The sequence below is a fragment of the Aulonocara stuartgranti genome (assembly GCF_965226115.1).
Source record: "Aulonocara stuartgranti genome assembly, chromosome: 5".
Taxonomy (NCBI): Eukaryota; Metazoa; Chordata; class Actinopteri; order Cichliformes; family Cichlidae; genus Aulonocara; species Aulonocara stuartgranti.
The window spans coordinates 33,511,394-33,772,980 of record NC_138943.1 but is presented as its reverse complement, the minus strand read 5'-3'; the positions used below and the strand labels follow the sequence as shown (position 1 = coordinate 33,772,980).

Genomic DNA, 261,587 nt, shown 5'->3' with positions numbered 1-261,587 from the left:
ATGATCACAGTGTACCCATCTTCTGACATGGTACAAAGCTCAGCTCATCTGACACTGGTTTCTTATACATAACAATGAATTTGCTGTACTCAAATGCCTCCACTGTCACCAGATTTTAATCCAAAACTGCACCCCTGCGATGTGGGGAAATAAGAGCGTTGCATCATGGATGTGCAGCAACTGTGTGATGCTATGAGATCATTATGGCTCAAAATCTCTGGGGAGTGTTTCCAGCACTTTGTTGAATCTATTAAATGGCTGTGTGTAGTTTGAAAGAGCCATCTGTGATCTTTAAACCACAACAATCTAGCCACATACATAAAATGTGATTAGGTGGAACTGCAATGTCTATCTTGGCCACTGTATTCAAGATGATGAGTCAACATGGCGGCTTACACAAACTGGCGCCTGCTCCTATGTATTTTTAAGATGTAATTACACCCTAATCAGTGTGTCAACATTGTACAACATAATCAATGTACAATGTTTTTAAATAACCTAATAAAATTATTTATTGCTTCCTTATGAGCACAGCAGTTACTTAAAAGTTATTTAAAACAACAAGATTATATCCATTTAAAAGAAGGCGTCACTAACAGCAGCTAACAGCAGCTAACAGCAGCGCTCCCCAGCAGCAAGCTTCACGGACCATCTCCAGTCAGACTCTTTCACAAAGTTTTACAGCCTCCTCCAGAGTAAACAAACACGGACACATATTGACACATGACGTGAGCTTCCTGACAGCCTACACTCGCTACAGATGAATGGCTGCCAGAGCTTTTTGTTCTACAGTGGCTACTGTAGCTAGGACTAAGGTATACTTGCCATATTGGTTGCTTTGCTCAACACCCACACAGGGGGCACACAGCTAGCATAAAAACATCATTGTACGCTTGAATTGGGAAGTGGTAAAACAGAATTCAGCTGCAATCTGCTGACATCTAGTGGTGATATTTTAGACATTGTAACTTTAAATCTTTTTAAAATGACAATACTTTGAATATTTTCCATAATTACATGTTTCATCCAGCTGGTGTTTTCACATTTCTACTTAAATGCGAATAAGTTGTTCTGTTTTCACAAACTTCTTTGTTATTAGCTTACATACAATGCAGTAAAAAAATATTCACCTCCTTCCTTTTTTGCATATTAGTCACACTTACATGCTCCAGATTATCAAATACATTTTAAGATTAGACAAAGATAACCCAAGTTAAAATACAGTTCTTAAATGATTTTATTTATTAAGGGGAAAAAGTTATCCAAACTTACCTGATCCTATGGGAAAAAGAAATTCCTCCTAAACCTAATGACGGTCTTGAAGTCCAGTCAAGTTTTTGCATTAACTGGCAATTAGTTGTCCACAATGCTCTTTTTTGCAGAACTGGTTTCAGCCACATTTGAGATTTTGCAAGCATGAACGGTCTGTTTAAGTTTATGGCAAAGCATCTCAGTCAGATTTATATTTAACTGCTTATTATTTTGCACCTTTTAAAAATATAAATCCTCTATATCTACATTATAACATAGTACATAAGTAATCAATAAACCCAATCCAGTACTATGTATTTTTATTTCAGCAAAGAACATCAATGCCTGTTTAAACACTTTGCACGACAGTTATTCCAGGTAATCAACTCTCCCTATTAAAAAAAAAAAAGGATTCCTGGAAACTGCTCTGACTTCCTAACACGTTTTCTGATAGGAAGCTATTGACACATCTCCTTCTTGACACTATGACTAATATGTTATGATACATCCTACAGCATAATAACAGAACAAGGTCAGACAATCATGGCTGATTGTTAAATTCAGCTAATATTCACAGAAGGCTGTTTAATTAGACCTTTAGGGAACTTTAAAGCTATTTGGGAACTATTGTTAACCCTGCTGTCCTCATTTATTTCTTATTCTGTTTGTGATGAAGATTATGAAGAAAGTACAAATTCTGGGAAACTCTGTGAACACATGAAGTGTGGGCAGTAGATCAAGTTTTACTGGCTCCATATTTTGCTATCTTGATGGGGGTGGTGATAGGCTCATTTTAGTTACTTTGTATAATATTTTAGCTTCATCTAGCTGTAACTTAACATATCTAATTATTAATTAATTAATATTATATGAATATCTCACATGTACAAAAATAAATGTAATAGTGTATGAATAAATGTCACCAAAACTTGTTATACATTCGTCCTACTATCCAGTATCTGGATGTTACATGTTAATGGTTTATTGCCATGCTTTAACAAAGGTGTGGTCGTACTGGGGAAATACAGTCGTAACCACATACCAGTGCAGCAACTTATAGGTGTGTGTGTGTACTTGTATTACTCATTCATTTTGTTGGGACAGACCTCAGTGAAAAACATGTATCAATCATGTAAAGTTAGTTTTAGGTTAAGATGAGGACAAGTAGCTATAGTGTGCATTAGAGTGAGGAGGTGATTTATTTCACTGCTAAGTGATTAAAAGTTCCTTCTAACTTCATGTGGACAGAAGGTTTGTTTAGAGTTATTGTAGGGTGGATGTTTCTGCCTTTTGGGGACATTTTGGCAGGTCCTGGAGAAACAAAAACATCTGTTGTTGGGTTAGTGACTCACAGGTAAACACCATAAGCCTTAAAATATTTCTTAAAAATCCATCACTTGATCCAACTATCCCAGCTATAGGCCAATCTCCAAACTTCCTTTTATCTCAAAAATTCTTGAAAGAGTAGTTGTAAAACTACTGTGGACTATTAGGGCCAAATTAAGAGAAATAAATATATTATTGATCATTTTGAGAAAAATGTGGAGATTATACTTATTTCAAAGCAAACTGGTGTGGTTGCTGTACCCTCTAAAAATGCCTTCTATAGATGAATTAGTAAGATTGTATTTCAGAATAGTTTTAGTTACAAGGAAATGATTTCTCTTTTAGCACATAAACATAGTGTTGTAATCAGTATGGGGACTGGAAAGATGCTCCAGAAAGCTGCATCGGATCAGATGTGGAAGAGCTGATTTGTACAAAATGAAATGTCTGACAGTGGAGAGATGCAAGGATATCGATGGTTACACCCTCATACACTAAAGAGGATGTATGCTGTGTCACAAGACAACTGATCAAATTGTTTCAGTAACTCATCTACACAAACCATTCTGTAGATTGTATAGCAGACAGTTTTGGCTTGAAGCAACTGTAACCTCCACACTTTTTTGACTTTTTTCTCAAAATGATCAATAATATGTATATTTTTTCTTAATGTAGCCCTAATTTGTATAAAACCGCTAACTGATCATCTGCAGATGAATGGTTTATTTAAAAAGTTTCAGTTCTTCACAGCACAGAAACAGCATTAGTGAAGGTTATAAGTGATCTTCTTATGGCCTCTGACAGTGGACTCCTCTATGTGCTTCTCTTTTTAGACCTCAGTGCAGCTTTCCACATTATTGAGGTGCTGCACTGTAGTGGTTTGACTCATATCGATCGAAAAGATTCTGATTTGTTCATGTAAATGAAGAGTTTTCTTCACACAGAAAAATTATCCTGCGCTAGGTCCAATTCTGTTTACATAATACATGCCTCCCTTAGACCACAGGTGTCAAACTCCAGTCCCCGAGGGCCCGTGTCCTGAAACTTTTCTTTATGTCCCTGCCGCAACACACCTGAATAAAATTAGTAGGTCATTAGCAAGACTCTATACACTTGATTGTATGCTATTGACTTTCTATAGAGTCTTGCTAATGACCTACTAATTTTATTCAGGTGTTGCGGCAGGGACACATGTAAAAATTTCAGGACACCGGCCCTCGGGGACTGGAGTTTGACATCTGTGCCTTAGACCAGCAGTCTCCAACCTTTTTTGCGCCACAGACTGGTTTATGTCCGACAATATTATAAATACATAAATACAACAAAATAAAACCATTACCGGTACCAAAAAAAAATAAGATTCCTTCAATGCAAGGCATCTGCTATGCAAATGATACCCGACTTTATCTATGCATGAAGCCAAATGACACACACTAATTAGTTAAAAGCAGGAATGTCTTAAAGACATAAGGACCTGGATGACCTCTAATTTCCTGCCCCTAAATTTAGATTAAACTGAGGTCCTTGTACTTTGTCCTAAAAATCTTATAAATACGGTCTCTAACTAGATACTTGGTCTAAATGGCATTACTTTAGCCTCCAGTAACACTATACTATAAATGGTAAATGGCCTGCATTTGTATAGCACTTTACTTAGTCCCTAAGGACCCCAAAGCGCTTTACACTACATTCAGTCATTCACACACAGGTGATGGCAAGCTATGTTGTAGCCACAGCTGCCCTGGGGTGCACTGACAGAGGACACTGGCGCCACCAGGCCCTCTGACCACCACCAGCAGCAAACATGGGGTTAGTATCTTCCCCAAGGATATTTGCCATGCAGCCAGGAGGCAGCCTGGGATCGAACCACTGACCTTCTGATTAGTGGCTGATCTGCAGCCACCCCCTATAAAAAATAACATGAAGTCATTTTTGACCAGCTTATGACTTTTATTGTGAATGTTAAACAAAAATGACACAATGGGCTTATTTGAAAGTGAATTCACAGGCAGAGGCTTCAGCTTCCAGGCTCCCATTTTGCCTTTATGAGTTAGATAGTCTCTCTACTTTTAAGATTAGGCTTAACACTTTCCTTTTTGCTAAAGCATATAGTTAGGGGTGGATCAGGTGACACCGAATCCTCCCTTAGTTATGCTGCAATAGTCTTGGCCTGCTGCTATTATCAATCTCTGGTTCTCTTATACAGTGTGTCTTCTTTCCTGTCTTCCTCTCATCACTCCCAACCAATCACAGCAGATGCCCACCCCTCCCTGAGTCTGTTTCTAATTGAGGTTTCTTCCTGTTAAAATGATTTTTTCCTTCCCACTGTCACCAAGTGCTTGCTCATAGAGGGCCATTTGATTGTTGAGGTTTTCTATGTTGCTTCTATACTATTGTAGGATCTTAACCTTACAGTATAAAACACCCTGAGCCGACTGTTGTTATGGTTTGGTGAATACCATATATGAATAATACAAAATTGAAATATTGGTTTATGCATGTCTTTATCAAGCTATCATCTTGTCTATGTTCTTTCTTCAGAAACCAAAAAAATCGAGAGAAAAACATTTGTATTAATATTGGTTTACGTAGTTTTTATTATTTTAAATTAAAGTGTATTTAAGACATGACGTTTTATTATTAGGGTTACTGAACTTTTAACAGAAATTGTGCTACAGAGTGGACATCTGGAGTTTGCCATAGGAAGTTGTGACAAAAGGAAGGAATAGCCCCTTTAAGAAGGAAGAACCTGGAAAATTATTACGGCGAAAATGTACCTGTGGCACACTTACCAGCAGATGGCGGTAGACACCAGCCTGTAAGCGTTACAGGACCCACAATTAGACAAGTAATATTCACAATACTGCTGAAATACTCAGGGGCTAGGGGCTCACACGGTTGTCAACTTAGCTTTCTGTTGCTGTCAAACGTCAACAATACATCAGTACATTCCTGTACAGCTCCTCTTCAATTCACTCCTGTCTTGAATTAGGATTAGCTGTCTTCCGGAGACGCCTGTAGGCCCCCAACTTGTGTTAGCGTCCCCTTAACTGACAGTTGCTACTTATTTTTTACGTAGATGCGCGTTTAATTCTAAAATACTTTATTTTAAGCGGAATATTTTGATTGCATAACAGTTCTTGTACTTTACGGCAGGTAATTAGCCGACCCTGTGACGTTTATAGTTAGATGCGTGTTTTATAGCACGAGGTTTCCCGAGCGGGAGGGGTTCTTCCTGCCCGTAGTGATTACCAAGGGAGCTCACGGTGAGCGCGGTGACTCAGATCGAGCGCACCCACCGTAACGAGACAAGAAATAGTAAAAGACGTTTGGCGCGGTTGGTAGACTAGCTGCTGACAGCAAAGGGAGTAGATCCGGGATAGACCCGCGGCTCGAGTATATTTTTTAGAAGTACTTTCTCTGGGAAACAGACTCAAGAGATTTAGATCTGTTCTCGAGTTTGTACAGAGAGAGGCGGTTTGTTCGGTTTTTTTTCACCAGCCGTAGCCAGCCGTCTACCTAAGCTTGCCCTGCTCAGGCAGACGGAAATATCCGAAAATGCCTCCCGTCGAAAATGACAGTGGGAAGAAGGAACTCAAATCTCAGATACAAGCGCTTATCGACTCCAATCAAGTGATTGTGTTCAGCAAAAGCTACTGCCCATTTTGTGTAAAGGTAAGGCGTTTAGTTTGTCGTAGGCGGTAGAGGCTCCGCGCCGGTCAGAAACTTCCACCTTCTCCCGCGAAGTACACGGGCTTGGTCTAATTGCTGGTTTGGCCTTGCTGCGTTAGTACAGTCATCAACTTTGGTGGCTAGAACTTTACTATTACGCATAAGCTCGCTAAATGACAAAAACAAAACCGAACAGCATAGCCTTTAATGTAATTTACGTTAGGTCAACAATGGCGGAAGATAAATATCCAGTGTTTATATATTTAAGCCTGGGACGCTTTAGCCGCCTCTGAACGAGCTCCTTGAAAAGTCAGCTTTACATATCGTATTGTTCTTAGTTAACTCTGCTAGTGATTCGCTACAATGTGCTGTAAATTCTGAACGCACTGTATTTAAAAAGCTGCGCTAATTTATTTAAAACTCATACTTTTCTCCCATTTTTAAAATGCTGCCTTCTGCCGCGATAACCTGGACACAAAGGCTTACCTGACAGTTACAAGATGACATATTTGTTAGCATGAAATGTTCTAACGTGTGGACAAGTTTGTGTGCGTTTGATGTAGGATTAATCTTTTACCTTATTTGTGTTTTCAGGTGAAAGACTTGTTCAAAGAACTGCAAGTCGAGTGCAATGTGGTGGAGCTGGATCTTATGGGTAAGACGAGCATTGTGAGGTAACTGATAGCCGCTGTGAGGGATATTTAATGTGTTTGTCAGCAGCTGTTACACTCCGTGGCTGCCCATAAGTAGCTTTATGTGTATTATTCAGATCGCGAATGACTATATAAAAAAACAGCTGGGAGTATTGTAAAGTAAGTGCTTTATAGTTAGCTATAGTGTTGTATCAAGTTTTCCATTTAAAGGCTTAAAACTGCAGATTACTTTGAGCAAAACAAATGTTTCACTTCTTACAGCAAATAAGTTACAAAGAGGCAGGTATAAACAGGGGAGTGACCATCTTTGTCTGTGACCTGGTATAACTAAAGCAATACATGTTTATTGTTTGCTTTATTAGCTATGCTAACATTTTAGTGTAGGTTTTTAATAATTCACTCATGACAGTCCAGCTGCTTGTTTAAGGCCCATGTTTCTAGTTTGTCTGTTGAAAGCCTCTTCCTGTTTAATGTACATTTTGCTTTGTGCTGTCAGTTTCAAAGCCCCTAATTTAATATAAAATTTTTACAGTAGTTAATTCGGTTTTCTGTTCACATATCGGAAACGTTGTCCTATACTGGTTCACGGTCTGGGCTGTCTTTGCAAAAGCACAAAATGTGCTGAGTCATTCACCGAAGATGGCCCTGTGCCATTATCTCAGTGCACTCGTACCTCACTGCTCCTGTCTTGCTGAGTTAATTACCAAGGTTTAATGCTAGAGGTGGGTTGCACGTGGTGGATGTTAAACGTTAGTCAGTGGAAAACCTAACAAACTTAATTACCAGAGGCTATAATTGATCATAACGTGCAGTAAAAGTCAGCACAGGATCAGCTAAGGAAAGTGTTTATTACAGCAGTACACATTCCAGGGTTACCCTTCCCTTTTTTTATTTGTATTTCATTTGCACATCAAAGATGGTATAAACGCACAATGCATGGCTAAGTTTCAGCATGTGAAAAACTTGCCCCCCCCTTCAGATAATGGGACAAGCTACCAGGAGATGCTGCTTGAGATGACCGGACAGAAAACGGTTCCTAACGTTTTCATCAACAAGAAGCACATCGGTGGCTGTGACAAAACATTACAGGTAAGCAATGAAAGTCGTCTTGCAGCTCAGATGTAACTTGTTTTTTCTTGTAACTTGCCTCTTCTCATAACAGAAATGGGTTGGTTGTTTTTGTCACAACTGGAAAGAGGTGAAAACAAACCATGTGGTTGTCAGTGTATGATGCCACTAAGCCAAGCTGTGAGAAACTCATTGAAAATGTAAAAAAGAAAAAGGTTTATGGTGATTATTCCATCAGGGGTGCATGAACAGGGTGGGCTATGTCGTCTCATACACTTCATACAGCTGCAGGAAAAAGAAATAGAAAAAAAACACCACTGTTTAAAATCTTTAATGAAAATATTCAGAAACATTCAGTAAAATGGCTGCAGCTAATCTTTGTAGACCTAGTTACTTGTAAATAATAATATTATCCCGACCGGTAGCATCCCCTGGAGACTTGAATGGCAAAATTTACCTCTCGCTTAACACACTGCTGATACGAATCCACGTCAGATAATGGGTGGCAGTGCTAATATCTGACTTGGACTGGGATATCTGTTAATAGCAACACCTAGTATGAAAAAGCTCAGTGTACCCTTTGTTTGTTTGTTTTTGTTTGAAATGATTAGCATTGCTAAGTGCTACAGTAACAAACGTTGTGTTGCTGTTTGTGTCAGGCCCATAAAGACGGCAGCCTGCAGCAGCTGCTTAACGGCGATAATTACGACTACAACCTGATCGTCATCGGAGGCGGCTCTGGAGGCTTGGCCTGCTCGAAGGTGATGTCAGAATTCAGTATTTAGCTCTGATTTGACTGCTTTGTGTGAACTGGGGATCCCACAGACAGCCGTGCTTTTGTACTTGTGTGGGGGTGCAGCTGTAACTTTGGTCACTGGCAGAATTTCAGACATTTGCAGGCTTTTGTCTTTGGGAGGATTGTTAGTGAGATTTTCACACACTTGTATGATAAACAGGGCACAGGACAGAAACTAGAGTACTAGTGTAAATGACAGGAAAACAGAAACCTGTGAAAGGCTAAAATGTGTTATCATAATGAAATATAGTGCAAGGTGGTTCTTGATCTGTGGTGGTTGGTGATTTCTCAGAACTAGTGTGAAACTATTGCTGATGATGTAATTCACTTACACCACTTCTGTTTGCACCATAAAACTGTGCAACACAGCAGTAAGATATAATCTTTTAACAACAGGAAGCTGCTGCACTGGGGAAGAAGGTCATGGTGTTGGACTACGTTGTGCCCACACCAAAAGGAACCACTTGGGGTATGATACTTCCTTTTAGTAAGACTTTTGACGCAGGGTTTGTCTGGATCTGTAGTGGCTGCTAAACGACAGTTTTGCTGTGCTCTGGCTGTGACGATCAGGTCTTGGAGGAACGTGTGTGAACGTAGGCTGCATTCCCAAGAAGCTGATGCACCAGACGGCCTTGCTGTCCACGGCCATGCAGGACGCGCGCAAGTTCGGCTGGGAGTTTGATGAGACAGGTGAGGGCTCAGGGGACCGACCCAGGAGGTCACGCAGGGGTGACATCACACCAGCTTGCCGTGGTAAATCGGAGGCGAGCCCATTTAGGAGGCACCCCGTAGTCTTTCAACTGCTTCTACTGATGAGTGTCTGTTTCTGTCTTCAGTGAAACACAACTGGGACACGATGAAGACTGCTGTTAACAACTACATTGGCTCCCTGAACTGGGGCTACAGGGTATCACTGAGGGACAAGAATGTCAACTATGTCAATGCCTATGCAGAGTTTGTGGAACCACACAAAATCAAGGTAACCGACTGCTTTCAATGAAAATGAATCTTCAATAAAGTCATGCAGAGGTTTAGTCGTTTCATAACTTAATAAAGTCTTCGTTCTCTGCTTGCTCATGTTACCATCTCGCAACCTGTTACTAATCTGTATAAGCTGTCAGCTTTGAAATCATCCTGTTGAATTAACTGTTATTTTTGTGTCCTAAACAGGCTTTTCAAAAATACTTATCGGTGTTTAGAAGTTGTTGCTGTCGTTGCAATCACCTCACTAGTTGCACAAAAAGCAGATGTTTCAGAAACATCCACTACATTGAAAAAGCTTCCTGTTATGTTGCATGTGTGTCAAAATATCTGTTTGTGTTTCCTGACAGGCTACAAACAAACGAGGGAAGGAGACGTTCTACACAGGAGCCAAGTTTGTTTTGGCTACGGGTGAGAGGCCACGTTACCTGGGCATTCCCGGAGACAAGGAGTATTGCATCACCAGGTGACAGCACCGTGCAGAGTACACAGAATCTGACAATTTATGTTATAATGTGTGTGAGTGACTGAAGCTCCACCCAGAGCTCCTTTTTAGACCAGTGGATGGGTTCATGGCTGAAATAAGTGTCACTTCCTTAAGGTGTGATCTCTGAAAACAAACCTGCCCTTTAGTGATCCAGCAGGTTGTTGTGCCTCAGAGCAGCCGTCTGTCTGCCTGCTCTGTGAATGCTGACGTGAGATTATCCTCAGGTGTCTTTGACGATTATGCTCCTGTCTTGGCAGAGAGGCTCATTTATTCCACAAGGTCTTAAACCAGAGCTGTCTGAACAATGTAAGAAACAAGCCTGGGCTTGGTAGGGTTTATTCGGGGATTCTCTTCGGATCTCACAGCTGTTGTTGGACAGTCAGCCAGATTTGGTACTTTTGTTGTCAGCTACTGAAATTAAGCTACACATCCTATAGCTCACACCTGAAAACAGGATAAGCAGTAATACGGGATATGGTTGGATTTATTTGTTGTGACATGAAATATTTAATTATTTGAAAATCTTTGAAAAAAAGAAATGAATTAAAATTTTGAGTGACCAGCTTGTAGGAGCAGAGTGCAGGGCAGCACTGAGCAACATCATGAACCTTGTTCTATTAAATAATCCACAGTGTGGCTCAAGGCTTTAAATAAGTATTAGACAGCATCTCTCCACACCCTGTGAGGTAAAAAGAAAAAATATCCTGAAGGTCTAGATCAGCAGAAGCAAGTGTCACACCTGCTAAATTCTTTGTATGCAAAACTAGCTGCACAAAAACCTGCTTTAACCTCACCTTGTTTTTGTTTGTTTGTTTTGTTTTCACAGTGATGACCTCTTCTCATTGCCTTACTGCCCGGGGAAAACTCTGGTGATCGGAGCGTCCTATGTGGCTTTGGAGTGTGGCGGCTTTCTGGCCGGCCTCGGGCTCGACGTCACCGTCATGGTACGGTCCATCCTGCTGAGGGGCTTCGACCAGGACATGGCCAACCGCGCTGGTGAACACATGGAGGGGCACGGTGTCAAGTTCCTCCGTAAATATGTACCCACAAAGGTGAGCGTGAACACAACCTGCTGTTTGTGATTTAGCTTATTGATCTCGGAGTATGCCTACATCCAATGGTAATAGCTGTAATCTTTAATGTTGTCAGGTCATGTGCTTAATAGGTCAACATTAAAAGCCTTTGATTTATAGTGAACGCAGGAGGTGGTCAGACTCTGATCAGCATATAGATGAATGATGTTTTAAGCCTTTTCTCTTAAATTATGTGTCAGATAGAGGAGCTTGAAGCAGGAACTCCTGGCAGGCTGAAGGTGACCGCCAAGTCCACAGAAACCGACGAGATCATCGAGGGAGAGTACAACACTGTATGTATCGCTTCGGTTTTCCTTCACCCCTCTCTCTGCTCCGTCGTCATGTATTTCCGCCAAAAGAGTAAACGGTTTCTCTCACAGCTTATTTCTGTGAAAGAAACTACATTTAGTGTTGCAATAATCACTATTCTGTGGTCACTTTAATATTAATCGTGCTCCGTAGTGTTTAGGGTACTTTTCTCTCTTTTTCTTTTTTTTTAAACCCCCATTTTTACAGTTTAACTAAACCAAAGATATGATGATTTTACATAATCTGTGATATGTTGAGATACTGCCATGTAATCATCAGCTGTCATGTTAGTGTTGAGAAGATGCCATGTCTCTGGAACAATTGGCAATGACAAAGGATTAATATCACACTGCGTTAAAGCTAACAAGCTGGGGTTTTTGTTCTTCAGGTGTTGATCGCAGTGGGCCGAGACGCATGCACAGACAAGCTCGGCCTGGATAAGGCAGGAGTCAAAGTCAACCCAAAGTAAGTTCAGTATGTTGTTACTGCCGAGGAGGCCATGTTTCGGGTGTATTTGCACGTGTCATTAAATCATCATTAAACTTGATAGGTCAAACTTTTTTGTGGCTTCTGTAGGCATGTAGAGTGGGGTCGTGGTCTGAGAAACTATGATTGTGACAATCTGGTGTGTATTGCCAACACATGGAAATTTTAAAATCTTTATATGGTATTAGCCTGTCACATTTGACCTCTGGCCTCTCCTTCAAGGTCAAATGAGATCAAACTTTCATAAAATGTCATCTTTAAAACTATTTTTAAAGTCTGCATCCAAATATCATGTGAGACTTGACCTTTGACCTCACATTTACATTTCACATCTGTCTTTCTGTCCAATTGGCCCCAAAATGTGATTCTTGGAATGAGATAGAAATATACTGTAGTATAATATTTTAGTCCACTGCAAACTTCTTGAAGACCAGAGAAAACACAGTGAATATACAGAAAATACAATTAAAAGTAAACACCGCCCAGGGTGAGCTGGCTTGATTTGCTCTCAGAGTGCTTGTACGTGTGTTCCCCTGTCCCTTTAATACTCGCAGTACAGTCACAGTGATTCAGCAGTTCTTGCTGCTCAGGGCTCTCTGCCTGGTGTGAGTGTTGGGGGAATTTGGTGGGGAGGTGAGGGGTGGCTTGTGGGTAAGATGAGAACACTGCTGTAAATCACATTGGTATTAAGTGACAGAACAAAGGAAGTATCTATATTAAAAAAAGGCTTTCTGTTCTGAGTTCGCTTGTTTGTTTGTTTGTTTGTTTGTTTTTGAAAGAGTAAAAGTATAAAATTAGGTTTGGAAAAACATTCTTACAGACTGACACCTCCTGCAGGTCATTATTGATGCTGTTGATACCAGCATAGAAATGCAGTGTTTTCTATAAGGCTTTCTTTCCACTCTTGTGTGAATAACTGAATGGCTGAGCCTGTGTTGTGAGGCCTGTAGGGATTAAGGCGGCATGAGACCAGCTTTAAAGAGTGTTCTGAGTCTCATGACCATAGCAATTTTTAGTTGAAGCCCAGCGTTAGCCAGAGGGCTTCTGTGCTCAGGGGCCTGTGGCTGTTCTGCTCCTGCGCAGCGCAGATCCAAATCACTGGCTACTGCCAGTGATTTGGATACTACTACAAGTGTGCTTCTCCTTTTTGCTAAGTATGAATGACCACATAGCCAGTTATCCATTTCTGCTTTGTCACTGACACACAAACGTTTATCTGTGTGGTGCTCTTTAACCTTGTTTCCTGCAGGCTTTTTGCTGAGTGTATAACTCTTTTTGGTGCTTTCTATAACGGTCCCCAGTCATCTACACAATGTCAGGCTTATTGTAAAGATTTATTATAAAGAAAATATCTGTTATTCACAGTTAAAATTGTGTAATTTTCTATTATTGTTACACCCACTTAACTTTGAACTTCAACACTCGGATATTTAATTTGAAGTCACAAAACGGGATAAAAGTCTTAAATGTATGCTCGATGATCCCATCCTGCAGGAATGGAAAGATTCCTGTGAATGATGAAGAGCAGACCAACGTGCCCCACATCCATGCTATTGGCGACATTCTGGAAGGCAAGTGGGAGCTGACACCTGTAGCCATCCAGGCTGGCAAGCTGCTGGCCCGACGCCTCTACGGAGGATCAACGGTCAAAGTAAGTACAACGTGACTGTGTCATGATTTCTGACTGTCATTCTAAAATCTATTTGTCCATTAAACTACAACCAACTCAATACTACCAGACATAAAGTGTCTGAACAGTCTCTTAGTACCTATTTAAGGTGCATAAAGACCTGTTTCGTAGGATGGAAACTGAATGTTAAGGTGCCATTAAGACTAATCTTATTTTAAAGAGGTATAGTGTTAAAATCTGAAGTAAGCCATTGAAAGGGAAGGACATAAAGAAGGTCAGAGTGTTTTGTGCTCCAGATGATGAATCTGGTGTTCCATAACAAGATTTTGTTAATCACTAACCAAATGCTGTTTTTTGCAGTGTGACTACATCAATGTTCCCACCACAGTCTTCACCCCGCTTGAGTATGGTTCCTGCGGTCTGCCAGAGGAGAAAGCCATCGAGCTTTACGGCGAGGAAAACCTCGAGGTAACAGCTGAATTGTTGATGACAGACGAGGCTCGGCTGACTGTGCGCTCTGGTCGCTGCTTTCACATTGAATGAAACTGTCTCTAACTTACTTGGTTGTCACAGGTTGCCATCAAGCAAATGCATGCGTTTAGTGTTTTATTCCAGGCATACAAACTCTTCAGTACATCTGTGAATGCGAGCTGACGTTGGACCGCAGAACTGCGTTTGTTTTGAAGCTTTTACATTCATGTGTTTCTGGTCTCATGTTCAGGTGTATCACAGTCTCTTTTGGCCTCTGGAGTTCACCGTGCCCGGCAGGGACAACAACAAATGCTACGCCAAGATCATCTGCAACAAACTAGACAACGTAAGATCAGAGCAACTAAAATGCAACCGACAAATGTGCCTGAATCTGTGGCAGCCACCAGCCTGAGCTCCTGATTCGTTTTTTTTGTTTTTGTTTTTTAATGCCACACTGCAGGATCGAGTCATAGGTTTCCACTACCTAGGACCAAATGCAGGAGAGGTGACGCAGGGCTTCGGTGCAGCCATGAAGTGTGGCGTCACCAAAGAACAGTTGGACACCACCATTGGCATCCACCCAACCTGTGCTGAGGTAAAAAGACAATGCTGCCACTTTATTTACTTGGGTATCTTCCTGTATTAGTGGACTGCCTTAGATCTTGCGTTTATGTATTTAGGATGGGGTTTGTTTTTTTGGGGGGGGAGACACGTAGCCAGCATCCGAGAATCGGTCCAAACCGGGCCATCTGTAAAAGTTATCGCCACCCTGCCGGGTTGGCAGGTGGCATGGACACCAAACTGAATATGAGAACAAGGCGACACAGGATTTTTAAATTGATACCACAAGTATATCTACTAAAAATCTTGAAGTTTAAATCTCAGTGACCTTGACCTAAAGGTCAATGGTGTGGGTTTTTTTTTTTTTTCTCTTCTCCTGTCTCTCTCTCTGTCTCCCGCCCTCTCCCCCTTTTTGTTTTATTTAGTTATTTTCCACGGTTTTGAGTCATGAACGTTTCATAGTGTTTTCAGTTCCTTCTGTTCTCTATAATTTCAACAAAGTTTTAATGACGGTAAAATGAATCAGTTTTTCATTGAGGCAGACCGCACAGTTCAGTGTCAAACCACTCCAGGTCCAGTATGACAGCTAATAACTGTTAATTTCCACAGCATGTTGCAATAGTACTTTCATCAAGCCAGTAAGAACAGGAAATGACACTGGAGCTGCCTTTAGCACACAAACTGCACAGCAAATATGCTGAAGGCAGAAAGAAAGCTGTGTATGTCTGCAGTTGTCCTATCAGACGGCCAGGATAAGACACCAGGTCCAAAGAGCAGCCATAGACGGCTTGTTTAAAGTGCTTGCTGTCTCTTTAGTGGTCTCACACTTTTTTATCTTGGGCTGGAACAGGATATTCATCGTGTGTAGAACTTAAACAATCAGTGTCTGAATTGTTTGAATAGTGTGTGTGTGTGTGTGTGTGTGTGTGTGTGTGTGTGTGTGTGTGTGTGGTGATGCATGCTTGGGAATAATTGGTGTAATTAGGGGACATGATTATTCATTATGTTAATCGTGCTGGTGCTAATGACAGTGCATTAGGCTGCTGAGGATCCTCTTGTTTGATGGGTTTACATCGTATTTCTATTTTCTGACGGTTTAGCCCAAATATGTTCATCTGAAACAAACGCAGTGCATTGATGTGACAGCCTGGTGTGAAATTTCATGTTTGGCTGTAGATGACTAAACAAACGGAACTAAGAACAATTTCTTTTCAGCCAATGAGAACATGCCTGTGGCATTAGAGATGTTAATTATGTTCCTGTGTCCTCTTTACCTTCTAGGTCTTTACCACTCTGGAGGTGACCAGGAGCTCTGGTGGAGACATCACACAGTCCGGTTGCTGAGGTTAAACCCTGCATGTTTAGCAGGCTGCTCTCACATTAGACTCCCCTACTAAACATTTTCCTCTTGACTCCCAGTCAACCTTTAACTTCAGCCTCACCTCTAGCCCCTCCCTTTACAGGGCATTTATTTCTCAGGAGCACCTGAACGTAAAACTCTCGGTGTGACTGGGAGCTACGAGGTAAATGGAGATGGTCAGGGCTGAAGATCTGCGTGTCTTCTGCTCTGGCTGAAGGAGTCTGATGTGAAAGCTGCCTGCTGAACAGCGGGGTTACTCTGCTAATGTTTCTATTGGGCCCCACCAGCGTGTCACTCTCGGAGAAGCCCAAACACACACCATTCCCGAGTGTGTGTTTGGGCTGTTTTTGACGTCCTTACCCGTAACCTCAAATAATTAGGTGGGCAAGGATCGATGTCCCTCTGTAGAAGCACCTGATGGTGGCCCGAACCCTTCGTCCAACCCCCCCACCCCCCAGATTCATCTATTATAAATTGGCTCATTACCAGCGTTTGAAAGGATGCACAATTCTGGTGCGTACATAGGTTAGCACCATGCCTTCATCATTCCATACATCCTTCGTACAGGTTTATAAGTTGACTTATATGAATATACATGTCTTTGTCAATATTTATCTTTGCTTTGTGGAAGCACCAGAGTTTTCAAGAGAAACCTGTGATGCATCAAGAGCCTGGAAACTGTTTCAAATAAGCGAATGGCAAGTTTCCACCTGGATTGCTCTGGTCGTGTTTTTGCTCAGTTTGTAATTTAATGACTGCTTGTTGCATTGTGCTGTCTCGTGCGTCGTTTGGAAGACGGCGCTCCCGTTGCTGTTGACGACATTTCATCTGTATAAATGGCTTGTTTGTTTGTGTGGAACTTGTAGAGACTACTCAGTGTTAAATAAAGGCATGTCTATCTTCAGGTTTCATCTGTCTTTGACTTGTGTGACCCAGTTTGTGTGAAATGATTTCAGGATTCTCACAGAGCCTGCTCACAGATTTCCATTTAGTTCAAGAGTAATAAATGTATAAAAAAAAAACAAAGGTACGAGTTACTTAGTCATACGGTGCTTGATAGTGTTTCTGCTGAAGGATATGCTGCTTAGTAAATGTCATAGGATTTAACTGGACTGATATTCACAACACTGGCAATACACTGGTGTACATGGTGTGAACTGGTTAAAATGGGACTTTAAATCTCTTGCATTGTAGTTAAACTTTGCTTTTAGATCAGTAGCACACCACACTTTTTAATTTGTCATTATTTAAAAAAAAAAAAAAAAAAAAAGCATGTTAGCCTGGCAGTACCATCAGCAAACATCTTTTTTCCTTCTGCTCAAAAAAGAGAGAACACAATTTTGATTTTAAGAAGTATCCATAAGTTAACAGACTTTACAGCCGTTAGACCATTGCAGCTTTTGCTATCCTGGTCCAACTAATAGTCATATTTGATTTATTTCATTTTGCATTATTGGAATCAGAACAGTCTGGTGAACAGGAAAGAAGTTTGAGAGGAAGTTAATAGAAGAAGAGGGATGGAGAGAAAAAACAGAAAATCTGCTTCATCACCTGCTGGGGAAAAAACACCATGTGTGCTTGTGTTCAGAAGGTTTCTCCATCTAAGTTTTTAATAGTAGGTGTGGGGAGCCACAGCCCACCGCAGGGGGCAATTGTGGCACCCACCTAGAAAAGACCGGGGTCATCCAGCAGCCACAAGGGTGGCAGGCAGCTACACCAGAGTAGACCCAGCCCCAACCAGGGTGAATGTAGTCTTTCACCCTTAAATCATCTTTGTTTCACCCTGCATGGAAACCATATAGTGGTCAAAATGCAATGAATGAATTATGTAAATACTCCAAAAATGTAGCAATACATAGTAAAGCTAATAATAATGGTTTTAAAAATGCAGTTAATTATACATTTTTCTTTTGCAGTGAACTCATTAAATATTTTCTGTGAGTTAATGTCCAGTTTTCCATTTATTTATGTCATACCACATAGTTCCAGTGGTCTCGGTGCTGAAGTAAGCAGAGGCGGATGTTTGGCGTGTTGCATATATACACAGGTACACCAGATGAACATCATCCCATTGAAGTGGTCAGCCTATTCATGTGGCCTGCATCAGAGAGCCGCGGGGAGATAATAGCATCATTTCCTCCAGGTTTCTGTGGGACTATTCAGCCTCCACAAGTGGCGGTTGTGATCAATAGCATCCAGGCTGGTGTGAAGCCTTTGTTGGGTTCACCTGCTCACATCTGAAAACGCTGTCACCTGCACGGCTGCCATGACAACGAGCGCTTTGATGAGTTTTATTTGGCGGGTAATCATTTGTTTTAGGGAGTGTTGTGAGCTCAGTGATTCACTGATGTTTGTTATGCCAAAAGCACTCAAAGGCAGAGGCCTCTCTAAAGGTCTGTGAAGCTTCTGGTGTTGGTTTCTGAGCTGAAATGTCCCTGACTTCCTTCTACCTGAATCATGCTCACTTTAGGAACAGTTTATTTGTGCATGTAAAGCAATGAAGAAGGAGTGTATAACATTACCACTAGCTCAGGTTACCTGTCTACACATCAGTGCTGCTTTGAGAAACTGACCTTCAGCTGATATCAGTGGAGCAAATTCTAAACAACTTCAAAACTAACTCAATGTTTCACTTAAGGTGTTTCCAACCCCAGTACTGAACTGAAATCATACCATGGAAATTGCATTGTATTGGCAGTGTAGTGCACACATTAGCCATCAGTTAAAAGACAGCTTTTGTTGATCTTTGTGACAATTTGTGCCTCTTTTTTTGTGACTGATTAAACATAAGCATACAGTTATATGGGGTATTTATAGTTTCTTTTATGGATATTTTTTCCCCTTCGAAGTTATTTTGCATCTCTCTGTAGTTATGTGACGCCGCTTTGTGCCTTTCGTTGATCGATTCCATTTCTGTAGTTGTTTTGCATCTCTTTGTAGTGCTTATGTGTACATTTATTGTACATCTTTGAAGACGTACAATAAATTCCACCTTTCTTTGTTGTTTAAAATCCCTTTGTAATTGTTTTTGTGTCTGTTTTTTGATGCTTGCAGTTGTTTAATGTATTGTGTATACTCCATCTCTGTTTGTTTTTGTTTACAATTCTCTGAGGGTGCTTTATATGTCTTTGAAGTTGCTTAGCGTCTCTTTGTAGTTGGTTCGTGTCCCTTGCTAGCATTTTTCATCTTTTTAAGGGGTTTTGTGCATCTTTGTGGTAGTTTTGCATCTTTTTGTGTGTATCGTAAATCTTTTTTGTAGTTGTTTTGTGACTCTTTGTGCGTTTGCTTTTATTAAGTTTGCTTTTCATCTATGTCTTTTTGCATTTCTCTGTAGTTGTTTGATACCTTTTTGTGGGGTTTTCTCTTTTCTTTTTAGGTTGAATTGGTTTTTCATCGCTTGTACTTGTTTGTATCTTTGTGGTAGTTTTATATGTTGCAGTTTTGTGTAGTGTGTGAAGTCTTTTTGGTGCTTGTTGGGCTTGTTGGATGTGTCATTATGGGCAGACATCATCGCTGTCTTTGTTCTGGATCCCATTTTGGCTGTGTCGTGTCTTTGTATTGGTTTTGTGTCTCTTTAAAGCTTCTTTTAATATTTGTAGGTATTTTGGCTCTCACTGTATTCCAGTCTGCAACAGAATAAAGGCCATTAACAAGTGAAGAGATTGTTACTCAAAAGGCTTATTTGTTTGTAAGTGACCAAACTTACAGTTTAACAGGGGATCGAAGGATTATTTCCTCGACTGTAACCCTATACTCTCCAGTGACAACAGCTCATATATGATGGCAACGTACCTGTCCTTTGCACAAAGGCTGCTCAGAAACAGCCCAAGGTACAAAAAAGAGCCCAAAACTTCTCGGAAGGAACCAAATAAAGCCTCCTGAGGCTCCACCTCGCATCTCAAAAGCCCCAAAGATTCAGCTGCCAACTTCCTGATGTCAGACACCATAGCATGTCCCAAGAGAGGCCATGTTCATGCCCAGTGAGTCAGTGCTATTATGGAGGCATGTGCGAGACTTACACAACAGAAGGCAGCTGCTTTTAATACTGTGGTAATCAGTGGGCTTCTTTTTACTGTAGTGCCACTTTTGTGTGTTTGTGTTTTAATGTCATCCCTCTTCTTAATAAGTTAAAAACCATCTATGTGGGTGTATTTAGCTGTCCCATATAAGGGTTTAACACAAAATATACTTATAGTATATCTAATGCATCAAGAGTGGTCAAAATAAACCTAACAGTGATAAAATGTCTTGTAGGGTTTGTTTTGTTCAGTTTTTTAACTTTCTTCTCAGAGGGTCTTGCAACAACCAACTTGCAGTTTCAGTAAAATGTGTTTTATTTTTTTGCTCAACCGCCCTCAAATAGGGAAGTGACATTAGAAACAGATATCTAGACGTGCACAATCCACAACTGAGTCAAGTTAAATCTCCTTACTTCCTGTATTATGGCTGATGTGCGTCTGTAGGAAACGAAGAGCCCTGTCATTGCATTTTAAAAATGACTCATTTGTAAAGAGGTGGCGATGAAGCTGGGAGCTGCCAGCAGGAAATAGAAACCTTTGATGATATGTGGAGGGTAATCAATGAGAAGTGAAAAATCATTGCAGTTTCAGTACTGCATGACTTGCTGATTTCAACACACTCCTTCTCACAGCTAACCTGATGGTGAAACCTGTGCTTATGTAATCATATCTCACGTTATAACTGCACACTCATAATGACCAGACTTTCTATTGTACTTTTTGTGTGCAAATGATTAACCCGCACAACATAAAAATGAGTTCACATCAGTGTGTGAGTTTCAAATAGGTAACCTCATGTCAATGACATGCCTTTCTGTGTAGTTATTGATTAATTTCATCTTAACTGCATTTCCTGGAACTCAAGTCATCATTGATACCGATTTTACCAGGAAACGTGTCTGTTTCCTATAAGAAAATCTGAGGTGCCGACAGAGCTGAACGCACAGTCTGATTCACCTGCGCTCTGATCTCATGTACATATGAGGACAGAGTTATTAGCCCTCTTATGAAAAGCATTTCTCAATTGCTGTTAAACGGAGCAAATAATTTTTATGCAGCTTTCCCTGACAACCTAATTGTATTTCGAATGCTTACATTTTTAAAACTAATTCACAAAATCCCAAAACTACCAGGGTCAAAAGGGTCAGCCCCAGTTTTTTCTTTGTCTTTTTTTGTCAAGTCCATCTTCCACATGACTGCGTCCTGAACATCAATCCAGTAAGAATGAAATAACATCGCCTGCTCTGCTCAAAATCCCTACTTCAGTTAAGAAATCATCTACTAACAGTTTTTGTCATTGTTTTGTCGTATATATGACTTTCAGTGTATATGACTAAACATTTTGTCAGTTTTGTCGTTTCATTCTGGAAGCAGAGAGGCTGGAAGTACATCAGGGATCTTTATGTGGAAAATACAGGGAGTGCAGAATTATTAGGCAAGTTGTATTTTTGAGGAATAATTTTATTATTGAACAACAACCATGTTCTCAATGAACCCAAAACACTCATTAATATCAAAGCTGAATGTTTTTGGAAGTAGTTTTTAGTTTTAGCTATTTTAGGGGGATATCTGTGTGTGCAGGTGACTATTACTGTGCATAATTATTAGGCAACTTAACAAAAAACAAATATATACCCATTTCAATTATTTATTTTTACCAGTGAAACCAATATAACATCTCCACATTCACAAATATACATTTCTGACATTCAAAAACAAAACAAAAACAAATCAGCGACCAATATAGCCACCTTTCTTTGCAAGGACACTCAAAAGCCTGCCATCCATGGATCCTGTCAGTGTTTTGATCTGTTCACCATCAACATTGTGTGCAGCAGCAACCACAGCCTCCCAGACACTGTTCAGAGAGGTGTACTGTTTTCCCTCCTTGTAAATCTCACATTTGATGATGGACCACAGGTTCTCAATGGGGTTCAGATCAGGTGAACAAGGAGGCCATGTCATTAGTTTTTCTTCTTTTATACCCTTTCTTGCCAGCCACGCTGTGGAGTACTTGGACGCGTGTGATGGAGCATTGTCCTGCATGAAAATCATGTTTTTCTTGAAGGATGCAGACTTCTTCCTGTACCACTGCTTGAAGAAGGTGTCTTCCAGAAACTGGCAGTAGGACTGGGAGTTGAGCTTGACTCTATCCTCAACCCGAAAAGGCCCCACAAGCTCATCTTTGATGATACCAGCCCAAACCAGTACTCCACCTCCACCCTGCTGGCGTCTGAGTCGGACTGGAGCTCTCTGCCCTTTACCAATCCAGCCACGGGCCCATCCATCTGGCCCATCAAGACTCGCTCTCATTTCATCAGTCCATAAAACCTTAGAAAAACCAGTCTTGAGATATTTCTTGGCCCAGTCTTGACGTTTCAGCTTGTGTGTCTTGTTCAGTGGTGGTCGTCTTTCAGCCTTTCTTACCTTGGCCATGTCTCTGAGTATTGCACACCTTGTGCTTTTGGGCACTCCAGTGATGTTGCAGCTCTGAAATATGGCCAAACTGGTGGCAAGTGGCATCTTGGCAGCTGCACGCTTGACTTTTCTCAGTTCATGGGCAGTTATTTTGCGCCTTGGTTTTTCCACACGCTTCTTGCGACCCTGTTGACTATTTTGAATGAAACGCTTGATTGTTCGATGATCACGCTTCAGAAGCTTTGCAATTTTGAGACTGCTGCATCCCTCTGCAAGATATCTCACTATTTTTGACTTTTCTGAGCCTGTCAAGTCCTTCTTTTGACCCATTTTGCCAAAGGAAAGGACGTTGCCTAATAATTATGCACACCTGATACAGGGTGTTGATGTCATTAGACCACACCCCTTCTCATTACAGAGATGCACATCACCTAATATGCTTAATTGGTAGTAGGCTTTCGAGCCTATACAGCTTGGAGTAAGACAACATGCATGAAGAGGATGATGTGGACAAAATACTCATTTGCCTAATAATTCTGCACTCCCTGTAAGTGTGCCTCATTTACACAGTTACAGAATGTTTGCAAAATGACTGCACCGGGTTTTATTGGATACTTACAAATTTGAAATTATGTCAGAAAACGCACCCAACTCCAAAGTAAGGCTTCACACTAATATTTCACCTGTCTGTCATGATAGAATAGAATTAGAATAGAATAGAATTCAACTTTATTGTCATTGCACATGTCACAAGTACAAGGCAACGAAATGCAGTTTGCATCCATGCAGAAGTGCTTTAGCAATAATATAGATATATTACAAAATATATATTAGCAGTAATAGAGATATGTAGATATTGGAAGATGTGCATTTATTGGAAGACGAGTTTTCACTGTTACTCTGAAGAATTTGGGAAGAGCTGGGAATCACCTCTTTGACATCTGTAAACAAGTATGAATGGATCACAATCCTGTTTGGAATAGTTACTGCAAAAAATAATAATATTGAAGCAGTGGGGTAAAAACTGAGTTGAGCTTTGGATGGTAAATATGTTGCATCTGGAGAGACTGAGACTTCTCAAAGATAACAGACTCAATATATGTGAGAGATCCTGGAATCCTCTACTGACAGTTTTTAATCAGAACAATTAGTGTCTCTTCAAAATACAATAAAAGTATTGGGTAGGGGTTATTAGCCCCCCCCTAATCGTAGTCAGTTTTCCATAAGTCTCACACGTCTCCTGAACAATCCCACCCCGCTCTCAAGCTCCTCCAAATTTTTGCTCTGCCTTGATCTTGATCTTCAGTTCATCCCACAGATTTTTAGTGGGATTCAAGGCCAGTCAGGAACGTTCACTGTGGTCTTCTGGGGGTCATTCTTCACCATGTATGTTTTGGTTGTTGCTGTGTTGGAAGACAAAGCGACGTCTGAGGCCCAGTTTTCACACATCCTTCTGTCTTCATGATTCTGCCTTCATTAATGCACTGATGCATCTCTCACTTGTTTTCTTTCCAGAGTCTTTCAAATCTTTCACTTCCTACCTCTATCAGGCTTTTTCTCTACTGTCTGGCTCTCTTTGAATTTCTTGACTGACACTTGGAAACTCAGAACTCAGAGCATGTTTTACGAGCAAAGGGTATTATGAAGTTAAAGCACATAACTGTACAGCAGCAGGCTCAGTAAAAAGGTCCGTTTTTCATGGCACTAATAATGTCGTCTGGTTATTTCTATTTTGAAATAATTGTTGCTTTCTAAAGAGAACTAGTATGTTAATTAATGCTATGTTGAAAATCCCTTGCACTTGTGAAAATTCTGACCAAAACTAATATCACATTTCTGCTGCTGATGACACTGTTTGGCCTTTAGAGGGCAGTGTGGTCTCACAAATGTCATGCTCCTGTCCTGATCGGTGTCTGTACATGAAAGAGCTTACACTGTGATTATAGTTAAACGTCATCTAGGAAAAAATTGGCATACAATGTGAAATGCTACATTTGTTGCTTTAAAATGAGTTTTATTACATTTACAACAGTTTATTCTATTCATTCACACAAACTGCATGCCACCAGTACATGTTTCACACGGTCTCTTTTCACCTCATACCAACCACTGCAGCCTGTTCTTTTTGCACATGATGTTCCAGAGTCAGCTTCCTCCTCCCTCTTCTTCTTCTCTCTCCTAATCTTCCTTTTCCGAAAAAGAAATGTGTTTGCAATCAATTTTCAGGGCAGGTTTTCTAGTAAGGGGGGAAGCCTTGGGCTTGAGTCACAGATGGATTGCAGATAGAGATGGATTCTGCTTTCTTTAGTGGTATGTCACTTTTGTTGTCATTATTTATAGAAGCAAACTGCTGGACAGATGAGAGAGGGAGAAAAACAGAGGTTTTACTTGTTGCTTTTTCCATGGACTTAATGTCTGACACAAACTCAGTGTGGTTATTAATTTAATCCTGACTGCATTTCCTGGAACACAAGTCATCACTGATGGTGATTTTACCAGGAAACGTGTCTGTTTCCTGTAAGAAACTCTGAGGTGCTGACAAACACGAAGGTACTCTCTGTCCTCACTCGCTGTCATCTCTGTTTAATTAAGATGTTTGTAATAAACATATACAGCAGAGTATCTGTTTCAGTCTGATTCACCTGTGGCCTGATCTGAAGCCAGGGCACTGATCTTCTCCCTTTTCTTTCTCCACCTGATCCTCCTCTTCTGCAAACGAAATGTGTTTGCAATCAATTTTCTGGGTTTTCTAGTAAGGGAAAGGCTTTTGGCTTGGGTCACATAAACTGAGATTGATTCTCTCTTCACTCAGCAGTGTCACTTTTGTTTTCATTGTACAGAAGCAAACTGCTGGACAGACGAGAGGCAGAAAAACAGAGGTTTGTGAAACTGTTCCAGTGTTTTTCTTCAACTTACTTTTTGCTTTATCTATGGACTTGAAGTCTGATACAGACTACCTCAAATGATGTCACTTGAGTCAGCGCCAGCTGGTCCTGAATACTACAACTGTAAAAACTGGGAGTGTGAGTGTGTGGAGTGAGAAAGGAGTGACCTTATCAGTCCTGTCTCTGCCAAGGCTAGCTTCTCAAGGGTAATTGGCTGCTACTAGCATAACAAATAAAGATTCCCAATTCTCTAAATTTCTAATTAATTAAAATGTTTTTCACATCTAGTTTTAGTTTTAATTAACTACAATAACCTTAATGCAGTACTAAAGATTTTATCCATAATGCTTTATTTACACAGAGGTGCTTTGAGCTAAATGCTAACATGAGTCTGTCAACTCTCACAAGTAAATGCTAACAAAATGCTAACATGCTAATGTGTAGCAAATCTCACAGCTCTACAGCGACTTGAAGGATTTTCAGGCAGTGGGAACTTTGGACAGCTATTTCTCACTGACATCACAAAAAGGTCAGTATTAATAAACATAATGTTTTTACAGAGGCTTTCACTTTGTCTTGAAATTTGGTGGTCCGAGATACAGAAGAAACGTTTGAAGATCAAACCAATCTTTGTTACGTGTCATATAGGCAGTATATATAGTATATGAGTAACAACAGTATATAGGCAGTCGTCACTCATCCACCATGCTTTTTACATTTGATTAAACAGAAATTCAAATGTTATGTCTTATGAGTGTTATTACATGATAGAATAGTCAGAAATAATATCATCATAGGTATGATTTCACTTTGCCCTCCTGGTGATATCACACTTTAAAGTTTATCATGTATGTTTTCTCCACTGAATTAACAGAAAACAAATAAAACCAAATAGCAGGGCTCATTTGTGTTTTTCACTTTTCATGTAGATACTTCCTGTACTGATAGAGAAGAAAACAATGTGAATTAAAAAGCAACAGATTTGTACTTGAAGGACCTGTAACTTCACATAAGGGTAAAATGTGGCATGGCTTCATTCGATATACTAAAGTTACAGGACAACAAAGTCAGCTGATTCTGAGAGGGTCAGGAGAAAACCATCTCAGACTCACTAAACATGCCTGAGTTCATCTTCATCTCATCTTTTGGTTTTTTAAAAAACTCGTTTTTAAAATTCTTTGCTTTGGGTTTTGTTTTTGTCTGTGTCAGTGACATTTTGCAGGTGAAGCCCTCGGGCATTGGGCTTGTGCCCAGGTAAGTCCTTTCAAAGACCCCTCTGTGTTCCCTCACGGCAGATTCAAACAGACAGCTGGCCATGCCAAACCTGCTTTTCTGACCTTTGACCATGTATTGACTCTGCTTGACACCTCTCGTCTGATTGGTCAGTCGCTGGGGGAATGTGCCCTGACTTCCTGCCAGTAGTAACCCGTCAGCCATTACCCATCATTCCATTCTCAGACAGTAAACACTGGCAGGCTTCACACTGTCTTGCCATCAGGCCTGTGGTTTGATCAGTCGCGTGTCTCCTAACTCATTCCGACTTCTCCCGGGGATCCGAATCATGAGGCCTGGGACGACGTACTTTAGGAATGTGAGGAGGTCAGAGGTCAACAGTAGTTCTGCAGGAAGCCCTTACTGCTCTAATTAGCTGAACCTGGAGCTACAAGTTGCATTAGCTTTACCAGTTTCAGGCCTGAAGGTTTGGAGCAGGAGCGGTGGTCGGCTTGCTACAGTGGACTCTCCTGTGGAGGCTAAACACAAGCTAGGATGCGTATCACATGAATCACTGTTGTTTATGAACTAAGCTTTTATTCTTGTTCTGTAAATGCTGTGCAGGAGTCAAAAGTCCAACATGAATAAAGACATTAGTTGTTCCAAGGAGGCCATCTCCTTTATTTATGGTGGAAAAGTGACAGAGCAGAAATTCCTGCGTAATCCTGGACTGTGAATGTGAGTGTGCGTGCAGATAAGCTGGGAAAAGGCTGTAGCAGATGTGCGTCATCACTGGAGTATATATTTCAATTTTTGACGTTCTGGAAGAATCACCGGTCTGCAGCGAAAACAAACCTTTTGGGATTTATAACATGCAAACCCTTTTTTTTCTCTTTCAAAGCTTATCTCCAAAATATGTCTCATATACAGAAAGACGTGCTTGTTAAACAGAATGGCCTTTTTCTTTAAGTGCCTTGAGGCGACTGCTGCTTTGATGTGGCTCTATATAAATAAAATGGAATTGAATTTCTTGGCTAAAGCTTCACTTGTATCCTCGAACCTTTGTTTTGGTTTTTGTAATTTGATCTCCAGCGTACGTAATGAACAGTTGTGTATGTTATGTAGGTCATATACATGAATGAATATACAGATCTTTTTTATATTCCTGAAGATTTTGTGTATAGTTCTTTCATGGTGCTCAATAATGGGGTGAACATGACCCCACCCTTTCTTCCTATCTTTTGCAGATCTCTTTAAATATTTACTGAAGACTCAAACTGTGATAAAACAACATAGATTACTCAGGTCTCCTCGTGACAGACCAGTCCCTCAGTTTGTCACGCTTTGGGTGCTGGTCAAAAGCCAGAAATCACAAAAACTGTGCGAGAACAACTAGAAGCAGAGAGAATAGTATCTGTTGATATCTTTTAATCTTGATAACACAGCACAGAAAAGACCTCCTGTGATATTTATACACTGCTCCAAAATTTAAAAGGAGCACTTCAAAAGCACTACAGATCTTAAGGAAAAAAGGGGAAAAAATAATCGGGTAATTTGTTAAGAATGAAAGGATGGCACATCTTTTGATGGATATAAAATTATCAGCCTACAGAGGGCTGAGTTCAAAGACACCTCGAAAGTCAGAGTGAAAAAATGTAGCACCAGGCTCGTTCATTTTGACTAAAATGTCATTAAAAAAATGGTACCCAGTAGTTTGTATGGCCCCACCATGTGCTTGTATGCATTGCTTATAACATTGGGGCATGCTCCTAATAAGACCACCAGTAGGAACCAGGCCCCACAGCACCAGAGTAGGATCTGACAGTGGGTTAAAGGATTTCATCCTGATAGCTAATGGCACCTAATGGTGCTGTTGCCTGGCCTATAGAGGTCTGTGTGTCCCTCGGTGGATATGCCTCCCCAGACCATCAGTGACCCACCACCAAACCAGTCATGCTGAACAATATACAGGCAGCATGTCGTTCTCCACGGTTTCTCCAGACTCTTTTATGTTTGTCCCCTGTGCTCAGAGTGAACCGTCTTCGAAACACACAGGGTGGCAAATGCCAGGCTCCATAGTGCCACGTAGTGAGCACAGAGCCCACTAGAAGACGTTGGGCCCTCAGTCACCCTCATGAAGTCTGTTTCTGATTGTTTGGTCAGCGACATTCACACATTCACACCAGTGTCCTGTTGGAGGTTATTTTGTAGCTCTGGCAGTGCTCATTATGTTCCTCCTTGCACAAAGGTGCAGATACTGGTTCTGCTCCTGTCTCCTGGAATCTCCTCCATGCTCTTGACACTGTGCTGGGAGACACAGCAAACCTAATGATGATGTCACATTGATGTGCCAGCCTGGAGGAGCTGGACTACCTGCACAACCTCTGTAGGGTCCAGGTATCACCAGCAATGACACTGACCCTAAGAAAATGCAAAATAGTGAAAACACAGAAAAGCTGAGGAGGGGAAAAACTTCAGAGGACCTCGTCTGTAAAACCATCCCTGTTTTGGGGGTTGTCACTCTGATCTCTGCCATGCACAGTGAAACTGTTCCTTTAAGCTGTGTGCACTCAGTGCTTATGCCTGATGTATTCTTATTATAATGATTCAACCTCTGAGGAGTCATTCTGAGGCATTTATTTGATGTCTGAGTTTTCAAACGTTTATATGGTGCAATTAGTTTATAATGTGGGGACCTCTGTGACAGGAAGGACTGATATTAAAGCCTTTCTCATTATTGTCATTATTTTAAAAAAAAATAAATTTATGGATCCAGTAACAGATTTACACAAGACCGATCAGCTGGAGAATGTTGGTGGTAAAAGAAATTCTCCCATTCACATACAACTTACACAAGAAGAATTTTTAACATCACAGTTTTGTATGATAGCAGCTCAGTGGACCAAAGGTTAAAGGTATCATCTCTGTTATTAAAGCAAAAGACTGGTTTTCCCCTGTTAAGGTACTGTGAGGTCAGTATATATGGACAATGACTTATTCTTTGCAATTTTGCCTCTGTACACCACCACAGGGAATTTTAAACAATCAAATTCAGTTTTAATTCAAGGTTTAATAACAAATGCATTTCATTAACTATTTAAGAATTACAGGCATTTTTATACATAATCTCCCATTTTCAGATGCTCAAAGGTAATTGGACAACTGACTGACAAGCCTCAGGTGAAGCCTCCTTACTTGTTGTTCCATGGCAAAATAAACAGATAAAAGATCTAAAATTGGTTCAAAGTGTTGAACTTGCCTCTGGTGGCTGTACACTGGAAGTATGAATATGATGTCTGTGAAGGTGAACATCACTAGGCTGAAACACCAAAACAAACCAATCGGGCAGGTCACAGAAACTTCAGGAAATTCTAGGAATAGAAAGTTAGGCGTAAATAGCTGGTAGAGCAGATTATCTGCTAATCGGAAGATTGGTGGTCCAGTCCCTGGCTGCTCCAGTCTACATGTCAAAGACAAGCATGTTGTGAATGGTAGATAGAAAACACTTTGACAGAAAGACCATAGCAAAAAGTGCTTGTATGGATGGGTGAATGAGGCAAGTTGTGTAAAGTGCTTTGATTTCTCAGATAGAGTAGAAAAGTGCTACATAACCTTCTTAAAAAGAAGGAATGAACTTGTCAGTATAGCAAGACCACAGAAACCTGAAGTGGATGATGACAGAATTATTTCCATCGTTAAGGAAAATAACTTCAGAACATTTAGCTAAGTCAGGAACGCTCTCAAAGAGGCTGGCATCTTAGTGTCAACATCTATAATTAAGTCTACAAACCACTCAAGAACAGTATCACTGTGCAAGCATTTTTAGATGTTGCCAAAAAATAAAAACATAACAAATAAAGAAAAAATATCTAAACATGTTCAGTGGTACAAAATTGACTTGCTGCAAAATGAGTGGAAGAGAAAAGCTTGGAGAAGAAAAGGGGCCGATGGTGATCTGAAGCATCCTGTATGATCTGTTAAACATGGTAGAGGAAATTTCAGTCACCCAATCTCAAAACGACAGAGCATTGTTTTACAGTTATTATATACAAAACTGAAGGCAGAAAGACCCACAGACGAGCAGCAACTAAAGGTGGCTGTAGTAAAGGCCCAACAGAGCTCCGCAAGAGGAGAGCCAGCATTTTGTGATGCTCATGGTTTCTAGACAGGCAGGTTTTGCATTTTCTCATTTAAAACAGTCCATATTATCTCCCATCCTAAATGTTGGTTTTTCCAGCTACTTTTGATCCTCTGGAAATGGGGGTGGGAACTGATTTTTATAGACCAGTCCCCCACTCTGAATTGGAAAAGAACCACACTTTTCCAACAGATCTAACATTTCAGGCTATATGAAGGCTTTCTCTGGGTGTTTCTTTGCTAATCTTAAAATTTAGTCTTGTCCCAGCATCATAAAAACCATGTCTGAAACCAGTGATGTCTTTAATATTTCTGGTATTAAATTTTGTTCTATTTGTACGAAAGTTTTACACATTTTTTAAAGACTGAAATTCAGCAAGTTTTTAAAATCTAACGTTTGAAATTCATAAAAGGTGCAAGACTCTTATTCTGAAATGCCTCTAGAAGCGTTTCCACCAGTGATATTAATTTATTTTTTTATTAATTTCGCATTAATGAATTGCAAACCGGTTCAGTCCCAAACTCACAGCAGATTTCATACTGTCTGTATAGAAGTTTTACTTTGAAAGGTCTCCCCGGAACCCGCCCTTCTTCTGAAACGTGTCGCTTATTTCTCGACCACTGGGTCGTTGAGTGGTTGGACCCTTTCTGTGTCCGCGGGGAGAAAGGGGTTAAGCGGACATTTGGAAAGACCCTGTCGTGGCGTATAAAGGGCCCGTTACCCACGCAGTCCGGCGGCCTGTGCTGGCACCACAGCGGCAGTGATGCAGCCTTCTCCGTCGTCTCTACAAAGGCACACAGAAACGCGTCGGTAACCGAGAGAGACACGGCAGACCAGCGGAGTCTGCCGCCCGGGGCCCCCTCGTCCTCCCTCACCGCTGCCTCCTCCTGACCCGGCATGCGAGGATGTCCAGGAAGATAAGGAGCGGCAAAGGTCGAGCAGCGAGCCGGATCGATGCTCCCACGGCCGGTGAAGTAGACTCGACAAAAACCGTGTAGTTCGCCTGAACCCTGGCAGGATTGGGCTCGGCTTCTCGGTGGCTTCCAGAGACTCTCAGGATGAGGAAACCCAGGGTGATCCGGATGGTTTTTGCCTTGTCCCTGGGATGTTTCGTCATGGTCATATTCTACTTTAACAGCAGTCTGAAGCCAGGTGAGTATAAATCCCATAAATACACAATATTTCCCCCTCTGCTCTGCTTAAACTTGCTTCCACACCCTGCCATCGGAGCGCTCATTCTCCTGCATCCCCGCTCTGTCTGCCTGCCGCTACGCTAAGAATAAAACTAAAGCTAACATGAAACATTAGAAATTAAGCGCCCCGTGAATAGTTTACACAGACGTCCCAACCTGACACCTTTCAAGCAAAGAAAATATTTCATCACTTTTATCAGTTCATCTCCATCCATCTGCAAATGACTCAAGTATTTAAATATGAGGGTTTGTTTTTTTCTTTTATCAGTAACAAAAGAAGTTTGATTAAATATTAATTTATGTTTTTCTAAATTTACATCTAAATTTATCTCATATGATCTATAGTCCCATAAAGGGTTGTGTGTTTATGAAGATCTCTTGTGTGGAGACAAAAGTGTATCTGATGTATGGGCTCTAGTTTAAAGTGTGCAGCAGACCAGCTGGTCCTTTTCTGTTGGCATATGGGTTTGCCCATGCCTTCATAATAAAACCCATTCATAACCCGCTGTGTTAATGGGTTGTGGCATACTTGTAATCCAATACACATATCAGTGAAGTGCATGAAAGCAGGCTATTGAGACATTCTTAGCCCAGCTATAAAGGATTTTTTTGTGCGACTTGTTGGTCCTTGTCATTCCAATACTAAAGCGTGGCCTCCAGCCCATTGTCATTTCACCCCGTTGTGCTCCATCCCGATGTCTTTATTTTCCCATGAAGCTCAGATCTAAATTGAGGAACAGGAGAAAAACTTCCATTAGCAGAGTGTTTAGCGCAGTGTTTCCTCAGCTACAGGGAGGAGGGCTGGGAGCAGACGCAGCTGGCTGGCAGTGGGGTTGTCCCTTCGGTGGGATCTGCTTCCCTCTGCCACATACAAAGGCCTCTTTCACACGTGCTCAGCTATTTTAGGGGCCTAAAAACTGTAGGTATAGCCCATATTGTGAGGTGGATTCACGTTTAATGGCGATCCCAGAAAGTTTGGGTGTGTGACATGTCCATAAGTAACTTGTGAAAGACGTTACTGTCAGTGTAGTGTTACACTGTTAAAGTCAGGGGTATCGGTTATGATAGCGTGACTGATATGCTTTTCTGTCAGTAGGTTAACGTGTCAGTGCGGTAGGTGTGATTGTGTAAGATACAGTCACAAACCGTTACAGGTGTGTGGTTGAAATCAAAATCAAGGGTGTGGTTCTTCGGAAATGATGCGATAGTGCTGCAAGATGGTCTCAACATGCAGTTGTAAAAGAATAAAGTAACAGTCTGTGCTGTTTAGTGTATTTACATTAAGTGATGTTTGCATTTACAGTAGGATCTCGCACTCGCATTGCTTTTGATTTGATAGTCATACTCTAAAAATGGGACACTAAAAGCTTGAGGAATTCTTAATCATCCAGGTAGAAAATCCCAGAAAGTTTTCGTAACCAAGTTTCTTCTTCAGCCTCACCTGCATTAACAATAAAGTTGGATAATAATTGAAACAAGCACCGCAGACAAACAAAGAGCCAGAAGATCAGTTTCATGATCATTATTATGCAAAGCGCCATGACCATTGGTCAGTGGCCACGTGTACTTAAATCACAGCAATGTAAGATGGTGCAAAATGTACTCTTAGCCCCCCTCACCGTGAACGTAAATAGGAAATGATCACCTCTAAACTGATCAGGGGGTTTCCTCATCATCTTACAAACCTGTGTTCATCTAAAAGCTTCTACTGCTGATCATAACAGCTTAAAAATGCCTCCACCAAATAAATATTGTCTTTCAATATTGCTCTGAAACATGGTGCTTGTTGTTTTGACAGTATTACAGAAAGCTTTATCGCGCCAGTCCAAAGGACTAACAAAAAAATGTGTCCTTGATAGTACTAGAGGCTAAGGTACTGCTATCCAGACGCAGGACTTCACATTTCTGACATTTTGAGGAGCAAATTCAAATTAAGAGATAGAAAATTACAGATAATCCAGGCCTTTGTGACATGTTTTTAGTGCCAGCTTCATAGATTAACAAAACTATGTTTCATCTGCATGTCAGTGGAAATGTGTATATATTTATTTTAGCAGGCGATCTCATAGAACTTCATAACTAACCTTTGACTTGACTTTTACATTTGTGACTTCTAGATAAAAACATTGGTTCATCTGTGTGCACGTCCTCGTGTAGCTATACTGGACAAAATGCTTTTGCTTCATTGTAACTAATAAAAACGGGAGACATGTCCTAGCAGGAAAAGCAGGGGTGTGTTAGTGACAGTAATGATGGTTTGCTGCTCGGTGATATAATGACTTAACGAAGCCATCGGCGGTCTTATTGGCCACACCTGTGCTTCTACTTCGTGGGAAATTCAGCGTTGGTGTGGAAGAGCAGCACACTAGAGCTGTCCCATCAAAAAGTGGCACTGCAAGTTAAATTTTTTATGTCCTTGTTAAGTAAGCAGGTCTTAAAACAGCGTCATACCCTAGTCTCTTGAAAAAGAAGGTAGCAATCTTGATCAGTCACCATCCATTTAAACTGGCTTTTTCACAAGGTTGTGCGCTTCACTGTATAAAAGAAAGGGGAGCGCTTGATTCGTTACAGGTCCAAACGAGAGCTTTCTAGCCAGGATAAATGCACAAAAGCAATTGTTTCCTCACCAGCTACAAAAATCGGCACTGAATGATTTTCCAGTCCGATCGACAGTGCAAACCCCCAAAATTAAAGATGCTTTTGTTTACGATTACTGTAAATTGCTATTGTGTATTAATTTGCCTTTGTGAGTTAATTTTGATTGAATAGGTTTACAACCAGTGCTTTGATGAGACACATGGCATAAGTGCACACATTCCTAGATGCTGCCTCTGTTTTTTTTGGGGGGGGGGGGGATTGGCTCCACGTATTCCAAACACACCTGGAATGCAGCTCACGCGCCGACCATTAAACCTGCCTGTCTGCTCTAAGTGAATCTAAATTGGTTTCAGATATGCAGTTAGTTAGGGGAGGTGAAGCCGCTCTATCTGGGGTAAAGGTCAGAGTGTTTTTAGGCGATGTGAAGCTGAAGGAGAACAGCCGCATAACAAAGGAACATAGTGCCAAGTCAGAGTTAGCATAAAATTACAGTGCTTGGAAATGCAGTGCTAATCCAAATTTAGCATAATTGCATAGATGCAGAGTGGCTTTACTGTAACATCCTGGACAGAAATAGTTTTTCAGAACACGAGTTGCCTTTCATGCTGCAGAAACTTAACCCTTTGTGACGTCTTCGTATCCGGTCTTTGAAATTCACATCTGTTTTAGAAAAGCTGACTTTGTAAGATGGGCTTATGTGTCAGCGTGAGAGGTCTTTACTACAGTCGCCACTATGATTTCGCCTTTGGGCTTTTAGACGCATTGACTGAAGAGGAAGAAGTATATCATAGTCTGGAATGTGGTGTTGTATGTTACAGCACAGTGAGGGACTTCTCCCTTTGTTTTCCTGGGAGTAAAATCCAGGAACATCACACATACAGATGTGAGCTGACTGCTATGAGTGTAGCTAGTTGTAGCTGTTTAATCACAAACAGAGCCTGAGACTATTGTGTGGGCCTCGGGGCAGCTGTTGTTATTCATGTACTAGAGACTTACCCCCATCTCATACCTCCCTTGTCTAGGCTTGACTTGAGGCCACAAAAGTCATAAAAATTAGCTTCCCAGAACTCTGTCGGAGCACTGACGAAATTGTTGCGGCGCTCTTTGGAAACTAATTTTCACACATGGTCACTTGTGGATGGGACATTATCCAATTAAAAGCAGACGCATCCACACGGGAACAGTGTGTGACTTGATCTTCGTATGCTGCGGCGTGCAGTTGCCAATTGAAACCGCTCGCTCCTCCTGGCTGCTGTCAGATCCCCGTCCGTCTGCGGTGACATGGGGGGTCGGGGTGGTCCTGCTGTTCCAGCCTGTTCTCCAGCCAGCTGCATATTCATGAAACGGCACAGCAGGAGCTGATAGCACAGAAAGTACTCTGGAGGAATTTTTTCAAAATTACATTAGGACCATCTGCTTTCAGAGCCCGTATCCTCAAGTGATTTGATTTTTCTGGTTTGTCCTTTCGCAATTAAAGTTACTGAATAAGCCTTCTGCTCTACTATTTCAATCCAAGTGCTCTGTGGTAGCCAAATAATTCAACTCATCCCCACTTTGGTCCAGACTAAATTACACTGGCAAATATTGTCTGGGTTAGGGTTGTTCTGGTTCAGTAATTTTAGTCGCGCTCGATTAAAAAGCCCACGCAGAGCCAGGCTTTTATTATTCCTCACTCAAAGAGCAACAAGAGACATGACATCATGTACAGGTACATGTTTCTACATAAATTTTACATATACAGGTGCAATGATCTTTTCCTCTTTATCAAGCCTTTTCATAAGGCATATATGATATATATTGATCATATAGTATATATAATGGAAGCAATAACATTTTTTTTAAATATTTTATTTTTATGTTAAAATAATAAGTGGGTATACAGAGGGCTGTCACTCCTGGATTCCTATTGCAAATTGATTAGAATGCATGTCCATGCACGTTAGGCTTATGTGTGGTTGTAAATTGGCTGGTGGGATGGTTAATGTTAATCTGAGGTAACTAAAGTTTATACAATGAGGTGATGGTGTAGAGTGCTCGGAGTGATCAGGAAGAGTGCAGAATAAATACCAATCTATTTGATTGTGTTTACTAATGCATGCAGTGTTTGTCACAGTAAAGTTACTGACCGCCCTAATGTATGGTAGACATTCAGTGTCCTCAGATGATGAACCTTAATAACTTGAATCACCCAGTAAACAGCTGTCATTGTAGGATCACAGAAATCTGTGACACTGACAGCAGTGACTAGTGGTTAAAGTGTCGCCTCACAGCAGCAAGCGTCCTCATTTTTTATGTACGTATAAAACAGAAAACTCTAACACCAGGCTGTTAAGGTCCATTAGTGAATTTAACACATCATTGCTTTTGCATATGAAGAAAGTCGGAGGTGCCTAGACCCACGGGAGATTCAGTTTAAGTTAAATGGACCTCAGGATTGTACTACACTTAGGGCTGCTCAATTAATCGAATTTTAATCACGATTACGATCTGGGCTTTCAACGATCATTAAAAATGACTGAGCCGATTATTAGCCCCTCCCTCATTTATTCGCGACACCTTAAAGGCCGGTCCGTGAAAATATTGTCGGGCATAAACCGTCCGTGGCGCAAAAAAGGTTGGAGACCGCTGATTAAGAGGACCCGAGGGAAGCTCGGAAAGCTAAGCAGAAGTTATTTGGAGAGGAGAGAGTGACTGCTGTTGGTTGAAAAGAGAGGTAAAAAAACTTCAGTGGTGTTGCACACTATTTTATATTATTTTTTTAAAGTCATTGTTAACCCTTTAAAGCCGGTCAGAGCAGCACGCTCCGTGTTGTGTAACTATTTTTAAATCCCTGTAGAACCTGAACCGTGTAAGCTAGCGCAATAATTTGTTTTGCATATGAAACCGGAGGAGTTGTACTTACATCTGATGCCATCAGCTTGTCCTCGGTCACGGTTTCCTTCCACATAAAGCTTTGCAAAAATTGCATAAAAAGCGCTTGCAGCAACAAAAACATAATATTCCAGAAACACGCTTTGCCGTTCCTGTCAGCTGTTCGTAACACTTCCCACAGTGAAATGATGCACCTGCTGTTTTCTTTGCAAATTTGCATCATAGGATTGTTTTTTGTTTTTCCTGCAGTATATAAAAACTGTATCTCCAAAATAAAACTATGAAGACACTCAAAATAAATTTCCTGTTGTTGTAAACTATTTTTTGCAACTTTATTGTATTTAAAGTTTTGAGGGATAAGCCTCTTAAATTTCTCCAAGTAGAAATATATGTAAACAAAACAAAAGCGATTTTCAATTTTTTTTTGTAGTTTATTGCACTTTTTTGCAATTTATGTAATTACTATGGACTTAATGCATACATATTATTAAAATATGGGCTATAACAGTTGTATTGATGTATAGCAACTTGAAATGCTCCAACAAATGGCACTACAGCATGTAAAAAAAATAATATAAGCTCTGGTGGACTTGGTTCTATAGTAGGTCTTAAAGGGTTAAATAAATATCGTCAAATAATCGTGATCTCAATTTCAGTGAAAATAATCGTGATTATCATTTTTGCCATAATCGAGCAGCCCTAACTACACTGGTGAAACATGCAGTCGGGTCAGTATTTTCCTGTGTGATGGATATTTCTCTTTACGGCCAAATATGTGTCTATTGTCACTGTTTCCAACTGCTCAAATGCAGATGTGATGGATTTTAGTCAGCCAGCTAATGAGTCGCCCCACAAATGCACATTGAACTCTTTTACGCTTCTGCACAGGATCATAGGGACTCCTGGATCTGCAGACATTCTTCTAAGACTCAGCAAACAGACAGTACACCACCCACATGCTCCTGCCTATGCACTAACACCCTTTTCACACACACACACATTTGTGGCCTAAAAGGATCAGGCTTTCCCTTGTACAGCGTCAAAGCTACTCTTTGGCAAGTCAGGTCAAGGAAGGGGGGGGCAGTTTTCCCAGTGGGACCTAAACACAGAGCTCATTTCATGGCTCGGACAGCAGGAACACACATCGGCCTTTCTATATTTTGCATTTCCCCAGCATTTGGTTCCGTGCGTACCGTAAGGAATGCTGTAGGCTTTGGGGGTCCAGACAGGGTTAAACCAACAGGACGACGTCTTCCTTTGAGTCTGCCTTAGCTGGGGTTGGTGAGTTTCAGACGTCTTGTATCAGTGGAGGAGTTAAGGGCAGCTGAGACACTGTTTTGTTAGAGTGGTACACGGTTATAACCAGCAGCTTTTTTTTTCTTCCCCCTTCTAATGGCAAAACATAGCACACATTTTTCCACCTATATCTATGCTGTGCAGTGTGTCCTAGTGTCTGCGCCCAGTCCTGATATCCAGCTATTCTGACATTTTAAACAGTTTCTTGATATTTTCACCTGCCCCCCTTTTAAATACCTCATGACAAAACTTGGACTGTAAATTTCCTTGCTTGCTAATTGATGCCAAGTTAGCAGATGACAGATGAGACACAAACCTTTTCAGTGTGCCGTCTCACCCTGTTGCTGAAACACTCAGTTTTCCAGGTGTTTGTCAGCTTCTGAATCATTTCAGCCGCTACCTCTCTGTTCCATTTTAGTGCTCTCTTTGGGAGAGGTCGCAATGAAATGTGTTTAGAAAACAGGTCAGATAAATTGGTGCGCTGTGGCAGAATGATCTCCTCACCTCGGCAGCTCAAGGCAAAAGACAAAGCCTCCTTTTGGCAGCAGCATCCGGCTGCATGTGACGCTCTTGATTCCAGTAATAAGGCATCATCTGGCTTTTTGGCAGAGGTGAATCCACTAAATGAGAAGATTATTTAAGTGTCAAAAGAATTGATGCTGATTACTGTGAAGCTTGCTTCTTATGTATAAATCTCTGAGTGTTTGCTGTGATCAGTGATATTCTTGTTATTGCAACAGCTAAGTACTTTCTAAGTGTTTTCCCAGGCTGTTCGCCTGGTACCTCTACGTTTGCCTATGTCAAACCAGGAGCCAAGTTAATGTTGAGGGTGCTGCACACTCACAGCAACTTTTTATCTCAAGGTGATTGCAAAGTTCGGCTGGTAGGAAGAAACCTTTCTGCAAACTGAGTCTGACTTTGACTAATGGCAATCACTCTGTAAGATTGTTGAAGGTTTGCTGGTTGGCTTTTGGTTCTAATCCTCTAGAAAAAGAAGGCTGCTCAGCACGATTCTAATTGCTAATTTGAATTGTTGAATTTCTGTCTATATAGAACCAAATTGCGTGTAATGATATCAGACTGATAGCACAAGCTCTGTCTCATGGCAACATTTACGGCAGGTTTTAGTAACATGGTTGGCATGCTTGACAATCTCATTTTGCAACAAAGTAACTGAAATTAAATAAGTAAATCTTATTGGATTAACACATTGCATAGTATGGGCCAGTAATATTGGCCTGCTGGTAAACCAGTTGGCTGTTTGTACCTCGACGGTGTTCCTATGGTCAGAAAGTTTAGTGTGGAACTTTGTAAAACTCCACTTTTGATGGTTGAAAGAGCGACCACCACACCGTTTTCAGCTGGAAGAATCAGAATAATTTGTCAGTACTGACAGCAGTACCAATGCTAGCTAACTGAATGTAGTGTGTGTCAGGCACTGGCTTTATATGGGGTTGTAGTGGTTATTTGTGTTTATGAGTGATAAATTATCACATGTGGTCAAAGTGTAAGTCAAAGTGTAAACGATTGTAAAATGTGACGCTAACACAACAGTCATGTTCAACTGTTGAAATCCTGCTTATCAGTAAATCCACAAAGTACCAAGTTTGATATGAGCCAATGCTGTCCTGTCCGAATTCAGGCAAACTGTGCTTCAAAGACTGGACAGAAGACCACGTGCAGATTTGTTGACATTGACCAAATTTGACTGAAAACAGAACTCACTTTAGCAAAATAAGTGCAGTTTTTATAGGTGTTTTGGGGAAATGGCTGCTTTGTTTAAGTTCCATGGGTCATTCCACACAGTATTTTAAGAGAGAGTGCAAAAGAACGAAATGCAATGCATCCCTTTTTTAGCTTTTATAAATTGGTCCTGAATAACTTTAGTTGCAGCCAGACTGGGAATTTTGCCTCTAAATTGGGTGCATTCAAGTTAAGTGGGAAACACTGTAAACTGTTTTAATGGTTGCTATCTGGGTAGAAGCCAGTGCAAGCTAACACTGAGCAGCTTATATTTTTATTGAACTGAACATTAACATTTAGTGCTATATCTGTGGTAGGGCTGAACGATTATGGTCAAAGTGATCATTTTGATCACTTGTTAGTCAGTATTGGTGTTCATTCACTTGGTTTGAGTGAATCTTTGGCAAAGATTTTGGTGACGTCAGTGCACCTTTGTGAGCGCTGATGCACAGTATGCATGCTCGCTTTAATGGACTTTTATGGAGCTGATGTTGGACAGTTCACGTCAGCAGCCATGTTTTTTTTGTTTTTTGTTTGTCTGTTTGCTTGTTTTGGCCGAGTTTTATTTAGAACTGCAGTTTTTGGTGTTTTTTTTTTTTTTTTTCAGCCAGCTGATTGCTTAAGAGTATTTCTGAAAAATGGATGATGATGATCCACTTCGAGGCATGAGTGTGGCAGACATTTGAATTCTGTTGTATATCTTTGAACGTAGTCTTACTAGTCCAGGACACTTCAGAACGGCTGTGACTGTCACATGCTGGCATGCAGTCGGAGCTCCTGATTTGCTTTTTGCTTTGCATTCTATTGGCTGAGCACATATTTTAAATATGTGATCGTGTTCATTTAACTGTGGGAAGCTAAAATCAAGATTAAAATTCCATTAACTGTGCAGCCTTAATGTGTGGTGAGAATGCTGGCCAGTTGTAAAAGATTGCAAAATGAGGCGGCTGATGCAACAGTCACGGTCTACTGTTGCAGTCCTCCTTATCAGTAACTGCACCTGGCATGCTTGCTATAGACAACGCTACGCTGACCAGATTCATACATTATGTTAATAAGTACATGGGGATGGAGTGTCTGAAATAAGACCGGCACTGATATATGATCTTTATACAATACTGTTGCACAGCTTCAGCATTTCTCTAGTTACTCTCACCTGCTGTTAGAAGCTAGTAAAAACCTGTGATTTCAGTTGTATGATCGACTGTGTGTCTCTCGCAGGTATTCTCAATGATTCTGTGTAGTATGCTCATTACTGCATGCTGGGCTGCCTGCAGTGAGCGTGTTTACAGCTCATAACCAGTTTGCCATGAGTGACCTGACCACACCACAGGGAGGAGAGAGGTGCACACATGTGGTCACTTGAGTCTCACAGTAGCCTGTGCTCAATAGTGTTGGGCCTGTGCAGTTTCCACCATTACAGCATCATTGTCTCCAATTAAAGCAGCTAATTAGTAACAAATCCTGAGCTTTTGTAAATCTAATTGTCTCCAGATGACAAATGTTGCTGTTCGTGCAAGTTTGGAGCGTAATGACTGCATAAAAGGCAGACTTGTACATAAGGCGTTTGTGCATACTGCCATTTGAATAATGGCACAGCACAGGAAGTCATTTGTTCAATGGGCAGTTAGTGCTGAGTTGCACTGCTCAATCTGGACTTGGAGCCACACAGCTGCTTGCAGATGTTTACTCCAGTGAAAAGCAGCCTGGCCTTGTCTCTGTGAGCAAACTGATGTCATTTCATTGTTGATGCGCTGTGAAGAGCACGTCTCTAACAGGAAGTTATGTGTTTAAACTTGAGTTTAGCCATGAGCCAGTGGCTTCAAGACAAAAGAACCAAATCCTAAAGTGGATTTTTTTTTTTTTAAATCAAATGATGAAGATGTTAATTGAAGGGACAGACTTTATTCATTCCGAACTTTATAAATAATCCCCCTTTTTCATTTGTTGAAAGTGACAGGTATCCCTGCAGTCCAGCACCTGTGGACATCATCACATGCTTCCTTCTTTGAGGTTTGCTGTTCACTTTTGGTCTCAGTAAGTGAAAAGCATGCTGGGCTGATGTTAGGTGAGCGACTCTGTTCTTTGCCCTGAGATTTGGGTTATGATCCGTTTGCATTGTTATACACCGTCTGAACAGTTTCGGAGCATTTGTCTGAACCTGAGCCTCTTTGGACCTCATAGTGGTCCAGTGAACTGCTTCTGTGTAACACTTGAAACAAGTTCAAGTACGACTTTTATCTGCTTAGTTTGCTGTCGATAATGAGGGAACCTGGCTGTTGGACTGCTTGTCAGTGAATTTCGAGCCTCTAAAACTGGGGGAGTTTGTGAAAATGGATGTAATCATTAAACAGTTAATGTGATATTTTTCTTCACATTGTGGTTATGGAGCAAGAAGAGTTCCGGTTTCAGAAATATGAGTCAAGTTAAATTTAAATGGCAGCAATACAGAAGAACATTTATGGAGTTTTCTGAATGAGTTTCAATGGATTATTGCCTGTATCGCTTGAACCTCCTGAGCAGCAAGGGGTGAACATTTGTTAGTGAAAATATGGAAATTTTGTGTGTGTGTGTGTGTGTGTGTGTGTGCGTGTGTGTGTGTGTGTGTGTGTGCGCGTGTGTGCGCGTGTGTGTGTGTGTGCGCGTGTGTGTGTGTGCGCGTGTGTGTGTGTGCGCGTGTGTGTGCGCGTGTGTGTGTGTGTATTTGAATACTTGAATTCCTTGAATCGTCAAACATACTGGGAAGTTCATGAATTGAAGCAAGGTCTAACTTGTGTAGAAAGGGATCACTAATTGCAGGGATTATTCTTCCTGGAATCGACACGCACGCTAAAAGCAAAGTTGGTTCAATGCTGGATTTTCCAGAAAGAGGCACCGATGTCACCCTGAAACTACACTGCACCAGGTGGTCTGAGTTCAGCAAGATACTGGAAACCTAACCCTCTTCAGCTGAACTGAATCAGCAGCATGAGGACTTATTCTGTGAGCTTTTCACAGCAGCTTCAGATTGCCTGATCTTTGGACGGAGCTACGCTAGCTGTTTCTTTTCCCAGTCTTCTAACGCAGCGGTCCCCAAACCCCGGGCCACGGACCGGTAGCGGTCCGTGAGTCGTTTGGTACTGGGTCGCGAGAGTTGAGGCTCGGGTGTGAAATGTATGGTTTTTATCAGTTTTCAGCGTTATTTTGTTATCGTTTTTATCGTTAACTCGGTTTTCCTGGGTCTTTTCACATGTGTTATGAATAAATCTTCTTTTTTTCGGTACCAGTACTAGTTTTATTTTGTTGTATTTATCCGCGACATCTTAAAGGCCGGTCCGTGAAAATATTGTCGTGTATAAACCGGTCCATGGCGCAAAAAAGGTTGGGGACCGCTGCTCTAACGAAGTGCCTCCTGGCTAACTTCATAATTTAAAACACTAAAATGACTCGTCTCATCTGAAGAAGGGGACAGATTGCAGTTTTATCTTCAAGCTAACACTTACTGGCTAAACACACCAGAATACATCTGCGTTTCATTTAGGGAGTGTGCGTTTTTCATAAAAACATCTGATGAAGCGGGGCTATCTATGTTTATCTCTGAGGAAAAAACAAATAACCTCCACACTACGCTGCAGATGGAGTGAAGATATGGCTTTTATAGAAAGTGACTACGTCCACAACATGCATGCAGATCAGATGGAAGTGTCTCTCTCAGTAACTCAGTCTCGTGAGTGTTGATTGTAACCTTACATCTGTGGCCGGAAAGTGTACGATGTGATGAGCTTGTTCTGTAAATCAAATAAGCTGTGCTCCTGTGGGGATGTTCGCAGTGTCTTGGAGTCCTGCTGCTCCCTGTTGTGTCAGCGAGTCATGGTTCAGCAGCGTGGTGCTCATCTCTGCTTTCACTGCAGGCAGGTTGGAGTGCAGAATACTTGATGGTAGATGTTGTTCTGAGAGCTCGTTTTCATTTTTCTAACTATGATGAAACTGTTTGAGTGAAGCAACCACTGCCTTTTCAAACCAGGCCGCACGCCTTTGCATCTTTCTTTTTTTTCTCCAACGAAGGCCTGCAGCTTTTAGGAGGAACAGATCGACTACCTTTACCCAGATTAAATCTGAGGATCATGTGGTGAAACTCTATACATGTCCAATATCTGGAAGGAAACAAATGATGGCTCTAAGCCAAAGGACATAAATAAGGTCCTTTTATCCTTCCTTTCAAACTTGAGTCTGACATAACGTGGAAAATGAAATGTTCTGCCCGGCCAAAACTCTTGTTCCGTTTCTAAAGCACTCGAGCAAATAAAAGCAGCGATAACAAACCATGAAAGTTTACTTTATTGTTTCAGTGCAACGTTTTTGTGCTCAGTTTGTGTTAATGTTCTACAGTGCACTTTATTCTCCTGTTTTATCTGTCTAATGATATACCACACTGTATTATTATTTATGATAATGGTAGTTAACACCAACAGTAGTAGTTAAATAGTAAATGAGCTGATTCTTGTGTACTGCTTGGGTTCAGTATCTTGCTTGAGGATATTTGGCTAATTATAATTTTGGCATTCAGTAATTCAGTGAATGATCAAATAAAATAATTGCGCTGCACCTCTTTATCCTCGGCCTTTGTTCCTCCCTGAAACCCTGCAGTAAGCTCACGCCCCTTCAGGCTGCAGCATGTTAAACTTCAATAAAAGCGCGAAGTCAGCGACTGATTGGTAATCATGGGATGGACACCGTCCCCCTTCTAACTCATCTCATGTTGACAGTTTGCAAATGTATCGTGCATATTTTCTTTAAAATGTGTCCACAGAAATATGAACACCAGCCAAACTACCACAGTCAGGGTCACAGGACCACATTTGGGCGTGATGACACACATTCACAAAAGCATTATTAGTGATAATTCAGCGGTGACTGCTCCATAACCGATGTGCTTTTTCCTCAGCCTCAGAGGCGGTGGGTGAAAGCGGCAGCAGACAGAAGTCGAGGAGGAGTCCTCTACAGACGCTGTACGATGGCGATCAGGTCAGTCTAACGTCATGTGCACTTTAAATATTTATTTGTAAGGATTTATTCCAGGATTACTCGGGGTTATTTTAACAAACTTGGCAAAGGTTATGATAAATAGTCATTTTGTGATTTTATGATTCTTTGTGTTTCTGGAACGTTCTATGTTTGAATGAAAGAGAGCACACATAACCAGACAGGATAGGCCGAGTGTTTAATGACAAACAGGGTCTCATTTTTAATATTTAATAATAATCTTCTAGCTGTGGAAATTCAGTCCTCCTGCAGTTTGTTGGCATAAATAAATCAGTGTCCAAAACTCTTGAGTCACAATTGTTTATACTTTGCTTGGGGAAAAAAGAAGTAGGTGGAGTGATTTACTGAAACATGCAAACATACATGGAAATGCAGTGTAACGGTAAAAACAGACTTTGTACAATTCTAACAAGCTTGAAAGTTCACATTTGGTGTGACCGCCTTTATTCTTCAGAACAGCTGGAACGCTAATGAATGCTTTCTTAGAACTGACTAGACTTCAGAAATAGTTCTGCAGGCTTCTTGAAAGACACTCAAAAGCTCTTCTCTGGATGTTGGCTGCTTTTCGTTCTGTGCTCGGTCATGATGATCCCACACTGATTCAGTCATGTTGAGGTCCGTGCTTTGGGGAGGCCGATCCATGGCTGATAGGAAAAAAACCACAGAGGTTTTTAAGGAGCTTGGAAAGAAAAGCGTCTGGACTTCTTTAAGTTTCCTTGAAGATGTTTCACCTCTCATCTGAGAAGTTTCTTCAGTTTGAAGAGCAACTGGTGGAGAGTCCCAGTTTTTAAACCCTATGGGAGTGTTCCCAAGTGGGTCATGGACCCCCCCTATGCGGTCGTTCAGTCTGACGTCACTAGCCGTGTCTGGACCTAAACTCCGCTGCAGGTCCATATATCAAACGATCACTATGGCATTACTGAGAGTTGAAAAACTGTCTAAAGTCTTTCATCTTTAATAAAATGATCAGCGTTCTGCTCTACCAGGTGTAACAATTGAGTTTAACATCCAGGCATCCATGAAAACGGAATTTATGACATTTAACGGAGTTAGAAGTTAGCAGGAAGTTAGCTCGCTAGCTTCTATCTAAATACAATATAGCATGTCCTGACTGTGGGGTTTTGGAAACAAATTAAAACGTACAGCTCTGCTATCACTTCCAGCATAAATGAAGACAGAAAACTAAACAGCAGTGACGTTTGTAGGGTTACTGAAGTTGGGCTAGCTGGTATATAATGATGTGCTACGTGACCGCTAGCGACACAGCTATGTTAGCATAATATAAACAAGCTAACTTTTTTTCCACTCGATAAAAGTTACCGTGAGTGTTCTCAGTGGTCAGGAACAAATGTAATCGCATGGCAGGATGCTGTAAAAGGACCAAACTTCAGCCAGGAGAGCAACTGAGATAATCCATCCACAATACGAGGTTAGTCATTCATATACTGCTGCATGGGCTGGGCTGTAGCTACATCCTAAGGTTTTAAAAACTGAGCTTAAATAAATGATTAGCGGTAATAAAAGCCGAGGGAGGTCAACAGTGATCACTGACTGTTTTAGGAGCTTTTTGAGATCAAATATAAGAAAATGCATAACATTAAACATGTTAACAACACAAAAGCCATATTAAACGCAGACTACTTTAGGCCCGGAAGTAGGATTCGTCACGTCATCACTTAACGACCGGATACACCACCAGCTAGCGGAGAGTCAGAGAGACAATCAGAACAATACTGTCATCCTCTATGTACCAGATTTATCAGAGAAACTCAGGAGAGTTTTCTCCAATCACGACATCCCCGTGTACTTCAGACCCAGCCACACACTCAGACAAAAACTGGTTCATCCCAAAGACAAAACTCCTAAGCACAAACTTAACATCGTAGTGTATGCTGTGCAGTGTGGCGAGGAATGCTCAGACCTCTACATCGGAGAGACCAAACAGCCACTTCATAAACGCATGGCTGAACATAGAAGAGCCACCTCCACTTAATTCAGCAGTTCAGTCCACGTTTTGCTCCAGTCCTCATAAATCTGCTTTAGCTGCATCTAAAGGAAAGTAATACCTGCTCTTTGTAACGAAATGTCTAAGAGACAAATCTCCCCGGAAATTTGTGAAGTCTTGATAGTGATATTTTTCATGTCAAGGAGAAATACTTTGATGCACTCCCATCTGAGCAGTAAAGGAGGAGAAATAAAGGTCGGCCATTTTTGTGGAATTAAAGACACGACATTTATAGAGGAGGATTCACGACTTTGTACAGATACTGTCAGGCAGTTAAGAGTTTTATATTTAGAGATGCGTCTGACTGCTTTTCATCCATGCACAGGTTACATGAAGCTAAAAGCAGTAACAGGAGCCGCCCTTTATCAGGAAATACAAAAATATCACTTTTTCGGTCGTTAGCAGGTTTACTGTCTGCAGCTTAGTATTAGACAGAAACATGTCCATGTGCAGCCTTTCATTTCCACTCTAGTTATGAGTTGCGTATAACAGCTGTACACAACCATTGCCTCACTGGGTGTTGACATATCTGAACACACACTTTCATCCCCGCTTTGTTTTGACTCAAGCTCACTTGACATTAAACAGCGATGACTCAGCGTAACTTTTATCTATCAGTTTGTTCTTTGGAAACAGCTGCCATTATTGAGTTCAATTCAGTATTTGCTTTTTGAGGAGGCTTTCTCAGGTAAACACCCGTGGGCGGGGCTCTGAATGACCACTTTCCTCTACGCAGACGTTCAGCGTTCATGATCTGGGCTCTGCTATTAAAGCAAATCTTACAGCTGGTTCCAGTTAAATCTCCCTGTGAGGAGAAGGACGGTGCACATGCCAGAAAACAAACTAGCTCCAGTGGAGTCCAGTCCACTCGCTTCCAATTGATGTCATATTTTCACTGTTCCATTTCCACTTAAACTGTTTAGCAGCAGCAGGATGCTGGAGTGGGCTTGATTAATGTGAGGCAGATTTATTTAATTGTTTAATTCTGTAAACACAATGGGCGACTGATTCTGTCTCCATTTGTTGCTCTCTGCACATGTGCAGCAGGTAACTGGGTGAAAAGCTACATGTAGCGGAATAGCTGACAACCTGGCGACTGGAAGAAACTGAGCAATACGATTAAGAATTGAGTGCAACCATTGCTTACAACTTGTAAGAAAGTTGTAAGACTCTTTGCTGTCACTTTTTTGGGTGCAAAAATCCTCTTTTCAAACTGTTAAGTTTTTGTGATGCGCTGCTTGTAACAAAGTGCTTAAAGATACCAAGGAACTAAGATTTAAATTGTAAGTCGTCTGTGTAGATACAACATTGGTTGACTTGAGTAAGGCGCCTTTTTATACTTTAGTGAAGTGGGTTAACAAACCCAAAACGAGCAGAATTCTTCTAAAAATGGTCAGGTACAAAGACTGGACTAAACTTGAGTGAAAAAGCAGCCAATGTCCAAAAAAAATCTTTGAAAGACCTCCACAAAATCTGGATAATTATTGCTCGAGACCCCTTTTAAAAACTGGCAGGAAAGTCTGAGGCCGACTAATGGCCATTTTATAATTGCACCAACAGCTGTCACCGTCTCACCAAGCTTCTGGCTGACTGATGGTCTTGCAGCCCAGTCCAGCCTTGCGCAGGGCTACAGTCTGGTCCCTGACGTCCTTTGACAGCTCTGTGCTCTTGCTCATGATGGTGGCAGGTTGGAAATGAAGAATGTGTGGTTTATATACATAATGAGTTGAGATCAGGAGTATTTGTAATCGCTTGTGTGCCACATAAGCCCGCAGCCAGTCTGTGAAAGCCAGTATTCAGGCTGGGTGATAGGGGATAACATTTCAGTTGATGAGACTACCGTAAAAATTTAAGACTGTTCATTTCTTTGAATGGAAAAAATTCAGCAGGGATTCAAATAATTATTTCCCCAAGTGTGAAAACACAGATATCTGAAAATCAGTTTTGATTAGTCCAGATGAAATTTCTACAAATGGATCAAAACACGATATCTTTAATGAATGTTTCCACACAGCAAATTGTCACTTCCACTAGCTGCTGCTCGCTCCACTGATTAAATGTTAAAGTGTTCAGCACACTTAAGAAGACTTTGGTGTTCTTTGAAGGTTTGAATGCCATGAAACACTAACAGCAGTTAATATCCTCAAACTATGAACTCATGCATCCTGCTCACATGAAAAGACTGAAACAGGAGTTTCAAACGCACTATTGTGTAACCACAGTGCACAAACCTCTGCTGAGAGGAAGGGTCTGTGTTGGCTCTGCAGTCGTTCAGGTGTCTGCCGCTAAACACAGAGGGTCAGGCGCAGAGTCAAGATGAGTCTGGGGGCTCCAACCACTGCAGTGGGATGCCAGGCTGAGTAAATGAAAGGAGTAAATAAGACATTTGTGCCACGCAGAGGCCAAGCTGAACTGGATGACCTGTGACTTGATTAAAGTTGGGGATGGGCCATAATTAAGACCAACAGAGGAGATAAATCTGTGAGTGCATTTTCTCTCATTCAAAAGGCTGTAAGCGGCGTCCGTATATCATCATAAGGGTGGAGTGAGAAGAGCCTTTTTCAGCCTCGGATGGCGCTGCACAAAATCTGCTAAATGTCCTTAAGCAACACTGAGTTGCTGAAGGTGAAAGTGGGGAAAAATTAGGGGGTGTTGCACTGGAAGGAAGCGAGCTTATTGGATCTGTTTGAAGCTGCAAAGTTGGTCATATCTGAGCTGTCCTACCTGCATTGTTCAACATTCCTTAAAAATTGGACGAAGGGAACATTGGCAATGTAGGCAGTGCTGCTGAATCAGTGGAGTCCTCTCAGGAAGGCCAGATTCTCCCATTCGTCACATTATAACTTAAACTGTCCCAACTTTAAATCACTTTTCCTTGGGTTTAATGCCATGCAAGTCCTGCACTGATACCTGAGGAGTTGTGGGACATGAACCATCAAAGAGCCTGTGGAGGTACATTTACATGCACTCCTCCCCAAAACCAGCAGTGTAGCTATTAATAGGACAGATGCTGAAAGTTGGCTTGAACAGGGAAAAGAGCAACAGCAGAGTTTACCATGAAGAGGGAAAAATTTCTTCTGGTAACTTCTATCATCATAACTTACAATCAGTGCCATAAACTGACCTGAAAAACTCGTATAAATTGTAACTCAGGTTTTTCTTTTATTACTAAATGCCAATTCTCTGCGATTCCTCTCATCCCTGTAGGTTGAGTCGGCGGTACAGGCGATCCATCAGGGCAGACGGGAGCTGCTGGAAGAAGCTTGTCGCTCCTATACCCGCAAACGCAGAGTCCTCATCCCCGAGGACCTGAAGCACATCATCGTGGACGACCAGCACGGCTTGCTCTACTGCTACGTGCCCAAAGTGGCCTGCACCAACTGGAAGCGGGTGCTCATGGTTCTGACGGGCGTTGCCGGGTCCAACAGAGACCCTCTCGCAATCCCTGCCAACGAGGCCCACATCCCCGGAAACCTCCGCACACTTTCTGAGTACTCCACCTCCCAGATCAATCAGCGGCTGCGCTCATACCTGAAGTTCGTCTTCGTGCGCGAGCCCTTTGAGCGGCTGGTGTCTGCGTACCGCAACAAATTCACACGGAGCTACAACACAGCCTTCCATAAACGATACGGCACAAAGATAGTGCGGCAGCACAGGCCGGACCCGCAGCCGGAAGCTCTGGAGAAAGGAAATGACGTCTCCTTTGAGGAGTTTGTCTATTACCTCGTGGACCCAGCCACCCAGCGAGAAGAGCCCTTCAACGAGCACTGGGAGCGGGTGCACTCACTGTGCCACCCCTGCCTCATCCACTATGACGTGGTGGGGAAATACGAGACGCTGGAGCAGGACTCCCGCTACGTGCTGCAGCTGGCCGGGGTGGAGGACCAGGTCAGCTTCCCCGCCTCGTCCAAGAGCACCAGGACTACAGGAGACATGGCTGCCCAGTTCTTCCACAACATCAGCCCCTTTTATCAGAAGAAGCTGTATAATCTCTATCGCATGGACTTCCTGCTCTTCAATTACTCTGTACCAGCCTACCTCAAGTTTAGATGAGGCTGGATTTCACTCGCGCACACAGAAACTAAATTACAGAGCCTGGACACCTGCAGAAGAAGCTTCTCCATGCAAACACTGCAAGTTCTGTTTTAAGAGAAAGAAGAGCAATCCTTATCAGAGCTCCAAAGAAAACTAATTTTATTCTTGAGACCGAACATTGCGATGGAGAACTCTTGAAGGAATCATAAGATCAACATTGATGCCTGAAAAAATAAAACAAAAATTTTAAAAAAGGCAAATCCTCTTGTACTGTAGTTATCGAGCAACTAGATGTTGCTCATTGCTTTTGAATGTGTGAAACAGGGTTGGGCGATATGTTGAAACTGTCCAACCGGGCCACCGTCAGTCCAACTACTGCATTGCTATAATATCTGTTTGCAATCATAAAAGAGATATTTGAGGAAAAGAAGAATCCGCTATTTGGGTTTATGGTTGTAACTCTCTAAGGTGTACGTCATCATACGTGATAGCTCTAACCGTATATTTATGAGCGAGGCAAAACTGGCTTTTCTGTTGTCAGCCAGAATGATTAGTTTCTTTGTTCCCAGTTTTCCAAATCTTGGGAGAAAAATACTCTGATTGCCTGGAGTTGGAGTTAAGGTTAGATTAAGGTCCAATAATGACAATTTAAACCTCAGACGGTTCAACCGGACAAACCAAAGGATCTAAACTAAGCAGTAAGATGAAGTGCGTCCACGCAGTACAAACAGCAGGATAACCTGCTTGCTAATTGATTAGGTTGCCCAACTGTACATGTAGTTTTTGGTCTACTTGTTTAATTTGATTGAATAATATAGATGTTTTTATTCAGTGCCAATCAATTCAACAGCAGCCACTTAAAAATGGCAAACGTGTTTAGTGTTTTGTGAAATGTTTTCCTATACATGTACAGTATGAATTGAGCTTCGATTTAGTCTAATATGTCTCCATTTAAAAAAAGATTTCTGCTTGTAATTATGCAGAATCACAACCTGAAGCTTTTGGCTTTTGCATGCAGGATGTGAAGAGCGGAAAAAGGGAACGCATCGCCGAAGTGCAAACTGAAAACTGCTGGCTTTTATTGGACAGTAATTTGAATCTAAATTTGAAAATGCTCGTCAGTGTTTAATAGAATAAGCGTTGGCCTGGATATCTGCTGGCACTCCTCAAAGCTCAGAGGAATCATTGGATAGTAGAAAGGTTGATCGCTTCCTGGTCCATTATGTTAGCATAATATGCCCAGCCCCACCCACCAACCAAAAAGGAGCAAGAAAGTGCTTAAAAACCCGGCTTTGGACTATATGCGATATAAACGGATATATTTTTCCGATCACTCAGTCCTAGCATGGAATATTTTTGGCTTCATTTTATTCCGGTTGTGGTCTGCTGTTTTTAAAAGTGTATTTGCACGACAAACGTTATTGTTGCAAGTTCCATAGCATAATGATTAAAGTATTAAATTCATGTTTAGACAGTGAATGTCTCTCAACATGTGTGCCTTTGCTTTTGGGCCTTTTGGGGGGGGGGGGTCAGTTCTAAATGACAACTTTTGTAACTGTGACTTTGTTTACTTTTTCGTACTGTAGGAGGAGACTTCTGTGTGAACTATGATATTGTCTTTATTTATTGTGCCATTTCTGATTCCACAGAGTCAAACCAACCAAAATAGGTAAAGTTTCTCTCACGATTTTCAAATAAAATGCATCTCAGAAAGAACTTGTTAATTCCTTAATAGTTACAAGAATTCTCACTGCAATAATGCAGAATACGCCGGGCACATTTTGCATGTCAATCTTTTATTGAAATGATAAACCATGACTGGATGTGACCTAGAAGTGTTTATAAAGGCAACGGTACTACGAAGTCCAGTCAAGCTCGATGTCAGTGGAAATAGGATTAATTACTGTTTCTGAGTGCTATTTCCAGACTAAGGACAAGCTAAAAGTGCATATCAAACAATTGAGAAGGCCCCATACAGAAAAGTGCATACTAAATAATTTGTTCACAAAAACAGCACAAAAACAATCCGTGCCATCAATACACAGACACGGTTAAATACGACAGGCTATATTCAGTGGCATCGTGCTGCACAACAATAAGAGATCCAGTAGAAATTTGGCAAGAACCAACTGAAGGCTCGTCACGGTTTAAAAGGCACAAATCTACAGAAAATAAGCACGATTAAAATCTAACATTCATCCAGACTGTGCAACGCCTAGTATACATTTACACTCAGTATATATGTTATTGCCTGAATACGATCATTTGCCGTGTAACATTTAGGAGCTGACAACAGTTGTACAGATGTGCCAACAGTTATTACGGTGGTTCTACATTACTCCCACTCGCTGCATCCACTTTGAATGGACTGTGGTTTTGATAATGGCCACAGTGAGCTGGTGAATATGGAGACTAAAGTGCAAAACAACTCCACCCTGTCCACGTGTTTATTTATTTTTTCTTCCACCACCTGTTTCCTGTATTCTCTTTTTTTACATGCTGCTTATCTACAGTGGGAATATCTGTGCCTCAGTGCTGGGTGTGAAGAGCTATCAGCAGTAAAAATTGATATAAACTATAGTGCAAAAGTCCCTCATTTCTTTATATTTTGCTAAAATTGGTGCAATGTAGTATGCAATGCAAAAACAGTGTCTGTACGATTGTAACAAGCTTCAAAGCATTTTTGTGATTTTGTTCAGTAGCCCTCACGATTAGTTCTCCAGGCTTTTTGAAGGACACTCAAAGCTCTTCTCTGGATCTTTCTACCTTTTGTTCAGTTCTCTGCCGAGATCACTGCTTCAGTAATGTTGAGGTCCGAGCTCTGGGGAGGCCGATCCATGACTCAGTGCTGCACCGTGTTTTGGGGATCATTGCCATGCAGACAAATGAAGTTGCTGCCAATTAAATGCTTTCCGTGTGGTATTGCATAGTGGATCATGATCTCCAACACCAGTTTCCTCACATTTTTTAACAACACACTGCACACCATGGCAAGAGATGCCAGGTTTTCAGATAATACCTGTTCATAAGTCGGTGTTAATTGGCTTAACAGACAAAGTATTCCTCTGAAAATGGTCCGGTACAAGCACTGGACTGAAAATGGGTGAAAACTCAGCCAATGTCCAAAGAAAAACTTTGAAAGACCTTCTGAAAACCCGGAGAACTGTTGTTCAAGACCTTCTCTTGAATGGGGGAGGGGAAGCAACATATAATGAAAGGATGGGGAGACTCGAGATTATTGCACAGTAGTGTATGTTGTGAATAAATTATAACCACACAATGAATGATTTACTTTTCACAAAATAAAATCTGTTGTGATTGTTATGTCTGCTTTTTTACAAAACAACAAGGGTCACACAAACTTGGTGGGGAAAAATTCAGGAACTATGTGGGACTTTGTTCATCAAGACTTCCTTTATCATTTCCTATCTAGGATGTTTTTAGGGATTCGTTTTTTACCCAAAATTGCAAAAGTAGCAAAACCTATTTGGACCGTACAATGAATGTGACACAGCCTATGAAATGTATGCTAGTCTAACCAACACTATCAGATATTTTTGCTTTCCATCACAGTAACAGCCTGTTTTTGCTGCAGTTATGAAACTAAAATAATGAGAACTGTGTACTTTTTCATTACCAACAAAACAGAACAATAGCTATTAGCATGTTTGGACAACAGGCTGAACCAAATTATTACCTGCTGTTTCTTTGTCACCTCAAGTAACCCAGCTAAGTAGATACTCGTTCGTGTAGCATTCTTTTACATGTAAACTGCTCTTTCTGTCGCTTCAGGCTGAAGGTGAAGCTCTGTACTTCATTAGGGGGAATACAAAAACGTGTAAGATCACAGTAGGAAACAATGGCAGCAAAGCAGGGAATTAGTTTCATTTACAGGCTATTTACTAGCTATTGTTTCACTAATGTAACATCTCCCAGCTGATTACTTTGGTAAATAATCATCAGGAGGTATTAGGGAAGTGCTCAGCTCATTAGTGCTCAGCTTCTTCCTTATTCATTCCTCAGTTGTTCTTTAGCAAATATTTCAGTCCCTTGGATGTCTCCTCACTCTGCTGTTTCTTGAGCATAAACAGTTAAATTTTAATAAGCTAGCATTGTATTCTTTCTTGCAAAATACTATCTAACAAACAAAGTCCTCCAAGCTGTCTTTATCACAGTGCAACAAACTGGTGACTACGTTTAAGCACTAATATACTTCAGCTTTGAGTTTCTGGTGAATTATTTATGAGATAGATTGGAATACACCATTAGAGTTAAACTAGTAACCAATAATCCTACTAACAGGTGGACTAGAGACCAAAACAGTACACCAGACATTACCTGCTCCAGCTTTGGGCCGGCTGTAATTTACACAGATCCGACAGTGTGGCTGGTGTGTTTATTCTCCCCTACATGCTAATGTACCAGCTGTCTGTTACAGACCACTCAGGCTCCGTCTGACCTCATCAGAAACTTCACAAAGACAATTCAATGGCAGCTGGACAAATACTGCCTACAGATTGCTTTGTATGTAACTGTAAGGCTTGACAGTCTGTCTGAACACAAATATCCCTTTTGTACCAGTGTGGTCCCAATGCAAGTCTCCAATCTAGAGCTAAAACAGACTTTGATTGGTGCCAGAAGGCTGGTACTACCAAATTGCTGGGCCCAAAGATGAAACCACTGAATTGGTGGTTACAGGCTAGACTACAACATGAAATTCACCACTGATTGGTAGATGCAGCCTAAAGACTGTGTTCGTGGAAAAGAGATAACAGCTGTGCTGTTTCATGGTCAACAGAAATGTAGAGCAGATCTTAAAGTTTAACGAATTATGAGGAGAGAATCAGAAATCTAATGAGTGAAACTGTGCCCTCGTACTAAATATGTTTCCTTAGCTAAAATTCCATTCTTCTTTTCATGATAATGAGTGTAGAAATAACACCATCTGTCCTCTCGTTCCTTCTTTTCAGTTCGTTTTGGCGTCTTGCACACAGGGAACAGTGCATTCAGGATGTGCAGGACTATGTTTTTGTATCAAAGTCCAGTTTGAGTAGAGCTGATCATCACAATCAGCCTGAAGCTCAGAGCCAAGAAGCCAGTACCCAGCAGGTCACCGAGAGCTGTCAGGTAGGGGATGGAGAAGTTGTCTGGATCCAGGCCCCTGCTCCACAGCCAGCGCACCATCAGGCTGGCCACATAGAGCAAAATCCCCACCTGCATAGTGACAGCAGTCGCACATGTTTCAAGGATGAAGACTCTTTGTTTCTTTTTAAAGTACACAGTTGTTTTGAAAATGAAAACCTTTAAGAGGATCTCTGACCTGAAGCAGAGCTGCAAGCAGGAAGCACATGATGAACATTGGCGTCATGGCAGTGTGACCTCCCTGCAGGAGGTGGATGGTGTACAGGAAGAGGAGGTGACCTGGGACCACAAGGCTGACCAGGACTCTGGCTGATTTGGAGTTCACATCTGAATAAACATGGAAAGAAAGTCATAAGCGACTGTTCAATAGGTGCACATTAAAAGCCTATTCCCATGTCTCTCTGGCTGATAGTTAGTCGACTGACTTTTGAACCATAACCAAGCAAACATGGCTGAAACTCAACTCACATGTAAATAGTGTATTTGTTCAGTATCTAACCTGAAGAGAAGAAGGTAGCACAGGGTCCAGGACACTTCTCACTCATGTTGAACGGAAGAGCTCCGGGAACACTCCAGTAGTGGAGGTAAGTAGACATCCTGCTGGCCTGGATGGCCACCAGATTTCCCCCTACACCTGTGTGGATATGAACAAGTCCTGAGCATAGCTGATCGTGTTTGACATTTTAATAAAAGCAGCAATAACAGGACAAAAAGCACAACTGCTTTCCAAGATTCCACTGAAAACACCAAAGAAAGGGTGGTGTTGCTGATGACAGGAAAGCACTGCTCATTCAAAGTGACTTTGTAACCACTGCGTTGCGTTTTATTTATGTGTTAATATGGCTGTATTACTGTGGTATTTGCAAACATGCATATATCATAGAGTGCATTACAGTCATCACTTGTTAAGCCACTGTTCACTTTTCATCTAAGAGTCACACGAGAGGCTGAGCAGGCACTGGAGAGTTAACAGAGTTATCTTGGAAAAATAACTCACCGTCCAACAACTAATTTTGCTAGGAATCTATTCAGCAGTTATTCCTACAGCAGGGTCTCCCGGGGGCTTTCTTCTCTGAATGTCTGGAAAAGGCATACTCATTGTTGTGCCATATTATTCCCAATGCGGCTCACCCCTTGGGCTGATGTCATTAAAAACAAAACCTCCAGGATTTGCTGAGCTTTGGAGCACATGGCTCATTTGAACAAAAAAATGGAGGAGTGTTTCTGGTCAGCAAGGCTGCAGAGGAGAGCTCTGAATTGGAATGCAAATGCACTTCCTGTACTGGGATGGCAATACATGCAGGAGTGTTGGGTAGCACTGAGGTTGGCAGGGATGCTGCGGAAATGAGAGCCAGTGAATGCATAGTTGGCATTCTGATCAGGCTTGTGGTTTATGTAAAGACCATTGTTATTCCTCTCTACTTAGTATGCCGCTTTGTGGACAGCAGGCTGGCCACAAAGCAAAGATCTAGCCCACTTTGACAGGAAGGAGACTCCTCGAAATCAGCAGCACATTAATGTCTCATGATTGAGTAAGCCCTCAGATTTGAAGCCCTTTAAAAGCAAGGCTCAGCTTGCTCACCGCCTCGCTGTCAGGGTGTGGAGACAGCAGGACTTATAAATGATGGGATTAACTGCTGGGCTCTTGCAGGCTTCAACAATTTCCACATGACATCAGTTGGCTTGATGTTTTGGGTTTTTTTTTATTGATAGCAATTAAGCTAACTATGAACTATTCTTCAAAGCTGAGGGCAGATGAAAATACCATAAACCTACATTCCTGCTCTCCATTCTCCTTCAGAAAACATGCCAGCTTTATTTATTTATTTATTTTTAAACACACATAGAAGATATGCCACTAATTGTTTCACCATAATCAAACAGATATCCCTGAAATGTCTCAACAATCATTAGATGGATAATGCGTCCCTAATGAGATTTGAAACATGATAAACAAGCATGCTGATGTTGCCACTGAACTGCTGCAGACGCGTTTATGAGTGTGGTTATTTTACTTAATGGAGCAGGATTTAGAATCAGGCTGAGTCAGTTACACCATTTTACAAAATTAGGCAGCATGCAAAACACACAATAACATTAGTGCTGTTGCATTTACCTCCCACTGTGGGGAAATAATTATTTGATCCTCTGCTGAATATAAAAGTTTGCTCACTTCCAAAGAAACAAGCAGTTTTGCATTTTTATGGTGAAAGACAGAATATCAACCAAAAATCCAGGAAAGACACATTACATAAAAGTAATAAAAGAAGGCTTGGGAGAAAGTGCTGTGGTCGAAATCGAGCTCGAACAACATCCCCACAGTAAAGCACGGAGGTGGAAACATTATGTTTTGGGCTGTTTTTGATCTAAGTGTACAGGATGACTTTTCAGCAGGAATCCAGGGGTCATGTACTGTAAAATATTAGATGAGAACCTCCTTCTCTCAGCCAGAACATTGGATGGGTCTTTCTGCACAACAATGGCCCATGAAAACACCAAGGCAACACAAAGAGTGGCTAAAGCAGAAGCTCATTAAGGTTAATGAGAAATCAGTCGTATAGAAGGGGACTGAAGCTTCGGGTTACCAGTTTATAAAGCACCCGGTCACAAAAACAGTGGGCTCAATGCCCTGTACTTGCCAGTAATGTCATGAAACGCCGTGTGGCAGGAAGGAGATGAGGACTCAAAGTGCAGGACTCACAGACTCAAGAGATGAACTCAAAACCACAGCTTTATTTGCTGGTCACAGAAAAACAGCCATACAAAGTAAACTAAACTGGGAAACAACAAACTAAAATTCACAGGGAGATCCACACAACGTGAGGAACAACACAACACTGACTCAGAGAAACACCGGGTTTAAATACACTGGGAAAGTAACGAGGGGAATGAGACACAGAAGGAGGACACAGCTGGGAGAAATCAGGACTGACGAGACAAGCAAAGCAAGACGCATTCACATAAGACACGGACCTTCAAAGTATAACAGGAAGTATCACACAGAGACGCGAACTTGACACAGTGGAGACAGCAACTAAGAAACACAGAGACATAAACCATAAGGCAGAGGACTCTAAGAACTGAAAGACACAGAGGGAAACTCAAACATGCAGACACAGACTTACACAGAACAGAGGGGACACAGAGAAACATGAAGGGCAAGGGATCGAAACTAGAAACCATAGAATAACTCACACCAAGTACAATAACACAAAAATCACAAAGAACTAAACATGCTGGGTCAGGAGACCCAGGACCCTGACAAGTAAGGGCTTTTCCACCAAGTACTAAGTCATGTTTTGCTTGGGTATTAAATAATTATTTCACTCAATGAAATCCAAATCAATTCATAACTTTTATTTATTTTTGTTTCTGGATTTTTGTTCGGTGTTCTGTCTCACTCCATTAAAATTAAAGCTTTCTCTCAAAATTTCAAAAATACCAGTGGATAATTTGCTTATGTATTTAAAGTGTTAATAAATGCTGCATAATAAGGTTTAAAATGTGCATTTCAAACCTTATTATCCCTCACTTATTAACTGTTTGCATGAATGCTCTGCAGGGGAAATTAAGAAGAAACGGATAAATGTCATTTTTTTTCTGCACATATCTGCACTGGCTGGTTCTTCTTTTACTCACCATTGATGACTGGAGTAAACACTGCCATACCCTCAAAGTTTGGATTGCTCACAGTTTTATCCAGAATCAAACCACCAATACTGGGGAAGAAGAAAAGACACGATACATGTGAGTTGCACCTATTGCACTCCTACACTGAAAAGGAAGTGACACAGTGATCTGTGACAGGTCGCCTCACCTGCTGATGGACATGGCCAAAATGACTGGTTGCCAGCCTGACTTTAGGACCTCTCTGATTTGAGGAGAGCGACTAGCAATAATGACCCACACAGGGACGAGGAACAGGAAGAAACCACACACCACAGAGGGCAGGTACCATATGTCTGCAGAGTAACATTGTAGAGAATAAATCTTTCAAAAATATTCCACAAACTCTTCATGTACTAAAAAAAAAAAAAGATTGCTTCTCTTTATCTTTGAGTCTTTTTTGAGAGGGAGCAGGGATTGGTGAAAGAGCAGACTGTCAGAATGTCTGGCATCTACTTCTGCTGTAAGCATAAAAACTAAAGAATAAGAGATGGGATCTGCTGCCCTCTCCTGGCTGAAACACTTTGCTAATAACTGGCTGTAATGACTTAGTTAACCTGCTTTAACGACTGCTTTATATCACAAAAAATGCTCTAATTGTAGCTGCGATCTTGTTTCTTTAAACGTACAGAATATTGAGACATACTGTGTACTGAAATGGTGCTTTTATAATGTTATATATGACCTCTGACCTCTGTAAAGGAAGAAGAGACTGCTGACCCCAGCGAGCAAAGACAGAGTGATGAGGTCTCCCAGGCTGGCAGCGATGGGCGTGGCCACGTTATCTGGGTTGATGCCCACCTTCCTGGAGCCGATGATCACTGCCACCATCACTAACCCTGAAACCAAACACAGCATACCAGAGATGAATTCCTCCATGTTGTGTTCTACATTGTTTCTTCCTCCAGAGCAACGAGGTCCTTTGTCTGACCTAGAGACAGTGCGGCAATGAAAGCAGTGGTGACACTGCTGGCACACAGGGCAGCAGCCTGGGTAACATCCACTCTCCCTTTGGTCAGACCTCCAAGACCTACTGCTGCAACTGCTGCCAGGAAACCAACCACTGTGGCCTGAGCCTGAGGAAGAAGGACAGAGCAAAGACAAGGAAACAAAGCAATGAAAGAGCAAGTTTGATTTCAGACATTTTATTCTTTTAACTAAAATCTCACCAAATGTGCCCTGTGAGAGTAACAAAAATGCTTAAAGATTCTGATTCTATTTCCATATTTTCCTTCTTCGAATCTACTACAATAGCTCTGCATGACTTCCTTGTAAAAAATAACCTTGCTTAACCTTATACAAGGCCTTTGAGCAGCCCTGTGTTCTATCAGATGAGGAGATTTTCTAGCTCCTCTCCCTTTAAGCCAACTCTCATCTGATTGGTGCCCACAGATATTTTTGCACATGTTTTTATAATACAGTTATATGTTTCGAGCTGAAATGTTCCTGTTAAGGATCCCCCCTCTGTCATACTATATCAAATACAACTTCGTACCTACCCTGATCATTTTTAACACATATAAGGGAGAAAATAAGGAACAGCATCCTATAACATTTTCTCCATAACAGTTAAAAGATAGATTAATTTGTATTCCATATTTTATTAGGCATGTTTATAAATCCTAGTATTAAACTCTGTGGTAGCAATAAATATATCAGTGTCAGGACCACTTTGTGCCTGCTTTTTCCATCTGCAATAACTCATATTGTACAGTATGGGGACTCCCTGTTCCTTTCACAGGCACTTGTGAAAGGCTGAGTGTAAGGTGAGGAAGAGGGCGATACCATGCCGACCTCACAGAACAGTGGAGGCATCACTGACATGACATTAAGTGAGAAATACAGTGAACAGTGTGAATTGGAGGAGCTCTGGGGAAGGGAAGTGGGTTGCAAAGCAGCTTGCAGAAACAGGAGTGCCTGTCTAGAGGCTGAAGCAGCTGAAATTGTGCACCTATGTGAAATTTGCCACCAGGTTGCATACAGGGGCATCAGCTGAAGCACTGACTTTACATTTCACAGTATCCTTCCATGAAATATATGAAATGCTAAATACTTTGAAGAGTGCTGGTTAAATATCTTCATGCCGCTCGCACTGTGTACACTGCAGAGTGTATTTTCATAAGCAGACACTGAATTAAACCAGTTTTGGGATTTTGTGCTTCAATATCTGATCTGATCTCCCATTTTTTAATCATCCCCGACTGTTATCATGTGTGGTTAATTGGCTGAGCTACATTAGCGTCTTGAAAGGGAGGACGATCTAATCACCCCAGCAAAGCTTTTTGAGTTTAAGCGGATTGTCACGAAGCCAGCAGCGAACCGGCGAAGTGATGGAGTGTGTTTTTAATGGGATGAAGAGTGCGTTGTGCTGCAGTGTCACCTGAATGAGAGCCAGATTACAGAACACCATCCTCCACTGCTGCTGGGCCTCATCCATCTGCCCTGTGTTGGCCTGTGGGCACAAACAGGTTTACGTAATCATATTGCTCCATCGCACAGTCTCGAGTGTGAATGTGTAAAATCAATGCTCACTGGCAGACAAGATTATTTATTAGTACAGTCTAAATCCTGGAAAGATTTGATAAAGAAAATCACATGTGTTGATTGTCAATTCTTGTTCAATGATGCTGTATCAATGTCAGTTTATCATGTAATGTTTTAAAGGTATATTTGTGTTAAAAGACTAGGTGTGTGAGTGTGTTTCCACCCACTGCTGTTGACAGTCTGGATGCCAGTGTCATTTCCAGATTCCCCTTCAGACCCACGAGGGCTGGCACCAAGATAAACACCTCGGAGATCTCCTTGAACACCTCCCAGTGCTAAAATAAACAAAACAAAAAAACGGCACAGTAAAGCTACTGTTTGCTAAAACACAGTTGGCCCCTTATTTTTTAAACTGGTCACTCTCTCTTTCCTTTCACCACTTTTATAGGTGAAAAACACAGCAAGTGATCTCCTGGAGCTTTGTTGAGGACATGCCGGTTCTATCTGATCAAATCACTCATACACACTCCAGATTTGTGGTCTAATAAATACTAGGACTGCAGTGGGTGAGTGGTCACTGTGTTCTTATCTAATCACATTCTTTGTGGTCAGATAAGCACCAGTGCTTTCATATGAAGAAAGCAGCAACATTAATAATTTCCAGGGGTTGATGGATTATTTTTGGCAGTGGGAGAGCTGACTACCTCAGAGTAAGACCCCTGCATTTTCATAAATATGGACACGCTCAAACCAAGTTTAACTTCTGGTTTAATTAATGTTTACAACATTAGTCCAAAGGATTTTCTCCCAAGCTAATTGACACAACCTTTAACAAAGGTTTGTTATGGTGTTTAGCTAAAACAGGCAGCCAGAACATTGACAGTACTCTGCAGCATTTTGCATCATACAGCTACACTATCAACATGCTGGTAAAACAGTCGAACTTGTCTGTGTTAGTATATTACTCCGGATTTTGGATTTATGGGTTTAGGCTGTGTATGAATATTTAGGAATGGGTGTATGATTTATCTCATAGTAAATTTAGAACAGCATGTATCCAACTGCAGCAGCACCAGACGTCACGGTCTGTTCAGTCTTTCAGTAGCAGCAGCAACTCAGAGACTAAACTGGATGTGAAGACTCCTCATTTATTTAAACAGAACAATGGTTCAGTCCACTTAAAAGCTTACTTCATTTTAAAAGTGTAAAAGTATGTAATATGCTTCAAATGTTCGTTTTTTTGTATCTTTCATTTAGTCTTAAAAAAAAAAGCTAGCAAGTAAAGTGTTGCCTGTAAGACGGCCATCGCTGTTACACGTGACCAAGTGACATCATTCATTAGTTTTGGACTTTGGATTTGAATATTGTGGCCTCAACTTTAACATATTGGCTGCCACTTTATTTCTGTTTTGTGGAGCAAGAAATAACCATAGTTGTGTGAGAGGGAATACATTAGAGCGTTACCTAGCCTGAAATGTCCACTAGCAATCAATAATCAGCTTCCTTTGTGGACACAGCGTTAGGTGTACGGATATCTGCTAATAAATAAAACTAAATCCTTAATGGAAGACGGCTGATCTTCATATTTCAGCCTACCACTAACATTTGTTCCTATTATTTCTGTACATCTTGGTTTGATTGCAAAGCATACATAGGGAATGACATAATCACCTCTTTCATCCTCACTACTGACCATTCAAGGTTACATTAAACACTGTCACTATAAAACCTGTTTTACAATCATACCTAATTAGAAATTAGTGTATACAATTTAACACATTGAAAATAATTAGTTTCCATACTTGCACAACATCCATGACTATTCCTGCTGCCACCATTCCCAGACCAGACACCAGGTAAGGCAGCAGGATTTGGGCTGCAATGATCCATGAGTTCTCTGGCAGGAAGCTGCGGGCTGAGCGGGTTAGTTTGCACTTGAAGCCCCTCAGCTTCTTCCCCTGGAAACGAAACTCCAGAGCCAGATGGGTCACCACCATGGCTGATCCCTGTTAACCCATCCCTGCCTCGAGCTGAAGTGTTTCTAGCGAGGAGTGTCCACAAACTCAGCTTTCGAGCTGAATCCGTGAAGGCTAGTTTGAAAAGAATGTAACGATCCACTTAGAGTAAGAAGTTGCAACCAGGACAGAGAAGATTTCCTTTTTCCAGACTGTTAAGTTCTTGTGACAAAAATCCAGGCTTGCCGTTAAGTCACAGGTGATGAAAAACAATGCTTAAAGAAGAAGTAAACAGTGCTTTGCCCTTCACCTGTCACTCCAGGACTGGCAGGGCAGCAACACAAAGTGCTTTTGCAAATGGTGGACTAGCCAGAGGAATGGAAACTTTCATCTACTTGAATGGACCACTCACACAATCACACAATCACACACACAGGACCACTTGACAGCAGGTCTGCCAGGCCTCTTCTGACACTGTGCTACTGACAGACCATCACACACACGCACACACAGACACACACACACTCTCCAGCCACACACATGCCCCCTGTCTTTCTCTCCTCACGCCTCACTCTTCAGCAGCCGGGCGGCTGAGGCGGAGCGCTGGAATCCCGGCCTCTCACGGGGCCTGAAGAAGGTCCAGGTCCTGTGAGACAAGGACATCCAGAAGGCCAGCAGCTTCTTCTCAGCCCTACTGTGCTGCCACTCCTTCTCCCTCTCTATCTCCTCGCTGCCGTGCTGTTGCTCTGTGTGAGCCTCACTGCTTTGGAGCACCTTCTTCATTTTAATCTGTGGGACGCCGCGGTGTCGGCCTAGGCTGCGCTGATGGACGGTCTGACGTCTGAGGCTTGTCTGAGGAGGCAGGGTGATTGTTGTTGTTCTTCTGGTAGGGCTCCCCTCGTCTTCCAGGTGGATCGATGAGTCGTGACGTTTTCTGTGATGGTGGCAGTCACAGAAAAAGTGCACACGAGTGTGTGTGCAGGCGTGATGATCAGAAAGATGTCTGAGTAGAAGCAGAAGTGACCAGGCTGTATCAGGACTCTTCTCTCCTCCTGGTCTGTTTTCAGATCAGTTCAGAGGAGACTGCAGATGTGCTCTCCCCCTCTTTGATAGCTCCTCCTTCTCCTCACACTCTGAGTGGGTGACGCACTCAGAGCAGCAGGTGCTGTACCTGTCACAGACACGTGGTGCTGCTGCTGCCTGCGGAGGATGCAGTGTATCCTCTTTGACTGGAGGAAGCACACACACTGCCACTAACTGATATTTACAGTCTGTCAGAGATCATTACGTCACACCTTCTTATGTCATTTGCTCTTCTGTGTTACACAAAGTAATCATTAGCGACGCATGGCACAGCAATAATAATCTGCTGTTTCTTCATGTGGATAAACTGCTGCTTTAGGTGGAACAGAAAGATGGAAATAGGGCAAGTTCTGCAACTTTGTGTTTAAAAAGAGCATTTTTTCCTCCCCTCTGGTCAAACTACAGTAAACATATTAAAATAATGTAAAACAGGAGAGCAGATGAAGCAGACTGCTTGGTAAACGACATTGTCTCAGACACACGTACATGAAGACAGTGACTCAGCTGAAAAGTGTCCTTGAGACATGACTTGGTGCTCCACTCTCTACAGCTCCCCCTTCTGACTTCTTCCTGTACTTTGAACAGTGAAGCAACAGCTGCTAAACACTGAGCTGTAACTAAATTAATCTTCTTGAGCATTGCTTTTTGGCATCTCAGATCACCTCACATCTCTCTGTTTCACTAACGCACCAGCAAAACACCAAAAGGCTTTTCTAGATCCCGGAGCTCATATTACATTTCAAATAAATCTCAAAAGGGCCTGTTGCCAAACGAAGAGGCAGCTTCAGTCCACATTTCAATGTCAGTGATGATTCACTGCACCTCTTCCTCTCAAAGTTTGGTAGTAAATTTTATGTAATAAAAAGGAAACAGGTCCTGCTTTCAGTAGGAAAACAGTATCTGTCCCATAAAAGTTAGAAATACCGAGGACTCTGGCTGGATGCTAGATTCACTTTTAAAACCAACGTGGAACATCTATCAAAAAGTTAAAGACATGTATCTCACTCGTCATACAATCCACTGGATTATGGTAATACTGCGTATATGCATGCCCAGAAGCATGCTGATTATGTGTATCACTGTGCATTGAGTGCTTTAGTGTGTGTTTCTTTCCAATCATTGTATCTTCTATGAATAAGGCAGATGTTCTCTTTAGTGAAGACAAGAGAGAGCATTGTATGACATTCATTCACAAGCCTGTAATTGTTATCTCTGCTCTCTGATTACATATAAAGATATCACTCACAGTGTGTAGCCACAGCACATTGTAACATTAGCAGCAGGGCTTAGCCATAGTATAATGTCCCCGATATAAATTTCTAGGCGGTATAAAAATCATACTGCAATGTCGTTGCTATAGCAACACAATACTTTACATTTTGACCTTTTTGCTAAAAGGTTAGCAAAAAATAAGTAAAGAAAATAAAAAGCATGAATTCTGACTTGTAATAAATATAACATTTCTGTAACCAAATTAGAATTCATTATAGGTTTTTAATTATTATTGAAAGCTTCAGGTTTCTACAGTACGAAGGAGTATCAGGACCACGTTAAGGAAAAAAATCGATCATTTTGAGAAAAAGGACAAAATGTTGAGAAAAAAGTTGAAATGTAGAGATTATAGTTGTTGTTTGAAAACAAAGTGCCACAGTTGCTATTCCTCGGAGTCAGCGAAATCATACTTCAGAATCAGTTTTAGTAACGAGGAAGGAAATGATTTCCCTTTAAGTACATAAACATATTGTGGTGATCAGTATAAGTGCTGTGAAATGATTTAGCAGAAAGAAAAACACACAAACTCACAAGAGCGGATTCATACAAAATAAAATGACTGGCAATGGACAGATACACCCTCGTGCAGTAAAGAGGATGTATGTTGTGTCACAAATTCATCTAAACAAGGTATTTTGTAGAGGGTACAGCAAACGTAGCAGTTTGTCTTGACACAACAATGGTAATCTCCACATGCTGACTTTTCTCTAAATAGATTTTCCACTTTAATTTTGACTTTATTCTTAAACTGATCAACAATATTTTCTTCTTAATGTGGCCCTAATACTCTGTTGTACTACAGATTTACAATATAACAGGAAAATGTGAAAGTTGTTTAAGAGGCCTAACCCTGCCTAATGGTTTTTTATCCATTTACACAACTGCAAAGTCTGCCAGTGTTTCTCCTTCCATTTTCATTTACAGTCTACCCTTGTTTCAGTTGTCCCATAGTCACTTGTTGGCGTGTTCATGGGTAATTGCAAATTGCTTTCAAACCTTATTTACTTCCCATAGGTCAAGGCCACTTCATAGTTGGTCATGGTGACCTCCAAATCTATCATGAGCTCACAGCTCAGCTACTTCACCTGAGATAAGCTTGGACACGTCACAGTGTAGTTCAGATTGCTTACCAAGTTTTTGTCAGAATTTTTTAAAACGTAATTTTAAAGATAGGTGTGATGATACTTAATAACCTTGTTGTGATCATATCATTCAAAGATTTGGGAAAACACACAAGAGCAATAAGCCCAACTGTTTTATTCTAACTTCAGTCATACAAACCTAAGAAACTTGCTAAAAATCACCAATCATTTCAGTGCAGATCACACCTGCTAGTTCAGACCTGCAGTGAAGTGAGGAACATAAACAATACTTTCTACTGACTTTTTGGGTGAGGAGAATGAATTCTGTGCTTTATCAGACTGTACTAGACCTGCAGCTACCCTGTACAGAACAACACTGTCATAGTTCTTTGATTCAGCAGCTGGTGTGTTACTGACCTGCACACAGTCTAGCAGCATACCAGCCGTCACCATGCCCAGCCCTGCCAGCAGGTATGAAGGCAGCACCTGAAGGCAGATCACCCTTGATGACTCTCTGCAGGAAATGTGAAGCTTTGGCTCCTCCATCTTTTCATGACAGGGCAGCTATACAGCTTCTAAGATTGATGTTTGTTCTGCAAAGCTGCCAATGATCAGTGCTCACACAATCCAAACTGCTGCCAACCAGAAGAGCCCAAAGCTGTTTGAACTTCAATCGGTCAACCTGTCCTCCACACTTCTCTGTGATAAACGCAGGTATCTGTGCTAACGTGTGTTCAGTTGTTCTGTCTAGCAGAAAAACACATGATTTGTTCCTGTTTCTTTGGTTTAATCTATGAAAAAATGCCATTGATAACATAGTTTGACAGTTGTAAAATAGTATTTTTGAAACAACAAATTGTTTACCAAAGAGCTACTAACCAAAATTTATAAGAGTCAACATGCTTTGCAGTATGTATGCAAGCAATTTTGCACAAACTGGACAAGTGGAAGACTAAAAGAACATGTGACAGGCCTGACAAACTATCTACAGCAGAAGAACAGTAGCAAGTCATAAGAAACTGGAAAAAAAATTCAGCAAAGACCCGAGACAGTACATGCGTGATGCATCTCACCTTTCACCTGATCCATCTAATTTTTGCTCAGTCCTCATCAGAAATGATCTGCGGGGTCTTAAGTAGTCATACGTAAGAATGGCAAATGGGGAGAAAAGACTGATCGATGCCTAATTACACAAGAACTGGACTGAAAATTGGTGCCAACCAGTCTGATGGAGTGATTAGTCCAAATATAAAAGTTCTGGTTGGAGTTATTGTCAAAATTGAGAAAATTATAAATGCGAGTACCAAGATATCTGGAAACTGTCAGATTGACAGGGATTTTATTTTTCAGCATAACAGGGATCCCAAACAAATGGTCAAAGAAAAAGCATACGTGGATAGACAAACACAGAGTGGACCACTGAAAGTCACGCATTGGCCTCCCAGAGCCAAGAACTATTGTGGGATCATCTTGACAAAGAAAGGAACAAAAGGCAGTCAACATCCAAAGAAGAGCTTTGAATGTTCTTCCAGAAGCCTGGAGAATTATTCCTGAAGACTACTTCAAGAAAGCACAAAAAGAGAAGTTCAGTCTGTATTGAACAATAAAATGAAGGACTGTCGTTTGCCTAGCTAAATGTAATAACAAGAGGGGTGGCAAAAGCTATTTTCACAGTACTGTAATACAACTTTTAACTACTAGCTCTAATGCCATCATCATCTCTCCTTTTAAGTCTGCCAATGGATCTGTCCATCTTCATACATAAATATATGTAATATGTTGGAGTTCAATGTACCAATGGCTAGCTGGTGCTGCTTAATTCATTACCATGCTATGTCTGATATAAGCCTATTTTCCCACATAACAAAAAACAAACAACCTTAATAAATAAGTATCGTCTGCAGCCCCCGTGACCCCTACCAGGTTTGCAGGGGGGCTGCAGCCTATCTCAGCTATCACAGGGCGAGAGGTGGGGTACACCCTGGACAGGTGGCCAGTCTATTGCAGTAAGGTTACCCAAAACTAAAAAAATAGTCCTTTTTCAAGAAAACAAAAATGTATTACCAATTTAAAACTGTTCTGCAGCAATGAAGGTTGATCAAGTCTTGAAATCTGGTGCTACTAATTCCTACAGGTGCTCCAACTTTTCTGGATGACTTACTCCTCTGTCTGCATAAAAGCAGTGTTAGAACACACTGTGGTATCATACCCTTGTGAGCATCAGTTGAACACTATTGTACTGCAGAAAATAGTGTGTTGATACAAAAATGGCAAGAAAAAGGCAATTAACAGTGGAAGAGAGACAGACCATCATAACACATAAAATGTAGGTCTTTTCTACAGAGAAATTGCAAAGAAATTCAAGGTGTCAGTGAGTACAGTTCCTTCACCATCAAAGACTCAGAAACTGGAAAACTCTGACAGGAAGAGGTCTGGCAGACCCAAAGCCTCAACTGAATCAGAGGACAAGTTTCTGAGAGTTAACAGCTTGTGTGATAGGCGACAGGACAACAGCTTCAAGCACAGCTTCATAGTGGTCGTAGTAGCAAGTCTCAGTTTCAGCTGTGAAGAGAAGACTTCGAGCTGCAGGTTTGACAGGACGAGTTGCAGGAAGAAAGCCTTTGTTAAGATTTCAGAATAAGACTTGGCTTGCCTGGGCCATGAAACAACGCCATTGGACTACTGAAGACTGGAAGAAAGTGTTATGGATGAATCAAAATCTTCGGTTCATCACACAGGATCTTTGTGAGCCGTCGAGTAGGTGAAAGGATGGTTCCACAGTGTGTGGCATCAGCGTGATGGTCTGGGACTTTTTGCTGGATCCAGGGTCGGTGACTTGTACAGAGTGAGAGGCAGCCTGAACCAAAGCAGCTATCACAGCATTCTGCAGCGCCATGCAGTACCCTCTATGCACCTAGTTGGTCAGGGGTTCATCCTACAGCAAGATAATGACCCAAAACACGAGTCCAGCTATGACAGAACTACCTCGGGAAAAAAGAACAAGATGCTAAGCTTGAAAACATGGAGTGGTCAGCACAGACTCCAGACTTAAACCACATCAAGCTGGTTTGGGATGAACTGGACAGAAGAGTGAAAGCAAAGCAACCTACAAGTGTCACATTTATGGGAACTTCTGCAGCAGATATGGGAAGAACTTTCTGAAGAATATTTGACTTCTATTGAAGAAAGAACACGGGTGTGTTCAGCTGTTATATCTGCCAAAGGCGGCTACTTTGATGAGTCAAAAGTTTAGAATTTTGAACCATGATTTCTTTTTTAACTCCAGTTACTTATTTGTACTATGCTGAAACGAGATATTGAACTGCATAATTTTCAACAAACTGGAAAAATTGGGGTGTTCTAAAACTTCTGACTGGTAGTGTAGGTGAAAAAGGCATCATTGAAACCCGTCCTCAGCCAATACACAAAATAAACTTGAAATTTTCAACATTTTTTTGCATCTCCGTGACTATTTATTTCAAGCCTAGTATCACCATACACCAATCCAGTCTAAACAATTAGAAATTCCCCTTTTCATAGTGTTTTGCTGCTGCAGTATGTTTCACCATTTTTAAGCTTGTAAATAATTACTGTTTCAGGTCAGCAACTATAAAGAAACAAGACAGGCATCTTCAGAGAACAGAGACACCGTCCTTCCCTGTCTGCTATAAATAAACACTCATCCCGTCCTCAGTCAGGGTCTCATGTTATATGTCAAGTGCTGAGATCAAAGGGTGTGAGCTACAAATTGGAGGTTATCGTCCAGATCTGGCTGTCAGTGGAGTCCCTTAGGCTGTTTATGGAATTATCTTTGCTAATTATTAACTGTTGGTGGCTTGCTATATCTTTATTAATACAAACCTCTCTAGAGTCTAGATAGAGAGATATAAAGAGGGGTTTTTATTTTCATTTTGGCTAAATATGTCTAGTCAGCCTTCCCGTGGAATCTCTGGCATTTGCTGGCAGAGGTGGTCTCCTCTTCTCTGTCATGTGGTTGCAGCTGGGTTCATAGCAAGTCCCGCATAGTGAACTAGGTCACACGCAAGAGACCTGCTCAACAACAAACACTGCTGTAAAGGTTTGATCCTGCTTGAACCAGTATAGCACAGAGCAATTTTAGATTTTAAGCATTTGAAAGATCATTTTGTCAAATATGTTTTGTGTAGAATTGGTGAATGCTTGTAGACTGTATGAGCAGTTGTGAATGAAATGTTTGGGTAATGCATTGGTTGCTTTGTTTCTCAAGGTGTTTCAGTTGTCACAAAAATGGATGGGGCTTCTTGTGAGAAGTCTTGGAACCAGCTTCAGTTCATGGGTGGCTCCAACAATGTATCCTCAACTAGAACCATCCGGCTACGGGACATTTATGATCCCAAACCTCAACCTCCCAAAGCCCCCGTCCGGATCCGCCCTCCAAGTCCAAGACCTCCACCCGTGAAGGAGCCCAGTTCAAGGCAAAGTCTTTCCAGCGATCCCTCAACCAAGACCATCATAAGGAGACGAGCTCAGTCTCTTCCATCGTCTGCAGAGCGCAAGAAGGAACTTAGGAGTGTACAGGTACGCTTTGTGGACTCACTGGGTCTTCAGTTAGAGGAAGTTAAGGTTTTCAAAGTTCAAGAGTGTCCCATTATACCCCAACATGTTATATTCAGGCTGCTGATGAGCTCTGAATTGGCTTTTGGGAAGTCCCTGGAGCTGTCACTGCCTTACTTCAAACCCTGTTTTCCTGAAAATATGGGTGCTCAGCTGGACTTCCTGACACGGCTGCACACACAGCGCGTGTGTCTTGAGCAGATCCTATGTTCAGAGCAGGGGATAACAGGCACCATACAAGTATTTAATGTAGCCTATGAGAAAGAAGTCACAGTACACTACTCTTACACCAACTGGAGAACACACACAAATACAGCAGCATCCTGGCTATCGAGTGTATACCGTGAGGGGTGTGACTCTCCAGTACTGGACGTCTTCAGGTTTCGTCTTCCTGTCCCACCGTTCGCTTTGCAGCCAGGGGCTAGCTTGGAATTTGCAATCTGCTACCACGTAAAAGGATCTGATTACTGGGACAACAACAACGGCAATAATTACAAACTTTCATGCCACAGCTACAAGGTGACTGTGCCAAGGGAGTGTGAAGATAGCATGCTACATTTCACCTGAGCAACCACATGGACGCGTGGAGAGGATGACACTAAATCCTTTGCAGCCAAACTTTTATCCATTATATTGCATTGTGTGGTGGACTGGAACTAAGCAAGCACAATTTCTAGGAATTTGCACTCAACCAGCTACTTTTAAATATCGCTAACATGCAGATTCTTCAGTTTATACCATCTACAAAAGAGCTAACATTAAAACCACCTGCCTCCAGTTATATAATTGTGCTGGGCAGTATCCAGGCAGAACACTGCATCTTAATAAGACAATGTTGTTTTTCACTTTATCTGTAATTAGTTTTAATGCTTTGTATGTTCAGTTACCGTTCAGAATGTCCATATTTTTCACAATATTTCAGCTCCATGTATCATTTTGGATGCTAAAATTTTGCTTTCACAGTAAGTCAAACAACAGGTCCTCCACCTCTCATGCACAAGTAACATTTTCTTGTGTGAACCAGTCATTTAGTAATTTTGTGCCAAATGTACTAGAAAGTGGTGTCTCAATGGGCTGCCGTGAAATCTGAAAGAAGGTGCTGTGGGATTTTTAACTTCCTTGATAAAGTTTTGAGCTATTGGGCTATTAAAAGGTACTCAATGTGAATTCCTGTTTTTAAAAATAGTTAAAATGTTCTACATTTACTTAAATCAGATTGACAGAATACAACAGCAGCTATGACACCAACTGAAGCTGAACTAGTGCCATGCTCAAGTTTAGTGTAGTTTGTAGCTGAAGTGAAAGATGGCACAGTATGCTATATTTAAACAGGCAATGATTTTAAAACAGATTATTTTTCCATGCTGGTCTGGGAAAAGATCTCTTGAGGAAACTCAGTAGGTTTTGATAGAGATATCAAAGCTTTGAGACGACACACCTGCTGGTAAAATGCTCCCCAACGTCTACAGCTCTTCAGCGGTTTACAAATGAAACCTTAAAAACAGACAGTGGAATAAGATGAACATGAATATAATGATGCCATTCAATTTATCTGATCAGCTGTCTTGTGTGTGTTTTGGTGAATTTGGTTTTGTAATCTGAATAAAAAAGTGTCAATTGGCATAAATCCACATTGTTTGTGAGCTTATATTATAAAGTATTTAAAAAAAATAAAGTGTACACACTGGGCCGAGACAACCCTGATGACATCACCTTGTAACAAATCAACACAACCTGGTGAGTAAAATCTGTGCCGCTGCATTTTAAGTCAGGAAAAGATCTGCATGTTCCTACTGGGCTTTTATTTAGACAAAACCACGGCCACCTCTGCACAAACTCACAAAATATTTTGCTCACTCTGCACTTTAACAAGTCTCGTGACCCATTTTCGTGACTGACAGTCTGAGTCGTCGCATCTTAACGCAGAAACTGCACAAGGTGATAAAACCTATTCTCTGTGCTGATTTCACACAGACGGAGTGGATGTCGTGAGCTGCTGGCTACACATAAGCTGCTTGTGCACTTTCTGCTTGACCCCATTCCTCTGGAGATCATTTTGTTGTAGGGAGAGCCTTAGATCCCAAACAGTGCTGACCTTTGATCAAGAAGTTTCCATAAATATGAGAGCACAGATTCCAGAGCACTTTCTGGCAGACGTGGTGTTTAGCTCACAGGAGGATATGTTTCCACCTGCATTAGTTGCCACAGCTGTGTGGCATGCTTTACACATGACAGCAGCTATGAGATGTGACCACCCAAGACCTCACAGAGCATATCAGGCAGGCATTTAAATACACCTGAGTATTTCCTTCTCCTGTTTCTTCACATTAATCTGATTAATGGATTTACTTTCTAGATCGTGCACTGTGGTTAATATGATTCTGCTGAAACAGTGGAAAACATAATCCATACAATACATATTTATGTATATCTTAAATGAGACCTAATATGAATTTCTTTATTTTCCGTCATATACATACTGTATAATGTTACAGCGGTTCATATTTAAAAAGGATTCAAAACAGAGCAAGGTAACGTTTAAATTTTCAGTATAAAAAAGCAGGCTGCAGATTTTTGGAACAATCGTCATGTCTCATTATCTTCTATGTGATTTGTAAAATGTCTGAAATCACAAAAAATGCCAACCACTCCTCATTTACTCACACCAGGGAATGCTGATATTTTTGTGGGGCACTAGATGGCGCAATTGCTCCAACTGTATGTTGATTTGAAATCCAGTTACTAAGTTTCACATTTTTGTTTAGGGTATGTGATGGAAAACTTCAGACAAAAGCCGCCATGGAAAAAAAACAAAAACCTCTGTTACAGAAGTGAAATGTTCCATTTCAAATGTTTAAAAGTAGCAACAAAAACAACATCAAACAATCAAAGGAGTTATAGCTTTAGTTACATTTTTATATGTTGCCACTGGATCATTGCTATATAAATACATACACGTAATACTCCAGGTGAAGCAAATTTAATCTAGCTTACACGTTTTTTGGGGAGGGGGACTTAAGATGTAACAATATCTCATATATGATGGGGTTGTTATGCGCCTCTGCAACTTCTACTATTCTTGCAATACAAATGATAAACTCTGGTGCCTCCACTTTATAATGCTGTGAAGAAATATAAAATTATGATTTCATTTATTAAGGGATGAAAGCCATCCAAGCCTACCTGGCTCTATGTGAAAAACTAATTGTTCCCACTTATTAAATCATGAATCAACTTTGATCGACCACATTTTTGAAAACCTCAGTTCAGTGTCCCCGAGTACTGCCAATCAAGAAATCACTTAAATAGAAGCTGTCTGACAAAGAGAAGTAGGCTGAAAGATCTCAGTCAATCATGCCACAATAGAAAGAAACAGCTGAGAAACAAAGTCATTGACATCCATCAGCCTGGAAGGGTTACAAAGCTATTTCTTAGGCTTGGAGAGACGTTGGGACAGTGGCGGGCCTTCCCAGGAGTTGCCGGACTACCAGTTACTCCAAGAGCACATCGACGACATGGGGTGGGAAGTTGTAAGAATTTCTCCATTATTATTCCTTTATCAATATTACTTATTGATTACATTCCTTACCAATTTTCTTACCAGTTGCCGTTGGGTTCTCATTGACAATCACCACCAGAAGCAACATTTCAAAGACGTTTCATTCATCCAAATTGACTGCATGCTGTGTAGTTCAATGTTTGTACATGTTGTGATCAGTGTCGGGGTTGTTACTCAAAAAAACTGAAGTTTTACACATATTATACAGAACACTTTTTGTAAAAGTAATGCAGTATTATTTCCAGGAGAAAATCATTTTTATACTATTCAATACGTTACTTTCATGTTTCTCCTTAAAACAATGTGAAAACATTGTCTCATAATTTCCATTTAACAATATAAACTTGAAGGCTCCAGTCTACATAAAAAAAACATAAAACCATAAATTTCACACCCGAGCCTCAACTCTCGCGGCCCGCTACCAAACTGGTCCGTGGCTCGGGGGTTGGGGACCGCTGCTCTATGTTACCACTTTTTCATCGCTTTCCCCTTTCTCATTTATAGTCCATTAGCCGAAACCAGAGCACATCTTCATCCTGTCTTCATCTATTTATGCCCTCACCCCAACCAGTCAGGGCAGATGGCCACCCCTTCCTAAGCCTGGTTCTGCTGGAGGTTCCTTCCTGTTAAAAGGGAGTTTTTCCTTCCCACTGTCACCAAAGGGCTTGCTCATAGGGTCATATAATTGTTGTTTTTTTTCTCTGTTTTCTTTGTTTACTGTAGGGGATTTACCTTACAGTATAAAGCGCCTTGAGGTGACAGTTGTGATTTAGCACTAAATAAATAAATTGAATTGAACTGAACTGAATTGAATAGCTGTTGTGCCAGTGTGGTGTTGCTGTTGTTGAGACACACTTGAATGCAGCCTTCCAGCGCTCTGGCTTTATTTTTGGGCCGTCATCTTGCGCTTGTTGTCGGTAGTTATATAAGAAGACACCATATTAGGAGCCTGCATGATGATCGGTGCTGACGTTCGCTTTGTAGACTGGCTTTGACTGAAATGTAAAAATTTATGGATTCGTTAGGATTCAAATAATTAATGTAACATCAAAAAGTCAGGAAGAAATGTATGTTTTCTGAGATAAAGGAGTTGTGTAACTTGTAATAGCAGTTTATTTTTAGTGTTCATCATGTGATTGATTTCCTCAGATTGCTTCTACAGACGCAACTGCGTGGTTGAAAATAGCAGCTTCCGGGTAAGCGAGCTCCAACACATGACAACATTTGACTGTTTCAGGAGCAGATAGTCGTCACGCTTACCCTTGGCTACAAGCTGCAAAGCATATGTTCACCATGTGTGTTTGCCGCTGGACTTCAGCCATCTGAGGGACACTCCGGAAGTCAGGATATCCCCACATGCCTACGAGAGCATCCCTTACTCCTCCCACGCACCTCCACAGGTTTGGACCGGACTGCACCACCATCAGTGTTTCATTACTACACACAGCGAGAGGTCCTTGAGTATAGTGCACCTGCCATCTGCTCCTCCCAGGAAAAAGCCGGTGACTCATAACGTGTATGTTTATGTCAGAGAGGTGAAAGACACGGATCACGGTGTGTATGAAAAATGTGCCCATAGCCACTGCTCGTGTTTTGAAGCCTCAGCGGAAACAATAAAGGAAAAAAAAGAAGGGAAAAACATTTTCTATGTCACAGTGACAGTGTTTTGGAAGTGTACCAGAAAAGCCCCAAGAGCCACAGCTTAAGTTAGCAAACTATATTTAGCTAGCTATATCTGCAAACTATAGGTGTGGGGTAAGTAACAGAAAATTGTGAAATAGAAATTCACTCACCTAAACTGCAGCAGAAACTTTGAGCTGGCGGACTGACCTCAGTAGTTCATAGGCTCCAGTTAGCAGACAGATTAGCACATCTGTCAGTCAAACTAGCCACGCCTCTAACGTTAACGTTAAAGTTAGAAATTCATTACATTTAAAAATGGAGGGTATATCCAAAATAAAGTAAATACAGGGCCAGCGCTCTAAATACCGGTACCAATACTTTTACACTGTAAAGGCAGTTTAAGGGGAGAGCAGTGTCACGACTCATGACTTATGAGATGAATCATCATCAATTTGCAATTTCTTCACACGTTTAAATAACGACTAAATCGCTGGGATTTTTACTTTCTGCAACAATTAGTTAACACAACAAGCACATCTTTCAGCTCATCATTTATTCTTAAACTGGGTTTTGTTTTTGAGACCTGGGTCGTAAACATGCCTGTCTCTAAAGGACTGGGTCAGCTTCTGTTGTTTAAATGTACTATAGGCTAGGGCTGTTCATATATATCGGATGATGATATAAAAACATCTATCGTTTCATTTTATGCTATCGTTTCGTGGTGTCGCAAAATAAACTGTTTACGGCAATATTTTTTCATTATTTTGATGGTCACTGTAGTGGCTATATTAATTTCTTTAAGTTCTCTCTTTCTCTTATATTTAATATAACCACACTACAGACAGACAAGTGCTTGTTTTTATGTGTTGTCGTTAGCAACAAGGACGGTAACAGCATCGCGTTTCCGCTTGTTTATTTTCCACTTAAACCTTTCAAATTAAAGCTCAAGATCCTGTTGAGACTTTTCAAAATAAACTGAATCACGTGAAAGATGCAGAGTGTTTACGGATGAGAAGTAAAAAAGAGCCGCCAGGTGCTAAAAAATAAACCTTAGACTCAAACGTTAGAACAGGCTTTTCCCCGCAGCACGCCGTGTAATAAATACTCACAATGAAAACGGCGGCCGTTACAACTTATGTCTAAAAATGTATCGTTTCATGCATCGGTTAAAACACTCGACTCCAGCTACATGACGCGCAGCTGGAAACACTTCACGCAAGTCGAGCTGCCCGAGATTCACAGAATTTACAGAAAATGTTACATTTTTGTGATTTATATCGTTATCGGACGATAGATGTCTTATATCGAGATATGAGATTTTGGTCATATCGCACAGCCCTACTATAGGATATAAATTAAATTGACATGGCAGTCAACACAAGAAGATTCAGACATTTTTCATAGTGCATGTTTGTTGTGCGTCTTCTCACCCTCTCCCCGAAAAATAATTTAACACAATTCAGTGGTCTACATATTGACCTTAGATGATAGTAAAAGTATTGATCCTTTCACACTAGTATTGATTGAATATAAATACAAGAGTTGGCTTCGATACTATCGATTTTTGGATTGATCCATCCACCGCTTAAGGAGGGAAACTAACCACAGAGACCAGACATTTTGTGTAGCAGGTTGTGAGGTAGTGATTTAATAGCTGAAGATGGGCCTATGAACATGGTCGTCTGAAGACTTAAGAACCTCTGCTTTATAAACCCCCTGTTACATAAAGTATGTTAGTGAGATAGTTCTAAACGGTGAAAAAACATTTGTTTGGGTAAACCTCTTTCTTCTGGCAGTTCTAGCTCCATTTTTCAACTGTAGTGAAATACCATACTGTAAATATTAGGGACTTCATCACAGCATCTGCCAGTTTGATTAAAGTCCCCCGATAGTCCCAACCACGGCAACCAGCTCCTAACAATAAATACTTTAACAACGCTTTTAACATCTAGTTTGGAAACGGAAATAGTTGTCATCAAGGGACAGTGTCCTCAAGTAAATCCTTAACTGACCAATCGGCACGCATTGCAGAATGATAGAGTAGAATGGGAAAAATTGGCTTTTGCAAGAAAAACAGCAGGAAATAGGTGGTATTTACATTTCGGACACATTAGCAATAATGTATTTGGGAAGAACTAAAACTCTAGACGCAGGTATAAATAATCGTTTTAGCCATTTAGCTTTTGTCTCTGTTCACTTCTATTCCCTGAGAGTCAGTGAGAGGGTCAGCAGGAAGTGCTTTATTTTTCAGCCTCTGATATTTCCACTTGACTGAAATGTTACATTAGGAGGGTTAGTTTATTTTTTATTATTATTTTTTAATATCAGGTAAGAGGCTTCTAATCTCTGAAAGCGGCTTTTCACTCACCTCACTTGCACCTGCTTCGCCTACCATTTTAATGCGTTTGTCATGTAATATTCAGGTTTGACACAACGGTTCGTTCTTATTCCCGTTCCTGTGTCGCCGCATTAAAGCTCATTAGATCAGCAGCTCGCTGCAAATTGGACAAATGCAGTCAGGTGAGCTTGTTTTCACGAGGGAGTTTAAACCCACATGACGTCCCCGGCACAGAGAGCCATTTGTGCGAGGATGACAAAGCGTGAGGATAAGAAACAGGTCACTGCCTGCATTCTGCCAACTAATTGCTGCTTCATCTGATGTGACGAGACAAACTTCACTCAAATGTTATAAATCTAAAACTGACATAAATCTAGGGGATTACAACCCATTCATCAGCCGTAGCCAGCTATCATCCGTCAGCCTAATTCTGACCTCTGTGAGGAAAAAAACAACTTTGAATCACATTTCTAAAATATCCCACATATCTCTTGTGCTTTTTGATATTAAAATATGATCTGAAACACACACAATGTACACACAAGACCAGGAGAGTTTGTTTTTACAAATTTGAAAGCCTGTATTGTGCAGACAATAAATAGTGCTTACAAAGGGATTTTCATCTTGTACACAGACAAGGTTTCTGTTTAAGAACATGTACACTGTCGATATGAAAATCATCAACTGAATCAGCTCCGACACAGCTCGGGGATGTGACTACTGATACTGGAGTGGGATTGGTCGACTCGGTCACATGCACGTGCCCCCCCTCCCGTGTCAAAAAAAGAGCGTCTTTTAAAAGAGTCCGTTTACAAAAACAAAAAGAAGTCAATGCTTTGTTTATTATGGCGAATGCGCAACCTCAGCTCTTCCTGCTCCGCTGACGAGGTGAAGTGAGGGTTAAGGAGATGGTCTTCTGAGCAGAAGTGGAGCTTGCTGCATGCCCCCCCCCCCTGTCCTTCTGCTGGCAGATCCATTTCTAGAGACATAGCCTCCAAAGGTTCAACGGACCCAAATATCAGGACACCCAGTGGCTGCAGGCCAATGGAAGACTTTGTGCAAGGTCTTCACTAAAGAAACCAGATTTAAGCAACTCTTCACAGAAGAAACCTTGCTAAGGCCGGTGGAACCTGCGAAGCAGAAAAGGGGGGAAAGAGTGAGCATGGTTTCATCAATCAACAGTCCTATTATTACCAAATGGACAGGGCACTTAAAAAAATGGGGTCTTGCGTAAGCACAACCCCAGCTAATTCTTTTTTTTTTAGCTACAGACAGTCCTGACAGAAGCAAAACGTAAGCTGAATATGTGCGGACATTCATTATAGCCGAGAGGTGGTGCAAATTTTTTCCCCCCCCATCTCAAGGGCCCCGGCTGCAGCTAAATTTAAGCTCTACTCTGCAGGGTGTGCACTCATTGATGTTGAATAATGCACTTTCCATTCTTTGCACAATGTCAAACCGAACCCCGTCCGCTAACAGTAAAGCTAGCATAAATATAAAGAAAGGAAGCACCGGTGACGCCGTGCTCACACACTGACCTTGTCAGATGCTTGCTCGAAGAATGAACTTCCATCTCGTTGCTTTTGAACTCGTTCAGCTCCTTCCGTATCGCCGCCTGCGAAAACAAAAGCAACATCAAGCGTGAGCCCAGGTGTGCCCTCCCTCGAAACCCAAACGCGGTCGCTCAGGTGGTGGAGCTCAAATTAGGGGGGAACATCTGTTGTTTGGGCTCAGATTATATAAGCTTACATGGGTTTTTAGGAAGTGAAAAAAAAAAGTGAAAGTGGCCCAAACTGAATGCAAATAAATGCGCATTAATGGGAAACCAGGAGCAACAATATAACCATCTTCCTCCTCTCACCCCTACCAGTCACAACAGTTGGGTGACCCTGCCCGAGTATGGTTCTCTTCCTGTTAAAAGGGAGTTTTTCCTTCCCGTTGTTGCCAAGAGCCAACTTATAGTTCTGACTGTTGGTGTGCTCTCTGTTATTGGAAGGTTGTTACTTTACAGTTTAAAGCACCTTGAGGCAACTGTTACTGTGATTTGGTGCCATATAAATAATTTGAATTGATCTGAATTATGTGATGGATTAACCAATTGCAAATTATACATTTATGAATATTTATTGGGTCAAGAAGAAACACTGTCCAATAGGATCTAATGATTGGCAATCATCCAACAATCAAATACCGGATGCTAAATCATCTTTTTTATAAATACCCTCCAAAAAAGGAGACAACACAACAATTAAACAACAACAAAAAAAAGAGACGTTTAAAGACTATGTGCTTTAAAAAAAAAAAAAACAACAGTGAAGAAGTTTCAGCTACCTTGTCAGCAGCTGACAGTCTGGTCCAGGGCTTGTCGGCTCTCCTGTCATAGTCCTGAGCTTTGGCCACTTCCACATAGTCGCTGAAACGAATTAGGATCTTTCTGTCCCGCAACTCATCTACCGTCGGCCGCTGGTTCAACTGGAAAACAAAACAAAACAACCAAATGGTTTCAGCTTATTCATGCAATCAATGGAATTGGTGATAGAAGCTAAATATTTTTTATAAAGCAACAGTGAGTGTGCTGTTGGGGTTCCTGCGGTGAACCCAAACATGGGAAATTCTTACCTTTCTGTTCAGCCGCTGTTTGATCTCCCTCCTCTCCTCCTGCTCAGTCTGGTCATTTCTCTCTGTTGACACATGAAAGGACAAACATCAGATGTGAAAAATGAGGCAAAATGATAGACGCTCAGGTAATCTGTCTGTGATTAACAGAGCCAGTGTGTCTGATCCTCCTTGCAATCAATATCCCCTAGTGAGCCAGCGTGCAGCAGCGCTCAGGAGAAGGAATGCAAGTCAGTCAGAGAGCGAGACTGGAGCAGATTAGGTCTCTAATAGGATTGATCTTTATTATACAGCCCAGAGATCCCTCAATGTCACTTCATTTATTTTTAATCTCGTTTCATTTGAAATTTTGGTCAACTAGTCTGGCAGCTTAAAGCAGGGCTGGCACCTGAGCGCATTTCTTTCTTTTTCATTCAACAGGAAAACACGATTCCAAATATTAAAATTTTTTGAATGTTCTGTGCTAGACAGTGCGTGTCATGCCAAAGGGCTAGCTGTTTGGCTTAAACACATGCCCCTGTGTGGAGAGAGAAAGGGGCAGCTGTTGAGGGCTCACAGGTGGCTCAGAGACACACAGATGTACAAAATCTAGGTCTCCTCACACACTCTTTCATAAGCGTTCTGTTCTTTCAGGGCAGCGGGACTAATTCCACTGCTTGGAGCGCTACAATCAAACAATTTCTTGCTGCAAAAATGCAGTTAGAACCACAGTGAAGTATGTTCTTATTACTGGGACTGCACGGGAACAATTTCCACATAATACGTGGACACTGTGTAATCAGAGGGAGACCGTTATCTGCTGAAAAAAGAGAATTTGGCCATGATAACTACAGCCTCCTACAAACAAAAAGCAGAGCTGCCATTCTCAATTCAATTCAATTCAAAACTTTATTGATCCTGAAGGTTGACCCCGAAGGAAATTGGGTAATGACTGATTATGAAGCTTTCCGTCATTATCCACTTATTTAAAAATATTATCTATTTGTCCATGTGGCATGAGAGTCCAAAGTAACTTATTAAAGTAGTATTAAAGATATATGAAACGACCAAAGTCTGAAATAAATAAGAAGTGGACCATTAAGTCAATGTAAACTCCGGGAGCACCTGACTGTAATATTACAATTAGGATCAGAAACTTCGTTTTTTAAGACGCAGGCCTGCCATGAAGTGGGAGTGGAAAGCTCCGTGGATGCTCGCTTTACTTACGCTTCAAAATGTTCCGGCTCTCCAGCTCCTCCACTGCCGGCCTCTGGCTCAGTCTCCTGCGGAAAAACACCAGAATTACGTTCTGGACCATGTTTTCCTCCCACAGCACCCGTCAATAGTCTTTTCAGTCCTTTCACTGCTACTAGCACTTGGCGCGCTTGTGCCGGTGCGCAGAGCGCCGAGAGCTGCGCATCCAAAACGCGTTCCACCTCGAGTCCGACGCGCTGCTCGTTTTGGTCTTTGAAGTATTACAACTCCACATCGGGAACTCAAAGTCAGGCCCCGCGTTTCGCAGCTCCGTGGAAAGGAAATAATGTGAGATTGTCCCTGACTCTGCTCCGTTTGGAGGCTGCTCGAGCAGACGCTGAGTTTAGAGAGCGAGGAGCGCTGGTTGGCTGCTCGGTGGAGTCCCCGCGGACGTTCGGGGGATGAGGAGAGAGCTCTGCGATGCGCGCTGAGTGGACTGAGAGTGGTGCAGCACCGCCTGCCTCCTTTTTAGCTCACTACTAATGTGAAGGGGTGGGACTGAGGAGGAGATTCCCTGTGTACCCACTCACACGCAACACACGCACACACACAGACGGCTGCGATGAAGCGAGCTGTTCTGTATTGAAACACGTTTACAGGATCAGGGGCATTTCCAGGAATTTAACATGGGGTGGTAGAGGAGCATCAACGAAAGAGGGGGATTAGAAGAAATATATAACAAAAGGGGAAAAAGAAAATTACTGCCTAAAATTTAGTGGACAATTTAGCAACTAACAATGCGGTTTTTTCTTTTATGGACAGACCAAATACGCGTTAGTAACGACATTTTAACGACAAAAAAAGCTATAAAATGCAGATCTGTTAGTTTATTCTCATTAACTGTTTTATTTTTTGTAAGGTAAAGATGCTACAGCCATACAGAGAAAATCCCTCTGAGCAATCACTTGGGAAGGAAAAACTCCCTTTTAGCAGGAAGAAACTTCCGGAACCAAATTCAGAGAGCGGTTGGGAGCGCAGGACAGGCCAGAAACATTTATTTAGCGCAAGAATTTCAGAAAACCGTGAAAGCTTAACCCCATTTGAAATCCTAAAATTATGCGTTCTGCCCACTTCTTAAGACTTTTTCATTTTCAGCAAAGAAATGTAAGACAAAGGAAACATCCCCACTGTTGACAACCTCCAAGCAATACATTTTTTGGCATTTTCTTTCCAATAAATTAAATAAGTAACTGTTCTGCAATTGACTGGCCTAATCAGTCCAGCACTAACAATGCAGTCATGTGGGCAGATGCTCAGCCCTACATACAAGCTGTACTCATGTGTTAATTCCTTGCAGCTTTTGAGCGGTTTGACAGACTCAGATTTCTACACCATTCAACATCATCTGATGTTTATGATTCCCTTCTATCATACATTTCCGCCCTGCCACCTATACATATACAGATTCATAGAAAATGTTCATTTTTTATGATTCTGTTTACATTTAGTTCTTTCAAAATAGGCTCAAGGTATTAAAAAGAAATCCTTGTTGGCTTCTACTGCTCTTTGCATATGTAGGACAGCATTAACAGACTGTCCAGCTGCTCAGAGGGGAAAGATTCCAGATGTAACAGCAGTTACAGCCACTAATGTGATGCAAAGTGATCCTGAACACTGCGCGGAGAAAAAGCACCTTCCCTCATTTAGCAAAAGGTTAAACTCTGCTGTCCCAACTTGTGTACAAAATAGTCCATCGCTGACCAAAGATTGTCTGAGGGAAGATAAGTCACCGTGTGGCACAGTCATAGCAAGCATTTACATACTGTACTCCTATCACCTCCAACAGACACATCGAAATCTAGCTGATGCAGTCAGTTTTCACGTCTCCTTAATCCAGTTCAACTGTCATTCATATCATATAACGATTAAAAGCAGCCAACTTAAGTCAAAGTTCAGTAAATACCAGGGATCTCTGGCATAAACATGAATCAGTGATTACTTTCAAATTCTGTTTTGAGTGCGTTGGGTAGCTGTTACTGTATCATGGTAAATGCATCATGTATGTATCAGAGTAGGACTGTGCAAAAATCCTTGTACTTGACCATTTTCAGAGGTTTTGTTTGTTTACCAACTTAACACTAACCTATGAGTCATTCAACCATAAAAAAAAAGGCATCAGACTCAAGGAATGACTCGATGTTTGTCTACACATAACAGACAACTTAGCAAAGAATCAGTTTTAAACAGTATCTTTAGACACTTTGTAACCATCAGTCTGTCTCAAAAACATCATTCATTCTGTATTTCTGTACCTGAATCTATGGAAAATGCCGCAGATAACACAGTCTGACAGGCATAAACTAGTATTTTTTAACCCAATGAGATATTAGCTGAAAATGTGGTATATCTTAGCATGGTGTGCATTGAGTCTTTAAAAAATGTGAGGAAACTGGAAAAGTGGAGGCCAAAAAATGCACCGAGCAAATAACAGAAAAATTTCACAAGCTGCAGCATTTGTAGCGCAGGCCTAAAATAAGCCCGTCCTGTGATGGCGTCAGCTGTAACTGGGATCTCAGACGACTAGCAATACAGGACCACAGACGCGGCGGCACTGGAGGCCTGCAAGGAGTCAGCGTGCTAAATGGAGCGGAGCTGTACTTGGATGTGTGGCGTGCGGCACAAAACCGTTCAGGTCAGCAGCACTTCCCTTGGTTCGCGGAGCAAGTCATATGAGCTGCAGCAGGCGAAAGGGTATCAGATGTATTTTGCGTTAGAAAATTTAGGTGCAGTGGATTAAAATCAAATACTTAATGCAAGCTGCATAAAAGCACGAGTGAGTCAGCCTGTTTTTGTATTTTGCCAAAAAATCCTAATGGGCTATTAGTCACAGACTCCTGCAGCGATGTGCGCTTCACAAGTGCTCGCCCACTCTGTTTGGGCAGAGGTAAAAGTTCCTTGTTTGTTGAAGAACTCACAAGCATGTCAAAGCGATGAGCCGCCTGTAAGAGCAGGGGCTGATGGGAATGTCAGCCCATAAAAAGTGGAGGAGAATGGGATGAGTCAGGCGCCACGGGCCAGGCGGCGGCCTGCTACTGCCCACTGAGGTGTGTCCTAATCCCTCGCTCCTTCCCCTCAGTGAGAGAGCCCGAGGACAGCGGTGCCACGCTCGGATGTGGAGTCTGAGTGAGCCCAGGATGGCCCTGGGGACCGAGGAGGTGGGGGCTTGTTGCTAAAGGAACCTTCTTTGTACCAGAAGCTCAATATTTATGTAACGTGGTTGTGGAGGACTCTGTTGTGTTTAAATGTTGACCTGGATAACTCTCTCTCTGTTGCTAGGTCCATCAAATATGAACGACTTTGAGGTCGGTCCTAGTTTGGTCAACAGTATATTCCATTACTGAGATCACTTCAAACTGAAACTCTATAACCTCTTAATTCACGTTAGAGCAAAGCTCCAGTAAATAATTCAAACATCCACCAACTAGCTTGTAAAGTTATTTTTCTCCTCAAAGCCTTGCTGTGCTATTGATGATCTATGAATGGGAGGCATTCAAACACTCCAAGACCAAGAATCAATTCTTTATCTAGACAGTTGTTGATCTCCAAGGCTTTGCCCTTTTCTTCAGGTCCACAGATCAAGTGAAGGATGATTTCTCGCTTTTGAACAACCTGCTGGGAGCACAGTGTGCAAGAAACCATTTTATAATAGCTCAGTCTCTCTACAGGTTACTGTACATTGGCTATACACTTTTCACAATGAAGGCAGAACAGCATGAAATCAACCAAACCCTTCCAAACTAAATTCATTCTCAATCATTTCACTATCCCAGATCAGGTCCCGGGTGTGTAAACATGAAAACAAAGAGCCTTGTGATTCACACGGGACAAACTGATCCTTGTAGCAAAGCTTCCGTGTTGATACCAAAACTGATGGTGACAGGTACGCAACAACTTCTGTAGGTGTTCTTGATGATATTTTAGAGCTTGTCATTTCCTGTAAAATGACTAATCATCCTGCAGGATGTGTTGCATCCTGATTTGACACGAAACACATATGAACATGTGTCAGCAGATAGCCTTTACTTGTTTAAATTGTTGTACTCTGTTTGCAATAAACAACTCGTGGTAAATGCAGGAAGCTGCCATGACAATAGAAACATGAGCTTTTTTTGGTGGCATTCTGTGACCTGGTGTTGGCACAACAGATAAACTGACCATATATAGTAAAGTGTAATGTAGATGTTATGTAAAAGGGCAAAGAAATTAGGGTTAAACTAAGTGACTGAAGTGATTACCAGTTGAAGGAAAGAATACACTAGCTGACATGACCTTCTTAAGCCTGGAAAGTCCACATGTGATCAAAAGTTAATGCAGTTAATGTCGGCAAGTGAACATGCTCACAAAGCATGTTTAATGTTTACTTTGGTTTAAGACCAGATATCTGCAAAATCACATTCAAATCTGTGTTTTTCACTAATTAGCAAAGTTTAGCATGCTAAAATTAACAAAGTCCAGCCAATCAAAGACAAAGGTAAATATTGACATGAATGTGGTGCTAGATGAAAAGTTAAATAAGGCAAACACATTTAACCAACTTAAAAAGAAACCTTTAAACATCACAGTTTAGACAATATAAATGTCTTTGCCAAGTTTTCACTGTCCATGAGACAAAATAATACTGACACAGCCATAGCAAGCCATGAAATAAGTGTAAAGGAACATCGAGACGAGTGGTGATAGAAAAACTAGCGCACCAACATCTTAACTACAAGCATGGTTAAAATTCTTTATCTGGTTTTCTTTAGCAATGGATATCCATTAGTCAACATAGCAGATGTAAAAATCTATTTCTGATTCTGTTTGCATATTGACCAGTCTAACGGTCAACTTGAGGACCACAATCAGTCCTAGATACTGCATGTACAAAGGCCAGACTGTAACAAAACAACTACACTCTATTCTCTATGGCTGCAGTTGTAGCAGTGGGTGACAGGCAAATAAAAATAGCTGTATGTTACATCTTTGATCGTCAGCGATCTAACCCTAATTTGGCGTGAGGCTGAAAAGAAAATCAACCAGTGATCAGAGTGGGTGCAAAGGCTTTCAGACTTTTGGCATTTCAATGAGAGGGTTCTCACAGCTAGAACTCTAGAGGGGGGAAAAGCCATTGTATAACGTTAATTACTGCTTGTGGGACAGGGACGGTCTACAGTGGTGACAACATGTAATTTGAGGATTTCGCTTTATGCCATATATGTGCAGGCTGTGTCATCCGGTGCTTACGTCTACCCAACTGTTTTACAGTATCTGCCAACTCCAGCCCTGTAACTGGAGTGATGCCCGGCTGTGATGCTGCTCACTATAAAGACACAAATAGAAACCGGAGGGGCACATTCTGAGAAAAGAGTCCCTCGTGTGAAACCACAAAAACGAGAACTACACACTGGCTTCATTTTTTAACACCTCAGCTGACTACAAAACTAAAGCGATGGCTCGAGGAGGGTGGGTCAGCTGGCTTTTTACTCTGTAAAGTTGACCAGGGTTCTTTATTTTCAAACCATACACTGTGGTGTAATGTGGTAATGGGGTCTGATTTCTGGAGTTTGAGGAGAGGTCAAGTAGTCTGATTATGGGAGCGATGGTAGGAAGTGTTAATTATCACTGGCCAATTCACTAATCAACCTCCTCCAAATTTTTCATATTTTCCACAGCACTGATAAAAGTTGACGAGAGGGTTCCCGATGCTATAAACGGACCAAACTTCAGTCAGGAGAACAACTGAGATAATCCATCCACAATAAGAGGTTAGTCACTAATTTACTGCTGACAGACTGACAGTGATCACTGCCTTTAAAAAAAACAAAACAAAAAAAATGTAATTAATTAATTTTTTTAGGGGGCTTGTTCAGATGAAATAGCATTAAAACATGTTAAAAAGACAACAACCTTAATAAACGCAGAGTAGTTTGGACCCAGAAGCAGAGTTCATACATCATCACTTAAACACCGGGTTGGCATCTCTGTCGCTGCTCTCAAACGGTTTTTACTCTACTGACATTCAGAAGCCATATTAATAAATATGTCGTCTTCTGCTCCTCTTGTATATGGGGTCCCTCATGTGTCGTTCTTTGGACCACTGCTTTTTTCATTTTATGTATTACTGCTGTCTTGTGTATTTATTCATATTATTTGTATAACTGGAGGGCCCTTACAATATAAAGCGCCTTGAGGCAACCACTGTTGTGATTTGGCGCTATATAAATAAAATTGAATTGAACTAAGAGCTTCGAAAGCATCTCCCACCATTGCTATGCTGAGGATACACAGCTCTATTTGTCTGTTGGGCCTAACAACACTTAGCAGCCTCTCCTACCTTAGAGAATGCTTTATTGCTATTACTAAATGAATGCCGTAAAATGGCCTCATTCTCAATCCTGTCAAAAATGAAGATCTTGTGTTTACTCCTGCTGTCGCGTCTACAGAGGTCAGTTATTACATCAAACTCCTTGCAATCAAGATAAATTCATCTGCTGTGAACCCAGGCTGCTGCTGAGATCTTATTCTACACCTTATTCATCTCCAGCCATCAGATCTGAGTCTGTGGATTGTTCTACGCCGTGAGGCTGTTGCATCTATATTTTAGAACAGCCTTCCTCAGTGCTTTCTTTAAACAGGTTCATGTTTCCTTCACGTTTCCCACATTATTTGCTGGCTAGAGTTCACATCTAATGTATGTATGGAAGTATGCACGTAGAAACAAATGTAAGGTACACTCCATGTATGTTTTCATCTAAACTGTGAAGCACTTGATAACTGTGTGCTTTAAAAACTGCTACACAAATAAAGTTATTATTATTGTCATCAGGAAACCCTGAGTTTCTGTGTGCTTCACCACGCAGGCCAACCTCTGGTAGATCACACGGGTTCTTGTTTAGTTTGTCATTTCTCCGTGCAGTGTAGAAATACGGCTGTTTGTCGTCTAAATTCCTTGAGCACTCTGTGCTGACTGGACGCATGGGTACCATAACACCTGCTACAATATTCTCTGCACGCACAACTGATGAAACAGGCAGGGTTATTCCTGCATAGAGGAATTTCTGGAACTCCACCATAACAGGTTGTAGCCAATATCCAAAAGTTACAGACTTCGGCCAAACAAAGAGACGTAGAGTCATTGAATCAATCGAGTGACTCAAGAATGCAACGTCCATTTTGGCCCAACGTCCACATGTTGCTGCAGAGTCTGAATTCTATGCAAATTCACTTTTTTAAGAAGCTGTTTTGTAAATTGAAAGTTTTTGGTATAACATTTGCACTCCCTTCATTTTGCTTCTACACCTTTATCTGCTCTACTATTATAACGATAACATGTGGCTAGCTAATGTTAGACACAGCTCTTTGGTGCCCTCCTGTATTTAGGCTTCGACTGAATCCTTACTTCTACTATCATACATGCAGTCCTGTGTTATGATAATATTAACAAGGAATTCATGTCATGACATAAAAACAGCTTGCTGTTTAAATATGAAACAGCTTGTTACAAAAACAACTATAGCATCATGTGATTTCTATACACCAACAAGGACAGGTCTAGAGGACAAAGGACACTTGATGACATTGTCTGCACAGTTCAGCAGAAAATTTGCTCCAGTGAATAAAACATCTTATCTTTTGCAGGTCAAACAGTCCCAAACGAGATAAGAGCAGATAAAAGAAGAGTGACTGGTCACACTTATTAGCAGTTATTACGTTGATTAGATACTCGTGTTATTTTTCTTTCCTGAGGTTTGGACATTTGGAACTGCTGGAAATGTTTTTTTTGCATCACGTACACTGCACAACAAAGCAGCAGGCCTTGCTTTTGTCGACTGCACTCTCCGCTGCTGTGAAAGTCCTCAAGACTCACACACTTCTGCTTCTGGGAAAGTAATCTTTTTACCAAGCAAACTTTTTTTTTTCTTGCCTGCAGGACAGAAAAAAAAAAAGAATAGGAGTGAGGGGGGAAACCCAAGGAAAGCAATCATTAATATTTCATGTCGGCTGAAACAGATTATAAAACTGAAAGTTTTCTCAGCTGCAAGGAAGAGCAGCCTGCTGCCATCTGACAGCCTCGGTTGCCTGGAAACTGCTATTGTGTCAAATGCAGCACATGGTGATATCATTTGAAAGGAAATCCTTTTATGTCAGTGGAATGATTAAATTAAGCCCAGCTTTCTCAGCTCTGGCACTCGAACGCTTGTCTTTCTTTACTTTGTGGACTCTAGCTCTGTCCGAGTGTAATGATTGCCCACTAAAGTGATCACAGATAGATAATAAATACACTGTGGAAATGAGGTGTACTTGAAACTCCCAGCACTGGGATTCCTGAATGATAACACTGTTGTCTTGCAGTCAGCTGCTGTGTGGCCAGTAGAGCTATTTATAGCAGTTCTGCACAGCAGCTGTGCTTAGTTACTCCATCCTACTTCACACAGTGAGATGTGGTGTCAGCAGAAATTGGTCTCTGTGCCACAAATATCCAATTATTGGTTTCTCTGTGGCTCTGCAGAAGGAGGCAGATACTGAGTGGGCTCCTGTCATCATCACCATTACTGCTACTGCTGTGTCTTCCTTCCTTCTGCCTTCCTCTTCCTTTAGCATAACTCTTAATTTGAAATACCCCAAAGAGAGCAGGCGTGCTGAGTGGAGTTTTATCTCCACAGACATTTTCACTGAGGATGACCCCACAGCAGAAATAATCCTGTTAGCTGAGCTAACGAGCATGGCTGAGGAGGTTAATACTGCTGTGCTAAATTATTTCAGCACAAATTTGAATTGCAAAGACAAGAAGTGTTTTTATAAGAAGCAGTCACGTTCATTGATATAATCTTGTTATGTCAGCTCATCTTGATAGTTTAACTAGTTGTACGCGTGTACACTGAACCCTGGAAGTCAGGAAGGCGAGAGCATCCAACAGTGATGGGGTCAGTCTGTTGTTTCAGATAGTGGTTTGTCTTCTTTGACCTTTGGATCTCGACACAGTAAATGACGTGTTCGAACTCACTGCAGCAGAAAGGCATTTTCTTATTGATTCCAGCTGGAGACACAAATCCCCTCTGAAGTTGCATCCGGTGTAAAACTGTGACAAATCAAACATGCCGCTGTGGCAACCCACCAACCTTCTGATTAATAGACCTGCGATCCCACACAGAGGGTAAAAGAACTTCCAGCCTTTTACGTTTAGAGTGATACAGAGTGCTAAATACATGTTTTTGCTAATAGTAAATCATCCTTATTCATAATCAAACAATATAATCAAAGTGCAAGTCTAATCGATATATTGAATGAATAAGAAAAATGGTTCTAATATCTGGATTGTATTGGAGGTGCCGGGTCAAAGCTCCGCAGAGTAAATAAAGCAGAGTATGGTTTGAAGGTAGGAGCCTGTGATGGGTAAGTTACTACCATATCTGTGCATCTGTGCAGTGGTTCTTAGTGAGATCCACCCCTCTCTTTTCACATCTGGATTAGGCAGATGAACGCAGTCCATCTGTTTATCCCCCATGAACATTATTGTGCACATATACATTACTGCCTTTTCCTGCATGGTCAGCTCCAGGGCCAGTCACATCACAGGTGCACACAAACAAACAATGGATGTAAAAACTCGCCCTCCTAAAAGCAGCAAAACACTCCCGCAGGGAATTCAGGTCACTGACGCTTCAGGCACTTTTTACTAAGTCATCAGATGCATGATCACTACCCTCTCATGACCTTACACGGTCTGCAGAAGGGCTGCAGCACAATCTCAGCAGTATGATAAAAGAAGTGTTTACAGAGTCACATTTATGTAAGCAATGATGTCCTCAGCTGAGGGCACAGGCTGAGGGTGCCTGCATAAAAGCCTGCACAGGACACAGGACAGAGGTGCAGGTCATGCAGTAAACTGTGGTCTGCTCTCCAAAAATAGAACAACACAGAGGGCAATGGTGTCAGTTTGATCAGAGAGAAATGACCAGCAGAGAAAGCACAATCTATTTATCTGCGGGGCCCGGGTTAAAGGAAAGCGAAGCTGGGCTCTGACGTAGACAGGCCATTGATTATGGGTGCCGCTGCAGCATTTCGCCACTGAGAGCTAAATTTAGAAAGAGGGTTCCCTTCTGCTATCCTGGGCCAGCCTGCTGCTCTGCATTCTGCTGCAGAGCGCCGTGCTTAAGTAATGCAAATCAATGCAACATGGTCTGTGCGCTTCGGTGAATATCAGTGCATGTGTTGCATCACAGCACACATGAAAATACAACAATGCTCTCACACATTCTGTGCTGACTGTCTTTAAAGACAACAATCCTGATTCAGGGTTGTCAGTCTGACACTGTTTCGTGACTTAATGAGCCTCCTACGATGCTTAACAGCAATGCAGAGTTTCTTAACTGGATTGAAACCGCCATAATGTAGTTAATGCATTCCTCCAAAAAGCATATGTGTAAAGGAACAGAGCTGTGAAGTGGGAGGAACTATTTCGGGAATCCCCGGGTCTATCCGTTTTCTCCCACAGATAGGTGACTCAAAGTTGCACCACTTCTACTGCTTGGATCTGCTTTACACTCTGCCTGTTTACAAAGCTGGTATGAAAACAATATATCAGTAATGACTTGCATGTTGGTAGGAAACATTCAAACACCAAGCTAGATTACTGACATAAGTTCTGCAGCCTGCTATTTGTTTAATCTTACAACATTTGCCAATGTATATATTTACAAAGCAGCTATAAAATTTTTAGTTATAAAAACAAAAACATTTTGAGGTGGTTTAATGTGACTCCAGTTAGATTAAACTGCATTTCAGCCCTGATGCTCGTGCTACTCAAATCAGATTTGTGCATCTTTTGCATCGGTTGCCAAGAAAAATTCAGCAATGGCGTCACAATCAGAGCAGGAGAATCCAAAGTGCTGCAAGTAAAACCTAAGGAGGGCGACACAGAGAACAGCAGTGTGTGGACAAATGCTAAAAGTATGAAAAGTATATTGTTAACACAGCAATGGCTACAGATAGGTTTCTGATATCTAGACACATTAATCCAACCTGAATATTTCCCAATAACAGTGTGAACAGTGTTTCCTAAAGAATCTGGCATGAGGAATTAGTCTGGTTTTGCCAAAGTGCTCTGAATTTCTTCACTAGGGTGGAAATCTTTAAGTGATAAACAAAGTGTCATGATATGAATGCTATAGCTACATCATGCATTTACATTTCCTAGCACACACAACAACAACAACACAAACCCAAACAAGTCTTAGAGCAGTGTGTCTGCCTCCAATGGCAATTTATGGTTCTATCACACCAGAGTAAAAATAGAACAGCTATGAAAAAAGAAAGCAAAAAACCTCAATGGTTGCCTGGTGATTGCATTTAATAACTGACAGCAAGTAGCTGCCTTCAACTCCAACTTCTGGGTGACCACTTTTGATCACAAACAGATTGCATAGTTCATGTGGCGAGAAGGAACCCGTCTCCAAACAATTACAATCTGAAGGCAGTCACTGTCAGACAGAGTGGCAAAGGTTTGCAAATACTTGCAGTTTCATTTGTAAACACAGCCTGCCAACAAATCGCAGTCAATCTGAGTCTGTCTGCGCCAATAAGTGCAACTGGTCTGCAACTGTTTGCAGCTGGGGTCTCAACTCAGCTGGTTGCTAACTGACTGCATTCTGGATATATTCCTATATTAAAGCAAAGCTGGCGAGTGCCTAAGTCATTTTGCAGTTAAACTCCGTCACTATTTGAGGAGGAATTTCTGAATTTACGAGGTTTAAATTGAAGATGTTTTGTCTGGACTCTGAATCTGATCTGAATCTACTGATCAACATCTCTGAAGCAACCGAGGGAACATGACTGCAAGTTAACTGCACACTGTTGCAAAACTTCACAGTCTTCAATCGCTGTTGTCCCTCATGTGACTGAAGCATTAGGATCTAAAAAGGGGAAAAACTTCAACAGTGTGAAGGTGGTTTAAGTACAAGAGGTCAGGCCTCAAAGAGCAAACTGTTGAGAACAACCAGGCTGTGAAGGAATAAGGAGGTACTGATTTGTGATCCAAATGTAATCAAATTACTCAACAGAACCTCGCTGGAGCACTCGCCATTTTCACGTCATATATCAGGACATATAGTGTGTGGCCTATACGTAACCGCAGAAAAGCAGGGCTGCAATCGACTGGTTAGAAAGTTCGATCCAAGACTCAACGTTCCAGGTAAAAAGAATTTCATGGTTACTTTACTGTGGTTACAATAAAACTATTTCCAGGGAAAACACTAACTAGGCTACTTTTTTTACTAATGTCCTACCTTTGCAGTGTCACTGGATACAATGCTGTGTCCCTGCTATTACACTACAACGATGCTGCTGGAACCTTGTTTCTAAAGAGTCACGTTCATCAGGTAGTCTGTCACATGCAGCTGACTGAAAAGTTGAATCAAAAGATCTTTTATGTTGTTTCATTTTTCACTGTTAGCACTATTAAATGCTGCTGCTTGCACACTGCAGTCATGATAAAATGTTCCAGATTTATTTTTAATATCGTGTGAAATACTGTTATCACAAGTTTCCATGAAATATCGTGACGTAGTTTTAAGGCTATATTGCCGTCCTGGCTGAGCCTCTAGTATTTAGACCACAAACATGCCAAAACTGCAGGATTGCAGATAATTCAAACTTCTGTCTCTGTTGTAAATACTGATGAAACCATTAAATTCTCTCTGCAAACAGCTTAGCACATTGCTATCACCTCGGCTTCATCTATGCATTGCTGAATAATGTTTGCTTCTCAAACCTGTCAAAATGTGTAGTGCAGTTCTGCAGCACCTCCTTACTCCTTACATCCGTACTGTATTGCATTTCTGAAAATGCAGTGTTGACTTCTAGGATACGTCCCTTTTTACACAAGCAAAACCTACTTTATAAAAACAATTTGAAAAAAATATCTAAAAATCACATTTAAATTCGGGACAAAGCCACTTTAAAATGTTGACTGGATCAGCTCAGGGCAACGTGCAGCTGTCTGTCATGTGTGCTGCTGCTCTGCAGATGACTCAAGGTGAGAACAACTGATTGTTCTCTGTCCCTAACGAAGGCTGTTCTGTTCCTGATGTTGCACAAACAGCTGTGCCTCCCAAGGCCCTTCACAGCTTTAACCAGGACACGCAGTGCTCAGCCACCTCCACAAACACAGCTCTGTTTGATTCAGCACGACTCACTCAATGCGACACATTAAGTGTGATTCACTCATCGCGGACAAAATCACCGGTGCAGGATGGGTGTTTCAAGAGCAGGCACGGGAGAGGCCGAATCAGCGTTTGTTTACCGCTGTTGGGAGGGAGAGACTCATCACGTCCTGTGCCAGAAGCCCGTGGTCAGCGGGACGGAGACGCTCGCAGACAAACATACGGTTCTGTTAATCTAAACAATGGCACGCCTCAGCTGTCCGCAGCCCTGACTCAGTTCATGTAGATGAGTCTTGTTGACCAGCCAGTCTGGGTCAGAGCTGAGCGAGGCAGCACCTGTGAGAAAGCCTGCAAACACAGCAAAACTCTGCAGGCACTTAATGGCTTGGATGGGACACTTGTTACAGTCCATCTGGAATTGAAGATTACCTCAATCAATACATAAAGGGACATTTCAGCCAGGGTGCAGACAGTGCTTCCACTGTTTTTAACACCCAAGTCTCACTTTAGCTAGTTGAATGTTATAACTTCGCTCTCCTGTGAGGCTGGATGACAGAACAACAGCACAACTGAGCGTGGCCCACAGACTGGCTGGAACACTTTCTACACTGCCTCCATCGGCCAACAGAGCTCTCTGCAGGCAGACGGGCAAGCAGAGCGCACTCGACCATGAGTATGACACTGCTTAAGCAAGCAGTATCACCTTTGGGGAAAGTGCTTCTCTTTTTACCATAAAGCAGCTGCCTTTATTGGCTGTTTGTTACTGCAGTTGTGTAAGACCTTCCAGGTTTGTCACTGATAAAAGCTGAGGTTGCATTGGTATGTGTTAAATCACTGTCTGTCTGTCTGTAAATCAGAGGTCAGCCACTGAGATCAGAGAAATCCTAAGTACATAAGCAGACACAACACATGAGTACGTCTCTGAATGCTGCCGTTAGGCTCAGCTAGTCCCAAAAGCAGCAAAATAACATGTAAATTTTATGGAGTCTGGATGGCGGCACCCACATAAAGCTTTCCTCTAATATTCGGCAAATTCCACTTTGTGAGTTGGACTCTCTCTGCTCGATCTCGAGCTGTACATCTTTTGATATTTTCTGAAATTTTGCTGCTTAAGTCTTCTAAAACCTGTGAACTGTGACACATACCACAACAGCTCTACAGACTGGCAGCGAAGTCGCCGTTTTGGTGTCCGTCTTCACAGCTCAAAGGATTTTTCTGTCATCGTCTTGTGCTCTATTTATTTTTCAAGTACACCAGTGGCTTCCCCTTTCTTCTCGATGCGTGCACTTCCTGCGCTTTGACTCTTTTTTTCATGGATGATCTGTTTTGAGGTCACAGCCAGCTCTCTGATCTTCATGTCAGTATAATTCAACTGCAGATTTTTACCCGCAGATAACTTTTGCACATCTGAAAAAGAAGGCTTTACACCCAGCTGGCTCTTTGTTTAAAATGACACGATGTACTTTACTATGCCTGCTTTTGGCTCAATGTCTCATTTGAATCATAAACTGTATATAAAAGATTGATGTAGCCAATTGTGACGTCACCCACTGGTTTTTGCACATTGCAAATTAAAGGTGCAATTTTATTTTCATGGTCATCAACTTGTTAGTTTTGCTCAGCCAGAACTAGCTGAGCTAGATGAGGGTTTCAGCTATCTTGGGTATGCTTCTATTAAGGCCTGACTTGGACTTCTGCAGGGAAGCTTTGTAGATCCTGCTGATGTAACCTACACAAGTGGCTGATGTCATTTAAGGCACTGCCGGTTAATTATGTGTTAATTAGTATGTGGCCGCTCTGAGTGTTTATAGCTATGCCAGCCATGACAGAAATTAATAAAATGCTGGGAGGTTTTTCCCCGGTCTTTCGTACATTCCCTCACATCTATTCCGACTGTTACATTTGTGATTCCTTTCAATTCAATTCAACTTTATTTACATCACAAATCACAACAACAGTTGCCTCAAGGTGCTCATATTGACATTTTATCGATTATTATTCCTTATGCTGAGAGGATGATTGTTATACTGATAAATTTAAAAAAGGTGGTGAAAAAGTATCGAGGGCGCTGAACAGGCGAATCACAGCAGACGCGTGCGGCGTCGACTGAGGTGTAGTTACACTTCGAGGGTTCAGATGTGGGTCACAGTTTGGGGTTTCAGACACCACTCCGGCATAAATTTCCCCACTCCACAGTCGTGTGTAACTTAAGTCCTAATACAAGTACAACAGGTTAGTTACAATAAAATGTACCTATAAGGAGAAATTATTCCTACGATAAAGAGAAGCATTTTAACAGGACAGTCTATGGAACCGACTCACTTTTGGATGAACTGAACTTGGCCACAGGTTGCTGCTTGTTTCAGAAACATAATTAGTACCTTTGGTGTATGTGGAGGCTTATATACTGTATAGAGCTGCAGTCACAAAACTAATCGCTGCAGTAATGTAGCACACAGTGAACTGGGTTTTATCAGCAGGAACCTTGGCTCACAACAGAGCAGCTGACCTCTGTCCTTACCTAACACAGTGCACACACTGTTCATACCCAGAGCCCCACTGTTACACTGTGCACTTATGACACACAATTGATCGCTTTCTGTTTTCATTATGCAAGAGTGATCAGGAGTTGACTTTATACAAGTGTTGCTTGGGGTCAAGCTGGGTCTCACTGCACTGCCCCCTGCAGAATAAAGATAAGTAAGTTTAGGGAAAAAACCCACGAAGCCTTTTTTTTTTTTCTATTTTGCAGTTACTTGCTGAAATGTGTCTGTGCACATGGAAGGAGGCGTGCTTGGAACTAGTTTGGATTTGTGATAATTTCGCGTATACTGCATGCAGGCATAGGAACGGTGCCTATCCAGACTAGCACGCAGCTGTGAAATGCCTCTGGTGAAAGCGCAGGAAAAAGGCACATTAAAAAGCATGATGCCTGGTTCAAAGGAGCTCATGAGAGCTGTCTGAATGTCTCCCTGCTTTACTCATCTCTCACAGTTACAAAGTTACAAAGCGGGGAGCAAAAGGCTTAGCTGTAAATTAATTAGGCTTCATCAAACACTCAGCGCCTTGTTTCCCGTCTCAGTGTGGGGAGACGGGAATGGAAAGCACCTCTCTCTCAGCTCAGACTCTTCATCTCTCTCATTAACTGCTCTGACCTGTGATGTGTTTGGATACGGAAGGAAATTACATCCAGGACATCAAGGGAGTTCACTGACTCCATGTGACGTTTCAGTTGCCAAAGCCTCTTGACTGTTAGTCTAATGACCATTTCTAGAGAAACATTCAGACGGCAGGGTCAGAACTTGGCACAAACAACATGGCAGGATGGATCCAACCTTTCCTGTATCAATGGTTCATGGTTGGTGATGGCGTAATGGCGTAGAGGAAATCTTCTCCACATTACGCTCACACAGTATTGTTGCCATCCATCCCTTTAGCACCACAGTGCAGCCATCTCCTGACACGACAGCGAGTTCTCTGTACTCAAATACCCTCCACAGTCACCAGACGTCAATCCAACAGACCACCTTTAAGCCCCTAAACACATATTATTATACAATAGGATATAATGCAACACATCCAGATCATACTTTACACCCGTGTTTCCCAACCTTTTAGAGCCACTGCACATATTTCACATTAGAAAAGTCACACGGCATGTTCCCGCACACCAGGCTCGTTTGTCCCCAGTTATACCTCTTTTGCTTTCTTCTGACCACTACTCATGCTAGGGCCTTCATCTGGGTCCGAATTTTCTCCAGGACTTCTGTTAAACTGGCAGTTTGCAACCCAATCAATTAGAGCAGGTATGTAATTGTTCTGCGCGTTACTCAAGCCGATCGCTCAAGTACTAATCAGGTGGAACCAGATAACTGATCATTTCTCACGGCACACCTGTGGGCCGCGGCACACCAGTTGGGAAACACTGGTTTAAAGTATGAAGTATTCATATTTAGAAAGCATCTTTATTGTATAAGACTTGAAATGCCCCTCATGTATGACAAACAACATTTTATTGCTTATTCAACATTTTAATCAATGGTGATCTTATCTAACCTAAGATAAAAAAAAACGTCTGTGTGAACATGAAAGACCCAATGACGGAAACCACCTGACTCTGGTAAAAAATAGTTCCAACAACACTTTAGACACACTAGAGTCACATTGGTATCCGCCGCTTAACTTCCCATTTATTGTCTGTGGTTTGGTTCACGGGCAGACTCCACAGTGAGAATCACCACAGTGTCTCTCATATCCTCCACAGATGAACCTCCAGTGATTTAGTCTTAGTCTTTCTCATAGAAAGCCAAGAATGTGGCATGGGAACTGAGCAGCCCTTATAGTCAGTCTATAACAGCACAGTGTTACATTCAGTAAAGTAAACAAGTGCTTTTAAGAGAAATTTGTTGGATTGTAGCATTACAAATCAAGCGAAACTGCAACCACAAAGATTCCCGATCATCTCATAGAGGAACATACAACAACTTCGTTATGAAACACAGCAAACACAGAACAGCAGAGGCATTTATCTGAAGTACAATTAAAGCCTCCTTTCAGCAGTTTCTTTGTTCTGCTGAGAAATATGAATAAAATCAAAACAAAAAGCTCAAAGAAGCTAAAACTCTCCATAGAGCTGAGAGGACCTGTAAAGCAGCAGGATCCTCTGCATCATCATCATCATCATCACAATGCATATTGCACATCACACGCAGTGGTCCGACCCACGGTTACTACAAACTGACTGATTACAGCAGTAGACTGCTCTTAAAGGAGCCTGTTCAACAAAAGCAAACAGCATTACAGTATAACGCAGGTGCTTTATTAACTATTGCATTATTTAGAGGCTTTCATATGCACATATAATAAGCTATCACTGAAGAAAATGTCACAGCATTCTGCACTGCAACATGATTTGAAGCTGTTCAGCTGAGAAAACACGTTTACTGTAATTCAGTCTTCAGAGCTGAGAGCCGTAGCGATGCATTTGGAGAAGCTAATTAGAAACTTGCACTTGTTTGTCACTCTCTGAGAACAATAGCTTCTATTTCAGCTCGCTGAAAGCGGGTCAACGTCGAATTACAGCACTTAGCAGCCTCGGAAGCACAAGTGAGGTGTGAACACTTTGCTAACAGGCTATTATCACAGCTGCCCGTATCAACAAAGGTATGAAAAACAACTCAATGTGTTAATAGTCCTCTGAGAGAAAAGTGCAAACAGCTCTAAAATCAGCATCGACTCTGTGTGAGTCCTCAAAGTCGGAGTCGCTCACTGTGGAGAGAGCCTGTGTTACTGTCCAACGCCCACACTTGATCTCACCGTGGTATGAAAGTGTTCCAAAGAACTCATTTATTTTGGGGACTCGGAGAAATATGAACTTTCTTTCTCAATTCTGACGCTGCAGAAGCATACCAGAACACCCTGTCGCTGTGTTATTCACACACACAAAAGAAAATCTAATTTTATAGTCACTATAATCCTATTAAAGTCACCGTAGTAACAGCCTATTGCCTTTTACATAAGATGACAAATACTATTATGATCTGCGTGGCCTTTCTGCTCTGCCTTTCAGAAAATCCTGTTCCACATTCCAGAAAAGCACATCCAAGCAAAGGTGAGCAACAACAATCGCTATGTTTACAATCTACACACAGCTGATGTGGAAAACAGCTGGGGTGGCTCTGGGTCAGGAGGAAGTCCTATCAAGGAGAAGGTTGGTCGATCGATTTCTACTGAACCCCGATGCATCCACCAGTTAGTGTTTGCTTAGGTATAGGAAAAAACTGCTTGTATGAATGCGGGTCTATAACTGGGTGAATGAGGCTTGTAGCAAAAATCACTTGGTGCTCAATACTCATTAGAAAAGCGCTATAAGAACCAAAACCCACGTTAGCACAGAAACTCTCAAATAACCTAGCATTCATTCTGCCTGCTCACATATACACTCATTGAAAGGTGTCTCCTTCTTTTCTCAAACCTGCATAATACATAATACATTTCCACTGCGTAAAATTCACACAGGTGTGCATTACAACAAAAATGAATGAGCTTTATAAAGGTAGGACTCGACTGCACTATTTACATGGAACTACACGCAACAGAGCAACTTAGGCTACGTTCACACTGCAGGCGAAAGCGCATCAAATCCAACTTTTTTGACCCTCTGCGACCCATATCTGATCATGGTTTGACAGTGTGAACAGCACAAATCCCATATTTTCAAATCCGATCTGGGTCACTTTCGTATGTGGTACTGAATCCGATACATATCTGATGTTTTAGAAAGCGACTGCTGTCTCCGTCTTTTACGTCACTGACACAAGACAGACGCCAATTATCAGCGCCGGAGAAGACATCGTGAACACTTGTTGGCCATCCAGTGAAACTGTTGGGAAGACAACGTTGGAGGAATGTGAACATTTTATTTGTACTGTATAATCTGCAGATTGTGACAGAAATCTGTAGCTATCCTTTGAAGCACCGCTCCTCTAAAACAGCAATAAGGATCATTATTAGGCCATATGTAAAGAACAAAATAACTTTATAACTTAAAGCAAAATTGGGAAACGTAAAGTCCGAAACAAGTCTTTATATTAAGGGCCATCAGTCAAACAATACTGTTTGCTCTGGGTCTAAACAGAGCGCGTTGTGTGTGACGTCTTCTTTTGCGCATGCTGGCCGCTTTGAGGGTTCACACTAGAGCGCGTTTGCTGTCACATTTTATTTGTAGAGTGAACGAGCAGACAAAAAAAAAAATCGTATTTGATCAAAAAAAAAATCGGGATTGAGCATTAAGACCTGCAGTGTGAACGTAGCTGTTGTGAGCATGGTTATGGAGGCATTACACCATTTCTTTAGGCGACTGTATCTGTATGATGTGGATGGCTGGTACACTTGACGTGATCTATGTCAAAGTGATCCAAGATCATCACAGATGTATAAAATGAGGAGAAGGCACATGTAGGGAGGTGCAGGAATTTTGGGAAAGGACTCATAAAATTCTAGATCCCACTGCCATTTAGCTCAGATTCATTGTTTTAGGAGACAAGTGGCAACAAACACATTCGACGTCATGTTCAATCAAGTATCATGGCCTATTTTTAATTTTTAGGTTTATTAAGAGTGATGGCGCTTGTATGACGATGATGGCTTCTTAGGGGTGTTTAAAGGGGAGAGATGTTTTATATTTTGCATAATAAAAAAAAATATTCAAGAAAACTGGTAATCACTAAAACATGACGTGAAAGTTTAGTACTAGATTAGATTAGACCCCTGCTGTAGACACCTGAAAATAAAAGCGTTAGGTTGACTTGTAGTGTGTTTGGTCACTGCCTGGTTCCAGCAGCAAATACTGGGGTTGAAAAATGCTAATCAAGCTGATAACTCAGCACTCCAACCTCTTGCACAAATACGGTTATTTCTGGGCCAGAAAAAAACAACATGGCAGCAGCCAAAGGGCTACATTTGAATGAAATTTGAATGAATGAATAAATAAATATATAAAGGGTGACATCACAGTGGCTAAATCCATCTTTTAAACACAATCTAGGCTCACTGTCACCAACTGTTCTCACCGGCAGCAGCGAATCTCAGTGAACGTTTCACTGACATGCTCTGATAAACACACATGGGATGATTTTCATAATAAAAGTCTCCTTCTGGATTATATGTCCTGCTTTTAAAATTCTCTGGCTGTGATGGGAAAACGTGTAAAGGACAGAGTGAAGCTACGTCAGAGATACCCGGTGTATTTCAGAAATAAGAGGGAAAACGACCTTTCCTGGAAAGTTTCACAAGGGGCTGAACTGTAACCCACAAAATTAACATTCCTGGGATGTCTGGAACTTTTCATTAAGCTCCATATAGAAAAGGCTCAGTTTTGACACAGGTAGTTACAGTATTTGTGAGCAGAGAACTTCTAGCAGGATCTGCCTGACAACAGCCACCTCAGCCTGATGCTTCTTTTATACACGTTTCTGTTTCAAACAATCGAGCATATATTAGCAGGATTCTAGTAATTATGTGATAACAGCAATGTAACATTAATGTTGTTTACTTCAACTCTGATAAATGGAAATATTGCATTCAATGAAATATTTGCAAAAACCAAGTTGATGTTTGCTTTTTGTCTTGGAGCAGGTATAAATAAATATTTTAGCTCCATTCCCTCCTTTCATTGACGGCCATCTGCCCTCTTGGTGAACTTTCTGTGCACAGTCATAGGAAGTGCATCTGCTTGTCTGTAAATGGTTTCTGTCTCATTTACCGCATCGGATGTGATTAAAGTGCTGTGTGTAAAAACAATGTTCTGCTGTACTTGTTACACTGTGCAGAGATTTACACATCTCAGTTTGAGGGCACAAACTGAATGTGCATTAAAAGCCTCTGTGTTGCATTCAAGGACATCTATCATTCATATTATTATAATCATTATAATTATTATTTACATATGGGAAATAGACAAGCAGGCAAAGTGCAGTCAACAGCGATGATGAGAGATGAAACGGACATACATGAGACAGAGCACGATGAGGGGGTGGGGGTCAGACAGGGGTGGGATGCTGGTCTGGCTCCACACACAGCGACTCACTTGGCCAGCTTCATCTCTATCTGTTGGCGGATTTCTTGCCGCTCCTGATCGCTGCGGACGGGGAAGATGTTGCGGTCCTCCAGCTCCTGCTTGCTGGGCCTGTTCCGAAGCTTCACAGCCAGCAGCTCCTTCTTCATTCTGCGTGGGAGGGTCCCTGTCGTCGTCGAACACAAGTTAACGTCAGTGGCTGTACAGTGGCTGTACAGTGGCTTTCTAGCTGCTGCACATAGTTTTCCAGCTTAACCTGCTAAACTGATTCTAATCATCTAAGAATTAGCCTGTGAACTTTCACACATTCCTCGCAACAGCTACACATTTGATTAGAGCCCGAGTCTGAGTGGACAGGTCTGAACCCTCGTTCTCTTACATAAAACACCTTCCACAAACTCGGGATTAAGTTCGGGTCTGCTCCGGGGTATTAACGGGTTTTTTTAAGCCAGTGTGAAGCTTTGATTTCATGTTTGCTGAGTTGGCTTGATTAAAAAAATACAGAAAATCTTCACCCAGGCTTGCACGTCTCTTGCAGACTGAAGCATGTTGAAGTATTTCCATAAAATTCCCTCCCTTCACAGATGCCCAGTGCTGTAGTTGTTTCCTGGGAAATTAGCTGGTATTTTTGTCTTTACCAGGAAAACTGATCGGACTGAGCAGATCAGATGTCACACCTTGACTGAGTGCTCGTCTCCATCAAACCTTTCATGTTTTAAATATTTTGAGTTTATGTTCAATTTAAAAGAACACAGACTGCATATAAAAGATGAAAGTATCAACTGTGACATGCCTGCTGTGCACAAACACGGATACCTGCCAATTACTTAGACTAATGTTAGAACTTGGCTGAGGTCACCACAGCAGATGGATCCATATGTTTGATTTGGCACAGATTTTGTGGTGGATGCCCTTCCTGACACAAACATTCATGAGGCAGAGTTTGTGTCTGGAATCATTGGTAAAAGCAAATGCCCATCCCAGCATCCGCATATTTTCTGCCATTCCAGGTCGCAAGGGCAGCGGACCTCCCCTCTCCCCTGACCACCTCCTCCAACACTTCTGAGGGGACACCAAGATGTTCCCAAGCCAGCCAAGATGCCCAGAAGGCATCCTGGGCCTCAACTGGCTCCTTTTGATGCGGAGGAGTGTCAACTAAACCCAACTTTAGGCATCAAAAATATTCAAATTATTACCGAGCCTCGCTCGTCCACTGAAAGAACTGCCGTTTTTGGGCTCTAAGTTTTAACACCACATGTTTCTGCTTGACAAAAGAGGCCATTAAAGGCATTCATAGTATCCAAAAATATCTGATTTGTGCAAAGATGCACTGCTACCATTCTTAAATCTGAGCTGTGACTCCCTTTGATTCATTGTTTTTTTTCCTGCTTTCATCCTGTTAGCATCTCCTTCACCACACATTAGCATCACGATCTCTGCGACTAACCCTTTCTGGGTAAGAGTAAACCTTTGTGGCAGTGCTATTTAAGTCTCCAGTGAGCTCCACAGTTCACCCTTTTAACATTTTTTCCCCCAGAGTCGCAGACATGCTAACGGCAGGAGTCCGAGCACCACTGACCCAAATGAACAGCTAAGAATTAGGCCACCAGAGCAGATGTTGACAGGCTCTGAAACTTAACACCAGCAAGTATGCCATTCATCATCCATGTAAATCTCCCCGTCAGGCTGCGAGTATAAACAAACATCACCACAGATTATGCAGCTTCATTATCCACTGTCAGGGTGCCCAGATTTGGGCTCTGTACAGAACGTGGGCGATAACAGTAAAGCAAACATCATACCACAAGTCGGCTGTCGGCACACATACCGGAGATCACAGACTCGTTCCAGCTGTCCTGGTCGCTCAAGTATTCATCCAGACGCCAGTTCTCCTTGTTCTCGTCAGACTCCTTCTTGCTCTCGGACTCTCCGGCCGGGTCCTTCTCTGTGCTGGACGTGCGAGACAGGCGGCCCTCCGGACGGCGTTTCGGAGACGAGCGCGCCTCCTTCATCTGAAAACTGAGGTCACATGTCACGAAATGTCTGTCAGTTACAGCTGTGGTGGATTGTTGTGTTTGAGCGACTGAGATGCTGCACGGCTCATCTTTCAGAGAGCAGCTGAAATGTTAGTTTACCACCGAACGTGGTCGAGCAGCAGTCACTGAAGTGATTAAAGAGTTCAGGTTGTGTCTGCAGCCCAGGCAGAAATCGCACAACTAAAGCATCACAATGTAACAATTCTGTGACCAAGACACTGGAACAACAGACTGATTTATCTTCATGAGCTGACTGTAAACTATAAAACAGAGCACTAAACAGTCGTTAAACTGCATAAAGCTTCAGTTTGGGTTCCAAAGGCAAAATAAGAGATGAAAAGCTTTGAATACACCGGGAATCCCTCTCTGTTGTTTTCTGCTTCACTAACAGGTTTACAGATCTAAAAAAAAAAAAACAACAACAACACTCAAAATACCAATAATACTATAGGTCTGTGAAGCATTTACTTGCACGTCCTTGTTCAAGCTCCAACATCAAAGCAAATCTAGAGAAAACTAAACACAATCAATCGTCCATTCTAGAGATGGACCGATCCGATATTACGTATCGGTATCGGTCCGATACTGACCTAAATTACTGGATCGGATATCGGAGAAAAATAAAAAATGTAATCCGATCCATTAAATATCACGAAAGCACCTCACAAAACTTGCAACACACCGTAACTCACCTCAGAACGTTAGCACGTCGGAGCAGTATGCATCACGTGATAGAGCGGCTGTGGCATGCGGGACCTGTCGGTGGTCTGGATAGCATGTGGAGCTTCGCTAGCAACCCGGCATTTCATCTCCGACAAAGTTATCCCCGAGAGAAGTAAAGCAAGTGTGTAAGTCCATCTCTGAATGTTTGTAAAGCATTCCTGCGTTAAGCTTAACAAACGACTGCCTCTCCTGCTGCTACTTCGATCATGAAACTGCTTAATGATCAGCTGATCGGCTTTTTTGTCGCGAGTCCGTGTCTCTTGTTTGCTTTTGGCCCACTTTGCACCAGAAAGAGGAAACCAGCGGCTGAACAACAGCAGCACGTTTAAGCTTGATCAGCTGTTGTTAGAATGTATTTAATATTACTTTCTACTCCAGGATCTTTTTCTACGTAGCTGATGCTGGTAACTGTGCAGGGGCGGATCTAGCAAAGTTTAGCCAGGGGGGCCGATAGGGCATTAACAGGGAAAAGGGGGCACAAAGACATACTTTTCTTTCTTATTCTCATTTAAAATGTCGAGCTTTTAATAAATAATTATCTGACACCCAAAGTTTTAATTTGATGCAAAATGAATAGAAGTCAATTACTGTATATAGTGACTATTAAGTCTAATATATATACCCTAGTAAGCTATAGTACTTTTTCCTTTGGGAAGGTACCATCTGTGCAGTCTGCAATTTTGTTGAAGAAAGATGTTGAATCTATTTAATATTTCTTGAAAAATAATTGATTTCTGTGCATTTTTTTTTTCACACTGCATCAAATTAAGGTTGATTACGTCGATTAAGCATCATGAGGTGGAGCGTGAGGGGTGGTTCCCTATTTTTTATTTATTTATTTGTGTTGTTGCTGGGAGTTGGAACCCTGTTAGTTAGGTTGCTTAATATTTACGCTAAGCACTCTTTAAAATACCAGAATAGGGAGGATGGTGTAGGTTTAAGTTTATTAGATTGATCAGTATTGCTGAACTATGAAATATTTTTTTTTGCATACAGGTATAACAGAATAGCTTTAGTGTAGTTGTTGTTTTAAACTTGAGTATGAACTTATACAAAATGCAGCAAGATATTTAAAAAACAGTTTTGTTGATTAAAAAAACACTATATCGGATTCATATCGGTATCGGCAGATATCCAAATTTATGATATCGGTATCAGTATCGGACATAAAAAAGTGGTATCGTGCCATCTCTAGTCCATTCATTCATTTTTTTTAAACACTTGTTCACATTTTGTTGGTTTCTGCACTAGAATACAAAAAAAGTTCATATTTTATCCTCATTTCATTCATTTTTAGCACTTGAAGATTAGCATCTTTGTCCACGTGCACACACTGTCTGGGTCAGCATTAACGGGAGGCAAACTCAAACAGAAGGCTGCTTCTTTAAATCTAATCAACAGCCTGCTGGCCTGCAGCTCCAGTCTGTGAGTAACGCTCACATATGACTCCAACCCTTCCACTATGTCCTGAAGGACGAGCGTGAAGCATATCCTCACACAGCACAGCTGCCCCTGAAGGTCAGAGGGGGTCAGACGTGGCTGCTCCTTGTTAAAAAGAAACTGTCCCAATATGTTGCTGGTGAGATTAAGCTGATTATAAGTTGGATTCTGTTCTGAAGGGGTCATCATTTAAAACAGGTCTTTAAAATCCATACATGAAATATATTTAGAAATACTTCCTCTTTTTACACGACGCCTGTGGTCTTTTTTTTGGCTCCACATTGGTTACATTTTTGTCGTGGGAGTTTCTGTCTAACAGGACTAATGCAAATCCATTCACTGACCAAAATGCTGTTTGTGTTCTTTGGCAACTACACAAACAGAGACGTGGTGGAAATGCTGCACATCAAGCCTGACCTGTCCTGTCTGTGTTTGGTAGCCAGGGCGCGGTGCAGCTCCTCAATGATGCAGCTGGGGGGCAGCTGTGGGTGCAGCGCCCCGAGGTGAGGGGACCCGGTGGGTGTGGAGATCCTGCCTCTCAACAGAGAGCCATGAGGGTCTTTGGGCAGAGTGAAGTTCCTGGGTAAGGTGGCAGGGGACTTCTTCACCGGCACTGGAGGAGCACCTGGAGAAGCGAAACACATCGAGTCAGATACCGAACGCTGGTTTTACATCAGTGTGAGTCCTGCTGGACGCACCTTCTAAGCTGCCCAGCCTGGTGAGCAGTTTGACAGGCAGGCTGGGTGGAGGAGGGGTGCTGGCTCGTCTCTGAGGCTTGGTCGCCGCCGCCTCCTGCTTCCCCTCGATACCCTCGGCTTTGCCCTGCATCTGCTCTTCGCTGGGGTCACTGATTGAGGTGCTTTCATCTTCTCCATCTTCACTCTGACTCTGATCACCTGCTGTCTTTGCCACTTCAGTCACATCTTGTACTGAAAGCACACAGCGAAGGTAAGCCGAAAGGTTTAGTGAGTTTCTGAAGCCTTTGGCTCCACCTAGTGGACAATCAGAGACATAGCGCAACTGCACTCGGAAAACCCATTTTATAATCAATATCACTTATTTTAAATCAGGTGATGAAAATAGAAACTAAAGTAAGGAAGAGTCTGTATCCATATTTGGCGATTTAAACATTGGCGGATGTTTTTACATTTTCTTTCAGACACGTGAAAAACAAACAGATTTCTGACATTTGTTGTGTGTTGTTATTTATGAGCCCTTAAAATAATTGTTGCACTGTTACAACAAGTCATGGATTATTTGTTTATACTCTGACTCGCATCAGGTGGTTGTTTTCTTTGTTTTGTGAACACATGTCAACAAGGAAGTTGCAGAAACTTTTATAACATATTTGAAATGTTTTTCATCTCTTCCTTTCTTTTGAATTTCTATTTAATTTTAATATATATACCAAAATAATGGCAAATATAGCTGGCTGAGATACTGGCGGGCCAGTATTAGCTAAGCGCTAAGAGCCATACTTTTGGTCAAGTCGTGACCTTTATTTACTCTCCTGTATTTTTTATATTTGTTATAAACCAACTGTTTTGGGAAATTCCCATCTTTACACGATAAATGCTTCCCTGTGTCCCCCAGCGTGGTGTGGGTCTGTTGTTTGCTGTGATGAATTTACATATGTGAGACTATCCAGTAAAAAACAGATGAGCTATAAAATCAAAACAATGAGCTAAAAGATGCTAAAAACAGTTTTCCTAAAGTTTCTTAGAGATGTGACAAATATGTTTAGCAGTTTTGCACAACTGATGCAATAAAGCAGCATTTTTGTGAGGCAGTTACAGGATATGTATAAAAAGAAAATAGTGCTAGCAACAAGGTGAACACAAAGCCTGAGCCTACATCGCTGTACCTGTTGAGCTTTCTAAATCACTGCCCAGGTCTTCATTAGTGTTGGCCAGCGGTGCCACCGGCTCCTCGTCTCTGTCCTCACCGTCAGAGTGAGGGGGGGTGTCCAGGTCCTCACTGTTACCCCCACAAGCAAGATCTGACTCTGCACATAGCACACAGAGGCGACAGGAATGAGTCTGCGTGGCAGTTTAGGCCTCATGCGGCTGAGCAAGTGAACCGTGCAAAGCCTGGAGTCATATGTGTGCTAGTGCGCTAACGTGTGTTCATCTGTGGTTCTGCACCTGTCTCGGTCTCCCCGGGGTTCCTCCTGACGAGGTCATCTCTCTTCTGCCGTACAGCTGCCTTCTTCTCCACCGCTACACGAACACAAACATTAATCAAACCGGTCCTCAGACTGCATAAGGAAATGAGAGCGCGTGGGACTATTTGCATGTTATGGCTTTCAGCGTTTAACGCCACCCGTGGAAGTGCACGGCGTCACACTCACCTCCTGTGGGCTTCAGCTTCTCGTTTTTCTTTTTCCTCCACTTCCAGGGCTTGAAGATGCGTCCCAGACTGGCCAGCTTGCTGTTGCGGCGAACGGGAGGCGTACGGACCCCTGAGACCAGGCAACCTGAATGCAGAGCCCTCTGCTGGTCCATCACATCTGCAATACAGAACACAGCTGCCTTTAACACGGGCTGAGAAAACAAAATCCACCCAGGCGTTCACGACATCCGTCACGAGCACGGTGAGGACTGGAGGAATTTCTTGAATCCCTCGTTTACCGATAACCTCTCATCATCTGAGAGCAGTAAATGTGGGTCACTGGCTGCAAACACCTTATTGATTCCAGCCTCATTTCTGAGGAGAAGCGGTGCTGAGGGGAGAGGACAGAGAATCGCATTGTTGCCATGTGACTCACATGGTTCGACGGCAGCCAGACCTCGCCGGCCCCAAAACACGCACACAATGGAAGGCTTTTAAACGACGTCTTGAAACACACGCAGGGAATAAATAAAATCAGCTTCAGCTCGAATGCCTCTCCTTAGGTCATCAGAGCAGACATCTGCAGCCTGACTCCACACTGATTTTACACCATTTCAGCCTGCACTCTTCTCTCAGTGAAGTAAACATCAGCGTGCGAAACATCGTGCATTAGTGACAGAGTCGTACAAATCCTGCATGCAGCTACTGACAGCCCTTTAGAACCTCCTGCCCGCCTCCGAGCCCCCACTGTTTATTTTCGTTGTCTCTTTTAGTCCGGCGTTTGTTTTTATTTTTGGATACTGATGAGCGCGTGTTGGAAGGCCTGCTTTTGAAAAGAGGTGATTCAAGTTTTTACAATTCATGTTCTGTCAGTGGTTGAATAATTACTCCATTAATGCAAGACTGCAAGGAAACACTGCATATTATTTCCCTTTTCCCCTCAATAAAAGACCAGAAAATAGTTTAAAATAGTTTAGATGCTGACCAAGATTTCCCAGAGCTCAAGCTGACACTGTTAAAAACAAGAAACCTTCATAACACACTATAAAGATGTATGTCTACCATATACGATATTATCACAGAATTTCACTCACGATACGATGTTATTGCAAAATGTTAAAAATCGCAATAAGCTGAGTATTGCAATAACATTACCTTCAGCTGCAGATGATCTCCCCAAAGTTCAGCTTTGTCATTTTTATTTTATCCAATATGCTAAAGTTATCAGTGAAGATGCTCAAGTTTGCAATTATGTACTCTGTCAAGAAAAGTAAGACCAGAGGGTTTTTTTCCTTTAAACTCATTTATTGTCAGTATTTTCATTTATTTATTATTTATTTGTATTACCTGCCCACCAGAGTTAAGTGGCTCCACAAACAAAAAGAAAATCCTCTGATATTGGACAGTTACGAGGGCTGGATTGAAAATGAGTGATAAAGAGAAAAACTTTGAAAGAGCTTCAGAAAGCCTGGAGAAAAATCACAGGACTGTAAATCCTGGACAAACTTGTGTTTGGAAGGAATCCTTATGAGCCGATGTGGTTTCTCTGTTCCTGCGGTTCCTAAATATGTCCACTTTGAATTAACACCACTCACAATTAATGAGGAATATCAGAGTTATTATATTATATTACTTTTTAAAAATGACCAATATAATATCATCGCTGCGTGATGACTAATCACTTGTATTAGTGGCTTCTAGTCTTCACTGAGGGCAAGCAGGGCAAGGAAATCTTTACATCTTCAAAGCTGCAAATTAAAAATATTTCACTGCTTCAGAGCAACAATCTAAACAGCTGCAGATTCACATTTTGCATATAGACTAATTTTGCACTGAAGCTTTGATCTCTTGCCACAGACAAACTCAATCAATGGCTCTCCCTCTTAGCAGGTACTCTGACTCCTTCGAGTGCTCTTAAGTCTGCACGCTAAGCTGCATACGAGGGTTCACATTGACAGGCAGAGAAGCAAAGAGGCTGACCGTGCTGACTTCAGTCATGATGCACCGAGTGGCAGAGAGACACACAGAGAGAGAGAGAGAGGACAGAAATAGGCACTCCTACACAGTCTGGCTCCGACAACAAGCTGACACCTCGGGGATCTTACAGCTGAGCCGTGGGCTGCGCAGCGACGGATCTATGAACACTTCCATTTTCTGTCAAAGGCGACTAAATCCACAACATCTGCTCACTTATCCCTCCAGAAATGAATTACATATACACTCGAATTACACAGTAAGAGGAAGATATTGAATGTGCCGCTATTTATACAGGGAAATTCCACAGGTGGGCGGGTGTGTGTCTGTGTGGAGGCAAGGCAAGCAAATGTAACACAAAAAAGGTCAAAAATCAGCTGATATTTGAAACTAAGGATGTGCAGAAATATCGACTGAATATCTGCAGCCGGTCCCAGTGACATCAGCGTGAGCAAACACACTGACATTTTAATACAGTTATATGTAGCCGATATTTATCTGCAGTTTTGTGCTAGCTAGATATTAAACACTGTGTGGTCACTTTGCTTATCAGGAATTCTGTGTTTCCCTGGAACAAAGAGGGAATAAATAGTAAAAAAAACTCAATTTAAAAAGCAGGAAAAAGTGTATCTGCCAAACAGGTGCATATCAGGAACATATCTTCCACATCCAACGGAACAATGTTGCTAAAGTTCTTTAGAAATTGGCTGATTCTTCACTCATTTTCAGTCCAGTCCTTGCTACTTAACACTGTGAATCGTGAATCGTTCAAGTAGAAAAAAGGCACCAAGTTCATGGGATGAAACCGAGGCGTGCCAAATTACACAAGACCTGAAAGTTAGTGACAACAGGTCTCATGAAGTGATGAATCCAAATTTGAAAATTGTGGTTAAATCAATAACCACTATGGAAATGAGGAGAGGGGTACAACTGTGAGTGCCTCCTGTCTCTAAAACATGGTGGAAGCTCAGTCATGGTTCGCTCAACATTACTGAAGCAGCATGAGATCGTGTCCAAAGAAGAGCGTTTAATGTCCTTCAAGAAGCCTGGAGAACTGTTCCTTAAGACAACTTGAAGAAAGGATAAGAAAGATGCACAAGAGACTTCAAGCTGTGTTGAAGAATAAAGGTGCTCGTACCAAATATTGACTTTCAAGCTTGTTAGAAATGAATAAACTCAGTTTTTTTCTTATTTTTTGTATTTGCATATTTCAATAAATCAATGCACCTATGTCCCATTTCCTACCAAAATATGATCAAATGAGGGGTGGCTCACGACTTTTGCACAGTACTGTGCATTTAATTCTGGCGCAGCAGGCAACTACACTAACATTTTCATTTAAAACACTGCCATCTTGTGGTCAAAGTTTTAACTGTAGTTTATAGAAGTTTTTTACAAAAAGTACCTTTAACACAGTCATTTTTGACAAAGATTGCTTTGTTTCCCTGGAATGAAGAGAAGTAAATAGTTAAAAGTAAAAAAAATAAGGACAGAATTTCGTAATAAATTAATTTCTCTCTCTTCCACTTATCCAATTCAGGGTTGCCGGGGTGACAGGCTGCCCCTGTCACAGGGTTTACACAGAGAGACAAACAAGCATTTACACTCAAAATTTGCAGCAAGGGGAATTTAGCATTTAGAATCACCCATTAACCTAACCCCACTAACTGCATGTCTCTGTACTCTGGGAGGAAGCCGGAGTACCCAGAGAGAACCCACGCAAACACAGGAAGAACGTGCAAACTCCACACAGAAACCAGCCAGGTGGTGGATATGAAACCAGGCATGTGACGCAAAAGTGCCAAACAAAAATTAATTTTAGAAAATTTTTAAATATGTAATTAAAAATAATTCATTATTAAGCTCAAATCCTCCAAAACCAAGCAACAAGAAGCCAGAGATCATCTTAACTTACACGGATTAGAAATCATCTTCAGATGTCTTTTTTTCCCCAAGCATTAGTGCACAATCCAAAACGATTAAACCTACTGGCACATTAGATTAATTCAAAAAAAAAAAAAAAGAAAAAGAAAAGAAAGAAAAGCCAGTCTTCATCCTAGAAAAACTGGCAAAGCACCCGTCTCGTCTCCCAGAACAGCATTACCAAATGTGTTAACATTACAAACACATTACTCAGACACCCAGTGACACAAAGCCAATCACAAGTGAGTTCATTGATTCGTTGAACAAGCAGCGTATCGTCGCCTCTGATCTCACTGCTCGACAGCCAATCAATGTGAGAAGCGGGTCAGTTGCCCAAGTCATGCGCCCCTGCCTGGCATGTAGAGAGAAATCCAGGTCAAGCCTGTAGTAAGCATGCCCAGGGTCAGGCTCCGTTGCCATGGTTACCACGTCGGATGCTGCAGAAAGGGCCCTCAGAGGCAGAGAGACTCACCACAGCATGAGGAATAGGGAGTTGCTGGGTGGATGGGGAAGGCTTGTTGCCACACGGAGAGACGCTGAGCTGCAGCCAATCGCGTCTCAGCGTGCAAGTGTGCATAATGTAAGTCAGGGAGATGCTGCACGTTTCATTTGTACAACTAATGCTAAAATATTTATTGAAGTGGTAAGGGCGTCAGCATGGCTTTCTGCAAATGCAGGACACTTGTTTGGTGGAGGGTTTTGGAGCAAAGGGGGAAAAAAACAAGTGGTGAAAGTCAGATTCTGTAGTGTGTGCACAGTAACCTAGAGAAAAGCTGTGCACATAATGAGGCTGCTGAGGATGGGAAACACAGAGCTCCTGGAAATGTTACAACAGCCTCATCACTTACACTACAAATGATCTGTCATGAGTTTAGTGCTGCAGATAACATAAAAACAGTCAGTCAGCAGGGAGAGGTCGTTTCCAGTAATGTTACACCTAAAGTCCCCAAAGAGTCGTTCATCTGTAGAGTCATAGCAGTGAAAGAACAACAATATTAGGTACAGGCTAGCTGCTGAACGCTACGGGTCACAATAAGATTATCAGAGGAAAATGATATCCACGGTAGGCAAGCAGCGTATGACCCCCGCGCAAAAAAAGGTAAAAGAGCAGCACTATGTTAGGGGTTATTAATCTCCACGAGCCATAAATCCGTGCCGGTGAGGCGTGAAGCACTTACTTAAAGGATGCGCGGTTATCCAGTCCTCCTGCAGCTTCGGTGCTCACATCATATCTTCCCAAAGAGCGGAGCGGCTGAACCAGAGACTGATGGTTTCTCTTCCTCTTCTTTTTCTTTCTTGAATTACCACACAATGATAATAATTTAAAAAATACTTTATTTTCAAATTTCCTCTTCCTAAAAGTTGCGGAAACGTTGTTTAAACAGCGACGGGAACGCCGGGAGTGAGCTGAAAGTGGAGAAAGTGTGAGCGACCGAGTTGCGTCTGCAGCTAGCCGTGAGTGTTGATGTGCAATCATATGGACCCCGCCCCTCCGCCGGGAGGAGGAGGGCAAATACACCAATACACTCTGACACACTGTACTGTGCATGTAGTACAGTAGCAAACATACACGCTGCTAACAGCTGCTTAGCCGCGACTACAGGTTTAACATTAACAGGGTTTAATGTATAATATACGTCATATATGCATTACTATATATAATAATTAATGTAAAGGGATTTTAATGCTTTTTGTACATGTTTTTTTTTTGTATCCTAAAATAGCCTTTAATAACCCGCCCAAATACATGAGATATCAATGGAAAGTCCAGGATGTTCTCTATTAAGGTCATTTGGACTAGCTCAAATAAGTCAAAAGATATAGACCAAAAACAAATGTCCATTAGAGAGGACATAAAGGAATAGGCTGGCTCTCAGGAGGATATAATGTTAAAAACACCTAGATTACACTTGCTTTAAATGAATGGGATTAAATTGTATGGGTTTAAATTTGCTCTTGGGGATTTAAAAATGAATTGAAAACGGACTGTAAATGGTAAATGGCCTGTATTTATATAGCGCTTTACTAGTCCCTAAGGACCCCAAAGCGCTTTACATATCCAGTCATCCACCCATTCACACACTGGTGATGGCAGCTACATTGTAGCCACAGCCACCCTGGGGCGCACTGACAGAGGCGAGGCTGCCGGACACTGGCACCACTGGGCCCTCTGACCACCACCAGTAGGCAACAGGTGAAGTGTCTTGCCCAAGGACACAACAACCGAGACTGTCCAAGCCGGGCTCAAACCGGCAACCTTCCGATTACAAGGCGAACTCACAACTCTTGAGCCACGATCACCCCTGTAGATAAAGACCACATATAAAGACTGCATATAAAAGATGGACAAAGCCACCATGACATCACTTATTGGTGTTGGACTCTATAGCAGCAGAGCAGCTTAGTGTCTTTTTTAGTAGACCAGAAGCTGAAGTGCTGAGCAAGCTGCATCCACAACTTAGACACTAACATGAACTTCTGAGTCTTTCTCACAATAAAAAGAAGCCAATGGAAATGCCTTAAACCAGGGGTGTCTAACTCCAGGCCTCGAGGGCCGGTGTCCTGCAGATTTTAGATCTCACCCTGGGTCAACACACCTGAATAAAATGATTAGTTCATTACCAGGCCTCTGGAGAACTTCAAGACATGTTGAGGAGGTAATTTAGCCATTTAAATCAGCTGCGTTGGATCAAGGACACATCTAAAACCTGCAGGACACCCCTGCCTTAAACCTTTACTGTTTCAAAACAAAGACTGGAAACACTCATTTCAAGGCTTCAAAATGGGATGTCACAGTAGCTACTCCTATCTTTCATGTAGGGATCCAAAGAATACACCTCTGCTAATTAACAGACTGATAACATTTTAGAATTTAATTCACCAAAAATGAAGCACAAACCTCTTAGACGGGGTGTTCTTGGAACCAAAGAGCAAGCAATACTCTTAAACCCATTAAAATACTCCAAAAAGAGGTGAGGTGTAATAATTGAGGCCTAGCAGACCGTAATGGGCAACAGCTGTCTGGGTAAACCAACCTGTCAAGCCAAACAACCACACCCCTAACTTTGAACCTCACCAGTATCCATGTAAATGAGTTTTTTCCCCCTTTTAAAACTTGTTTATCATTATAAGGGGACACTTATGTTTAAGTAACCACAGACGCCCAAACTATCTTGTACAATGCTGCAAAAATGCTTGATAAAAGAATTAAAATGGGCGCGTTTTCGTGGACTGACTCACCATTGGAAGCAGCCTCAAGGGGCCATTTGAGGAACTGCAATCTTTTAAAATCACTTTCATATTTGTTTGATTTTTCAGCTCTTGAGGTTGGTGCTTTGTTTCAGCTAACCATTATGATTATCATGAAAGCTAATATCTCAGTTTCATTAACCACAAAGTCTATATGATGTATAAAAATAGTAAAAATTCCCATCACCAAATGTTTAAGTGCTCAGTTAAGTTTAAAGAGGTGCTTTAATGCTTAATGGTCATAAATTACACAATTTGTTAAATGGCCACAATGATGCTAGACAAAGAGTCAAGAAGTCACCAAAGTTCAACCTAATGTGAACATGTGTCGAAAAAGTTAAGTGACGTCACTCAAAGCCCTCAAAGTCAGCCTGGTGTTTGGGCTAGAGGAAAGAAAATCACCGGTTCACAAGTTTGTCCTTTAGTCAAACAGACAATAGCAAGTAAATATAAAAAGATCAGGCACCTACTTGAGGACAGATATTTATACCACAGGAAAAATGACTGGTGATAAAGAGATAAATATGTCCACACTAGTAACTGCAAGCCTCTTGTTCAGACAGTACAGCTGCCACTGCAAGAACACAGGGTTACCACTTTCAATTTTTCCTGTGCATATTTTTAAATAGGCAACCTTTCTTGTTAGATCTATTCTTAAAGATACGTTTCCTCGACTTCCGTAAAGTCTGCTTGAAACACAGATGATTTAATAATTTATCAAACAACATCACTTATGTGTAAATAAAGTCTTTTGTGATTTCTCATCGATCCTTCAGAGGGCCCCTCATACATTAACAGCAGGAAGAGCCGAGTTACATCAGAGATGATGAAAGTCCGTGGCTGGATATCTCCTTAGGGACACACTAGCAGTCAGCGAAGAATATAAACAAGGATGTAGGGTACTCACCGAATAGCGTCTCATTCAATATTTACAAGGCTTCATTTAATATGGCCAAAAGGTTGCGCGAGCACATTTTGACCAGTTAATAAGGAACTGACACATGACCTCAAGCTGGCTAACTTGAAGATGAAAAAACAAGACTATACCCCATTATGTAAGCGCACATGTAGAAATATTAAAGGCACTGCTTCAGTAGTTACAGCTAAAGATTATTATTATTATTATTATTACTAAAGACAATTTTTAGCATTCATATTAAACAAATCGCTTGTTGTCACAGCTGGAAAAAGTCACGACGTGTCATTAATAGTTTCAGTGATGGCTGCTTCCCACTGTGGAGTATCAGTGTGGGCTCTGATATCGTGCACGGGGACATTTTAATAGGAAATTGCACCTTTGTACATTTATAGATACAAACTGTCCAATTTTAAAGCCAGAGACATAAAGAGAAACACAGCACTGGGAGAACACTGAATTTAAATCTGTGGTGCAGAAAGATTTCTTATAATCTTGTTTTAAGGGAAAGTCATCAGATTTGACTTATGATTCTATATGTTGTCTTTATCTCAGTTTCATGAAGATATGCTTCAACATAACCATTTAAGTGCATGTAGGTATTTTTCAAGATGGGTGTCAGGTGACAGAATTTCCTCTAGAAGGACTTTAATATATTACTGTACATCTTGTGTGCAGTTATATATTGTTGATTATACTGCAAGACGTCGCACTAATGCTTTGTATTTTTGGAGTCTACAGCTTGTTATTATATTCAGGGGCCCATGCAGCCGTGTGAGGTGATGACATAATCAGAGTCATATTTTTGATAGAATTACCAATAGTTCATTTTAATTTAATAGGCTCTATATGTTGTATAAAGTACTATTATTTTCAGAATTGCACATCTGTCAGGGTTGTGTTAGTACTTTAGTTGAAAAGGGGAAGTCAGACCTACACAAAGAAGAGAATGCAAAGAAATGCAGTGTGTACTTTGTAGTAGAGGCTCAAACAGGCCTATCTCCACCTACCACCACTTCCCCTGCCGGTGGCGGACTCCCTCAGGTGTCGGTGCGTTGGTGGTTCTTTGTGTCTGGGGGTGGGCGCCCAGGTACACACCAGCTCACTCCTTGGCGGCCGCTTATCGGGGCCTGGAGCCTGGGGCTCGCTCGGGCCCCTTCGGGGGTGGGGTGCCCCCGGCCTCTCGGCCTGGGGCTCGGTCACTCAGGCACAGCTGGCGGCCGGCGGAGCTCACGGGCGCGTCACTGCAACTCCCCCTGGCTTCTGCTCCGCGGCTGCTGAGTGAACCCTCATCTGGAACTCTCCTCAGCTCTTACTGGAACAGTGGTGCGGCTGCCCCTCTGTTGGTCTTCCATGGTCTCTTGTGTTCTGGGGGCCTCTGGATGTCTGGAGTTTTGATCTCCTCCATACCTGCTTCACACCCTGGAGGACGGGGCTGTGGCCCCCCCACACTCCCTAGCAGATCGTTACATGGAGAAACCTTTGGAATACAAGCGCGCTGATCCACACAGGTATGCACACGGGTGTTCACTGCTCGTAGACCCAAATTACACCTTTCTTGGCTGCTACTTCGAAGCACATCTGTCCTGCGTGCTGCACAACAACATTGAATATTTAGTATTTACTGCTGTTTACACTTAGCTAGATTAATGCGATGGTGTTGTGTTTAGTATGTTGCTTTGTTTCTTTTTTTTTTTTTTGTCTTTTTTTGCTTGTTTTCTATTCTTCTCTCAACAGGTGATCCAGGAGATTTTTTTTCTCCCCCCTTTCTCACTGTCCCTCTCCCCTTCTGTTTTTCCTTTCCTTCCTCTTTCTTTCTCCCTTTCCTATCTCTCACTCATGTCTGTCCCGTCTGTAACATCTGAAAATAAAATATAATAAATAATAAAAACAAAGATCGACCAAATGGACCAATACGGCAATGCCACGATAATCCATTTGGCAAAGTAAATCCATTGGGTATCCTTGTTGGTCTTCAGACAACAATTCTGATGGCTAAAGAACCAAATGGGACAGGCGGGGAAAAAAAAAAAAAAATGGAAAAAAAAAAAATGAAAAGGGGAAGTCAGACCTACACAAAGAAGAGAATGCAAAGAAATGCAGTGTGTACTTTGTAGTAGAGGCTCAAACAGGCAACATAGAGCACATTAAAACTTACTTTGCATGGGCATATGCATAAACTTCCTGTTTTATGATGATAGAAAGCCTGATCGTAACCGCCCTTCAGTGGAAACAAAGTCATTTGTATGTCTGCTTCTCCAGGATTCATAAACACCAGCCCTCTTTCCCAAATCATAGTTATGAGCGATACCTCTGCTGTAATCGCTGTGCACCTCCCAGAGGTTTCAACAAACTGCTAGTAACACGGCTGCAGAGCAGCTATCACTGGCAGTTAAAGCAACATTAAATCCAATATCAACACAGTTGAATTAATTCTGGTGAAAGGAAAGGGGGCTAAACACGGCTGCTGTGTTTCTGATTTCAACTGTAATGATTTTTAATGAATCACTTCAGATAAACTAAATTAAGCAATTTAAATTGTGTGACTACAAGGTCAGCAGTGGGTCTACCCATCTAGGAATAGACAAGAGAGTTAATATCCGCCTTAAATTATCTGTACCATGGGCCCTGAACTGGAGATGCCCAAAGGAAAAACAGCTATAATTACTTTGTTCATTCATTTCAAACCACAGGTCTTGAAGGAAGTTTCACACTGGGATATCACGAAGATGAATTTGCTAATTAGGTAACACAATTTGCAATAAGAGTGAGACAAGCACGAGTCGCATGTATGCAAACTGCTCCATTGTAAAGTTCAGTGTCAATTTTAACTCGTTTATGATATTTAAACTTTCCCTCAGTGCCAAAGTGAGCCTGTGTCAGTTGTCTGTTCACAAACAGGAGGAGCAAATATTTCTAATAATTCTGCATTTATTTAATGGTGTCATTTTACTGTTCAGTTAAATTTATGCTCAGCTCTGCAATGACACTGCCGTCATATCATGATAAAGACATAGCACCAACACGTGTTGACGTTCCTTTGCACGATCAATCTGCTGCTGCAGATGATGTAAAACTGCATAACATAAGATGTCACATCATTAGGGCACTTTTGCATTTTTACTGTTGATGACTGTAAATGATCACTGGCAGCGACGTGTAGATGTATGCACTTTTTTATGTTTGTGTGTATCTGTAGAGTGAATTTAACTGTGGTGCAGTCACAGGGGGGATGAGGGAGATGGAGAAACGTGCTGTACATCAGCAGTATAAATGCTCAAACCTGCAGTTATGGACTGTCCATTTGTGGAGCAATTTGCACCAAAGCACTTTAAAATTGATTGCAAGCCTCAGCAGCAGCATGGTCACATTCTCTTTGGAGTGAGAGCTTCTGAGCATCAGAGATAAGCCACAAAGTAACCGAATCAGAAGGCACATGAGGGTTAACGAAAAGTAATGTTGAATAATCAAATTAGTCTGATATTCGTATTCAGATTTCTCATTTCTATTTAAACTACACATTTAACTACACTTTTTTTTATTATTTTTTTTAAAGCTGCGTATCATTCAAATATGTGCTCACAAAGACACAAATGATACATGAACTGCTTACAAACTCTACATTAAGGCAGCGATTCACGAGGCAAACCATGCCAGGCTGGAAGCAGCTCCACAGGCCGTAGGAGACTGACTCTGTGGCATTTCACTCCAAAGCAGGCTTTGCACCGTGGCAGTCCAGCCACATTTAAAAGGTAAGTGCTCCTAAAGGCCTCTGCTGCTGCTACTCCACTTCTGCCCTGGCCCCCTTTAAATCTGCTTAATCATTCATCAGGTACAACCACAGCCTGCGTAGCCTTGGAGCCAGTGCAGTGTCACAGTGACAGATGGGGGGACTGTAGCAGTGGGGAAGACACAGTCTTGAGTGCGTAGAGTGTGTGAGCTGCAAACAAAACAGTCTCTGGGATTCCTCTGAAGGAGAGGTTTCAAGGTTGGGAGGAGGCCAGGATGCTGCCTGGGCAGAGCAAGAGCGTACTTTATCGATTTTTTACATTTTATTTTAATTTATTGGTTTAATCGTCTTCCCAGAGAACTAGCTGATGTCTTCAAAACTGGTCTTGGGTTTTTTTTTGTCTGATCAACACATTTTCCCGTTAGAGAGCTCTATGGCAGGAGGCCATTAATCAGTGCCGTCTTCAATTATTGCTTAATATTGTTATGCAACCAAACAATTAACATTAGGTGACCACTTTTATTACTATGTTTCATCTGCCTCTGCTGTGATTAAAGTTTAATAAGGCTGGAGCACAAAAGCAGTGGTGTAGCACAGATATCCGTGGCCTCTAATTAGCAATATCAGTGGGCCCCCTTTCCCCATTCAATAAACTGTAAAGCATGCACAAATACTTAAAACAGGACTACATTAGATCCACAAGCCTGTCTGTATAAGTGTAAAGTAGATTTTAAAATTAGAAGCATCAAGATTTACTTACATGTTATACCATCGGGGTCACACACTATTTTGGCCAGTTCAGTAAACCTGCATGTTTTTAAAAGACAATATTAGTGTCCTTTTGGCTTGTTTAGAATGAAAATGCCTGTATTATACACCTTTTGGAGATCAGTTCATCTTACGAAGCCTTTCACAGCAGCCCGAGCTTCTGCATACAAGGGTAAGACAAAAGAGCTTATTTGTATAGCGCTTTTACTAGTCCCCCCTTAGGGACCCCAAAGCGCTTTACACATCCAGTCATCCACCCATTCACACACTGGTGGAGGCAAGCTACAGTTGTAGCCACAGCTGCAGACTGACAGAAGCGAGGCTGCCATATCACGCCATCGGCCCTTCTGGCCAACACCAGTAGGCGGCAGGTGAAGTGTCTTGCCCAAGGACACAATGACCGAGACTTTCCGAGCCGGGGCTCGAACCAGCAACCTTCCGATTACAAGGTGAACTCCCAACTCTTGAGCCACGATCGCAGGTATCAAACCTCACATCCTTCCAGTAAGGGTTTTTTACTATTGTACTGTTAGAAAAGAGAGGCCACTACATCAGAACAATGATCCTAAACAAACCTGAACATCTAACGGACTACCGTCGGAAGCTTCCTCAGTTGTACAGCTGAAAGTTTTGTTGTGGTCCTCAGTGCCTCCTGGCACGACAATCATTGAAAAGATTGATGAAACCAAAAGACCCTTCTATCAAACCTGACATGCTCCCTACAAGGCCTTCGCATTTCTTACTACAAGGATCATAAATGTGATGTCTGCTTCCAGTTAGGTGAACGTAAACACAAACTGAATTTGCTCATTTACTTGTGAAGACAGCCTCCGGTATCGCGTCCATCAGTGATGCGACTAATTGCTCTCGCGGTAGTCTGGCAAGCTCATGAAATCAAACAGGTTTGTCACTGTAATCACATAACGTGACACATCTGTGTTTTGAGACGACTCTGAGCAGCCACACTTTTTCCCTGCATGAATTTCTTTGGGTTAGCTCTCGTCACATTGGAACAGCAGTTTGATTTTACTTAATTCTAGATGGAGTTCAGCAACAGCACCCACACTGATTTCTGCAGCTGCAGCACCCCCTCCTCCCCCTCCTCTTCCTGATCCTCGTCCTTGTTTAACACTGCTGAAACATTCAAGTCTGTCAGAGTGATCAGTCTCTTAACTCTAGGCTTAAGCGCGCGGTTTAATTACACGTAAGGCGGAGAGCAAAGTACAGTATCTGCTTGTGTGTCTGTTTTATTCCCCATCTCTGTGGGATGCAGTGTAGATTTTGTAGAAACAAATGGCTGAAAATAACTCTGCCGGGGCGGTCTACAGCCTCTATTCTCGACTTTCACATCGCAGCTCTGTTTCCATTTGGCCGACCCTTCCTATCCCCTCGTCGTGGGCAGAGGATGTCAAAAGGATCAGCTGGATGCTCTGGTGTCTTCTCATGTGCAACATATTGCTTTTACGCGGCTCTGAAAGGAATTAGGTCAGCACATGAAACATTCATAAAAGATACATTATGTGTAAATGGCTGACAGCTTAACTCGAATCGCTTCCCCCAGCATGTCTGGCCCAGTCGCAGGGTACATCTCTGTCTCCGTTACACATATAGCAAACGGTAAGCTCACGTTAAGACACGAGATGCATAAACTATTACTACAAACATGCAGTAAAGCCAGGGTTGCTCCATTGCAGTGCAGATCAGAGGCAGAGAGATCACAGTAAGGCACAAAAGTGAAGCTCTGTTTGGTGTGAAAACATTAAGCTTACTGTGGGCAGCATGCAGAGCAATAAATACAAGCCACAAGCCATTCATCTCTCTGGGCACGGCTTCACCGCCACTCTGTTTTTAATTTTGCAGATACTGTCGAGGACTCAAACGCACCAGAGAAGCATGTTAAAGTCCCAGTGTACGGGAGACATCCTTGTTTTTGTAGAGATTTTGTTTTGTAGCTGGGGGGAGGGGAGACAGTAGCGTGTGTGTGCGTGCAGCGGGGAGGGGATGGTACATCCATACCAGTCGTGTTTGTGCTGCCGTTCAATCAAGTGTGTACTCGGAGACAAAGAGACAAAGACTATCAGCCTATTTATATTCATCTTTTCTATGAGAGGGGAAAAACCTGCCCTGAAAAAGAATTAGCACATCATCACATGTTATTGCTTTGATGTTAATTACATCCTTATGCCAGACAGCTCCCGCTTCATTCACCGAGATGGTCAAATTGCTCGGGAAGTTTCTCGGGTTTCAGTTTCAAAGTCAGAAGCCTTACCAGTCCACTGTGTCAGTTTGCTAAAGCTTTTTAACCTTAACCACTCTGATTAGGAAATTATGTTTCTGCCCTGAAGTTTAAAAACAGCAAATTGTGAGGACAAAACATAGAATTATCACCAGCTCTGCAGTCCTTCCTTTCCATTCGTTATCAAATAGGCCCTAAGTACTTTGTACGTGGTGATAGTACGGAGAGCATAATTCACATTTCTGAGAATTTAAGCTGATTACCTTTTACTGTTTAAGTCCACATTGCATATTTTGTAAAACACTATGCTCCAAAAACTGCACAAGAAATCCAAGTCCAGGCACTTTAGATAGGTTTGAAAAAGTAATCAGAGGATTTTATTTTGAAGACATTAACAATATACATTGATGTATTTTTTTCTAAACCTTCCCAAGTGCCTGAACTGATATTTTAAGCATAATATTTCGATTTCTCTATTGTTTTGCAATCATTTCAAACCATGAAATGATTGTGGTGTTTGAGGGGCTCCAGTAGCACTTCTTTTATTTACTCATATTGCTTATTTTATGTTTGTAATGCCTAATTTTGATATTTTGTAACTAATATAAACAAAAAAAACTCAGTGTTTTGATTTTTGAATGCGATGCAGCGTATCAGCAATACATACAGCACATTACGGGAAGAACTGGTCCACTCACTTAACAGCACAGGGCCAGGTCTGGGGATAAAATTGAGGAGACAGCTGCTGGCTACCTTGAACCTTAAGCCTGAGCCCAAACAAAAGCTAAACATGTGAGCTATAAACAAAAATATATATAATGGTAAATAGTTATAGAGCCCAAAACTGCTCCTTGTACAGACTCTAAACGTGTTTATTTGTGCTCTTAAATTGTGTCTGTGAAGACTGACTCAAGTCGCCACACAAGGAACTGCAGATTTTGGAACTTCTCCCATTGGCTTAAATTTTCAGGCCGCAAGGTTGTTGCTCAAAACCAGAACCAGAGACCTTTTCTTATTTCTTATTTGTTTCCGTTGACAAACCCAAGTGCTTACATCACCCATTATGCAACGTACACATTTTATAGCCCCTAACAGTTTAACCCCGCTGTGTTATGCTAAAATGGCTTGAAGTACTCGGGAATACTATACACCTCTTTTTAAAATTTGAACTTGTAGCCTTCAGACCCAACTGACTCTTCTAAAGCGCTTTATAAAGTGCTTTTCAAATATGCACGGGTACTCACCACTAGAGCAGGGCGATATGACCAAAAATATTTATCACGATATACATTTGAAAATTTGCGATAACGATATAACTGACGATATAATTGACACTAGACAAAATACTTTACAACTCCACAACTTTATTAGTGCAAAAAAACCATCAATGTATTTTCACTTAAACAAGCAGCTGTTTTTTATGTGCATTAAAGTTATATAAAAATGTAACAGTGCAAATGCAAATTCCTTGCTGACAGTTTAACCAAAAGGCATTTCCAGTGGAAATTGTCCGACATATCCTCAGCATAACCATGTATAATATCCACAAAACTTAAAAAGAGGTTATACACACACAATACGGTAATATTATGTTGAAGCACAGTACGTATCACTCCGCGAGGCGCCTGCCTACGATAGCCGTAATGCTCCGACAATCCATCAAGCGGTGCGGGTTTGTAGCTTAGCAAAGTCGTACTAAAACATTTGACAGATTTTCGAGCGCCGTGTACCACATAAAATCGTTTCAAGGTCAGTAAACAACCAGAATTCATACATAAGGCACACGGGATTATAAGGGGCACTCTCGATTTTCAGAAAAATCAAAGGATTGATTTTAAGTGTGCCATATTTTCCAAACAACACGGTAATAACGACGGCCCGCTAGCATGCGCTACCAAAAATAGTGCTTTGTTGTGTATATGACGGACGAAAGCTAAACCAGTTCCACACCACTGAAGTTGCAGCATTTTTACAAACCAATTCTGGTTCACCCGTTTCATTCAACGATCCGCTTTAGCCCTTCTCATTCTCTGTCATGCTTTTTCCGCCATGTGCGTATGAAAACAAAGCTACCGTGCATGCGCATTTTACCCATATTCTATCGCGATATTTCATTTTCTTATCGTTGCCCAACATTATACCGATATTACCATGAACGGTATGATATGGCCCAGCCCTACTCACCAAGACCTTGATGTTTATTTATTCATATATATACACACATATACACATACACATATATATATACACACATACATATACACATACACATATATATATATATATATATATATATATATATATATATATATATATATATATATATACACACACACATATACACATACATATCTATATATATATAGATATATATCTATATTTATTAGGGGTGCAACGATACTCATATCGATATTGAACCGTTCGATACAGTGCTTTCGGTTCGGTACGCATATGTATCGAACAATACAAAATTTTTCATTTATTTTATCAACTTTTCTTCTGACGATGCTGTCTGTGTTGAGCACTCAGTGGATCTGCATTCGACTACTCCGCCTAGGCTGCACTGTCGAGCGCAGATCCACTGAGTGCAGTGCAAGCTAGCGAGACAGAAGCTAAGCTCGTTGCAACATGGCAAACTGAACCTCCCCCACCCTCATTCAGATCTGGCCTTTGGAACTATTTTGGTCTTCATGTGACGTATGACCCTGAAGGTAAGCGCGTCATGGACTAAAGTAAAACAGTATGTCGGATGTGCCACGCAATGCTCAATTACATGGGTGGGAACTAGTGTGTTAGCGCAGTTAGCTCGTTAACGTGTTGACGCTGTCCAGCCCCATGCACGGGGCGATCCGCGGTAACTTGTTAACGGAGATTTGCCGCGTTATGGCGTTTACGTCATTTTAACGAGATTAACGCTGACAGCACTAGTGGGAACAAAATGAATATGACTGCACATTTACGCTGACATCATTCTAGTGCAAAGACAAGTGGAAGCAGACAAAAACAACAAGCATGCATGCTACAAACTTTACCCGAGTCATTTAGACAGTGTTAGCACATGATTCTCCTTATGGGGACCTGATATGTTTAATGTGCTGCTGAGAATATAGCCCAGAAGAAGCGTATAGTATAGCTTTTATTTTGGAAAGAGCCATTTCTCTGTAATAAACTCTTTTCCAAAGATGAGTGATTTCTCGATCAGATAGATTTTTTTTATTATTTTGTTGTTTCAGCAACATTACATTTAAAAACTGTACTTTTGAGTTAAAATATATATTTATAATTTTAATAAATGACAAATTAAAAAGGCATGAACATTTTCTTTGTATCGAAAAAATATCGAGCCGTGACACCAAAGTATCGAACCAAACCGAACCGCCAAATTGATCACTTCCTTTATATTATTTTGGACTGGTGACTTCAGTTTTTTTAATGACCTAGCTACAGCATTCTGCATAACAGTGTTTTGTCCTCTCATGGCATTGGCCAACAGTGACGTCATGTTTTTCCCTGCTTGCTGCGTTGCTCCCCAGGGCCCTGTAGTCAGTGGAACCCAGCGATGTCTCTGCATAGTGCACAAGGGTATGAGAGATGAGTTGGCACAAAAAAAACAGGGAGGGGAAAAAAGCGAAGTGCTTTTGAATTAGCCACTGTACTACTGAGCCTTGGCCAACCAATAAAAAAGAATCAATGCTGCACCAAAGACTCAAGGGTAACATTCACTCTGAACAACCCATTACTGTCTCAGCAAAGCCACATTTCATTTATAGTCCTACATTACAGTCACATCACTTCTGGAATGCTCCGCATTAATCATGGCCAAGCTGTCCATGTTAAATCCTTCATCACTGCTTTCAAGATGTTCCTCTTTTGAAACAGACATGAGATCACAAAAAAAGAGCTTGAGAGGAATTGCATCAGCTCTGAAAATAGAGGGGTGTGAAGATGAGCAAAGTTTCATTTCCCGTGTGCAGTTGTAACCACCTCTAATTGAATTTCAAAAGATTTCGAAACTTATTCTAATATTGCCTTCACTGCGCTCATCCCTGCAGTCTTTGACATGAAGTGAATATTGAGTTGAAGTGCCCCTCACTTCAATACCAGTTCAGACTCCTCTTAAAACATGGAGAGTAATGCTGATTAATCCTAGGAAGGAGTCTGCCCGCTCTCACCGTATGCAGCATGACCTTGAACAAACCATGTGCTGTCCCTCTTTTTTGAGAGAGACCTGGTGACTGCAGTGCTGGACTTGCCGTGACAGTGACTGCTCACTGCACTTATGCAACATTAAGCCATCTGCCGAGTAGAGCCCTCTTGTGGCTGTGTTTCACCTTTCAACTGCTCTTGAACCCACTTAGAAGCATATTCAGGGCTCTGCCACTATGTAAGTTATTAACAAGTCTTTCAAAATGTCTCAAATCTCATATCTACTCCAGCTGTAGATGTCACATTTTAGTGGTGGAAATGCATTTCTAAGCACATGTTAGGGAACCCCTTGGTTAATTATATAGTGAGTTTAGATTTTAAAAGAAGCAAATAAAACCCTGGAAGTATTTTTGCCTGTTAGCATGAAAATGAACCAAAGGAACTTTCTTCTGATAAAACGATGCAACAAATGATGACAGGACAGGACTGCCTTAAGGAGTCAGTAGCATCCGTGTAGTCTGTCCTAAAGTAGAACCTTTCAGGCTGAAAAATTAAGGTAACACTTAAAGCCTTTTTCCACTAGTACCTACTTGACACAGCTCGACTTGCCTCAACTGGATTTCACATGTTTTCCATTACAATCGAGTACCACCTAATGTGCGTGGGGTTGTTATAGCGTGATGGTATACCTGCTGCTGTGCATAAGGCTTTTTGTCAGAATTGGGGAATGCAGTGTGTTTTTTGTGTAGGGTGGAATGTCCACTCCGGGTCAGGGATAAGTTCCTGCACCAAGTGGAAGAGTTTAAGAATCTCGGGGTCTTGTTCACGAGTGACGGGAGAAGGGAGCGAGAGATCGACAGACGGATTGGTGCTCCGGCTGCAGTGATGTGGATGCTGTTGCGGTGAAGAGACAGCTGAGTGTAAAAGTGAAGCTCTCAGTTTACCGGTCGATCTACGTCCCTACCCTCACCTATGGTCACGAGCTGTGGTAGTGACCAAAAGAACGAGATCGCGGATACAAGCGGCGGAAATGGGCTTCCTCTGAAGCTCTCTCTGGGTGAAAAGGGTGAGAAGTTCGGCCATCTGGGAGGGGCTCAGAGTAGAGCTGCTGCTCCTTCACATCGAAAGGAGCTAGTTGAGGTGGTTTGGGCATCTGACAAGGATGCCTCCCTGGTGTTCTGAGCATGTCCCACCAGAAGGGAGACCCAGGACACACAGGAGAGATTATATCTCTCAGCTGGCCTGGGAACGCATCGGTGTTCCCCCGGACAAGCTGGAGGAGGAGGCTGGGGTCTAGGTTTCTCTGCTAGGGCTGCTGTCCCGGGTACCCGACCCCGGATAAGCGGAAGAAAATGAATGGATGGATGGATTTCCCTCTTTACTGGGTTTAAAAAAATGGCGGTTTAGATTTTTGTGAATGAGACACTCATGGAGTGATGCAACTGACTAGCCAATGCAGTCTGTTGATGTCACATTTTTGGATCGCCTCAGATCGCCTGAAACCCCAGCCAAATAGGCACTAAAAAGGTCTGGGTACCATGTACTACCACCTGTTGGAAAACCATAAACCTAATGTTGAGTTGAACAGAGAAGTCGAACTTCTCACAAAACAATCAAAATCAAGAAGCAGTCAAAATTCAGCACGGTAAAAAAAATAATAGCAGATATTAGATGCTCTGAAAATGAGGTTTACGCCATGTAGACACAGGTCTACATGGCGTAAACCTGTATAGACATAGACTGGAAATACTGCTTTGCCAGCTAAGCCACCAGCTGTCTGTTTGCGTCCACTAATTCACTGAACTGGACCTTTCAATCATGTTTGTGGTGTTACCAGCATTTTATTTGCAACCTGTGGTTATTACTAATTAGATGGAAGGAAAGTACTGATTTCTGTTCAGCGCATCTTTCCAGCTAAGCTTACCGGCATTAGCTCTTAACTGAGCACGCCAACCTCTAAACCAAATGCAATCAGTACTAGTTTAAAGCAAAAGAAAAAAAGCCCAACATGGTGGTAGTCAATACATCAGCACTTTACAAACGTGTTATTAGGTGGTAGCTATGTCCATCTATTGATCTGCTAGCCTGTGCCACTTTTTCATATTCTTCCTTCCATATTTTGTGGTGAGTTGGAGATACAAATTTTGGTGACCACTAAGCCTAATATGCACTGAACATTGCACGTGAATTGTGATTTATAATAAATCCTTTTTTTAAAACAACTAGATGGTAACAATCACTGTGTGTGACAAAGTTTCATTCATATATTATATTAGAATCATATTAGTGAAATAACATAAGGTAAGATACTGAGAATCTAAGTATCCTTTAACTAGCTGATAGACCTAGGGTAAACAGTCTGCAGCTGCATGCTTCTCTGTATCTCATGTTAAAATCTAAGCCGCATACCCATGGGTAATTCACACAGACTGTGAGAGGGGAAATTTAAGTATGCAGTGAAGACAAGAAAACGTCTTCCAGGTTCACAACATGGATTTCAGAAACCCAAAAACTTTATGACAAGGCTCTTGCCAAATGCTGTTACAGCTGACATTTCCACAGACACACATGAGGACAATGGAAGTGACATTGCTTTATTGTTTTCTATTTCCAGCTATGCACACCTTTTATTCTGTCTCATCTCCAACTGCAGCTGCTGTGCAGTGACTCATGTGGAGACATTTAGCACTCGTTCCTCGCTGAGCTCAACATGCATGTAGGAGTGAGCTGCCAGGTGCCAGGCTTGCTATTCTGTCCTCTCAATCACAGCAGTGAATATGGAATGAGACAAACCGGCTTATGTAAAGGCTTCCTGATTAATAAAACATGAGGAATTCAAATAAAAAGAATCCTAATCTTCTCATCAGGCTGCCGCCATCGCCTCTGACTGAATGCGAGGACTAAACTGAGGCCCATCAGTAACCGAGGGTTGCGGCGGTGTGATGGTGGTGGGGTGCAGTGTACGAGAACAGCAGAGGAGTCCAGGGAGAAAGCCTTTGATGTCGGAGCAGCATGTCAGATTAGTACAACAGCAGTGACTCAAATAGGGAGATGAGGGGAGCAAGGGAAGAGGCTCCTGCAGGCTAAAGGCAACAGCAGGGAGGGACAGGGCAATGTTACAGTGTCAGCAAGCTTCACATCTTTAGTGCACAAGCAACAGTACATTTGGCATAAATGAATACTTCGTTTAACTTAAAGAATTTTCTGTCTTAATACAGTTAATAAGATACGTTCAATTCTAACATTTAATGATAATACTGTATCATATATATTATCATTATCAATGTTGACATTATGTGTGTGTACTTGCTTGCAGCTTGCTTCATAATATTACAAAAATAAACCCTGTTGAGCAAAAAGCTTCAGCTGTTAGACTGCAGGTAGTAAATCTGGTAAACTGTAAAACACTGCTGACAATTGATCACAGCATTGGAAAACTATATGAGAACACTCTGTATTATTTTATTTATTGTTTTTCAGCCTGCATTTTGAACAATGCTACCTGCTTTAAGCTAGGCAGCTAGCAAACCTTTTCTTATCTATACACATTGCAAGTTTTGTCTCACTAAACTATTTTAGTTTTGTATTTCAAGGTTCAAGGTTCTTTATTTGTCACATGCATAGTTATACAAGTATAACACACAGTGAAATGTAGCCTGACACGCTCCTCGACATGTGCAAAAATTGGGGGGGGGGGGTGTAGAGGAAGAACATTATATATATATATACATACATATAGTATATACACTGGGTGAATGTGCAGTAGTAGCAGCAAGCAGGTGAATTCTGTACATTAATATGAATAGCCTATTGTATGTAAGTCTGCATTATTTTATTTTAATTTACTGACTACCTTTTGAAATATGCAACATTTCGTGAGCTAGTCGGTTAGCAAGATTAGTTAAAAGCAATATAAACTGTAAAATGAAAATGTAGAGCTAAAGGGAAATTGAGAATTGCTAAAACTTTTAATGCATCCCCAAATGCAGTCGCAAAAACCATCAAGCGCTACGATGAAACTGGCTCACATGAGGACCGCACCAGGAAAGCAAGACCAAGAGCCACCTCTGCTGCTGAGGATACATTCATCCGAGTCATCACATGGCACGAATGAGAACCCACACACACAGTGTTGCACGTTGCTATGCGTTTTCTTGTGTATACGTTTAGGCACTTTCTGTCTGAGCAGCTTACCAGCTGCCACACCGCTCTCCCCTCCTGTCTGGCAACATCCTTTAAAGAGGAGTCATGATTCGATGATGGAGGTCAGGTGTGCAAGTCAGCCTCCCCCCTAACACCACACTGGGACCTCACTCCACACGTCCTCTGCAGCCGAGCCACAAACCACACCCCTCCACACACCAGCCTCAGGAACCGCATCTCAGATTAGAGCACAGATAAATGCCACACAGAGTTCCAGTAGCAGACACATCCCTACATCAACTGTTCAGAGGAGACTGTGAATCAGGCCTTTATAGTCAAATAGCTGCTAAGAAACCACTACTAAGAAAAAAACACAAGCAGAAGAGATTTGTTTGGGTCAAGAAACAAAGAGTGGACACCACCAGTGGAAATCTGTGCTTTGGTCTGATGAGTCCAAATTTGAGATCTTTGGTTCCACCTGCCGTGTCTTTGTGCGACGCAGAAAAGGTGAACGGATGGTCTCCACATGCATGGATCCCACCGTGAAGCATGGTGGAGGAGGTGTGATGGTGTGGGGTGCTTTGCTGGTGACACTGTTGGGGATTTATTCAAAACTGAAGGCACACTGAACCAGCATGGCTACCACAGCATCCTGCATTTAGTTAGACCATCATTAATTTTTTCAACAGGACAACGACCCCAAACACACCTCCAGGCTGTGTAAGGGCTATCTGACCAAGAAGAAGAGTGATGGAGTGCTGCACCAGATGGCCTGGCCTCCACAGTCACCTGACCTTAACCCAATCGAGATTGTTTGGGATGAGATGGAGCGCAGAGTGAAGGCAAAAGAACCAACAAGTGCTGACCATCTCTGGGAACTCCTTCAAGACTGTTGGAAAACCATTTCAGATGACGACCTCATGAAGTTCATCGAGAGAATGCCGAGAGTGTCCAAAGCAGGAATCAAAGCTAAGGGTGGCTGTTTTACTACATAATTCCATATGTGTTCATTCATAGTTTTGATGCCTTCAGTGAGAATCTACAATATGGAATAAAGAAAAAACATTAAATGAGAAGGTATGTCCAAACTTTTGACTCTTAGTGTAAATGCCAAAATGTGAATTTCAAATCAAATCAAATCAAATCACTTTTATTGTCACATCACATGTGTAGGCACACTGGCACAGCACATGCGAGTGAAATTCTTGTGTGCGAGCCCCACAAGCAACAGAGATGTGCAAACACAACAACACAAACGAGCAAAATACAAGAATGGCCAACCTGAAACTAATAAATATATGTACAATATATAATAGTGTATGCATTTCTGGATGTGTATACTAAATATTTTCCTACGTGTGTGTGTGTGTGTGTGTGTGTGTGTGTGTGTGTGTGTGTGTGTACACATTTTTACAAATTAAATAGTAAAAAAAAAAAATAATAATAATAATAATAATAATAATAATAATAAAATATATAAAATATACAGAGTTGAATATGTGCAAAACAAGTGGCATTTATATACAGTGTGGAGTGCATAATGTTGAAGTTCCAGTAGTGAAGCTGAGGTGTCTATGACGTGTTCAGCAGTCTGATGGCCTGATGGAAAAAGCTGTCTCTCAGTCTGCTGGTACGGGACCGGATGCTGCAGAACCTCCTTCCTGATGGAAGCAGTCTGAACAGTTTATGGCTGGGGTGACTGGAGTCCTTGATGATCCTCCCCGCTTTCCTCAGGCAGCGCTTCCTGTAGATGTCTTGGAGGGAGGGAAGCTCACCTCCAATTATCCGTTCAGAGCACCGCACTACTCGCTGGAGAGCTTTGCAGTTGTAGGCGGTGCTGTTGCCATACCAGGTGGTGATGCATCCAGTGAGGATGCTCTCAATGGCACAGTGATAGAAGGTCCTGAGGATGCGAGGGCTCATGCCGAATCTTTTCAGTCTCCTGAGAAAGAAGAGGCGCTGCTGCGCCTTCTTCACTGTTTTGTTTGTGTGTACTGACCACGTAAGATCCTCAGCCAGATGTACTCCAAGGAACCGGAAGCTGCTCACTCTCTCCACAGCAGCGCCGTTGATGGTGATGGGGGTGTGTACTTCTCTGCACCTCCGGAAGTCCACTATCAACTCCTTTGTCTTTGCGACGTTGAGGGTGAGATGGTTGTCTTGACACCAGTGGGTCAGGGCGCTGACCTCCTCCCTGTAAGCCGTCTCATCACCGTTGGTGATAAGACCCACCACTGTAGTGTCGTCCGCAAACTTCACAATGATGTTGGAGCTGTTAGTGGCTGTGCAGTCGTAGGTGTAGAGTGAGTACAGGAGAGGGCTCAGTACACACCCCTGTGGAGCACCAGTGTTCAGTGTGATGGGGGATGAGGTGATGCTGCCCAGTCTGACCACCTGGCGTCTGTCAGACAGGAAGCTAAGGATCCAGCTGCAGAGGGAGCTGCTCAGTCCTAGATCCTGCAGTTTCCTGTCCAGCTTCGAGGGAACGATGGTATTGAATGCTGAGCTGTAATCTACAAACAGCATCCTCACATACGTGTCTCTCTTCTCCAGGTGTGACAGGGCAGTGTGTAGTGTCAGGGCTATGGCATCATCAGTGGACCTGTTGTGGCGGTATGCGAACTGTAGAGGGTCCAGTGAGTCGGGTAGTGCAGAGCAGATGAAGTCCCTGACCAGCTTCTCGAAGCATTTGCTTACGATGGGGGTCAGGGCTACAGGTCGCCAGTCGTTCAATGAGGAGATGGTGGAGGATTTGGGTACAGGGACGATGGTGGCCATTTTGAAGCAGGCTGGGACTACAGACAGAGAGAGGGAAAGGTTGAAGATGTGCGTGAACACTCCAGTCTCATGGTGTTCGCTGTGTCGAATCTAGCGTAGAATACGTTTAGATCCTCACACAGAGAGGCCGTGGTCTGCGGTGTGCTGGTTTTCCCTCTAAAGTCTGTGATCGTGTTTAGTCCCTGCCACATACTCCGAGGGTTGTCAAACTGTTGCTCCACCCTGTCCCTGTACACCCTGAATTTGAATCCACCTTTGGGCTACAATGTTTTTGGCGGCACATATTGTTCTGCACCATCTCTAGCAGAGACAATGATGTAACCTCTATGGGCTGATCAAGGCGGCTGCTTATCACCACTTAACGAAGTCCATAGGGAGAGATTTTAATACATGGCATGCTGTTCTGTTCTCAGCCTGCTGACTAGTTGGTAAAGCAAAGACCTGTCTGACAACCTTTAAACTTCAGGGTAACAAGTATTTGGGTTAAATCAGTCTTCAGTGCTTAGCAGATGCTAAAAGCACTGAGTGAGGACTAAGCACAAATGGCAAGTGATTTTCCATTTCTGGTTACAACCTTGTAATTCAGAGGAAATGTTTACATTGTAAGAAGTCATTTGTATTAAGTCCGGTCGATTGTGCAGCTGATTCAGTTTGACATTGCCCAGCTGGGTGCTGTGATAATACCACCATCAGTGATCTGTCACTCCCCTTTCCCTCCCCTCTAATGGATAGGATTCTTCAAGTAGAAAGATCAAAGCCGCAGTAGGGGGCTCGGAAAGGGTTAGCACCGATCTGAGGGGATGGAGAAGTGGGGGAGGAACAGGACAGGCAGGTTTGCACTTGCTGCATTGCCTGAGCTCTGTCTGTCTAATGCTGCACTGGAAATGTCCAGTTTTTGGGGAGAAATCTGCCACAGTGCTTCAGAGATGAGATGAAATGAGATCTGAGCCTATTTGACATTTAGATAAAAATGGTAATAAGCGGCATATGACAGGACAACCCTGCCAGTGATGCCTTAGAGTTTCACATATACACCAACGCTGTTACGTAACTATAACAACCACAACAACGTGACAAGCAGTAGAAACCGAAGGCATGAACACAACGGTATTCGCCGCCAGCGAGAGAACTTGAACATCCTCTTCTGCAGCATTGCTGTGGCTCTCCTTCTCTAAAGACAGCCAGCTGAAGGAGTCCAATGTTCAAACAGACTGTAACATCACACACTGGTGAAAATGAAAGTGTGGCATGCATGCCACAAGATGAATGAATCCTGTCATGTGCATTATACTGCAACCCCCACACTTGTGATTCAGTAACTGAGCCTCTTATTTGTAGAGATACAGCAGCATCAATGTCTGCACTCATCACTTTGGCTGTGAAACCATGGACCGTATATAAAAGATGGGTGTATGTAGGCACGCATTGCTTTTGGAATTTGTATTTCCAAGTCCCAACATTGCCATTTTGAATGATGCCATGCAATATTTCTGGATTTTTGGAGCCACTGAGCAACAGCCTCTGGAATGAAGCCAACGCAGAACATACAAAGACAGCATTTCATCTAATGGCAACTTGATGCTGACTCCAAAAGCAAGTCAAACCCCAAGGACTCCCTCATTGAAATGCCCAACTTCACAGCATTAAAAGCCATGTTCATGGCCTGGTGCAGGAAAAAAATGGTTTAAACCTCTATGCATAATCACTGTGGAGTGGTGGAGGGGTTAGGGGCAAGGTACCACCATAAATATGGCCAAGAGTTCATTTCAGTAACCAGCTAGCTGCCCATGTTAGCAAACAATCAAAATGGCCACACCCTTAACTTTAAGCATTAACAGTATCGAGATGGATGACTCTTTTTTTTTTTAAAGAAAAATCACCCTCCACACAGCTGTTACAAAGGGGAAATATTCATAACGGCCAAAAGCTTTTAAGTGTGAGGCTGTAAACATGTAAAGTTGTACATTTTATCATCTGAGGATTGACTCATTCCAGAAGCCAGCCTCTAGTGGCCATTAGAGGAAGTGTAGTGTTTGGCACTTCCGTGTTGGCTTCAGTTTTCGGACCTTGAGGTTGCCGTTTACCTGAAACCAGTTGAATGTACTGCTGGCAAACAAACAGCATTGTGCTTCCAGCCTGCAAATAATCATCCAACACACTTTCACATGAGTCTGTCGCTCAGTACCTTTGAAAGCAGAACATTTTTATGACTCCTGCTTCACATCTACACAGCAACAGTGAACGCCTTCCCACAGACTCCCGGTGGAACTGCGAATCCCACCTCACGAATAAGCACAACTCACGGCCTAAGTGGCATTTCGCTTTGAATTGCTGGCTGCTGTACATCACCAGTGTGGAGCAGACAGACAAACACCATGTCGTCTCACAGTTGGAGAGCCAAGCGCTGCCTTCTGCCATTTAGATCACCATGGAAACAGCCAAATACACAACCAGCACTCTCGTCAGCTTCGGCTCAACACACTGCAGTCCATGTGTGATAGCAACTTGTGTGCCCCCATGCTGCAAGCACACACCTCGTTCACAAATGCAGAAATAAGAGAGCGAGAATAGTGAGGGGGAGGAGAGAGAGAACACCCAGTTCTACATCATGACATCGTGTTTATTCAAAGATGTCACAGCCTGATGATGTGAAGGAGATTTGGGCAATGAGGAGCTGATGTTACAAGTCTGGATGCCATTATTGGGATAAAATCAGTGCAATGCTTAAAAAGGGGGACTCTACATATGACCTGCATGACACTAGTGGGGGAAAAAACCCATCATAGCCTGATTCATTACGGTGTGGTTGATATTTTAAAGGCAGCCACACAGAAGGCCTACTTCTCACAGCCAGAGCGAGCACTGGGTAGTAAATGACGCACGTTTACAACACAAGCACACAAATGAAGTGGGACCACCACGGGTGCAGTCTGCGTGACTGGATGCGGGCGAGCCCGGACTCCGTGATGTCACGCCTACCCAGTCGACCGCGTGAAGCAGCAGTAAATGAGACAGCTGACACATGTCCAACAAGCAGTCGGATTACCGCCCCCCCTCCTCTTACCTGCTCTGTGCGCTTCACCCAGGCGGACCTCGGTGATGCTGCTCGGGTCACTCTGAGATCTTCCCCGCTGCAACACACAGTCCTCCTCCAGCCCATCCGATGATGCCATGGTGAAAACAAGACGGCGACACGAGACTGAAAGGGGCGATCTCCGTCAGCCAAGGTCACCGGCATCAAGAGGTGGTGCGGATTAAATGTGGTCGGAGTGCTGCAGCTGCAGCTCCTGGTCCCCGAAAAGCAGCAGCGCTGGGGAAATCCATTACGCGCGCAGCATCATGGCGCCTTCAGGTGTTGCTCGCAAAATCAGCAACGTTAACAGGTAGTAAGTGAATTTGAGTGGTAAATAAAACTAGGAAAGCGCAATATTGATTCAAATTCATATAATAAAGAACTCCATTTAAATCTGTCCTCTGTTGCAGTCCCGGTTTGTGCAATTTGGTAAGAAAGGCTTGTGCCTTTTAGTGTTTTTTCTTTGCCCTTTAATGTCTTAAATATCAGGCCACATTTGAAAGCAATAGATCCTACAGCCTCTGAAGGCAGCATCAGAGTCATGGCCTGCTTGGTATTAGCTGAAAATGGGCAGCCTCTTAATGGAATCTTCGTCTGAATCCATGCTTTGGTTTCAGCCTTCTGTCCAGTTCATGCAAACCATGTCAATGTTGGTTAAATTCATAGTTTGTGCTGCTCGATCCCTCTGAAGTCTGCTGCGCTGTTCTCTCCTTAATACTTCAGATCAACGCTTGAATCACTTTAAGCACCAAATACATCTGAATATAAGGAGGAGAGGCAGTGCATAGCAGTCAGAATTTGACATCAGTGCCAGAGACATCGTTTTCAGTTCACTGCCATGGCCAAAGTCATTAACACAGACGTAACACTATTACATGTGAGATACTTCAGCTTTGGGTTTGAAATGGCAGTTATCACTGGTGATTATGTATTAAAAAGGTTGGTCTTATGAGTATAACATGTTATCAACACATTTCCATCAACAAAGCAGAAAGTAAAAAAAACAAAAACATAACAACATGCAGGTATAATGTAAAGTACATTTGGGAAAATGTTTCTCCCAAATGACGCACTGAAAACTGTAGTTTATAGACTTGACTCAGTCATGGTTCCTGCAGTGAACAAATCTTTTTTTTTTCAACAAAAACAAAAACAGTCAACCTTAAACAATCAGTCACTTTAAAGTCAAAGTCAACAGCAACATAAAAAAAATCAGTTTCAACTCAAGATTGCAACAGTGCACAAAGTCTTCACATTTAGCAAGAACCTTTTTGTTTTTTACAAATCGTTTTTGAAAAGATTAAATATCAGGTTAACTGCACACACATAGAAAATTGTTCTTTTGGTACAGCTTTTGAAGAGTTGTGGATACATGTCGCTGACTCAACACAGATGATGCACATTTCCTGATAGTCATCTCTGCGTCTCTGGCCTGCTGCTCGATTTCTGTATATACGATATTTAATTAATGATGACAGTTTTATGGAATTTCTAAACTAAAATTTAACTAATAATTTAATTTTAATTTAAAACCACAAACAGACGACAAATTTTAATAAAAAGCTGATAGTTGGATTTATTGAGTTGATGAAAGGTACAAAGACACTGCACACTGTAAAATGTAAATAAAAACAATGCAATTTGCAAATCTTAAAAACTCATATTTTATTCACAATACAAAGTATGTCAAGTGTTTAAATAATTTTTGTTAAAGACTATTTGGAATTTGATGGCAGTCTCAAATCCCTCTAGAGAGGGTAACACTGTGTAGTCTCTCATTTATCTAATTTTCTTTAACAACAGTCTGTAAAGGTCTGGAAACTGTTTGCGAATGTATACTAAAACCTACTATCTTGTGACTGCTTACCAAATTTAGAAATGAAAACAGTAAACCAACTGTAAATACTTTAAACTGTCCATGAGTGTCCCTAACGCCATCCCTGTAAATGCCATAATATGACCAGAATGACTGGTAAAGGAAAATCATTATTCTGCTCTGACTGTTTCAAGCACAGCTAAGAAGACTGATAACTCCTCGACAAGTAAGAGACGTATTGTTTCCTCCTTATTAAGACGTTCCCTTCAAAATGCCGTCAGAGTAAAACTCAAATCAATAAACATGTTGTTCTCAGACACTCATTTACATATTTTGCCATATGCCAATGATAACACACTACAACATTAACAATGTAAAGGAAGACCTGCTATATAAACGCTGCACAAATATGCAGTGAACCAGTCAGGTGGTTAATTTTCTAATCACAATATAGACACCTTAGTGTTGATACGACAGCACACCTTCAGGGGTCTAGAGGAGTCCATGCCTCGATGGGTCAGGGCAAAAAGAGGGAACCAACACAATATTAGTCAGGCGTTCATAATGTTATACCCGATCCGTGTCTTTGCAAAAGTGCAAAATAAATGGATCCAATTCAAGTGCTGAGAAACTTTGGTACTTTAATGGTAGTAGTAAATGTCTGTGTTTTGTCCCAACGCTAGGTGGCAGTTATGAACTTTTCACCATTTTTTCCTTTTACAGTGTAGAAGAAGTTTCCAAACAAACATGGCGGAGAAAGAACTCGGCGGATGTCATGAAAATAGCGGTTTAATCGATAAAAACAAAATTCTGGAAGCTAATGAGGCACTGAAATCAGAACAAGATGAAGTTTCGCAGAGCCGTAACTCTCAGTATCAGCAGGACCTGAAAAGCGTCCTCCTCACCAGCGTTTTAAACCTGGAGAAGCTGGATGTCGACCTGTACCGGTAAGTTTCCACTGCAGCTCGCTGTTTGATGTGCACTGGTCCCCGCTCGGTATACAACAGGAAGGTAATATGTAAAACACGTCATTGTAGGCAGCGACCTCCCAAACCTTCTCTATCTGCTGCTGACTCTTTTTGAGCTTCTGGTACCACAGGTGTTGACAACCAGGGACCTGATTGGCTCCTGATTAGCAAGCAGCACCTGTGAGCATGGACCCTCCTACAGCGGTCAGCAGGTGTCTGCTCTAAGCACGCCACGTTTGACTGATTAGGAATCAATGGAATAGGCATTTGTTGTCATTGTACATGTACAACGAAATTATGGCCTTTATTGAAAGTATGCATAGGACAACTTCAAGCCTGTTTTCCACAAAACCAAGCTGCCGCATTATCTGGATGGAGCCCTAGTACCAACTCCAAATTTAAGGCCAAATATTCCATATAACAGGGGATGTCCCTGTTATGTGGAATATTTGGCTCTCATGCCGACGATTTGGCACATTGCGTCGGTATGTTAGACATTGGGATGAGAACGTGTTGGGAGGAAAGTTATGTTCAGCAATGAGTTCATATTCTGCGACAGCAACGGGATCATAGGGTCAAAGTGTGGAGAAGATGTAGAGAACACTACACTGATTGCTGCACCAGCTTTTGGTGGAGGCAGTGTGATGGTGTGGGGCAGCGTCTCCCTCACTGGAAAAGCTAGGCTTGTCATCAACGGAGGCGAAAGATGATAGATCCAAATGTGGCACCATTTAAGGGGAAATAAACAGGATTTCAAATGGTATATAAATAATAATCCACCAAACACAAATTTTCTTTACGTCCTGTGATAAGTTCAGTTCACCTTTTATAAGCATTTGCCTGATTACCTTTCAGCAGTGTATCCTCTGTTCCCACAGGGGGACCCACCACTGGGTGCCCCGCACTCAGCGTCTGTTTGGAGGTCAGATAGTTGGCCAGGCCCTGGTGGCTGCGGCCAAGTCTGTGAGCGACAGCCTGTACGCCCACTCTCTGCACTGCTACTTTGTCCGAGCAGGTAAGATGAGCTGAACTTCCTCGGTGATGAAAGAATAACATTACAAAGAATCCATTTGGAAGTCAGCAAAGACAGAGAGAAAGAGACAACATACAGATGGGCTTAAATAGCTTCATCTCCTCTTCTTTTTCTGTACAAGCAAATGTGCACCTGTTTTCATTTTCAGTCAGTTATGATAGCACTTTACTGTTCTTGGTGTTTTCCAGGTGATCCGAAGGTTCCGGTGCTTTACCAGGTGGACCGCACGCGAGATGGCCGCAGCTTCACCGTGCGCTCTGTGAAGGCCATCCAGCATGGACAGCCCATACTAATCTGCCAAGCCTCCTTCCAAACACTGCAGCCCAGCCCCCTGCAGCACCAGTTCCCCATGCCAGTGGTCCCTCCGCCTGAAGACCTCCTCACCGTGGAGGAACTTATTCACCATTACCTCAGGTAGCATTGACTTTATTTATTATTGTGGATTAGACTGTGCCTTCGTCTGATCCACATTGTGCTTAAAGTTATATAAAATAACATTCCAAGTCACTGTTTTCTGTAAATTTTAGGCACCTTTGAGGCTTCCTCAGGCAGAATGGCCTCTAAAGTCACACTGACCAAAACTTTGTGTCAAGGAGCAGTCTTGTAAACGACACTATTGCAGATCGCTTTAGTTTCTATTTTTTTTTTTTTTAAACTTATATAATCATCTATAATCATGTTTCCAGCTTCACTGTTTTCTTTCTGCATTGTGTCTTTGTTTGCAAGCGTGTACGGTAAGGAGCTGAGAGGAAGTGCTAAGAAACAAGAGCTTTTTCGCTTGGACAAGTCCAGATTGTGTTGTTTCTCCTACGACACATATCAGCTGATTAAAACTTAGATTTAACTGTTGGTTAAGCTGTTGTTTACAACACTAATATCTGAGTCCAGCTATAAAGTCTGCTAAATTTGTCATTATCCATCTGTCTAGTTTCAGGTACCCTGTGGGGTTTTTTGTATTCACTTTAGTTATAATCATATAAAACTTCACTTTATTTATTATGCAAACTTCATGGATTAGGATCATTAATCAGGAGAAACCACACTAGCATTTTATTTTTGAAGTCAAAAATCTTGAAGTTCATAGACATCAAAAAATGTAAAACTTATTATTATTGTTTAAAACAACAGTTTTGCTAACACTGCTATTATGCATTACTAAAGAACTGCAGTTAGAATAAATAAAGCAAACATATAACTGTGTTTTCTCTCTGTCTGTGGGTTGTTTTGCAGTAAACCTGACCTGGCAGAGGAGGCAAAGAAAGGCCTGAAAAAACTGCTGGCTAATGAAGTCCCCATTGAGATAAAACCAGTCAACCCAGCACACTTTTACAGACTGGGTCCAGAGCAACCAAGAAGGCTGTTTTGGGGGCGAGCACGAGGACATATTGGTAAAATATCATTGTCATCCTGCCTCGTGTTTGAGATCAGAGTAAGACGTATGGTACATGCTAAGCTGTTTTTGTTGTGTGTTTGCGTAGGGGAAGGTAACATGAAGCTACACTGCTGCGTTGCTGCTTATGTGTCAGACTTTGCTCTGCTGGGCACAGTGCTGCTGCCTTACCCAGAGTACAGGGCCAAGTTCGCCGCCTCGCTCGACCACTCCATGTGGTTCCACAGCACGTTCCGCAGTGATGAGTGGATGCTGTACGAGTGTGAGAGCCCATGGGCAGGTCAGTATGTTGGTCACATCTCAAGAACGAATGCAGAACACAGTAAAGCATATGTTTTTAACATCAGAATATGACCGGTCATGTTTCCAGCTTCACTGTTTTCTTAGGTAAGCACTTTGTTTTTATTTTGAAACAAAGTCCACAAGTAATGTCCTGCATTATTCAAACTAGTAGCTTGAACTCGTTTGAAAAGCAGTCTTTGTTTTTCTGTCCCTGGGAACACATGGTATGTGTTTCATTTTTATTAGATTAAATATTGTTTTTAGCTTTTCTTTGTTATAATTTGTTGTCATGGGAGATAGATAGATAGTTCATCAGTGCATGATTATTGTTACACCCCATAACTATGCATGTGACGAATAAAGAACCTTGAACCTTGAAATTTCCCCGTTGTGGAACCAATAAAATCTTATCTTAAGTAGTATTAATGTAACAGTAGTATTTTTGAGTACCATCATCAGTGATGATGATTGTTGTGTATTTGGTTCTAACTTTCAAAGACTTTGTATTTGTTTATGCTTTGCTTGTCCTTTTGTCCATTCCTGAAATGACTTTCTGTTTTGTGCCCTACAGGGAGCAGCAGGGGACTGGTGCAGGGCCGAATGTGGAGAAGAGATGGGATGCTGGCTGCCTCATGTTCCCAGGAGGGTGTCCTGAGAGTGAAACCAGTCACTGAGCCCAGCAAATTATAGGGATACTTTATGTGTTTCCTTTTGAAACCCTAATTTATTTGTATAATCTAATTATATGATTAGCAAAAGAATTCTAAACGTTTAAAAATTAATATATGAAAGCATGATTTTTTTAAATTTTTTTTTTAATAAATGTATTTTCCGTCAATAAAGACTAAAATAGTTGTAATGGATGCACGCTTGTCATTTGTTTGAGAAATGCCTTCATTCTCACACATAAACATGATTCAATCCTTCATTCATATTCCTACAGGAAATTCTCCTTATCAAGGCAAAGACTTGAATATTCACATAAGTCAAAAGAGACATGTACAGTGTGAAGGTACCGCACAGGTCTTATGTACAAGCTTCACACACACAAAACTGAAGTGTGTACTTTGTGCCTACATTTTCGTCAGCTTTTATTCTGAAGTTGTTTTTTCCGGAAGTCTAACCTCGAGCGTCGCCTAGGCCTGTGTGTAGCTCCAAACAAGTTGTGTTTAACTTGTTCTGCCCAATATTTTCAGGCATGCCTCGGGTCTATGTTGGCAAACTTAGCTACCATGTTCGAGAGAAAGATATTCAAAGGTTTTTTAGTGGCTATGGCAAATTATTAGAGATCGACCTGAAAAATGGGTAAGACCGTCTCATCTTTCTTAGCTGCTAGCTAGTGAGCTAGCTTGATGTTATTTTAATGTTAACCCCGAGAGTTGATGCCCTAGTAGGGACAGTGTGCGGTGCTAACCGCGCTAATGTCAGCTAAAAGTTGAATTTGCGGTACAGTGTCCTGTCTTTTGTCATTTAAGTTTTACAAAGCTCTGCTTTTGGTACTTTTAGCTAATTTTTCTTCGCTGACATTACACTAGCTGCTTGGGAAACGCTACAGGGTCAATCATCAGTTTAAATGAGAATTTGTCAGTGAGCGCAAACAAGGGGACTCTATCAGCTGGCTGCCAGCTGGTTGTATTCTGGTTATATGCCTACAAAACAGAAAGGCTGCTGAGCACAAATATAATAGTTAAGTGTAAGTTTTAGATAATTGCTGTATTAGAGAAATAGATTGCATATAATTACCAAATCAGATCAGATAGAGTCAGAGTCTATGATAAACTTTACAGAAATATTCCTAGATTAATTGCCATAGCTTCCCAAATCCCTTTATTCCCTTGCTTGTAAAGTTTGACAGGAGCACCAGGATTTTTAAATTGGAAAGCAGTTCTCTTAGCCGCTGATTAAAAGTTTACCATATTAGACAGTCTTTAGAGTTAATTATGAATCATTTGCATTAATTGGTAATGATATTAATGGCTAGTGTTTGCCATTGTTTTGACTCCTGCACACTGATTCTTAGGTACGGCTTTGTCGAGTTTGAGGACATGCGAGATGCTGATGATGCTGTGTATGAGCTGAATGGAAAGGAACTTTGTGGAGAGCGGGTCGTTATCGAGCATGCCCGTGGACCCAGGAGAGACGGATATGGCTATGGGGGACGTAGTAAGTTGAACACGTCTGATTGAGAGCAAAGCATGATTGTCATACAGACGTGGGGTTCTTACACGTTTGTGCTAACTAACGTGAGCTACACTTGCACTGACTCTTGAAGCAAAGAATTAAATGAGTTTCACTGAAGCTGCCTGTACACATGTGACATGCCCTGCCATACACATTGCTAATTTACACGTCTATTCCCATTAGCACTCAAATCCATTGTGCCTTTGTGTAAAGAGAACTGTATTAAAATCCAATGAGTAACAGTGATTAAAGAAAAGGTAAGACTTGTGAAGCTACGATGTATTCAATTTGAAGTCGACATTAACACAGTGCTTGATGTTTCAATTTGAAAGAGTCCACTGCGGGCTGGGTCCGAGTCCAATGAGGGTAACGATGACTGCCTGACCTGTTTGGCCTGGGTTTTCTCCCTTGAAATGTGTGTGTGACCTTTGCCCTTTGACCATTGGTTGACATAACCGGAAGCCGTGATGACAGCACCCTTTTCCAATAGACCAGGGTGATGGTGAGGAATCCTGTTGGTTTTACTGACGCAAGACATGTCGCAGAGGATCGAGCCAACACGCGTTTGAGCCTGTGAATTGGCTCCCTGTACTCTGTAGTAAAAGAGTTTGGTAGGTTTCATGTTTGTGTCATTGAGTTTCAAGTGGATAGAGTTCAGAACAAGGCATATTTTATTGTACAGTAAGACTAGAAAATAAGAAATTTAGAAAGAGCCTTACCTTATATTTAAACTGTAGACTCTAAAACAGCTTCAACAGCAAGAATCAAGCATCACATTATTCCCAGTATATACAGAGAAAAAAAGAGGCGTTAGATGTGTCTTATAAGGACAGAATAAAAAATCCTTTTTTTTGTATATTTAGGCAAATCTGTAGCTGTTTAATAAATACAACTAAAGGAGAAGAACTGCTGTGTAATTCTTAATAAAGTGGTTTTTATTCCTTGTCCACAGGGCATAGGGTGCTGCACATTTTCTCTGTTCTTTAAATGCTAAATTAAGCGATCCCTGTCTACATATAAAACAATCAATAGGACTCTGGGATTTATACTAAAAACCACTGGCATCTTTAATCCCCTTCACTTACACAATTAAGACAGGTTCACAGGTATTAGTTGATGGTATAATTAATAGTTGAAGGAGGTTTAAGAACAAAAACAAGAGAGGTTCAGTCTGCAGTGATCTAGTAAATCTTTTTAGGCCAGTTTGGTCCTTTTTTTGAGGTTTTCTGGCCTTGAATGAAATGTTAGTCTCTCTGTCTTTGTTGAAGGTGGAGGCTACAGCAGTTGGAATCGCACCGGCAGGGATAAGTACGGGCCACCTGTTCGCACTGAACACCGCCTCATTGTGGAGAACCTGTCCAGCAGGTGCAGCTGGCAGGACCTTAAGGTGAGACTTTGTATCTCCTGTCTCCTTTTCCTGACCACCTCTGCATGTCAGCAGAGGATGGCAGTTGCCCTTGCAAGAAAGAAAAATTAGCCTGGACCTAACCACCTACAGGTCTGTTTTGAGACTTGATTAGCTGCTACACGAACAACCAAACTTCAGTTTCAAATCGATGTGCAACAAGCAAATTGCTTCCTGTGTGGGAACAGCTTAATAATGTCCAGTGGTAGATAGAGCTAACGTGCCACATGTCATCCACAACTAGCCACAGTCATTTTCAGAGTCATGTTTTTATTTGTGTCATAGGACTTTATGAGGCAGGCGGGTGAAGTAACCTATGCTGACGCTCATAAAGGACGGGCCAACGAGGGCGTCATCGAATTTCGTTCCCGTTCAGACATGAAACGAGCTCTGGAAAAACTGGACGGCACTGATATTAATGGAAGGAAGATTCGTCTGGTGGAAGACAAACCTCGCCGCCGACGCTCATATTCTGGCAGCAGATCCAGGTAAGTGAGGCTTATATTTTTTTCATGCTTATTGTTTGTTCACTTTTCTTATGTTTTATCTGTAATTGCTGTTCAGCATAATTAAGGATTATTTTAAACTTAACACGTAATGTTGGTGGTGAGCAGATTTCCACGTCCACTTTAAAGTTATTTTTACTTTCGAACCCACAGGTCTCGTAGCAGACGGCGCTCTCACAGCCGTAGAAGTAGAAGCTCGTCCAGGTCCCGCTCACGGTCAGTTACGTTTGAATGGCTTTGTCTCATGCTTTAAGCATATTTAGCTTTTTGTCTTTTCAGCAGCCGTTTTAATTTTAGTGGTTCCACTTTGACGAAGACGGCAAACCCATTTGTCATTTTCATGTGGACTGCTTCTTCATCTGTTCAGTTTTTTTAACTTTTCAGCAGCAGGAAGTCATGTTTTTGTCATGTTATTAAGGAAATATGGTGTCAGAGAAAGCCAAAGTACCCAGTTACTGTGATTGTTTACTACATCTCAGTCCTGAAACCTGGTAGTTGATGGTGTGCAGGGACCAGACCAAGTTGGTGATGAATTATTCCTCTCCCTCTCTGTGTGTGTGTGTGTGTGTGTGTGTGTGTGTGTGTGTGTGTGTGTGTGTGTTTTGCAGGTCTCGGTCACGCAGCAAAGGGCGATCTCGCTCCAGGTCAGAGGGGAAGTCGCATTCCAGATCCAAGAGGAACTCCCGTTCTAAATCTCCAGAGAAGTCTCGCACTCGCAAATCTCACAGTCCCTCCAAGAGCAGCACTCGGAAGTCTCGCTCCAAGAGCTCATCCAAAGTCAAAGCCACGCGCAAATCCCGGAGTCGTTCCAAGGAGAAGTCGTCCAGTAAGAAGTCACAAAGCCGATCAAGGTCCCGTTCAGAGAGTAGGGGAGAGAAACATACCTCCAAATCACCCCCGAGCAAGGAGGCATCCAAGTCCCCTGCCAAGCACTCCGCCTCCCGCTCCAAGTCTCGCTCTCGATCCAGATCGGCCTCGCAGGATTGATTGGATCTCTGACAATCTCAGGCCTGTCTGAGGTGTTTACAGAAGCAGAAAGGTTTCAATCTTCTGGCACAAACTGGGAGGCTGTGAAATCTATAAATCTGTCTTTTCTTGACAGTCTTTTTTTTTTTTTTTTTTGTTTCTTCGTTTGTATTTTCTGTTAAATTAAATAGTTATTAGATGAAACTCTTTACGTGACAGTATTTCTCTCTTTAGTGAAGTCCAAATGTACAATTTGAGTCGAACCGCTGACAGCAGCAGCGAAAGTTGCTTCATATTTTTTCAGTCCCAACTAATACTTTTGTAATGAATACATTTGCATGGTTTGTTATGGTTGTTTTTTTTTAGCTGTTTGCCTTTTAAAGTCCCCAGTCCTTTTTAAACAGTCTACATCATTTATTTGTAATGTTATATTGTAATAAAATAACAGAATAAAAAGAACAAGCTCTGCTGTTTTTTGTTAATGTTTAACAATATTTATTTAATTTTTTTTTATTTACTAATATTCATTCATTTGAAGCTAGTTTGTAAAAAAAAAAAAAAAAAAAAAAAAGAGAAATCCTCACAGATAAATCTGTCTCTTGTTTTACCACGAATAAGGCACCTGGAGTCTACCTCCAAATCTGCTAGAGGCTATCACATAGCAATAAGCAACTGCTTTATAAAATGAACTTTTATATAGCACTTTTCTACTCATGCACTCAAAGCACTTTATACAACATGCGTCATTCACACACATTCATACAAGCACCCTTCCTACATCTAAGGGCTTTCTATCTAACGTTTTCCTTCTCTAACTTTCTTTCCCACATTCAACTTGTGTTCAGTATTGTGCCCAAGGATACTTTGGGATACAGACTGGAGCAGCCAGGGATGGAACTGCCAACATTTCCATCAGTAGATGATTTGTATGAAATGTATTCATTACTTAGGGGCGAATGTGACTCACCTCATAGGCCACAACCACCCAGTAACACAGTTGGTCCCAAAGTGTGTGTGTGTGTGGGGGGGCTCCCACAAACGCAAAGCAGAAGATGAAGTAACGCCAAATATGTTTCCAAGCCAAAGACTAGAAAATATGATGAAGCCTATCTTGTCTTTGGCTTCACCTGCACAACAGTGATGCCAAGGTAAGTATCCACGGCAGAATTTGTTTCCCCAGCGTCGGGAGCACGCTCTGGGCTTTCCAAATCATGGACAAACAGCACCCCACATTCTTGATTTTTAGTTCATAAACATTTCTTATAATGACTAACTACTCCTGAAATTTTGGAGATGTTAGCTCTTTATACAGTAAAGTTACAGTGGGATACAAATAATACCAGGCTGATCCTGCTACAGTTTGTTCCCCCTGTCCAAGTCACGAACAGACAGTATCCCACAGTTGTGTGATGTTCGTACGTCAGATTTTCATCACAAACTTGAGGAACCATCCTTTAAACAGCAGCCATTTGGACTCTATGAACAATCTATTCCTCTCCCTTTACCCTGACCTGGTTACGGGGTCCAAGGAGTTTCCTCATATCGCAGTCAGGGGATTGTTTCACTCAGAGCAGCTGATGACACCTTTTTTTACCCCTGTGCAGCAGAGTCCGAGGGGGAACACCACTCCATCTCCTCCTACAGACTCACCAGCTGGCCTCCAGGGTCCCACACACATTCTCAGATCCTGACTCCAGTTCTTCCAGAAAAGGCAGATATTTTTGTGCTGAAGGCAGACTGGAGGAACAGATATCATAACTACGATCGTGGCTCAAGAGTTGGGAGTTCGCCTTGTAATCGGAAGGTTGCCGGTTCGAGCCCCGGCTTGGACAGTCTCGGTCGTTGTGTCCTTGGGCAAGACACTTCACCCGTTGCCTACTGGTGGTGGTCAGAGGGCCCAGTGGCGCCAGTGTCCGGCAGCCTCGCCTCTGTCAGTACGCCCCAGGGTGGCTGTGGCTACAATGTAGCTTGCCATTACCAGTGTGTGAATGGGTGGATGACTGGATATGTAAAGCGCTTTGGGGTCCTTAGGGACTAGAAAAGCGCTATATAAATACAGGCCATTTACCATAACTAAAAAAATATATTTTTTGGAATGAGTGTGAGCCTCTTTTACAACTTTACTTATATACTTCAAATGTAAGAGTTGCTGGCACATCTGGTGAAGGTCCCCACACCTCATCTGAACCACAGACCTTTAGTTCCTGTCATACTTGGTTGGTTATTGGGATCAGCCGCACTAGTGTATGCACCGTGATGGCACTAATAGACAGGGATGAAATAATACCTTTAAAGTTTTGACTTGTTTGTAAGTTTTTCTGTTTATAAAAACCATCGTTAAACCACAGAACATTCCTTTAACTTTATCTAGCACTTCAAAGTGCAAATATTTTGACCTTGGAGTGATGCTTACTGAACAAACGCGCTGAAAAGCTGTTTTAACCGTACGTTGCTTTGACACAATGCTCTGCGCTATCCAGTTGCTATGCTGTTAGCGCCCTTGGTTACCATTATTTCCCATAATGCACCGCTTCTAAGAGCGCTTTGAGGTAATTAACATTTAATAATGTAAACCTGGGCTTTAACATAAGGGGAAAACAGAGTGCTACAGTTGACAGGTTACCATAGCAGTCTTTAGTGAAACGAAGCGAAAACACCTCGCTATTAGCTTCACGGCTAACCATAATGTTAGCGAGCTTCTTGGCTGTTTTTTGCTAACACCATTTTAGCACACGACGGTGGATGCAAACCCAAAACTATGCTAATTACAGCTGGCGAATAGCAGCCCTGGACTAATGGTAAAGTCTGACTTGGGCTTTTAACGTCTTTTAGGTGTGTGGATGATAAGAGCACTAACTTTGGTGACTGAAGCTGGTAAATAATGGAGAAGGAACAGTGCAACAGCGTGGTCTTCAATGCTTCAAAAAGAGAGCTTTTTACTACGAACAATGGCTACAAATCCATGCAGAAGAGACTAAAAGCTCAGTGGAAAATCCAAAGGTAAGGTGTTTGGGGACGATTAAATACAAGAGAGAAATAGTACCAAGTCCTCTAGTTATCAGCTAAGACATGCTCTTAAATGTAAATGTGATACAGTGGACCTGGTAAACAAAGCAAGCATATAGACATAGGAGGCTAGAATATTCGTCTCTGTAAGTAAGTATAGTAAAGTAAAATAATAAAATGGGACGTATTGGTAATAATCTTAATAAAGCACTTTAGTATGTTTACTGAGTTATATTTTACTTTGTCATTTTTCTCAAGCTTAACCAACATTTTCGCATAGTTCTGCAGCAATTTCAAAACCTCAAATGCAAAATCTGTGCTGTCTCCTGTAGCATAAAAGAAGAGCTGTCCTTGGATAAGCTGAAGAGTGTCAAGTTGTGGATAACTGCAGGTCCAAGGGAGAGGTTCACAGGGTCAGAGGTGATGTATGGGCGAAAAGATGTTATTTGAAGGCTAATTTCCAAGCAGTCTAAAATTCTACAAGGCTTAGGGCCACCCAAAATATTTAAGCTTCTTTCATTTGTTCAACCGCAAACACATTTTCACATTATTTATTTCCTTTTATTTCAGATGGAGGCGCTGAAAGTCTACCTGGATGGAGGAGGGAATATCTTGGTCATGCTCGGTGAAGGAGGAGAAATGAAGTATGACACAAACATCAATTTTCTCCTGGAGGACTTCGGAGTAATGGTCAACAATGGTGCGTATTGAAACCTTGTTGGGAAAACAGCTATGCAAACATTGCCCATGCTGTTTTTAAAATGCTTTGTATTTGTTTTCATCTTGTTTATCCAAGATGCTGTGGTGAGGAATGTGTACTACAAATACTTCCATCCTAAGGAGGCGCTTGTGTCCAATGGTGTACTGAACAGGTTCACCAGTGTTTTTCTCTTTTTATGTATATTTCACAGAGTCCCAGATTGTTCTAGCCTAAATTTATGCTGGCATAATCTAAGACTTATCTAATTTCATCTGTATGCTGATACATGCCAAACTATCAATTCAGTTGCCTGTTTCCTCTGCAGGGAGATCAGCCGTGCTGCTGGAAAAGTGGTCACAGGAATCATTGAAGATGAAAATGTTGGAAACAATGCACAGTGAGTCTCAATCTTGTACACCTCCATCTTCTGTATTAAAGAGAAAGACTTCACATTTGAGCTGTTGTCTTTCTTTGTGCAGGGCGCTCACATTTGTGTACCCGTACGGTGCCACACTGACCGTGATGAAGCCGGCCGTGGCTGTTCTTTCAACGGGCTCCGTCTGCTTCCCCCTCAACAGGCCTGTCGTGGCTTTCTATCATGGCAAGGTCAGAGGCACAGTGTAGTAACAACTTTGTTTTTCTAACCATATGGTCAGAAATGTGGTAAGATGGAGATTACTTTTTTTTAATGTAGAATTCTGGCAAACTGGCTGTCTTGGGTTCCTGCCACATGTTCAGTGATCAATACATAGACAAAGAGGAGAACAGTAAAATCATGGTAAGTCCACTTTTTTTGTGTAATTTATTAGGTAAAGGTAAAAGCATGATCCTTCTAGAATAAAGCTCCTTTAAATGAAACTTTTTCTTTTATCACAGGACGTTGTGCTTCAGTGGCTCATGACCGATAACATTCAGCTGAATCAGATTGATGCCGAAGACCCAGAGGTGAGGAAGAAGAGTGCATGGCAGAATGGCTTTCCTAGCCATTCCTATTCTTAGTTAGCGTATTGTCTGTCTTGTCTTAATGTTGGTTTATAATGGAGCACTCTAACAAAAAAATAATTTCCCCCAGGGATCAATAAAGTATTCTGATTCTAATTGTGTTCTCTCCCTCTCTCTTTTTTTTTTTAATGAGCCAAGGTTCTTCTTTTCTTCTTGTCCTTTTTTTTGTCCCCCAGATCACAGATTACACGATGCTGCCAGACACTGGCTGTTTGTCTGAACAGCTCAGAGTGTGCTTACAAGAAGGAGACGAAAACCCACGGGACTTCACCTCTCTCTTTGATATGTCTTTGTTCAATCTGTCGACTGACACCTTACCCCAAGTCATCAGGTGAGAAATCGGTCACCCTCCCCTGAGTCCAAACGCTGTTGTTTCCCTTCGAAGCTAAAAACAGATCTTTGGTTTGCAGTGCTTACAAGCAGCTTAATGTGAAAGCTGAGCCGCTGCAGCTGATTGCACCGCAGTTTGAAACTCCTCTGCCTCAGCTTCAGCCTGCTGTGAGTTTTTTTTTTCCCCTGGGGTTTTTCTGTACAAAGGATTTCACTGAAATCTTAAGATGACATTTTTGCTTAAAGTCCCACAAGTTTGAAGCCAAAAGTAGGTGCTGCCCTGTCTTTCAGGTCTTTCCGCCTGCCTTAAACGATTTGCCTCCACCCATGCTGGATCTGTTCGATCTAGACGAAACATTCTCGTCAGAGAAAGTGCGTCTGGCACAGCTCACCAATAAGTGTAAGTTCAGAATTGCTAATGGAGCATTCAAACATGCACTGCAGCCCTCTAGATATCATTTGATGGAGGCGTATGTGAGGACTTACATGTCCAGGGCAGTGAGATTCCACATTAAACTGACTTTCATTTGCTACTTATCACGTATAAGACTAATGATGTGTGATAAACTAATGTGAGAAGCTTGGTGGTTATTTTCACAGCAGTTCAGTAGTCACCCTGTATCTCATATAGGTTGATCAGGTGTCCCTCTTTACGTGGGACTGCACAGCAGTTTCAGCTCTTGCATCACATATTAAGACTTAACCTATGTCTTATCTTTTAATTGGACCTAGTTTTAAAAGTCAACATATATATTATATATAAGACAGGACACTTCAAAAGTCAGCCAATTCCTCCACAGTTGTTATCTTTAGTGTCATGTGGCAACACGAAGCAGAGCAGCTACCTAACTCTACTTCCACAGTGTCCTCCCCTCACCCCATCTAATCGTGGCAGATGGCTGCCCCTCCGTGAGCCTGGTTCTGTTGGCTTCTTCCTGTTAAAAGGGAGTTTTTCCTTCCCGCTGTCACCAGTTGCTTGCTCATAGGGAGCATCTGATTGCTGGAGTTTTGTCTCTATTATTGTAGGGTATTTACAATAAAATATAGGGGACTGTGAATTGGCACTATATAAATAAAATTTAATCGAATTATTGAATGTCTGAAGAATGTTGTCATAATTCTCCTGCAGGTTAGCATTTCATGATATTTTTCTGTTTACTTAAAGTTTAAATTTACAAATCACCAAAAGTGAATGAAATGTTCATGGAATATGAATAAAAGTACTACAAATAACAGGAAATGCAGTGTTTTGTTTTTGTTTTTGTAAACAAGTCTAAAAAGGCCTGTTGATACCTCCCGTCAGGTGGGATGCAACTTTCAATCCTCCTGCTACAGATATTCTTTACATGTTAAATGTTTGCTCATGAGTCTAAATCTGATCATCCTAGTCCCACCTCTTGTACACTTTACCCAGACATCTCCCTTAAACTAAGTTTATTTCTGAACTTGCCAGTTTTGAAGCAGGCAGTTAATCGTACTCATCCTGATATTAAACTGGTTGTGTTCACAGGTACAGACGATGACCTTGAATTCTACGTCCGGAAATGTGGTGAAATTCTCGGAGTGACTTCTAAGTTGGATAAAGAGCAGAGGGATGCCAAGCACATCTTGGAACACATTTTCTTCCAGGTTGTAGAGTTCAAGAAACTAAATCAGGTGAGTGTGTTCATAACTACATCTTCCTGTATCTAAAGGCTTTGTCCAATAATGACTTTCCTCACTTTTGGCAGGAACACGATGTGGACCCGGAGGCCCGGTTCACTCCGCTGTGATTGGATTCAAGAAACCTGAACATTCGATACGTCCCTGTTGAAATTAGAAAGCTTATGAGCACACAGTTACAATGGAGGGACTGCGGTAACCACACTTTTCAGAACATGTACAGCTACATTTTATAACTTTGTATTGTCTTTCATTGTAAGAATATACCAGAGCAAATAAAGTTCTATACCCTTTATTTAACAGTGCTTTGAAAATATTTTTGTAGTTAAAACATTGATATGATTATTAAAAAGGCAAACTGTTCTGCATCAGTCCTCACATGGATCCCTTAAAAACAGAACATGATGTCAAACTACAGATTTGAGGGCGGGGCAGGGGGTAACTTGGACATAGTGTGTTAAGAGGCTGGGAGTACACATCACACTTGACATCTAACGTTTTTCCCTTGTAAAGTGTTAATTTTAGCCACATCAGGGCGAAACATCAGCTAGTGACTCTTGTTGTGAGGGTTTTGGACTCCACGTTTGCTCCAGAGTGCAGGACTCCACGTAGAATCTGGGGCTATTGCTCTCCGACTTGATCACAGACACGTCCCATGACATTTGCGAGGCGGTGAGATCGTTGTATGACTGATCAAAACAAGCTGGCTGCTTTGGCTTCTGAAGGAGCATATGGGGAGTGGAGGACTTCCCCAGTAACGGGACGGCCAGGTAGCAGCCGTCAGCTTCATGAGTGTTCATGGTGTTCACTGAAAACCCTGAATAGGGGGAGGCGGTGTCAGAGGACAGGCAGAGAGAGGCTCCAACAGACGGCCTGGTGTCCAATCCATCAGCTGTCGTGTCATTCAACACCCTCGATGTGGACAGTTGTTCCACTGACAGTGCAGACAGCAGACTCTGTTCCCCATAAAACTTCCTGTCAAGCTCTGATGGAGATGAGCACTCAAAGCTTTTCATATCTAAAAGGTAAAACATGTTGGACAGAATTCAGAAACAAATCACCTGATGAGGCAAATGAACACGTCTAATTCAGTCCAGTTTTCTTACCTTTGACCACAAACACTTTCTCCATTGTCTCCATGTTTAATCAGGGCTGCCTGAGCTCCAGCTGGCTTTTAAGCTGTTGGAGCTACTTGCTAATTGACCCAGCTGCAGATCATCAGTGGGAGAAGGAGGTGGACCTGTCAGCCCTGTACAGATTCAGGCCCTTTAATTTACTTGTGGTTTATTGAGCACTAATCTGTTAGGTTATATCTAAGGCTGTAATTTTAACAAAATCACTAAACTTTTTAAAAACTATTTTTTTTGTATGCTGTTTAAAAAAATCTTTTAGCATAAAAATATAATTTTTATTAAAGAGCTCACACATACTGGTGGCCTAACCAATACAGAAACATAAAAAAAATACTTTTTGAATACTAGTACTATCAATTTAAGGCAGCTGTGGCATAAACCTTACACTGGGTGGTGGTCTAATAAGCACTGTATTATTTAAAAGCTGTTCACAAACATACTATAGATTTTCTGGGAAGGAAATGGTAGAAAGTATATTTAGTTAAAAGTGTAAATATGAAAAAACAAACAAAAAAATAAATTAAAATGACTTCATAAGTAAAAATATTTATGTGAAAGTGTCTGAAATTTTCTAGTAGAAAAATCGTGTTTTTTCAAACTAAATTTACTGTTTTACTGTTTTATTATGTAACAATATCTAAACATCTCCTCTGAGCAATTGGGTGTTTACAGTGTTTGACTAGGACACACAAATGACAGCAAAAAACATTATTTTACGATAATAAAACAAAATTTACACCGCTGGGACAAACCGGAAGCGTTCTTTGTGGCTACGCGCAGCTCCAATGCGCAGCTACGTCACTATCCGGTTCCTACGACAGAGAAGAGCGCGAGATAGAAATCCAAGAGCGCGGACAACTCTGGCGCTCCGCACCAGCTGGTTGTATAGGCTGTAACATTAGAAAAGTGCCGAGCCTCCATCACCAACACTGGCTACAGCATAGAGACATTAATCACGGGTATTACGACGACATAATACCGAGTACGTATGTACATGACGTGCAACGGCCGCCGGAGAAATCGCTTTCGGACCGTAAACAACAGAAATAGAGGGAAATGTCCCGGTGGCCGCGCGGGTAAGATGTTAATATTTATTACCTAAATTAGCTGTGCTTATTTTATTTTTTTTAACACGGGGGATAATGTGAGTATTTAACGTCTTCTGTTTAATACAGTCAGTTGGAAACTGCAGTCTTTACTGTTTGACCTAACCCTGCTATGCCTGGGAGCTCGCTTGTGTCTGTGCCGCCCTTTTTCCGGACACGGAAAACAGGCTTAGGGTTAAACTTGAGGCCAAACACGGTTTCTCTTAGATCTCACTAGATAAATAAATCACTGCTCAACACAGACATAATTGGCAAACAGTATGTTATTTCTGCGAGCTGTTGTCCGCGCAGTTGCTAGAAAAATAAGAACGATAATCTAGCTGTCTTCCGGACATCACCAGGGCCGGTCAGTAGTGAGTTGTCTGTCAGCTATGTTCGTCCACATCACAGTTGTTTGTCTCTCAGTGAGGATGGAGAGGAGGCCATGCATCAGGACACTGATTCTGATGTGGCAGAGCAGAGGGATGGAGGGAAAGTGAAGGTGAAATGGACTCAAGAGGAGGTATTTGTTTATTTTTATTTTTTGATATATATAATGTAAACCAGACCTTCATTTAAACATTGAAGTAAACCGACTATTTAGATGGCTTTAGAGGACAGGGATCATAAAAATGCTCATTTTTGGGTGTGTATACAGGATGAGAAGCTTAAAACGCTGGTTCAGAAACTGGGACCAAATGACTGGAAAACCATAGCCAGCTACATACCTGTGAGTCTGAACATCTTTTCTGTAAGAATGTATGTCAACAGAAATCTTTTTCAGTATTTTGAGTTTGCTTTTTTGTTTTTTAGAATCATACTGAACATCAGTGTCAGCACCGCTGGTTTAAAGTCTTGGACCCAGAATTAGTGAAAGGCCCCTGGACTAAAGAGGAAGATGAGAAGGTAGGTAGTTTAGAGGTGTTAACGGAGTAAATATGTTGTGAATAAAAGCATGCTGGTGATCTTCTTTTTTTTTTAACTTTTCTTTTTTGTCCTCTAGGTTATAGAGCTTGTCAATCTTTATGGCAACAAACAGTGGGCACTGGTAGCCAAGCACCTGAAAGGCAGACTGGGGAAGCAGTGCAGAGAGCGCTGGCACAACCACCTCAATCCCAGTGTCAAGAAGTCTTCATGGACGGCTGAGGAGGACCTCATCATCTATAAGGCTCACTGCCTGCTTGGCAATCGCTGGGCTGAGATCGCAAAACTGCTCCCTGGAAGGCAAGTAGCTACTCTGCCAGAAACAGAATTTGGCTGATATGAGCTTTTACATGCAAACTCCTGCTCTTTTCTGAATTGAATTCTTAAATTTTTAACTTAGAAAAGTTTGATACTTTGCTGTGCTTGTCAGATACTTTGTAACAACTGATGAACAATTTAATCAGCTGCCTATCTGGTGGGTCACTTGTCCTGCAATGGACTGCATGGACTCCTACACCACAGTCTTAAACTTAAACAGTAGTCCTTGTTCTGTTCTCAGCCACAAGGGACTTGTTCCAGCTAGACTGAGCCTGTAGGTCACAGCAGATCTTCGCAGCAGAGTATTGTCTACTGTTGTTTGTTGGAATCCTTTCATCCACAGGGTGTGAGACACACTTAAGAGGTAGTGTATTACATTGTTGGATGTCTCAGGAGAAGGGCCAGGGCTAGGTTGTTAGCAATAAGTCAACTTTCAAAACAAGTGCGAGGATTACTTTGTGTTGCCAAATAAAGTCAGTATGTGGGGAAACACTGCAATTCATGTCCTGATATATATTGACAGGACGGACAATGCAGTGAAGAATCACTGGAATTCGACCATCAAACGGAAGTTAGAGATGGGCTTCTACTCCGGGGAGGTCTTCAGGCCCAATGAGCTGGAGGAGCTGTGGGCTCGTGTTAACAAGGATGGTCAGGTGGGCTGTGTTTCCATGATGTCCTCCTCTATGATACAAGATACAAAAGATATGTATGGTGAGATACAGAAATTGGGTTCTTCTCATTACACAGGTGCCCAGTTGCTCTCAAGACAGTTCAGACAAGGACTCTGAGCAGAAGATCCCTCCTTCAGTAAGTGACTGTTCGCATTCATTAAAGAAAATAACACAGTTATCTTAAGTATCAGAAACTAGTCTATGCTAGTGTTGTTATAGAATCTCCTTTTTCCAATAGCTGCAAGAAACGTCAGCTAAAGCTGGCACCAGCAAAGCTGGGCCGTCAAAGTCTGTTCCCTCTCCAACCAACAGTCTGAGTCCCAAGAGTGAGGTGGACAGCACAGGAGCGCTGAACAGCACCAGCTGGGTGGTGGACAGCTCCGGATTTCTGTCTCCCACTGGCCCAGCTCTGAAGGAAGTGTTAGACATGGTGGATGGGGTGAATATCTACAATACTACGGGGTTATTTAAAAAAAAAAAACTGTCCTGGTTTTATATTGTCTATAATGTATTCTCTATACAGTTTGTCCTGCACCTGTTCAGTCTTGGCTATTTCACAGTCGTGGTTGCATGCTGACCTAACAAATAAATGTCTCTTCTGCACTAAGGATCTTGATGGCTGGTGCAACCTCGCAGCCTTTGACCTCCCCGAGGACAGTCCCAGCCCAGAGCGACATCAGTTTCGTCTGGAAGGCAGCGCCCTGCAGGAACTAAGCAAAGGCAGCAAAGGAGAACTCATCCCCATCTCTCCTGGGGGCGTCACACCCCCCTCCATACTGAGCCACCGGAGCCGAAGGTGCATCGCTTTGTCTCCCGACGCCAACAAGTCCATGACTCCTAAGAGCACCCCTGTCAAAATCTTGCCCTTTTCTCCATCTCAAGTAAGTCGCTTGTTCAGTGGTACTCGCAGTCATGTCCTATTAATGCACTCTACTGACAAATGTGTGTTTTTGCAGTTTCTCAACATGTGGACTAAGCAGGACACTCATGACTTAGAGTCGCCTCTCACGTCCACACCCGTGTGCAGCCAGAAAGCCATAGTTACCACTCCACTGCAGCGAGACAAGACGCCTCTCACTCAAAAGGAAAACTCAGTGTAAGAGTCCTCTAATTGGTGGAGGCATCTGATGGCTTCGTTTTTCATGGGTTCATCTAAAAACAGACAAATTTCTGAAGATCTGATGCCATCAAAGCATCTCCACCAACTTATAATAATGATTCTTGCACATTTTAATCTCATGTAATGTTCTTAGAATTATTAGAGTGTGTTTTTCTACAAGTACAAAGGGTTGTGGATTGAATATGTCAGATTCAATGGATTAACATTTATTACTAGTATTTTTTACATCAATTCAGTTTATTCATTTATTATATAGAACCAAATCACAACAAAAGTCACCTAAGGCACTTTATATTGTAAGGTAAAGACACTACAACAATAGAGAGAAAACCCCAACAATCAGGCGACCCCCCCCCCCCCCCCCCCATGAGCAAGCACTTGGCAGCAGTGGGAAGGAAAAACTCCCTTTTAACAGGAAGAAGCCTCAGGCAGAGGTTTGGAAACAGGACAAAAGAGACACTGTGAAAGAGAGTGAGAGATTAATAATAACTAATCATTAATTGTAAAGTGGTGTAAAAATCAGATATCGGTTTGATGCTGATTCAAGTTTGGAGAGATTAGATATTGGTGACGATGGGCTAATCGAGTCCTATGTTCAGTGTTTAATGCAGCACTTGCACTAACATAATATCTCGCCAGCACCTCGATTACTGTAACTATTCAGCCTGCTTGTGTCTTATCTGCTCAAAGCCACACGTATTAGTGAGGCGGTACACCCACCAGTGAGGGTGATCATAAGTGACGTAACACTGAGCTGAAATGAGTGGATAAAATTGGAAGTAGGATTTTTATTTTTGTCATTAACATAGTTTAAGCAGGGCCTGATGTTAATCTGAACAATGACTTCTAGCGTCTTTCTCACAGTAAGAATTATACGTTGTTAATCTAACACAGTGTATATGAACTTCTCTGTGTTCTCCTTTTTGTTTTCTCTAGTTTTGTTACACCCAACCACAAGTCTGAGCTGTGTACCCCACGAACTCCAACACCGTTTAAAAATGCCATGGAGAAGTACGGGCCTCTGCAGCCTCTGGTGAGCATCAGCATGTGCTGTCTGGGAAAACATGCTAGCTCTCGTCTTTCTCCTGTGCTGTTAACAGCCTTTTCTGCTCTTTTGTCAGCCTCAGACTCCCAACCTCGAGGACGACATAAATGAGGTCATCTTGAGAGATGCGGGGATCGACTTAATGATGCGCTTAACTCCACCCGAACAGAGGCGCAAAACTGTGGTAACTAAAAGCCGATTTTAATACATTGCACAGATTTTTAGTCATTTCAGTCAGAGGCTGGTGTCAGACTCACTTTCTGCCCAACATTTGATTCCAAGTAGGCCAGACTGGTAGATTTACTAACCTAATACACCTGCATATTGTTCCCCTTTCTTTTAGTATAAAGAAATATAATAAGATAAGATAAGATAGAACTTTATTAATCCCTCGGGTGGGTTCCTCTGGGAAATTCGACTTCCAAAAAGCACAGCAACGACCGAAGTTACAGTTACAGAATTGTTTTTTATATATATATATATATATATATATATATATATATAAAATACAGAGACAAATATAAATAAAATATACAAAGGGAATAAATAGGAATAAAAAATAAAAATACAAGTGAATTGCACATTTCAAGTATTGAGGTCTATTTCCACCATTGACTATTTACAAAAGTATTGCACAAGGTATTGTACAGTGAGGTAAAGAGGCACTACAGCTTAGTTGTTCCCCCTCCTTTGTCCACCTGTTTCTCCTCCCTCTCCCCTCCAGAGAGGAGTTAAACAGTTTGATGGCGTGTGGGACAAAGGAGTTTTTAAGTCTGTTAGTTCTTGTCTTGGGGAGAAGCAACCTGTCACTGAACAGACTCTTCTGGTTGTTAATGGCCGTGTGCAGAGGATGCCCAGCATTGTCCATAATGTCCAGCAGTTTCTTTAATGTCCTTTTCTCTGCCACTGTCACCAGAGTGTCCAGCTTCATGCCGACCACAGAGCTAGCCTTCCTGATCAGTTTCTCCAGCCTGGATGAGTCCCTCTTTGCTGTGCTGCTCCCCCAGCACACCACAGCATAGAAAAGTACTCCAGCAACCACTGACTGGTAAAACATCCTCAGGAGCTTCCTGCAGATGTTAAAAGACCTCAGCCTCCTGAGGAAGTACAGTCGGCTTTGGGCTTTTTTATACAGGTGCTCTGTGTTGCATGACCAGTCCAGTTTATTGTCCACCCACAGCCCGAGGTACTTGTACTTGTTGACCACCTCCACCTCCTCCCCCTCTATCTGAACCGGCAGTGGACCTTCTCTGGACCTCCCGAAGTCCACAACCAGTTCCTTAGTCTTTCAGGTGTTGAGTTGCAGGTGGTTTGTGTGACTCCATGCGACAAAGTTCCTCACCAGACTTCTGTACTCCTCTTCCTGATCATCCCAGATACACCCCATGATGGCCGTGTCATCTGCAAACTTCTGAATATGGCATAGTTCAGAGTTGTAGCAGAAGTCAGAGGTGTACAGGGTGAAGAGAAGAGGGGACAGCACAGTTCCCTGTGGTGCTCCTGTGCTGCTGACCACTGTGTCAGACGTGATGTCCTTCAGCCTGACGTACTGTGGTCTGTCGGTGAGGTAGTCGGAGATCCAAGCCACCAGGCAGGGGTCCACCTCCATCCTGTTCAGTTTTTCCTGAAGCATACAGGGCCGGATGGTATTAAAGGCACTGGAAAAGTCAAGAAACAGGATCCTGACCGTGCCTTTTCTCCCATCCAGGTGTGAGTGGGCTCTGTGTAGGAGGTACAGGATGGCATCCTCCACTCCGACACCCACCTTGTATGCAAACTGTAGTGGGTCCTGGGCATGTTGTACCTGTGGTCGGAGGAGGTTGAGGAAGAGCCGCTCTAGAGTCTTCATAAGATGTGACGTCAGTGCCACCGGTCGGATACCCCATCCATTAATATGAGGCTGAGATGTATTATAAAAATAAACACAATTTTGAGTTTGTCCACTTTAGGAAGATGCTACTACAGTAAATTAAAGAAAGTCGTCATCATCATGGCTCATTAGGCTTACACTGGAAAAAATAAATAAAATAACATCATAAAATTAAAAAAATTCTGGCTAGCAGCTCAATATCTAGAATTTAATTTAAAAATCATTAGTGTTCTCTTAATTCACAAAAACTGTCTCTTTTTTTCATCCCCATGGACCCGCTATACTAATATAGTAGTAGTGCGGGTGCTCTGACATCTTGATACTCCTGATCATAACATCCATAGTATACATATTGTGCACTAAATATCTAAAACCTGGAGTGAAACTGATCCTAGGAAAACTACTAAAAGTCTCACTAGCAGTTGTAAGTAGATGTAAGTTATTAAAATCATCAAACTTTACAGTTCAGTTACATGTGCTGTCATGCTCTGTCAGTGATAGCAGTGTGTTTCTGCTCACATGCATCAGGTCCCTTCACTTTTGTACACTTATACTGTGGGCAGTATAACACAGTGCTAATCCTACACTGAATATTCGAGTTTAAGACACAAATGCCAAAAAACACTAATACCTGGGGCAGGGAAGGGATCTACCGCTGTTTATGACATATCCTTCCCCTACTGGCTGAATAGTCTTAGGTGGTCTTCTTTCCACTATATAGGCTGCACGGTTTTGCACTCTTTTTGTTCTGCTATGTTCCACATAATTTAAAGAAAAAATCATTCTGAGTGCAACATGTATGAGTATAATACACCTAGAGCCGTAGCTGCAAACTGACAAATGTTAGTACGGAGGAATTCTGTTTAAAAGGGTTTTTGTAATGGTGCATGCAGGGGATGCTATTTTATTCTGTTAATGACCTTCAGCTACACAAACACTGAGCCTTTTGTAACTTGTAAAGTTTTGGAACATAGCACCTCCGTTCTTCACACTCAGGAGTTCCCACCTCGGGGCTGTCAATCACAGTTGTCACACACAGAAAGCAGCCTTGTTCAGTCGCTGTACCCAAAGCAGGCTCTTACTGCCACCACTCTGTGAGAATGCTTTGAGCTAAGAGCTGCTGACAGCTCATTGCTACCCTCCTTCCATTCTTCACTCAGATATTTTTAACAGACCTTGTTTCTCTTTGCCGATTTGATCGTCTTTTATTGCCAGCATCGCCCTCCTATGAAGAAAGTGCGTAAGTCGTTGGCGCTGGATGTAATGGACTGCCAGGTGATGCCTACATCCAAACGTAAATCAGCCAAACACAACATCAAGGTAAAGTGTGTGGAAACGCTTTATTAGCCTGCGTGTGGTTTAGTCATATCCTAATTCTTGATATTTGGTCCTTACTTTCTTGGCCACAGGAAGAACCGATGTTGATTTCTGTCAGCTCTTCACCACTTAGCAGCAAGCGGCACGAAAACATTTTGGATCAGGGCTTCCTTTTGGGACCAAGTGACAGTGCCATATTTCCCAGCACAGTCCCCCCAGTTCCAGTATGTTCCACCTTTTTGCTCTTTTGAGAGGAGTTATAAGTGTAATCAGAGTGTGAAGTCATTTACATCTGTTTATGGGTTTTTTTTTCCTCCACAGATGTCAAAGGAATGGGAAATGGTTGTTTGCGGACAAACTAAAGACCAGTTAATAATGACAGAAAAAGCCCGGCGCTACCTTCGCTCACTAAAATCCCACGCTCCTAGCCGGGCTCTGATCCTGTCCTGAGATGGCTCGTGTTTTTACGCCAAAATGTTACTTATCCAGAACTTACAGTTGCTATTTTCCCATTTCTCCTGAGGGCCTGGTGTACTTTGTGGCGGAGAAAGAGTCACGTCTTGTAAGGTTAGCGCCATGTTTGAACAACACGTTAGCGATCAGGTTATTGACAGTGTTAGGCCTGTCTGAAAGAGAATGTTGCTTTTAGATGTAGAGTCAGGCTGCCAGGCATGTTTAATTCCATAGTTGTTATTTCAGTGTTTGAAAAGAACGAATGAATGTTGAGGGGGAAGAAGAAGAATGTGTAAATGAAAAATCAAGGCTGTATAGTTTTGCCATCACTGGGGAAAAAAAAAAAGGTTTTACATGTGATTAAACAGTTTTTTTAACATTGTGTTTTGTACAAAGGTTGTCCCTCCATATCCGTGTTCTGTGTTATAGAGGATTTACAGGTTGAACAGTAATGCATGAAGGGAACACTTATTGTAGGATCTATTTAGCATGTATAGATTCGTTTTATGATGCATTTCGGTACACACAAATTGTAGCTTCCCACACATTGGAGAGAAATTGACACTAATCATATCTCTAAAGATGAGGAGCTACCCATCAAGATGCGTACATCTCAAGTTTTAATCTGTAATAGTCATTTATGTGAGATGTAGTGAAGGTGTAAAAGTGTTCCAACTGTTGGTGTGAAGGGGATTATAAATAATGTGACACTGTAAATAGAGTTGACTGTTTGCTCTGTCATACAAGAATGTTGCAGAATTGAATAAAATACTGATATGTTCAATACACTTGCTGTTTGATTATGCTGCTGCAACTTTGTGATGCAGTCCTGACAAATTAAGGTGTATAAAGTAGGCTTTGTTTTAGTTGGAATGTGCTGAAAGTGTGGTCTAATAATTGGAGCCTGTCTTAGTTTATGCAACATTTTGTTCAATTATGTTTATATGGCACCAATTCACAACATTTGAATCGGGTCACATTAGAATAGAATAGAATAGAATAGAATAGAATTCAACTTTATTGTCATTGCACAGGTACAGGGCAACGAAATGCAGTTTGCATCCATCCAGAAGTGCTTTAGTGATATATTACATTATATTACAAGGCAAAGACCCAACAATCAGGAAGCCTCAGCAGGTTAAAGGTTAGAGGTTAAAGTTCTTTCCTAGCTTGAGTTGGAGTTGTCCAGGTAACTTAAATTAAGATATTAACTTTCAGAATTTTCCAATCACATTTTCTTAATGCAAGATCTAAATTTCTGAGTACACAGGAATGTGAAAAAACAATTTCCTAAGGCTCTATGTAAGCCTGTGAAAAATTCAAAAACAAACTGTTTCCATTGAAAGTATCAGTGTAAGTGGAGTACACTTAATGTACTCACCATCAGTACAAGAAACCACCTCGATAAAAACAGGTTTTGGCAGTTGACTCACGTGGTGTACTTTAGGGTGACCATATTTTGATTTCCACATAAGAGGACACTTGGCCCGGTCATGAAGAACTTTAATAATACCGTTTGCTTCAAGAAAACTTTAACATTATTAAACGACGAAAACTTCTCTATGCGGTTAATGAATGGTGAAATAAAAAAAATGTCATATAGGCTTTTACAAGTCAAGTGCAAAAAAAGAGCACAGTTGGTCACATTAGTGTACTTTTAAAATTAGTTGTAAAATGCTTACAATTTAAATGCGGTTTTTATAAATGAAAAACAAAAACTAAACAAGTCCGATTTGCAAATACTACTTTACAGTGATATCGGTAGCTGTATAGGTACAAAAATCTAGAAATTTCCTGAAAGCATCCAGAATCCTGTTGCAGTATGGCGACGGCACAGCTGATATTTGCGAACATGATCTACAGTTTGCATTCGATGTCAAAGAATGTAAATATAGACCATTATTTTATTTACAGTGCGTCTTACACGTATACAAAGTATTTATATATTAAAATAATAATAATAAAAATGATAATTTTAGTGGGCATTTATTTTTAAATGCAACGTGTACAGCCGGATATCCCTCTACTGACAGGTCGCGCTCTGAGACACCGGAAGTAATCGTCGCTTTTGGTGACGCTGCATTAGACCTCAAGACATGGACCGGTCTAGTGAGTACATTCCTTTACAAAACGCCGAATTGAATGTCATTTATGTGCATCTTTGGTTTTATTCATGTCGTGTAAGCTTTTGTTGAAATGCAGGTTTTATCGTTGGTGGAAAAATACCGCTCTGTGCTCGCAGTGTGCCGTTTCCTGCTGACGTTAGCTTGCTGGCTCGTAGCTAGACCTGCACGAGCGAGCGTTACATGAATGAATGAATTGTATGTTGAGAAGCTATTATAAAAATGTATTATTCTGTTTATTATATATTTAATTTTGTGTTTATGAATTCACCTTTCGAGCAGCAGCCGGCGTCAGATTACTTAGTCCATGCTGTGTGTCCGCAGGGCTGTTCGGGTTGTTCTTTCTCAGCCTGGCTCTTTCCGGAGCTCAGGCGCTCACACCGTCACATTACCTCTCCCTGTCTGATGTGGCCCGACTGCAGAACCTCCTGAGCCAGCAGTTCACTGACCTGGAGTCCGCATACTACTCAGTTGTAGGTCTGACCAAGCTGGGAGCGACAGTTCCCGATCACGAAGTGAGAAAAACAGTCCTTCATTATTTGCATATGTAATATATGGACTCTAGACTCCCATCGGTCTTCACTATGTGGCTGTTTTGCATTTGTTTGTTTTTAGGATGTGTGCCAGTTTGTGAAATCTCAGCTTGATTCCACTAGTGTTGATTCACTCTTCTTTGCTGCTGAGATCAGTCGTGCCATTTCAGGATGTGAGGTATAAAAATATTTCATGGTGTCTCTCTGTCTGTTATCCCTTCTTTCTGTTAGAGATAAGTGTAACAGAAATGCATGAATTACATTTGTGTGCATTGTTTTTGTTTTTAACTCTTTAGATCCCTGTATCCAACGAAACCCGCGACCTCCTCCTGGCTGCAGTCAGTGAAGATTCGACCATGACTCAGATTCATCGGGCTGTGACTGCTCTCAGCTCTCTTGGGCTTCCTCTTGCTTCCCAGGAAGTTGTAGGTTCCTTGACAGCCCGGATCAACAAAGAGGATAATGTTATGGCGTAAGTGTTAGATGCTTTTCAGTTGTCATTACCAAAAAAATACAATAAAAATAAAGAGAGTCTATGCATCTTATTTTACAATAAATGGGTGTTCTCTTTGGACAGCATCACCATGGCTCTGCAAACAGCATCCCAGCTTTCCCAGCAGGCAGAGCTCGGAGGAATACTGGAAGAAATTGAGGTGAACTTTAAAACTACCACCAGATGGTGCTGTCTCACTATTTTTTGATTTATAGCAAGAAATCCTATATCTTCAAAATGGGCCCTATTGTATTTACTTATGGTTTTATATTTTTATTCTTTGACCCTAAAAGGATTGCTTTGCATGATGTAAAGCTGCAAATGATCCACATTTGTGTTGCACTAGGCCTTGGGACAGCCTCTTTGTTCAAATGAGGCATTTTAGTTTCCTTCTGGTTGGCTTCTTTTTACCAGTCACAAGGTGTGAACAACAGATGAGCTGAGCAAGTCAGTGATATCCTCTCTCAGTGACAGTAAGGAGTCGGGAGTAAAAAAAACCTCTGAAGTCTGAACTTTTGACTCGGAGGTGTTACTTGTACATATGCTGACCTTGGCTTTGTTTAATAAGAGTATCTATCACTGCAACAATATGCACGACAGAAATTAAGGTAAATTCTAACTCCCCTTCTGATGGCTTTTCCCTTCCAGGATCTGACAGCTCGCTTGGATGACCTCGGTGGCCTCTACCTCCAGTTTGAAGAGGGACTCGAAGCAACCGCCATGTTTGTGACCGCTGCTTATTCCCTGTCAGATCACATGGACATGGAGCCTCCTATCAAAGAGGTCTGATATCTGTTTGTGAGGTGCTGTACCAGCTGAAGTTATATCGATTTGGCTTGGTATTGATGGCAAATGTTCTCTTCACACAGGATCAGGTCATCCAGCTGGTGAATTCTATCTTCAGCAAGAAATCCTGGGACTCTCTGGCTGAGGCTTTCAGCGTGGCAAGCGCCGCCGCTGCTCTGTCCGGCAACCGCTTCCACGTACCGGTAGTCGTCACTGCCCAGGGCCCAGCTACTGTTTCCCACAGCCAGCCAACCCTGCAGGTACACATGATGGATCGTGTTCTATCTACAGCCCTCAGTGTGGTTTTTAATCACCTCACAGTCACATCACCCTGTCTCTCTCTCTTTCTGATTCACAGCTCCTTGTCACTGATGTCATGTCTCAACCACTAGACTCAGCCAACGTGGTGGTGGAATCTGCATACGCTGTGGCCTCGAAGGCTGCTATTCTCAACCAAGCACCATTCACAATTAATGAGTATGTATAAGAATCCAAATGTATGTTAGCTGTACAGTCGTCTCTCAAGTTCCCCAGAAGTTGAGATTTATCCCCAACGACAGGGTAAACTCCAGTATTAAAGCAGACAGTTGTCATTGGCTGTAGATTGTGTTTCTAATCCTCTTTACATAATATCCCAACGTACTTTCATTTTACAGTAAATTGTGACTGCAGCCCCAGCTGTTATACTGAGTTCTTCTTATTTTCTCCTTTTCAGCGGCGTCTTTGAACTGAACTTCATGTCCAGCCAGCCAGCCAGCGGATATTACCAGTTCACCATTGCAGTGACCGGGGACAGCCGGCTGGTTGCCAATCATGTCGAGGTACGTTTTTTTTCTTGCTGCATTTAGCTGGAATTGGCATGCACAATAATAGTCATTGTTATTTTTCCAATCAGTGGTTCTTTATTTAGGTTTACAGTGACTCCTTTTCCCTTTTGTCAGGGGTATATGTAAAATAAATCATTGTAATAACACACAATCAGAACAATAAGAAAAGTAGTCTTAGACCCCCCCTTAACTAATATGAAATATTTGCCTGAACCCTGTAGTCTGCACCTAAGGTCACTTTTAATTGCTGCTGTTTTGAAGCAAATATGTGACTCGTTAGTGTTTGCAGAGCAAAGCAACAAGCAAATATGAAAAAGTGAAAAAAAAATGTTTTCATTTTTTCTTTAACTAAAAAGCTTAAAATACACACAGCTCTCTGTTAGTCACATGTTATGTTACGTTAGGGCAGTGGTTCCCAAACTTTATTTTGCTGGGGCCCCCTTTGTTTTACAAGAAAAATGTTCGCGCCCTGCGCGCGCACAAACACATCCTCCAACCACACACACCCATATTTTGCTCCATTGCGGTTTATTTCACACCTCAAACATTTAGTAAACAATTAAGCAAATACAAGTAATCTGCAATAAATTACAGGTAATAATAAAATAAACTACTAACTCTTGTACGGTACGTCCACACCTACACGGGTATTTTTGAAAACGCAGCTGTTTCTATGTGCTTGGGCCTTTCGTCCGCACCTAAACGGCGTTTCAAATCACCGAAAACTGAGATTTTTTTAAAAACTCCTTTTTTATGTTTACATGTGGACGAGGAATACAGAGTTCGTAACACAACGTCAAAGGTGTGTGCCTTTTTTTCACGTCACGCTGTGCGCCACGTTATTGTTTACGTGAGATGAATTGCAGAATGGCAGATAGAGACAAAATACTGTTAATCTTCAGGTTTTACATGTTTACATATACACACGCAGTTACTGTCCCTCCATTTACAAAGGCAGAGGCGTCACAGTGGGATTATTTTACGTGTAGTTGTTTTTTTTCCTGTGTAATAATATTCAACATTACTATCAATCCATTTTTCAAAAAATGCCTCTCTGTGCAAAATGGGTTTAAAAACAAACAGCTGTGGGATCCTGTTTGTCCGTGATTTGAACAGCCCAGCGCTGCTCCCGACGCAGGGAAAACCAATCCTGCAGGGGAGACCTACCTCGGCACTTGTGCAGGTGAAGCCAAAGGGCAGACATGCTTCACCATATTTTCTAGTCTTTGGCTTAGAATGAAGTTGGTTTGGAAACATATTCCGCGATGCTTCATCTCCTGCTTTGCGTTTGTGTGGGCGCCCCGTGCTAGCAGTGTCCAAGCCTCCCCCCCCCTTTTCATACCGCGCCCCCCCTGCAATGGCTCTGCGCCCCCACTTTGGGAAGGTCTGCGTTAGGGCATGTCGCGTCTCTTTCTTCATCCTCGTCTTTATATGTAGCCACAAACATCCTCCCAGCTGTTGTACTGTTATTCTACCTTGAAAGATGACATTACCCAGAATACCATTCTGTAAATATGAAAGATTTGGAAAGTGTTCATATTTCAAACACTGTTACGTGCTTTGATTTCAGGAAGCTGTTGATTATTAAAGCAAAACTTATGTGAATAGGTGGAGATGTTTGGCCATAATGTACATCTACCATGTTTGGGAAAAACCAAACACGGCACATCAGCACAAACTCTTCTTCTTTCTGGCAGTAAAGTTTGGAATGGCTGAAAGAGAAAAGAATCAACATGTCGTAAAGGTCCAGTCAAAGTCTAGAACTCAACCTGATCAATATGCTGTTGATCTTAAGAGAGCTGTGCTTAAATGAATGCCTTAATCAAATATAGTCAAACCTCAATGAGCTGACGCAGTTTTGTAAAGAAGGGTGGGGTCAGAATTCCTCTACAACGATGTGAGAGACGGATAAAGTCGTACACAAAACAGTGACGGTGGTTCTGCTAGCTGTTGAATGTTGGGGTGTGCTTAGTTTTGAACAGCGCTGCATAGACTGCATAGAAAACTTTCCTTTTAATGAATATACTACAAGTGTAGCTTGAGCTTCAACTTCTTAAACTGTGTCCACACAAAATGATTCCCTTTGAAGCTGACAGCTCATCGCTTGCACACGTTCCAGGCTCCAGTTGCCTAGGTAACCCTTTAATGCATTGACTACTAGGTCATATCTCAATCGAAAGTATCCTGCACTCGCATTGGTACTCGCTTTCCGCCAACTTTGCATCCCAGTGATTATTTTACTCGATCACTTTCTGTGGGCTCTGGTCGCTACGTGTGGATGCAGCTCTAACTCCTGTAAAATCCACAATAGGCATTTTGGTTTATTGAGTGCTATTTGACTTATTATTGACTTAATATTCATATAATTAAAGAAATTACTGCATGTATGCTGATACATCTGGTGTACTGCCCATCCCACTAACCAGCAGGCTGTTTGTATTAATGACAAAGGGCCTGCTGTTGGGCTTGTGGAAATGGTGGTCCTCTACAGCTTCAGGAGCTTTCTTTCACTGCTGATGTTCAGTTATGGCAGAAATCAGAATAGTTTTGGTCAGTAATGAGTTTGCAATTATTAACACGAGTGCTCTACAATCTTTATGTATTTCCTAACTTAAAAACATGTTTGTTTTTTTCAGCAGATTGAACTTTAGCTACAATCTAACTGAAAACCAAATAAATAAAACTTGATCAGGGAGATGTGGTTATGCAGATGATCTTGTTTTCTATATAATTAAAAACAAAAATTAGAAGAACATATTTGTGCAGCTCTTGTTCATTCATATTGAGACATGACAAAGCTGGAGGGTGGGGTATAACAGGATACTGTGCAGTATGTGGGAACAATGGTGCACGTCATCAGACAGTCTCTCCATGGAGACTGTCAGGATATTTCACCTGGTTGTTCGCAGGAGAAGTGCCGTAAAATGCTCTGTGTCCAATGGAAAAGGGAACACGAGAGAGAGAAGTACAAAATCAGGCTGCTTTCTTGGCTCCTCGCAGCTGGCCAGTCACGACATGAAGTGGATGTGAACCCAGTTACAGAAATCGTTGGACAGACCACTCTAACGTGGTGCTGGTGTGTGTGTGTGTGTGTGTGTGAAGTACCTGCTGCACCAGTTTAAAATTTGTGTTCATTCAAGTCCAGCAGCTTGGAGAAGGAAAGGAGAAGGAAAAACAGGGATCCATCATTTCTTAAATGAATAAAGAAATAATTATGTTTATAAGGTTCTCATCAGCAAGTATTTTATTTGCCATGTACTTTGTGGGGGAAAAAAAAAAAAGTAAAATCATATGTCAGTCCAGCAAACCTCTGATCCGAGGGATGATGGCACCGTCTTGAAGTTGGCACTTGTAGTTCTCATTTTGCTCTTTTGCAGTCTCGGTGTAGTCACGTATGGACCAGCTCTCCATCTGCTACACATTTTGGTTGGAGTGGCCCTCCGGGGCTGCTGATGCAAGCTTTGGTCCAGCTACTGTTGAGTTGGATTCTGCGATCCTCTCTGGGGAAGCAGCTGAATGCTGTTGAGTTTTTCCACAGTAGCATATTAAACCATATTAAGGAGACATTTGAGCAGTGATTAAACTTTGAAAACAAGAGTAAAGGGATTGTCCACTCCTTTTAGATCCATTACAGATGTGTAGAATGTGATTTGCATCCAGGATAATCTGTTCAGGCTTTAATATACCTGGGCTGCCTGCCCGTGTGCAGGCTGTGTGGGGAACCACTGAATTCTCATTGCATTGTTTGTGCACACACTTTGACTACTGTACTCATGACTCTGCTTTGTACTCTGTCTCCACCTGTAGCTTAAAGTGAAGGTGTCCACAGAGGTGGCTGTGACCAACATGGACCTCTCTGTGGTGGATAAGGACCAGAGCATCGGCACAAAGACCACCAGGTTGGAAATCAAATTTAAAAAGTGGTGCCAGCTTTTGTTGATCCACCGTAAGAGGAAAGTAAAATACTAAATGATTTTCATCTGTTTTTGTCTTTTCTTTTTGGTAAATACACATGCAGGGTGGACTATCCTTCCAAAGCTAAGAGCTCCTTCACAGCAGACAGCCACCAGAACTTTGCCATGTCCTTCCAGCTGGTTGACATTAACACTGGAGTGGAGCTCACACCTCACCAGGTGTGTAATCAGAGTGTGACAGGAACACATGTCTACAGCAAACTGCTGACAGAACACTTGTTTCTGACTTCGTCTGCTTTTATAGTCTCGTTTGTGACCATACGGCCCTCATAGTGAACGTCTAGTCAAACGCAAGAAGACACACACTGGTTATGGCAGGAGGGTGAGCTCAAACCCTCACCTGATGTCAAAAACCTGTTTCTTGTCCATGTTGCAGACCTTTGTACGGCTGCACAATCAGAAAACTGGCCAGGAGGTCGTGTTTGTGGCCGAACCCGACAGCAAGAACCTGTACAAGTTTGAGTTGGACACAGCCGAGCGGAAATCGGAATTCGACTCCATCTCTGGCACCTATTCTCTCTACCTCATCGTTGGAGACGCCACTTTAGAGAATCCCATCCTGTGGAACGTGGTGAGTGTCTGAGGCCTGTTGGCGATAGCGAGTCCTCGCTGACGTAAACCCTGCTCACCCACTTTTAATCTTTTGAAAGGCCGACGTCATTCTGAAGTTCGTGGATGAGGAGGCCCCGGCAACAATTCAACCTAAGACTCTTTATGTACCCAAACCAGAGATTCAGGTACTAGTTATGCTCTCTTAACATCTCATTTACTGGCTGATGATAGAATGAAACCAGCTTGATTTTAACAATCTCCTCATGTTTGTGCAGCATCTGTTCAGGGAACCTGAGAAGAAGCCCTCCACAGTGGTTTCCAACACCTTCACTGCACTCATCCTGTCTCCCTTCCTGCTGCTGCTCATTCTGGTAATAATAATAATAATAATAATAATAATAATAATAATAATAATAATATGTTTGTACAAAATGTTTCCCTTTTTTTTTTTTTTTTTTTTCCACTCTCCATCTAGCTGTGGTTTCGTATACGTATGGAAGTAATTTGCTATTTAAAGAGACACACCTACAAACAAACCTATTTCATTATCAGTCCAAGCTTTCCCTGATAGCTCGTCCGCCTGTGCTATTGCTCTGTGCAGTGATCTTTTTTTCCCCTGTTGAAAAGCTCTTCAGTACGAAGCCTTCACAGACAGTGAATGAGACTCTAGTCCACTATGACTATAATACTTGTTTTAATTTGAAATCACAAAAGCTATAGTGTATTTTTCCCCTGGCATTTTCAGTGATGAATAATAGTCATTGTTGCCGTGGATCAGTTCATTGTGCGTTAGGTGGTAAACAATTTTTTTGGCTCTTTTGTCCTCTAGCAGAGGACGAAAAATCACATTGTGTTTTATTCCCCTCTCTCCTCTGTAGTGGGTCAAGCTCGGCGCCAACATCTCCAGCTTCAGCTTCTCTCCGAGCACCATCCTGTTCCATCTGGGACACGCAGGTTAGTCCCCGTGTTTGAAATGAAATCTTTGCCACAGACTCGACTTTTTTCCAGCTTCTTTGCCTGCTGTTTGCCCGCTGTTGTTCTACACGATGAGCGAATTGCTGTAAGAACAGCTGACATTACGCAGAATGATTATTCTAAGTATGCATTATTCATGAAATTCCCCAAACACCTCTGTGACATTAAGTCAGTTTTCCATGTGCGGAATTTAGCAGCCAAAAGAAGCAAAAATTTAAACCCAGAAAAGCACGACAACAGGAAATGCAAATTTCTGCTCATTTCCATCATCACTATTGTTGTGCAAATTGCTCTCCAAAGTAAACATCTGGTGGGGCTACATCTCCCATGAAGTGTCAAAACCACTGAAATCGAGGGCACTTCATGATGACACAAAAGTGCGACAGGCAATTGTGACAGGAAAACAATGCAGAATTCCAGCAGACTTAGCTCTGTGCGTTTTTTATCACCACAGAGTTCAGTGTTCTCGTCACGCCACACAGATCCGATGCTTCACCTGCCACAGTGCTCTCTTTAAAGGGAGGTTTGTGTTTTAGGCATAAAAAATTTCCTTCGAAGTGCCGTGTCTCCCGATGTCTCTGTGCACACGTGGCAAAACCTTCATGGCTCTGTAACAGTTTAATGTAATTTTTAACGCAACTTAAAACATTTTCGTGGAACATTTGTGCTTTCTTAGTGGCCGCTTCCCAGAATATAAAGGGAAAAATGTGTGTTCCCCAACCAGTTAGCAAATGTTGGCTGGTTACTGCTGGGTGAAACCAGTTGCACAGGGTAGTGTTTTTAGAACCAGAATGGGATAGGAAACCTATCTCATGTTAGTGACTGGCAGCAACCTGCCACAACTACTTGCTAACTGGGTCGGGTTCAGTTTTTCTTAGACCAGCGGCTCCCTGGGGATCACTAAACAGTCACTAGGCTGAGGGACTCTTAGAAGTTTAAATATTTAAATATTGGACTCATTTAGTGTGACCCGTAACAAGTGACTGAGCCCATAAACTCATCAGCAACGTGTTTGCAGATGTCAGGACAGAGCGTGGTTTCTGTAAGCTTTGTAGGATGAGCCATTAGGAAGAAGCCACTTGTTAAATGCTAGTTGAGTTGGCATGTTAATTAACCAGCTAATGTGATCCATGATACTAACACATGTAGGCTATAGTGTAAGTTTTAGAGTGAATGACGTGACAGCACAATGGCTACTACAGCGCAACAGGATGGTGGCTGCAGTTCTGTTAATGGCTGTTGCTGGCTGTCCAAACCACAGGACCACTGTAATACTTCCAGTAAAAATATTAAAGGTTTTATTCTATAATTATTTCCTTTTGTTACCATGAAGATATATGTCAAATTCAAAGGACTATGGCTCAGTATATCATAGCATTGGAGCATTCTATATGTTGTGAAGGAGTGGAGATGGGGAACTTGGCTGGGTGGTCATTAATGTTCAAATCTATTTGGCTGTTTCATTTCAGCCATGCTGGGCCTGATGTACGTCTACTGGACCCACCTGAACATGTTCCAGACTCTGAAGTACCTGGCAATCATCGGCGGTGTAACTTTCCTTGCCGGAAACCGCATGCTGGCCCAGAAAGCAGTGAAGAGGTACGCCTGCCAAATGCGACTGGCACAAATGGCTCCTAGAGAGTCCTTAATGGTAGAGAGAAAGCCTAGCCCTTTTCCAGATAACAAGGACTTCAGTGCTGTGAGGCTTCTAGGTAGTTCTTATCTCCAAACTTGAGGGAAAGTGCCTATTCTATATTCGTAGCTGTTCAGTGGGCCTGCAGAGGCTAATTTCGATATCAGGCTCTCTGCCAGTAGAAGAGCTTGTGCATACTTGGAAAAGGAGAGAAGAACAGCAGCAAGATCTAAAGGAGTGAAAGCAGTGATGATATCAGGGGCAATTTCTTCACCGTGATTATGTAGAGCTCTTTGAGGGCCAGAGTGAGCAATTTGTCTCTGACTCGAGAGCTCGCTTTGTAATTGTCCGCCTTTACCTCTTGATCTCACAACAGCCCATTTAACAACGTAGAAGATTTCAATTAACGATTTCACCAATGTCATTCTCCAACTGAGGACTTTGTCCCTTCTTCCAGGCTAGTTTTTGTCTCGTGAAGCTCTTTTCTTTTCTTTAACCCTTCTATCCACACCTCGCTGTGTCTTACAGGATTGCTGCAGAGCAAAGTAGTAGATTGGCAAAGTATAGAAGCCTTCGATAAAGCCTCCCCCATTTGTAACAAATGAGTCGGTTCTGCTTCCAGGCTGAAGTAAGGGCATCCTCACAGACTGCATCCACTGCGCATTTCCATAATGTCTCGCAGCGTGCATGGCTGTGTGGTGCTCATTCTAACTCCGAGTGTTCACATGTACTTGCTGCCACCCCCCCCACCCCCCCTCTGGTTTGCCTCTTCACTCATCCCACCACGATCACTGCAACCATAGCCATGCAGCCACTTGGACAGTCCCTCCATTGTGTTGTCTAACACTCGTGGTTCTGGTTGTACCATTACATTTGAGAGATGTGTTTTGTGTCCATGTCCGTGCATCGTCCACGACTTGAGAGATTTTGGTCATGATGGTTGCTCTGTGTTTTTGCCTACTTACACTGTGTTTTTGTGGTAGGGTGCACAATCAGAATGCATGATCCATGATTTGTCAGTGATCAGGTGCTCAGTGAGAACCCAGAGAGGTTCTCATTCATTCATTCATTGTCATGTCTGTAATAACTAATGCTTGTTTTTGTATTTCTCCACAGAAATCAGAAAAAATAGGGGCAAGAAAAAAGAAGATGATTGTTTTGTTGTTTCCATCAAAACCTTGTTTTGTTTTTTGTTTGTTTTTTTTTGGTTTTTTTTAAGAGAAAATGGGACGAAAAGTTGAAAACTTCAAAGCATGCAGTTTGTCTGTGTTGCCAAATGGAAGAAATTGAAATATCACCACGTCTCTGGGAGTCTGGAATAACACTCAGTGCAGAGGACTGTGGAGCTACTGATCATTGCACTTCATCTTCCTGTGAGATTTGTTTTCTTATTGCGAGCTGTTTTTGTTGGTTTCTTTTTTTTTGTTTGTTTGTTTTTTTTAAACCTGGGTTTGTCCCGCCCCCCTCCTTATTTTATTTTATTTTATTTGGTACATTCCTCTTTTTTGTCCCTCAGCTCACCTCGTAACATTTTTCAACTGTTAATGAACCATATTGGCAGTAATACTGACACATGGAACATTTCTGTGGCTGTTTCCTATTTGATACAGAGTCGATGTCTCTGAGAAAGTCTGTTAATAAGTAAAAAAAGAGGGCAATTTGAGGATGTTTTTGTAAAGAAGAACAGGAAATAAAGGTGCTGGGGAGGTCAAGTCTCACGTGTTTCTTTCTTTTTCTTATTATAGAGAAGAATATGAGCTCAGTGGGTTTTTTGTGTATGTCAAATTGATTATATATATATCTCTTATATATTTTATTTTTTTGTCATCACAGTAGGGGAGAAAGAAATGATATTTGCTTGGGTAAAAACATTCTTCTTTTTCCAGCTACAATCTAAAGGTGTCTCCTAAACACATTAGATAAATGATAAATGTACTTGCACTGCCATAGTACTTTCTTAATCAAAGTCACACTGCTGCTTTTAAAAGCTACACCTTTAGTGATCCCACAGACTCCACTGAATGCATCAGAGGCCATTCAGGGTTCAGTATCTCACCTAAGGACTCTTAAGGTGCCTGAACTGGAATAGCCAGAGATTGAACTACTAACCCTCTGATTGGTAGATGACCTGCTCTATCTCCTGAGCCACAGCAGCCTCGAATTTATTGCAGGTCTGAGTGGAGGGCGGCTACATGTACTGAATGCAAATGAGCAGATTGTGGGAATAAAAATAAAAAGCACAGCATAGGGAAAAAAAAGTGGAGAGTTCGCTATTTTGTAGTGCAGTCAGAATATAACCTATTACTATAGCTTATATAAGATAAAAGATGAATACTTTTATCTCCAAAAGTTAGGAATTTATTGTGAAAAATGCTTCGTCTGATAAAAATATATCACAGAATAAAATTATTAGTATTTTAAAAAAATTCTCTAAGCAAGGAGCTGAAAGAAAACGAAACCAGCAGTGTGGCACTAAACAAAGTATTTTATAGTTATCTGAAAACTGCTTTACATCTGTATTTACAAATGGACGCCAGCATTAAGTGAAGTAGCTGTCATCATTTTGTGATGTTTTCAGTAAGTCTTGTAATCATTGATGCAGAGAAAATGACCTGAGGGAGATTTATTGTCCTTTACGTAGAAGGCATCAGTGTGTTCACAAAGAGCCAAACATGTTTGGCTCTTCTCCTGCACACAGTGGAGCAGGCTGGAGGAAGCATTAGGAACAGAGAGCAACTTTTATCCTAAACATTAAGAATCACTCATAGAAATCACATCAAAAGCTCGTCACTTGGACTCACGTGGATTGTGGATAACACACCCTGATTAATTCAAAGTCAGATCAAATGACAGGTTGCGAAGATTATTAATCCATAGAACCGATTCATGGATGATTCAAATGTCGGGTACTGGTGTTTGTGCATTATGGATCAATGGCAGAGCTTAATGAGAGTTCTAAACGGAGCAGAGCTGTTATTAAGACAATGTTAGAAGCAGCACCTGTGCTGCCACGAGTCCAGCTGCCTGCTGGGGTTTGTTCCTCAGTTGTGCAGACAGTACCGTGATTACACTCCCCGCTATTGTACACACATGCGTGTCCCTTAAAGGGATATTTTTTTAATCAGTCTTCACACAAGATAAAAACGGTTCACCTTCCCAGAGTTAAGGTGCTCCGTGGTCCCTATGGAGGGATCTTTGAAGGTGTTTCACACTCTGTGAAGTTGTGTAGTCTATAAAGCGTGCCCATGATGGCCACAGTAGACAATTACAGGCTAATGGTAATGCCAGCACATACTGTAGTGTAACAGGTACAGAACACAGCAGAATGACATCCAGTTAATCTGCAGTGTTTGAAGAGTCGCATTAGGCAGCAAAAACTACTAGTTGCATGCGACTACAGCAGACTTTTGAAACACAATGTCTCTTTTCACTGTTATGCTGATGATATTCAAATCTACCTTCACCTGACTGGGGATGCTCTATCCTCACCACATCCTCTGTTTGACTGTCTGAGTGATGTCAAAGACTGGTTATCACGTAACTTTCTTACTTTAAATGGAAAGAAGACAGAAATTATTGTTTTTGACCGAAATATGCCTCTGGGACAATTGACTGGCACATTTGGGCCTGTTGCTAACTACCTTACTGATACTGCCAGGAATCTTGGAGTTTTCATGGACAGTTCCTTCAAACTTGATAAACAGGTCTCTACTGTGGTGAAAACTAGCTTTCATCAACTACGCCTAATTTCTAAGGCTAAACCCTACATACCACACAAAGATATAGAGAAACTCATTCATGCTTTCATTACGTCAAGACTGGACTATTGTAACTCACTCTACTTGGGTCTACAATCTTCTCTTCTGCAGCGTTTGCAGCTGGTCCAGAATGCCGCAGCACGTCTCTTGACCGGCACTAGAAAGTTTGACTCTATCACCCCTGTTCTGAAAAATTTACACTGGCTTCCTATCAAATATCGAATTGATTTTAAAATTTTATTGTTTACTTATAAAATTTTAAACAATATGGCACCTGACTATTTAGCTGATCTCCTCTGTCTGTACAGCCCTCAGAGAGCACTAAGATCATCGGACCAACTGCTCTTAGTACAACCTAGGTCTCGGCTGAAGACCAGAGGAGACCGTGCCTTTGCCGTTGCTGCACCCAGGCTATGGAATACTCTCCCTCTTCATATTCGCGCGTCAGATTCCATTCAGTCTTTTAAATCACGTTTAAAAACGTATTTGTTTGATCTGGCATTTAAGGCGAATTAGGGTAATTTACATCTGGCTCTGTATTTAGATTATGTAATCATCTTATATTTTATATATTTGTAATTTATATTTTATTGTGATTTTATCTGTATTGTGATTTTACTGAAAAGCACTTTGGTGTACTTCGGTCTTAAAAATGTGCTATATAAATAAATTTTGATTTGATTTGATTTGATTGACTTCTTTTTAAACTCGTAAAATATATTATTGCTTCAAATATGTACTTCATTTCCATACAAGCTTTCTAAATATCACATCTTTTGTCTCGTGAAACATCTTGAAATGTTAAAGAAAAGGTGCAGATGTACAGTAACATCAACACGCACAGCCATTTAACAGGCCATCAAGGTCGCATCTGTTAATCATAGCAGGAAACCTGTAACACAGAGTTGGCATTTATAATGCAGACGTGGCCCTGAAGACACATTCTTGAGACAATCCTCACATAAGATACACAATCAGAAAGATACACAATCAGAAAGCCACTAAAGGGTTTTTTAATGAAATCTGGTCACATAGTTTGATTTGGGTGTTTGAATAACCCAACCCCCCCTCGCCCACACACACACACACACACACACACACACACACACACACACACACACACACACACACACACACATACACATACATACACACAATGATAAGCTAGGCTGTAGGATTTCCTCACAACTTTTAATGTGAATATATAAGATGATTTCATTTCTTTTCTTTAAAGGACACCCTCAAACAAATAAAAGATGGTTAAAAAAAATGTGATGATAAAGCTTTCCTCCTCAACTCAGCAGTCTGTAAAGAGAAAAGATTCAGTTTAGTGAATCTGCAGTTGTGGGAAAAGCCAAATTCTGAATGTTTAGGCTTTTTAAAGATCGGAGACGTGTATACCTGTGTCTCAGGACATTCCCGTGCACCCCCCTGTATCTCTGATTTCTCTGGATGGCTGTGAGGTCTTCCTTGTATGTCCCCTCATAGATATCTGACTGACGTTTCATGTAGCTCTCACTTCCATCCCTGTGGGGAAAAAAACAAACAAACCCAACAATAATTCCTCTTTCACTGGCTATTTGTACTGGTAACCCACACACATTGGAGCGATTTCAGTCCACTTGTGTTACCTACCCCAGCCGTTTGCCCATGATTGTCTGAAGGAACTTTCTGGCAGAGATTTGGCCCAGTACTTTCCTGTAGCTGTTTGTAAAGATGGCATCAGCGTGGCGCCCTAAGCTGGAATCAGAAATGGGGACAGTTTGCATCAGTTCAGTCAGTGTAAGCAGAAAATAAAGTAAACTGCAGTGCAGCGGCAGGATTTATCTGGGAGCTGGCCAGCGGTCGATTTACAATTTGCTCACATCTTTTTATGCATCCACACTAAAGTTCGAAGTATTAAGACACATTTAGTAAAACTTTAAAATACGGCCTGCAACTAAAGGTGTAAGTACCCTGTAATCAAATGGAATTTCAACATATTTGCTTTGAAATTACAATGTAGTCATGGTTACCTATAAATATTTAAAGGTAAGTACACCAAAATAAGAAATTAACAAGTGAAGTTTTTACAGGAAACCAAAAAATATACTGTAATGACAAGTGCATGTTCACTGCACAATCCATTTTAAGTAATGTGCAATGAAATCATAATATTGTAGAAAAACAATATTTCCCCATCTTACATTAGAAATATGTTATATTTGCAGCACGGGCTGTATTATGGGGTGGATCGATATTAGCCACATTTCATAATTAATTCATAAATGAAAACTTTGTGCACTATTTTAATAAAATGTAGCTCCATATCTAAAAGGTCAAAATATAAAGATTTAGGTCCAGCATAGACTATCTGTAGTCCAATGTTTGCTTGCATTGTATTCAGCTGTGTGTATTTTTTTGACATATCTTTGAAAATGATGTACCTTCTAATAAATCAAGAATCCCCATTAAAAAATGTGTAAATGATCCACTCTGACTGGGACGTTTCATTAGCTGAGCCTTTGAGCCATATTTTACATCAGCCACTCAGACCATATTAACATACGGACCGCAACTCTGCTGGCTCCCTGGGAGGACGTGCGTCTTCCTCCTGCTGCTCTGCTGGATTCTTTAGTGAAGATGTCATCAGGATAGATGTATCCCTCTGGCCGAACCTGAGAAACATCCCCATGAACTATATGAATGCAGAACATCTTAAATGCCATTATTCAAACATAGCCCTTTATCTAGCAAGAACGATGATTTCATAGTAGTGCAGTCTTTGTAAAGATGACAGATTTAAAAGAAAAGAAAATATCATCAGTCTGCAAAATGCTTTAGCGCGTGAAAAATTACATCTGCAGCTTTGGTACACGACACTGTGACGATGATGCCTCGTAAACGTAACGCGGTGACTAATCCAGACTTCTTGACCCTTTTTAGCAGAAGTACAGAGGACACAGCTATGACATGTAAAGTAAAGAGTCAACTGTTAGATGAGCTTCGACACGACCATTTTTCTAATCCTGACAGAGATCAAATATGTTATATTTAATGTTTCATTCAGATTTTGAATATTAAGAAAATTTTCTATGTCACTTGGTAAGGTTTCCAAACATTTTAGCTAAATGATGCATATATAGTGCATATTGGTGTGATTTGCCATGAGTTTACAAAAAATGTTCCCTTTGTGTAATCATCCAATGCTGTCATTGATCGGCATTCCCAAAGCTGAACAGCTGAACTAAGCAAAGGGTTTACGTAACTTTCAAAATATGCCTAAACCTCAGTAAAAATGGAAATGAACAACACCTAATGAATTTGAGTGATTTTGTCAGGACTTACCTAATGGATGGGTAGAGTGGGGAGCCTGACAAAGTCATGATCAGGCAGCAAAGCAGCAGTGCAGCTTTCTCCATCATCACAGCTAGTCCTGGAGAAGAGTGGATAACCAGAACAAATGACAGGAGTAGAAATTACATTAGAAAAAACGCTGAAACCACAGTTTCCCAGACCAGCCTCATCGCTCTGCACAAGGAACTGAAGTTGAGGCAGGCAGAGATGTATAACGTGACAGGAAATATCATGATTTTAAGAATAAATAATACATTTATACAAACATGGATATCAAATTCAGAGTGTTTTTTCTAAGTTACCTTGATTTTTTTTTTTTCTTGGTAAGAATCCTGAGTGCCTCTGCAGTTTTATTCCGCACCTTCCACTCTCATGATGTCTCACTTCCAGGAAAGAACGAACAAAAGAAAACACTGGAACAGTACTGTTTCTCATCCCAGAGTTCATGCTCACTTTATACTGAACCTGTGGCTCCAGTCACGCCTACATCACACATGATTCTCTCTCTCTCTCTCTCTCTGTGTGTGCGTCCGGGATGCGGATTGGGGGCATATTCACTTATTCATATGAGAAGTTGCTTTCTCTCGTCACCGTTTGTTCTTCTTCTTTAAAAAACAAAAACAAAAACTTTATTTAAAAGCATCTGTCTGAAACTGTTTTGGCAGGATTTCATATTTACATGATAAGTATGAACAATGTTTTGTTCTTATGGCCTGATATTAATACTTTACGTCGGTATGCAACAATATTGAATATTTTTATAAGATCAAGACCTCGATTAATGTAAATAATAAAACAAGCAAACGAATAAACAAACAAAAACCATTAACGTTTTTTTTTTTCATGCGCCACTCTCATCTCGACCTCAGCTGAGTTTTGAACAATAACCTAACGACATAAATCCGTCTCTCACCATCAATAACCCGATTCTGTAAATGTTAAAGTTCCCTTCAAAGCTTTGTCGCACATACGGAACCAGAGTTTAGACTAAGGAGATTATGACGACGGACCGTGAAGATGGACGTACAGTGACATTTTTGTCTAACGGACATTACGGACTTCTCGAGGATTGTAGTCTGACATTTAATTACCTTATTAACACACTGGATAAGCGCCTGAATTGACTTAAAGATAAAAACTATTTACCTCTTTTCGAGCTTCCTCTATGTTTGAAACAAACTTACTAGTATGTAGCAACACTTCACAAGAGTGAAACGTTTTTCCGGGTTTCATTAGGCAAGGCAAGGCAAGTTTATTTGTATAGCACAATTCAACAACAAGGTGATTCAAAGTGCTTTACAGAGACATTAGAAACAAGAACAAATAAAAAGCATGATTTAAAATTGATTAAAACAAGCAAATAAACTAACTAACTAATTAACAAACAAACAAACAACAGTATATAAAATCAAAACAGATAAAATCAGAACAGTAGATAAAATCAGTAGTTAAATGTAAGTTTTGAAATTTAAGCTTAAAGTGTGGATTTGGTGCTTTATTCAAATGCAGCTGAGAACAGGTGAGTCTTCAACCTGGATTTAAATAAACTGAGTGTTTCAGCTGATCTGAGGCTTTCTGGGAGTTTGTTCCAGATATAAGGAGCATAAAAGCTGAATGCAGCTTCTCCGTGTCTGGTTCTGACTCTGGGAACTGATAAAAGACCGGATCCAGATGACCTGAGGGATCTGGATGGTTCATACTGGGTCAGGAGGTCACTGATGTATTTTGGTCCTAAACCATTCAGAGCTTTATAGGCCAGCATCAGAACTTTAAAGTCTATCCTCTGACGGACAGGCAGCCAGTGTAAAGACCTCAGAGCTGGACTGATGTGGTCCACTTTTTTGGTCTTAGTGAGGACTCGAGCAGCAGAGTTCTGAATGAGCTGTAGTTGTCTGACTGATTTTTTAGGTAGACCTGTAAAGATGCTGTTACAGTAATCAAGCCTACTAAAGATGAATGCATGGACTAGTTTTTCCAGGTCCTGTTGAGACATCAGATCTTTTATCCTTGATATATTCTTGAGGTGATAGTAAGCTGACTTTGTTATTGTCTTAATGTGTTTTTCTAAGTTTAGGTCTGCATCCATCACTACACCCACATTTCTCACCTGGTTTGTGGTTTTTAGGTGTATAGACTGAAGTTCTCTGGTGACCTGTAATCGTTTTTCTTTGGCGCCAAAGACTATTACCTCAGTTTTGTTTTTGTTTAGCTGGAGAAAATTGTGGCACAACCAGTCATTGATTTCCTCAATGCATTTACCAAGAGCCTGTACAGGGCCTCGGTCTCCTGGTGACATTGTGATATATATTTGTGTGTCATCTGCATAGCTGTGATAGTTTATTTTGTTGTTGTTTATAATCTGTGCCAGTGGGAGCATGTAGATGTTAAACAGAAGGGGTCCCAAGATGGAACCTTGGGGAACTCCACATGTGATACTTGTCTGCTCAGATGTGAAGTTACCTATTGATACAAAGTATTTCCTGTTTTCTACGTATGTTTTGAACCAGTTTAGTACAGTTCCTGAAAGACCTGCCCAGTTCTCCAGTCGTTTGAGTAATATGTTGTGGTCAACTGTATCAAATGCTGCACTGAGATCCAGTAAAACTAAGACTGACATTTTTCCACTGTCTGTGTTCAGACATATGTCATTAAACACTTTGGTCAGAGCGGTTTCAGTGCTGTGGTTCTGTCTAAAACCTGACTGGAAGGCATCGTAGCAATTATTCTGTTTTAAGAAGTAACTGAGCTGTTGAGAAACTGCTTTTTCAATGATCTTACTTAAAAACGGGAGATTTGAGATCGGCCTGTAGTTGTTCATTTGTGTCTTGTCAAGATTGTCCTTTTTCAGTATAGGTTTGATTACAGCAGTTTTTAGTGATTCTGGAAACACACCTGATAATAAAGAAAAGTTGACGATCTGTAACAGGTCTGACTCTAAAGTCTTTGAGACCTTTTTGAAAAAACTTGTTGGCAGGACATCTAAACAGCAGGAGGAGGAGTTCAGTTGACCTAAGATGTCCTCCAGGTCTTTGCTGTTAATAGTTTGAAACTGTTTCATGGTGTTTAAACAGTTTTTCGGTGGACACAGTACATATCCTGGATCTGCTGTTGATGTACCAATTGCTTGTCTAATTTTTTGGATTTTTTCAGTGAAGAATTTGGCAAAGTCATTGCAGGCCATGGTCGAATGAAGTTCAGCTGCCACTGACACAGGAGGGTTTGTTAGCCTGTCAACTGTAGAAAATAAGACCCGAGCATTATGGCTGTTTTTAGTGATGATGTCAGAGAAGTAGGACCTCCTTGCATTCCTCAGTTGTAAATTATAATTGTGAAGTTTCTCTTTATAAATGTCATAATGAACCTGGAGGTTTGTTTTTCTCCATCTGCGCTCAGCTTTCCTACACTCTCTTTTTTCATTTTTCACCAGTGTGGAGTTTCTCCATGGAGACTTTTTCCTTCCAGAGATAACCTTCACCTTAATGGGAGCAATAGTGTCCATTACATTTAACATGTTAGCATTGAAGCTATTGACGAGCTCATTGACTGACCCTCTGGGCAGGTCAGGTGTTAATGGGAAGACCTGGTTAAAAATTGCACTACTGTGTTCTGTTATACACCGTTTTGTGATCACTGTTGTTGATATATTTGTGTGGGCTGAGATTTTACTTTCAAAGAAAACACAGTAATGATCAGACACGCCCACATCAGACACAGTAACCTTTGAAATGCTCAGGCCCTTGGAGATCAGTAGGTCAAGAGTGTGTCCTCTATTATGTGTGGCCTCTGTTACATGCTGAGTCAGCCCAACGTTGCCCAGAGTGTTACTCAGGTCTTTAGTCCCTTTGTCCTGAGGGTTGTCCACATGAATGTTAAAATCCCCAGCAATAATTACACAGTCAAAATCAACACAGATCACAGACAGCAGTTCACTGAGGTCATTAAAAAAGTCTGTGCAGTATTTGGGAGGCCTGTAAACATTAAGAAACACAACTTTGGATGGGGCCTTCAGCTGTAAAGCCACATATTCAAAAGACTGAAAACTTCCAGGAGATGCTGCTTACATTGAAATGATTCATTAAATAAGACAGCAACCCCTCCTCCTCTCCTGCTCGCCCTGACCTCACTGATAAAACTGTAGTTAGGAGGGGTCGTCTCGATGAGAACAGCTCCACTGTTACTTTGGTCCAACCAAGTTTCAGTTAAAAACATAAAATCAAGGCTGTGCTCAGTGATTAAATCATTAATTAAAAATGTTTTCCCAGCTAGAGATCTAATGTTTAATAAAGCCAACTTAAGTGTTTTAGAGGTATTACTTGTCCCCTCATGTTTGGGAGCAGTCTGTGGCACACAAGGTATGTTTACTATGTTTAAAGATCTTTTAGAGTGCAGCTCTCTGTGTTTTGACCAGGCCACATGTCTCCTGTCACCTAAAAGTACAGAAATTTTAAAACCTTCTAGTAAACAGGGTCCCAGCTTCTCCTGGGAAAAGTCACCACTGCCATAATCCTCACAGCCCGGACCCTTCACACATCACGCATCAGACTGCGGAGACAGGGCATGAAGAGGAACTAAGGGGGGCGAGGCTGGGCAATGTGACTTCGATTGCTCTGTTGAGGGTGGGGCTCGATGGCGAACCTTTGGCCGCTCTGGTGGGGGGTTTATGGGGGACAAAAAGGGATTGGGACGGGGGGTAGATCTGAGCCCAGCATTGACCCGCTCCATCATCTCCTCAGTGAATTTCAGGTGTGGGGAGGAGGGAGAAAGGGAGGGGGAGGAGGGTGATGGCCTGTCAGGGGTTTGGGGGACTGGGGAAGGTCGTGGTCCCTTGTCCTGGTCGTTGGTGTTGTTGAGAGAGTTGGAGGCAAATAGGGACCCCTCTTCTTGCCTTAGATGTCTCTCCTTTCTGAGGCTCTTCCTCAGATGCCATGGATGTCTCTCCTTTCTGAGGCTCTTCCCGGGTGGGGGCAAATGGAGCTCCTCCTCAAGGTTTCTGCTGGGCTTTGTCTGTTCTTGGAGTACTGTTTGTTCCTCTTTATGAGATAACTCCTCGTTTATCTCAGCCTTGGCACCAAGCACGGATGGATGACGTATGGAATAAAACAAGTTGGAGGTGAACAGTTTCACCCCTGACTTGTTAAAATTAAATCCATTTGCTTTGAACAGATGCCTGCGTTCCCAAAAAATATTAAAGTTGTCGATAAAATGCACTGAGTGGTCAGCACATGCTGATATAAGCCATTTATTCAGTGTAAACAACCTGCTGAATCTCTCGTCTCCTCCTCTGACCGGCGGTACAGGTCCACTGATGAATAGCGTCAGGTACTTGAAACAGGGAGTGACTCCTCTTGATACTAAGACATCTTTGGCTCCACATGATATCTGTACCTGAGTGACAATTCACTCGAGGTAGTTAGCACTCGTGCTGTATCTTACTGAGTAAAAAGGGACTTTTGACACTATGTTAGTTTTTAGGTTGCGGCAAAGGTAGCTAACTAAAATACATAGTCGCTCATTTCCAGATACACCCGATAGGGAATTACGAAGCCTTTGCTCTTGTGGTTAGCTAAGCATGGAGTACCTCAGGACTTTAAAACCCATATTTACAGTAACCCAACACTGGCCACCTGTCAGCCGCATCCAGGCTAGATACTGTTCTAAACTGGCTAGCGCTGTTAACACTGTGAGAGAAAAGAAGAAGACTGTAGACAAGTTCAAGAGTCGGCTATCATCTGGTCCAAGTTTTCAGGATTTCGTTAAAGGGCTTCCAGCTAACAGGAGCCGTGCTGCAGATGAAGAACCCTCAGAAAAGCATGACTATCTCTCTGAAGGCTTGTTGATGGGAAACTCAAGGAAAGGTCGGTGAAAGCCATTTGTTTACTTAGCTTTGAATGTTTGTGGTGATGCTAAAGGGGTTCTTTGGCTTATTGTTGCAGTTTATTTTGAAACCTATGGATGTCAAATGAATGTGAATGACACAGAGATAGCCTGGTCCATACTGCAGAAGAAGGGCTATCAGCGCACAGCTCATCTAAGCGAGGTACAGCTGACTTCTGGTTTTATTTTATGAATCTAGCAGAAGTAACTTTAATGCAGTTTGTTTAAGATGTGCGTGTACTTGCAGGCAGATGTTGTTCTTCTGGTAACGTGCTCTGTAAGGTAGGAGCAAAGATCAAACTCATGAAAAGTTTTGAAATCTAGTGCTAGGTGATGGCAGCTTTGCAACCTAATCTCTTTTCTTAACAGAGAAAAGGCTGAGCAAACAATATGGAATAGACTGCAACAACTAACAGCTATGAAGAGGAAACGATTAAAGACCCACACACCAATGAAAATTGGAATTTTAGGTGAGTAAGCTCTCATGCACCATCTCTCATGCTCCATCAGATGATGGAGGTCACATTAAGGGTACGTTCATGGGTGTGTTTGTCTCAGGCTGTATGGCGGAGAGGCTGAAGATGGAGCTTCTGGAGCGAGAGAAGCTCGTAGATGTCCTCGCCGGTCCAGATGCATACCGGGACCTTCTGCGTCTCTTGACTGTATCAGAATCAGAATCAGAATACTTTATTAATCCCGAAGGAAATTATGGGTTACAGCAGGCAGCACACTAATGTCGCATGCGCGCTTACAAAGGAACCTTCTGACCGAACTTTACACAAACATCACATTGGGAAGACATGTCAGAGAGGTAGGCTGATAGGAAAAAAGAAAAAGAAAATACATAACATGAGGTGAGAGGAGGAGAAAAAAAAATCCACTCAGACTGAGCTCCTAATGGGAGAACAGTTTGAGAACAGAAAAAACCCCCCACCCCAGCACAAAAAGCACATGACTGTCAATACACCATAAAAACACAAGACAAGCAACAGGGGTGGGTAAGAGAGAGCCGGTGTGGACAGCGCATCCGGTCCTGCAGCATGTCTGCGGCATCTGCACTGGGAGGGAACAAGCATCGCAGGCGTTTGGAAAGGGAGGGGGGATGAGTGTCTATCAGTGTGTGTGTGTGTCCAGAGTTCAGCTGAGACAGTGTCCTTCGCCCTGCCAGGCTAAGTAAACAGTCCTCCAGCCAACCCAGGTGGCCTTGCGTAGGATAGGAAGAAACAGTCTATGTTAGTTGGCATTGGTGTGCGTGGTTGTCTCTCTAATAACCCTCCGACAGACTGGCGACATGTCCAGGGTGTACTTTTGCCCCATGACAGCTGGAATAGACCTTGAATGGAATAAGTGGGAGAAAATGAATGATGTTTATGAACTGTAGTTAATATAGTCAGACAATAAGTTACCGAGCAACAGGCCACAAGTCTTGGTGCAGAATCATACTAAGATTTAAAAAATAAAATGTTGGCACTGGTGTTTGAAGCAGTATACTGTCAGTAAGACTGGAGCAACTGCACACAGCTGGAAACAAATAACTACAGTAGCTAAGTAACATGTTGTTATTGCATCCATTCAGCCATGTATAATTAGTACATCTACATATACATGATTTGTAATGTGGTCCGTGCTGTATGTTGTATGTTGTAGCACAGTGAAATGTCTGACACTGACCATGTCCCAGTGCCTGAGAACACTGGTATGGAGGGGGAGAACGCACCTCTTTGCTGTATTTGTCAGAAACCAGACATCAACTGCTTCATGATGTAAGTATATATCAGTTTTATATTTGCAGTACATGCAATAGGGCTGGGCGCTAGCTTCAAAATTGATATCAGAGATTTTCTTTTTAATGGAAATCTTCTCCACTTTGCGGGGATAGGTTAATTGAAAAATCTAAATTGTCCATAGGTGTGAATGTGGGAGTGAATGTGAGTGCGACTGGTTGTCTGTCCCTGTGTGTTAGCCCTGTGACAGACTGGCGACCTGTCCAGGGTGTACCCTGCCTCTCGCCCTATGATAGCTGGGATAGGCTCCAGCACCCCCGCAACCCTGAAAAAGGATAAGCGGAAGTGGATGGATGGATGGAAATCTTCTGTTTCAAGAAAACTAGCAATAATGATATATCCACAGATATAGAAACAATACTGTAACATTTTATTGATGCTTGCAGTTTGGAGGCAGCAGTATTTGTAAGTGTAATTAAATTCCAGGCATTTTCCATCCTTCTTTTCCTATCAGCTTTTTTGTAACTGATGACACATTTCCTAATTTTCAGTGTGAAACAAGGTGCCAGCAGCAGCATTACAGTGACCCAGCATAGGTTCAAGGTTCTTTACAGGGAGTGCAGAATTATTAGGCAAGTTGTATTTTTGAGGAATAATTTTATTATTGAACAGCAACCATGTTCTCAATGAACCCAAAAAACTCATTAATATCAAAGCTGAATGTTTTTGGAAGTAGTTTTTAGTTTGTTTTTAGTTTTAGCTATTTTAGGGGGATATCTGTGTGTGCAGGTGACTATTACTGTGCATAATTATTAGGCAACTTAACAAAAAACAAATATATACCCATTTCAATTATTTATTTTTACCAGTGACACCAATATAACATCTCCACATTCACAAATATACATTTCTGACATTCAAAAACAAAACAAAAACAAATCAGCGACCAATATAGCCACCTTTCTTTGCAAGGACACTCAAAAGCCTGCCATCCATGGATTCTGTCAGTGTTTTGATCTGTTCACCATCAACATTGCGTGCAGCAGCAACCACAGCCTCCCAGACACTGTTCAGAGAGGTGTACTGTTTTCCCTCCTTGTAAATCTCACATTTGATGATGGACCACAGGTTCTCAATGGGGTTCAGATCAGGTGAACAAGGAGGCCATGTCATTAGTTTTTCTTCTTTTATACCCTTTCTTGCCAGCCACGCTGTGGAGTACTTGGACGCGTGTGATGGAGCATTGTCGTGCATGAAAATCATGTTTTTCTTGAAGGATGCAGACTTCTTCCTGTACCACTGCTTGAAGAAGGTGTCTTCCAGAAACTGGCAGTAGGACTGGGAGTTGAGCTTGACTCCATCCTCAACCCGAAAAGGCCCCACAAGCTCATCTTTGATGATACCAGCCCAAACCAGTACTCCACCTCCACCTTGCTGGCGTCTGAGTCGGACTGGAGCTCTCTGCCCTTTACCAATCCAGCCACGGGCCCATCCATCTGGCCCATCAAGACTCACTCTCGTTTCATCAGTCCATAAAACCTTAGAAAAACCAGTCTTGAGATATTTCTTGGCCCAGTCTTGACGTTTCAGCTTGTGTGTCTTGTTCAGTGGTGGTCGTCTTTCAGCCTTTCTTACCTTGGCCATGTCTCTGAGTATTGCACACCTTGTGCTTTTGGGCACTCCAGTGATGTTGCAGCTCTGAAATATGGCCAAACTGGTGGCAAGTGGCATCTTGGCAGCTGCACGCTTGACTTTTCTCAGTTCATGGGCAGTTATTTTGCACCTTGGTTTTTCCACACGCTTCTTGCGACCCTGTTGACTATTTTGAATGAAACGCTTGATTGTTCGATGATCACGCTTCAGAAGCTTTGCAATTTTGAGACTGCTGCATCCCTCTGCAAGATATCTCACTATTTTTGACTTTTCTGAGCCTGTCAAGTCCTTCTTTTGACCCATTTTGTCAAAGGAAAGGACGTTGCCTAATAATTATGCACACCTGATATAGGGTGTTCATGTCATTAGACCACACCCCTTCTCATTACAGAGATGCACATCACCTAATATGCTTAATTGGTAGTAGGCTTTCGAGCCTATACAGCTTGGAGTAAGACAACATGCATGAAGAGGATGATGTGGACAAAATACTCATTTGCCTAATAATTCTGCACTCCCTGTATTTGTCACATGCATAGTTATATAGTATAACACACAGTGAAATGTAGCCTGACACGCTCCTCGACATGTGCGGGGGGGGGGTAGAGGAAGAACATTATATATATATATATATATATATATATATATATATATATATATATATTAGGGGTGCAACGATACTCGTATCGATATTGAACCGTTCGATACAGTGCTTTCGGTTCGGTACGCATATGTATGAACAATACAAAATAAAATTTTAATTTATTTTATCAACTTTCCTTCTGACGATGCTGTCTGTGTTGAGCGCACAGTGGATCTGCGCTCGACAGTGCAGCCTAGGCGGAGTAGTCGAACGCAGATTCACTGAGCGCAGGGCAAGCTAGCGAGACAGAAGTTAAGCTCTCCTTACAACATGGCAAATTGAACCTCCCCACCCTCATTCAGATCTGGCGTTTGGAACTATTTTGGTTTTCATGTGACGTATGACCCTGAAGGTAAGCGAGTCATGGACTAAAGTAAAACAGTATGTTGGATGTGCCACGCAATGCTCAATTACATGGGTGGGAGCTAGTGTCTTAGCGCAGTTAGCTCGTGTTGGCCGTCCAGCCCCATGCACGGGCGATCCGCGGTAGCTCGTTAACGGAGATTTGCCGTGTTGTGGCGTTAACGTCATTTCAACGAGATTTACGCTGACAGCACTAGTGGGAACACAACGAATATGACTGCACATTTACACCAACATCATCCTAGTGCAAAGACAAGTGGAAGCAGAAAACAACAAGCAGCATGCTACAAACTTTACCCGAGTCATTTAGACAGCCGTTAGCACAGGATTCTCCTTATGGGGACCTGATATGTTTAATATGCTGCTGAGAATATATCCCAGAAGAAGCGTATAGTATAGCTTTTATTTTGGAAAGAGCCATTTCTCTGTAATAAACTCTCTTTTCCAAAGATGAGTGATTCCTCAATCAGATACAGGGCTCGCAAAATCGCCTGCCCGATGTCCTGGGGCTAGCGATTTTTCCAGTCGGGCTACCAAAATCTATCTCTGCCCTGCCCGTAGGCCTATCTTAGGAAGGAAAAATATATGTCAATGGTTTTGCATTCTTTCGGAAATGTAGCTGGCTAATTATGTCATTGGCATCGGTGAGCCACTGTCAATATGTGACATATTGAAATCGGTTTGAATTTGCGCTTGTTTTTTGCTTTCACTTTGCAATTGTGCGAACTGTGTATAGAGAGCGACAGCACTGATCTGTGAGTGATGATAATTTGTGCACCAATTCCTCTGACATCGTCTTATCAATCGTTAGCTTACTATGCAAACATGACAAGTGAAACCTCCCGCAGCTTAAACATGTGAGAGGTTGATCGCGCAGAGAATCGCTGAGCGTTATGTGAGTGCGTGTGTAAAAGCAGCAGGATATATATTTCAGTTCTGCTGAGCCAAATAAGACAGGTCAGGGTGAAGAAGTGACAGCCAAAGAAAAGCTTACCACAAAACGGAGAAGTTATGACAAATCAGACTATAAGGCAAAAAGAAAGTGCAGCTTCATGGTTTCATGGACAAAAGAATTTCTGTGGCTGCAATATGACAAGCTAAATAACCAGGGCTGCACATAAGTGGTCCGCAGGTGCGCATTCGCTGTCAAAATAAAAAACGGGCACAAGATAAGAAGTTGCAACGCGTGTTTGCGTACATAAGATTTTCAGGAGGAGGACAGACATTTGTTTAGAACTCTTAAAGATGTCGAAGAAGCTCCTTTAAGCAATTACTGTGATGTTCCTCCACCTCCAAAGAAATGTCAGGAGTCCGAACCACAAAAGAAGCACGTATTCTCGGAAAAGTAGTTGCAGGAGGTGAGCTGGCTTCAAACAAATGATGAACGCACAGAGATGTGGTGCAGAATGTGCCGTGAAAATGTAATAAATGACAAATTAAAAAGGCATGAACATTTTTTTGTATCGAAAAAATATCGAACCGTGACACCAAAGTATCGAACCGAACCGTGAATTTTGTGTATTGTTGCACCCCTAGTATATACACTCAACAAAAATATAAACGCAACACCTTTGTTACTGCTCCCATTCCCCATGGGATGGACGTAGAGACCTAAAATTCATTCCAGATACACAATATAACCATCCCTCCCAAACAGTGGTCACAAATCAGTCCAAATGTGTGGTAGTGGGCACATCTGCCATATTGAGATAATCCATCCCACCTCACAGGTGTGCCACATCAGGATGCTGATCTGACATCATGAGTAGTGCACAGGTGTACCTCAGACTGCCCACAACAAAAGGCCACCCTGGAATGTGCAGTTTTTTGTGCTATTGGGTGTCTGGGGACCCAGAACCGGTCAGTATCTGGTGTGACCACCATTTGCCTCATGCAGTGCAACACATCGTCGCATGGAGTCTATCAGATTGTCAATTGTGGAATGTTGGTCCACTCCACTTCAATGGCTGTGCGAGGTTGTTGGATATTCGTGGGAACTGGTACACGCTGTCGTATACGCCGGTCAAGCACATCCCGAACATGCTCAATGGGTGACATGTCCGGTGAGTATGCTGGCCATGCAAGAACTGGGACATTCTCAGCTGCCATCTGCCCTGAACAATGTGAACCATGATTCATCCGTGAAGCGCACACCTCTCCAACGTGCCAGACGCCATCGAATGTGAGCATTTGCCCACACAAGTCTGTTACGGCGACGAGCTGGAGTCAGGTCAAGACCCCGATGAGGACGACGGGCATGCAGTTGAGCGTCCCTGAGACGGTTTCTGACAGTTTGTGCAGAAATTGTTTGGTTGTGCAAACCAATTGTTCCAGCAGCTGTCTGGGTGGCTGGTCTCAGACGATCTTGGAGGTGAACCTGCTGGATGTGGAGGTCCTGGGCTGGTGTGGTTACACGAGGTCTGCGGTTGTGAGGCCAGTTGGATGTGCTGCCATATTCTCTGAAACGCCTGTGGAGACGGCTTATGGTTGAGAAATGAACATTCAATGCACGGGCGACAGATCTGGTTGACATTCCTGCTGTCAGCATGCCAATTGCACGCTCCCTCATTGCTTGTGGCATCTGTGGCATTTTGCTGTGACACAAAACTGCACATTCCAGGGTGGCCTTTTGTTGTGGGCAGTCTGAGGTACACCTGTGCACTACTCATGATGTCAGATCAGCATCCTGATGTGGCACACCTGTGAGGTGGGATGGATTATCTCAATATAGCAGATGTGCCCACTACCACACATTTGGACTGATTTGTGACCACTGTTTGGGAGGGATGGTTATATTGTGTATCTGGAATGAATTTTAGGTCTCTACGTCCATCCCATGGGGAATGGGAGCAAAAACAAAAGTGTTGCGTTTATATTTTTGTTGAGTGTATGTATGTATGTATGTGTGTATATATATATATATATATATATATATATATATATATATATATATATATATATATATATATATATATATATATATATATATACACACACACACACACACACACACATTGGGTGAATGTGCAGTAGTAGCAGCAAGCAGGTGAATTCTGTACATTAATATGAATAGATCAAATGTAAGCACAAAAGTAGCCAAGGTAGTGTTTTTCCTGGAAATTTTAAGTGAAAGGATAAAGTAACTGCTTAACACTTTAGTTTAACAATGATTAATGAAATGTAACCGTGTAACTCATCAGCAGTCTGCACAGTATGGTCACATATTAAAACTGAAGAATATGTTGTACTTGTTGTAGTGTTTCATCATGGGTCCAGTTTTTACCCAGGTGCTTAAAGCCCTTCTTTACCCTCATGTAACACCAACAGTAATTTCCAACCACTGTTTCCTGTTCCTGTCAGTCAAACAAACAGACGACAAACATCTTCTATAAACAGGAATAATGTCATTTTATCGGATTAGAAAACATCTAATCTAGCGTTGATATTACACTGCTGTTTAGTGTCTGGCTGATCTCAGTGTCACCAAAATATCTGCCCTACATGTCAAACAATGAGAGAACTTGAAACAGTACCATCACCTAGCAGCTTATTTTAATTAGCCAGCAAACATACATTAGCACTAACATTGCTATTATTATAGTCCCAGTTAAATGACTTTGAATAGCTTTATTTCAAAAGTAATTTTACAATTTCACAGCCATTTAGCTGTGTTAACTGTACATGCTGTAGGTCATAAGGCGTGCATGGATCATTTTTATAATCAGCCTCTTATCTTTTGTCCACCACAGGCTTTGCCATGATAAATTGGTCAGTTGACAACCAGGAGCCGTACACCTTAACCTCAGAGGCCAGGACATCCAAGCGCAGTGCGAACACGAACTTCTTTAAATGGGATGCAAGATGGACTACAGAGGGCCACCCCGTCGCCAGACAACCAAGTGCTGTCCCTGTCCACGGCCAGTGTGAGAAGGACTCTCACTAAAGTCAACCCACACAAAGCTGCTGGACCAGACAATATACCTGGACGCGTGCTCGGAGCCCGTGCTGACCAGCTGACTGATGTCCTAGCGGGCATCTTTAACATCTCCCTGAGTCAAGCTGTTGTGCCACAGTGCTTTATAACCACCACCATCATCATACCTGTCCCCAGACCTTCCCAAAGCCTAATTACACAATGATTGCCTGAGCCTATTCTTGTTAAATGATGAAAAACTCAAAGGCACGTTTGGGCAGTGGATCTGTGTGAAATCAGCAGCTTGCAAAACTAAATCAAAATGTGTGCTATTGATTCTAAAAATAGAAATCACAATAAAGTTCAACATTTACTAAAACCACCATTCAGTCATCTGAGAATCTTTACTCATGAAATTATAACGGTTAGATGAATGTATATGCAGTGATTTACTGATCAATGATAAAAGGGGAGATTTATGCAGTAACGAAGACTGTCATGAAAAGTATTTGGCATCTGATCTCCTGTAACCTGCGGAGCTAAGCTGTTTTACCAGCTCTGCTCTCTGATTTTTCTTTTATGAAAAAACACAAGTTGTCAAAGTTATTTGTTTGCAAATGTATTTCAGAAATATCGACATACTTTTTTTAATCAGCAGAAACTTTATGTCAGTAGTGCAAAAACCTGCACTGATCTGACCTCATTTCTTCCTCATCCTGATTCCTGACCTGGGAAGGGAGAGAAATATTTGTTTTTGTTTGTCTTCTTGTTTTATTTAATTCCTTGTGGGATTTGGATCCAACACGTAAAGTATGCATATTATGCACACACACAAACACACATGCAGCTATTACCCATTTCTTGTATTCTTGAATAAAGACACTGATTTGACACATTTAATTAGTGACCAATTGTTTTTATTGTTCAATTATTAAGAAAAAAGAGAAGGTGGGGGTGGGTGGGATGTAAAGAAGAGCGTAAAGTAAAGGGAGAGAGGAGAGAAAACCCCAACAATCCCCTCTGAGCAAGCACGAGGCGACAGTGGATAGGAAAAACTCCCTTTAAAGGAAGAAACCTATGACAGAACCAGGCTCTAGAGGGGGCAGTCAACTGTCGGGACTGGTTGGGGGGTGACTGTGAAAAGAGGGGAGGGAGATGGGAGAGGTGTTGGGGGGAGGGGGGGGGGAATTAAGCTGGAGCAGAGGTGGGGGAAGAAGAGGTGACATTGGCAGTAGTGAAAGAAGGAGTGTTCTTCCTCCAGAAGAAGCGTTTTTTCTTTTTCTGCTTTTTCTCGAGGATGAGGATCAGCTCCTCGATTTTTTCTGTGTTTTGCTTCTGCAGCTTGTTGCATTTTTTCTGCACTTCTTCTTTTTCGGCTTGTTTTTCTTCCAACCTTTCTTTCAGCACTTTAGATGTTGCCTCCTGTTTTTGCAGCTTTTCATTTTCTCCTTCCAGCTCAGATGCTTTGAACTTCATTTTGTTGTAAAGTTCTTGCAGGTTTTGGTTTTTCTTCTCAAACTCCTGGAGAAGAAGTTTTTCTTCTCTCTGCTTACCGACCAGCTGTTCTCTCTCTTGAAGCAGGTCTTGATATTTGTGCAGTGTCTCTTCGAACTTTACCTGCAGCATCCTGTTGTTTCCCTCCATGAGCTGGAGTTGGCACTCCATGTCTCCCTGCTTTCTGTCCAGCTGCTCTTTCTCTTGAAGGATTTCTTTATTTTGTTGCAGAGCTTCATCAAGCTTTCCTTGCAAGCTTTCATTTTGTTGCTTGATGCTCTGAAGATTGGAATCCATTTCTTTTTGTTTGATTTCTTGTTCCCTTTTCTCTTGGAGAAGCTTCTCGTTTGCTTGCTCTGTGCGATCAAGCCTTTTTTTGTCTACACTGTACATTAGCTCCATGTCTCGGAGATTGGAGTGCAGCCCTCTCTTCTTCGTGCTGTCTTGCATCTTCTCTTGGAGGAGTTTTCTATTTTGCCGCAGAGCTTGATCAAGCTTTCCTTGCAAGCTTTCATTGTGTTGCTTGATGCTTTGAAGCTTGGAATGCATTTCTTTCTCTTTTAACTCCTGTTGCCTTTTCTCTTGGAGAAGCTTTTCATTTTCTTGCAGTGTGCGATCAAGCCTTTTTTTGTCTACACTGTACATTAGCTCCATTTCTTGGAGATTGCTCTGCAGCCCTCTCTTCTTCATGCCATCTTGTTTCTTCTCTTGGGCAAGTTTTTTATTTTGTTGCAGGGCTTCATCAAGTTTTCCTTGGAGCTCCTGGTTCTTTTTGTCCATGTCTTGGAGATCCTGTTGTTTCTCCTCAATAATAGCTTCCTTTTCTTGAAGCTGGTATGATAACTTTTTTAGTTGAGCGCTCTTTCGCTCATTTTCCTCCATCAAGAACTTAATGTTCTCTGTGTTTCTGAGCGCTTCAGCCTCCATTTCTTCCAAACGCTTTTCCTCTAGTTCCACTTGGTCACACCAAGGAAGAGAGGAAATGGAAGAGTCTAGTGGCTCATCCCAAGGAAGAGTGTAGGCGTCAACTTCTTGTCCCTTTGGATTTGTTTGAGACATGTTGTGTCTGGATACAGTTACAATTGCAAAGGATCCAAATATTTCAAAAGGCTTTTCTGGCGAACGGTTCAATGCTGCACACATCAAGGCTGCGAGAAACGGACTAAAAGTCGTTGCTCTTCACCCCTATTTATAGGTTTTTGGATCAAAGGATCAAAGGAAAGAATGGTGGTAAGATTCTACATGTGTGTGACGTCATAATTCTGTAAGGCAATGAGGTTGTCACGTGATATTTTTGGAGGAGGGCATTTTTCAACTTGGACAAATTATCAGTAAAGTTTCAATCTCTGTTATTTTCCCCCAAAAACGTGTTGTCGCAATAATGTTTTCTACTGTAATTGGTGCCAACAGATGGCGCAGTTTAAAGTTGGCTGTTACTCTGCCCAGGCTGCTACCATAGAAGAAGAATGTAGACCGATGTCCGCTGATCGTTTCCGTGTAAATCTTAGCATTGCTTTAGCCGTCAAGCTAAAGGTTTAGCTTCATACTGCCATATTTTCAGAGGAACAAAATATTTAAACGGTCTCAGATCATGGTGAGTATTTGAAAAAATGTTTATTTAATGTGAAGCCTGTGATGTGGAAAGGTTAGCAAGCGTAATTTTGCCTATTGTGTTATACACGGGTGCTTACATCCGAGTAGTGTTGATCTTTTCTAAGATCCATGGGTTTATCCAACGAGCAGCTAAGTCACCGTTATATCTGTAATTTTGTGTGCAACGTCTTAATGCAAAAAAAAAAAAAAAAACACAATGCGTTTTTAAGCTCTCTCTGCGTTCACTGCCTCTGCAAGTGTCAAACTTCCTCGCTTTAGCTGATGCTAACCAACATTAGCGCTTACGGTTCGTATATAAACACAACTGTCAGCCCTTCACTTTTGGTGCCGACAACATTTTGAGCATTTTCTACAGTTTGTGAAATGGTCGCCATTGGCATTACATGCCAGTAGTGTTCGCTAATTGACTTTACCGGGGATTACATTTATTACAACGTTACTGCGTGGAAGTGATCATAGTGTATGCTTATGAACGCGAGTGGTAGGTGTTATTAGTGCGACTTTACCCTTAATTAGTTTTCCCACCGGAAGTAGAGTTGTTTATGCGACGTGATTGCTAGAGCAGTCCCAAACAATCGATCGCGTTTATTAACAGACCAATTCTCTCCAAACTTTTAGGGTAAGCTAGACTCGAGATATGGTTGCAATAATACGAACAAGGGCGCAACAGCATATTGACAATGGCGAGAACTTTAATATTTACATTGTGTTAGTGCACCCATCGCTCCGCATCCTTAACGCTACATTGATGTCGAGAGTCTCTGACACAGCTGTGCTCTGCAGCACAGACACCCTGCTTATCTGTGATTCGGCCAGACTGGTGTTGAACTCCAAAGACATGCGCGGGGTTAGGTTAGTTGGCTGTTGGTGTGAGTGGTTGTCTGAGTCTCTCTAATAACCCTCCAACAGACTGGCGACCTGTCCAGGGTGTACTTTTGCCCTATGACAGCTGGAATACAACCTGAATAAAATAAGTAGGAGAAAATGAATGATGTTTATGAACTGTAGTTAATGTAGTCAGACAATAAGTTACCGAGCAACAGGCCACAAGTCTTGGTGCAGAATCATACTAAGATTTAAAAAATAAAATGTTGGCACTGGTGTTTGAAACAGTATACTGTCAGTAAGACTGGAGCAACTGCACACATCTGGAAACTAATAACTAGAGTAGTTAAGTAACATTTTGTTACTGCATCCATTTAGCCAGGTATAATTAGCATGTCTACATACATGTCATTTCTATGTGGTATGTTGTAGGACAGTGAAGTGTCTGACACTGACCATGTAGCAGTGCCTGAGAACACTGGTATGGAGGGGGAGAACGCACCTCTTTACTGTATTTGTCGGAAACCAGACATCAACTGCTCCATGATGTAAGTATATATCAGTTTTATATTTGCAGTATGCGCAGTAGGGGTGGGCGCTAGCTTCAGCAATGTTATCAGAGATTTTTTTTTTAAATGAAGAGCTTCTATTTCGAGAAAACTACCAATAAGGATATATGCACAGATATAGAAAACAATACTGTAACATTTTATTGATGCTTGCAGTTTGGAGGAAGCAGTATTTGCAAGTGTAACTAAATTCCAGGCATTTTCCATCCTTCTTTTCCTATCAGCTTTTTTCTAATTGTCAGTGTGAACCAAGGTGTCAGCAGCAGCATTATAGTGCAAAAGTAGTGACCCAGCATAGATCAAATGTAAGCACAAAAGTAGCCAAGGTAGTGTTTTTCCTGGAAATTTTAAGTGAAAGGATAAAGTAACTGCTTACCACTTTAGTTTAACAATGATTAATGAAATGTAACCGTGTAACTCATCAGCAGTCTGCACAGTATGGTCACATATTAAAACTGAAGAATATGTTGTACTTGTTGTAGTGTTTCATCATGGGTCCAGTTTTTACCCAGGTGCTTAAAGCCCTTCTTTACCCTCATGTAACACCAACAGTAATTTCCAACCACTATTTCCTGTTCCTGTCAGTCAAACAAACAGACGACAAACATCTTCTATAAACAGGAATAATGTCATTTTATCGGATTAGAAAACATCTAATCTAGCGTTGATATTACACTGCTGTTTAGTGTCTGGCTGATCTCAGTGTCACCAAAATATCTGCCCTACATGTCAAACAATGAGAGAACTTGAAACAGTAACATCACCTAGCAGCTTATTTTAATTAGCCAGCAAACAAACATTAGCACTAACATTGCTATTATTATAGTCCCAGTTAATTGACTTTGAATAGCTTTATTTCAAAAGTAATTTTACAATTTCACAGCCATTTAGCTGTGTTAACTGTACATGCTGTAGGTCATAAGGCGTGCATGGATCATTTTTATAATCAGCCTCTTATCTTTTGTCCACCACAGGCTTTGCCATGATAAATTGGTCAGTTGACAACCAGGAGCCGTACACCTTAACCTCAGAGGCCAGGACATCCAAGCGCAGTGCGAACACGAACTTCTTTAAATGGGATGCAAGATGGACTACAGAGGGCCACCCCGTCGCCAGACAACCAAGTGCTGTCCCTGTCCACGGCCAGTGTGAGAAGGACTCTCACTAAAGTCAACCCACACAAAGCTGCTGGACCAGACAATATACCTGGACGCGTGCTCGGAGCCCGTGCTGACCAGCTGACTGATGTCCTAGCGGGCATCTTTAACATCTCCCTGAGTCAAGCTGTTGTGCCACAGTGCTTTATAACCACCACCATCATCATACCTGTCCCCAGACCTTCCCAAAGCCTAATTCCACAATGATTGCCTGAGCCTATTCTTGTTAAATGATGAAAAACTCAAAGGCACGTTTGGGCAGTGGATCTGTGTGAAATCAGCAGCTTGCAAAACTAAATCAAAATGTGTGCAATTGATTCTAAAAATAGAAATCACAATAAAGTTCAACATTTACTAAAACCGCCATTCAGTCATCTGAGAGTCTTTACTCATGAAATTATAACGGTTAGATGAATGTATATGCAGTGATTTACTGATCAATGATAAAAGGGGAGATTTATGCAGTAACGAAGACTGTCATGAAAAGTATTTGGCATCTGATCTCCTGTAACCTGCGGAGCTAAGCTGTTTTACCAGCTCTGCTCTCTGATTTTTCTTTTATGAAAAAACACAAGTTGTCAAAGTTATTTGTTTGCAAATGTATTTCAGAAATATCGACATACTTTTTTTAATCAGCAGAAACTTTATGTCAGTAGTGCAAAAACCTGCACTGATCTGACCTCATTTCTTCCTCATCCTGATTCCTGACCTGGGAAGGGAGAGAAATATTTGTTTTTGTTTGTCTTCTTGTTTTATTTAATTCCTTGTGGGATTTGGATCCAACACGTAAAGTATGCATATTATGCACACACACAAACACACATGCAGCTATTACCCATTTCTTGTATTCTTGAATAAAGACATTGATTTGACACATTTAATTAGTGACCAATTGTTTTTATTGTTCAATTATTAAGAAAAAAGAGAAGGTGGGGGTGGGTGGGATGTAAAGAAGAGCGTAAAGTAAAGGGAGAGAGGAGAGAAAACCCCAACAATCCCCTCTGAGCAAGCACGAGGCGACAGTGGATAGGAAAAACTCCCTTTAAAGGAAGAAACCTATGACAGAACCAGGCTCTAGAGGGGGCAGTCAACTGTCGGGACTGGTTGGGGGGTGACTGTGAAAAGAGGGGAGGGAGATGGGAGAGGTGTTGGGGGGAGGGGAGGGGGGGGGGGGGGGGAATTAAGCTGGAGCAGAGGTGGGGGAAGAAGAGGTGACATTGGCAGTAGTGAAAGAAGGAGTGTTCTTCCTCCAGAAGAAGCATTTTTTCTTTTTCTGCTTTTTCTCGAGGATGAGGATCAGCTCCTCGATTTTTTCTGTGTTTTGCTTCTGCAGCTTGTTGCATTTTTTCTGCACTTCTTCTTTTTCGGCTTGTTTTTCTTCCAACCTTTCTTTCAGCACTTTAGATGTTGCCTCCTGTTTTTGAAGCTTTTCATTTTCTCCTTCCAGCTCAGATGCTTTGAACTTCATTTTGTTGTAAAGTTCTTGCAGGTTTTGGTTTTTCTTCTCAAACTCCTGGAGAAGAAGTTTTTCTTCTCTCTGCTTAATGACCAGCTGCTCTCTCTCTTGAAGCAGGTCTTGATATTTGTGCAGTGTCTCTTCGAACTTTACCTGCAGCATCCTGTTGTTTCCCTCCATGAGCTGGAGTTGGCACTCCATGTCTCCCTGCTTTCTGTCCAGCTGCTCTTTCTCTTGAAGGATTTCTTTATTTTGTTGCAGAGCTTCATCAAGCTTTCCTTGCAAGCTTTCATTTTGTTGCTTGATGCTCTGAAGATTGGAATCCATTTCTTTTTGTTTGATTTCTTGTTCCCTTTTCTCTTGGAGAAGCTTCTCGTTTGCTTGCTCTGTGCGATCAAGCCTTTTTTTGTCTACATTGTACATTAGCTCCATGTCTCGGAGATTGGAGTGCAGCCCTCTCTTCTTCGTGCTGTCTTGCATCTTCTCTTGGAGGAGTTTTCTATTTTGCCGCAGAGCTTGATCAAGCTTTCCTTGCAAGCTTTCATTGTGTTGCTTGATGCTCTGAAGCTTGGAATGCATTTCTTTCTCTTTTAACTCCTGTTGCCTTTTCTCTTGGAGAAGCTTTTCATTTTCTTGCAGTGTGCGATCAAGCCTTTTTTTGTCTACACTGTACATTAGCTCCATTTCTTGGAGATTGCTCTGCAGCCCTCTCTTCTTCATGCCATCTTGTTTCTTCTCTTGGGCAAGTTTTTTATTTTGTTGCAGGGCTTCATCAAGTTTTCCTTGGAGCTCCTGGTTCTTTTTGTCCATGTTTTGGAGATCCTGTTGTTTCTCCTCAATAATAGCTTCCTTTTCTTGAAGCTGGTATGATAACTTTTTTAGTTGAGCGCTCTTTCGCTCATTTTCCTCCATCAAGAACTTAATGTTCTCTGTGTTTCTGAGCGCTTCAGCCTCCATTTCTTCCAAACGCTTTTCCTCTAGTTCCACTTGGTCACACCAAGGAAGAGAGGAAATGGAAGAGTCTAGTGGCTCATCCCAAGGAAGAGTGTAGGCGTCAACTTCTTGTCCCTTTGGATTTGTTTGAGACATGTTGTGTCTGGATACAGTTACAATTGCAAAGGATCCAAATATTTCAAAAGGCTTTTCTGGCGAACGGTTCAATGCTGCACACATCAACGCTGCGAGAAACGGACTAAAAGTCGTTGCTCTTCACCCCTATTTATAGGTTTTTGGATCAAAGGATCAAAGGAAAGAATGGTGGTAAGATTCTACATGTGTGTGACGTCATAATTCTGTAAGGCAATGAGGTTGTCACGTGATATTTTTGGAGGAGGGCATTTTTCAACTTGGACAAATTATCAGTAAAGTTTCAATCTCTGTTATTTTCCCCCAAAAACGTGTTGTCGCAATAATGTTTTCTACTGTAATTGGTGCCAACAGATGGCGCAGTTTAAAGTTGGCTGTTACTCTGCCCAGGCTGCTACCATAGAAGAAGAATGTAGACCGATGTCCGCTGATCGTTTCCGTGTAAATCTTAGCATTGCTTTAGCCGTCAAGCTAAAGGTTTAGCTTCATACTGCCATATTTTCAGAGGAACAAAATATTTAAACGGTCTCAGATCATGGTGAGTATTTGAAAAAATGTTTATTTAATGTGAAGCCTGTCATGTGGAAAGGTTAGCAAGCGTAATTTTGCCTATTGTGTTATACACGGGTGCTTACATCCGAGTAGTGTTGATCTTTTCTAAGATCCATGGGTTTATCCAACGAGCAGCTAAGTCACCGTTATATCTGTAATTTTGTGTGCAACGTCTTAATGCAAAAAAACAAAACAAAAACACAATGCGTTTTTAAGCTCTCTCTGCGTTCACTGCCTCTGCAAGTGTCAAACTTCCTCGCTTTAGCTGATGCTAACCAACATTAGCGCTTACGGTTCGTATATAAACACAACTGTCAGCCCTTCACTTTTGGTCCCGACAACATTTTGAGCATTTTCTACAGTTTGTGAAATGGTCGCCATTGGCATTACATGCCAGTAGTGTTCGCTAATTGACTTTACCGGGGATTACATTTATTACAACGTTACTGCGTGGAAGTGATCATAGTGTATGCTTATGAACGTGAGTGGTAGGTGTTATTAGTGCGACTTTACCCTTAATTAGTTTTCCCACCGGAAGTAGAGTTGTTTATGCGACGTGATTGCTAGAGCAGTCCCAAACAATCGATCGCGTTTATTAACAGACCAATTCTCTCCAAACTTTTAGGGTAAGCTAGACTCGAGATATGGTTGCAATAATACGAACAAGGGCGCAACAGCATATTGACAATGGCGAGAACTTTAATATTTACATTGTGTTAGTGCACCCATCGCTCCGCATCCTTAACGCTACATTGATGTCGAGAGTCTCTGACACAGCTGTGCTCTGCAGCACAGACACCCTGCTTATCTGTGATTCGGCCAGACTGGTGTTGAACTCCAAAGACATGCGCGGGGTTAGGTTAGTTGCTGTTGGTGTGAGTGGTTGTCTGAGTCTCTCTAATAACCCTCCAACAGACTGGCGACCTGTCCAGGGTGTACTTTTGCCCTATGACAGCTGGAATACAACCTGAATAAAATAAGTAGGAGAAAATGAATGATGTTTATGAACTGTAGTTAATGTAGTCAGACAATAAGTTACCGAGCAACAGGCCACAAGTCTTGGTGCAGAATCATACTAAGATTTAAAAAATAAAATGTTGGCACTGGTGTTTGAAACAGTATACTGTCAGTAAGACTGGAGCAACTGCACACATCTGGAAACTAATAACTAGAGTAGTTAGTAACATTTTGTTACTGCATCCATTTAGCCAGGTATAATTAGCATGTCTACATACATGTCATTTCTATGTGGTATGTTGTAGGACAGTGAAGTGTCTGACACTGACCATGTAGCAGTGCCTGAGAACACTGGTATGGAGGGGGAGAACGCACCTCTTTACTGTATTTGTCGGAAACCAGACATCAACTGCTTCATGATGTAAGTATATATCAGTTTTATATTTGCAGTATGCGCAGTAGGGGTGGGCGCTAGCTTCAGCAATGTTATCAGAGATTTTTTTTTTAAATGAAGAGCTTCTATTTCGAGAAAACTACCAATAAGGATATATGCACAGATATAGAAAACAATACTGTAACATTTTATTGATGCTTGCAGTTTGGAGGAAGCAGTATTTGCAAGTGTAACTAAATTCCAGGCATTTTCCATCCTTCTTTTCCTATCAGCTTTTTTCTAATTGTCAGTGTGAACCAAGGTGTCAGCAGCAGCATTATAGTGCAAAAGTAGTGACCCAGCATAGATCAAATGTAAGCACAAAAGTAGCCAAGGTAGTGTTTTTCCTGGAAATTTTAAGTGAAAGGATAAAGTAACTGCTTACCACTTTAGTTTAACAATGATTAATGAAATGTAACCGTGTAACTCATCAGCAGTCTGCACAGTATGGTCACATATTAAAACTGAAGAATATGTTGTACTTGTTGTAGTGTTTCATCATGGGTCCAGTTTTTACCCAGGTGCTTAAAGCCCTTCTTTACCCTCATGTAACACCAACAGTAATTTCCAACCACTATTTCCTGTTCCTGTCAGTCAAACAAACAGACGACAAACATCTTCTATAAACAGGAATAATGTCATTTTATCGGATTAGAAAACATCTAATCTAGCGTTGATATTACACTGCTGTTTAGTGTCTGGCTGATCTCAGTGTCACCAAAATATCTGCCCTACATGTCAAACAATGAGAGAACTTGAAACAGTAACATCACCTAGCAGCTTATTTTAATTAGCCAGCAAACATACATTAGCACTAACATTGCTATTATTATAGTCCCAGTTAAATGACTTTGAATAGCTTTATTTCAAAAGTAATTTTACAATTTCACAGCCATTTAGCTGTGTTAACTGTACATGCTGTAGGTCATAAGGCGTGCATGGATCATTTTTATAATCAGCCTCTTATCTTTTGTCCACCACAGACTTTGCCATGATAAATTGGTCAGTTGACAACCAGGAGCCGTACACCTTAACCTCAGAGGCCAGGACATCCAAGCGCAGTGCGAACACGAACTTCTTTAAATGGGATGCAAGATGGACTACAGAGGGCCACCCCGTCGCCAGACAACCAAGTGCTGTCCCTGTCCACGGCCAGTGTGAGAAGGACTCTCACTAAAGTCAACCCACACAAAGCTGCTGGACCAGACAATATACCTGGACGCGTGCTCGGAGCCCGTGCTGACCAGCTGACTGATGTCCTAGCGGGCATCTTTAACATCTCCCTGAGTCAAGCTGTTGTGCCACAGTGCTTTAAAACCACCACCATCATCATACCTGTCCCCAGACCTTCCCAAAGCCTAATTCCACAATGATTGCCTGAGCCTATTCTTGTTAAATGATGAAAAACTCAAAGGCACGTTTGGGCAGTGGATCTGTGTGAAATCAGCAGCTTGCAAAACTAAATCAAAATGTGTGCTATTGATTCTAAAAATAGAAATCACAATAAAGTTCAACATTTACTAAAACCGCCATTCAGTCATCTGAGAGTCTTTACTCATGAAATTATAACGGTTAGATGAATGTATATGCAGTGATTTACTGATCAATGATAAAAGGGGAGATTTATGCAGTAACGAAGACTGTCATGAAAAGTATTTGGCATCTGATCTCCTGTAACCTGCGGAGCTAAGCTGTTTTACCAGCTCTGCTCTCTGATTTTTCTTTTATGAAAAAACACAAGTTGTCAAAGTTATTTGTTTGCAAATGTATTTCAGAAATATCGACATACTTTTTTTAATCAGCAGAAACTTTATGTCAGTAGTGCAAAAACCTGCACTGATCTGACCTCATTTCTTCCTCATCCTGATTCCTGACCTGGGAAGGGAGAGAAATATTTGTTTTTGTTTGTCTTCTTGTTTTATTTAATTCCTTGTGGGATTTGGATCCAACACGTAAAGTATGCATATTATGCACACACACAAACACACATGCAGCTATTACCCATTTCTTGTATTCTTGAATAAAGACATTGATTTGACACATTTAATTAGTGACCAATTGTTTTTATTGTTCAATTATTAAGAAAAAAGAGAAGGTGGGGGTGGGTGGGATGTAAAGAAGAGCGTAAAGTAAAGGGAGAGAGGAGAGAAAACCCCAACAATCCCCTCTGAGCAAGCACGAGGCGACAGTGGATAGGAAAAACTCCCTTTAAAGGAAGAAACCTATGACAGAACCAGGCTCTAGAGGGGGCAGTCAACTGTCGGGACTGGTTGGGGGGTGACTGTGAAAAGAGGGGAGGGAGATGGGAGAGGTGTTGGGGGGAGGGGGGGGGAATTAAGCTGGAGCAGAGGTGGGGGAAGAAGAGGTGACATTGGCAGTAGTGAAAGAAGGAGTGTTCTTCCTCCAGAAGAAGCGTTTTTTCTTTTTCTGCTTTTTCTCGAGGATGAGGATCAGCTCCTCGATTTTTTCTGTGTTTTGCTTCTGCAGCTTGTTGCATTTTTTCTGCACTTCTTCTTTTTCGGCTTGTTTTTCTTCCAACCTTTCTTTCAGCACTTTAGATGTTGCCTCCTGTTTTTGCAGCTTTTCATTTTCTCCTTCCAGCTCAGATGCTTTGAACTTCATTTTGTTGTAAAGTTCTTGCAGGTTTTGGTTTTTCTTCTCAAACTCCTGGAGAAGAAGTTTTTCTTCTCTCTGCTTACCGACCAGCTGTTCTCTCTCTTGAAGCAGGTCTTGATATTTGTGCAGTGTCTCTTCGAACTTTACCTGCAGCATCCTGTTGTTTCCCTCCATGAGCTGGAGTTGGCACTCCATGTCTCCCTGCTTTCTGTCCAGCTGCTCTTTCTCTTGAAGGATTTCTTTATTTTGTTGCAGAGCTTCATCAAGCTTTCCTTGCAAGCTTTCATTTTGTTGCTTGATGCTCTGAAGATTGGAATCCATTTCTTTTTGTTTGATTTCTTGTTCCCTTTTCTCTTGGAGAAGCTTCTCGTTTGCTTGCTCTGTGCGATCAAGCCTTTTTTTGTCTACATTGTACATTAGCTCCATGTCTCGGAGATTGGAGTGCAGCCCTCTCTTCTTCGTGCTGTCTTGCATCTTCTCTTGGAGGAGTTTTCTATTTTGCCGCAGAGCTTGATCAAGCTTTCCTTGCAAGCTTTCATTGTGTTGCTTGATGCTCTGAAGCTTGGAATGCATTTCTTTCTCTTTTAACTCCTGTTGCCTTTTCTCTTGGAGAAGCTTTTCATTTTCTTGCAGTGTGCGATCAAGCCTTTTTTTGTCTACACTGTACATTAGCTCCATTTCTTGGAGATTGCTCTGCAGCCCTCTCTTCTTCATGCCATCTTGTTTCTTCTCTTGGGCAAGGTTTTTATTTTGTTGCAGGGCTTCATCAAGTTTTCCTTGGAGCTCCTGGTTCTTTTTGTCCATGTCTTGGAGATCCTGTTGTTTCTCCTCAATAATAGCTTCCTTTTCTTGAAGCTGGTATGATAACTTTTTTAGTTGAGCGCTCTTTCGCTCATTTTCCTCCATCAAGAACTTAATGTTCTCTGTGTTTCTGAGCGCTTCAGCCTCCATTTCTTCCAAACGCTTTTCCTCTAGTTCCACTTGGTCACACCAAGGAAGAGAGGAAATGGAAGAGTCTAGTGGCTCATCCCAAGGAAGAGTGTAGGCGTCAACTTCTTGTCCCTTTGGATTTGTTTGAGACATGTTGTGTCTGGATACAGTTACAATTGCAAAGGATCCAAATATTTCAAAAGGCTTTTCTGGCGAACGGTTCAATGCTGCACACATCAAGGCTGCGAGAAACGGACTAAAAGTCGTTGCTCTTCACCCCTATTTATAGGTTTTTGGATCAAAGGATCAAAGGAAAGAATGGTGGTAAGATTCTACATGTGTGTGACGTCATAATTCTGTAAGGCAATGAGGTTGTCACGTGATATTTTTGGAGGAGGGCATTTTTCAACTTGGACAAATTATCAGTAAAGTTTCAATCTCTGTTATTTTCCCCCAAAAACGTGTTGTCGCAATCATGTTTTCTACTGTAATTGGTGCCAACAGATGGCGCAGTTTAAAGTTGGCTGTTACTCTGCCCAGGCTGCTACCATAGAAGAAGAATGTAGACCGATGTCCGCTGATCGTTTCCGTGTAAATCTTAGCATTGCTTTAGCCGTCAAGCTAAAGGTTTAGCTTCATACTGCCATATTTTCAGAGGAACAAAATATTTAAACGGTCTCAGATCATGGTGAGTATTTGAAAAAATGTTTATTTAATGTGAAGCCTGTCATGTGGAAAGGTTAGCAAGCGTAATTTTGCCTATTGTGTTATACACGGGTGCTTACATCCGAGTAGTGTTGATCTTTTCTAAGATCCATGGGTTTATCCAACGAGCAGCTAAGTCACCGTTATATCTGTAATTTTGTGTGCAACGTCTTAATGCAAAAAAAATCCCGAAGCAAAGCAACGAAGCAAAGACTAAACAAAAAACCCCACAATGCGTTTTTAAGCTCTCTCTGCGTTCACTGCCTCTGCAAGTGTCAAACTTCCTCGCTTTAGCTGATGCTAACCAACATTAGCGCTTACGGTTCGTATATAAACACAACTGTCAGCCCTTCACTTTTGGTGCCGACAACATTTTGAGCATTTTCTACAGTTTGTGAAATGGTCGCCATTGGCATTACATGCCAGTAGTGTTCGCTAATTGACTTTACCGGGGATTACATTTATTACAACGTTACTGCGTGGAAGTGATCATAGTGTATGCTTATGAACGTGAGTGGTAGGTGTTATTAGTGCGACTTTACCCTTAATTAGTTTTCCCACCGGAAGTAGAGTTGTTTATGCGACGTGATTGCTAGAGCAGTCCCAAACAATCGATCGCGTTTATTAACAGACCAATTCTCTCCAAACTTTTAGGGTAAGCTAGACTCGAGATATGGTTGCAATAATACGAACAAGGGCGCAACAGCATATTGACAATGGCGAGAACTTTAATATTTACATTGTGTTAGTGCACCCATCGCTCCGCATCCTTAACGCTACATTGATGTCGAGAGTCTCTGACACAGCTGTGCTCTGCAGCACAGACACCCTGCTTATCTGTGATTCGGCCAGACTGGTGTTGAACTCCAAAGACATGCGCGGGGTTAGGTTAGTTGCTGTTGGTGTGAGTGGTTGTCTGAGTCTCTCTAATAACCCTCCAACAGACTGGCGACCTGTCCAGGGTGTACTTTTGCCCTATGACAGCTGGAATACAACCTGAATAAAATAAGTAGGAGAAAATGAATGATGTTTATGAACTGTAGTTAATGTAGTCAGACAATAAGTTACCGAGCAACAGGCCACAAGTCTTGGTGCAGAATCATACTAAGATTTAAAAAATAAAATGTTGGCACTGGTGTTTGAAACAGTATACTGTCAGTAAGACTGGAGCAACTGCACACATCTGGAAACTAATAACTAGAGTAGTTAAGTAACATTTTGTTACTGCATCCATTTAGCCAGGTATAATTAGCATGTCTACATACATGTCATTTCTAATGTGGTCCTATGTGGTATGTTGTAGGACAGTGAAGTGTCTGACACTGACCATGTAGCAGTGCCTGAGAACACTGGTATGGAGGGGGAGAACGCACCTCTTTACTGTATTTGTCGGAAACCAGACATCAACTGCTCCATGATGTAAGTATATATCAGTTTTATATTTGCAGTATGCGCAGTAGGGGTGGGCGCTAGCTTCAGCAATGTTATCAGAGGTTTTTTTTTTAAAATGAAGAGCTTCTATTTCGAGAAAACTACCAATAAGGATATATGCACAGATATAGAAAACAATACTGTAACATTTTATTGATGCTTGCAGTTTGGAGGAAGCAGTATTTGCAAGTGTAACTAAATTCCAGGCATTTTCCATCCTTCTTTTCCTATCAGCTTTTTTCTAATTGTCAGTGTGAACCAAGGTGTCAGCAGCAGCATTATAGTGCAAAAGTAGTGACCCAGCATAGATCAAATGTAAGCACAAAAGTAGTGACCCAGCATAGATCAAATGTAAGCACAAAAGTAGCCAAGGTAGTGTTTTTCCTGGAAATTTTAAGTGAAAGGATAAAGTAACTGCTTACCACTTTAGTTTAACAATGATTAATGAAATGTAACCGTGTAACTCATCAGCAGTCTGCACAGTATGGTCACATATTAAAACTGAAGAATATGTTGTACTTGTTGTAGTGTTTCATCATGGGTCCAGTGTTTACCCAGGTGCTTAAAGCCCTTCTTTACCCTCATGTAACACCAACAGTAATTTCCAACCACTATTTCCTGTTCCTGTCAGTCAAACAAACAGACGACAAACATCTTCTATAAACAGGAATAATGTCATTTTATCGGATTAGAAAACATCTAATCTAGCGTTGATATTACACTGCTGTTTAGTGTCTGGCTGATCTCAGTGTCACCAAAATATCTGCCCTACATGTCAAACAATGAGAGAACTTGAAACAGTACCATCACCTAGCAGCTTATTTTAATTAGCCAGCAAACAAACATTAGCACTAACATTGCTATTATTATAGTCCCAGTTAATTGACTTTGAATAGCTTTATTTCAAAAGTAATTTTACAATTTCACAGCCATTTAGCTGTGTTAACTGTACATGCTGTAGGTCATAAGGCGTGCATGGATCATTTTTATAATCAGCCTCTTATCTTTTGTCCACCACAGACTTTGCCATGATAAATTGGTCAGTTGACAACCAGGAGCCGTACACCTTAACCTCAGAGGCCAGGACATCCAAGCGCAGTGCGAACACGAACTTCTTTAAATGGGATGCAAGATGGACTACAGAGGGCCACCCCGTCGCCAGACAACCAAGTGCTGTCCCTGTCCACGGCCAGTGTGAGAAGGACTCTCACTAAAGTCAACCCACACAAAGCTGCTGGACCAGACAATATACCTGGACGCGTGCTCGGAGCCCGTGCTGACCAGCTGACTGATGTCCTAGCGGGCATCTTTAACATCTCCCTGAGTCAAGCTGTTGTGCCACAGTGCTTTAAAACCACCACCATCATCATACCTGTCCCCAGACCTTCCCAAAGCCTAATTCCACAATGATTGCCTGAGCCTATTCTTGTTAAATGATGAAAAACTCAAAGGCACGTTTGGGCAGTGGATCTGTGTGAAATCAGCAGCTTGCAAAACTAAATCAAAATGTGTGCAATTGATTCTAAAAATAGAAATCACAATAAAGTTCAACATTTACTAAAACCGCCATTCAGTCATCTGAGAATCTTTACTCATGAAATTATAACGGTTAGATGAATGTATATGCAGTGATTTACTGATCAATGATAAAAGGGGAGATTTATGCAGTAACGAAGACTGTCATGAAAAGTATTTGGCATCTGATCTCCTGTAACCTGCGGAGCTAAGCTGTTTTACCAGCTCTGCTCTCTGATTTTTCTTTTATGAAAAAACACAAGTTGTCAAAGTTATTTGTTTGCAAATGTATTTCAGAAATATCGACATACTTTTTTTAATCAGCAGAAACTTTATGTCAGTAGTGCAAAAACCTGCACTGATCTGACCTCATTTCTTCCTCATCCTGATTCCTGACCTGGGAAGGGAGAGAAATATTTGTTTTTGTTTGTCTTCTTGTTTTATTTAATTCCTTGTGGGATTTGGATCCAACACGTAAAGTATGCATATTATGCACACACACAAACACACATGCAGCTATTACCCATTTCTTGTATTCTTGAATAAAGACACTGATTTGACACATTTAATTAGTGACCAATTGTTTTTATTGTTCAATTATTAAGAAAAAAGAGAAGGTGGGGGTGGGTGGGATGTAAAGAAGAGCGTAAAGTAAAGGGAGAGAGGAGAGAAAACCCCAACAATCCCCTCTGAGCAAGCACGAGGCGACAGTGGATAGGAAAAACTCCCTTTAAAGGAAGAAACCTATGACAGAACCAGGCTCTAGAGGGGGCAGTCAACTGTCGGGACTGGTTGGGGGGTGACTGTGAAAAGAGGGGAGGGAGATGGGAGAGGTGTTGGGGGGAGGGGGGGGGAATTAAGCTGGAGCAGAGGTGGGGGAAGAAGAGGTGACATTGGCAGTAGTGAAAGAAGGAGTGTTCTTCCTCCAGAAGAAGCGTTTTTTCTTTTTCTGCTTTTTCTCGAGGATGAGGATCAGCTCCTCGATTTTTTCTGTGTTTTGCTTCTGCAGCTTGTTGCATTTTTTCTGCACTTCTTCTTTTTCGGCTTGTTTTTCTTCCAACCTTTCTTTCAGCACTTTAGATGTTGCCTCCTGTTTTTGCAGCTTTTCATTTTCTCCTTCCAGCTCAGATGCTTTGAACTTCATTTTGTTGTAAAGTTCTTGCAGGTTTTGGTTTTTCTTCTCAAACTCCTGGAGAAGAAGTTTTTCTTCTCTCTGCTTACCGACCAGCTGTTCTCTCTCTTGAAGCAGGTCTTGATATTTGTGCAGTGTCTCATCGAACTTTACCTGCAGCATCCTGTTGTTTCCCTCCATGAGCTGGAGTTGGCACTCCATGTCTCCCTGCTTTCTGTCCAGCTGCTCTTTCTCTTGAAGGATTTCTTTATTTTGTTGCAGAGCTTCATCAAGCTTTCCTTGCAAGCTTTCATTTTGTTGCTTGATGCTCTGCAGATTGGAATCCATTTCTTTTTGTTTGATTTCTTGTTCCCTTTTTTCTTGGAGAAGCTTCTCATTTGCTTGCTCTGTGCGATCAAGCCTTTTTTTGTCTACACTGTACATTAGCTCCATGTCTCGGAGATTGGAGTGCAGCCCTCTCTTCTTCGTGCTGTCTTGCATCTTCTCCTGGAGGAGTTTTCTATTTTGCCGCAGAGCTTGATCAAGCTTTCCTTGCAAGCTTTCATTGTGTTGCTTGATGCTCTGAAGCTTGGAATGCATTTCTTTCTCTTTTAACTCCTGTTGCCTTTTCTCTTGGAGAAGCTTTTCATTTTCTTGCAGTGTGCGATCAAGCCTTTTTTTGTCTACACTGTACATTAGCTCCATTTCTTGGAGATTGCTCTGCAGCCCTCTCTTCTTCATGCCGTCTTGTTTCTTCTCTTGGGCAAGTTTTTTATTTTGTTGCAGGGCTTCATCAAGTTTTCCTTGGAGCTCCTGGTTCTTTTTGTCCATGTCTTGGAGATCCTGTTGTTTCTCCTCAATAATAGCTTCCTTTTCTTGAAGCTGGTATGATAACTTTTTTAGTTGAGCGCTCTTTCGCTCATTTTCCTCCATCAAGAACTTAATGTTCTCTGTGTTTCTGAGCGCTTCAGCCTCCATTTCTTCCAAACGCTTTTCCTCTAGTTCCACTTGGTCACACCAAGGAAGAGAGGAAATGGAAGAGTCTAGTGGCTCATCCCAAGGAAGAGTGTAGGCGTCAACTTCTTGTCCCTTTGGATTTGTTTGAGACATGTTGTGTCTGGATACAGTTACAATTGCAAAGGATCCAAATATTTCAAAAGGCTTTTCTGGCGAACGGTTCAATGCTGCACACATCAAGGCTGCGAGAAACGGACTAAAAGTCGTTGCTCTTCACCCCTATTTATAGGTTTTTGGATCAAAGGATCAAAGGAAAGAATGGTGGTAAGATTCTACATGTGTGTGACGTCATAATTCTGTAAGGCAATGAGGTTGTCACGTGATATTTTTGGAGGAGGGCATTTTTCAACTTGGACAAATTATCAGTAAAGTTTCAATCTCTGTTATTTTCCCCCAAAAACGTGTTGTCGCAATAATGTTTTCTACTGTAATTGGTGCCAACAGATGGCGCAGTTTAAAGTTGGCTGTTACTCTGCCCAGGCTGCTACCATAGAAGAAGAATGTAGACCGATGTCCGCTGATCGTTTCCGTGTAAATCTTAGCATTGCTTTAGCCGTCAAGCTAAAGGTTTAGCTTCATACTGCCATATTTTCAGAGGAACAAAATATTTAAACGGTCTCAGATCATGGTGAGTATTTGAAAAAATGTTTATTTAATGTGAAGCCTGTGATGTGGAAAGGTTAGCAAGCGTAATTTTGCCTATTGTGTTATACACGGGTGCTTACATCCGAGTAGTGTTGATCTTTTCTAAGATCCATGGGTTTATCCAACGAGCAGCTAAGTCACCGTTATATCTGTAATTTTGTGTGCAACGTCTTAATGCAAAAAAAATCCCGAAGCAAAGCAACGAAGCAAAGACTAAACAAAAAACCCCACAATGCGTTTTTAAGCTCTCTCTGCGTTCACTGCCTCTGCAAGTGTCAAACTTCCTCGCTTTAGCTGATGCTAACCAACATTAGCGCTTACGGTTCGTATATAAACACAACTGTCAGCCCTTCACTTTTGGTCCCGACAACATTTTGAGCATTTTCTACAGTTTGTGAAATGGTCGCCATTGGCATTACATGCCAGTAGTGTTCGCTAATTGACTTTACCGGGGATTACATTTATTACAACGTTACTGCGTGGAAGTGATCATAGTGTATGCTTATGAACGTGAGTGGTAGGTGTTATTAGTGCGACTTTACCCTTAATTAGTTTTCCCACCGGAAGTAGAGTTGTTTATGCGACGTGATGGCTAGAGCAGTCCCAAACAATCGATTGCGTTTATTAACAGACCAATTCTCTCCAAACTTTTAGGGTAAGCTAGACTCGAGATATGGTTGCAATAATACGAACAAGGGCGCAACAGCATATTGACAATGGCGAGAACTTTAATATTTACATTGTGTTAGTGCACCCATCGCTCCGCATCCTTAACGCTACATTGATGTCGAGAGTCTCTGACACAGCTGTGCTCTGCAGCACAGACACCCTGCTTATCTGTGATTCGGCCAGACTGGTGTTGAACTCCAAAGACATGCGCGGGGTTAGGTTAGTTGGCTGTTGGTGTGAGTGGTTGTCTGAGTCTCTCTAATAACCCTCCAACAGACTGGCGACCTGTCCAGGGTGTACTTTTGCCCTATGACAGCTGGAATACAACCTGAATAAAATAAGTAGGAGAAAATGAATGATGTTTATGAAGTGTAGTTAATGTAGTCAGACAATAAGTTACCGAGCAACAGGCCACAAGTCTTGGTGCAGAATCATACTAAGATTTAAAAAATAAAATGTTGGCACTGGTGTTTGAAACAGTATACTGTCAGTAAGACTGGAGCAACTGCACACATCTGGAAACTAATAACTAGAGTAGTTAGTAACATTTTGTTACTGCATCCATTTAGCCAGGTATAATTAGCATGTCTACATACATGTCATTTCTAATGTGGTCCTATGTGGTATGTTGTAGGACAGTGAAGTGTCTGACACTGACCATGTAGCAGTGCCTGAGAACACTGGTATGGAGGGGGAGAACGCACCTCTTTACTGTATTTGTCGGAAACCAGACATCAACTGCTCCATGATGTAAGTATATATCAGTTTTATATTTGCAGTATGCGCAGTAGGGGTGGGCGCTAGCTTCAGCAATGTTATCAGAGATTTTTTTTTTAAAATGAAGAGCTTCTATTTCGAGAAAACTACCAATAAGGATATATGCACAGATATAGAAAACAATACTGTAACATTTTATTGATGCTTGCAGTTTGGAGGAAGCAGTATTTGCAAGTGTAACTAAATTCCAGGCATTTTCCATCCTTCTTTTCCTATCAGCTTTTTTCTAGTTGTCAGTGTGAACCAAGGTGTCAGCAGCAGCATTATAGTGCAAAAGTAGTGACCCAGCATAGATCAAATGTAAGCACAAAAGTAGCCAAGGTAGTGTTTTTCCTGGAAATTTTAAGTGAAAGGATAAAGTAACTGCTTACCACTTTAGTTTAACAATGATTAATGAAATGTAACCGTGTAACTCATCAGCAGTCTGCACAGTATGGTCACATATTAAAACTGAAGAATATGTTGTACTTGTTGTAGTGTTTCATCATGGGTCCAGTGTTTACCCAGGTGCTTAAAGCCCTTCTTTACCCTCATGTAACACCAACAGTAATTTCCAACCACTGTTTCCTGTTCCTGTCAGTCAAACAAACAGACGACAAACATCTTCTATAAACAGGAATAATGTCATTTTATCGGATTAGAAAACATCTAATCTAGCGTTGATATTACACTGCTGTTTAGTGTCTGGCTGATCTCAGTGTCACCAAAATATCTGCCCTACATGTCAAACAATGAGAGAACTTGAAACAGTACCATCACCTAGCAGCTTATTTTAATTAGCCAGCAAACATACATTAGCACTAACATTGCTATTATTATAGTCCCAGTTAAATGACTTTGAATAGCTTTATTTCAAAAGTAATTTTACAATTTCACAGCCATTTAGCTGTGTTAACTGTACATGCTGTAGGTCATAAGGCGTGCATGGATCATTTTTATAATCAGCCTCTTATCTTTTGTCCACCACAGACTTTGCCATGATAAATTGGTCAGTTGACAACCAGGAGCCGTACACCTTAACCTCAGAGGCCAGGACATCCAAGCGCAGTGCGAACACGAACTTCTTTAAATGGGATGCAAGATGGACTACAGAGGGCCACCCCGTCGCCAGACAACCAAGTGCTGTCCCTGTCCACGGCCAGTGTGAGAAGGACTCTCACTAAAGTCAACCCACACAAAGCTGCTGGACCAGACAATATACCTGGACGCGTGCTCGGAGCCCGTGCTGACCAGCTGACTGATGTCCTAGCGGGCATCTTTAACATCTCCCTGAGTCAAGCTGTTGTGCCACAGTGCTTTAAAACCACCACCATCATCATACCTGTCCCCAGACCTTCCCAAAGCCTAATTCCACAATGATTGCCTGAGCCTATTCTTGTTAAATGATGAAAAACTCAAAGGCACGTTTGGGCAGTGGATCTGTGTGAAATCAGCAGCTTGCAAAACTAAATCAAAATGTGTGCTATTGATTCTAAAAATAGAAATCACAATAAAGTTCAACATTTACTAAAACCGCCATTCAGTCATCTGAGAATCTTTACTCATGAAATTATAACGGTTAGATGAATGTATATGCAGTGATTTACTGATCAATGATAAAAGGGGAGATTTATGCAGTAACGAAGACTGTCATGAAAAGTATTTGGCATCTGATCTCCTGTAACCTGCGGAGCTAAGCTGTTTTACCAGCTCTGCTCTCTGATTTTTCTTTTATGAAAAAACACAAGTTGTCAAAGTTATTTGTTTGCAAATGTATTTCAGAAATATCGACATACTTTTTTTAATCAGCAGAAACTTTATGTCAGTAGTGCAAAAACCTGCACTGATCTGACCTCATTTCTTCCTCATCCTGATTCCTGACCTGGGAAGGGAGAGAAATATTTGTTTTTGTTTGTCTTCTTGTTTTATTTAATTCCTTGTGGGATTTGGATCCAACACGTAAAGTATGCATATTATGCACACACACAAACACACATGCAGCTATTACCCATTTCTTGTATTCTTGAATAAAGACACTGATTTGACACATTTAATTAGTGACCAATTGTTTTTATTGTTCAATTATTAAGAAAAAAGAGAAGGTGGGGGTGGGTGGGATGTAAAGAAGAGCGTAAAGTAAAGGGAGAGAGGAGAGAAAACCCCAACAATCCCCTCTGAGCAAGCACGAGGCGACAGTGGATAGGAAAAACTCCCTTTAAAGGAAGAAACCTATGACAGAACCAGGCTCTAGAGGGGGCAGTCAACTGTCGGGACTGGTTGGGGGGTGACTGTGAAAAGAGGGGAGGGAGATGGGAGAGGTGTTGGGGGGAGGGGGGGGGAATTAAGCTGGAGCAGAGGTGGGGGAAGAAGAGGTGACATTGGCAGTAGTGAAAGAAGGAGTGTTCTTCCTCCAGAAGAAGCGTTTTTTCTTTTTCTGCTTTTTCTCGAGGATGAGGATCAGCTCCTCGATTTTTTCTGTGTTTTGCTTCTGCAGCTTGTTGCATTTTTTCTGCACTTCTTCTTTTTCGGCTTGTTTTTCTTCCAACCTTTCTTTCAGCACTTTAGATGTTGCCTCCTGTTTTTGCAGCTTTTCATTTTCTCCTTCCAGCTCAGATGCTTTGAACTTCATTTTGTTGTAAAGTTCTTGCAGGTTTTGGTTTTTCTTCTCAAACTCCTGGAGAAGAAGTTTTTCTTCTCTCTGCTTACCGACCAGCTGTTCTCTCTCTTGAAGCAGGTCTTGATATTTGTGCAGTGTCTCATCGAACTTTACCTGCAGCATCCTGTTGTTTCCCTCCATGAGCTGGAGTTGGCACTCCATGTCTCCCTGCTTTCTGTCCAGCTGCTCTTTCTCTTGAAGGATTTCTTTATTTTGTTGCAGAGCTTCATCAAGCTTTCCTTGCAAGCTTTCATTTTGTTGCTTGATGCTCTGCAGATTGGAATCCATTTCTTTTTGTTTGATTTCTTGTTCCCTTTTTTCTTGGAGAAGCTTCTCATTTGCTTGCTCTGTGCGATCAAGCCTTTTTTTGTCTACACTGTACATTAGCTCCATGTCTCGGAGATTGGAGTGCAGCCCTCTCTTCTTCGTGCTGTCTTGCATCTTCTCCTGGAGGAGTTTTCTATTTTGCCGCAGAGCTTGATCAAGCTTTCCTTGCAAGCTTTCATTGTGTTGCTTGATGCTCTGAAGCTTGGAATGCATTTCTTTCTCTTTTAACTCCTGTTGCCTTTTCTCTTGGAGAAGCTTTTCATTTTCTTGCAGTGTGCGATCAAGCCTTTTTTTGTCTACACTGTACATTAGCTCCATTTCTTGGAGATTGCTCTGCAGCCCTCTCTTCTTCATGCCGTCTTGTTTCTTCTCTTGGGCAAGTTTTTTATTTTGTTGCAGGGCTTCATCAAGTTTTCCTTGGAGCTCCTGGTTCTTTTTGTCCATGTCTTGGAGATCCTGTTGTTTCTCCTCAATAATAGCTTCCTTTTCTTGAAGCTGGTATGATAACTTTTTTAGTTGAGCGCTCTTTCGCTCATTTTCCTCCATCAAGAACTTAATGTTCTCTGTGTTTCTGAGCGCTTCAGCCTCCATTTCTTCCAAACGCTTTTCCTCTAGTTCCACTTGGTCACACCAAGGAAGAGAGGAAATGGAAGAGTCTAGTGGCTCATCCCAAGGAAGAGTGTAGGCGTCAACTTCTTGTCCCTTTGGATTTGTTTGAGACATGTTGTGTCTGGATACAGTTACAATTGCAAAGGATCCAAATATTTCAAAAGGCTTTTCTGGCGAACGGTTCAATGCTGCACACATCAAGGCTGCGAGAAACGGACTAAAAGTCGTTGCTCTTCACCCCTATTTATAGGTTTTTGGATCAAAGGATCAAAGGAAAGAATGGTGGTAAGATTCTACATGTGTGTGACGTCATAATTCTGTAAGGCAATGAGGTTGTCACGTGATATTTTTGGAGGAGGGCATTTTTCAACTTGGACAAATTATCAGTAAAGTTTCAATCTCTGTTATTTTCCCCCAAAAACGTGTTGTCGCAATAATGTTTTCTACTGTAATTGGTGCCAACAGATGGCGCAGTTTAAAGTTGGCTGTTACTCTGCCCAGGCTGCTACCATAGAAGAAGAATGTAGACCGATGTCCGCTGATCGTTTCCGTGTAAATCTTAGCATTGCTTTAGCCGTCAAGCTAAAGGTTTAGCTTCATACTGCCATATTTTCAGAGGAACAAAATATTTAAACGGTCTCAGATCATGGTGAGTATTTGAAAAAATGTTTATTTAATGTGAAGCCTGTGATGTGGAAAGGTTAGCAAGCGTAATTTTGCCTATTGTGTTATACACGGGTGCTTACATCCGAGTAGTGTTGATCTTTTCTAAGATCCATGGGTTTATCCAACGAGCAGCTAAGTCACCGTTATATCTGTAATTTTGTGTGCAACGTCTTAATGCAAAAAAAATCCCGAAGCAAAGCAACGAAGCAAAGACTAAACAAAAAACCCCACAATGCGTTTTTAAGCTCTCTCTGCGTTCACTGCCTCTGCAAGTGTCAAACTTCCTCGCTTTAGCTGATGCTAACCAACATTAGCGCTTACGGTTCGTATATAAACACAACTGTCAGCCCTTCACTTTTGGTCCCGACAACATTTTGAGCATTTTCTACAGTTTGTGAAATGGTCGCCATTGGCATTACATGCCAGTAGTGTTCGCTAATTGACTTTACCGGGGATTACATTTATTACAACGTTACTGCGTGGAAGTGATCATAGTGTATGCTTATGAACGTGAGTGGTAGGTGTTATTAGTGCGACTTTACCCTTAATTAGTTTTCCCACCGGAAGTAGAGTTGTTTATGCGACGTGATTGCTAGAGCAGTCCCAAACAATCGATCGCGTTTATTAACAGACCAATTCTCTCCAAACTTTTAGGGTAAGCTAGACTCGAGATATGGTTGCAATAATACGAACAAGGGCGCAACAGCATATTGACAATGGCGAGAACTTTAATATTTACATTGTGTTAGTGCACCCATCGCTCCGCATCCTTAACGCTACATTGATGTCGAGAGTCTCTGACACAGCTGTGCTCTGCAGCACAGACACCCTGCTTATCTGTGATTCGGCCAGACTGGTGTTGAACTCCAAAGACATGCGCGGGGTTAGGTTAGTTGCTGTTGGTGTGAGTGGTTGTCTGAGTCTCTCTAATAACCCTCCAACAGACTGGCGACCTGTCCAGGGTGTACTTTTGCCCTATGACAGCTGGAATACAACCTGAATAAAATAAGTAGGAGAAAATGAATGATGTTTATGAACTGTAGTTAATGTAGTCAGACAATAAGTTACCGAGCAACAGGCCACAAGTCTTGGTGCAGAATCATACTAAGATTTAAAAAATAAAATGTTGGCACTGGTGTTTGAAACAGTATACTGTCAGTAAGACTGGAGCAACTGCACACATCTGGAAACTAATAACTAGAGTAGTTAAGTAACATTTTGTTACTGCATCCATTTAGCCAGGTATAATTAGCATGTCTACATACATGTCATTTCTAATGTGGTCCTATGTGGTATGTTGTAGGACAGTGAAGTGTCTGACACTGACCATGTAGCAGTGCCTGAGAACACTGGTATGGAGGGGGAGAACGCACCTCTTTACTGTATTTGTCGGAAACCAGACATCAACTGCTCCATGATGTAAGTATATATCAGTTTTATATTTGCAGTATGCGCAGTAGGGGTGGGCGCTAGCTTCAGCAATGTTATCAGAGGTTTTTTTTTTAAAATGAAGAGCTTCTATTTCAAGAAAACTACCAATAAGGATATATGCACAGATATAGAAAACAATACTGTAACATTTTATTGATGCTTGCAGTTTGGAGGAAGCAGTATTTGCAAGTGTAACTAAATTCCAGGCATTTTCCATCCTTCTTTTCCTATCAGCTTTTTTCTAATTGTCAGTGTGAACCAAGGTGTCAGCAGCAGCATTATAGTGCAAAAGTAGTGACCCAGCATAGATCAAATGTAAGCACAAAAGTAGCCAAGGTAGTGTTTTTCCTGGAAATTTTAAGTGAAAGGATAAAGTAACTGCTTACCACTTTAGTTTAACAATGATTAATGAAATGTAACCGTGTAACTCATCAGCAGTCTGCACAGTATGGTCACATATTAAAACTGAAGAATATGTTGTACTTGTTGTAGTGTTTCATCATGGGTCCAGTTTTTACCCAGGTGCTTAAAGCCCTTCTTTACCCTCATGTAACACCAACAGTAATTTCCAACCACTATTTCCTGTTCCTGTCAGTCAAACAAACAGACGACAAACATCTTCTATAAACAGGAATAATGTCATTTTATCGGATTAGAAAACATCTAATCTAGCGTTGATATTACACTGCTGTTTAGTGTCTGGCTGATCTCAGTGTCACCAAAATATCTGCCCTACATGTCAAACAATGAGAGAACTTGAAACAGTAACATCACCTAGCAGCTTATTTTAATTAGCCAGCAAACATACATTAGCACTAACATTGCTATTATTATAGTCCCAGTTAATTGACTTTGAATAGCTTTATTTCAAAAGTAATTTTACAATTTCACAGCCATTTAGCTGTGTTAACTGTACATGCTGTAGGTCATAAGGCGTGCATGGATCATTTTTATAATCAGCCTCTTATCTTTTGTCCACCACAGACTTTGCCATGATAAATTGGTCAGTTGACAACCAGGAGCCGTACACCTTAACCTCAGAGGCCAGGACATCCAAGCGCAGTGCGAACACGAACTTCTTTAAATGGGATGCAAGATGGACTACAGAGGGCCACCCCGTCGCCAGACAACCAAGTGCTGTCCCTGTCCACGGCCAGTGTGAGAAGGACTCTCACTAAAGTCAACCCACACAAAGCTGCTGGACCAGACAATATACCTGGACGCGTGCTCGGAGCCCGTGCTGACCAGCTGACTGATGTCCTAGCGGGCATCTTTAACATCTCCCTGAGTCAAGCTGTTGTGCCACAGTGCTTTAAAACCACCACCATCATCATACCTGTCCCCAGACCTTCCCAAAGCCTAATTCCACAATGATTGCCTGAGCCTATTCTTGTTAAATGATGAAAAACTCAAAGGCACGTTTGGGCAGTGGATCTGTGTGAAATCAGCAGCTTGCAAAACGAAATCAAAATGTGTGCAATTGATTCTAAAAATAGAAATCACAATAAAGTTCAACATTTACTAAAACCGCCATTCAGTCATCTGAGAATCTTTACTCATGAAATTATAACGGTTAGATGAATGTATATGCAGTGATTTACTGATCAATGATAAAAGGGGAGATTTATGCAGTAACGAAGACTGTCATGAAAAGTATTTGGCATCTGATCTCCTGTAACCTGCGGAGCTAAGCTGTTTTACCAGCTCTGCTCTCTGATTTTTCTTTTATGAAAAAACACAAGTTGTCAAAGTTATTTGTTTGCAAATGTATTTCAGAAATATCGACATACTTTTTTTAATCAGCAGAAACTTTATGTCAGTAGTGCAAAAACCTGCACTGATCTGACCTCATTTCTTCCTCATCCTGATTCCTGACCTGGGAAGGGAGAGAAATATTTGTTTTTGTTTGTCTTCTTGTTTTATTTAATTCCTTGTGGGATTTGGATCCAACACGTAAAGTATGCATATTATGCACACACACAAACACACATGCAGCTATTACCCATTTCTTGTATTCTTGAATAAAGACATTGATTTGACACATTTAATTAGTGACCAATTGTTTTTATTGTTCAATTATTAAGAAAAAAGAGAAGGTGGGGGTGGGTGGGATGTAAAGAAGAGCGTAAAGTAAAGGGAGAGAGGAGAGAAAACCCCAACAATCCCCTCTGAGCAAGCACGAGGCGACAGTGGATAGGAAAAACTCCCTTTAAAGGAAGAAACCTATGACAGAACCAGGCTCTAGAGGGGGCAGTCAACTGTCGGGACTGGTTGGGGGGTGACTGTGAAAAGAGGGGAGGGAGATGGGAGAGGTGGTTGGGGGGAGGGGGGGGGGGAATTAAGCTGGAGCAGAGGTGGGGGAAGAAGAGGTGACATTGGCAGTAGTGAAAGAAGGAGTATTCTTCCTCCAGAAGAAGCGTTTTTTCTTTTTCTGCTTTTTCTCGAGGATGAGGATCAGCTCCTCGATTTTTTCTGTGTTTTGCTTCTGCAGCTTGTTGCATTTTTTCTGCACTTCTTCTTTTTCGGCTTGTTTTTCTTCCAACCTTTCTTTCAGCACTTTAGATGTTGCCTCCTGTTTTTGAAGCTTTTCATTTTCTCCTTCCAGCTCAGATGCTTTGAACTTCATTTTGTTGTAAAGTTCTTGCAGGTTTTGGTTTTTCTTCTCAAACTCCTGGAGAAGAAGTTTTTCTTCTCTCTGCTTAATGACCAGCTGCTCTCTCTCTTGAAGCAGGTCTTGATATTTGTGCAGTGTCTCTTCGAACTTTACCTGCAGCATCCTGTTGTTTCCCTCCATGAGCTGGAGTTGGCACTCCATGTCTCCCTGCTTTCTGTCCAGCTGCTCTTTCTCTTGAAGGATTTCTTTATTTTGTTGCAGAGCTTCATCAAGCTTTCCTTGCAAGCTTTCATTTTGTTGCTTGATGCTCTGCAGATTGGAATCCATTTCTTTTTGTTTGATTTCTTGTTCCCTTTTCTCTTGGAGAAGCTTCTCATTTGCTTGCTCTGTGCGATCAAGCCTTTTTTTGTCTACATTGTACATTAGCTCCATGTCTCGGAGATTGGAGTGCAGCCCTCTCTTCTTCGTGCTGTCTTGCATCTTCTCTTGGAGGAGTTTTCTATTTTGCCGCAGAGCTTGATCAAGCTTTCCTTGCAAGCTTTCATTGTGTTGCTTGATGCTCTGAAGCTTGGAATGCATTTCTTTCTCTTTTAACTCCTGTTGCCTTTTCTCTTGGAGAAGCTTTTCATTTTCTTGCAGTGTGCGATCAAGCCTTTTTTTGTCTACACTGTACATTAGCTCCATTTCTTGGAGATTGCTCTGCAGCCCTCTCTTCTTCATGCCATCTTGTTTCTTCTCTTGGGCAAGGTTTTTATTTTGTTGCAGGGCTTCATCAAGTTTTCCTTGGAGCTCCTGGTTCTTTTTGTCCATGTCTTGGAGATCCTGTTGTTTCTCCTCAATAATAGCTTCCTTTTCTTGAAGCTGGTATGATAACTTTTTTAGTTGAGCGCTCTTTCGCTCATTTTCCTCCATCAAGAACTTAATGTTCTCTGTGTTTCTGAGCGCTTCAGCCTCCATTTCTTCCAAACGCTTTTCCTCTAGTTCCACTTGGTCACACCAAGGAAGAGAGGAAATGGAAGAGTCTAGTGGCTCATCCCAAGGAAGAGTGTAGGCGTCAACTTCTTGTCCCTTTGGATTTGTTTGAGACATGTTGTGTCTGGATACAGTTACAATTGCAAAGGATCCAAATATTTCAAAAGGCTTTTCTGGCGAACGGTTCAATGCTGCACACATCAAGGCTGCGAGAAACGGACTAAAAGTCGTTGCTCTTCACCCCTATTTATAGGTTTTTGGATCAAAGGATCAAAGGAAAGAATGGTGGTAAGATTCTACATGTGTGTGACGTCATAATTCTGTAAGGCAATGAGGTTGTCACGTGATATTTTTGGAGGAGGGCATTTTTCAACTTGGACAAATTATCAGTAAAGTTTCAATCTCTGTTATTTTCCCCCAAAAACGTGTTGTCGCAATAATGTTTTCTACTGTAATTGGTGCCAACAGATGGCGCAGTTTAAAGTTGGCTGTTACTCTGCCCAGGCTGCTACCATAGAAGAAGAATGTAGACCGATGTCCGCTGATCGTTTCCGTGTAAATCTTAGCATTGCTTTAGCCGTCAAGCTAAAGGTTTAGCTTCATACTGCCATATTTTCAGAGGAACAAAATATTTAAACGGTCTCAGATCATGGTGAGTATTTGAAAAAATGTTTATTTAATGTGAAGCCTGTGATGTGGAAAGGTTAGCAAGCGTAATTTTGCCTATTGTGTTATACACGGGTGCTTACATCCGAGTAGTGTTGATCTTTTCTAAGGTCCATGGGTTTATCCAACGAGCAGCTAAGTCACCGTTATATCTGTAATTTTGTGTGCAACGTCTTAATGCAAAAAAAATCCCGAAGCAAAGCAACGAAGCAAAGACTAAACAAAAAAACCCCACAATGCGTTTTTAAGGTCTCTCTGCGTTCACTGCCTCTGCAAGTGTCAAACTTCCTCGCTTTAGCTGATGCTAACCAACATTAGCGCTTACGGTTCGTATATAAACACAACTGTCAGCCCTTCACTTTTGGTCCCGACAACATTTTGAGCATTTTCTACAGTTTGTGAAATGGTCGCCATTGGCATTACATGCCAGTAGTGTTCGCTAATTGACTTTACCGGGGATTACATTTATTACAACGTTACTGCGTGGAAGTGATCATAGTGTATGCTTATGAACGTGAGTGGTAGGTGTTATTAGTGCGACTTTACCCTTAATTAGTTTTCCCACCGGAAGTAGAGTTGTTTATGCGACGTGATTGCTAGAGCAGTCCCAAACAATCGATCGCGTTTATTAACAGACCAATTCTCTCCAAACTTTTAGGGTAAGCTAGACTCGAGATATGGTTGCAATAATACGAACAAGGGCGCAACAGCATATTGACAATGGCGAGAACTTTAATATTTACATTGTGTTAGTGCACCCATCGCTCCGCATCCTTAACGCTACATTGATGTCGAGAGTCTCTGACACAGCTGTGCTCTGCAGCACAGACACCCTGCTTATCTGTGATTCGGCCAGACTGGTGTTGAACTCCAAAGACATGCGCGGGGTTAGGTTAGTTGCTGTTGGTGTGAGTGGTTGTCTGAGTCTCTCTAATAACCCTCCAACAGACTGGCGACCTGTCCAGGGTGTACTTTTGCCCTATGACAGCTGGAATACAACCTGAATAAAATAAGTAGGAGAAAATGAATGATGTTTATGAACTGTAGTTAATGTAGTCAGACAATAAGTTACCGAGCAACAGGCCACAAGTCTTGGTGCAGAATCATACTAAGATTTAAAAAATAAAATGTTGGCACTGGTGTTTGAAACAGTATACTGTCAGTAAGACTGGAGCAACTGCACACATCTGGAAACTAATAACTAGAGTAGTTAGTAACATTTTGTTACTGCATCCATTTAGCCAGGTATAATTAGCATGTCTACATACATGTCATTTCTAATGTGGTCCTATGTGGTATGTTGTAGGACAGTGAAGTGTCTGACACTGACCATGTAGCAGTGCCTGAGAACACTGGTATGGAGGGGGAGAACGCACCTCTTTACTGTATTTGTCGGAAACCAGACATCAACTGCTTCATGATGTAAGTATATATCAGTTTTATATTTGCAGTATGCGCAGTAGGGGTGGGCGCTAGCTTCAGCAATGTTATCAGAGATTTTTTTTTTTAAATGAAGAGCTTCTATTTCGAGAAAACTACCAATAAGGATATATGCACAGATATAGAAAACAATACTGTAACATTTTATTGATGCTTGCAGTTTGGAGGAAGCAGTATTTGCAAGTGTAACTAAATTCCAGGCATTTTCCATCCTTCTTTTCCTATCAGCTTTTTTCTAATTGTCAGTGTGAACCAAGGTGTCAGCAGCAGCATTATAGTGCAAAAGTAGTGACCCAGCATAGATCAAATGTAAGCACAAAAGTAGCCAAGGTAGTGTTTTTCCTGGAAATTTTAAGTGAAAGGATAAAGTAACTGCTTACCACTTTAGTTTAACAATGATTAATGAAATGTAACCGTGTAACTCATCAGCAGTCTGCACAGTATGGTCACATATTAAAACTGAAGAATATGTTGTACTTGTTGTAGTGTTTCATCATGGGTCCAGTGTTTACCCAGGTGCTTAAAGCCCTTCTTTACCCTCATGTAACACCAACAATAATTTCCAACCACTATTTCCTGTTCCTGTCAGTCAAACAAACAGACGACAAACATCTTCTATAAACAGGAATAATGTCATTTTATCGGATTAGAAAACATCTAATCTAGCGTTGATATTACACTGCTGTTTAGTGTCTGGCTGATCTCAGTGTCACCAAAATATCTGCCCTACATGTCAAACAATGAGAGAACTTGAAACAGTAACATCACCTAGCAGCTTATTTTAATTAGCCAGCAAACATACATTAGCACTAACATTGCTATTATTATAGTCCCAGTTAAATGACTTTGAATAGCTTTATTTCAAAAGTAATTTTACAATTTCACAGCCATTTAGCTGTGTTAACTGTACATGCTGTAGGTCATAAGGCGTGCATGGATCATTTTTATAATCAGCCTCTTATCTTTTGTCCACCACAGACTTTGCCATGATAAATTGGTCAGTTGACAACCAGGAGCCGTACACCTTAACCTCAGAGGCCAGGACATCCAAGCGCAGTGCGAACACGAACTTCTTTAAATGGGATGCAAGATGGACTACAGAGGGCCACCCCGTCGCCAGACAACCAAGTGCTGTCCCTGTCCACGGCCAGTGTGAGAAGGACTCTCACTAAAGTCAACCCACACAAAGCTGCTGGACCAGACAATATACCTGGACGCGTGCTCGGAGCCCGTGCTGACCAGCTGACTGATGTCCTAGCGGGCATCTTTAACATCTCCCTGAGTCAAGCTGTTGTGCCACAGTGCTTTAAAACCACCACCATCATCATACCTGTCCCCAGACCTTCCCAAAGCCTAATTCCACAATGATTGCCTGAGCCTATTCTTGTTAAATGATGAAAAACTCAAAGGCACGTTTGGGCAGTGGATCTGTGTGAAATCAGCAGCTTGCAAAACTAAATCAAAATGTGTGCTATTGATTCTAAAAATAGAAATCACAATAAAGTTCAACATTTACTAAAACCGCCATTCAGTCATCTGAGAGTCTTTACTCATGAAATTATAACGGTTAGATGAATGTATATGCAGTGATTTACTGATCAATGATAAAAGGGGAGATTTATGCAGTAACGAAGACTGTCATGAAAAGTATTTGGCATCTGATCTCCTGTAACCTGCGGAGCTAAGCTGTTTTACCAGCTCTGCTCTCTGATTTTTCTTTTATGAAAAAACACAAGTTGTCAAAGTTATTTGTTTGCAAATGTATTTCAGAAATATCGACATACTTTTTTTAATCAGCAGAAACTTTATGTCAGTAGTGCAAAAACCTGCACTGATCTGACCTCATTTCTTCCTCATCCTGATTCCTGACCTGGGAAGGGAGAGAAATATTTGTTTTTGTTTGTCTTCTTGTTTTATTTAATTCCTTGTGGGATTTGGATCCAACACGTAAAGTATGCATATTATGCACACACACAAACACACATGCAGCTATTACCCATTTCTTGTATTCTTGAATAAAGACATTGATTTGACACATTTAATTAGTGACCAATTGTTTTTATTGTTCAATTATTAAGAAAAAAGAGAAGGTGGGGGTGGGTGGGATGTAAAGAAGAGCGTAAAGTAAAGGGAGAGAGGAGAGAAAACCCCAACAATCCCCTCTGAGCAAGCACGAGGCGACAGTGGATAGGAAAAACTCCCTTTAAAGGAAGAAACCTATGACAGAACCAGGCTCTAGAGGGGGCAGTCAACTGTCGGGACTGGTTGGGGGGTGACTGTGAAAAGAGGGGAGGGAGATGGGAGAGGTGGTTGGGGGGAGGGGGGGGGGGAATTAAGCTGGAGCAGAGGTGGGGGAAGAAGAGGTGACATTGGCAGTAGTGAAAGAAGGAGTGTTCTTCCTCCAGAAGAAGCGTTTTTTCTTTTTCTGCTTTTTCTCGAGGATGAGGATCAGCTCCTCGATTTTTTCTGTGTTTTGCTTCTGCAGCTTGTTGCATTTTTTCTGCACTTCTTCTTTTTCGGCTTGTTTTTCTTCCAACCTTTCTTTCAGCACTTTAGATGTTGCCTCCTGTTTTTGAAGCTTTTCATTTTCTCCTTCCAGCTCAGATGCTTTGAACTTCATTTTGTTGTAAAGTTCTTGCAGGTTTTGGTTTTTCTTCTCAAACTCCTGGAGAAGAAGTTTTTCTTCTCTCTGCTTAATGACCAGCTGCTCTCTCTCTTGAAGCAGGTCTTGATATTTGTGCAGTGTCTCTTCGAACTTTACCTGCAGCATCCTGTTGTTTCCCTCCATGAGCTGGAGTTGGCACTCCATGTCTCCCTGCTTTCTGTCCAGCTGCTCTTTCTCTTGAAGGATTTCTTTATTTTGTTGCAGAGCTTCATCAAGCTTTCCTTGCAAGCTTTCATTTTGTTGCTTGATGCTCTGCAGATTGGAATCCATTTCTTTTTGTTTGATTTCTTGTTCCCTTTTCTCTTGGAGAAGCTTCTCATTTGCTTGCTCTGTGCGATCAAGCCTTTTTTTGTCTACATTGTACATTAGCTCCATGTCTCGGAGATTGGAGTGCAGCCCTCTCTTCTTCGTGCTGTCTTGCATCTTCTCTTGGAGGAGTTTTCTATTTTGCCGCAGAGCTTGATCAAGCTTTCCTTGCAAGCTTTCATTGTGTTGCTTGATGCTCTGAAGCTTGGAATGCATTTCTTTCTCTTTTAACTCCTGTTGCCTTTTCTCTTGGAGAAGCTTTTCATTTTCTTGCAGTGTGCGATCAAGCCTTTTTTTGTCTACACTGTACATTAGCTCCATTTCTTGGAGATTGCTGTGCAGCCCTCTCTTCTTCATGCCATCTTGTTTCTTCTCTTGGGCAAGTTTTTTATTTTGTTGCAGGGCTTCATCAAGTTTTCCTTGGAGCTCCTGGTTCTTTTTGTCCATGTCTTGGAGATCCTGTTGTTTCTCCTCAATAATAGCTTCCTTTTCTTGAAGCTGGTATGATAACTTTTTTAGTTGAGCGCTCTTTCGCTCATTTTCCTCCATCAAGAACTTAATGTTCTCTGTGTTTCTGAGCGCTTCAGCCTCCATTTCTTCCAAACGCTTTTCCTCTAGTTCCACTTGGTCACACCAAGGAAGAGAGGAAATGGAAGAGTCTAGTGGCTCATCCCAAGGAAGAGTGTAGGCGTCAACTTCTTGTCCCTTTGGATTTGTTTGAGACATGTTGTGTCTGGATACAGTTACAATTGCAAAGGATCCAAATATTTCAAAAGGCTTTTCTGGCGAACGGTTCAATGCTGCACACATCAAGGCTGCGAGAAACGGACTAAAAGTCGTTGCTCTTCACCCCTATTTATAGGTTTTTGGATCAAAGGATCAAAGGAAAGAATGGTGGTAAGATTCTACATGTGTGTGACGTCATAATTCTGTAAGGCAATGAGGTTGTCACGTGATATTTTTGGAGGAGGGCATTTTTCAACTTGGACAAATTATCAGTAAAGTTTCAATCTCTGTTATTTTCCCCCAAAAACGTGTTGTCGCAATAATGTTTTCTACTGTAATTGGTGCCAACAGATGGCGCAGTTTAAAGTTGGCTGTTACTCTGCCCAGGCTGCTACCATAGAAGAAGAATGTAGACCGATGTCCGCTGATCGTTTCCGTGTAAATCTTAGCATTGCTTTAGCCGTCAAGCTAAAGGTTTAGCTTCATACTGCCATATTTTCAGAGGAACAAAATATTTAAACGGTCTCAGATCATGGTGAGTATTTGAAAAAATGTTTATTTAATGTGAAGCCTGTGATGTGGAAAGGTTAGCAAGCGTAATTTTGCCTATTGTGTTATACACGGGTGCTTACATCCGAGTAGTGTTGATCTTTTCTAAGGTCCATGGGTTTATCCAACGAGCAGCTAAGTCACCGTTATATCTGTAATTTTGTGTGCAACGTCTTAATGCAAAAAAAATCCCGAAGCAAAGCAACGAAGCAAAGACTAAACAAAAAAACCCCACAATGCGTTTTTAAGGTCTCTCTGCGTTCACTGCCTCTGCAAGTGTCAAACTTCCTCGCTTTAGCTGATGCTAACCAACATTAGCGCTTACGGTTCGTATATAAACACAACTGTCAGCCCTTCACTTTTGGTCCCGACAACATTTTGAGCATTTTCTACAGTTTGTGAAATGGTCGCCATTGGCATTACATGCCAGTAGTGTTCGCTAATTGACTTTACCGGGGATTACATTTATTACAACGTTACTGCGTGGAAGTGATCATAGTGTATGCTTATGAACGCGAGTGGTAGGTGTTATTAGTGCGACTTTACCCTTAATTAGTTTTCCCACCGGAAGTAGAGTTGTTTATGCGACGTGATTGCTAGAGCAGTCCCAAACAATCGATCGCGTTTATTAACAGACCAATTCTCTCCAAACTTTTAGGGTAAGCTAGACTCGAGATATGGTTGCAATAATACGAACAAGGGCGCAACAGCATATTGACAATGGCGAGAACTTTAATATTTACATTGTGTTAGTGCACCCATCGCTCCGCATCCTTAACGCTACATTGATGTCGAGAGTCTCTGACACAGCTGTGCTCTGCAGCACAGACACCCTGCTTATCTGTGATTCGGCCAGACTGGTGTTGAACTCCAAAGACATGCGCGGGGTTAGGTTAGTTGCTGTTGGTGTGAGTGGTTGTCTGAGTCTCTCTAATAACCCTCCAACAGACTGGCGACCTGTCCAGGGTGTACTTTTGCCCTATGACAGCTGGAATACAACCTGAATAAAATAAGTAGGAGAAAATGAATGATGTTTATGAAGTGTAGTTAATGTAGTCAGACAATAAGTTACCGAGCAACAGGCCACAAGTCTTGGTGCAGAATCATACTAAGATTTAAAAAATAAAATGTTGGCACTGGTGTTTGAAACAGTATACTGTCAGTAAGACTGGAGCAACTGCACACATCTGGAAACTAATAACTAGAGTAGTTAGTAACATTTTGTTACTGCATCCATTTAGCCAGGTATAATTAGCATGTCTACATACATGTCATTTCTAATGTGGTCCTATGTGGTATGTTGTAGGACAGTGAAGTGTCTGACACTGACCATGTAGCAGTGCCTGAGAACACTGGTATGGAGGGGGAGAACGCACCTCTTTACTGTATTTGTCGGAAACCAGACATCAACTGCTCCATGATGTAAGTATATATCAGTTTTATATTTGCAGTATGCGCAGTAGGGGTGGGCGCTAGCTTCAGCAATGTTATCAGAGATTTTTTTTTTAAAATGAAGAGCTTCTATTTCGAGAAAACTACCAATAAGGATATATGCACAGATATAGAAAACAATACTGTAACATTTTATTGATGCTTGCAGTTTGGAGGAAGCAGTATTTGCAAGTGTAACTAAATTCCAGGCATTTTCCATCCTTCTTTTCCTATCAGCTTTTTTCTAGTTGTCAGTGTGAACCAAGGTGTCAGCAGCAGCATTATAGTGCAAAAGTAGTGACCCAGCATAGATCAAATGTAAGCACAAAAGTAGCCAAGGTAGTGTTTTTCCTGGAAATTTTAAGTGAAAGGATAAAGTAACTGCTTACCACTTTAGTTTAACAATGATTAATGAAATGTAACCGTGTAACTCATCAGCAGTCTGCACAGTATGGTCACATATTAAAACTGAAGAATATGTTGTACTTGTTGTAGTGTTTCATCATGGGTCCAGTTTTTACCCAGGTGCTTAAAGCCCTTCTTTACCCTCATGTAACACCAACAGTAATTTCCAACCACTATTTCCTGTTCCTGTCAGTCAAACAAACAGACGACAAACATCTTCTATAAACAGGAATAATGTCATTTTATCGGATTAGAAAACATCTAATCTAGCGTTGATATTACACTGCTGTTTAGTGTCTGGCTGATCTCAGTGTCACCAAAATATCTGCCCTACATGTCAAACAATGAGAGAACTTGAAACAGTAACATCACCTAGCAGCTTATTTTAATTAGCCAGCAAACATACATTAGCACTAACATTGCTATTATTCTAGTCCCAGTTAAATGACTTTGAATAGCTTTATTTCAAAAGGAACTTTGCAATTTCTCGGCCATTTAGCTGTGTTAACTGTACGTGCTGTAGGTCATAAGGCGTGCATGGATCATTTTTATAATCAGCCTCTTATGTCATTGGGTGGAATTCATTTCTGTTCTGGGATTGAATAATTGGTTGATCACACCAGTACTTAACCACCAGATGACATCCCCCTGGTCCCCTCTCTCCAGCCTCCACCACCCAACAAACAGCCTGTCCTTCCAAGCATGAAAACTTGCATGTATAACCCGATGTGTGTGTGTCTGGCGCTTGAGCATTTCCGTTGTAAATAGTTGTGAGTAGCTTTGTAAAGTAGCATTTTCGTGCCTTTCTCACTGTGTATGTATTGTCCACTGCAGCAGCCTAGTAGTGGTATGAAGCCCTTTCTGCTGACTCAGTTTTCTTTTTTGGTTGGATTTTTTTGTTGTTTTTTTAATCGGGAAGCTTGGGTACCTTTAGGGATTTTTTTGTTTGTTATTTTTGCATTGCTCACTGGCGATGTAAATAAATGGCTGCATATAAAGTATGCATATAAACACTCCACAGTGTTATATTTGACAGTTCAATGTCTCTTGAGAAACACTCTAAACAACTTGTCCGGAACAGTTTTTATCATCTAAGAAACATTTCTAAACTCAGGCTGCTGGTGTCAAAGGCAGAACTTGAGATGATTATTCATGCTTTTATCTCTTCTCGTTTGGATTATTGTAACGGTCTTTTTACGTGTCTTCACAAATCAGCTCTGGATCGCCTTCAGTCTGTACAGAATGCAGCGGCAAGACTTTTAACTGGTACAAACAAGAGGTCACACATTACTCCAGTTTTGGCTTCTCTTCATTGGTTGCCTGTAAATTTTAGGGTTCATTTTACAATTTTAGTTGTAACTTTTAGAGCTCTGCATGGTGAAGCTCCCCAGTATATCTCTGACCTGTTGAAACCTCATGCTTCATCCCGAGCACTTAGGTCTTCAGGTCAGAGGCTACTGGTGGTCCCACGTAGTAGATTTAAAACACGTGGGGATCGGGCTTTTCAGGCACTGGCACCTAGGCTGTGGAACTCTCTGCCGTTGTCTTTACGCTGTCTAGACTCTACTGACTCCTTTAAAAAGCAGCTGAAGACATTTTTATACAAACGGGCTTTTAACTAATTTAATTAATTTTAACTTGTATGTCTGATCTTACTGTAAAGCACTTTGTGATTTTTATCTGTGAAATGTGCTATATAAATAAATTTTACTTACTTACTTAAAAGTACATTGTTTTTGCTCTTTCTTGGGTGGTGGGTTTGTGTGTGTGTGTGTGTGTGTGTGTGTGTGTGTGTGTGTGTGTGGGGGGGGGCATAACAAAAGCAAACGACATTATCAAGCTTGCAGATGACACCACAGTGGTGGTACTCATCAGGGATGATGATGATGCGGCATACAGGGAGGAGGTGCAGCGGCTGGCGCTTTGGTGGCAGGACAAGAATCTATGTCTCAATGTTGACAAGACAAAAGAGCTGATTGTTGACTTTAGGAAAACCGAGGCTGTCCATCTCTCGCTCAGCATTGCTGGTGTCACTGTAGACGGAGTGAAGAGCACCAGATTCCTCAGTGTTCACTTCATAGAGGACCTGTCCTGGACCAGTAACACCAAATCAGTGACAAAAAGAGCTCGGCAGTGACTGCATTTCAAGAGACGACTGAAGAAGGTGCGCCTCCCCAAACCCATCCTTAACACCTTCTACAGGGGTACCATACAGAGCACCCTAACCTGCTGCATCACAGTCTGGTATGGAAATTGCCACGCGTCCGACCGCAGAGCCCTCCAGAGGATTGTATGGTCCGCTGAGTGCGTTATTGGGATAGCCACTAGCATCATGGCTGTCCAACATCAGCCCTCCCACCAACTGTTTACTCCCCTATGCTGCAGAAGACGACTGCGGCATGAGGAGCAAGTCAGCGAGATTGTCCAATAGCGTGAAAACGTGAAAAACTTAAAATGTCAAAAGTCTACTTCATAATATAAATATCATTAAATAACTTTAGAAAAACTTCCATTTGACTCTTTACTTTTAATGTTATAAAAAATATATTTTATTTTAAAAATAATCTTAAAATGGTATTCTACAAAATGTGCAGCAATTTACTTTGTTTATTCTTTTTAGGTGATAGTCTGTGAGGCCCGGGAAGACCGTATACCTGCATCTCTACAGTTTCTGTGCACTCCAGCCTCTTCTGTTCCATGTGAGGGGAAGGCAGGGGAAATTATCTCCATGAAAAGAAACAGATTCGGCCATCGCACAGTGGAACTAATTCTTAAATAAAATTTAAAAGGGGTTTCCTTAAATGCATCATGTTTTTAATTTGCAAGTTTATAAGCATTTTCCCTTTGCAGTTCACAATCAATTCTACCCCCAGGTCAAAAACATATATAAGAAAATTGGCCTAATATAATATTATATATAAACATACCTGTCCAGCTGTCCAGTGATTAATTGCATTAGTACATGGAGGCAGGACCTCACAGCAGAAGCATACTCCATAATCTGTTGTACATTATTACATGTATATTATATGTGTTTTTCAATTACTGTATTTACCGACATCAAGAAGTCACAAGTAAAGAAAGACCACACCGTGACACATGTTTAATCAAGGAAAGTTTATGTATCAAAATTGTTTATTAAACAAATAAACAACATTTTTTTCACCCCAAAAAATACATGTTCAAAGCAAGACAACGGTGGCCCAATATCAGACAGAAGTGTGAACTCTGCGCTGTAGAGTGGGCAGTCATAATGAAGCAGTTCGTTTCATTTTGGAGCTTCAAGCTGCTCTTCATATTTTTGGCCACCAGATGTGACCAGAGAGGACTGTGTTGAAAAGCTTCGAGTAAAATGAACCCTTTTTCAATACAAGCTTCAATGCTTCAGAAAGCTTCATTTGGCCATCACTACATTTTCCCCCCAAGCAGTCCGGCTCCTGAACACCATGCTGCTCTCCTCCACACTGGACTCTCTTCTTGGACTACAAAACACTCCCTCTCACTCCCGATACTTGCACTATTCTGTATTGCACTGTTCGTATCTGTCTGTGTATTGTATTTATTTATTCTAATTCTCATTGTTTTCTATTCTTACTCTCTCTGTATTCAAGAACAATAGTGTTGTACTCACTCTTAGTTTATCTTATTAATGTATAGTTGTATGCATGTATATTTAAATTTTTTCATTTTATTTTTACACTGTGCACCTTTGATCCAGGAGGGTGATATTTCGTCCTACTGTATACTTGAGTGTATATTGTTATGTTGACAATAAAACGCTACTTGACTTGAATTAAACTTGTGCATGAATGAATGAATGAGAAAACGCTCGATAGCTCAATCGATTCATGTAAATAACAAAACAAGCAAGCAAATAAACAAACACAAATCATTAACTTTTTATTTCATTCGCCACACTAATCTCGATCTCAACGGAGTTTTGAACAATAACCTAACGACATAAATCCGTCTCTCACCATCAATAACCCGATTCTGTAAATGTTAAAGTTCCCTTCAAAGCTTTGTCGCACATACGGAACCATAGTTTAGAATAAGGAGTTTATGATGACGGACCGTGAAGATGGACGTACAGTGACATTTTTGTCTAACGGACATTACGGACTTCTCGAGGATTTTCAGTCTGACATATAATTATCTTTTACGACACAGTAACATCTTATTAACACACCAGATAAGCACCTGAATTGACTTAAAAACAATTTTTTTTACCTCATTTCGAGCTTCCTCTATGTTTGAAACAAACTTACTAGTATGTAGCAACACTTCACAAGAGTGAAACGTTTTTCCGGGTTTCATTAGCGTCAGGTACTTGAAACAGGGAGTGACTCCTCTTGATACTAAGACATCTTTGGCTCCACATGATATCTGTACCTGAGTGACAATTCACTCGAGGTAGTTAGCACTCGTGCTGTATCTTACTGAGTAAAAAGGCACTTTTGACACTATGTTAGTTTTTAGGTTGCGGCAAAGGTAGCTAACTAAAATACATAGTCGCTCATTTCCAGATACACCCGATAGGGAATTACGAAGCATTTGCTCTTGTGGTTAGCTAAAGCATGGAGTACCTCAGGACTTTAAAACCCATATTTACAGTAACCCAACACTGGCCACCTGTCAGCCGCATCCAGGCTAGATACTGTTCTAAACTGGCTAGCGCTGTTAACACTGTGAGAGAAAAGAAGAAGACTGTAGACAAGTTCAAGAGTCGGCTATCATCTGGTCCAAGTTTTCAGGATTTCGTTAAAGGGCTTCCAGCTAACAGGAGCCGTGCTGCAGATGAAGAACCCTCAGAAAAGCATGACTATCTCTCTGAAGGCTTGTTGATGGGAAACTCAAGGAAAGGTCGGTGAAAGCCATTTGTTTATTTAGCTTTGAATGTTTGTGGTGATGCTAAAGGGGTTCTTTGGCTTATTGTTGCAGTTTATTTTGAAACCTATGGATGTCAAATGAATGTGAATGACACAGAGATAGCCTGGTCCATACTGCAGAAGAAGGGCTATCAGCGCACAGCTCATCTAAGCGAGGTACAGCTGACTTCTGGTTTTATTTTATGAATCTAGCAGAAGTAACTTTAATGCAGTTTGTTTAAGATGTGCGTGTACTTGCAGGCAGATGTTGTTCTTCTGGTAACGTGCTCTGTAAGGTAGGAGCAAAGATCAAACATGAAAAGTTTTGAAATTTAGTGCTAGGTGATGGCAGCTTTGCAACCTAATCTCTTTTCTTAACAGAGAAAAGGCTGAGCAAACAATATGGAATAGACTGCAACAACTAACAGCTATGAAGAGGAAACGATTAAAGACCCACACACCAATGAAAATTGGAATTTTAGGTGAGTAAGCTCTCATGCACTCAGATGATGGAGGTCACATTAAGGGTACGTTCATGGGTGTGTTTGTCTCAGGCTGTATGGCGGAGAGGCTGAAGATGGAGCTTCTGGAGCGAGAGAAGCTCGTAGATGTCCTCGCCGGTCCAGATGCATACCGGGACCTTCCGCGTCTCTTGGCTGTATCTGATGGAGGTCAGCAGGCGTGCAATGTGCTGCTCTCTTTAGAGGAGACCTATGCTGACGTCATGCCCGTCCACCACGCGCCTCGGGGGCACAGTGCTTTTGTGTATGTTGTTTATCAAATGGTTATCCGCCTTTTCCTGTAACAACGCATCTTCATACTGAATCTGCTGATGGTTTTGTGTACCGGCAGGTCCATCATGCGAGGCTGTGACAACATGTGCAGTTACTGCATTGTTCCCTTCACTCGAGGGAGAGAGAGGAGTCGACCCGTCCGCTCTATCCTGGAGGAAGTTCGTATGCTCTCTGATCAGGTAAGCTGTAACTTCAACATTAAGGTTGGTTGGAAAAACTCCTGCATTTGTAACCACGCAACAACAGAATAGGAAACAAACAAAAAAGAAAGTGACTTTGTGTTTGTGTTTTATGATAAATGCAAAATCTATACCACAATAATTTAACATGACTTATGAAACAAACTCAATTCAGTTTTACTTATATAGCACCAAATCACGAGAAGAGTTGCCTCCAAGCACTTTATGTGGTAAGCAAAAGCCCAGACAATAAAACAACACCCCATGAGCACGCACTTGGCAACAGTGGGAAGGAAAAACTCCCTTTTAAACAGGAAGAAACCTCCAGCAGAACCAGGAAGGGACAGCTATCTGCTGTAACTGGTTGGGGTCGAGGGGAGATAAGACTGAAAACATATGCCATGTTCCTTTCAATAAAGGTTGAAACTATTGATTAAGACCATAATCTCGTCATGAAAGTGTTTATTGAGGTCATGCAATAAGGAAGTCGACAAAATTCTGTACAACCAGTCATTTTTTGATAATAACCCATAAATCATAGACTTCCTGCTATTATAAAAAAGTTTGTAGCTTCTAAGTCTGAAAAATGAAGTTTATGAAAAAGTACATGAAACCTTAAATCTTATTATGGCCAGCAGGGGGCAACAATGCCTCTTATCGTTAAAAAGATGTATGCATCTATAATCAGGGGTGCACATAAGTGGTCCGCAGGTACGTGTCTTTTATTTTGACAGCGCAAGCGCACCTGCGGACCACTTATGTGCACCCCTGATTATGAGTCAACTCACCTGATCTGTCACCTCAGCAATTGCGCTACTTGTCAGTTTGAGGTCTCAGTTGTTACAGTATGATGTTCATTCTGTAATTTAAACTGTCCAGTAAAGTAAAAAAGGAGCTAAAGCAGGGTATGCTTTACCATCTCATTAACAAATCGTTGGGCTGTGAGCTTGGAGCATCCCTCTGTTTCTCAGTCAGATCCACCCCTAACTGGTCTGGTATGGATAAAAGAAGCTAATGTGATGACAGTGAAAACCCTAACATTACAGAGACATTATCCCTCTTTTCTACACAGTAAATGCAATCTCCCTCTTGCTCTGAACATAGACTGTTGTACTGAAGGAATCCAAAGCTTGAATATGATTGGTCAGAGAGCTTTCAGTGCCCAAATATCATCCACCTTGTTTATAGATTCTCCAAATTCATATGTAGATGTGTGTTTATACAGTTTGCACTCTATAGGCAGTAGGCGAGTGCTTTAATAATTATGTCTGGTTCTCTGGTGTTGATTTTGATCCTTTTCTTCTGAATTATTCATGTGTCTGACACTGCTGCAAATTTGTCGTCCTTTGAGTTCAGCTCTCTAAAATGAACACTTGAGTGTGCCTGACGAGTGTGTGCTGGGTGCTTCTGTCAGGGTGTGAAGGAGGTGACGCTGCTGGGTCAGAATGTGAACAGCTACAGGGACACGTCAGACGAGCAGGTCTGTGGTTCAGATGCAACCAAGCTCAGCCGTGGCTTTAAGACAGTCTACCAGACAAAGCGGGGGGGTCTGCGCTTCTCTGACCTGCTCGACCAAGTGTCACGTATCGATCCCAACGTGAGGATCAGATTCACATCACCTCACCCCAAGGATTTTCCTGATGAGGTATTTGCTTTAATATGCTTTTCTTCCTTTGGATATTCACTTGGTTCAGTGAGCCCTGCTCACCTGGTCTGTGTGTCGATCTTACAGGTTTTGCATCTGATTGCGGAGCGAGGGAACATTTGTAAGCAGATCCACCTCCCAGCCCAGAGTGGAAGCAGCCGGGTCCTTAAAGCAATGCGTCGCGGGTAAGAGATTAGTTCACTAGCATATGACTTTGTGAAATTAAACTTAAACACCACTAATTGTCCTCATAACATGTTGTTTTCCTCCTAATATGTACAGCTACACCAGAGAGGCCTACCTCGATCTTGTGAGGAACATAAAGCAGATCATCCCAGGTACTAAAATCAGGTTTCTCCTTCAATTTGTCACCTGTCTCTGGGTATGATTATTACATTTAAACATTCATTTTACTACCTGAGTATCTTTCACTTGTATGTAGAACGAATGTAAAGAGAGCTTGGTATTGTCCATTCATTTTTAACAAAACTTTCTCCTTTTTCCAGGAGAATCCTGAATCTATCTGTAAAATTATAAAATACACTAAGAAATAAGGAAAAGCACCTTCTGTCCTCTTTAACCGCAGTCTGTTTTACATAATTTCTGTTCGTGTGTCAGACGTGAGTCTCAGCAGTGACTTCATCTCAGGCTTCTGTGGTGAAACTGAGGACGACCACCAGCAGACTTTGTCTCTAATCAGAGAGGTGGGCTACAATGTGGGATTCCTTTTTGCTTACAGTATGAGAAAGGTGAGTTCTTCTTACTCTAGAACTCACTTACTTTCTTTTCACCCGTCCTTTAAATGATATGTGATGTAATTGTTTTTCCATGTCTGCCACACATTCAGAAGACGCATGCCTTCCACCGGCTCCAAGATGACGTCCCAGTGGAGGTGAAGCAGCGAAGGCTGGAGGAGTGCATCACCGTGTTCAGAGGAGAAGCTGAAAGGGTCAACGCTGCTCTCATTGGCAGTACACAGCTTGTCCTGGTGGAGGGAGTGAGTAATACACACAGAGTTTACCAGTGTGTTATCAAAATTGTTTTTAAATATATGTTGACCTTCAAATAGCATGATTGCAGGTGGTAGAGCAGTGAACAGTAACTACGTCAGCCACACCCTTGAACCACAGGCCATATGTAAAGGATGGTGTAGCTGTTGTGATGTCACCCATTGGTTTTGGACATTTTGAGCTATATGAGTAAAACACAAACACAAATGTGCACAATTACTGCACAAACTGAAGCACACTTTGTACCTGGTAACAGCCCCATTATATGGCTATTCCATTAAAGAGGCACCAACAGCACATCGTCGAGAGGTCCAGTTCATTGAGTTGTATTAGCCCCCCTAACTTCAAGCCTTGCCAGTGTCCAAATGTACGTCTGTAAACGATGCATGACAGACCCGACCACATATTTGCACTTGTCGCTACACCTCTTTATTGCGGCTGTCGATTTACATACTCGGCTGCAGCTTTTCAGCTACAGCCTACACACAACAACAACAGGACATAGTTAATGTTTTAAGCCGGCAAGACCACGTCCCACCACAATGACATAGTAAAACAAAGTAATAGACTGTACTCATGCTTTTCAGTGCTGTTTAGTTAGATATTTTGACATTTGTTAAGGTTTGTGGTGGTTTACTTGCTGAGGAACTAAGTTTTTTGGCACTTCATTGTGGGCTTAAGGCCTGGATGTTGCTTCTTGACTGGAACTTAAATTGCTTTGAGTCGAAAGAAACTGAATTGGCTGCTTTTGATTTTTATTCAGGAAAGTAAAAGATCTGCTGAGGACCTGTGTGGAAGAACTGATGGCAATATGAAAGTGATTTTCCCCAAAGAGGACGTTCATGTTCAGCCTACAGCATTCAGCACTGTACCCATCAGTGTTGGAGACTATGTGCTGGTGAAGGTAGGATATAATTGATATAGACGGATGCAACTTTAAAGAATATCTGTTGTCTTCTAAAAAAACACAATTTATATGAGCAAGATGTTTGGCAGATTGAATGAGTGTTAGGCCACTACCTGAAATAGTCAAAGCCAAGTTTTAAGGGATCCTTTAGTGCAGTAGTTCCCAAACTACCGTACGCGTACCCTCGGGGGTACGCAAGTGGCTGTAGGGGGTACGCGTGGGTTGGGGTTGGAGTGGGGATCAAAAGTTTTAAAAGCCGAAATTTGCGCTAATGCAGTTTTTTTTGCCTGTCAAATACATGACTATATACCACCCTCTGGTGTTCAGCAAAAAAATAGCTCTGACAAAATACATGGGCGTGATTTGCCCAAATGACTGACACCTAACAGTTGAAGTTGCCTCCAAGCATTCAGTGCAGCGCGAAAATGGACAAGTGGTTAACAAGAAAAAAAGGCCCTACCACAGAGACACCGGCCACAACAACCAATAAGCTCATATCTGAAGATGCATTTTCCAGTGACCGCACAGGTGATTGTTCAACAACAATGTGTTCGTCAGATTTGGATGCTAGCAGTGCTAGCAGGGATGTATCTGTGGTTACTAGCCAAGTGGCTAGCATAGCTGGAGCCAGCCATGTGGAAAGTGATGAAGTGTCTGATGCGGAGCGTCAAAGTGGGAGAAAGCATGACAGCACGGACTGTAACACAACCTCATCAAAGAAGCGCAAATATGATGACAATTATATTTCGCTGGGGTTTACGTGTATAAATATTGGTGGATTTCCCCGGCCACAGTGTGTTATTTGTGCAAAAGTATTGTCTCAGAACTCAATGAAACCTTCACTTTTGCGCAGACATTTAGAGACAAATCATCCCCATTTGAAAAATAAACCAAGGGAATATTTTGAGCGACAGCTAAAATCACTTTCAACAAGTAAAACCTGCATTCAGGTGCCAGATCTTATGAATAAAAACAGACTACAAGCATCTTACATGGTCAGTTACAGAGTGGCTAAAAACAACAAACCCCACACTATTGTGGAGGACCTCATTCTCCCTGCTGCTTTAGATATGGTAGGGACAATGTTGGGGGAAAAGGCAAAAAAGACGATACAGTCCATTCCATCATCAAACAATACTGTCTTACGGCGCATCAATGCAATGTCAGAAAATGTTTTACAGCAGCTACTTCTGCGCATACGCCACAGTGAATGTTATGCAATACAGCTAGATGAGTCCACGGATGTGGCTGGCCTGGCGCATCTTCTCGTATATGTGCGCTACATTCATGAAGGAACCATCAAGGAGGACATGCTGTTCTGTAAACCGCTGGAACAAAGGACAACTGCCGCAGATATTTTTCAAAAGCTGGACACATTCATGAACACACATGGACTCGTGTGGGACAGATGTGTTGGCATCTGTACTGATGGCGCACGGGCCATGACTGGGAGACACGGAGGTGTGGTTTCGCGTGTGCAAGCAGTCGTGCCAGATGCCTCCTGGGTACACTGCAGCATCCACCGAGAGGCTCTTGCTGCAAAGGGAATACCTGTCCGTTTGAAACATGTTTTGGACACGAGTGTAAAAATGGTTAACTTTGTGAAAGCCAGGCCGCTGAACTCCCGCTTATTTGCTGCGTTGTGCAATGAGATGGGCAGCGAGCATGAGACATTATTACTCCACACAGAGGTTCGCTGGCTATCTAGAGGGAAAGTGCTGACCCGTTTCTTTGAGTTGAGGGATGAACTTAAAGTTTTCTTCAGTAACCATCCCTTTGAGCTGTCTGAACATTTGCATGATGAAGAGTACCTTACCTGCCTGGCTTATCTGTGTGATATATTTTCTCGTCTGAACGAGCTCAATCTCGGATTACAAGGCGTTTCTGCAACTATATTCAATGTTCAAGATAAAGTTGAGGCCATGATAAAGAAGTTAAACCTTTGGAAGAACTGCTTGGATACAAACAACACTGAAGTCTTTCCTGTGCTGCATGATTTTCTGTGCTCTAATGATCTCACACTATCTAAAAGTGTAAAGCGCGAATGTAACGTGCACCTTGAGGAGCTGGCGGTGCAGTTACGCCGATACTTCCCAGAGACGGACGGCTCAAATGATTGGATACGTCACCCGTTCACCGCCGTGCCTACTTCGTTATCACCGTCTGACCAGGAGAGCCTAATTGAAATCGCCACAGATGGATCTCTAAAAGTTGAACACGCTCAAAAGAACCTGGCGGATTTCTGGATAGGGCTGCGCACTGAACAGCCCGCGCTGGCTAAGCGCGCTGTCAAGACTCTGATGCCTTTCGCCACCACATACTTATGCGAAAAGGGATTTTCTGCTTTAACAAACATGAAAACAAAATACAGAGCAAGACTTTGTGTGGAAAACGATTTAAGACTCAGCCTTTCCCAAATTGAGCCAAACATTGAAGAGCTGTGTGCCTCTGCTCAAGCACATCCATCACATTAAATAAAGTTCTGTTTAATGAAAGTTCATGGCCTTTATGCTCTCGACAAAAAAGTGAATTCTAATAAATCCTTTGATACACTGCTAGTATTAAGTAGTAAAGTTTGCTATTAAAACTCTGTCATTACTAAAAAATATTGATAAATTCATTTGGTGGTGAGAAATAATCGACTGTGCAGTATTTATCTTTATGCATGCGATATTGCAATGTATTTATAGACACTAATTAAGAGTCGTTCGTAGTAGGGGGTATGCGGCTGAGGGTGACATGTCTCAAGGGGTACGTGGCTGGAAAAAGTTTGGGAAGCACTGCTTTAGTGAATATATCATGTGTTTATGATGTATCATCATGTCAGCAGTTTAATGTTTCTGCTGTAAGCATTGGTTGATCCAACTTTAAATGCTGGGTACACTGTCACCAGTCAGGAAAGTGACTGGAAAAGTGTTTCAGGAATATTGATTATCTTGAATGTATAAATAAGGTTCTTGTATTCAGTCTTTTATTCTCTGGCGTCTTCTTTTGTCTTGTTTTAGATCTTGTCTGCCAACTCCCAGAGCCTGAGAGGTCGAGCTCTCAGTCTCAGCTCCCTGAGAGCCAGAGAAGTGCACTGTAGGACTCCACCTGAGGACCAGCGTGATGAACATGTAGCTCACACTCAACCGTGACTTAAACATGTCACTGATTGATGGACTCGGATGATACCACATCGAACAGACTGCTACATTTCCTTCATCACTTGTTTGACGTTTTTGACAAATGGAGGATGCTTTCAGGTGGACTGTTGCAACAAGCTGTGAAAGTTTCACTTGTAAACAAACTATGGAAGTTTATTAAAAGCTGTTTGAACGATGCCTGACGGTGTTCTGTGTGATACATAAAGTGGCATTTTTTAAGATCATTGAATCATAAGGAGACACATTGTCTTTTATGTGACTTTGTCATTTATTAAGCACTCTAAATTGCCAATGTCTGAACATGCTGTAAGGTAACTTACAAAAAGCAAACAGGGAAGCAAGCGTTAGCTAATATTAGCCGGACGACACCCTAAGGTAAATTCTACAGTCCAATTCTAATCCCAACTAAGGTAAATTCCAACCTGACTTATATGTCAAAATGTAGTCTTGAGAGAAAAAGGTTAATTGCAGGGCTGAAGTAGTAGCTTAGCTTTCTTTTGCCAAAATACTTATTGTTACAAATGAATCATGTCATATTTGTGCAGCTAGCTTGGTTACAGCTAGCCTGGCAACTGTATGCTGCTTGCTAAGATTAATGTCATGTAGCTTCACCCATAAAACCATGTGGAAGTAGCTTATATTTATATTCTTTTAATCTCTACCCACCACAGAGGGATGCATGCAGTTGCAAAAAGACTAGCAGTCTTAAAGTGGTCTATAGACTGGAGCTCAGAAGACATTTTGCTGATGAGTGTGCTGATGATGTCCTTGGCAACTCATTTCACTCATATTAAAAAAGTCCATACGCACTAAATATAGAAATGGTTAACTTCAGAGGAGAACCAATACATAGAAAACACAATATTCTGACTGCTGTCAGAAGTAATACTTATTTAGCTTTTTCTTGGGAATTTCTGCCAGATTATCGTACTCTGACTGTAATTGTGTCTTCATGGAAGGACGCTAGAATGCAGAAAAGAATCCTGGGAGTTTTCAGGAGTGCAGTTCAGCTGAACTGAACATCTGTCCCAATCAGGATGTAGTCCTAGAAGGAACAGTTCACAGCTTTGAGTTAGAAAATCTGCTCATTCCTTAGAAATGTCAAGATTTCTTAATTAGATCTCATGTCATATACAAGAAGCAATACGCTCACATGCATGAAATCGATTAAAAAAAACAACAACAACATATTATCAGTATCTCTGACCTTCAGCACATCAAGCTGGGTGTTCATAAGCTTCATCTTTCCAATTGTGGGCAGTGGGTATCCCTTAGCAAGTTGGACTGCAAAATGAAATTCATAATTTTAGACCACAATTTCACAAATGTGGCAGAATGTCATAATGATATTATAGATGTATTACATAGCATGCACTGGAATCATTCCACCTAATGTAACTTCATACACAAATTCAATTAAGGAAAATACTGACATCAATAAAATTATTGATGAAAACAGTGGAATGTGTTAAAGTAAGGTCTCTGATGAACGTCATTCATTTAAACTGTTAGAAAATAGACTCCCACAGTGCAAATTAAAAACAGCAGACTCATTAGAAGTGGTAAAGAGATGCACAAGGAGATGACCCTGAAGGTGATTCAAAGGTATATATTTTTGGAACATTTTATGATTTCCCCAATAAGAAAATGGGGTAGAATCTTAAAATAAATGGTAAAATATTCAGAAGACCAGTACAAGCTCTATCCCCATGCACTAAACAGAAGTGAAGAAGTTAAAGAATTGAAAAGTGGAGGGAGGGTGGGACACGTCAATGAGAACGAACAGCTGTTAGAACTGGGGGAACGTATATAGATGAGAACCAGGAGGAGCATATTTGGAGGCGTGGTCCCACTCCTGAAATTCCCGATATTTTATCTCCAATAAAAGCAGGAGTGAAGGTAGGTGAGTACAGTTCCTGTACTGTGGTGGAAGTATTCTGGATTCTTGTAAATTACTTGAATAACTTTATCTTTTATGTTTTAAATTCTTAACAACACCTGAGAGGTAAATAATGAACTTCTTCCGATTTCATAAACTTATTGACTTTATAAAATATGAGCTGATAGCCTAAATAAAATCAACAGAAAGAAAGAAAAGGAATGAGAATAGTCTCCATATAAGTAAGAGCTGGGGGTCTGTTTTACACAATACAATATTAATAATTATCCAGACATATGTAGCTAAAAATGATAATCCTGCTGGTCCCTCGTGTTGTTTGTCTAATATTCCCTGGAACTTTGGAGCTGCTGTGAAAATGCAAATGGAAATCCTCTTTGGAGATTTTGGTGAAAAAAAACTCTTTAAATTTCAAAGTGAGGATGAACTCACCATTAACTGTGGGTATCACCACCAATTTGAAGACCCCTTGTAAGATGCTATTGAGGGTGCTGACCTGTAGGTTAGATGTAGGGTTAGTTTGAGTTGCTGATGATTCAGACTGTTATTGTATAGAAATGCACTTCTTACCTGAAAGTCTCCCACATTACTTTTGTCCAGGGTCAGATCCATTCTGTGCAAATTAGACTAAATTAGAACGTGATGTTCATCTTAACAAAGACCTCTCGGCCCTATTTTTCTTTGCCAGTTAACTCACTTGTTGAGGGTGACAGCTGCAGCCAATTTCATTTCACTGACAAACATACGGGCACTCACGCTGGCCTCCTGTCAAGGCAATGGTGGTTCATTTCAGATGGTTTTCTAAAACCACAAAGACAATTTAAGATCATATCAGCTGGGTAACTTACCAAGTTCAGGACAAAAAGAGGCGACAGAGTAGAGTTGGGCTGGATGGCAAAGGCCGTCACTGTGGTGGTGGCCTGGACTGTTGCGTTGTTGGGCTCAAAGGTCAGTGTGGGGGTTTTCTCCATCTTCACCAGCAGCTTCATCATCAGACCTGGGAACTGCTTAGCAATCTGGCAAAGAAAGAATTTCATGTGAAAAACTGCCAAGAATGCGTCACATAAAATGACTGGGATGTGTTGTCACCTCTGGGATAATGACTCCAAACGTTATGGTGTTGAGTCGGATTGGAGAGCTTTTTGGTATCTGGCACGACAAAGTGAGAAAAGTTAGAGATCAGTTTGATGTCCTGAAAAGAAGGTATGAGACTCAGGAGGCAGCAGTTTACCATGTCGTCAGTGATGGACAGGCTGAGGACTCCAGCATTGTTGTAGACGAAGGCTGCAGAGTTGACAGTAAAGGCAGACATGCCGATGTACAACATGTTGTTGTTCTGGGGTGGCAGGTTAAAGGCCGCTGGTGAGAACGGAGGCTCCTGATGTTTCCCGATGTTGTAAAATTCCCCCTGAGAAAGAAGACCCAGAAAACAATGCTCCAGATTTTTTAAAACTAATAAAAATGTTATCTTTAGATTCCTGTAAAAATGTAGTGTTGCATAATTCTTTACCTTCAAGCTCAGATCTATCGAGGACTTTAAAACAGTCGGGGACGATACCATGGAATATTCAATCTCTGCATACTTGTCCACCTTGGCTAAGACTGCATAGAGACAGAAGCTCACTCATGTGTTCATCACCAGTGAAACAGCTGATTGAGTAACTAAACAGGATACTTTACCATTGAGAGTTTTCAGCTGAGGGTTTAAATCAGATACTACAGTGGTGGCCCGAGGGCAGATCTGCAAAGCGGAAGGAAGAAATCTGGTGTTAGACTTTGATTTGTATTGGAGAAAGTCATCATTAAAGGCTCACAAAGACATTTCAAAATTAAACATTTGGTGAACAAAAGAGCAGATGTTAAATAATCACTTAATCGCTTCTCTTAATGGATATCCATGAGCAACATGGATATCCATTAAGAGAAGCTCACAGTTCTCCATGTAGCAGCTTAAAATAACCTAATGAAAAAACATACACAAGTTTTTCTGAGAACAAACAAAATCCTTCTAACTGGGAAAGCAAAGAGATGATGATGTGTTTGTTTAATGATAAACTTAATGCTGCTGCAGTTGAACGTTTCATTCCACATACAGCTTGTTTCATGATTTCAATTAGGCTACATTGTTAGTGTAGCTTGGTTTGTGTTTGTTGCCTCCCTTCCTCCCTGCTTCTGGCTTTCAGTGCATATCTAAGGCTCCTAAGGTTTCCATATTTTGGAGGTAAATCAAAGTATCTTGAAACACTGCGGGCTAAGCCCGAACCAATAAATCTTTACTTCTTTATTTTCATCATTATCCGGTTACTTCAGAGTAACAAATGAAGGAAGATAATGTGAGACACTGTGAACTAGCAGACACCTTACCTAGCAGGTAAAGTGTGTAAGCTGGATTTCTGCTGCATGTAGCAGATTTGACCTCACCTGTTTCTGAATTGCATTGCGCAGAGCCTTATCAATAAACCTTGTGAAGAGATTGTACAGCCAGCTATCAAAAAACAAAACCAGCAGGAATTAGAAGAATTCTGCAGATGAAGTAAAATAGTAAAACCCTTCTCCCTCACAGCTGGGTTTCTCACCTCGCTCCACCATGAAACTTGACCTTTGCACTTCCAACAGCAGCTGAGCAGCTGTCACTGCTGACCGCTGGTCGGCCTGTCTCATCAGTCTTGATGGAGATGTTTGTAGCGATACTGAGACCATTCACATTCAATTCAAAAGACCCGCTGTGCTTTCTGGTAAAAGAGAAAAAATATCTTTTTAAGCAGATAAATTACTTCTCTAAAGAAGAGATGTTACCTCACTCACATTATTCGCAGGTACTTGACCCTCCAGTTTCCATTCAGACTGATGAAGGCATCACCTATAGACATTCTGACTCCAGTCCCTGGCACCAGGTCCACTGAAGACTTTGGTATTCCCACCTTCAATACACGTATACTGGAAGAATTCGTGTTTTGTTTGTTTAAGCGGAAACAGGACAAAATACTTTGTAACAGAATTTAGAGACATGTTGAACAAACTGGAGCCTTACTTTGACAAATTGTACTGGACTTTTCCAATCGGAGACACCCTCTGTTCCCCTGAAAAGTCTGGAACTTGGATAGAATTGAGTTTCTGCTGCATGTCAGCCATGCCCAGTTGCCTGCCTAACAAAATGTAAAGAAAAATAATTTACTGAGCAAACACTGGAGAAATCAGTCCTTTTTGAGCAAGAGGACAGCTTTTACACAAACCTTACCATATTCAATGCCTTTTTCTGTCAACCTGACCTTTACTCCAGGATTGATGCTTAAGAGAGCCCCCAGAACCAGCCAACAGCACAGGAACATCTTCAGAGCTGAGCCATGAAGAATAAGAAGACCAAGGAATATTTATACAAGCACAAAAGCAGAAGAAGCTAAGCTTCTGCTTACGAAATCTATGGGGAAAAATTGGAGAGCAATAAAATCCAGCTTCTTCTTTTAGTGACAGTTTACAAGAACATGTACCAATTCAACAGTCCTGACATACAGAGCTTAGTGGAGCAGCAATGCAAAGCAGTTTATTTCACCACTTCCTAGGGTTGCTTAGAGTGAAAGCCTATGAAAGAGCTAACGGCCATTGCTCCACATGAGACAAGATTGAATGACAAATTACATAATGATGAAGTTTAGTTATACAATCACAACACAGTTATCACACACTTAGTTCATGTGTCTCAACATTTAATTTTGTTAACAAATAAACCACAACAGAAAACTACTAACAATTTGTAATCAGAGCTATACAAAAAACCTCTAACATTAAGTCTTAGAAAAAGTTAAAGACATCTAGCTATGAAATCGAGAGCACCTTAAATTTAGAGTCACACTGAACATCAAAAGTTATCCTGGTGCTATAGACAGCTGAAGATGTTTGTAGGTGCATTTGGCGACAGGTACAGGTGCGACTGTGAACCTGAATGAAACGGTTGCCCATCTTCTAGGAAAGGTGCCCAAACACCATTGCTCTCTCCAAATCCATCCTATTTTTTTCTACTTTTGCTTTTTGCTAGTGTCATTGTTACTGCAAGACACAGTGCAAGAGTGTGACAGAGATACCAGGAGATATGCTGTTAAACAAGGAGAGCAGGACTAGTGACGGCTGCTTTGTGCAATGAGGAACAGAACAAACGCTGTCAGTCGTGCAGTGGGACTTGTGCTTGCAGCCCAGCACCATGTATCCATTGGAATTCCCCAGAGAATACCAGAACTGGCTGGTTTGCTCTGACATCCTGTTTTCATCACACATCGGAGGCTCACACAATTTCTGTTAACAGGGAAAGACTGTCTGGCAAAACAATGACGAGAAATTTGCAAAGAGCGCGTCACTGGTGGGAGCCGTTACTCCTGTACTAGCCCCCCTTGTGTTGTGTTCTGGTCAAATTTGACTTAGTTAATAGTTTTATGTCTGAAAAGTGTTGTTAATTTGATCACACAGACTTAAGATTCTGTGATTTTCTCCACAAAGAGGATGTCAACCCACAACCTAAATTTGATTAATTTGCATAACATTTTGTGTATTTTATTGAGCATTTTTACACTCTTGGTGTTCCTGGTCAAAAATAATCCCATTAATAGAAATGATTCGTTGTTTTCTAAGCCTTGCTCACAGCACTAGCTGGCAGCACCGTGGCAGGTCGATATAGAGTGAGGCTCGTGATTACACATTTGATCACCACACTGGTGAGGAGAAAGAGAAGCCAGGAAACTGACACTGAAGATGGATTAGAGGGGGAAGTGTCAGAAGTTGAATATAATCCAGACCAAGAAATGACTAATGAGGGCGAATCCACTGATGTAGATAATGGCTATGCTGATGCTGATGTCACATTCAAGTCAAAGACTTGGACTTATCCCGACCTGAGAATCAAGGTGGGCTTTTAGCTGAAAATGTCACAAGGTGACCACAGGACAAAGACATATACCGTATCCTGGACTGATCAAATACCCAAATAAAATATTGCCGGTCACTTTTGACTGTGAACACAACAGGTGTTATTTTATGCTTAAAGAGGTTAGGTTAAGTAATAAATTTAAATTATTCCATCGATTTTCCTCTATTAATCTGGGTCCTGAACCATACTGAACAACTATCGTGTTCAGGTATTTTAAAACCGCTAACATCACCTCAGTCTGCTTTTGCTTAGCTAGCAAACCCACTCTCCTCTCAACATCATGAGAGGGAAGAGTTGGTTTAATACTTATAGTTAGCTGACACATCTGATAAGTATATGCACCATAACTGGTCATAGAGATTTAGGTGGGATAAAGACAGTGTGATATAGTAAGCAGCCTAATGGTACAGTCTGGTTTACTTTTTTTATAGATTCATGGTGGAACTTTAGTCCTCCTTTGAAACGAGTTATAGTTGGTTTCACAACAACAATTTCAGAATGCTGCCTCATCCACAGTGCTTAGCTGATTGATCTTGTAGGGTTCATTTTTGTTCCTTCACCTGATTCAAATTGTGAATACTTTCCTTCCCTGAATTTTTCCATGGTTGCAGTGGCGTGTCCAGCGGGGTGGCCTGGGTGGCCTACCACTCCTGCTTGCACACAGCCGTCACATAACACAGATAAACGAAGATCATGTGGTCCAACCAATCTTCTACCTCTTTTTACAACCCTGGAAGAGAGGAGGCTGACCAGGAAGAGGTGAGTAATCACAATGCTGTAAGCATCAGTGGTGGCTATTTCAAGAAAAAAAAATACTGTCATGTATTCACTTCAGCTTTAAATGTTTGTCCTCTGATCTCTAATGACTGGAGCATTTTTAACCTGTTTGTTCCTTTTCGTTACTGCAGCAGGAACGCCAAAGATTCCTGAGCGGGTACTACAGAGTCCAGACTGACACCGATGGGTCCCGCCCCACCGTGCGCTTCCCTTATTGTTTTCTACCAAAAATTGTTAATGTTAATATTGTATGTACTGGGTATGGTGTCGGAGTGGTGGAACAGGTCTTCGTTTACACCACAGATGGAGTTTTTCTCACTCACTCAAGGGCAGTCTCCATTAGAGAGTCTTTAAGTGGCAAATCCATCAGCCACACATTTCTTTACGCATTTCTTTTCCTTCCTACCTACATAGTTACTGCTAAGTTTAAGATATAGAGTAGTAATGATAAGTTATTCGAAATGTACTAATAGTACGTTCAGAATATCTCACCATCTCTTTTTTTTAACTTTTAACTCTGTCAATTCTGTTATAATCCTTCATTTACAATAAATTTTTGACTTTTCATGTTATGACATAAAACAAACAAAATAAAAACCAACTAATCTAAAGTTTTAGATTTTTATTGATTTGATGGGATGTTTCCAAAGGGTCGCGCCTATCTATCTTTTAATGTTTTGTTTTATGTTTTCATTTATTTTACGTTTTTTAAGGTTA

The 261,587-nt window shown here is 41.6% G+C and overlaps 16 protein-coding genes and 6 long non-coding RNA genes across 32 annotated transcripts; 16 read left to right on the top strand and 6 right to left on the bottom strand.

The window, feature by feature from the left end:
• The first annotated feature begins 5,861 nt into the window (after positions 1-5,861).
• txnrd3 (thioredoxin reductase 3) lies at positions 5,862-17,028 on the top strand. Its single transcript, XM_082534842.1, has 16 exons — positions 5,862-6,252; positions 6,844-6,904; positions 7,882-7,991; positions 8,630-8,731; positions 9,163-9,235; positions 9,337-9,456; positions 9,603-9,745; positions 10,098-10,213; positions 11,061-11,286; positions 11,508-11,600; positions 12,005-12,081; positions 13,597-13,753; positions 14,093-14,200; positions 14,454-14,549; positions 14,664-14,798; positions 16,046-17,028. The coding sequence occupies exons 1-16, from the start codon at positions 6,136-6,138 to the stop codon at positions 16,106-16,108; spliced, it is 1,797 nt and encodes a 598-aa protein (XP_082390968.1). The 5' UTR covers positions 5,862-6,135; the 3' UTR covers positions 16,109-17,028.
• A 14,223-nt stretch (positions 17,029-31,251) lies between these two features.
• On the top strand, positions 31,252-54,883 carry LOC309706006 (carbohydrate sulfotransferase 11). The gene is made up of 3 exons (XM_082532182.1): positions 31,252-31,948; positions 45,422-45,501; positions 50,732-54,883. Exons 1-3 carry the CDS (start codon positions 31,855-31,857, stop codon positions 51,575-51,577), a joined length of 1,020 nt encoding a protein of 339 aa, XP_082388308.1. The 5' UTR covers positions 31,252-31,854; the 3' UTR covers positions 51,578-54,883.
• Positions 54,884-54,982: 99 nt separating this feature from the next.
• LOC309706005 (solute carrier family 41 member 1-like) lies at positions 54,983-65,915 on the bottom strand. Its single transcript, XM_082532181.1, has 10 exons — positions 64,654-65,915; positions 63,079-63,186; positions 62,748-62,819; positions 61,299-61,443; positions 61,060-61,206; positions 60,519-60,663; positions 60,341-60,420; positions 57,201-57,335; positions 56,880-57,028; positions 54,983-56,773 (listed from the first exon to the last, which is right to left on the bottom strand). The coding sequence occupies exons 1-10, from the start codon at positions 64,846-64,848 to the stop codon at positions 56,594-56,596; spliced, it is 1,356 nt and encodes a 451-aa protein (XP_082388307.1). The 5' UTR covers positions 64,849-65,915; the 3' UTR covers positions 54,983-56,593.
• A 6,243-nt stretch (positions 65,916-72,158) lies between these two features.
• ppp1r3db (protein phosphatase 1, regulatory subunit 3Db) lies at positions 72,159-74,417 on the top strand. The gene is made up of 2 exons (XM_082532183.1): positions 72,159-72,321; positions 72,490-74,417. Exon 2 carries the CDS (start codon positions 72,510-72,512, stop codon positions 73,401-73,403), a length of 894 nt encoding a protein of 297 aa, XP_082388309.1. The 5' UTR covers positions 72,159-72,321; positions 72,490-72,509; the 3' UTR covers positions 73,404-74,417.
• Positions 74,418-80,911: 6,494 nt separating this feature from the next.
• phactr3b (phosphatase and actin regulator 3b) lies at positions 80,912-141,660 on the bottom strand. 3 transcript variants are annotated; one of them, XM_082534549.1, is made up of 13 exons: positions 141,377-141,660; positions 112,469-112,627; positions 112,263-112,337; positions 111,983-112,123; positions 110,817-111,047; positions 110,536-110,743; positions 107,748-107,938; positions 105,932-106,085; positions 84,179-84,234; positions 82,976-83,037; positions 82,688-82,828; positions 81,895-81,971; positions 80,912-81,486 (listed from the first exon to the last, which is right to left on the bottom strand). In XM_082534549.1, exons 1-13 carry the CDS (start codon positions 141,483-141,485, stop codon positions 81,471-81,473), a joined length of 1,620 nt encoding a protein of 539 aa, XP_082390675.1. In that variant the 5' UTR covers positions 141,486-141,660; the 3' UTR covers positions 80,912-81,470. The 3 variants fall into 3 exon arrangements, with proteins under 3 accessions (XP_082390675.1, XP_082390677.1, XP_082390676.1); XM_082534551.1 differs by lacking the exon at positions 141,377-141,660 and adding an exon at positions 117,525-117,800; XM_082534550.1 differs by lacking the exon at positions 141,377-141,660 and adding an exon at positions 116,339-116,510.
• Positions 129,930-147,752, top strand: acot8 (acyl-CoA thioesterase 8). 5 transcript variants are annotated; one of them, XM_082534552.1, is made up of 7 exons: positions 129,930-129,956; positions 143,925-144,148; positions 145,048-145,184; positions 145,391-145,616; positions 146,433-146,590; positions 146,681-146,872; positions 147,446-147,735. In XM_082534552.1, exons 1-7 carry the CDS (start codon positions 129,945-129,947, stop codon positions 147,562-147,564), a joined length of 1,068 nt encoding a protein of 355 aa, XP_082390678.1. In that variant the 5' UTR covers positions 129,930-129,944; the 3' UTR covers positions 147,565-147,735. The 5 variants fall into 5 exon arrangements, with proteins under 5 accessions (XP_082390678.1, XP_082390680.1, XP_082390679.1 ...); XM_082534554.1 differs by lacking the exon at positions 129,930-129,956 and adding an exon at positions 136,599-136,611 and having other exon boundaries at positions 147,446-147,734; XM_082534553.1 differs by lacking the exon at positions 129,930-129,956 and adding an exon at positions 143,466-143,837 and having other exon boundaries at positions 147,446-147,734.
• Positions 147,753-147,973: 221 nt separating this feature from the next.
• srsf6b (serine and arginine rich splicing factor 6b) lies at positions 147,974-152,120 on the top strand. Of its 2 annotated transcripts, none has more exons than XM_082534558.1 (6): positions 147,974-148,179; positions 148,895-149,037; positions 150,324-150,442; positions 150,746-150,948; positions 151,120-151,182; positions 151,575-152,120. In XM_082534558.1, exons 1-6 carry the CDS (start codon positions 148,073-148,075, stop codon positions 151,951-151,953), a joined length of 1,014 nt encoding a protein of 337 aa, XP_082390684.1. In that variant the 5' UTR covers positions 147,974-148,072; the 3' UTR covers positions 151,954-152,120. The 2 variants fall into 2 exon arrangements, with proteins under 2 accessions (XP_082390684.1, XP_082390683.1); XM_082534557.1 differs by having other exon boundaries at positions 150,321-150,442.
• Positions 152,121-154,194: 2,074 nt separating this feature from the next.
• Positions 154,195-158,932, top strand: ift52 (intraflagellar transport 52 homolog (Chlamydomonas)). Of its 2 annotated transcripts, none has more exons than XM_082532402.1 (14): positions 154,195-154,240; positions 154,765-154,932; positions 155,271-155,358; positions 155,509-155,638; positions 155,735-155,810; positions 155,964-156,035; positions 156,118-156,244; positions 156,333-156,416; positions 156,515-156,583; positions 156,817-156,971; positions 157,051-157,138; positions 157,262-157,370; positions 158,481-158,626; positions 158,701-158,932. In XM_082532402.1, exons 2-14 carry the CDS (start codon positions 154,814-154,816, stop codon positions 158,740-158,742), a joined length of 1,305 nt encoding a protein of 434 aa, XP_082388528.1. In that variant the 5' UTR covers positions 154,195-154,240; positions 154,765-154,813; the 3' UTR covers positions 158,743-158,932. The 2 variants fall into 2 exon arrangements, with proteins under 2 accessions (XP_082388528.1, XP_082388527.1); XM_082532401.1 differs by lacking the exon at positions 154,195-154,240 and adding an exon at positions 154,278-154,481.
• On the bottom strand, positions 158,909-159,862 carry LOC309706138 (uncharacterized protein). Its single transcript, XM_082532403.1, has 2 exons — positions 159,739-159,862; positions 158,909-159,650 (listed from the first exon to the last, which is right to left on the bottom strand). Exons 1-2 carry the CDS (start codon positions 159,770-159,772, stop codon positions 159,163-159,165), a joined length of 522 nt encoding a protein of 173 aa, XP_082388529.1. The 5' UTR covers positions 159,773-159,862; the 3' UTR covers positions 158,909-159,162.
• A 689-nt stretch (positions 159,863-160,551) lies between these two features.
• mybl2b (v-myb avian myeloblastosis viral oncogene homolog-like 2b) lies at positions 160,552-169,357 on the top strand. The gene is made up of 15 exons (XM_082532400.1): positions 160,552-160,841; positions 161,277-161,373; positions 161,509-161,580; positions 161,664-161,756; positions 161,854-162,074; positions 162,616-162,748; positions 162,843-162,902; positions 163,005-163,205; positions 163,375-163,647; positions 163,723-163,862; positions 164,823-164,919; positions 165,008-165,115; positions 168,017-168,121; positions 168,211-168,342; positions 168,440-169,357. The coding sequence occupies exons 1-15, from the start codon at positions 160,822-160,824 to the stop codon at positions 168,566-168,568; spliced, it is 1,881 nt and encodes a 626-aa protein (XP_082388526.1). The 5' UTR covers positions 160,552-160,821; the 3' UTR covers positions 168,569-169,357.
• Positions 169,358-170,585: 1,228 nt separating this feature from the next.
• rpn2 (ribophorin II) lies at positions 170,586-182,179 on the top strand. Of its 2 annotated transcripts, XM_082532396.1 has the most exons (18): positions 170,586-170,680; positions 171,019-171,209; positions 171,310-171,405; positions 171,524-171,699; positions 171,805-171,880; positions 172,369-172,503; positions 172,590-172,766; positions 172,865-172,983; positions 173,222-173,327; positions 177,141-177,232; positions 177,352-177,466; positions 177,684-177,878; positions 177,958-178,044; positions 178,135-178,230; positions 178,738-178,813; positions 180,304-180,433; positions 180,996-181,095; positions 181,584-182,179. In XM_082532396.1, the coding sequence occupies exons 1-17, from the start codon at positions 170,668-170,670 to the stop codon at positions 181,045-181,047; spliced, it is 1,932 nt and encodes a 643-aa protein (XP_082388522.1). In that variant the 5' UTR covers positions 170,586-170,667; the 3' UTR covers positions 181,048-181,095; positions 181,584-182,179. The 2 variants fall into 2 exon arrangements, with proteins under 2 accessions (XP_082388522.1, XP_082388523.1); XM_082532397.1 differs by lacking the exon at positions 180,996-181,095 and having other exon boundaries at positions 170,605-170,680.
• Positions 182,180-185,300: 3,121 nt separating this feature from the next.
• On the bottom strand, positions 185,301-188,023 carry ghrh (growth hormone releasing hormone). The gene is made up of 6 exons (XM_082533625.1): positions 187,864-188,023; positions 187,553-187,640; positions 186,778-186,882; positions 185,861-185,965; positions 185,627-185,752; positions 185,301-185,530 (listed from the first exon to the last, which is right to left on the bottom strand). The coding sequence occupies exons 1-6, from the start codon at positions 188,006-188,008 to the stop codon at positions 185,518-185,520; spliced, it is 582 nt and encodes a 193-aa protein (XP_082389751.1). The 5' UTR covers positions 188,009-188,023; the 3' UTR covers positions 185,301-185,517.
• A 554-nt stretch (positions 188,024-188,577) lies between these two features.
• Positions 188,578-202,631, top strand: LOC309706782 (mitochondrial tRNA methylthiotransferase CDK5RAP1-like). 2 transcript variants are annotated; one of them, XM_082533621.1, is made up of 7 exons: positions 188,578-188,797; positions 192,875-193,416; positions 193,495-193,598; positions 193,683-193,717; positions 193,805-193,905; positions 193,994-195,198; positions 201,568-202,631. In XM_082533621.1, exons 2-6 carry the CDS (start codon positions 193,131-193,133, stop codon positions 194,167-194,169), a joined length of 702 nt encoding a protein of 233 aa, XP_082389747.1. In that variant the 5' UTR covers positions 188,578-188,797; positions 192,875-193,130; the 3' UTR covers positions 194,170-195,198; positions 201,568-202,631. The 2 variants fall into 2 exon arrangements, with proteins under 2 accessions (XP_082389747.1, XP_082389746.1); XM_082533620.1 differs by lacking the exon at positions 188,578-188,797 and having other exon boundaries at positions 191,402-193,416.
• A 1,936-nt stretch (positions 202,632-204,567) lies between these two features.
• LOC309706375 lies at positions 204,568-208,271 on the top strand. The gene is made up of 3 exons (XR_014276731.1): positions 204,568-204,819; positions 206,097-206,212; positions 207,208-208,271. It is a non-coding gene; the product is annotated as an uncharacterized lncRNA (long non-coding RNA).
• A 1,947-nt stretch (positions 208,272-210,218) lies between these two features.
• LOC309706178 lies at positions 210,219-213,921 on the top strand. Its single transcript, XR_014276689.1, has 3 exons — positions 210,219-210,470; positions 211,747-211,862; positions 212,858-213,921. It is a non-coding gene; the product is annotated as an uncharacterized lncRNA (long non-coding RNA).
• A 287-nt stretch (positions 213,922-214,208) lies between these two features.
• On the bottom strand, positions 214,209-218,568 carry LOC309706276 (uncharacterized protein; the record flags this gene model as incomplete). Its single annotated transcript, XM_082532644.1, has 2 exons — positions 218,013-218,568; positions 214,209-215,860 (listed from the first exon to the last, which is right to left on the bottom strand). The coding sequence occupies exon 2, from the start codon at positions 215,655-215,657 to the stop codon at positions 214,209-214,211; it is 1,449 nt and encodes a 482-aa protein (XP_082388770.1). The 5' UTR covers positions 215,658-215,860; positions 218,013-218,568.
• A 3,007-nt stretch (positions 218,569-221,575) lies between these two features.
• On the top strand, positions 221,576-225,323 carry LOC309706177. The gene is made up of 3 exons (XR_014276688.1): positions 221,576-221,827; positions 223,148-223,263; positions 224,260-225,323. It is a non-coding gene; the product is annotated as an uncharacterized lncRNA (long non-coding RNA).
• Positions 225,324-227,258: 1,935 nt separating this feature from the next.
• On the top strand, positions 227,259-231,006 carry LOC309706689. Its single transcript, XR_014276771.1, has 3 exons — positions 227,259-227,510; positions 228,831-228,946; positions 229,943-231,006. It is a non-coding gene; the product is annotated as an uncharacterized lncRNA (long non-coding RNA).
• Positions 231,007-232,941: 1,935 nt separating this feature from the next.
• On the top strand, positions 232,942-236,692 carry LOC309706566. The gene is made up of 3 exons (XR_014276760.1): positions 232,942-233,196; positions 234,517-234,632; positions 235,629-236,692. It is a non-coding gene; the product is annotated as an uncharacterized lncRNA (long non-coding RNA).
• A 1,938-nt stretch (positions 236,693-238,630) lies between these two features.
• LOC309706687 lies at positions 238,631-244,697 on the top strand. Its single transcript, XR_014276770.1, has 3 exons — positions 238,631-238,882; positions 240,203-240,318; positions 243,353-244,697. It is a non-coding gene; the product is annotated as an uncharacterized lncRNA (long non-coding RNA).
• Positions 244,698-244,811: 114 nt separating this feature from the next.
• Positions 244,812-253,458, top strand: cdk5rap1 (CDK5 regulatory subunit associated protein 1). The gene is made up of 13 exons (XM_082533857.1): positions 244,812-245,595; positions 245,674-245,777; positions 245,862-245,896; positions 245,982-246,082; positions 246,155-246,365; positions 246,453-246,573; positions 247,988-248,218; positions 248,306-248,403; positions 248,501-248,556; positions 248,837-248,967; positions 249,066-249,215; positions 249,992-250,132; positions 253,141-253,458. Exons 1-13 carry the CDS (start codon positions 245,310-245,312, stop codon positions 253,270-253,272), a joined length of 1,797 nt encoding a protein of 598 aa, XP_082389983.1. The 5' UTR covers positions 244,812-245,309; the 3' UTR covers positions 253,273-253,458.
• An 82-nt stretch (positions 253,459-253,540) lies between these two features.
• LOC309706883 (bactericidal permeability-increasing protein-like) lies at positions 253,541-258,712 on the bottom strand. The gene is made up of 15 exons (XM_082533860.1): positions 258,417-258,712; positions 258,210-258,324; positions 257,984-258,115; positions 257,755-257,910; positions 257,600-257,663; positions 256,859-256,919; positions 256,689-256,780; positions 256,410-256,586; positions 256,268-256,327; positions 256,027-256,194; positions 255,876-255,943; positions 255,749-255,791; positions 255,611-255,674; positions 254,489-254,565; positions 253,541-254,326 (listed from the first exon to the last, which is right to left on the bottom strand). The coding sequence occupies exons 1-15, from the start codon at positions 258,505-258,507 to the stop codon at positions 254,288-254,290; spliced, it is 1,407 nt and encodes a 468-aa protein (XP_082389986.1). The 5' UTR covers positions 258,508-258,712; the 3' UTR covers positions 253,541-254,287.
• Positions 258,713-261,587: the final 2,875 nt, after the last annotated feature.

What these genes read in the sequence shown, in the direction of transcription:
- txnrd3 (XM_082534842.1), top strand. Translation starts at nt 6,136, where the DNA reads ATGCCTCCCGTCGAAAATGACAGTGGGAAGAAGGAACTCAAATCTCAG. An exon ending in AAGGAGTATTGCATCACCAG is followed by an intron (nt 10,214 to 11,060) that starts GTGACAGCACCG and finishes TTGTTTTCACAG; the next exon opens with TGATGACCTCTTCTCATTGC. An exon ending in TCCACCCAACCTGTGCTGAG is followed by an intron (nt 14,799 to 16,045) that starts GTAAAAAGACAA and finishes TTTACCTTCTAG; the next exon opens with GTCTTTACCACTCTGGAGGT.
- LOC309706006 (XM_082532182.1), top strand. Translation starts at nt 31,855, where the DNA reads ATGAGGAAACCCAGGGTGATCCGGATGGTTTTTGCCTTGTCCCTGGGA. An exon ending in TAACAGCAGTCTGAAGCCAG is followed by an intron (nt 31,949 to 45,421) that starts GTGAGTATAAAT and finishes CTTTTTCCTCAG; the next exon opens with CCTCAGAGGCGGTGGGTGAA. An exon ending in CGCTGTACGATGGCGATCAG is followed by an intron (nt 45,502 to 50,731) that starts GTCAGTCTAACG and finishes TCATCCCTGTAG; the next exon opens with GTTGAGTCGGCGGTACAGGC.
- LOC309706005 (XM_082532181.1), bottom strand. Translation starts at nt 64,848, where the DNA reads ATGGTGGTGACCCATCTGGCTCTGGAGTTTCGTTTCCAGGGGAAGAAG. An exon ending in CATTGCCGCACTGTCTCTAG is followed by an intron (nt 61,207 to 61,298) that starts GTCAGACAAAGG and finishes GTTTGGTTTCAG; the next exon opens with GGTTAGTGATGGTGGCAGTG. An exon ending in TGCTTGCAGCTCTGCTTCAG is followed by an intron (nt 56,774 to 56,879) that starts GTCAGAGATCCT and finishes GTCACTATGCAG; the next exon opens with GTGGGGATTTTGCTCTATGT.
- ppp1r3db (XM_082532183.1), top strand. Translation starts at nt 72,510, where the DNA reads ATGGATGGGGCTTCTTGTGAGAAGTCTTGGAACCAGCTTCAGTTCATG.
- acot8 (XM_082534552.1), top strand. An exon ending in CTGCTACTTTGTCCGAGCAG is followed by an intron (nt 145,185 to 145,390) that starts GTAAGATGAGCT and finishes GGTGTTTTCCAG; the next exon opens with GTGATCCGAAGGTTCCGGTG. An exon ending in GTGTGAGAGCCCATGGGCAG is followed by an intron (nt 146,873 to 147,445) that starts GTCAGTATGTTG and finishes TGTGCCCTACAG; the next exon opens with GGAGCAGCAGGGGACTGGTG.
- phactr3b (XM_082534549.1), bottom strand. Translation starts at nt 141,485, where the DNA reads ATGGCATCATCGGATGGGCTGGAGGAGGACTGTGTGTTGCAGCGGGGA. An exon ending in GGGTGAAGCGCACAGAGCAG is followed by an intron (nt 112,628 to 141,376) that starts GTAAGAGGAGGG and finishes TCTGTATTGCAG; the next exon opens with ATGTGATGGACCAGCAGAGG. An exon ending in GACTGTCAGCTGCTGACAAG is followed by an intron (nt 81,972 to 82,687) that starts GTAGCTGAAACT and finishes TTGTTTTCGCAG; the next exon opens with GCGGCGATACGGAAGGAGCT.
- srsf6b (XM_082534557.1), top strand. Translation starts at nt 148,073, where the DNA reads ATGCCTCGGGTCTATGTTGGCAAACTTAGCTACCATGTTCGAGAGAAA. An exon ending in ATATGGCTATGGGGGACGTA is followed by an intron (nt 149,038 to 150,320) that starts GTAAGTTGAACA and finishes CTGTCTTTGTTG; the next exon opens with AAGGTGGAGGCTACAGCAGT. An exon ending in TATTCTGGCAGCAGATCCAG is followed by an intron (nt 150,949 to 151,119) that starts GTAAGTGAGGCT and finishes TCGAACCCACAG; the next exon opens with GTCTCGTAGCAGACGGCGCT.
- ift52 (XM_082532402.1), top strand. Translation starts at nt 154,814, where the DNA reads ATGGAGAAGGAACAGTGCAACAGCGTGGTCTTCAATGCTTCAAAAAGA. An exon ending in TGGCTTTCTATCATGGCAAG is followed by an intron (nt 156,245 to 156,332) that starts GTCAGAGGCACA and finishes TTTTTAATGTAG; the next exon opens with AATTCTGGCAAACTGGCTGT. An exon ending in AGGAGAACAGTAAAATCATG is followed by an intron (nt 156,417 to 156,514) that starts GTAAGTCCACTT and finishes CTTTTATCACAG; the next exon opens with GACGTTGTGCTTCAGTGGCT.
- LOC309706138 (XM_082532403.1), bottom strand. Translation starts at nt 159,772, where the DNA reads ATGGAGACAATGGAGAAAGTGTTTGTGGTCAAAG. An exon ending in GAAAGTGTTTGTGGTCAAAG is followed by an intron (nt 159,651 to 159,738) that starts GTAAGAAAACTG and finishes TTTACCTTTTAG; the next exon opens with ATATGAAAAGCTTTGAGTGC.
- mybl2b (XM_082532400.1), top strand. Translation starts at nt 160,822, where the DNA reads ATGTCCCGGTGGCCGCGCGG. An exon ending in AGCAGAAGATCCCTCCTTCA is followed by an intron (nt 162,903 to 163,004) that starts GTAAGTGACTGT and finishes TTTTTCCAATAG; the next exon opens with CTGCAAGAAACGTCAGCTAA. An exon ending in ACGGGCCTCTGCAGCCTCTG is followed by an intron (nt 164,920 to 165,007) that starts GTGAGCATCAGC and finishes CTCTTTTGTCAG; the next exon opens with CCTCAGACTCCCAACCTCGA.
- rpn2 (XM_082532396.1), top strand. An exon ending in GAATACTGGAAGAAATTGAG is followed by an intron (nt 171,881 to 172,368) that starts GTGAACTTTAAA and finishes TTTCCCTTCCAG; the next exon opens with GATCTGACAGCTCGCTTGGA. An exon ending in GTTCCATCTGGGACACGCAG is followed by an intron (nt 178,814 to 180,303) that starts GTTAGTCCCCGT and finishes GTTTCATTTCAG; the next exon opens with CCATGCTGGGCCTGATGTAC.
- ghrh (XM_082533625.1), bottom strand. Translation starts at nt 188,008, where the DNA reads ATGAACTCTGGGATGAGAAACAGTACTGTTCCAGTGTTTTCTTTTGTT. An exon ending in AAGAAAAAAAAAAAATCAAG is followed by an intron (nt 187,641 to 187,863) that starts GTAACTTAGAAA and finishes ACTCTTCTCCAG; the next exon opens with GACTAGCTGTGATGATGGAG. An exon ending in ATCATGGGCAAACGGCTGGG is followed by an intron (nt 185,753 to 185,860) that starts GTAGGTAACACA and finishes TTTTCCCCACAG; the next exon opens with GGATGGAAGTGAGAGCTACA.
- LOC309706782 (XM_082533621.1), top strand. Translation starts at nt 193,131, where the DNA reads ATGGAGTACCTCAGGACTTTAAAACCCATATTTACAGTAACCCAACAC. An exon ending in GATGGGAAACTCAAGGAAAG is followed by an intron (nt 193,417 to 193,494) that starts GTCGGTGAAAGC and finishes TTATTGTTGCAG; the next exon opens with TTTATTTTGAAACCTATGGA. An exon ending in CTGGTAACGTGCTCTGTAAG is followed by an intron (nt 193,718 to 193,804) that starts GTAGGAGCAAAG and finishes TTTTCTTAACAG; the next exon opens with AGAAAAGGCTGAGCAAACAA.
- cdk5rap1 (XM_082533857.1), top strand. Translation starts at nt 245,310, where the DNA reads ATGGAGTACCTCAGGACTTTAAAACCCATATTTACAGTAACCCAACAC. An exon ending in CTTAAAGCAATGCGTCGCGG is followed by an intron (nt 248,404 to 248,500) that starts GTAAGAGATTAG and finishes TAATATGTACAG; the next exon opens with CTACACCAGAGAGGCCTACC. An exon ending in CATAAAGCAGATCATCCCAG is followed by an intron (nt 248,557 to 248,836) that starts GTACTAAAATCA and finishes TTCGTGTGTCAG; the next exon opens with ACGTGAGTCTCAGCAGTGAC.
- LOC309706883 (XM_082533860.1), bottom strand. Translation starts at nt 258,507, where the DNA reads ATGTTCCTGTGCTGTTGGCTGGTTCTGGGGGCTCTCTTAAGCATCAAT. An exon ending in GCAGCTGTCACCCTCAACAA is followed by an intron (nt 255,792 to 255,875) that starts GTGAGTTAACTG and finishes TAATTTGCACAG; the next exon opens with AATGGATCTGACCCTGGACA. An exon ending in CCCAGCTTGATGTGCTGAAG is followed by an intron (nt 254,327 to 254,488) that starts GTCAGAGATACT and finishes TGTTCCTTCTAG; the next exon opens with GACTACATCCTGATTGGGAC.